The 288,358-nt window shown below is 33.9% G+C and overlaps 4 protein-coding genes across 14 annotated transcripts; 2 read left to right on the top strand and 2 right to left on the bottom strand.

The window, feature by feature from the left end:
- Window positions 1-64,100: 64,100 nt before the first annotated feature.
- On the top strand, window positions 64,101-73,664 carry LOC129944601 (beta-2 adrenergic receptor). 2 transcript variants are annotated; one of them, XM_056054144.1, is made up of 4 exons: window positions 64,101-65,273; window positions 65,373-65,513; window positions 65,632-65,890; window positions 71,559-73,664. In XM_056054144.1, the coding sequence occupies exons 2-4, from the start codon at window positions 65,381-65,383 to the stop codon at window positions 72,133-72,135; spliced, it is 969 nt and encodes a 322-aa protein (XP_055910119.1). In that variant the 5' UTR covers window positions 64,101-65,273; window positions 65,373-65,380; the 3' UTR covers window positions 72,136-73,664. The 2 variants fall into 2 exon arrangements, with proteins under 2 accessions (XP_055910119.1, XP_055910118.1); XM_056054143.1 differs by having other exon boundaries at window positions 64,101-65,513.
- A 19,831-nt stretch (window positions 73,665-93,495) lies between these two features.
- On the top strand, window positions 93,496-216,197 carry LOC129946703 (PAN2-PAN3 deadenylation complex subunit PAN3). Of its 10 annotated transcripts, none has more exons than XM_056056978.1 (14): window positions 93,496-93,581; window positions 104,109-104,898; window positions 179,197-179,273; window positions 200,795-200,887; window positions 201,280-201,822; window positions 201,880-202,342; window positions 202,650-202,766; window positions 202,858-202,978; window positions 203,064-203,186; window positions 203,257-203,386; window positions 208,766-208,902; window positions 208,970-209,161; window positions 209,233-209,395; window positions 209,606-216,197. In XM_056056978.1, exons 2-14 carry the CDS (start codon window positions 104,865-104,867, stop codon window positions 209,714-209,716), a joined length of 2,304 nt encoding a protein of 767 aa, XP_055912953.1. In that variant the 5' UTR covers window positions 93,496-93,581; window positions 104,109-104,864; the 3' UTR covers window positions 209,717-216,197. The 10 variants fall into 10 exon arrangements, with proteins under 10 accessions (XP_055912953.1, XP_055912952.1, XP_055912955.1 ...); XM_056056977.1 differs by lacking the exon at window positions 93,496-93,581 and adding an exon at window positions 94,206-94,288; XM_056056980.1 differs by lacking the exons at window positions 93,496-93,581; window positions 200,795-200,887 and adding an exon at window positions 94,206-94,288.
- Window positions 216,198-221,800: 5,603 nt separating this feature from the next.
- On the bottom strand, window positions 221,801-222,020 carry LOC129947312 (uncharacterized). The gene has a single exon (XM_056057832.1). It carries the CDS (start codon window positions 222,018-222,020, stop codon window positions 221,823-221,825), a length of 198 nt encoding a protein of 65 aa, XP_055913807.1. The 3' UTR covers window positions 221,801-221,822.
- On the bottom strand, window positions 222,020-232,737 carry LOC129947311 (uncharacterized). The gene is made up of 4 exons (XM_056057831.1): window positions 232,591-232,737; window positions 232,091-232,399; window positions 231,913-232,013; window positions 222,020-222,212 (listed from the first exon to the last, which is right to left on the bottom strand). The coding sequence occupies exons 2-4, from the start codon at window positions 232,278-232,280 to the stop codon at window positions 222,054-222,056; spliced, it is 450 nt and encodes a 149-aa protein (XP_055913806.1). The 5' UTR covers window positions 232,281-232,399; window positions 232,591-232,737; the 3' UTR covers window positions 222,020-222,053.
- Between the last annotated feature and the right edge of the window lie 55,621 nt (window positions 232,738-288,358).

The raw sequence follows: 288,358 nt of genomic DNA, 5'->3' as shown, positions 1-288,358 counted from the left end.
TCGCATTGTCTTGCACAGCAAGAAATTTTTACCAATAAATGTTGCGTAAGGAAACTTATATTCTTCTAAAATGTTGGGGAAGTAATAATGCACAGCCCAGTTATTCCGTGCACGGAAATTCCTGCCCACACCATGGCGTGTAACCTCCTCAGAAATGTTCCCCTGGGAAAATGTAATTTTATCTTCTACCTGAACTTCTCTACACTCTTTTCCGTTCATCTGGTGAGCGTTGACAAAACCTGGACTTATCAGTGAAGAGAACAATACCCTTGTCGGCCTCGGTTCAATCTTCGTGAAAGTGAGCAAATTCCATTCGCTTGTGCTGTATCGTGAGTTTTGGTATACGACCTGATCACTCTCCATTACACGCGCGCCGCCGCGCCGTCCCACCGTTTAAGCATTAAAAGTGGTCCCCCTCACTGTTAAAGTCTGTGAGACACTTCAACCGCTATTAGGTGATGATCTCGGAGCCTTTGAAGCACCAAATGCCACTGCAAAAATATTATCAAAATATTAACAACATATCATGAAGTATGACTGTGCCGATTTTTTAACTAATTAGATATATATTATATTAATTAGATATTCTAACATTTTTATCATTTTAATGAATGTAATTTAAAATCAATTTAGCAAAAAAGTGTTCATGCGTTTCGCCCCATCAGAAGATGACCATTACACCTTGTCTTGACGCATATTTTCTCGAATAAATTGACATTCCATATAATCCGAGCTACATAGAGCAACTGCGAATTATATAGTTGCTACAAGTCTTTAAAGAAGATAAATTGTAGCTATTTTTATTGCCTTGATATGGGACTTTTGAAGACAACTATATAATTCGCAGTTGCTCTATGTAGCTCGGATTATATGGAATCTCGGTTTATTCGAGAAAAATTGCGTCAAGACAATGTGTAATTGTCATCTTCTGATGAGCCCATCCATTACATGGGGGCGAAACGCATATATGACCACTTTTATGCTGGTTTGATTTTAAATCATATTTATTAAAATAAACGGTGTTCAGGAAAAAACAATTTTACTGTCATATATTTCCTTATTTGTATCATGTTCTTACTAGTAACATTCTTTTTTTTATAAGAATAGTATACCTAAACAGGTTACAGGTCTAAGCAATAACAGATCGTAAAAATAACAAATCAAACAAACCCAAATCTTTAATTAGCTACATACTGTTGGGGTTTTAAGTTAGTTGAAATGTTCATAGAAAATAAGCTCATAAAATCATGTAAGATTATCAAAATTAGTAACTCAATAAAATTACTTTAAACTGTACAGTTTCAGTATGTCATTATAGTACTTTAAATAAAAGACATTTTTATTTAAAAAAAATAAAATATCAGTAATAAAAATATTGGAAAAATAAAAAGGAGATGCAATTATGAAGCTTAAAAATCAGTCGGTTTAAAAAAGTTCAATTTTAAGAAATAACTTTGACAGAAGATGTAAAATTGAATTCTTGAACTATTTCTAGTTTGTTTCCGTGCTTTTTAAACATGTCTCCACATATTACCAAACTGATTTGACAAAGTTGGCATAGAATCTCGTAGGATTTTTTATACAATTTAAACAATGCTTGGCCCCAATTCTTAAAATATATAAACAAATTGTAGAATAAATTAATATATTTACTATTATTATGCAATATGATAATATCTTAAAACAAATAACTCAAATCAATATGTTTGCTTTTTTTTTTGAAATGTCAGATTTATTGTAAAATATGTACATTTATTGAAAGTAATCCATTTGCAATTTATGTATTTTGTTCTTGTCAAGTATCTTAATGCGACTTAAAGCCACTCCTTCTTCATATATGGTTGCGATAGAAAGCCGGTATAACTTTTGATAAAAAACAAAACTGAAAATATATGCAAATAAAATTCTGTCAGTAAGATTTTAACGCTTGATTTGTTTTTTCTTTCTCCAAGTTAAGTAAATCTTTTTGCACTCGCTTTCATTGACATACATGGTACCTACGAGTACTTTTATTTAATTTATTTCTAATCTCAATTGCATCATGAATTCCATACATAATCTTACAAATATTTACATATGATAATACTTTATCATATAAATTGATCAGAAAAGTAATTCAATGCATGCGTCAAATTCCATTAGCTTTACATTTTTGTTTCTAATCAATGTTTTTATTAGTGCGAAATAGAATTTTTGAATGCCCTTGTCTGCTTGACCAGGACCACATGACTGTACTCGTATTTATGCAGAACTCAGAAGGCTTTAATAATCAAATAGGTACACTAACCTGTTGCTGACATTTGGTAATAAATTATTTAACTCGCGGTTCAACAGTGAGTCAGTAAAATTTATAATAAAAGAACTCTTGCACCATACCTATAAACCAAGTAAACCATGCATTTGGCACATACTCAACCTCAATACAACTTATTCAGAAAAGTGCACACTATAAGCACAGCTGGTAGAGTAGCTACTTGTTCATGTTTTTTGGTTATAGCCATATTGTCTTACCAATAGTCAAGTCTGACTCTAAGAGGTCAAGAAGCACTTGCTGGCTGTTATATAGATCTTGAGCCAAAGATGAAAAATAAAAAAAAAAACAACTTCATGAATGGCAGATAATTTTCAATTGAATGTTAAGTTCTTTTTTTTTGTTGCATACATTTTGCAATTTATTTCATTGATATTACGAAACTTGCAGCACGGCATTGTCATGTCATTTACTATTACAATGGAGGAACTTACAAGGTACACCTTTTTCGTATTTTTTTGAATTTACTCCAAGTCTTCTGTGAGCAATATTCACTATTGGTTCTAAGCAATTCTTTAATGAAGTCTTGAAGTCAAGAGAAATATTTTAAAACAACTGCGTATAAGTTACGAATAAAACAATTAGACGGATTTACAAGCTTAAACAACAATTAATTTACCATTTTGTGTCTAAATGGTGATCATCAATTGTTAAACAACAACCGTGCTTATGGTCATTTTGATCTCTATAGCAATATCAACTCAGTACTGTAAGGTACAATGCACCAAAACCAGAACGTCCCGAGAGTTTATTTTCAATATCATGGTTGATTTATTAATGTCTGTATTGCACCCCTGTAATGTTCATTGAATAGTTGAATATAGTTTTCCGTATATTTTAAACAAATTAATTTAGATTTTTGGTATTGCACGAGTCGAATTGCACGAGTCGAATTGCACGAGTCGAATTGTACACATTTTGTGTGTGAAATTTGTAGGATATCGTTAAGTTTTTAACACAATAACAATTCGTCTTGTGCTTTCGATTTCGAAGATTTATGTTTTATTTTGAATGCGAGGGTGATGAAGATGATGAAAAAAAATACAGCTTATTTTTGTTGAGAGATTTTGGCAAACTAACGCATTGTTAAATAAATATACAATCCTAAATAAATATTTGCAACACAGAATAAACGATAAGAAAATTGTTTTATTTGGCACATTAAAGGAACAATTTTTACTCTTTTCAATTTTTTTTGTTGATAAATAAGAAATTAAATTTTTGTTCTAGTTTTTTTTAGAGAATTTTGGAAATGTATTTTTAATTTTTATTAAAATTTTACAACCTAGTAAAAAAGAGGCTGGGATGTGACCCACACTAATGGCTTCTCATCCGTGTCCATCTGTCAATTTTCCTAAAACCCTAACAAAATGTTTTCATAATACATGAGTCAAATAACATTTCTTATCACTTTTTTGTTCTTTTTGTAGGTTTTTGTGTTTTGTAAATAAAGTTTCCACTTGAATTTTTTAAATAAAAATGACTGAAAGTTAGCAACAATATTTTGAATATCTTAACAAAAATTATTTTTTTTAATACAAATATTTTTAGTCGAAAATAAATCTTTATCAATTTTAGCAGCATTTTTTAAAAGTTTATATTTTGTATAAAAAAAACTTGATATCATTATTCTATGTCATCACCAAGATTTTGCGTCTATTCTCGAAATATTTCAATCAAACACTTGTTTTCACCAATCTTGTAATTCTTATTGTCAATTATTTATTTAAGATTTCTATACAAATTTGTCTTAATGTTGAAAAAATAATTTTTGTATAAGATAAAAATAGCTCGCAAGATATATTTTAAAAATATTTAAGATATTCGGAGAAAAAATTATTTTTTACCAAATTTATGTTGTGTGTTTTTAAGATTTGTATTCTTTGTAAAAAAACGTTACTTCGACTTTTATTGTTCAAAATTTTACAAAATATCAAATACGTTATTCATTGTTGCATTCAATTATTTTGGATGTAATATCAATATCCCTGCCTGTGCCACCTTAATTTAAAAAAATAATTTTCACGGGTACTGCCTCTTGCGAGGAATTGACAAATCCTTCAAGAGTAATTCTTGTCATGAAAAAGTGCTTTCTCAAAAAAAAACTAGCCGTTCGGATTCGGCCTAAAATTGTAGGTCCCTTCCATTCCTGACAACAGTACTCGCACACAGGAATGGTTGACAGTTGTAAGTCACTAGGCCCTGGTTCACAACAACGGACTGTTGCGCCACCCCATTTGATTTGAATATCATTTTTTATTGGTTAAATGTTCGAGTTGACAAATATTTTTTTAAATTTTGTTTAGTTATAAGAAAACCGGTAATATAATGTTTTGATTATTGATTTAGTACTATGCCATGTTTTTAACTTCCCATAGGAAGTTATTGTAATGCGGTCGATTTGTCGAATTGAAATTTTTGTTTTTAGAAATACGAAATAAAAGATTTTTAGAAAGATATCTATGCGTGCGTGTGTACATACGTTTGTACGTCCGTACGTTCGTGACATTTTTTTAGTCGTTAATGGCATAAAAACCTGAAGAGATATAGACTTCAAATAAATTTTGTTATGCAGATAATAATGCAGAAAGATGCAGAAAGGGCTCGCAAGAAAATTACGTGCGTGGTGGTTTTTTACCATAGCAGTTTAAAATAAAATGCACGACTGGGTCGCACGAACTTGCTCCTATATGCTAAGAGTCTTTTTAAAGTACCTATATAAGATTTAAAAATATACCTGTAAAATAAGTTTTTCTTCGAAGATAAAAATGCCATTTGACTCGTCAAAAAAACCACGCGATTCATCTCAAGACTTTATTTAAGTTTAATATTAGAAGAACCAGGATGGAAAGTAAATTATCTGAAGATAAGAAAGAGAAAGAACATGTATGTTTAAATTGTAAAGAGATCGCCTATTGGTTGTGTTGTTAGGCAGGTGTCTAAGACGAATAATGAATAATTCATTTTCGTGCTCAGCTATGTTTATGATGATAATGAATAAATGTTATTAGAAGGTAGAAGGTATTTACGTTTGTACGTAACACCTATACAGGTATAATGTGTATACATACGTTGAAAAACTGATTCAAATAGAAAACACATATACTCTTTCTGGACCGTTTCTTAAACTGGTACTAAGTATTAATTCTTTTATACAGGCGAAAGCAAGTAAAATATGTGTGAAACAACATTATTCGTAAAGAATTTTATTTTAAAATCATATATGTAAACAAAAGTACCAAAATAATACTTCTTGATAGACACTTTAAAATAGATTGATAGTTTTTCAAAAATTAAAAATATTGTCTTCAAACTTTTTTATTTCACAGAAAATATTGTTTTCTATACTCAGTGGTTATTTTTTTAAATCCAACAGTCCGTTTTTCCATAAAAGAATTAAAATCTACAAAAAATAGTACGCACATTTGGTAAAAACTGATGTTCGGTTGTTGATATCTCGCAAATTAACTTCATTCATCCAATTTGTAAAAATTTAAGAAATGTCTCTATAATTGGTACACATTTGTTTTCGACTAAAAATCTAAAAAAACTAGATTTTCAAACTAAACTATTTCTTTGTATGAACAATATTGTTGGTAATTTTTAAATTTCTAAGAATAATTCAACGTACAACTTTTTTAACACTACAGACGGGATGGGAAGTTATCAGTGTGGATCGCATCCCAGCCTCTTTTTTAATAAAAAAATAAATTGAAGTTGGTAACGTTCTTGGTTCGTGATTTATTGAAGGTCAATTTTTAGTGCACTTTTCTTTTCTGCACCTTTCAGTAGTAGATACCCGTAGTGTAATGGTAAGTACAAGACTGTCATGCCAGAGGTCATGGGTTGGATCCCTGACTGTGCCATCTAAAGTTTTTTTTTTAACAGATACGGCCTCTTGCCAGGAATTGTAAAATAAAGAGAAATTCTTGTCATGAAAAGTGGTTTAACTGACAACATTTCTCGAGTACAGGAATGATTGAGAGTTGTAATTTAATAGGCCCTAGTTCTCAACGAGCTGTTTCGAATCTTGTTATTTTAAGTCGATATCTCTACTGTACTGATTCTGAGATATAGATGACAGACAAATCAAAGACACTCTATATAAAGACCTGAAACCAATCTGTAATTCTGGTTTGCCTGTAAGTTGAAACCAAAAAGACTCCATTACCAATATCGGAATCTCAGACTGACATTTCGGTTTGCCTACAAGCTAAGTACACACAAAGTACATCAAAATGCTTCATTATAGTCTGCAGGCACATGTAAGTGCTTTATTTTGAATGTTTTATGGCCTCGTTAAAAAACTAAACAATCCTAACCAACAGAATTTGAAGTGCGGACATGGTCTTAAAGTGGAAGATTTGTATAGCTTTTTAATTTCTACTATTTTAGAGTTAGAATTTCGTTTGTAGTTAGATTTTGAAATACAAATTTGAGGTATCCATGTTTTAAAAATAAGTTGCTTTGTGTAAAGCATTTTTAATATATACGTAACTCATTAATTTTGTTATTATTAGAAGCACTTTTATTAAACATACCCTTTAAACAATAATAAGTTAACTTGAACTTTGGTAACTAAACATTCTTACGGAATGAATGAAAATTATATTTTGGGTTAAACTGTGGGAATTCACTAAAAAAATTTCTTCACGTCAACAATAAACATTAATGTCGATTATTTGATCTATTGAATGAGTTGTACATGAATTTAGAACGATTTTTCCACTTTTTCATTCTGTGATATATGTCAAAATTTTCATTTATTTAACAGGTTCGCTAAAATCGTTCTGAAAACCTCCCCATTTTGTTTTTGTTTTGCAAAGTGCCGCTAGCTCACGGCATCGTTTTTTATTGTTTGTTTTCACATCTATTCATGGACTAATTGTCAAAATTACAAATACACCAATGTAAACAAACGGGTTTGGGAGAGTGGAACGTACAAAAGATTCCGATCTTGGCAAATGGAGTATTTTTGGTTGAAACCATGTTTATATTAATTCTCCACTGCTAAATTCAATTCACCGAACTTATAAAAATAAATAATTTGCCTTTCTTATTCTTAATTTGTTTAAATTTATATGTTAAAAGAAGAGTGAAGTAATATTGGCAAAAGTATTTCGAACACAGTTATAGCTACCATTAAAAAAAAAACTTCTTTCTGAAACAAAAATGCTTGTTGGCACCACTAAGAAAAAAGAGATGGAGTTTTAAAATTATTCCCACCAAACCAAACATACATACACCATTTCTAGTAGGTGGAATCTTTGGATATATGTTTGTCCTATAGTACTATTTTCGTGATTCTTAAGGGGTGGCACTTAGTGACCTAGAGGTCTTTTTGATTGAAAGTCATTAGTAACTTTACAACATTTAAAAGTGTGTACTAAGTATAAAACACTTTCCAATTGAATAAAAAGTTATAATTGTCTGAACAAGACATGTTTTATGTAAAAAAAGCTTAAAAAATATTAGAAAAAAATGTAAAACGTTGTTTTTTTTTAAATTTTAAATGTAGTATAAAGAGGACTCATCCATGTAAAATTATACGTTCTAAAAATGTTCTAAACATTCTTCTTTTTTAATTTAAAAATGATGACTATTTAATAAAACTATTTTGATAACTACCTATAAAAAGTGAAAAAGTTTAAAAAATTCACTATAATTAAAGTTTTTCAAACAAAAAAAAAACATATAACAGTAAGATATCACCTCAATTAATATAAAATCTCGCATAACATCAAATCTTAAATCCTCACCACAGCAATTTAATAAGAAAACAACAAAATCTGTCAAAACAAGTAAGTTTTTAAATTATGGACTTAAAGAAACTAGTGTTGCGTTTTAAAAGTTAAAAATAAACATGAACGAAAAAGTAGTCGATTTCGGTTTCAAAAATAAATATTCTCTGAATTGTTAAAGGCGTTGACGTGAGTTTTCCTATTTAAAAAACATATTTTGGTTTTTAGATTTCAAATTCAATTAGCTGCTGACCGAATTGAACTGCTTTTGCAAAATTTTACGAAACTTAACGAATCACACCTGGATTGCATTATAATTTATGCGTGAATAAGTGGACATAATTGTATTATTTTTTTTATAATTCACAAGCAATCAAGTTGATATAAGTACAATTTAATTGTTTATATTTAAACACAGTGCGAGCGTTAGGAAAATAGGGAAGGATTTAAAAGGAGATACCGGTGCACATTGTTCTTAAAGTTCTGAACATCGGAATGGAAGGGGAAAACAAAGTTGGCCAAAGCGATCCACATTCTCGATGTGCGATTTAAGAAAGAATCTCTATACTTGACGTACGCTCGAAATTGAGCTCAAGGGTAAACTGATGAGCATTCCTAGAAGTGCAAGTATTACGGCTGAATAATTTAAGGGGTTGAATACAACTGGCTAGTTCGACAGAACATTGTTTGTAAAAATATCGATAAAACAACGAAAGGCATGAAACATTTCGGCGGTGTTCTAGCGATGTAAATGTTTCGATTATAGTTCTATAATTTTAAGGTCTAAAGCTTGATGTGACCCTTAAATAAATTTTAAGTTTATATTGAAGGTGGCAGGACATATAACTAACAATCGACACTATTCTAAAAACAAACCTTTAAGTAAGAATCCTCCTGCCATGAAAATGTCAAGAAATTACATGAACATTTATATTTTCGTGGGATGATTCCAAGAATCTAAATACCTTAAAATTATTTAAACAAGGACAAGATTAGAAATTCCTCGAAAAAAAACGCAAAGTTTTATCTTTTCGAACACTATTGTTTTATTCATAAAATCTTTGAATACTAAAAAAGACAAATCGTATATTTGAATTATTCGAAAAAATTGAAATCTCAAAATCAACAAATAAAAGTTTTTAATTTTTTAAATAAACTTCCCTTAATTTGATTTTTTAACTATTTGCCAAAAACATCAATTTCTAAACACCCCCTTAATGTCAAACACTTCGTTAAGTTCTGTCATGTAAAATGTTGTGTTACAAATCAACCACGACGTCATGTCTGTCAAAAAAAGAAAACTAAACATAAACAAAAGAAAAACTTAAACTGACATTAATTGTTCTATTTTAATTCTTAACAAAACAAAAATATTTTTATTTTTTTACAATTAGTCATTTAACCTATAGACAACATATTTAAATTCGTATTTTACAAACGTAAAGTTTAAGCTTTTGCTTTGCCGGCAAAGGTGCGATGGTGATCGCATGGTGCCGGTCGGTCGTGCACATGATCTTGATCTCCGACTTGATTTATATTCGATCATTTACGCAATATAGTATATTTTATTTTGTTCATGGTGCACGTTGCGGTTCCCATTGCCGGCGCAATATAAGAGTAGGGTAATCAAACAAAGGCAGCATAAGTCCCCCTTTTACACCTCCCTACCCCCTTTCAAAAATACCCAACGACGACGACGTGACGGATGGCGATGCTAAAGAAAAGTTTGTTTTGTTAAAAATAAATTTATTTATAGATTTTAATTCTCTCGTTCTCTGCTCTCGATTTGAAGATTGAAGAAAACAAAAATTCCTTTTCACCTTGAACACACGATTCGAATGAAAAAGAAAATGGAAAGCATTAAAGTTATAGCTACAAACATATGTATACAACAAACATACATACATTATGTATGTACATAGATGGTTTGGCATCACTTTGAGTCCTTAAAGGTCAGAACTTATATAGAACTCATCCGGATACCCGTTACAAGTTGCACATTCATTTAATGGGAATTTCTAGCCGTCGAACATCTCCGCCTTCTCATTCTCAGCTCAGCCTTTGAATTCATTCAACTCTGCCGCTGGCAGAGTGGCATTGGGTGGGAAATCGTAAAAAGGCCAGTAAAACGTTAACCACCCCAATGCGGCCCCATCCAGGCTATCGGGGTAACAAAAGGCAACAAACAAAACGAGTTAACTAGCTGTTTGCATGCAAATTAGCGCACAACCCACTGAGACCGAAAAACCCGGCAAGAAGTCGCCTGCGATTGTGCATTGGCAGCACAGTGTGATATCTACCCCACTGTATTCTGTGTTGGGTTTGGGGTTGTTTTTGTTGAGGAGGTTGAAGGCGCAAAAAGGCGCAAGAAGGAAGAGATATTGGTGGTGTAAGTGTGGGCTCTAAGGATAATAGGAAGGGGAGGGTCTGTACTCGTATAATATACTATAGTGATTATGATGAAAGGAAAAGTCTTTACCTTGCTTGGTGGCGCGTCGAAGTCTTGGTCGTTTGTTCGCGTCAAACTTATAGGGAACGCGCGCTGTATACTTGGTTTTTGAGAGCAATCAGAGAGTGAGAGTATAGTATACGGGTATAGTTGCCGTTGCCTTGAGTAGATGCGATGGAGAAGAATAAACGCTTAGCACGTGATCTATTTTTATCCGGAGGGGGTGGGTAATAGTTTAGTTTTTTATTTGATATAATAATAAAAGCATTTCTTTTTTTTTTGACGAGAATATGTTTTTTTTAACGCTTGCATGGCATAAGCTTTATTTTTTTATTTCTATTTTTTTTGTGACGAATAATTGACATGAAAGTAACGATCAAACAAAGCTAAAAGAAAAAGGGGAGAGAATAGGGTTTTATTATGGCAAAATTAATTTTAGGTATTTTGTCAGGGTTTATTAGTTTATTGCATTTCATGAGGTTTTAGCATTTTTGTATAAATACAAACCTATAAATTATGATAAGTATATGAACCTACTTAGTTCTTTCCTGTGAATTTATTTATTATTCTGAGAATCAATTGCTTTCGGAATAAACTTATTGTTGATACTTAGCAGACAATAAATCAAGGATGTTTTATATTACCATCGCAATAATACCCAAAAATAACCTGGATTTTAGAGGTGTAATCTTTTCAAAGGTCGTATTAAAATAAAGAGTAGAGCAAATGTTTCAAAACCAAAACTATGTCAACTTCGACAATAAATTCGTTACAACAACGTCATTCTTTGTATGAATGTAACATAATTTATTTTTTGTGAAATATTCAAGTACAAAATAAATATTCAATTTAAAGAACTTATTCATCGTCGCTAAAAACGATATAACACTGGAGGCACCCTCTTGGGTATACGCAATTTTTAGGGCTTTCCAATAAGAAGTTTTATTTTTAATAGACCGTGATTTGGACAGTTGTCAATTTTAAAGCTCTTATCTTTCAATATTTGACTAATAAAATCTACACCATTATTGAAAATAAAATAATTTTTGCTTTAATAATGCACAGAAATTGATAAAATTTACTTTAAACAAAAAAGAATCTTTAATTATATCGTTATTTTTCGGAAAGTAAAAGGTGAAATTACTACAATAAATTCAAGGCCAGAAATATCGAATTTGTAAAGTTATCGTGGACTTTTTTTGTGAATTTTTCATTAAAAATTCCATGGTCTTGCCGTATATGTACGAAATGACGTTGCCTACCAATTTCTACCACAATATGGTCAGTGCACTAACGTGCATCCAAAGACGCATCATTCACACTTGTTTTATTTATCCTAGCCCAAGTTTGGATAATAATTTGACTTTTAATGAATTTGATACCCTGTTTGACTCTATCCAGAGAATGGTATACCATTTTCCGCACAGTGAGAGCGTTTTTACGGGAGATTTCAATGTACACAATTCTTCGTTGCTGCGCTATTCTGGTCAGACAACATCCGAATGAAGGTATGACGAGATTTTTGATGATTTAAACCACCTGACTCAGTAAGTTGACGAGCCAACTCGGATTCCTGACATGCAGGTCAGCCCGCTAAAACTCTAGACTTGTTTCTTACTTCTGATCCTAATAAGTATGCGGTTAGTGTATTATCACCATTAGGCACATCAGACCATTGCGTTATTTCTGCAAATTTTTCATGTCAAAAAAAAAAACCAGTTAAAGAGAAAAACCCTACGAGAACCGTTTGTTAATATGAGAAAGCCAACTGGAACGATCTCAACGCTTTCATTAGAAACTTTAACGGGTCACTATGCTTCCTCGATAGTGACGTGGATTCCAAGACAGATATGGTAACAAACTTGATTCTTTTAGGAATGAGAAATTTTATCCCGAATAGGGTAAAATCTATCAAACCCAAAGAAAACTCATGGTTTGATTCAAGCTGTAAAAGGGTTTCCGGAACTATTTATAAAGCCAACCCAACTGAAGATAACCGGCATACGTTCTAACAAACCAGAAATTACGGCAAAAAATATTACAAAGTACCAAAATTAGTAAAAATGTCTGGTCATTTGTAAAAAACGTACGAAACACTACGTCATTGTCAATTCCCACGCTCGTTTCCAATGACACTCCTTATTTTTATCTCGATTGATAAAGCTAATTTGCTTGCAGCTCAGTTTGCTGTTAATTCGATGCTGCCAATGAGTGACATGACTCCTCCTGTACTTGGAAGCGTAAACTATTCCATAGGACGAATCTTCTTTCGCACTCGTACAGTTGGTAGAGTACTAAAAGATCTTGACATTCACAAATCCGCTGGCCCGGATAGTATCCCCGCTATTGTTCTGAAGAGGTCTTCTTCAACGCTAGCAAAACCACTTCGTAAGCTTTTCATCTGTCCTATTCTAATGGTCTATTTCCGAGTGGATGGAAAACTGCATTTATCTAGCCTGTCCCTAAAATAGGCGAATCCTCCTCTGACTTTAACTAGTCCAATTGCTCTTGCGCCCATTCTTTCCAAGGTCATGGAAAAGCTGATCAATTTTCAGCTTAAAAAAATCTTGAAAAACGGAAGCTTTTTAATGACCTGCAGAATGGCTTTCGTTGCAACAGATCCACTGGTGATCTCATGGTTTATCTCACCGAATAGTGGAACAAATCCTTACATCGCTTTGGAGAAAGTTACATTATTGCACTTGATATTTCAAACGCATTTGATAGGGTTTGGCATCAAGCTCTCTTATCGGATATGCGTGCTTTCGGTTTGCATGATCCCTCCTTCATTGGATTAGTAATACAAGTTGTATTGAATGGATTCAATTCTGAAAATCACAAAATAAATACAGGTGTCCCGCAGGGCTCTGTTCTATCTCCAACACTCTTTCTCATTTTTATTAATGATCTCCTGTCTGCAACTTCTAATCCAATACATTGTTTCGCTGACGATTGTACTCTTAGCTTTTCATATTCGTTTTCAGCATATCCCTCTTCCTTGGATGTGAATCTGCAACGACATAACAAGATAAACTCATTCATTGTACAATGGGGATTAAAAAAACGCGTATAATTTAATGCTTCCAAAACTCAATGCTGTCTTGTAACGTTAAAGCGAGATATACCCTAGATATGCCATTATCCATAGATGGCACTTGCATCGAGGAGACTGAACATCTTGATATTCTCGGTTTTCGATCACCAACCACCTTTTGTGGAACGGTCACATACACGATGTCGCCAAAAATGCCACAAGATGTTTGAGTTTTCTAAGGCGATGCAAGAAGTTTTTCTGCCCCTCCGATATGGCTGTTATCTACAAGTCCTATTTACGCCTAAAGCTTGAGTATAACTGCCATATCTGGTCGGGTGCCCCTGCAACTTACTTAAGCCTGTTGGACAGTACTGAACGTAGAGCATTTAGATTAATTGGTGATATTACCATCATAAAATCATTTACGTCGCTTGAACATTGTCGAAATGTTTCTTGTCTCACTCTCTTTCACCGTTATTTTAACAGTTTATGCTCTAGAGATATAACCAGTTGCATTCCTCCCCTTAAACAATTCAACCGTAATACCCGTACTTCAAGGAATGTCCATCAGTTTACCCTTGAGCTCAATTTCGGACGTACTGTTAAGTTTAGAGATTCTTTCTTTAGCCGCACTGCGTGAATGTGGAAGAACTTACTTACTTACTTAAGGTGGCACCACAGTCCTATGTAAACTAGGCTCTCACCCAACAAACTTCTAGATGTCTCCAGTTTCGCACTCCAAGTTGGGTGAGGTCACTTTCCACTTTTGTGCGCCACCTGATTCGCGGTCTTTCTCTACTGCACTGTCCTGTGGGTGTAGATTCAAAGACTTTCCGGGCCGGAGCATTGGTTTCCATGCGCTCTACGTGACCTAGCCATCTGAGTCGTTGGACTTTCTGGCTAATTCTACGTCTATATACAGCCCGTACAGCTCGTCGTTCCATCTTCTCCTCCACTCCCCTTCGATGCATACAGGACCGTAGATCACACGAAGAACTTTTCTCTCGAAGCGACCCAAGGTGCTTTCATCTACTTTTGGCATAGTCCATGCTTCTGCACCGTATGGCAGGGCGGTGATGATAAGGGTCTTATATAGTAACACTTTGGTCCCTCGAGAGAGGACTTTACCACTCAATTGCTCTCTTAGTCCAAAGAAACAGAGGTTAGCAAGAGTTATTCTGCGTTTGATCTCAGCGCTTGTGTTTCTTTCTACGTTTATAGCGAAGTCTAGGTAGACGAAGTCCTTAACTACCTCAAAGTTACGTCTGTCGATGGTGACGGTTTAACCAACCGTCGTCGGTGTTGTAGATCTTTTCTTGACGACAGCATCTACTTTGTTGTGCCCTAATTGACCGTTAAATTCATTTTTGCCGCCCCTGCCTCTATACTTACAAAAGCCCCATTGACATCACGGTGAGTTCTTACGATTTTGTCAATGTCATTAGCATATGTTAGTAATTGGACCGACTTTTGAAAGATAGTGCCTCTAGTGTTGGCGTGTGAGTTCTGCACTATTCTTTCAAATATGATGTTAAAAAAATCGCAAGACAGCGCTTCACCATATATCTAAAACCTTTTTTGACATCGAAGGAAAAGTAAAAAACTTACAATAAATAAGTATAAGAAGGATCTAACAAAAACGAAATACTTACAGCTCTAGGAATTACTTAGGTGGTCCTTACTACAAAATAATCAAATACATTTTAAGATCCTTACAAATTTAACAATTCATGAGGTTAATACTTAAAGTTTTCATTGCATTGACATACATTAAACAACTGACACTAAGAAGTTATGCGAAAATGATCTCACTTTTATTAGTCTTACAATGAAAGGCCTTGAAAAAATGCGTCAGTTGATAAATTTTTCCAAAATTAATAATAATGTTCTCAATTAACTTCATTTTATTTTTAGAAAAACAAAAATAAACACAAATTTACTTAAAACTTTATTCATTTTATTTATGGTTATTCGTTCTTTTAATTAATTTAATTTTGACATATATGAACCTTCTATAGGCTACAATTCATTGACCCAAAAAACATGCGCAGGTAAGTGATGGTAACTAACAAAAACAGACGACTACAAAAAAAAAATTAACATAATCTTGATGGCTTACTTTTTTGTTTGGTCTATATAAATGAAAGTACAAAGGTACCCTACATCAATAACTTTTGATCAACCCAAAAGGGACTTTTAACAGTGCATTGGACTCATATAACGTTGATGAACTTTTTCATCGTATTAACCTACCTTTACCTTCCTTAACCTACTCGTACATCGTAATGTTTATAATAAAATACCAACGGGGGATTTATAATGAAAAAAAAGGGATTTTATTATTTTAATTAACTTTTTTGTTAATTATATGACTTTTTATAAAGTCATACAGACAGAGCGAGTATTTTAATTTTCATGCTGAATTATGCTGATTTGAATCACTTTCTGTACTTAAAATCCCCATTGGGTCATATTTATGTAGAGTGTTCAAGGCTTTGCATTTAAAAGAGTGATAATGCATGCGTCATTCCATTGGTGGTGTAAATAAAGGGATTATGTATAAGACAAGGTCTTCATAAAATTAAGTGATTTTTCAAATGATCTTAAAATCCTTATAAAAAAATTATTTGATGGACAGTTTTTATTACAATTACAACATAAAATTTATATAAAAAGATAAAACCACTCACTGTGGCTGTGCATTTCCTCTCTCTTTATAGATAAAACGAGAAACTGATGATGCATTATAAATTTATTCATTTCCTTTCGTCCTCGTTTAATAAGTTTTCCACATGAACGCGTATCCTTTTACCTATAAACACAATTCTCTGTGACTGTGTAAATGTCAGTGCAAGATATTTGTATGTCAGTTGCATCCTTTTTCTGCTTGCCATATCGCATCATTCGTTATTCGTTATCCTGGTTGTCCTGGTCCCTATAGATGTGAATTAGTTCAGTTTTGAATAGATTCTACAAGTACAATGCATTTGCTGAATCTGTGCGATTTCTATTCCTTTCAATATATGTATGGTCCTATGGTATACAATGCATCCCACATTTTACCTTAAGGCTTGATAAACATCATCATCATCATCAGAAGCAGCAGAAGAAGAAGAAAAAAGCAGGAAGTTCTATGAAAACATTATTCCAAAGTTTTGACCTAGATTCATTGTTAGAAGAGACTTTTTTTTGTTTTTTTGTATTTCTATAAAATGCAATGAACTGAAATGCACGAAAACATCAAACGTACTCGTATTTATAAATATAGATCTTTGTTTGTACAGCATATATACAATTTCAGGACTATAGTAATACGTTGGGTGTAAATTTTACAGAAACATACTGATTAGAAAGTGTCTAACTTCGGGCGTTTCAAAAAACTGTATGAATGGCATATCTCATATGTGTACATACAATGTGACAGTATTCAAACAACATTAATAAATAATGGATATTTACATACATAGGTATGCGAATAACAAAATAAAGCTTATTGACAATAATATTTTTTTCAGAACCAGTGAAGTTAAACTTCTGCATTACCGCAGAAATATTTTATGCAGAATAATACATTTTCAAAAGAGAAATTAAATAAATTTTCTTATGAAGTTGTAGGTAATTCCACTTTTTAGGATTTTCAGGAAACAACTGATTTTTCTAGATCGTTTTTTTTCTGAGAAAACTGACTCTAGAGGTCAAACATAGAACTTATGGTTTTCAAGTTGTTTGACAGAAAAAAAGAGGCTGGGATGCAACACACACTGATAACTTCTCACTCCGTCTTACTTACTTACTTAAAGTGGCGCTATAGTCTGGGGCGGACCTGGACCTCAACCAAAATACGTCCTCGTCCTCCTAGCTCGGGCCCTAGCTAGCTGTCTCGAGCTTCGCACGCCAAGTTGGTTGAGGTCCTCTCCCAGCTAGGAAGATCGCGACTCAGGTGGCGGGTCGCGGTCTTCCTCTACTGCGCCGTCCCTTGGGATTGGATTCGAAGACCTTCCGGGCTTCTCCTCCATTCTCCATCTATGCGTACGGGACCAAAAATCACTTGAAGAATTTTTCTCTCGAAGCATCCTAAGACACTCTCATCTTTCTTTGACAGGGTCCAGGCCTCAGCGCCATAAATGAGAACCGGGATAATGGCCTTATAGATGGTGTTTTTAGATGATTGACATTTTTAGACATTGCTCTGTAGAGCTCTTCCTTAAAGATGCTGTGATACACTGCTTTTAAATCGATAAGGAGATGGTGGGTATCGATTTGAAATTCATGGTTTTTTTCCAAGATTTGCCGTAGTGTGAATATTTGGTCGATAGTGGACTTTCCTGGTCTGAAGCCACACTGATAAGGACCTATCAGATTGTTGATCAACGGCTTCAGACGTTCACATAATACGGCAAAGAGGATATTATATGCAATGTTAGGGAGACTGATGCCTCTGTAGCTGGCGCAATTTAAAGGATCTCCTTTCATATGTATTGGGCAAACTATGCTGAGATTCCACTCATCGAGCATGCTTTCTTCCGACCATATTTTGCATATGAGTTGGTGCATGCTCCCTACCAAGTCATCGCCTGCTACTTTGAATAGTTCGGCAGCGATGCCGTCAGTTTTAGCAGCTTTGTTTGACTTAAGTTTAGATCTAGCTATCTTCACTTCGTCAAGGTCGGGTAGGCGGAATTGTTGATCTGCGTCGCCTTGGTTGAGGGGTTCTATCTCCCTTACAGCGGAATTCGGTTCGTCATCACCGTTATATAATTTGGAGAAGTGGTCTTTCCATATTATCAACATAGACTGCGGTTCCACTACGATGTTCCCTGTTCGTCCTTACAGGCTTCGGTTCGTGGCTTGTACCCCTGGGAGTTTTTTTTTACCTTTCGGTGAAGTTTACGAACCTCATTCCTGTTGCCACATCCCTCTATCTCCTCGATCACGCGGTTCTCGTGCCCTCTTTTTTTTCTTGTTCTCCTGTGCAGCGCCGTTTTGTATGCCCTTGCCAGCATTTGTTGTCAAACCAGGGGTTTTGCTGTGGTTGCCGTGTGAAACCCAGCACCTCAGAAGCGCCATCTCTGATGGCTGCAAGGCAATGTTGCCAATGATTAATGCAGGCAGCATAGGACTGTTTTGGCTGGGATCGGGATATCCGTAGCCGTACCTTGGCTACAACGAGGTAGTGGTCCGAGTCAATGTTGGTCCCTCGGAATGTTCGGATACCCTGTATACTGGAGAAGCGTTGTGCCGATCGCAATGTGGTTGACAGTTGATTGATCAGGAGATTTCCATGTCCCCTTGTGGATATTGAGATGTGTGAACTGCGTACTAGGCACCAGAACGTCTCGCCCCTCAGCGAAATCGATCAGCCTGAACCCGATTGTGCCACCAAAGATGTCTTCTCTTCCTAGCTTGGCATTAAAATCTCCTCATATCTAGCCTGAGTCTAGTTCCAACAACAAATCCACACCCAAATAGACGCTGTCTTTGTTCAAGGTAGGTCCATCCAATCGCACTTCTTGGATGGCGGTAATTTGCGCCTTGCAGCAGTTTAGGGCTTCTGTTAATTGCTCGGCTGCACGTGGTCTGTTAAGGGACCTAACATTCCACGTACAGATCCGAAGTTCGTTGTCCTTATTTCGTTTGCTGGGGTTGTCAACAGTGAATCCGTCCGTATCCGAGGCTCGTTGGTGCTTCGCAACTAAGGTATTTTTTTACGTATCAAAGAAGTCATCCCGACGTCACAACTGAACACACAATAACTGAATATCGAAAACAATATTTTTTGTGAAATAAAATAAGTTTGAACCCAATAGTTTTAATTTTTTAAAAGCTATTTGATCAAAATAAATTTTTAACAAGTCTTAGTATTGTTTTATTATCTTTTTATTTTTGGTAAAAAAACTGTCAATTCGATTTTTTTCGAAATTTTACTGAATGGTGACAACAATTTTTTTAAAGCATAAAATTTAATTAATTTAAAGCCAATATCTAGAATTTTTGCCAAGATATTTGAGTCAAAACTATTTTTTTACCAAAATTTTAGTTTATTTTTGCGTCTTTCGATGTTATGCTTTTATGTTATTATTTGTAAAACAACATATTTAAAAAAAAAAGTCCAAATTTAGGGTATAAAAGGATGAGCACATAGTATACCCTTCATTTGAACCTTCTCTGGAGGCCCATAGATAAGTTTTATTTAAACTAGTTTATGCAATTACTTTTTTCAATATCAGAAGATTTTCTTGAACATTGATTACTTTCAAAGAAATTTGTGTGTCAATCAATTTGGTATCTATTTTTTGTTTTATAAATTTTCAATTTATATGCGAATTGTGTAATCTTACTTCTGCATTATTAAACCCTTTAATAAATTCAGTGAAGGCTACAAGTTGCCTTTTCTAAAAAAAGGAAAAACATACTTGAATATATTTTGTTGAAGAAATAGAAATAGCTTTGCATACATCATTGCACTAGTTTTTCAAAAAGAAATTTATAATTTTCTTAAATACATAAAAAGACGGGTAAGAATATATGACCTTTTTTTAAAAAAAAATCTCAATAGCGCAAAATTTTAAACGATTGTTTCCTGTGCTTCTAATTTTAACACACTGTTCCTTCTTATCAGTGCTTAAATTTACAACTGTTTATAAAAGGAAACTAGTATTTTACTAGTTATCAAATTATTAAAATTTGAATCGTCTAAAAAGTGCTAAATGTTTAGGAAATAACTAATTTAAAAATAGATCGTTTAAAACCTTGCACAAATTGTTTAAAATTTAAATCCAGATTTTCCAAAAGAAGTAGTTTAGACAAAACTTCACAAGTTTCAGTTCATTTCTAATTTTGTTCTTCCTTTTTTTGTTATAAATTATATCCCAGAATCAAAAACCCTTATAAGTTAGTAGTGTATATTTTCGTGTCGGTATTTCTAAAAACTATTGAACTTTTAAATTTGTCTAGAAAAACATCCCATCTTTAAATATTGATCACGAACTCTTGGCCGTTTCAGAATTTTGTTTTCCTGGGTCCAATTGATTTAAAATAGGAAATGAGATAGAACAATCAGAAGTCAAATTTAGTGGACGCAAAAAAATTAATATGAATTAACTTTTCAATATTGAAAATACATAATTATCACGATTTATACTCAATTTTGATTAACATTACATTTTGAAAGCTCTCACATCTTAAACTCTTGACTGTAACCTACATTTTAATAAACAAAGATTGAATTCAAAGACTGTGTCAATTTTAGGGCATTCTAATATTTTTATCATTTTTTAAAACTATTTCGTAATACCCTTTTTAAACATAATTGTTTGAATTACAAATTGATTTTGGTTAATTTTTTGCTTGAAAATACGGAATGTGAACTAGTCCTTAAGATTTCATTAGAAACGTCAAATTACAATTAATTCGTTTTTTTTAACTCATTTTTAAATAAAAACCCGTATTTTATTTGAAAATCTATCAATAGTATAGTAGGATTTTACACAAACAACAACAAAAAATATCCACAGTATGAATATTGATTTCATTCTCAAATATTGGTACGATTGATATTGCAATTGTATCCCGATGGCGTTGTTCGTTGAGTAGTTGTGCATTTAGAATCATGTATTTTCCATTGAGGAAAAAAATCAATCTCTTACTGTGGATATTATTTAGTGTTGTTAATGAAAATGGACTAACTGGACTTATTTTGCAAGAGAAAACAATAGAAAACACAATTAAGTTTTGCTATGTTTCCACCTAAATTTTTGCTATGTTTAAACTAAATTTTTCTGAACACAAACATGCAAATAAACAGACCATAACGCATTGTCTGAAAAAACAAACTTCCCACACTTCACAAATTTTGACTCGAATCTGATCCTAAACCAGAATCGAGGCGAATCTAGCTCATTTCAAACGGATTCAGGTTTAAAAAGAATTTAGATGAGCTTCAATCTCGCTTCAACACCACATGTTAATGTAGTAGTCTACGAACAAACCCCCTTCTTGAAGTTTTTATTTTTACCGCGTTTAAAAGTAGAATTGAATCCGAAAAGAATCAGGATTTAGCGCCGTATTTATGCGGATCGTTTTGTTGACAATTTCTGTACTATATATAAAACAAACACCGCTAAGCATGTTAAACACTGAAAGATGCTTTACAAAATTGGCTTCTATTGAAACTTTATTTTATTTAACACACAAATTTAGTGAAAAGAAAATAAAAGTTATTATCAAACGTGATTGAGCAATATCTGTCAGTTGGCTGTCACTTTTTTAGTTGATGACAGAATGTCCTATATTTATTTTATTCATCTTTAAAAAGGTTATACATAGGTACATATCTTTCTTGAAAAAAAAACTGATTATAATGATGACGTAGAACAAATTTAAGGACATATTTAAAAAAAAAAATTGCAAGTTCAAAACTTGTCCTGAATTTTATTTTGTACTTTGCACCGACAAGAATTTTCTCTTAAAATGTCCTTGTTTATATAAAAAAAATATATATGCATATAATTCCATTTGACACACAACTGCGACTGCAAATGCTTTTATATGACTATCGTTTCGTCCTCTCTTTAACTTGACCTCACTTAATATACATACAGCTGTGGTATACATATACCATAGTAGCTCGGTACGGTACCCTAACCATACATCATCATTATCCTAGTTTTGTTGTGCATGGCTATGACGTTTTTAAGCCTATATAATGTTATATACAAATGTACCTACAAAACAACGACCCAGAGTGTATATCCTCGAAAAAAGTTGACACACTTTTATTTATTTTGTTTGCTGCTTCTGCACAAAACGCTAGATAAACTTTGTTTTCTGTTAGTTTGTCCTCATCACTATGTCGAATCCTTGTCACGAACATGATTATGTGAGTTGCTTGCAGGAGTCCTTGTTCTCCACCTTCTTATTGCGGAGTATAGTGGGTATAAGGTATATACAAACTAGTAGTGTAAGAAACATGATTATATGGTATGATCCTGTTCCTTAATATGCCTGGCCTGGCCCCTCCAATGCCAATGGCAAGTAATACTTTAAATTTTCATGAATTCTAAAAGGTCGAGGCTTATAAAAGCAAAATATACTCGTATAGTAATAGTATTTTGTGTACTTGGGAATGGGGCTTGAGGGATACACGAGTCGAGTATGTTGTAAAAGTCACTGTTCTTCAAAAAACAACTACCTACAACTTCTGCCATCAAGGCTACAAAAATACAAAAGAATCTACTTGGCAAAGTTTCAAAATTTGAAAATGGCCTCAAATGGCTGTTATTGATAGATGATGGAATATTGCTATAACTTTGTCTAAGGGAGGACATATTCAAAAGGAAAGAGCACCCCCTCTGGATTCAAAGTTTTAGTGATATTTTATTTTATTATATTATATTTTTTTTAATTCTAAATACGTGCGGCTTAGTGGTGCTCTTTCAAAAACTTAGGATCAAACCCTTTGCGAAACTTGAAAAGTGAGGTAACATTATTATAAAGACAATAAATAAGTTTTATTTTCTTTTGCTGTTTTATATTTGAAAAGCTTAAACCTACAAACGATTTTAATTATAGAGGGATTTTGTGAGTTGAAGGTCGACTTAAAAAAGTTTATGTTATTATTTTGCGCATAAAGATAAATTGTTATGCATAAAAAAGTTTATTTTTGTTGTTGTTGGTTTTGCGAAATCCTATAGGATAAAAATAGATTTTGAAGGATTCCCTACCCCAGTTTTTATTTTTTTTTGTTAAAATAATGAGTACGAAAACTTGAACAGAATTGTTAAGAAGAAAATAAAACATTTCTTTTTCATTAACGAAGTCTAGAATGGGTCACAAGATACAGGGTGTCATTGCTGTGGAATTGAAAATTGTAGGGTTTGGTTTTTATTCTTCATCAACTGATGTTTTTATTCAGGTCATAGTATTCAAATTTTACATATGCTTTTAAGTGCTTTAAATTCAAAGCTTAAATTCCTTACCCAACTTCTTCTAAAAAGAATGAAAGTATACATTTTGATTCCTTACCACCCTGCATTCTAGAATAATTCATACAACACGAGCATGACTTTTGAACAAAAATAGGTATACTTTTACGTACATGCATAAATAAAATAAGAAAACACACATTTCCTCTTTTGAATTCAAGTCCTTTTGAAACATTCAAGAATGGTTTATCCTCAATTAAGGATTCTGTGTTCTTGCGAGAGATGTTCTTGCAGGCTTTAGTACTTTTATGTAGCAGTTACATGAGCATATATTATGAATTATAAATAAAAGCAAGTGTGGTTGTGGTTTAAAATAGTCAAAAGAAACCAGTGACGTTCGTATGACTTATCCTTGTCCAACAACCATCAAATTGTAAATATAACCTTTTTTTGTTTAACTTAATTTAAAGACTTATGTTTGAAAAATACGTTTAGGTAAAAAGTTCTTGGAGATTACGCAACATTTCCGTCGAGAGTTGCAACAATTAATTTATCTTACCATAGTGATTTTTTATGAGCTTTGAATGATTACAGCACATTTGTTAATTTGGATTTCATTACAAAATTTGATTTCTTTCGGGAAAATGGAAAGCAATGTTGTGAACATACCCTAAAATTTTAGTTGTTGTGTTGACGTTCGTTTTTGCATATCGATCTAATGATAGTTTAGCTGTCAAATTTACATTCAAATTTGTTTTTGCTAAATACTGCATTCATTAAAAACCTCCTAATTTTTAATTCGAAAAAAATTTATTTTTTCTTGTTTGTAGAATGTACTCTGATTTCAGGAAAAAAATTGAAATTTGATTGATCACAAACGAAATTTGTTGATTTTTGTATTTGTAAGATTGACCAGCTTACAAATTTTTGACATTAACTGACAGTTGCAAATAATCATGATAGTAGAAGCAACTACACACAAAATATTGACTTATTTTTAATTACCGGCTTATTGAACGATTTCCTGAAATAAAAAAAGGAAATTGCAAACCAGAAAATAAATGTTGTTATGTTCACACCTTCAATGCTCGAAAAGAATTGACCTCCGGATCCTAAGATCCGTCCTATCTCTTCGTTCCTAATTCCCGCCATTTTCGCTTTCAACTTATCTGGAGTTACGGATCTCAATCACTTCATCAACAGCCAATCGGAGATCTGCTTGTTGATATCAACTTGTGATGAGATTCTCGCGGTCCTACTTACTCGCTTTTTCGCTCACATCTGAATCCAAGTCATCTTGGAATTCGCCGCCCGCTGGATTCACTTCCAGGTTATGTCGATTCCAGGAGCTGCATTCAGCCACCCACACTTTCTACTTCGATATCGAACAAAGACCGAGAAAATTAAATTTGAGAAAAACCTTTAACTTTACTTTAACTAAACTTTAACTTTAACTTAATGACCGCTCGAAAGGAAAGGAAAAATAGCTATACTTCAGGATCTGTTAATTTACCAACGAACTAAGTTGCCGAAACTTAACCGCCCACAAAACTTGTTTTAAGTATTACACTCTTTTCAAAGTTAAAACATTGAACGTTAACAATGTAAACAAAAGAATTTAACCAATTTTAACAAAAGGGTAAAAATTTACAATTTTTAGACTTTATGTTGGGCCGTAGGCCATTCTCCAGTTGGAGTAACTTCACGCGTTTGTTTCGGCTTAATGTTTATAATCCCCAGACAGTCCATCTGGTTTGGTTTCACTTACATGGAAACCATTCCTCTTAGGTAACCTGAAACGAAACTTGATTCTTTTTTCTCACGAAAATGACAGAGAGAACCATTGGCAGAAGGACTATGGCCATCCCGCTCTCTCTCATTCTCATGTAAAATGATTGTGACATTTTATCAAATCGAATAAATTAAACAAAACATAAGTGACAAGTGTATGCAAAATGCTTCGTCTTTCTTAAAATAAAAATTAAATATAAAAAGAACTTGTTGCGTTCATTCATAACGCAACAGTATATTAAGGAGTTTTTAATTCATGATTGACAGTTCTCAAAAAAAAATCAGTTTCTTAATACTGCAATGTGCTCAATAGTCTAAAAACCGAAAAAAATGTTTAGCTGGTTTTTGGAACGCATCCTTTCACAGTGGATTTGTCATTTATAAATGACAGTTCAGATTTATTTATTTTTTTTTTTTATCGAACACATCCTGTTGCTGTGGATTTCGAATATATATATATTTTTAACAGTTTAACAAAAATATGTTTCTTGATTTTCTACTCAGCTCAACTGTCTAAGAAATCTGAAAATCTTATTCCCTATTTGAAATGTAAAGTTACTTTATCTTTATTAATTTATATTTGATATCTTGGAAACAATGTTTCTTGATAATGGCGTCAGGTTCATTGTGTAAAAACTGTCAAAATCATATTCTCTATTTTCAATTCTCATAATAGAGTTATTGCGGATTGAATTAATATTTGACAGTTCCCAAAAAATACGCTTCTTGACATTGTAATGAGTTAAATGTCCAAAAACTGCCACAATACTTATTCTCAATTTGCACTTCTTGTATGTATGTATTTCTTTCTTCTGGTTTGTGGAACGCGTCATGTTATTTCGTATTTTGAACTTACTTTTGACAGATCCTAAGAAATACGTTTCATAATGTTGTACTCAGTTAAGGACTAATCACATAAGAGTGAGTAATGACGAATATTCGCCCATTATGACATTTCTTTTACAAGCTTTGTTGTTCTTCAACGTTACAGATGCACAACAAAGACTAGAATAACATTTTTAGGTTAAAACTCGCGGGCACATTGTTTTCGTTGAAGTGTTATGTGGAAAGCGAATTGAGTTTGACAGTTCGTTACAATCAGATAACAACTTGCGACGAACAACTGATGTTCTTAAATATCGCTAATTTTACAACCTTAAGATTAACATAGTCTATTTTCCTATCTTTTTGCTTATAGTTTGCACAGAATTTAGGTTTATAAACTGTTTAATAACACATTTATTTATTTCTTAAACCGCTTTCATGTGAATGGTCCTTTATCTGTCTAATGCATCTTGCACATGAGCTACGAACTGTAAACTTTGGTTGTTCGCATATTTTGACTTTTCTTTTACATGAGCTTTATTTCTATTAGCAGAAAGCGATGAATTTTCAATTTATAATTACCCTTTTCAACAAACAAAAGAAAAGTGATTTAATTTTGAGGTTAAGTTGAGCGCGAACAATTTATTCGTTGCAGTGTGGATAGTATGTGGAACGCGAATAGAGTTTGACAGTTCGTAGCAACCACACTGCAATTCGTTACTACCAAATTGTTTTTAAAAAATTGTCTTGTTTTAGAGAACAAAATGCAAATTTTATTATCCTAACATAAGTGTCACTTGGTTTCTTATAGTTTTAAAATGATTTTGTTCGAAATTGACTTTTCAAAATGTCCATTCGTTGTTCGCTCACATGTGCAAGGCCCTTAAAACTTCTAAAAATCGTAGGTATTCTCTGGTTGCACTTTTTGGTATATAGATACCTTAAATATCTGGATCAACAAAGTGCTTTGAGGCTGGCTCGGTTGTGAAGTATTTTTTTAAGGTGCTTTTACACTTTTCAATGATGAATTTGTTATTTCTGCATATATTACCTGAGAATTGAACTTCAAATCTTTTCGCTTTGAATAATCTTGCAGAAAACTTCAATTCAAATTCAATGTTCTTAATCGATGTTGTATCCGTAAAAAATAAACACTTAAATTACCTTATTTTAGTTATTTCTCGTGCCTGGTGATATGATACACAACCGTTTCCTTAAAGGACTAAAAATTCATGGCTTTCATTGCACATGAATTTTAAGAAGTAAAAAAAATGACGACCTTCAACTATGTAGATTATATTAGACATGCTATGCCAAATGCCTACAAAATGCATACCTACTGTTTTTCTATTTCAGTCGCGATTCAAACGATGAGCATTAAAAGCTTATCCGAATAGATTACTTTTTTTTGTGCATACTAGACAACTTGGCGCTAGTCACCAAAACAATGAATTTAAAGTTTCATGGGTTTTTTAGTAGTGACAGTGACAGTGACACTTTGACATTTGTCTCCTTCCACTACATATATTCCACATCACCCTTGACAGCAGCTAGATTGTTTGCTATATTTTATTGAACTCTAAACAAAAAGTCTAGACCGGGGACAACCAGCCCCAAGAGCATATAGGTAAAGTAGATGTGTGTCATTCATTTTATAACATGGAGTCTTATAGCTTGTCCAACACGATACACATATGTATGTAGGTTCTTCAATAATATGTAGGATAGGATATTGTGGTAACCACTTAAAGTATAGACATATGAACAGGCCTTAAGAAAACACTACCTTACCTTTATTGTAAGTCTAAAACATGGCTGGCCTTCAATGGCAGCCATAATACTTCCGTATCCACTCGTTTCAGTTTTTATATAAAAATGAAACAAACAAAAAAAATTCTTATACTATGTCGATGTCGATGTCATGTCGGTGGGGAATGATGAGCCTTCTAGACCTCTATCACTAACGGACTCAAAAGGTATTTTAATTTTCAATCAATTTTTTCTTTGGAATTCTATGTTTTTTTAACGGTAGGTACCTACTCTATATGTCTATAAGTTGATACGGTGTATTTTCTGTTTGAATCTATTTTAAAAGGATTATGAAATTTGATCCAATGGTCTCAAGGATGTCAATAAAAAGAAACAAAAAGAAAGCTTTGTTATTTGACATTTCTACATGCCGACATAGGTATAATTTGTTTGTGGTTTGTGGATAGAAACTGGAAAAGTATACTCAATTCATAGATCACGGGCGAGGTTCTTATGGGAATATTGGCAGTTGTTTTGTTTTCTAGAAAATTGTTTTTTTTTTTTTTGTTGCCTGTTTTTATATTAAAGGTAAAATATAAACCTTCCTATACATTTATTATGTTGTGGTATTCTTTTCTTTATTATTGGCCTTGACTTTGTTGGCATACCTTTACCTTTGCCTATACTTCCTTTTGTGTCATTTTAGTTTTGTATAAGAAAAAAAAATAAATAAAACAAAAGGACTTTACAAGGTTTTATTTTGTTGTTTGTAACTTGTAGTCGGAAACTTTAAGTTTTTATACGTATATGTGATTTTATATAAATATTCAAATACTCAAGTATATAGATGTGCATATGTACAAAAAAAATATATAACCTGGGTACGTTCAGTCGGAGTACTTAATAAATACAAACATAAAAATTAAGTACAAGTATGAGTGTACTTCTTTGTTAATTGAATTTATTAAGTTCTAGTTCTAGGAACTTTTTTTCTTAAGCTTTTCAATTCCATTTAGGTTGCCTTTGTGCTTCGGAGAGAATTGAAAAATCACTGATTGCGAAATTTCAGGTTGCAATTTACGAAATTCCGGTTTTTAGTAAATCAAGACGATTTTATTATAAAATGTAGGAGAAAGTTGTAATTTACATTCATATGTTCGTAAAATACAACATTTTATAATTTGGGAATTTTTTATCAAAATTCATATTTCGAGCTTGTTGAAATCAAAGTAAATTGCAACTTTTGAGTCGCAATCTACTACTTCAGGGGAATTATTTAATTTATGATTACTCATTAATCTTGTTTTGCGAAATTTATACGGTGATTTAAGCTTTCTCAATCCTTAAATCAATAAAATATAATCACAATATAAATATTGAAGCTGCAAGATTATAATTTACGAAATACCATTTTGCTCTAAAGAAAAAAACTAAACAGTCAATGACAAGTCTTTAAGTCTTAATCTACTATTCTTAGGGTAATAATTTAATTTATGATTACTCATTAATCTTGTCTTACGAAATGTATACGGTGAATAAAACTTTCTCAATCCTCAAATTAATCAAATATAATCACAATATAAATATTGAAGCTGCAAGATTGTAATTTACGAAATACCTATTTGCTGTTAGGAAAAAAACTAAACAGTAAATTATAATCAACGGTGGTGTCAATAGTTCCAGTAAGGTTGAACTACTTAGTGAACACCTTACTGGGCTTCTTCGACATATTCAGAGCCCAAGCCTGTAAGGAGCGGTTTATCCGGCTCCCCGTCCTTGGAGTTATACTAAGGATCTGGCTCTCCAGGTTGGGGGTTGTGCCGTCAGGGTGACTTCTTGGCCACGTAAAAAAATACAAGCCTCGGATACGGTCGGATTCACTGTTGACAACCCGCGTAAACGAAATAAGGACAACGAACTTCGGATCTGTACGTGGAATGTTAGGTCCCTTAACAGACCACGTGCAGCCGATTAATTAGTGGAAGCCCTAAACTGCTGCAAGGCAGATATTACGGCCATCCAAGAAGTGCGATGGGATGGACCGGGCAAACGCAAACTAAAAGACTGCGAAGACTGCGAGAACAAAGACAGCATCTTTTTGGGTGTGGATTTGTTGTTGGAACTAGACTCAGGCAAACAGTCTTGATTTTCAACAGTGTATGCGAGCGCATCACGACAATCCGCATCAAGGCTTAATTCGCCAACATGAGCCTAATATGCGTTCATGCCCCAACAGAGAAGAAAGATGAAGACACCAAATAAATATTCTTCTTAGACAAGACATATGAGCAGTGCCCTGGCTATGACATTAAAATTATCTTAGGAGATTTTAATGCCAAGCTAGGAAGAGAAGACATCTTTGGTGGCATAATTGAGAGATACAGTCTGCACGACACCACCTCCGACAACGGATTCAGGCTGATCGATTCGCTGCGAGGCGAGATGTTCTGGTAGCTAGTACGCAGTTCAAACATCTTAATATTCACAAGGGCACACGGAAATCTCCTGATCAATCAACCAGATTGAACACATTGCGATCGACGCACAACACTTCTCCACTATACAGGATATCCGAGCTTTCCGAGGGGCCAACATTGACTCGGACCACTACCTCGTTGTAGCAAAGGTACGGCTACGGATATAACGGTCCAAGCCAAAACAAGGAAGTACTGTTAAAAGTTTCGACGTAAGACGGCTACAATCGCAAGAGACTGCCAGGTCCTTTTAGGATCGAGTCTCTAATAACCTCTTAAGGAGTCCTATGCTGCCTGCATTAAGCATTGAAAACCAGTGGCAACATTGCCTTGCAGCCATCAGATATGCCGCCTCTGAAGTGCTAGGTTTCACACGGCCACCGCAGCGAAACCATTGGACTGACGATGAATGCCGGCAAGCGTACGCAGCGAAGCAACAGGCATACAAAACAGCGCTGCACAGAAGGACCAGAACTGCTCGCGAGAAGCGTGTGATTCAGGAGATAGAGGGATGTCACAACAGGAATGAGGTCCGTAAATTTTACCCAAGAGTACCAGCCACGAACCGAAGCCTGTAAAGACGATCAGGGGAACATCGTAGTAGAACTGCAGTCGATCCTCAGAATATGGAAAGACCAATTCTCCAAATTTTATAACGGCGATGACGAACCGAATTCCGTTGTAAGGGAACCTCGGCGACGCAGATCAACAATTCCGCTACCCGATCTTGACGAAGTGAAGATAGCTATGTCTAAAACTAAATCAAAAAAAAACTGACGGCATCGCTGCCGAACTATTCAAAGCAGCAAACGATGACTTGGTAGGGAGCATGCACCAACTCATCTGCAAAATATGGTCAGATGCAGGCATGCCCGATGAGTGAAATCTCAGCATAGTTTGCCCAATACATAAGAAAGGAGACCCTCTGCATACGCCAACTACAGAGGCATCAGTCTCCTTAACATTGCATATAAGATCCTCTCTGCCGTATTATGTAAACGTCTGAAGCCGTTCGTCAACAACCTGATAGGTCCTTATCAGTGCGGCTTAAGACCAGGAAAGTCAACTATCGACCAAATATTCACACTGCGGCAGATCTTGAAAAAAAAACCAGGAGCTTCAAATCGATACCCACCATCTCTTTTTCGATTTTAAAGCCCCGTGTGACAGCATCTATAGCGAAGAGCTCTACCGAGCAATGTCTAGTTTTGGCATCTTTGTCAAACTTATTCGTTTGTGCAGAATGACGACGGAGAATACACGCTGCTCTATCAAGCTCGGAAAAGATCTCACCGATGCATTTGATGTCAAAAAAAGGTTTTAGACAAGGCGATGCACTGTCATGCGACTTCTTCAACATTGCTCTGGAAAGAATTGTGCAAAACTCAGCCGTCAACACAAGAGGCACAATCTTCCAAAGGTCCATCCAATTACTCGGATACGCAGATGATATTGACATAATTGGAAGATCAAAGCATGATGTCAGTGGAGCGTTTTTGATCATTGCGACGGACCGAAAAAGGTGGGTTTTAGTGGTCAATGAGGGCAAGACCAAGTATATGCTATCATCAAAAAAGGACATGAAATGACGAAGTCTTGAACAAACATCATCATAGACAGCTATAACTTGGAGGTAGCTAAGGGCTTTGTCTACCTAGGCAGCGTTATAAACACAGACAATGACACCAGCGCTGAAATCAAACAAGGAATAACTCTTGCAAATCGCTGCTTCTTTGGACTTAGAAGGCAATTGAGAAGCAAAGTCCTCTCTCGAGCATCTAAAATCACCATCTATAAGACACTCATCATCCCGGTTCTCATTTATGGCGCTGAGGCCTGGACCCTGTCAAAGAAAGATGAGAGCTTCTTAGGATGCTTCGAGAGAAAAATTCTTCGGGTGATTTTTGGTCCCGTACGCATAGATGGAGAATGGAGGAGAAGATATAACGACGAACTGTACGGGCTGTACAGCGACACTGACCTAGTTAGCAGAATTAAAGTCCAACGGCTTAGATGGCTAGTTCATGTAGAGCTAATGGACATCAACGCTCCAGCGCGGAAGGTTTTTTTTTTAAACAACCCTTACATATAAAATTGCGGCTACGACTTCGGTTGTACCGTCAAATACAGAGATTCGTTCTTTAGCCGTACTACGCGAATGTGAAATACCTTACCACACGCTGTTTTCAATAGTCATTGCAATATTTAGGCATTCAAAACCAATGTGCACCGACATCTCCTTTCAAACCCATTCTTCCTTTCACACTGTGAATAATTTAAAAATAAAATGGTATAAACACAAAGGTTCCACTTCACATGTCATATTTCCATATTTATTATATATTGGTCCACGTCAAATGTCATTTTACAGATTGCACTAGTACAATATTGAATCACTCAGGTCACCTGACTGTCATTTGTAATTTCTGACACTTTTGACAGTTGTCCATCTCGGTTTAAAATTTAAAGTTGAAAGATTTTTTATTATTTTTCATTCTGTCAATTTGTTCATTTTATATTCTATGACGTCGATCAGTTTTGACGGTTTTAAGGCAACTCATTTAAACGTCTCATCTTTTTATCTGTCTAAAAAGTGACAGAAAGGGAGGCAGAAATTGGATTTTTAAATATGAACAAGACAAAATGATAAGACATTAAACTCCTCAACATTTTTTGCAAGAAATGTAAAAATAATTTATTTATTTAACTGTTTTCAAGACCTAGGTTTATTTTAATATCAAGAGACTCAGAATTTTTTATTTCTAAAAAGTATAATATCAAAAATTGTTATTTATTTACAAACATAAAATGATTGCAAAAGTTTTCACGTGATATTGTACCATAAGGAAACATAAAAACACTTAGTGTATAAACCAGCCACACAGACATCAGCTGATCTTAAGACCCTTTTAACGTGTCCCGGCCGGCGAGGCGGCGGTGGTGGTGTCTGTCTAAGTCTTTACATTAAATACCAAGTATAAATTGAAACCGAAGTTGAATTGGATAACATTATTTCTTAACTGAAACCCCTCCAACTCATCGAATGTAATGTCGTGCTAAGTAAGATTGATTTCCGTCGCGGAAATAACTGCCAATTTACACGCACTTAGTTTGATATTGACAGTACAGTACTTGAACTCGTTCACCCTTCATGACGTCAACCATTTCTGTCCAAGGGATATAACTGTATGTAGCACTAAATCGATATAGCACCAAGCACTTTCACTTAGACACAAAATAAGGACAGGTGTTTATAATTGTTAAATGTTTGTGAGTTTTAGGTGAATTACCGAAAAAGGTCGACACAAACAACAATAACAACGGAGGATATCTCGCAGCTATTTTATATTTAAAACTTAATTTCCCCCGACTTAATAAGTTCTATAGATAGGGATGGGAAATTTGTTTATTTTCCATCGTGTGTCGTCCTTAAAATCCTCGAAAATATATCATATTATGAAGGTCGGCCCTTGCAAGTATACAAGTATGTAATGATGGTTAATGTCGTTAGGCACTCATGTCCAGTCCATATACCAAGTTCATAATCATTTAGTTGAACGTTTCAACATCCAGAGGGACTAACTTACATTCAATGTAATCATTTATTTTTAGGGTATTTTCATAATTTATTGTAAACGATTTGTTTTCAGCTTTCGCGGTTAGTTAGTAATTACATTTTCTGTGATAGAATTAAGTTCGAAGAAAAAAAGCGTAATTAATGTTTGAAAACTTTATGATGTTGTTTAAAAGTTCCTATTGGTACAAATGTGACCAAAATACATAAATATTTAATTTTCAATTTTGAAATTAATTCGGAAATTTTAAAAATTGAAATTTTTAACAGATTTTAAGAGAAGACTTAAACATTCAATTTTCATACATTTTCTGTCCTTGAGGAATTTGATTTTTTTTTTTCAAATTTATCTTAACCCAGCACAGCTTTGGAAAGGAGCATTAGAACAGGTTCTAGATTATGGCTGAAGCATTAACACGCTTCAGCTTCGGCTTCGCCCTACGATTACGAGTTCAGCCATAGGAATTCAATGCATTCTATCACAATTAAGCTTCGACTTCACGTTTCATTTGAAAATCGTAAGGAAATAACGTAATGTTACGTAATGTGACTCCAAACGAAAGCTCTAGTTCAAACTTACTAAACATTTACTTTTTCTGACAGCTCAACAGCTGTAAAAAAGTCAACAAACAAAATACATTTGCTTTTAGAGGGATTCCCATTGGTTATTATAGGCTGTGTAAGCTACTTCCGCGATAAATAAATTTTTTTCGATTTTAAGACTCATATTTTTTTTAAATAACAGCTCCTAATGACAGAAGTGTCATCTTATAAATGTCATTTTGGAAGTGTCATTGAAAGCAACCTCGAAGCAGGCTCAACGTAACGCAGACGAAGCCGAAGCTGAAGCGTGTTTGTGTTTCAGCCATTATGTATATATTTATTTTAACGAACCCTAAACATTTGAACCCAAAATTTGAAATATTGACGAGGGTAAAAATTCAATAATTTTTTTTGCAACGAACTATATGACAAGTATTAGGGTTGTACAAAACTTTTAACCGAAAAAGTGGGACCGTCGATCGTGGAAGTGGATTGAGTCGATTGGAAATTAAGGTTTAAAACAATTCGCTGTAGGAGTTTCTGAATTTTCGAAAGACCAAAAATACAATTTCATCAAAAATCGATAACTAAAATATTCTCAAAAACAGCTTCGATTATTTTTTATGAATGTTGCTTCTTTTTTTATATATATTTATATGTAAAAAATTATTTTTGTATTGATCAAAAAAGATGTCCCCTGTTTGTGTTTCCAAAAAATACGTTATATAGTCTAAGTAATATTTGATGTCCGTTCGACCCTAAGTTCGCGACGTTATTTTCGTCGTCAATAGCTCAAGAACCAGTTGAGATATCGACTTCAAATAAATTTTGTTATACAAATAATAATACAAAAAGATGCAGAAAAAGCTTTCAAGAAAATTGCGTGGGTAGTTTTTTTACCAAAGCAGTTAAGCAAAAAGGTGTACATTTTGGTTAACCCTAAATATCTCACGAACCATTGACGCTAGAGACTTGAATTAAATTTTATATTGTAACGCGATACCAAACAAGTATATTTTTGGAAAATAAATCCAACTATCGGTTTATTCTTATAAAAACCTTAAAAAAAATTGTCACCTACAAAATTTTACAAAAAAGAAATGATTTCATCTCCAAAACAATTTTGTGCATCAAAAATAACGTTTCTAACATCTGGTAAAATCATCTGGGACAAATAAAATTGACAATTTTTTTTTATAAAAAATAAAAACCTAAAAAAACATTGCTCAAATAAATTGATAAAAATTGAAATTCGACTGAAATATCTTTTCAAAAACTTAATATAACGGCATCAAACTTATTTTATCTTATAAGAAATATTGCTTTCAACATTCTGAAAAATGTTGAGAAAAATCGAATTGACAGTTTTTTTACAAAAAATAAGAACCCAAACAAAAAATGTAAAAAAGTTGGTAAAAATTGATTTTCGACTCAAATATCTTTTCAAAGCTTTGAGATATTGGCTTAAAACTACTTTTATCTCTTAAAAAATATTGTTGTCAACATTCAGTAAAATTTGGAAAAATATCGAATCGACAGTTTTTTTTTACAAAAAATTAAAAACCGAAAAAAAAAATTTTACAAATGTTGTTAAAAACTGGTTTTCGACTCAAATATCTTTTCAAAAATTTGAGATAATAGCTTCTTACTACTTTTTACTTATAAGAATTAATGTTTTCAACATTTGGAGCAATTTTGAGAAAAATAGAATTGACAGTTTTTGTACAAAAAATAAAAACCTAAAACAAAATTTATAAAAGTTGGTAAAAATTGTTTTTCATCTCAAATATCTTTTCAAAACTCAGAGTTATTGGCTTTAAACTACTTTCATCTTTTAAAAAATATTGTTTTGAACATTCAGTAAAGTTTTGAGAAAAATCAAATTGAAAGTTTTCTTACAAAAAATAAAAACCTAAAAAAAACAATACTTCAACTTGGTAAAAATTTACTTTCGACTGAAATAGCTTTTCAAAAACTTGAGATTATGGCTTTAAACTAATTTTATCTTATAAGAAAATATTTAAATATAGGGTCAAATTTTGAGAAAAATTGGATTGACAGTTTTTTTTTATGAAAAATAAAAACTTAAAAGAAAATTTAACAAAAGTTGATAAAAATTGATTTTCGACTCAAATATCTTTTCAAAAGTTTGAGAAATATTGTTTTCAACATTATTAAATAATTTTGAGAAAAATAGAATTGACAGTTTTTATAAAAAAAATAAAATATAAAACAAAATTTATAAAACATGGTAAAAATTTATTTCGACTCAAATAGCTTTTTAAAAATTGAAAAAATTTATAAAAATCCAACAGTCCGTTTTTTCATAAAAAAAATAAAATCTACAAAAAATAGTACGCAAATTTGGTAAAAATTGATACATATAGACAAACTTTTAAGCAAGACAAATCGACAGACGGGATGGGGGGTTATCAGTGTGGGTCGCATCATAGCCTCTTTTTGTTTTTATTTCGGTATGTTAAGAATCGGTGAATTGTTTTAGAAGTTTGTAAGAAATTGAATGGCATTTAAATATTTGAAGATGAACTTATTTTGCGGAGAAATATTTTAAAATATTTTAAAACAGGCGTTTGCATACAAGTTTAAACGACATTTAGTGCATTATTTTAGCCTTTCTTAAGCTTCTCATTTAAATTAAATTAATTCAAAACTTCTAGGAACGTTTCGTTCATCATAAGGGGGGTCTATAGGGGAGTCTATAATTCAACATCATATGTAAATCATCTGAAAGTTTTGCTCACCCTTTTTATCATTATTTTATAGAACTATTACAAATCTCTGTAGTACCCGTGGCATGATGGTTAGTGCGTTGGACTGTCATGCAAGGGGTCTAGGGTTCAATCCCTGCCTGTGCCACCTTAATTTAAAAAAATTAATTTTCTCGGGTACTGCCTCTTGCGAGGAATTGACAAATCCTTCAAGAGTAATTCTTGTCATGAAAAAGTGCTTTCTCAAACTAGCCGTTAGGATTCGGCCTAAAATTGTAGGTCCCTTCCATTCCTGACAACAGTACTCGCACACAGGAATGGTTGAGAGTTGTAAGTCACTAGGCCCTGGTTCACAACGGACTGTTGCGCCACCCCATTTGATTTTGATTTGATTACAAATCTAGTAAACTAGTTAGATCCATTGTTTTAAAGAAAAACTCAACCGTACTACTAGCGCTTCAGCAAATGTTCATCACTTTACTTTAAAGCCTACTTCACGCGTGCTTTGAAGTAAAGAGATTTGTTCCTTAGCCGTACTGCGTGAATGTGGAATGCCTTATTATGCTCTATCTATTTGTCTCTGTGCCAGGTAATATTTACCCTCTATTTCTTTCTCAGTACACAAATTTATAGCTGTTTGATAAATTAAAATCAGAGTTTTATTATTCTTTAGAGTTAGCATATTTAAGTTAAGTAGGATAGGTTAAAGGGCTGACGGTCAGTCTTGTTAGCGTCACACTTAGATCAATAATGATTCATTGTGAACCCTAAATGGAAACCTATGATAAGAATCGCATGTCATAGCCCTCCAAAAGCGTGTGTATAGTTTCTGGGAGCTGTATTCCCCAGCCGAAGTCAGTCGGCATATTCACTTGTTACTTGGGCATGTTTCCTTACTTTTCCCACAAATTTCTCTCCCAGATCCCCACAATATATAAAACTAGCAATGTTAAATTCGGTATTACTTTCATAGTTTCAGATGTTCGCAATAGCTCACCTTAAATTTTTTAAATAATTACTGCGAGTACTTCAGAATACAATTTGACAGTTACTCATGAGACAGAATATTACAAAAAAAATTGCAAGGTTGCGTAATACAATTTGACAAAAAAAATGACAAGGCGGCGCTGGTTGAGTAAAAAGTCCAACCAATGATATCGGTAAATCAGGTGAAGTCCGATAAGTTAAGACAGTTGATTGTCAATTTTTGTATAATCTCTCACTTAATCGGGTCAGGATTAAAAGCTCACATTATATTTATGGGCGTATCTTGTTTCGAAGCGTTATGTTTTCTTTTATTTTGTAACTTGTTACTAATGGAATATAATTAACAAATATCTGTTTCTTTCTTTTTGCAGAATGCTGTTATGTTTAAAATTATTATCAATCAGAAAACTGTAAGTATTTGACATTTTTTAATATTTAAATATTAATTCATATGATTAAATTTTCTTAAAATAAGAAAGAAATAACAAACAAAAATCGTTGCAAAGGTTTGAACTTTTTCAAACTTTTATTTTAAAATACTAAAACAGCAATTGAACAAGCCTAAAATAGCTCACACACGAACCTTTTCTGACATTCTGAGAAATATACTTTGTGTATGTGTATGAACTATTTTATGACAATCAATATGACATATTTATATAGTGCTTCAAACAATTTGAATAAACAAAATCCTTTTAAAGCCTTTATAAAAATCAAATAAGAAATACTGTAATTGGGTCAGATTTTTCGCTGTTTTAATTAAGCAATAGCGTAACAAACCCATCTAATACCTAGTTTTAGAGCGCTTATCGTTTTCCACCTATTAATATCCTCCAGAGCATAACCTTCAGTAGAAGCTGAAAAAAATGTACCTACCTACCCATTTTTTGAAATTAACATTATATTCAAGGATTAAACTTTTCAAATTGGCTAATGAGACTATAATAACATACAACAATCCAGTAATTTGGCAATTTTTTATAGGTTGCTTCTCACGAACTTATGTTGTTATAATCACCTTTTGTTCTTTACCTAGTTTAACATCTTCAACATTGTTCCATTTTTTCTACTTTTTTTCATAACCATAGCTTAAGGGCTATTTTACATAAGGAAACCATGTAACTAACTAAACGAACAATCTTTTAATTTAACCATAACCAAAACCACTTTACCAACCCATTTTTTAACGTAGTTAACCAATAAATATATTCGAATACTATATTCGAACCACCCTATTTATTGCCATTTAAACTTGAAAGAAAATGGTAAGAGGAAGGTTATTTTGGCATTTGCCCAAATGAATTATGTCTCCGGAAGTTGCTAATTTGCCGCACAGAAATTTCGAACTTTTATACGAACAAGAATACACTTACAACACAAAACACGATAAAAATAATGTGGGCATTTTATTGAGGCGAGAAGAAAAATTGATTGTACAATGTTCAATGTACAGTACATGCAATTCCTAACATATTTTACGTAAGGGACATTTTAGTTTGGTGTAACGTAGGTACAAAAAAAGGCTCAACTAAAACAAAACCTCAAGCCCAAGGACGATGTACATATGTACCTACGTTCGAGCTCTTTATGGCAACTTTTTCCTTGGTATTTCATTAGCTTTAGTAAACAATGAGAAAAATTAAATGCATGCATGCATTGCATGGTGAAGAAAATGTCATTCTAAAACCGGAAGGCTTTACAGGCTTTCAAAAAACCCTGAGAAATAAAAAGCAATTTAGAAATTTAAATATGTTTTTCATTTAACGTTAAATTTGCTTAATTTAGTATACCAAGAAAAATGTTGTTTTTTTCTATCCAATAGAAATCTTCAAAAGGTACGTAAGAATTGGTTAATGAGTTCTAATCCATGAATTAATAATTCACTTTAGAGTAAGTTTAAATAAACCATGTTTTTTTTTGGTACCAAGTACGAATAAAAAGTTATACTTACCAATATAGCTCACTTTAATTTTTTTAATTTTTGGTATCACTGGCATTGTCAAAAAAACAATGGCTACCACAAATGTCAATTCTTGACATGCAGGGGTGTGTTCGGAATTTTTGTATTTTGTCATTTTTGAAATAGTACGTAAGGCGACCATAGCACGATTTAAAGCATTGGTTAAATCATTTACATGCGTTTGTAAAATCAGAATTAAACGTGTCACACATATTTGATACATTTTTATTAAAAAAAATAAATTTGGCTTGATAATTGATCAATCTTTTTTAAAATTTTAATTAAAGATTTTCGACAATTATTCATTGTAATGTATTATAAGACTTAAATTTTGGTATAAAAAATTCTTATTAAAAGTCTAAATAATTAAATGTGGACTAAAAACTAATCTAAACACATTTTTGAAATTTTAACCAAGTTGATAGGTCATCTAAGCTGTAAAGTTCTCTAAAATGGTGAGAACTGATGGTGAGACTTTCCATAGGAAGTTATTGTAATGGGTCCGATTTGTCAAATTGAAAATTTTGACATTTCTCGACGTTTCAAGATCCCTAGAGTCGAAATAAAAGATTTTTAGAAAGATGTCTGTGCGTGGGTGTGTACGTACGTTCCTACGCCCGTACGTCCGTGCGTTCGCGACGTTTTTTTCGTTGTCCATAGCTCAAGAACCATAAGAGACATCAACTTCAAATGAAATTTGTTATGCATATAAAAAGGCAAAAAGATACAGAAAGGGCTTTCAAGAAAATTGAGTGGGTGATTATTTCACCAGAGCAGTTTTAAATGGAAATTTCGGTTAACCCTAAATATCGAACCAAAAACGCTAGAAACTGACTTTTACATATTCATAATATATTGGAACGTGATACAAAACAAATATAATTTTTGAAAAAAATCAAATTAACGGCTTTTTATAAATAAAAAAATGAAAACAAAATTTGTTACCACCAAAATTTTACGAATACAAAATAATTTTATCTTCAAAACAATTTTGTTCAACGAGAAATTAAGTTTTTAACATAATTATGGTAAAACAATTTTTTTTATAAAAAATAAAAACCTAAACAAAAACATAAATAAAAGTTGGTAAAAATTGATTTTTGACTCAAATATCTTTTCAAAGGTTTGAGATTACGGCTTCCAACTAATTTTCAATTATAAGAAATATTATTTTCAACATCCAGAAAAATTTTGAGAAAAATGGAATGGACAGTTTTTTAACAAATAATAAAAACCTTAACAAAAAGTTGCTAAAAATTAATTTCAACTCAAATATCTTTTCAAAACTTTGAGATATTTGCTTCAAACTACTTTTATTTTTTGAAAAATATTGTTGTCAACATTCAGTAAAATTTTGAGAAAAATCTAATTGACAGTTTTCTTACAAAAAATAAAAACCTAAAAAAAAAACAATATTAAAACTTGGTAGAAATTTACTGTCAACTCAAATAACTTTTCGAAAATTAAAAATATTGTCTTCAAACTTTTTATTTTACAGAAAATATTGTTTTCGATATTCAAAAATTAAAAATATTGTCTTCAAACTTTTTTATTTTACAGAAAATTTTGTTTTCGATATTCAGTAGTTTTTATAAAAATCCAACAGTCCGTTTTTGCATACAAAATAAAATCTAAAAAATAGTACTCAAATTTGGTAAAAGTTGATGTTCTCGATATCTCATTCAATTTCTTTCATTCAATTTGTTTTTGTTTATATAGATATGTAAGAAATAAACACTTTTAAGAAATGCTACAAAAATTGGTAAAAATTGGTTTTCGACTAAAAATCTCGTTACCAAAAATAAATTTTGAAATCAAACTATTTCATTAAATGCAAAATGTTGTTGGTAATTTTGAAATTTTTAAGAATAATTCAACTGACAACTTTTTTAACACAACACGAAAATCTACAAACTTTTAAGCAAGTCAAGTCGACATATGGGATGGCAAGTTATTAGTGTGGGTCACATCCCAGTCTCTTTTTTATATTTATTTTCAACAGCTTATTTCAACAATTTGCTAAAACTTAATGTGAATATAGTTAATGAGTATAGTGAGAACGAATCACGAAATATAATAAATATCAACGAACACACCCTTAATAATTTATTTCTCTTGGCACCACTTAACTGCCTCATACTTGTCACAATCCGAAACTCTTTCTGTACTAATTCGTTGTTGTTGTTGTTTCCCGTATCAAATTTCACGATGTTGCGTAGTCACTGACCAAAAACACAAGCCTATAGTTATAATACTTTTCCATAGTCTTTAGACCACAGCTCATAAGGCTTGGTTTTTCTAAATCTCCCAAGATTGTCTCACCTGCCTTTCAAGTTTAGCTCTTCTTAGGTTCTTCTAGTACTGTTTATAGAAATATATAGGATCATTGTTTATGTTTTGTTCGCAAGGTTTACATGTGTCAATTTTATGTCGTTTAATTTAATACGCCAATTTTTGCGTAAAATTTCTTACTTTATCGTACACGTTCTGCAATTGTTGTTCAGCATTAGTAACGGAATGTTCTGTTGCACCAATATTGCAGTATCATCATAACATTTGTTCAAGCTAGCGTTGATGTCCACTGGAATATTCCTTGTATATAAAAGAAACAAAGTTGGCCCTAGGACACCTCCCTGTGGTACATCAGTTTCTTAGGTTTCAGTTATTAATTTTGGTCGTACCGTACTTAGATGAGTCGGTTCGTAACATAGGATTTTATTATTTCGTATTACTGCCTTAGATAAGAAGATCCTCAGGCAGGTAAAAGGGTGTTTTTCGAAGTTTCTTTGCTACCAGATTTTATTGTGGAAAGTTTGTTTCTAAACCCAAGCTAATGGCTCGAAATTAAATTGATTTCTTCTATTTTTTTACTAAAAACATAACTACAAAGGTGGTAACCATGAGTTTAAACATTATCGAGTCCCCTTGCTTACTTTTCCAAGTCCAGCCTTACCGAAAAGGCTATCGTTGTTTGTTGCAAATTTATTAAAATAGCTTTATGAACTTTTGAAACGCTCTCTCTTCACTGGCGCTGGCCGGCTGCCACTGTGACTGTACTGCTATTATCATCAACTCACTCCATCAGTTAAATGAAGAAGAAACTTAGACAATTTATTGTGATGACAAAGAGTGAGAGTTTATAATTATCTAAATGATTCATTATATCAAAGTGCTTAACTACTGCAACAAAATCAAAGGGGTCTCTATAATCATAAGCACATAACCGTTAGCGTTGCAGTTGGCGCGTTATTCTTGGTCTTCGTTATATAAAGTAATTAACTCATGGAACAGGAAATTAGGTACGCACGGACACTTTCAAGAGAGGTGACACAATAAACTTATATATACTTAGGTTAGGTTAGGTAAGTGGAGATACCCCCCTTTTCACTTCTGTTTACCAACAATGTTGCTGCAACAAACAACAACGAAATGTCACGAGTATATAGGAGCAGTGCATAAAATTACATAAATCTAATTACGTTTATTTGATTAGTATTCGCGACAGTTGAATAACGCACACGGTCTTTATGACAAATGATGATGATTATATAGTGATGTTAAGGTTTATTGTGGTGTCTAGAATGATAAGTCCTTATAAGGCTAGGCTCAAAACAAAATTGATGCATATTTATGCAAAACAACGCACATGAAAGGTTTCCGATGGATTTGAGAGGGAAGCAATACAAGAACGCAGAACGCTCGCAAATGGAATTGACTGTCACTTAATACAATTTTTATTGCTTTCATACTTCTGACAGTTGTTGGAGAAAATGGTAATTAGTAAATTGTGAATTAGGTTGAGTTGTGCGTTTCGAAGACAATCCAATCAAAAGTTAATACGAGACACGAGCTACGACGCTGACGTGTCATTTCAATGATATGGTAATTACTCAATCAACTTTACTCAATTTATAGAAGCACATATACATATATATTTCTAACGACTACTAAGGGTAATTATAAGCTGATATTAATAGGTGTTTGTTTTTGTAACTTGACATAAGTCATATCGTTTTTATTTATTTTCAAGGTTGTTTGCCAATGAAAGGATGGCAATTTCACTTTAAATCAAAAGAATGTATATGCAGTTAAAGTACAGGATCTCGCATTAATAAAACAATTAAAATTAAAAGGCTGGGGGCGACGCGCACTTATAACTTCCCATTTTTGCCCTTAAAATTATCATTTTTTTGATGTTTCAAGTGGCATCAATAATTGTCACTTTTGAGGCTGTCATTTTTTGACATTTGGCAAGTAAAAACTACAAAAATAGAAAGATACATGCTTCAACAGCATTAAAATTTGTAAAAGATTCACAAATGCAAAAAAGATTTGAATCACAGTTTTGTAAGAATAATAAGCTGACCACCAAATTCTTGTGGTTGACATTTAGAATTTTTTATTTAGGGCTATGACAATGCCTTATAATCGATTCAAGACCTTAAAGATAGAATGAGCTAGTTGGTCACACGTAATTGCGTGAAATGAAAAGGGTACTGCATCTATAACCGTGGCGAAAAAGGCGTTAGGTCTTTTCGCCCAAAACTATAAGTTCGAAATCCTAAATTTCAGATTTTTCTTTTTACTTTTTTCGATGAAAAAGTCAGTTTTTAGCTTTAGTTTTGCAGTCATTTTGTTGATAGCGAAATAATGTGCATTTTTTCTTGAAAAAAGCATGTTCAACATCAGTTTAATATAATTTATTCACTCATTTACAGCATTCACTGCGAAATTCTTTAAATTTCATAATTAACTTCGGATTATTGTTTCAAAGATGCGTTCGAAGAACCATCAAGTTAAGGGTGCGAGCGCAATTTATTGAATTCAAAATTTTGTTTGCAAGTAATTAAAATCTGTATCAATTTAATTAATCTAAATATATTTATAGTTTGTTTTTGATGATTTAAGCTTGCAAATATTTTTCAACTCCATTTTGATTAATAAATATTAAATTTAAAGACAAGGTGTATTGGTCATCTTCTGATGAGCCCAACCATTAAACTAATTTTAACTTATAACTAATGTTTTCAACATTCGATACAATTTTGAGAAAAATCGAATTGACAGTTAATAATAATAAAAACCTAAACAAAAAAAATTGAAAAAAGTTTTTAAAAATTGATTTTCGACTCTAATATCTTTTCAAAAATTTAACATTATGGCTTCCAACTAATTTTAACTTATAGGTAATATTGTTTTCAACATTATGAAAAATGTTCAGAAAAATCGAATAGACACTTTTTTTGACAAAAAATAAAAACCTAACAAAAAAAACATATTAAAACTTGGTAACAATTTACTTTCGACTCAAATAGCTTTTCCAAAAATTAAAAATATTGATTTCAATCTTTTTTATTTTATAGAAAATATTGTTTTCGATATTAAGTAGTTTTTTTTATAAAAATCCAACAGTCCATCTTTTCATAAAAAATTAAAATCTACAAAAAATAGTACGCAAATTTGGTAAAAACTGACGTTCGGTTCTTGATATTTCTCAAATTAATTTCATACATCCAATTTGTAAAAATTTAAGAAATAATACTTAGATTGGTAAAAATTTGTTTTTGACTAAAAATCTTTTTAACAAAACTAGATTTTCAAACTAAATTATTTCATTATATTTAAAATAATAATAGAAATTTAAAAATTTTATAAGAATATTTCGAATAACAACTTTTCTTAACCCAACACGAAAACCTACAAACTTTTAAGCAAGACAAATCGACAGACAGGATGGGAAGTTATCAGTGTGGGTCGCACCCCAGCTTCTTTTTTTAAGGTTGTTTGACAATGAAAGAATGACAATTTGAATTTACGGCTTTGAAATATTTAATGTTCTCTTTAAGTAAAAGAGGGCATCAAAACTGTTAAGGATTTTTTTATCGTCATACAAAATTGCCGAATTAATTTTGTAAGAGTCCTTTCTGCACATATTGAAGTTATATTATCTATAAAGGTGTATTGTCTTTAAAGTTAATATCTCTTGAGAGGATTTAAGTACATTGTCTTCCTAAAAAAATTTTCATATTGAAATAAAATCTAGTTGGGCAGCTGTCACATTTGAAGCTGTCGTTTTTTATACATTTGACATTAAAATTGTAAAAATTCACAAATGGTAAACAAATTTCAATCACTGTTTCGCAAGAATAATTTTACTGCCGCTCAAATTCTTGTGGTTAACTTTTAGAATTTTGTATTTAGGACCACTTGTAAGATTAGGGCTACACCAATGCTTCACAATCATTTCAAGACCGTAATGGTACAATTTGTGAAGTTATTAAGGACAAACATTCGCAAATGTTCTAATTGGTTCTACAGAATTGCAGGAAATGAATATGGTACTGCAACTATAACCGTGACGGAAAAAAGCAATAAGTTTTTTTGCCTTAAACTATAAGGCCCAAATCCTGAAATTTCATAAAGTCAAAAATTCGTTACAAACCCCAAAAAGTTAAAAAACACAAATTGAATTTAGTAACACACAAATAAATTTCAAACAAAAGAACGCCAAAATTGTTGGTTTTCATTTTGTCAAAATGAATTTAAAATTTTGAATTTGGGTGTTATGACATAGGGGTCGGGCTTTATGACATTTATTTTGGACATTACGAGGATTAATGTCCAATTAATTTATTATCACCCAACGACAAATGTATATTCCAAATCAAGTCAAGAAATATCACTAAGAAAACTTCACAAACTCCAAATAAAATGTCATATCACCCAAACTACATTTCAATGTCGTAACGCCAAAATTTAGAAATGTCATAACGTCCAAAAGACAACTTTGTTGTTGTATCGTTAATTTTTTATTTAGCATACATTTTGGTTGTTTGGGCTTTATGACACGTATTAACAGTGAGATACATAAGTAAGGGGCATGCTGTCATTATATAATTTTGGGTAGGTGCAAAGTTGGATGTATGCTAAATTAGGTTGCATTTAAAGAATTTGGATTTAACAAATATGTTGGCCCTATTTTATTGGAAATAGACCGAACGCTTCTCCTAATTCGGAAATTTCAAAAACTTAAAAATGTTTTACTAAAAGTACTACAAAAAATGTAAGTAACATTGTTTTGGGCACTATAAAATCTTTAATTTGACGATATTGTTTTAGGCAAAAAGACGCCCCTAATTATACTGAATTTTTATCATATGCAAACAGTTTTCTATTATGTTCATTTTTTACTGTTTATACTCGGCATTTAGCATTACAAAATTTTGTCAACAGTTATATCACTAAAATGCTTTAAAAAAATCAATTTCACAACTCTGCTTTCAAACAAAAACTGACAACTTTCAAAATATATTTCTTTGATTGTCAACTGATGCATATTACTTCACAATAAGCTACATAAACTTTATATGTATATTTTTAAGTTTCTTCAGTTTATTGATTTATAAGCTATGTATAGCTAAAAGTGTCCTTGTTCAAATTAGAATTTGAGAAATTAAAACATCTGCACACAAGTTGGTTGGAAGTTTTAGAATAATATTGACGTTATGTAAAAGTCATACAAAACTTATTCCAAACCTATAATATTACATTTTTATATGGGTATATGGTTGATTGTTAATTGAAAATCAATGGTAAGCTAACATAGAATATTTTTGAGCTCAAAACCAAAGTAAATTGAAAAAAAAAACATGAAAATAAAACACATGTACGCTCTAATTGACCACAGAATCCAAGCCATCCTTCTGAATGTGCTTTCATAGGTTATATGTACAGTGAAACATATAGATTTATACATTTTACATATTTTTTAATTAATTCATATTCATACAAGAGTGGTGATTGATGGAACACATCTAACAATTGTAGGTACGTAGGTACTCACCACAATATTCAAGTTATTTGCACAACATAATTTGTAACAGATCAGATATTGACTCTACTCGTATGTAGTGACAGTAAAAGCTGATTAAAGGCTTCTGTTAAAAATTGAATCATTCTGTAAAATTATTAGTTCAAGTGTCCAAAAGTTTAAAAAGTTTTGTATAAAACATTTCCAACTAGGATCGGGTCGAAATAATGCATATCAATACTTTCTAAGGACTGCGAAGACTTTCTGTATTTACGAAATACTGACCAATGACCTATATACTGTATGTCAAAACTCAGCATTCCAAAATTCCAGTTGGTCATACTTCTGTTATTATTTGTTCTGATTTTGAAGAAAAACTACCAAAATAGACTTTTAAAGAAAAATACACTTACGATGGAGTATAATAATTTACAGCATTTAAGAATAATTTAGGGTCGAAAAATTCATTCAAAATTTCTTAATGCTAATTATATTCATTCTGTTAAAATTAGTCAAAAGCAATCTCCGAAATCTTTTTAGAAATGTATAAATACTAAACGAAATACTACTGATTTTCCCACACCTATGTTTTTCGGTAATAATAAAACTAGTGATCCGAAAATGATTGTAGATTTTTTTGGACAGTTTTATGAGAATATCTGTAACTCGTCTACTTCTTTAACAAGAAATTATCAACATATCAATTCCTTGCAATCCATTTTTGATTGTTCTAGTATATCATTTGACTTAAGTGATATTGAAGATGCTTTGCTTTAACGTAAACTTAAAAAACCGCAGATATATTAGGATTTGTCCATATTGTTTTTCGTTATTGTGCATGTTCTCTTTCTGTTTCGCTATTACATCTATTCAATGTATCTATTTTCTGAATGAGTGAAAGGTCTCTATCATTGATCCAACCTTTGATGTTGGTTGTTCAGGTATGGTATCTGGTTGAAGTTTGTCGAAGTAAGTTTGTGCCCTCCGGTTTAAAAGTAACTCGGAAGGGGATCGACGAGTTTCTGAATGCGGTGCAATATGTTGGTTAAGCAGGAATCTAGCAAGACGTAAGTTGATTCCGCCGTGTTTAACTTTCTTCAGATAGTCTTTGATAGTACGGACCATTCGCTCAATTGCCCATTTGTAGACGGATGAAATGGAGCTGAAAATAAATGTTTAATTCAATTATTTTCACAGAATAATTTAAAATCAGAAGAAGTGAATGCTGTTCCGTTATCGGAAACCATAATATTGGGTAAATAATGCGTAGCAAAAAGTTTTCTCAAAACCTTCATCGCACATGAAGAAGATGTGACAAAAACTGGGTGAACTTCCAACCACTTGGAGTATGAATCCACCACCAAAAAGAATAGGTTTCCTTTGAACGGACCACCAAAATCAATGTGGATCCTAGACCATGGATTCTTGGATCCATCCCAGGTATAGCCAGTCGCTGACCCCACACTAGGCATCCCTTTCTGTAGGGAATGTTATCTCTTCTGATGAAGAATGAACTTAATCCTTTTTTGTTTCTTCGGAAATATCACTGGCTTGAAGTATTGGCGTGTCTAGCATTTCAATCATTAAAACGACTTCCTCTTCTTCTGCAGTCCTTAGCTGAACGGGCAAACGGCTAAATGCATCGGCGTGTGTGATGTCTTTTCCAGGTTTGTATATATGAGATCGTAAGTGTAGGCATTTAAGAAGATGCTCCAGCGAAGCATTGTTGGAGATAAAGTAATTGTAGTAGGCTTTGAAGAAGAAAATAATCCAAGTAAGTGTTTAGATCCGTGAAGATTTCGAAACTTCGGTCAAAAAAGAAAAGAAATTTTTTTATTCTTGGTTTAATAGCCTTATTATCCTTATCGATCTAGGCATAATTCCTTTCGGAATCTAAAAGAGCCCTTGAATAAAGGGAAATTGGACGTTGGGAACCGTCTGGAAAACAATGAGCTAGAACTGAACTAATTCCATATGGCGAAGCATCACAATTTTAGTCGAACCGGTAATTTTACCTCGTAAGGCATAGAAACGCTGTTTGACAATGGGAGAATTTTTACTTTATCAAATGCATTTTTACTTGCGACATATAGGAACTATATGGCAAGTTTTGCATTCGTGCAAAATTTCGAACTCGAGATTTTAATCAAACATGATATTACGATGGTAGACAAGTCGAAAAAAGTGGGTCCCGCGATTCCGTCCGGTCGATTTTGTCTGTCTGTCCACGCTCCTACAGCCTAAACCATTGGGTTGATTGAGTTCAAACTTGGAAGTTAAGGTTTTGAGCAGATTCGCGTTAGGCGTTTTTTTAATTTTTTTTTTTAAGATCAAAACTAACAGTGGCCCCCATACAATTTTTTTGGTCAAAAAACGAAAATTCGAATTTTCTCAAAAACAAACCGATAGATTTTCTTTAAATTTTCTCTAAAATTTTATTTCTTAACTTGGCTTCTTTTAATAAGAAAAACAAATTTTTGTATTGCTCAGGAAAGGTACCGCTCATAGAACCGTTATTTTGTGTTTTAATTTTCTCAGCAATTTATAAACCGATTTCAATAATTTTTTTATCTGAATAAGCTCTTATATTGCTTTAACAATATTTGATTATCAAAAGTGCAATTTTTAATTGTTTGGATTTTTAAAAAAATATTTAATTTTATTTTTTCAAAATTCGATATCTCAAAAACCGGTCAACATTTTTTTACGAAATTCAAACGTATAGCGTATATTAACAATCTCTAAACAATTGCGTACCAAAAATATTTTTAGAACAAAATTGAAAAATTTTATATATAAAAAATTAATTTAAAAAAAAACCGCTCTAACGATTTTCATAAAAAAAATTTGAAAAATAAAATGTTTTTTTATTTATAAAATGGCATTTAAATTTTTGAAGACAAACTTATTTTTCGGCCGTAATTTTGAATCTTAAAATATTATTTTTTAAATTATTTTAACTGTGCATGAGCCCGAAAGATCGCATTATTTTGACAAAGTTGTAATTACATTCCTAGCTTTTATCTAAATTAGTGCATTTGGTACATATTTATGTATTTTTATAACTAAAATTATTGTAAATACCAACAATGGCCGCCCATGTAGCGCAACTGTATCGGATTAACGAATACCTATGATATATTTAATCAACAATCTATTTTAAAGTGTCTATCAAGAAGTATTATCTTGGTACCTTTGTACATGTGATTTTAAAATATTATTCTTTACGAATAACGTTGTTTCACACATGATTTACTTGCCTTCGCCTATATAAAAGAATAAATACTTAGTACAAGTTAAAGAAACTTAGAATCACTTTTTCAACGTATACATATTATACCTACTTATAAAGGTATTACGTACAACTTCTACAACTACTGCTTACGTGTCACTTCTTAACTAAAATCCAAAACGCACAAGAGTCTGACTGTAAACAACACATGAACAGCAATTTCTTGTACTTGTTCGTATGCTTGTTATTTTTTTAAACTTTAACAAAATAAATAAACTGAACGTAAAAACTCCATGTTAGCGCTGAAAACTTATAGTAAAGAAGGAATATAGTTTGTACCTTTTAGCTACCAATAACATTCCTTCATTATCATCATAAACATGGTTTTATCTATCTATCTGCATAAAGCTAAGCTCGCCAATGAACTATTCTTTATTCGTTTTAGACATCTACCTACCTGTTACCTAACTACACAACCAATAGGCGATCGCTTTACAATTTAAACATTCATGGTCATGCCTCTTTTTATCTTATTTATTTTCCATCCTGGTTCTTCTAATATGAAATTACAATAAAGCTATCTAAAGGAAAAAAGCTTTTAAGGAACAAGTTGAATCTATATGGAGAACGCATCGTAGCTTTATACATAATACAAACCATTTTTCATATACAAGTAAAAGCAGACTTATGAATGTAAATAAAAACAAATATCGGTAAAAGATCCTAAACAGCTGACGTAAGCATGCAAAAGTTTGTTTCATCCCCTTATTAGATACAATATTAAGCCATTTTGTTTTTATATAAAATATAATGAAGGAAATTGTGTAGACTTTTTGGGTCGAAAATTAATTATCTCCCTTTTTCTGCTGTCTGCTTATGGGAATCGAAATAATATTTTTCTCTCGCTCCCGCTGAATTTCTCCACTTTCGATACTAACGCCACGCCAACGACTCTGCATCTGGTCGCCCTAAAAGTTTCTGCTCATGAGAGTAATATGGTTTTCATTATGTACAATTGTACATATTGGCATTTATATCTTTGAAGACAAACTTATTTTACAGGTATATTTTTAAATCTTATATAAGTCTTTTTTAAACAGACTCTTAGCATACAGGAGCAAGTTCGTGCGACCCAGTCGTGCATTTTATTTTGAATAGTATCCCATTTCCATACTTTTGTCTCATCCAAAAGTCTGTAAATTGGCTTTGCTATCGTTGCTTTTGCAGGATGGAATGAATGAAAGAAGTTAAGAAGTCCAAGAAAAGTTTGAAGTTCGACTTTATTCTTTGGAGCTGGAGTGTTCTGAATAACCTCTATTTTTTCAGTTATAGGATGTATGCCTTCGACATCAATACGAAAACCTAAAAAGGTGACTGAAGGTACGTCGAACACACAGTAATTCTATTAATTCTAATTTAGTAGAATTCAAAAATGTTGCTTTTATACTCTGAACAAAAACGAAAACAAATTGATTTACACAGACTTTGTAAAAGCCATTGGCAGGGTTGATTTACAAACTCTCTTTAAAAAACTTCAAGCGTATGGCTTCCATGGACCGCTACTTCAATGGTTTTCTTCATATTTACCAGGTCGAAATCAATATGTAAAGATCGAGGTCTTTTTCTCAAAAGAAATAAAGGTAACTTCTGGTGTTCCAGAAGGTAGTTATATGGGTCCTTTATTATTCTTACTTTTTATTATTGATTTTCCGAATGTTCTTAAAAATTTTCATTATAAAGTTCGTGTCTCGGATTTTTAATTTAAATGATTGTCTTCTGCTTCAAAATGATCTAAATTCATTTTTCGATTTGTGCAAGTCAAATGATTTGTTGTTAAATTTTGACAAGTGTGCTATCCAAACTATTCATTGAATAACTGTTAAAAGTAGTTGAAGAGTTCAAAAACTTGGGTGGTATATTTGATTTTAAATTGAAACTTACATACAACTTACATAATTATTATATTGTAACCAAAGCAAATTCTTTACTTGCTTTGGACACAAAAAGACATCAAAAGACACTCAATGGAATTTAAGGACTCTTACACCATTAAATCTTTATACTGCAGTATTGTGTGTCCTGTTCTTGAATATATAACTGTGTTGTTTGGAGCTCTACAACGGAGTTTAATGAAAAGAGAATTGAAAATGTTCAAAAAAAATTTCTCAGATTTGCCCTTAGAAATATTTTTTAAAACAATATAGGAGGTTTCTATCATTCTGTTGGATGCTGCCATAATCGGAATGTCAACTCACCATCAATAAAATGTGTAATTAAAAATCACCAACTCCTGAACAAAAAATTGTTTGACTGTTATATAAATTCAATAAAAGGAGGTCAGATGGATGTTAATACAAGAACCATGAACACTTCTTAATTCGTGATTTGAAAAAGGGTGTTTTCTTATATAAAGAAAAATGTAAGAAAATTAAAATTGTGAGTTTTTTTTAATATTTTACATACCAAAATTAAACTTTTTGTGCAAAACATTTTGGTCCTTCGAGCCGGATTTGCAGATTTCCCATGTTTAAGAACAGACAACATACTAATACTGGGCAGAGACAGAGGCCCGTGTACGCATTCACGAGTCAGAGTATTTTTGGGACTTATCACTGGGGTTGGGGTCAAAACACTGAATGGATCATAATACTGTATTTAAAGTACTGTACTGAAATGTTCGTAAAGGTCTAGGGAAGGTTTAAAAGGCGAGAAAAAATCGAATAATTTCCGGTAAAACCCTAAAAACAGCCCTTTTCTATTTTTCATACAATACGTTTCCAGATTCAGTTTGAACATTCAATATTTAATGATGCTATTTAATGCTTTTCAATGACCGCTCCCAATAGTCATATGCACGATGCATTAAACATTAAACTACGAATTGCAAAGGGACAGTACGACATTGAAGCATTGGCCGAAACAGGTCGTACAAATGTTCCACAATTAAATCAACAACAAAGAATTGCGTACGACACTTTGATAGAAGCTGTGAACAGTGGATCTGGTGGAATTTATTTCCTTGATGCTCTCGGAGGAACCGGAAAAACGTTCTGTTCTTAATTTCATTGCTTTTTGCGAGGATCAGATCGTGAAATGATGTTGCCCTAGCGTTGGCTTCATCGGGAATAGCTGCGACTCTGCTAGAAGGCGGACGAACTGCGCATTCTGCCTTAAAATAACCATTAAACATGCAAATCACCGAAACACCAATTTGCAACATCGCCAAAAATAGCGCAATGGCGAAGATCCTACATGTATGCAAATTAATTGTTTGGGATGAATGCATAATGGCCCATAAGAGGTCACTGGAGGCGCTGGACAGAATATTGAAAGATTTTCGTGACTACCAAAATGTTTTTGGTGGGGCCATGATTCTGTTGTCAGGTGATTTTCGTCAGACTCTTCCAGTTATTCCCCGATCAACTGTTGCTGATGAACTAATTGCATGCCTAAAATCATTGAATTTGTGGCAGTACGTAAAGACACTCCAATTAACAACTAAAATGCGAGTATTTTTTCAACATGATGAAACTGCAAATGTGTTTGCGAAGCAGTTGTTAGATATCGGAAATAATAAAGTTGCTATGGACACCTCGACCGAATTCATCGTAAAATATGAGCTTATTCAGCTTGTTTTCCCAGATATAGCGCAAACGTTCAATAACCATAATTGGCTGGGTGGCTGAGCAATATTGGCAGCGAAAAATAAAGATGTCGAGGATCTCAATGCGACCATTCAGAATTTTCTTCCAGGACAGTTGGTTTTCTTCAAATCAGTCAACACCACTATGAACCAGGATGACGTAGTCAACTATCCCTCGGAGTTTTTAAATTCACTGCAATTTGCAGTTAAAAGTAGGATCAGTTGTCATCATGCCTCGACTCCGCAATGGAACAAGACTGGATCTGAAAAAGCTGATGAATACGTCATTAAGACAACAATCATAAAAGGAAAATACAAAGGAGTGGATGTCTTGATCCCGCGAATACCGATGATTCCAACGGATTTACCATTCGATTTTAAACGCTTACAATTTCCAGTACGTCTGATCATTGCGATGACAATAAATAAATCGCATGGACAGTCTTAAGTCTTTGCGTAATCAACTTGGAGCTTCCCTGTTTCGCGCATGGACAATTATACGTCGCGTGTTCGCGCGTCTGAAAACCGTCTTTTTTGTTTATTTACGCACCACGAAACAAAATAAAAAATACAGTTTATGAGAAAGCTTTAAATTGATTAACAAAATGTGTGTGTCTGTTAATAAAAATGTAAACCTTATAAATAGCCAGTATTTCAGGAAAACTCTGTTTTGTTTAAGTAAGCAACATGAGGTTTCGAAAATAATAATAAAACTTTATGCTTCATTAAAAAATTCAATCCTTTTTTTGTTTTTAAATTAATATATACAAAAGTGTAAGTCTTTTATTTATCGATTAAGGCAGTACGAAGTCTGCCAGGTAAGCTAGTAAAATATTAAATTTTGAAGCCTATTTCTTTTTATTTTCTTCTCCTTAATTGTTTTATATCTTTCTAAGCTTGTACATTAATTGTTCCTATCATAACAACAATTGCACAAAATTAATCTATCTGTCAAAACTTGCTGTATTCTATTATGATGTACAGTATTTTGACAATACAGCATTTTGTGATACAGTATTTTAAATGTACAGTATTTTTAAATACAGAATATTAACCATACATTATTCTGACCATACAGTATCATACAGTATGTTATGGAACTTTGACCCGCTTCCTAATCAGTAAGATACAAAATTTTCACGCTAAATTGTTTTTAGTAAATTAATTTGACTATAAGCTTACAATTATGAAAAGTTGTTTAACAAATTAGATATGTATTTGGGTTGAAAATTTAAAGATGTGTTGTTGTTATTGAAAAACTGAGTTATAAGAACATTCTCAATCCTTATTCTGGTTAAAAAATTAAATATCTGTGAGTAAACATATTATTAGAGTTTTCAAATAACTCAGAAACACTGTAATGCACTTGCTTTTCTGATCACAATGGGTGCAACTACCACTCGTTGCCGCGCCATTTTGTTAAGAGAAAGGTCGCTTGTACCTACTTTTTTGCTGTCTTCTATTTTTGTTTTGTCCTCAAATATGATATAGGGACGTCATACATGTAGGCTTATGTCAGGTTATCCTTGCCATGGAGGCATCGAATTACTTAATTCATGTCAACTATAAGCATCCTGTGTGGTCAGTTAACCACCATCACCAGCACCACCCTACACCCACCACCGCCCACCCTTATTTTTGTTTCAATTCAGCACAAGTACTATTTCTATAAAATCAATCAAAATCCCCTCCTTCCTCCCATCCCCTCCCCAACATCATCGTTTCGTCCTCGTTAGTTTACCATTCCTGATGATAGACTGATGTAAGGATACTCGTTATACTCGTTAAGTCTTCTGCTAATAATACAAAAGCTATATAAAAGAAAGGGAGCAAAAGAGTATAGCAGTAGTTTAGTAGTTTGTTCGATTAGGAGATAAAAGTGTTATTTCCTTGTTTTGTGTTTTGTAAATATAGATACACCTACAATTTGTATTTGTATGAACATATGTATTTTGTATTGGAAAAAGTCATATGGCTGTGTATACACAGGGTGTCCTTTAAGAAATTGTCTGAACTGAAAATGGTGTAGAGTCAAGACATGAGTTCTAACAGAATTTGGTAACATGTCTGTACTGAATTCTTATAGTTTTCAAGTAACTTCTTATTTAATGAGTTTTTGAAAAACACCACCTTCTAGTCGGTTTTGTACTCACCATATTGTCAAATAATTATTGTGTTTATGTTTTTGACATTTTTAGTAAACTAGATTTTATGAGCTATAATAATTATAATAAATATGATTTAAAATCATGAAAATAAATATAAACCAGCTTAAAAGTGTTCATATATGCGTTTCGCCCGATTTAATGGTTGGGCTCATCAGAAGATGACCATTACACCTTTTAAGTAAAGTTGGCTTAGTGTTGGTTGCTTGTTTCAAAAATGTGCTTTCTTATAGATAAGTTCAAATCTAAAATTAGTCATATATAAAGTTATAACTTAGGTCACCCTATATAGTTAATTTGTTGCCTTTGATTGAACTCACTTGTTAAGAGTATTTATATAGAAACCAGAACCCGTATATATTTAGACAGGATAAAGGCTAAAGATGTATCTATAGGAAAATAAATTTAAAATTAGAAATAGAGAGATGAAAACTACTACCTTTCTATTTATATTGAATTAAATGAAGAAGTAGATTTTTGAGAAGATTTTCTATTTATTATTTTAGGAAGAGGTTTGCTCATCTTTCAAGATTCAATTGTACATAAAATATATATCCTTTGAGTATAAGTATTTTAAAATGAAGAATTATCTCAAAAAGATTTATATTTATGCGATTATATGAATATAGTCGATATATCTAACTTTGTTGTACCTAAGTTTGACAGTGGCGGATCAATTGGAGAATCTATAGAGTTTGAAACGAGTACAGATTTTCAAGAAAGGGTTTTTTAATTAGATTTTATATTTGTTAAATATTTAAAAACGTGTATTTTTTAAGAGAATGGTCATGACCTTTTTCTTTACTAATTGACACTTTTGCGGTTGTATGTCATTCGATTCACAAATTCCATCTTTTAAGCCTTGAATCGGTTTATATAGCACTGGCGCGAAGTTGCGTTTTTACTTGCTACATATTTGTAGGAACCATTTTTGTATCAAGTATTGCATTGGTAAAAGATTAGGTCCATCGAATTCGTACGTCTTTCTGTCTGCCTATCAGTCTTGCAGCCTATGCCATTGGGTCGAAAGAAATTAAGTTTTTAAGCACATTTGTGTCTGGCGTCGATCGCAATATGGTCGATCTGGTTGACGGTAGATTGATCTGGAGAAGTCCAAGTTCCTTTGTGGATGTTGAGGTGTGGAAAACGCATACTGGCTACCATGACGTTTTGCCCCGCAGCAAAATCTATGAGCCTGAATACATTGTCGGAAGTGTTGTCGTGCAGACTGTTCTTCCCGATTATTTCACCAAAGATGTTTTCCCTTCCTAGCTTGGCATTAAAATCGCCTAGGACTGTTTTAATATCGTAGCTAGGGCAATGCTCATATGTTTTGTCTAGGAGCTCGAAGAACATATCTTTGGTGTTGTCGCCTTTCTCTTCTGTGGGGGCGTGCGCGCATATCACGCTAATGTTGCCGAATTTAGCCTTGATGCGTATGGTCATGAGGTGCTCATTGATGCACCTATAGCTCAATACTTCTTGCCTAAGTCTGGCTCCAATGACGAAGCCGCATCCAAATAAGCGCTGTTGGTTTTCGTGGTAGCAGTCCCCATAGAAAATATCGCAGTTTTTCATCCTCTTTTTGCCCGGCCCATCCCATCGTATTGCCTGGATGGCGGTGATATCTGCTTTATATCGTTCTAGGGCCTCCGCTAATTCTTCGGCCGCACGTGGTCTGTTAAGGGACCTAACATTCCACGTGCATATCCGAAGTTCGTTGTCCTTTATTCGTTTGCGTTGGTTGTCAACAGTAAATCCGTCCGGATCCGAGGCTTGTTGGTGCTTCGCAACTATGAAAGCTTTTCCGTGGCCAGGAAGTCACCCCGACGAACAACCCCCAACCTGGAGGGCCAGATCCTAAGTATAACTCCAAGGATGAGGAGCCGGATGAAACCGCTCCTTACAGGCCTGGGCTCCAAAAAAGTCGAAGAAGCCCTATAAGGTGTTTACTAAGTTGTTCAACCTTACTGGAACTGTAGACGCCACCGTTGATTCCATCTCGGGAATTCCTCCCCTTCCGTCTGGATAAGGAGAGGTGCCTTAGTGGAAACACCTCTCCCCACCTCTCTTGTTTGCTGCCCCCAACAACTTTCCACTGGGGTTTGAACCCAATCTCCAGTTGAGGTACTAGGCACCCGATGTTCACCACAGGGAGGTGAGAGTAGGAGTTGATAGACAGAGGTTGGTTTTGAGAAAAACCTGTGGACGCTTGTGTCCTCTTGAATGCACATGTCTACCATTTGAACATCCATTTGTGTTGAACATATTTTTTAAATTCTTTTTTTAAGACCAAATATTACAGTAGTACCAATATAAATCTCAAAAACGACCTAATAGATTTTTATGAAATTTACCCATAAAATCTGTATCTTAACACGGCTTTTATCAACTGTACAAAAAATATGTTTTTATAATGCTCCAGAAGAAAGATATTGACACCTTTTCGGAATATAGAGTTTAAAAAACAAAAAACTAATAATTTTTTTTGTCATTTTCGAAAAGCTATCAAAATGTCATTATTTAGACATTATAAGAGCTTGTGCTTAAAATACATTATTGAACTCAATTTATGAGCTCCTGAAAAATTTAAAAAAAAAATAAAAATTAAAGGTCTTAAGACCTTTATTTCCAAGTTTATACTCAATTGGGCTGTGGGGTCGACAGACAGACAGACGGAATTTGTAAAGCTGTTAAAATTAACATTGAATTAACTCATGAAAGTTATTATTCAAAAGTTCAAAAGGCAATGTATAAAAGGAATGGAAAATTATTAAAAAAAAAAAAACAAACTCTTAAGCAATAGGAACTATTGTTGCAGACGATATTTCACTATGCGATTCAAAATGTATTTCAAACAAGTTCAATGAATTTTTTACGGAAATCTCTGAAAAATTTAAGCCGTCTTTTGATTTGTATGTTGATTGCAACTGCCCTGATCAACGCTGTTTAGATTGTGAATATTTACAACCTAACCGCTTTGCTTTCGATGCTATTTACTCTTTTGCAACTTACAAAATTATTTTATTGGAAAACAAAAACTCTTGTACTACAGATGGAATATCTAGTAACTAACTCAAAAAAATTGCTTTATATGTCTCAGATGTGCTAAGTTATATATTTAACTTAAGTGTTGAAGAATGTTGTTTTCCTCAACAATTTAAATGTGCGCAGGTGAACCCTCTTTATAAGAAAGAAGAACAGACCTATTTCTCTTCTTCCCACCTTCTCAAAAATTTTCGAAAAATTAATGAAAAAAAGAATTATTTCTTTCTTGCATAAAATTGTTTTTTTTTTTAGCGAAAATTAGTTTGGATTTCGGTTTGAATGGCCTTCCTATGACTTTTGCGGATGATATATCGTTTACCTACAAGTCAAACTCAGAACATAATTGTAACATTCAAATTGAAGAAGATCTCGAAACTCTAAGTTAATCCTTAATGAAAAAACTAAAATAATGTCTTTCAAAACTTCTATATATCAGCTTTTATATTACAATCTTATATTTCATGGGTTGAATTGTAGACAATTCACCTTTCACGCAGCTTGTTCTTTTTCCGATTCTTGTTTCAAAATTGATTCAGTGTACAGTTTTAAATATCTTTGAGTTACAATTAATTTTAATCTTAACTGAAAGATCATATTTTCAATATAAAAAATTATTTGATGCTCATTAATAGAAAAATGAATATGTTAAAAAACATTTTGCTTAAAAAAAAGAGTTTTAACTTCAATTTATTACGGGCTTGCACACTCTAAAATACAAAATGGTATATCTATGTGGGGTTGTTCATATGCTAGTACTTTAAGACCCTTATTGATTACTCAAAAACATCTAATTAGAATCATTTGCAACAAAAATCGATTGACTAAAAGATGGCCCTTACTCAAGGATATGGGAATTCTACCTTTGCGACACCTTTACATTTTTAAAGTACTGAAAGCAAAGTGGTATAATTCCAAGTAGGAACTCACAGTTATATAAATAATAAGCATCTTGTCAATGTTCCAACTGCTCATAAGACTCATTTCTCGAACTGTCGCAGACAAAACCCTGCCAGAAAATTAAAGAGGAATTTCTTTGCTAAACACCTTAAGGAAGATTTGTACGTCAATTCTTTATGACAGACTTAGCAAATGAATCGAGGATAGAAATCTACTGCGCAAGTTTCAAGCGGGATACCGTCCGGGCTTCTCAACAATGGATCATATATTCGCACTTACCAGTATTGCCAAGAAGTCGATTGAAAAAAAGAAGAAATTATACAGCTGTTTCGTATACCTCAAAGCAGCTTTGACAAGGTCAACAGACGGGCTTTGATATACAAGCTTTCAACGCTGGGAATTTCTCGAAAATGTTTGTTGCTTATTCAAATTGACATGTGGAATCTGGTATAACTCCTCTATTCACTCAAAATCTTAAAGCCAACTATGAATATCTAATTAGAATTATGAAACGAAGTGGATTAAATATTCACAAATCTATTTTGATAAGATTATTACAAACCAATGCCTCCCCATTTAAGGATGGGAATGAGATGGCCCTACCACATGAAGTTAATCTATCTATAACGGAGTCAAATGTTGATGAAGCGAGGATTGCTTGCAGAGCTCACGGCTAAAATAAACGAGAAAACTTATAATCAGTACCTAGGCAGAGCGGCTACAACACCATCAAGGAATACATACAGGAATCTCGAGCACCAATTGGCATCAGAAGAAACTATTTTAGCAACAAATTTTCGATCGAAGCTATAAGCCATATATTTAAAGCACGTGTTGAGCTCTTTAACTTAAACTCTAGGCATCATCGAGCTTACCTGATACAAATTTGTAGTTTATGCAATAGAAGAGAAAATGAAGATGTATACCATTTCATCGCAATTTGCCCAATATTGCAGGAAATCCGGCGTTTATATTTCCAACAAAGTTTTCTTTCTTCAAGTCGGTTGTACGAAATTTTAAACGGAGTTCTACGGAGTTCATATTGCAAACATGCCCTAGTTTTTCAAAACTCTTTTCTAACTTAAATTTTGTTCATTTAACCAGCTTTTACAGTTTAAAGGATCATTATTATTTATTTATTTATTTTGGGGTTTCAAGTCACTTGAAAATTGATGTTTATTTATTTATGCTTCAAATCATTTCAAAATTGGTACATTTTTGTGTTTCAAATCATTGTAAAATTGACATTCTTTTAATTGTTATGTTAAATCTCAACAAATATTGAAATTGTAAACTTTTGAATTTAATCTAATATATAAAATTCTCCTGTCACAGTGTTAGTTGCCATACTCCACCGAAACGGCTTAACCAATTTCAATAAAATTTTGCATATACATTCGGTAGGTTTGAGAATAGGTTTTTAACTTTTTTTGTATATTCCTAAGTGCTATGGTTAAATTGCATCAACATCGTACACTGTACAACGATCTTACGATTTTATTCAGTGACTCTAAGTACAATGAAATATTGATTGCTATTGAGGATCTTTGCGTTATCATTGCCAAATTACCACTCAGTCATTTCGGTATGCATTCTCCAAATCAAAGTGAACTGATTTAATAGACACTAAATCATATAATGGTATCGCATTGGCTATTGCGTCTTCTGACATTGCGGCAACTTTATTGGATGGAGACGAACAGCTCATTCAGTATTTAAACTGTCACTAAATGTTTAAAATGACCCATGATCAGTGTGGCGTAGTGTTGAAAATGTAAAACTGAAAGTAAATATGCGTGTTCAAATGTTCCAAGATCCATCCGCAGAAATTTAATTCTAATATAATATAATATCTGAAATTTAAAAAAAATAACTTATCTGATCACTTGGCTTAAACAATTTAGTTTTATTGCAGCACATCAGTTTTTAATTTATGTAAATTTAAATTCGCTATTCATCATTCAACACTAGCTTTAAAGCTAAAAGATGATAACTATTATTTATTCTTTATTTATTGTAAAAAAAGTATTAACTTGTTGTAAAATGAAAATGAATGGATGAAATGTATATCTAATTCTAATAATTCATCTTCCATTAAAACTTTTTACGAATGCGAAACTTGCCATATTGTTCCTATGTATCGCAAGAAAACTTTCGAAAAAAATTATTGAATTAAGTTTTTTTTGACATTTAAATTTTTAAAGACAAACTTTTTTTGCAGGAACATATGTTTTAAAATCTTAAAATACCAAGTAGACTTTTTTAAAATAGTACTTTAAATAGTTGCTAAGTTGTGTGATAACTGTGCATTTAAGTTTTGCTTGTCAAAATTCAAAAGATGGCAGTTTCAAAAGTGGCAGTTCAAATAGTAGTATATTCAATTAAAACAAACCTATCTCATGCCCTCAAAACATCTCTACTTTCAAATTCTTCGATTTGAGAATTTTTATGATCAGTAAATTAAGAACTTTGAAATTTGGTGTTATTTGGAATTTTGTTGAGTTGCATGTCCTTGCACTTAAAATGTTCTGATAAATTGGTTCAGTAGTTAACGGGAAAGAGTTTGTTGCTATGAAAAGTGTTTTGTGTGTAAGGTCTTGGGCTTAAATTGTGAACACAACCAAGTCTATTGAGTATTTGGGAACATTTCAGGCAAAGATTTTCATTTTCTTATTTCTCCATAAATGTGGTTTGATTTTTATAAAAATTGGATTCCTTTGAAGCCTAAATCCTGGATACGCCCCTGGCTTGCAAGTGAGGGATATACATTATGCAGAACCAAAACATGTTTGATGCTCTATATCAAAAACGATTCTAAAATCAGGTATAGATTTTTGTTTGTGGATATTCTATAATTTATAATACTCAACCTTTTTGTAGGATGCAAAAACGTAGGATGTTAAATCGATTTGAGGAAATAATTTCTTATGAAAAGCTACATTTGGGGAGCAGGTTTTGTTTGAATAAAGTCCTTTCGTCCATTATCATATTCAATTTTTCCTAAAGGACTAATCCAAGAGTATATCAGTCATAACGAGGGAAGTGGGGTTTAACCTTTTTAAGTCCAAAACTTTTTTTAGGGATTAAAGAAAAAATAGTCTGCATATAATATTAAACAAATATATCTTATAATTTCCTTATTATTTAAAGATTTTTTAAAAAGTTTTAAGTATATTTCTTTAAAATATATTTATTTTATTTTCTTTCAGATGATGCTAATGACAATTCAATCAATTCAAATTAAACGCAATGTGCAAAAAATAACATAAGAATCCTTAACAAATCAATTAAACAAACAAAATAGAACTCACATCCTTTCCTCTACATACTAACACATTCATAAAACTACAAAAACAAAAAATACAATACACTTCCTCTTCAATACACATACCAGCATATAAGCATTCAAAAAAAAACAGGAAAATTTAATAAAAAATTGTTAATAATCGAGGCCTTAGAAAAGTTTGCTTTAGACGCACATTAAAAAAGAAATTTAAAAAAAATTAATTTAAAATATAAAGAAAATTAAAAAATACATACATATATAAAAAAAGATACTAACCTATTATATATATATATTTAAATATTAGAATATAATCTTAAATCTTCCATTAGAATTTTTAAATTAATATAAACAAAATTTAAATTTAAATAAAAACTAAATATTAACTTATTTATAAATTTAACAACAATAAGTTGAAGAAAAAAAAAATAAATAAAAGGCTCTCCTCTAATTTCCCTTCTCTCAATCTCAAATCGTGTTGTGAAAAACTCTTTGAGACGACGTATTTTCAATAAGAAAATAAAATCAATCGAGCTTTTTAAAAAGACACATAAACCAGAAAGAAAAACAATCAATCACTCAGATAAGCCACATTAACACTCACAAGTCACAAAAACAACCACTCACTTACTTAAAAATTCACAAAAATCCTTAACCCGTTACAAGGATAATTCAGCAAAACAAGGAAAAGGACGTCAAAGCCTACAACTCAACACACTCCGTTCGTCGTCGTTAGCGTCAACGTCGTCGTTGGGTCAACCTTGCACTTTGCCTGCTCTACTTTTCTCGCATAGACTGGCTCTTACTGTAACTGTTACGTGTTCTTGAATTTGGCTCGAATCCAGCTGCTTCGCATCGGGCCTCCTTTTGGCTTTCGGTGCATAGTGGGCACTTAACGTTGTCCTTCACGTGAGGGTGTACATAGTATACAAAAACTTATTTGGAAGCAAAACATCAATTCAGCGCATTTAACAAAAATCATCTCTGCGAATGTGCACAGCCCCACTTAGAAGTATGGTGCTTCTCAACTAAGAATGGACACCACCGTCGCGCGCCGCCGGAATATAACCACATAAATAACAAAAGCGTCATGACCGGATGTGAGGTGAGTGTTGGGACAGGACATGCCAGTCAGGTTAACCTGCCGCCACATATCAGCATTCCGATCTGACTGTGTGCTAATTTTTGAAATCACACCATCAAGGAGTTACGATGCAGGGTATGAGTTACCTGCAGGACGACTCTAAACTGGAGGCTTTAACGCAAGCGGCATTAATATGCATCCTAGGCATAGCAATAGTGTTTTCAAATTTATTAATTATAGCCACGTATGCTAATTTTAAGGGTAAGCTTCTTGTAAATGTTTTATCCTGTTTTATTTTTTTTTGTAAGGTCTTCATTATCCTTGTAAGCTCTCCCTGCACCTTATTGTCTCTGTTTTTTCTATATTAAAACATTTACAGGTCCTACGGAGGTCATCAATTATTATCTATTATCGTTAGCCGTAGCGGATTTACTATGCGGTCTTATGGTAGTACCGTTCTCGGTGTATCCAGCACTGTTGGGCGAATGGATGTACGGCGACATTTTGTGCCGATTCACCGGTTATCTCGAAGTGACCCTTTGGGCGGTGTCAGTTTATACGTTTATGTGGATATCGGTCGATAGATATTTAGCTGTAAGAAAACCTCTCCGATATGAGACGGTGCAAACGAAAACAAGGTGAGTTGGTGGGGGCCGGTTTTGTTTTGGGTTTGGGTTTCCAAAAACAAAAAAGGGCACACACTACTTTCTTTCCCGCACCCTATTTCTATTTATTATCTTTCATCAAATAAAAGCGGCCAAGGAACGGTAATAAATTGTTAATTTGTAGAGTAGCAAACATTTATCTACATATTTAAATATTTTTTTTTTTGAAACAAAAGAAAATTTTTAAGTCAATTTTCCAATACACAAATTACCAAGAAAAAAACGTCAAAAAGATGACACTTGTTACTTTTTTTTATTATAACTTTAATTTTTTTAACGAAAACTGCATATTGCGAGGATTTAATTTGACGTCTTCTAGATTTTTAAAATTCTAGACCCTACTGTTCTTCCACTAGGTGATAAATTCAGTCTCCAAGCTTTCGCTCTTTACGAACTCATATGTCATTTCCAGTAGTAATCAATCTTATACCCGATTATATATACGAATTCCATTGGTAAAATAAAGCAACTAATTTTGTACTTAAATGTTTCACGGATCAAATTAATTGTTGTTAAAACACACATCTGCAAATCTAAGTTTCAAAATGGATAATCACTATCCTTACACAGAATAAAAAAAACCAACATTTTTCATCTGTCAGTTTTGACAAGTGTTAGATTGTAAAAATCATATTCAGAATATTAAAGAAAAAATCTTCTTTAAATATAAAAACTTTCATTTTCTTCTTGTAAATTTGACAGACACGCCAAAGTTCAACTGTCATAAATTACTCTATTTTTAGGCGTGTTCCAATGACCACGAAAACACAATGGAATGGTTTAGTTAAACAAGTTGCTAACAATCAACTTTTATTTTTGACTTCTTTTAATTTCAAAAACAAAAACATTAAAACCAACATTTTTCAACTGTCAAATTTGACAAGTGTTCGATTTTAAAACAGTGTTAAGTATATTTAAAAAAAATCCCTTTTCTAATATGGAAACACACTTAAATAGATTAATTCCTTCACTAATCTCATGTCCTCTTCAAATTCAGAGTATTAAAGAAAAATTCGCCTTTAAATATGAAAACGGACAAAAAATAAATTGAAATTGGTTGACCAAGCTCATATTCAGATACAACAAAGTTCAACTGTCAAAAATGACTCTATGTTAGGTGGTGTTCGAATGACCACGAAAACACAATGGAATGGTTTAGTTTAATAAGTTGTAAACTATCAACTGTCATTTTTGTCTTTTTTAATTTAAAACAAAAAAAAAACACTAAAACCAACATTTTTCAACTGTCAAGTTTGGACAAGTGTTCAATTTTGAAACAGTGTTAAGTATATTTAAAAAAAAATTCCGTTTCTAATATTTAAACATACTTAAATAGGTTAATTGCTTCACTAATCTCAAGTCCTCTTCAAATTCAGAGTATTAAAGAAAAATTCTTCTTTAAATATGAACACGGACTGAAATTAAATTGAAATTAATTGACCAAGCTCATATTCAGATACAACGAAGTTCAACTGTCAAAAATGACTCTATGTTAGGTCGTGTTCCAATGACCATGAAAACACAATGGAATGGTTTAGTTTAACAAGTTGTAAACTATCAACTTTCATTTTTGACTTCTTTTCATTAAAAAAAAAAAACATTGAAACCAACATTTTCAATTGTCAAATTTAACAAGTGTTCGATTTTAAAACAGTGTTAAGTATATTTAAAAAAATCATCCCTTTTCTAAAATGGAAACATACTGATATAGATTAATTGCTTCAATTATCTCATGTCCTCTTAAAATTCAAAGTATTAAAGAAAAATTCTTCTTTAACTATGAGAACGGACTGAAATTATATTGAAATTGGTTGACCATGCTCATATTCAGATACAAAAAAGTTCAACTGTCAAAAATGACTCCATGTTAAGTCGTGTTCCAATAACCATGAAAACGCAATGGAATGGTTTAGTTTAACAAGTTGTAAACTATAAGCTTTCATTTTTGACTTTTAATTTAAAAAAAAAAACATTAAAAACAACATTTTTCAACTGTCAATTATGACAAGTGTTCGATTTTGAAACAGTGTTAAGGATATTAAAAAAAAAATCCCTTTCAAATATAGAAGCGTACTGAAAAAAATGAATTGCTTCACGAACTTTATCGTCCTATGCGTGAATTATGACATAATTAATTGTTTCTGAATAGTCGATTTTGAAACAGTGTTAAGATTATTTTTTAAAACTCCCTTTTCAAATATGGAAACTTTTATTTTCTTCTGGCAAATTTGACAGACACACCAAAATTTCAACTGTCAAAAATGACTATGTTTAGTCATGTTCCAATGATCATGAAAACACAATAGAATGGATTAGTTTAACAAGTTGTTAACTATCAACTTTCATTTTTGACTTCTTTTAATTTAAAAAAAAAACATTAAAACCAACATTTTTCAATTGTCAATTATGACAAGTGTTTGATTTTGAAACAGTGTTAAGGATATTTTTAAAAAAAATTCCTTCTTCAAATACGGAAACCTTCATTTTCTTCTTGCAAATTTGACAGACACACCAAAGTTCAACTGTCAAAAATGACTCTATGTTAAGTCGTGTTCCAACGACCACGAAAACACAATGGAATGGTTTAATTTAACAAGTTTCTAACTATCAACTTTCATTTTTGACTTCTTTTAATTTAAAAAAAAGACATTAACACCATTATTTTTAAACTGTCAAATTTGACAAGTGCTTGATTTTGAAACAGTGTTAAGTATATTTAAAAACAAATCACTTTCCTAATACGGAAACACACTGAAATAGATTAATTGCTTCACTAATATCAATACTCTTCAAATTCAGAGTATTAAAGAAAAATTCTTCTTTAAATATGAACACGGACTGAAATTAAATTTAAATTAATTGACCAAGCTCATATTCAGATACAACAAAGTTCAACTGTCAAAAATGGCTCTATGTTAGGTCGTGTTCCAATGACCATGAAAACACAATGGAATGGTTTAGTTTAACAAGTTGTAAGCTATCAACTTGCATTTTTGACTTTTTTAATTTAAACAAAAAAAAAACATTAAACCCAACATTTTTCAACTGTCAGTTATGACAATTGTTCGATTTTTAATAAACTCCCTTTTCAAAAATGGACTCTTTCATTTTCTTCTTGCAAATTTGACAGACACACCAAATTTCAATTGTCAAAAATGACTCTATGTTAAGTCGTGTTCCAATGACCACGAAAACACAATGGAATGGTTTAATTTAACAAGTTGCTAACTATCAACTTTCATTTTTGACTTCTTTTAATTAAAAAAAAAGACATTAACACCATTATTTTTAAACCTGTCAAATTTGACAAGTGTTTGATTTTGAAACAGTGTTAAGTATATTCAAAAACAAATCACTTTCCTAATACGGAAGATTAATTGCTTCACTAATGTCAATACTCTTCAAATTCAGAGTATTAAAGAAAAATTCTTCTTTAAATATGAAAACGGACTGCAATCAAATTAAAATTAGTTGACCAAGCTCATATTCAGATACAACAGAGTTCAACTGCCAAAAATGACTCTGTGTTAGGTCGTGTTCCAATGGCCACGAAAACACAATGGAATGGTTTAGTTTAACAAGTTGTAAACTATAAACTTTCATTTTTGACATTTTCCAACTGTCAATTATGACAAGTTTTCGATTTTGAAACAGTGTTAAGGATATTAAAAAAATCCCTTTCAAATATAGAAGCGTACTGAAAAAAATGAATTGCTTCACGAACTTTTGAAACAGTGTTAAGATTATTTTTTAAAACTCCCTTTTCAAATATGGAAACTTTTATTTTCTTCTTGCAAATTTGACAGACACACAAAAGTTTAACTGTCAAAAATGACTCTATGTTAAGTCGTGTTCTAACGACCACGAAAGCACAATATAATGGTTTCATTTTTGACTTTTAATTTAAAAAAAAAAATCATTAAAAACAACATTTTTCAACTGTCAATTATGACAAGTGTTTGATTTTGAAATAGTTTTAAGGATATTTAAAAAAAATCCCTTTTCAAATATGGAAACGTACTGAAATAGATTAATTGCTTCACGAACTTCATTGTTCTCTTTACGCTAATGATACAATTTAATTTTTGATACGACTGTCAAATGCAAAAAAAAATCAATTTCGTTTTGTTGATGGTACTCCATAGAAATCGAAAACATTTCAATGTTAATACAAATTTGACAGCTTCACCCATGTTCAAATGTCAAAAATAAATCAAAGTTTAGTCGTGTTCCATCGAAAAAAAAATGATTAATGGACCCATACGGCTTTGAACTATTACAAATATCAGTTAAAAAATATGTTAACTGTCACTTTTCATGATAACAGACCCGTTTAGAACGCTTAGATCATCACATTTGACATTTAATGTCTTTCAAGGGCAAAAACAGATTCGGATGACATAGCTTAAAACAATATTTTATATCTTTTTCAAGGATCATACCATTACTTAATGGCTGCGTTCAATCTCGTGTTGGATAGGGTATCTTGGATAGGTGGATTTGTATATACGAGTACCTTGTTGAACGAGTTGGAAAGCTGTATTGACATAGCTGTAATGAGATAGCTGTCAAAAAATAAAACCAACTTTCAGCTCTTCACAACATGCAGAGAAACATTTAAGCTTCGAAGTCAAAATTGTTGTATAAGATAAAACAAAATAAGACAATTTTGAAGTTTAAAAAAATAGATCATAATTACCTGCTAAAATTCGGAAGCTTCTTCATGTACAGAACATACTCAAATGCAACTTCGACTAACATTTTGTATCTCTTTGTTTACCAACAAATACAAAAGGCTGAAATTAATTTTCAAGTTTCTTGAAATTCAACCATGTGTTGAATCAGCTGTTCTGTCAGATACATACCCCAGAAATTCTTGGATACCTTTGGATTCCTGTTTTAACATTTCAGCTGTTTTTGATCAGCTGTTATTTAACACTTCAAATACTAACAAAAAGGTATCCGGATACCCTATGGGTCTGAGATTGAACGCAGCCAATAACTTTAGATATTCAATGATCTAGTTTGACATTTGAGATTATGACATGTTTTCTTTCATAGTTCAATTTATTTTTAATTTGCTAATTTTGTTTTTATTTGGCTTCATTTTACGCGTATATTTATTTATGATCTTAAGTTGGTTGTAATTTAAAATTATATTATTTAGGACAAATTTAGTGGCCGCTATATTTTTTTTTAAATTTATGCTTAGGTATCCATACGATTCCCTTCACAATAGAACATCTTCGCATAAGGACAGCAAATTGGAGGAAAAGGTTTAAAGAGTTCAAGCCATCTTGGCTCTAAAGTATGATTGATATTTTAGCACATTCATCAATTTAGGCTATAACTAAGATCTTAGACTGTATGCGAAATGGTGTTAAATTCGCGATTAGATTTTAAACGAGACCAATTTTTGACGTTTAAACGCGTTTAAACTCATCAATGTCAAAGTTCAAACTTGGGATATAATTTAACGCGATTTTAATTTAATTCACATGCAGCGTCACAAGAATTTCTCATATATGTTTTCCTAATCTTTTTATTTTAGTATTCCTTGCAATTTTGTTTTTAAAATCTTTATAAAAATTTTAATGTAATTTATATTTTTGTGTTTTTTAAAAAAAAATTCTCAAAACAGATGCCAATGCTGGATGGCGTTCACATGGATATCAGCAGCATTGTTATGTTGTCCGCCAATTCTCGGCTACAATACGCCAATATTCCATCCCGACTCACACATTTGCATGCTCGATTGGGGCAACATGGCTGCCTACAGTGTAACGCTTTCGATTTTAATTTTAGGCCCTAGTGTTATATCAATTGTACACAATTACGGTTATATATTCGTTATGATGCGTAAATTACGTTCCGGTGAGCCAATTCACGATAAAGAATACGCAACCGCTTTAGCTGAAAATTTATCGAATCCTAGTCATATGATGTCATTCGCATTAGTGTTTGCATTCTGGATATCATGGTTGCCGCTAATATCGGTTCGCATATACGAGGTGGTAACCGGTCACGTTGTTCAAAATACTCTCTTGAATTTCGGCCTCGTTTGGATTGGTGTATTGAATTCCTTTTGGAAAATAATCATCATGACCGGAATGTCGCCGCAATTTCGTATCGCATTGAGAGTATTTTGTTTAACAATCTGCTGTAAGACTAAGGGCCGTTTGCAAGCTGAACTAATCGGGTTGGACCCAGATGACTAGAGTCGCTAGATTTTCCCTTTTAATTACCCTAACTGACAAGCCCCTCCTCCGGAATTGTCCCATAATATAAATACAAACAAAAATTTGAAATGAAAAACATTGGATACAATATCCTAATTGGCTGATTTAGAATCTTCGGATTCTAATTTGTTACTAAAAAAAAGAAATTTAGCAAAGATTGGCTATAAATTAAAAAAAAAAACAAAATTTTGCAAAAAAAAGTAACTCAAAAGCTAAGTTGATACGAAGGTGAGTTGAAGTAGTTGCGATTCTTTCAATTTCAATTTTTATATTCCTTAAGTTCTCTCCATCGATAAGAACACAGAATTTTCTCTTTCAATTTGTATAAGAAAAAAAAATCTATGCCAAAAGTCAGTTAAATAAATTCATAAAATAGTTGTAAGTTTTATTATTTTTGTTAGTTAAACAATAAGAAGAATTAAATTAAAATGATAATTATTGTGAACAATAACTAAGTAAAACGACAAAATCTATTTTGATTTTATTTAAAAAAAAAGTATAATATTTAATCATTTCTTTTTTATTATTATTATTTAAATTATAGAAAAAAGGAAAACTTTAGACTTAATTTAAAAAAAAAAAAACATAAAAATCATAAGAAAACAAGCTTTGAGACTTAAGTATTATAAACAAAAAAAAACTAAACATTTTAACTACAACATCTAAAATACAAATAAACAAAAACAAAAACACTTAATTACGAAAACAAAAGCTATTTAAATAAAATTAAAACAAAAAATTCTCAATATATATATTTATAAATGAAAAAACAAACTAAAACAACAAAACAAAACAAAAAAAACATTAAATATTAATCTACTATTTGTTCAATTTCAATGAAATGCAATTTAGAAATGTAAACTATTACTATTTAACTTCATAAGAAAGAAAAATTTAAATAAATTTAATAAAAACAAATAAATTAAAACATTGTATAGTGCATTTAATGTTCAAATTTTAAAAATATAAAACAAAAACAAAAAAAAAAAACTACATTTTTTATTTAACAATTATTAAACAATTGGTTTTGATTTTTTATAAAATAAATCCTTTTTTCTTAAAGAAAAAGACATAATTTTAAATTATTAATTATTTTTAATTTTTACTGAATAAGTGCAATATTTATGATTAGGATTTTAGTTTATAATAAGTGATATATAAAGTCTCTCTCTCTTTCTCTAAAAATATTGTAAATTTTAATTCACAAAAGCAAAAACCCGGACGTATTCGCTATAGAAAAATAAATTAAATATAAACAAATTAAAAAAACAGAAAATTAAGATGAATATTTTGTTGTAGTATTTAATTATAAGAAAGACTATTATTATTATATAATTGTATAACAAAAAATCTTGTTAAATTTTTTAGAATGAAATTTATAATGATCTCAATATTTAATTTTAGTTAAATTTATTATATTTTCTCTTTGAATGTTATTGTTTGCGATTATTTCTATATTGTTTTTTTTTCTAAATGATTTAAATATAATATAAATTATTTCAAATATATTTAAATTTTCTTTTTATTTCGCTGGGCATGACAATTTTTTTTTAAAACAAACAAAAAAAATACCGCTTTCTTCAGAAGATTTTATTTTGTTTAAACTTATATCTGCTGTTTATTGTTTCGAATGCAATTTATATTTAACAAAAATGATTTTATATTAAGGTAAGCTTTTAGTTTAGCAAGGCTTTTAGACCTAGAATAGGTTGGTAGAGCGGAATTTCAGCTTCGACATCAAACTTGGAAAACTAAGAAGATAGCTATTCTTTGGAGATACGGAACAAGTTGCTTAACACAATTTTAGACTTTGATTTCATAAGATTTAATGAAACCTTAACAAGAGTCCTACAAGTCTTAAGACACAGAAAATGGAAGACCTTAAAGTTTTTTTTAAAGAATGAGATTTAAGACAGCATGTGCAAGATACACCGTAAAACACACTTCACAAAATCAATGCATGAATTTATTAAATTTAATTTATTAAATCCATACTTTCCGATTGACAAAAAAAAAAAGAGTGTGATAATAAAATATTTTTTAGTATAAGTCATTAACTCCAACAACAAAAATTTATCCTAAATCCTTAGTAGGATAAATAAAATTTCATATGACTACAACTAAGGTATTTTATTAAGAAAACAAAAATTTAAGCAGCGGAAGGTGTGTTAACTGAAATCAATCAATACAAAAAAGCACCACATTTATTTATGCACAAACATTTTACAATAACTGCAAATGCTTTGAATATAATTTTGATTTCGAATTATAGTTTTTTTTTTGCAGAAACCGGGGCAGAAACAAAAATGCATGAACAAAATTAGGAATAAATAAAAAAAAAGGCTTACAAAGGTAGAGCTTGTAGTAGGCCAAAAAGTTTTTCTGAAAATTATGGTTATTGTTTTTTAATTTTGTTAAAATAGAACTTCGGGGCAGTTATAACTTTCTTCAAGTAAGACGCATGGAATAAAATTTGTGATGAACATGCTGCGAAAATATTTCTATAAGTTGACAAATTTTCTAGATCATAATAAAATCTCAATCTTAAATTGAATAAAAGTACTTAATGGCTGAATCACAAACACGCTTCAGCTTTGGCTTCGTCTGCGTTACGATAGGCCTGCTTTGAGGTTGCTTTGAATGACATTTCTATTATTTCATCCCTCCAAAGAGCAAATATTTTGTTTGTTGACATTTTTTTACAGCTGTTGAGCTGTCAGACAAAGCAAATGTTCAGATAATTGAACTAGAGCTTCCGTTTGGGGTCGCATTACGTTACATTACGTTCTTTTCCTTATGATTGTCAAACGAAACGTGAGGTCGAAGCTCCATTGTGATAGCATGCATTGAATTCCTATTGTTGAACTTGTTAACGTCAGGCGAAGCCGAAGCTGAAGCGTGTATATGTTTCAGGCATAAAGAACAAGAAACTGTGCGTAACTCTGTTTGTTGGTATTCAAGACCAGTTAAGCAAGGCTATCATTTGTTTGTACATTTTTTTATAAAAAAAATATTTTATGAAATCTTTTCCAAAGGGGAGTTGATTTTTGATTTTATAATTCGGAAAAATATCGTCGCTCTGCCTGTCAATTTTCCTTTCAATGAACAACTCTAACCTCAAATGCTTGATTCCAATCAGGAAATGCTTGATTCGAAGCAAAAAATGTGTGTTCAGACTTTTTAACGAAAGCTATAACCAACCTGTCAAAAAATGTTCAATAATTGGTTTTAATAATAGGTCCGTTCCCGAAGTTTCTGCAGTAAAATTCGTAAAAAGAGATATTTTAAAGAGTGGAGGTAAAATTCTCTCACAAAAAGAAAAAACTTCAAAAAAGTAAGAGAACGGGAAAACAACAAATTGTTCACACAATATTACTGTCAAAAAAAATATAAATTTTGAAACATCATCATTTCATTTCGTATTTAGAATTTATTTGTTTTTATAATGGATGAATTAAAACAACAACTGCAACATCATGAATAGTGCATTGTTTTATTTTTTATAAAAAAAAACTTGATTGAAACTGAAACTTAAAAATTGCAATCTTGTTGCTGTTCGTTGGAAAAAGAATTTTTAATTGTATAAGTGACAACAAAAACGAGCCATTTATTTAATTCAATTCAATGTGTATCAAATTTGACACTTTTTCACAAATAAGCCCCAAGAAATTTCTTGAGCTAAAATTCGTTGGTTGGGGAAATATTTAACTCTCCCGTGAGCGCTCTCTTTTACGAAAAACTATGACATTTTTGAGTACGCGAACAGTATTTGGACTTTTTTAGGAATGTAAGCGAACGGACCTAATGAAAACCAAAAAAAGCTATAACTGGCGCCAAAGACTGAACATCATTGAAAAAATGAACTGAATGAAAAACAATTCTACAACTTATTGGCTTTTTCCAATTTAATTTGTTTTAATCGTTTATTGATCTCGAAACAATATGTTCAATAATTGAAACCAATGATAACTATAACTAGTATTTAAAGAGGAACAACTATCAATACAGTTGGCCAGTATATACATACATATTTCTAAGATCTCCGAGGTTTCCGTATTCTCAAAAATATAAACCAAATTTTTTATCTTGTTGGAAATCTGAAAACAGATTTTTTTATGATTCGATTTCTCAAGTATTTTCTATCGCACAGTCCAAAAAGAATGCAAAACTAATCAAAAGCATTTGATAGGGTTTGGCATCAGGCTCTCTTATCGAAAATGCGTGCTTTGGGTTTTCATGGATCGTTGCTTCATTGGATTAGTAATTACCTTTCGGATCGTTCAATACAAGTAGTATTGGATGGATTCAAGTCTGAAAACCATAAAATAAATGCTGGTGTGCCCCAGGGCTCTATTCCATCTCCAACACTCTTTCTTTCTTTTTATTAATGATCTCCTGTCTGCAACATCTAATCCAATACATTGTTTCACTTTCATATTCGCAATGCTGTCTTGTATCGTTAAAGCAAGAAATACCGCCATTGCCTTATTCATGGATGGCACTTGCATAAATGAGACTGAACACATCGAAATTCTAGGTATGTGTGTCACCAACCACCTCTTGTAGAATGATCACATACGCGATGTCGCCAAAAATGCCGCTAGGTGTTTGGGTTTCTTTAGGCGATGCAAGAAATATTTCAACCCTTTGGATCTGGCTGTTATCTACAAGACACGTCGAAAGCTTGAGTATAACTCTCATCTCTGGGCTGGTGCTAGTGCAACTTACTTAAGCCTCTTGGATAGTATTGAACGTAGAGCATTTAAATTGATTGATGAAAATATAATCATAAGTTCATTTACTTCGCTTAAACATCGTCGTAAGGTCTCTTGTCTGACCCTTTTTTACCGTTTCCTTATGCGGCTTATGCCCTTAAACAGTTCAACCTTAATACTCGCGCTTCTAGGAATACTCATCAGTATACCCTCGAGCCAACTTCGACCGTACTGTCAAACAAAGAGGTTCGTTCTTTACCCATACCACTCGAATGTGGAATGTCTTGCCAAACTCAGGAATTCATAATGTGCATAATAAGGGTAGTAAAATCCCCTTGAGTACGTGCTTATATAAAAAAAATGATAGGTGAGAATGAATAGTGAATTGTTTCTGTATTTTATTCTCCTGCTCTGTCAATCCGTCTGAGAAAATTCTCAGAAGTTTTAAAAACAAAATGGCCGTTTCATAAAAGAAGTATTACGATAGAGACATATCATATTTCATAACTTGGATATTTTCAAAACTTACTGCGTTCAAAGTCCCATTCCAAACTTTAGTCCATTAAATAGATTGACAGTTGGTTTGTTCTGCTAGAAATATCTATTTAAAGAAAATAGTGGCATTTCAATATGCTTTTTTCTTTCAGCAAAAAACTTTGGTATTTACTAACTTATTTATGTATATGACGGATTCTGGTTCAGTTTTTCAAAATAATTTAAGCCAGATCATACAATATCCAATAAAGTGACATTTTTTAAAGCCTATTATGTTCGTTCGAAAGCTTATTAAATTCAAAGAATTTCCCAATTCAAATAAAATCTGAATTGGCATAATATACTGATACTTCATCCAGATCAACTCAAAAATGATTGAAATCTACTTGAAATCTTTTAAAAATGTTTTTGCTGAACGCACTCATTTCTATAATCTTGATCATTAAATAACTAAACAGAGAGTGGAATCATTCATTCGTCGTATCCTCGCATTTTGTGTATACAATTTTGTTGTTTGACAGCTTAATTAAAATCAATGGGGACTTCTTGCTGAAGATATGTTTTTTGACTTTGTTCAACATTTTTGAAGTAATTATGCGTCCAACTTCAAATGGCATCTTAAAGCTTAACTTTTAGGTGGAAACGCTACTGGAAAAAGTCTACCCCTCAAAGAAACTGTCAGACTCAGTAGAAAAGAATCTGTCAAACTTAGGAAAATTCTGGTTTCTACACAAAAACGTGAAGTAGTAGAATTATTGAAGCTACCATTTGCAAAAATGAATGTCTTAGGTAGTAGAAAAACTCTAATGAAAAAAAATTGATAGATGTTTTTATCAATTTTTAAAATAATTTGGTAGCCAAATGGTATTTCTATTGACGAGTAATTCACTTTCTATCTTTTAAGGGATCAGTTAGGTCGTTAGGTATCATTAATATGAATGCGGAAAATGTTTGAATTTTGGTTAAAAACGCGATTTATTTACTGATCGGTTTTAAATCTGGCAAAAAGATTGGAAAAGTTAATTTGACAGTTTCATTTTGCAAAAAAATTTATTTTCCTGATGGAAATTCATATTTCTGAATCATGATACATGAGTCAAATTATGAATGCAATCATAGCATTGATTTCTGTTTTAATTTAGATATTTCCAAACAATTTCTCATAGATTTCAAACAGAAATTTTATCGAAAGTATCAATGATCGCAATAACCGACCTGTCCAAAAAATTCAATAATTGGTTTCAATGATAGCCCCTTGATATTTTTTGTTTTTCAGATAAAAAATTCTGTTTTCGTAACAGCTGATTGCTTGTTCAGAAAAAATTGAAGAATTTGATCAGACAAAATTGAGGTGGTTAGCAGAATTTGATTTATGTATGGACGTTTTGCTGGGGCGTTTTTGAATGAGTATTAGAGAAAAGTCAAGTTTCAAGTTTTATTTCTTATCACTATCATTGGTTGCGTTTAATCTCAGACAGATAGTGCATCCCGATACCTTTTTGTAAGTGTTTTTCATGTAAAATAACAGTTGATCAAAAACAGCTGAGGTGTCAAAAAAGGAATCCAAAGGTATACAAGAATGTCTGGAGTATGTACGTATCTGAGCGAAAAGCTGATTCAAGGAACTTGAAAATTGATTTCAGCTTTTTGTATTTGTTGGTAAACAAAAAGACACAAAATGTTAGTTGAAGTTGTATTTGAGGATGTTCTGTACATAATAGATGATGAAGAATTTGCCTCCGAGCTAAGGTTATCTCTTATTTATTTAATTGTTACACACCTATCAATTCCATCCATTAAATGTTTTATCTTACATGGATTATAACTTCGAAGCTTAAATGTTTATCTGCTTTTTGTGAACAGCTGAAAGCCGTTTTTATTTTTTGACAGCTAACAAGTTATCCAAAAATCCACCTATCCAAGATTCCATATCCAAAACGAGATTGAACGCAGCCATTGGCTCCTTAGTGTGATGATTGTCCAACTTACGCAATAATTTGATGTTACCTGTCAACTAATTTATTAATAGATTCTGACAATTCTCGAATGTTAAAAGTTTGGAAAGAACATGAAACAAGACAAACGTCAGTTAACTACCATCAAGTTTGTTTCAGGACTGGATGTGAGTATCTAATTAATTCGAAATTTAGTTATTTTTTGCAACAAGTAGCAATATTCCAAAAGTTCATACATTAATGTTCGCTGGACACATATTGGAAAACAGAATGTTAAAAGAAAGGAACTGTCAAAAGTATACGTACTTTATGGTTAATTATTTGAGCACATAAGTTCTTTTTGACAAATTTGTAGATTATTGCAAATTGTCATTAGAATTTTCATCTAAAAATGTATATGAAATGTAACTGTCACTTTAGACATTTAATAATTTTTGACTACTGGCGTTTAACGCATTGATTTAATACTTTGTCTCTTAAAGCATTAAATATAAAAAAGTATGGAAACATAATATTTTTACGAACAAAGTTGTAACCGAAAGAGTATAAAGTATGGTTCTCCATTGCTAACAATTGGGCTAAAGGGTTGCTTATGAGTTTTTACATAATTAGATATAGGTTTTAACGTTTAGGGCCTAGAGACTTACAACTATCAACTATTCCTGTGTGAGTATGTAGCTATTTGAAAAAGCATATTTTATGACAGGAATTACTCTTGGAGGATTTGTCAATTTCTCGCAAGAGGCAGTACCCGTGAAAAAAACTTTAAGTGGCACTGGCAGGGATTACACCCAAGACCTCTGAAATGAGAGTCCTACGAACTAACCATGATTTTAAAGTTCGAAATAGATATATTAATTTTTTTAACAAAACCTAATACGAATCAGGGTTAAAATTGAATCTGTTAACAATTTGTCAAACGCTTATAGAGCTAAGGACGTATGTATATGTGACTCTGGAAAGAAAAGAATTAATGTCAAATGTGGGTTTTATAGTACATCATCACTTTTCAACGTTTGATTTCAGAGATACACTTATTCTGAAACAAATGTTTATAAACAACCTTCAGAACAACCACTAAGCAATAAACAAAATCCATTCAGGTAAAAAAAAGGTGAAAAAGCTTATATTTAAGGTATATTGTAAAACCTTTTTTAAAAACAACAGATAATATTTAAAGTATATTAGAAGCCTTGAAATATGAATTTAATCTTTTTTTAATTATTTGAAAACTTTAAATTCACATAAACTATTTTACTATGTATAATCTTGAAACCATGATTTTTGGTAACTTAAGATTTCTCAAGACAATACCTCACAACATAATTTTCGAACGATATGTCTGAAAAATATATGCGCTTTCATTTCGTTCTAGATTGTGTCTTTAAAATGTTTAACACTAGATTGTGTCTAAAACAAAAACGTTTTTCGATATTGTCATAAGAAATAATCGTTTATTTATATAAAACCACAAAATTTCTTTTGTTTCAAAATTATTCATTCAAATATCAATGAGTTTTCTCCGGAAGTATCTAAATCGGAAATAGCTCGATTTTGTCAACTTTTTCAAAACCTACACATATTTGAAATAGATCTTTCAAAAGCATGTTCTCATTTCTTCCATTTTATTCTTACCTTGTTTTAATTCAACAATAATTTAACCTAGATTAATCAGGATATATTTTCCAAACTCAATTTAAAACTAGTTTAGTTAGATTAGATGAAAAAATTGTTAATTAATAATAAAAAATAATACCTTCAGTATAAATCGAAGCACTCAAGTTGTTACAAAAAAACATTAATTATTTAAAACAAAATGTAAACATCTAAGAAAAAACAAAACTATATATTTTGAATTGTTACTAAAAATTAAAAACAAAACAAACAAAAAAAAAATATAAATATAAAATACATGAATTTAATATAGAACAAAAAAAGAAGAAAATATATATATGAGAAAAATAATTAATTTATATGTATAAAAAAAATAAAGTTGATTTTTTATTCGTCTCACATTTTGGTTTTTCATTTTTAAAATATCGTTTCTTGTTTGAATCATACAAAGACTGAGCCGAGCGGACGATATAACAAAGCCATTGTTTTTGATTTGATTTCAAAAATGATTTTCAAAACACACAAACTACAATGGCACTCAAAGTGGAATAAAAGTTCCTTTCACAATAAAACAAAAAAACATAAATTACAAAACAAAAATCCATATTATTCATAAATAGACATTTTTTCCATAGATAATAATAATTAAAATAAATAATATACAACTTTTTTCTTATAATTATAGCTACAAAATAGTTTTTGTGTTGTTTTGCACATAAAATAAAATTGCAATTTCATTAAAATTGCATGCAAATCACATAAATCGATAAAACCGACGAATTTATTGAATTTAATTATATGCAAACACGTTTCGTTTTAATTTTTTTTAAACATAATTTTATTGCTCATGGTACGTATATTTAAAAAAAATAATTAATTAATAGTATTCGTACAAAAAAAAAACAAAAAAAAACAAAATTAAGAAATAAATTAAAGTTAGAAAAAAAAAATGTTTTCATTGATAGTAAATTAGAAATCTATGAGTGAGAAATCGTTAAAAATTAATAATTAAAACATTTAAATTATAATAAACTGTATAAATCAATATAAAGATATATTTTAAGAGCTAAGGTATATTTTAGGGAGAACAAAAAATATTTATGGCAGTATATAGTTGTAGTCTCAAGAAAAAATAAGAAAGAAAATTAGTGAGTAAGCTCGAAAAAAAGTAATTATTTAAAAATCTATATATACACTTATTAAATATATATATATTGGCTTTTTAGTAAAAAAAAAGAAGAATTAAAAAAAATAAAATAAATAAAACTTTATTAAGTTTGCTACAAAATGAATTATCAACAAGAGGTTTATCCAGCATGAAGCAAATAAGATTAAACCAAAAATAAACCTTTTAAATGCTTTTGAAATAATATTTAGTAGAAAAATCAAATTTTATTTTGTTTATAATCAATTTTTTTCTTCGAATTTAATTCTAAATAATAAAGTGAAAAAGAAAACTGTTTTTCTGTGGGCTTTTTTTGTGTAGGTTATTCATTGAAAAGTTGAATTTTGATCATCGCACGAATGAACATATCGAAAACTGATAATGAATCAGTCGTTTATTTTTAGCATGTCTTTTGCTGTGATCTGAACTAAAACATCTTTCCGCTAGAATATAAACTAACTGGTTATAAAATGTTCAAAACAAAACATTCTGTTTCTACCTTAATTTGCTGATTGGCCTAACGTCAAAATAAATAAGTGAACCTGTCACTTTTGACGTCTACCAATGTTCGTAAAGTGCATTTGTCTGTGCACTCAATAAATATCTATGAATGCCATAAGGTAAGTAAAGGGTGATTTTTTTGAGGTTAGGATTTTCATGCATTAGTATTTGACAGATCACGCGGGATTTCAGACATGGTGTCAAAGAAAAAGATGCTCAGTATGCTTTGACATTTCATCATGAATAGACTTACTAACGAGCAACGCTTGCAAATCATTGAATTTTATTACCAAAATCAGTGTTCGGTTCGAAATGTGTTTCGCGCTTTACGTCCGATTTATGGTCTACATAATCGACCAAGTGAGCAAACAATTAATGCGATTGTGACCAAGTTTCGCACTCAGTTTACTTTATTGGACATTAAACCAACCACACGAATGCGTACAGTGCGTACAGAAGAGAATATTGCGTCTGTTTCTGAGAGTGTTGCTGAAGACCGTGAAATGTCGATTCGTCGCCGTTCGCAGCAATTGGGTTTGTGTTATTCGACCACATGGAAGATTTTACGCAAAGATCTTGGTGTAAAACCGTATAAAATACAGCTCGTGCAAGAACTGAAGCCGAACGATCTGCCACAACGTCGAATTTTCAGTGAATGGGCCCTAGAAAAGTTGGCAGAAAATCCGCTTTTTTATCGACAAATTTTGTTCAGCGATGAGGCTCATTTCTGGTTGAATGGCTACGTAAATAAGCAAAATTGCCGCATTTGGAGTGAAGAGCAACCAGAAGCCGTTCAAGAACTGCCCATGCATCCCGAAAAATGCACTGTTTGGTGTGGTTTGTACGCTGGTGGAATCATTGGACCGTATTTTTTCAAAGATGCTGTTGGTCGCAACGTTACGGTGAATGGCGATCGCTATCGTTCAATGCTAACAAACTTTTTGTTGCCAAAAATGGAAGAACTGAACTTGGTTGACATGTGGTTTCAACAAGATGGCGCTACATGCCACACAGCTCGCGATTTTATGGCCATTTTGAGGGAAAACTTCGGAGAACAATTCATCTCAAGGAATGGACCGGTAAGTTGGCCACCAAGATCATGCGATTTGACGCCTTTAGACTATTTTTTGTGGGGCTACGTCAAGTCTAAAGTCTACACAAATAAGCCAGCAACTATTCCAGCCGAAGAAATTCGGGCTATTCCGGCCGAAATGCTCGAAAAAGTTACCCAAAATTGGACTTTCCGAATGGACCACCTAAGACGCAGCCGCGGTCAACATTTAAATGAAATTATCTTCAAAAAGTGAATGTCATGGACCAATCTAACGTTTCAAATAAAGAATCGATGAGATTTTGCAAATTTTATGGGTTTTTTTTTTAAAAAAGTTCTCAAGCTCTTAAAAAATCACCGTTTATTATTTGTTGTTAAAAAGGACCTGGGTGGAGTCGGCTAAAGTGATTGTTGATAATTGATAGTCAAAATAATTGAATTCGATCTACGTAAGGTGATAGTCAAATTGATACATAAAAAGCAGTCACAACTAAAATTTGATAGTCATTTTCCTACAAATATATCGTTTCTGAATAGAGCTACCAGACGCTTACAAAAAACGAATGGAAAATGTTTTCAGTTACGTTTTTTAGGTACAAAAATATATTTTTTTGACCGACAAAGCTAACAACATTCAAAAAAACACAGGAAAATTAAGAATGGGAGCATTCAAAAAACTAGTGGCTACGTATTCAACATTTAACTATCTTTGTGAATGCAAAATTGCACTACAAAGCTATTCAATCCGGAACTGTCATATTAATGACAAATAAAAATATATAAAATAAGAAACATTTGTCTTTTAAGAACTTTAAATAGTTTTTTGTTTTTCTTTTCAAATTCAATAAAAAAAAGAAGATACATATGTATAATATGATTGATTTATATATTATATCTTCTTTATACGAGTATTTAAATGCCGAAAGATTCATTTCATTTTGAATTCGTCGAAGGGGAAATTTCAACAATTTTTGTAGTTAGATTTAGCCAATCTCTTGACTACGTAGCCACTAGCTTTGTGAATGCGAACAATGTTATTTGAAAACACTCAATTCGAAACTTTTATACAGGGCGCAAAATTCTGGGGGCGCATTACCAGGAGCAAGAAAATGTAATCTGATCTTGCAAACAAATATGTACTACTATTTGACCGGAATGTGACTGACTCAGTTGATTTTAGACAAGCTTCAATTACATGAAATTTCAATAAACTGTCGAAGCCAAAATTATGATAATAGTTCGAATATGAAAGGAAAATAAGCAGGTGTTCAGAATCGAATTCGAACCCTGGAACCAAGAGCATTTTTCGTTGCATGTTGCTCGCATTCCTTAAATTTAGTGGTTAATGATGCTGCTCGGTGCTCATTATGTGCAGTTAAATTTTTCGATTCAATTCAATGTTGATATTACTCTCTTTTTACAAGTTTAACAACGAGGTGTGATATTTATAAGAAAAAAGTTCCAATTCTTGCTTTGAAACCCCTTTCTGAGACTAGATGGGAGAGCAGGTTAGATGCATTGTGGCATTCAAAAACAAGTTTAGAAGAAATATTTGAAGCCCTTATAGAAATAGGAAATCTAGAGGCAAAAACATTGCAGAATCGTTAGTTTAGGTAAGGTTAACGTGGCTGCGGATTTAGAATCCACACACTTAGGCCAAGAGAAAGGCCCATTGTGATACCACATGAATCTAGAGAATTACTTCTAACTGGTAGAACAATTTTGAGCTTTTTATAAAGCGAAGAAGATATTTAATATCCTTTTTAGCTAGTTCGCTGGGATTATCAAAAGAGTAGTCCCCCAGATGAAGTTTGCGTCTGAGTGAAAGAGCAGGGCAAGTGCATAAGAGATGAGAGATTGTTTCCTCTTCTTCTTCGTCCATGCAGCTCCTACAGAAGTCATTTGAGGCTACGCCAAGTCGTATTGCATGTCTGGCTATAAGACAGTGTCCTGTAAGGACACCTATTAGGGAGCTAATATGAAGTCTGCTTTGAGATAACAAGTCTTTAGAGCGCTTTAGGTCCAGTGAAGGCCATATGAGTTTTGTGGCTGCGCGTGTTGGCACATTGTACCACCTAGAGCAAAAGCTGTTTCTTTTGGAAGAAGTTTACATCTAGCTATCGGTATACCTATCTCCTCAATTTCAGGTGAAATAAGTATGACGGTTCCATATCGGCTCTACAATTTCCTGTGATGTCTATGAGGCCCGGCACCCAACAGAGGTGAATGTTAAATTCCTTCGCCATCTGTATAAGAGATGATCGACAATCGAGGGCCGTTTAAGATTTGGTTGAGACACCATCAAGAGACTTAATAGCAGCCTGACTGTTAGAGATATCAGAAGTTGATATCAGGTATTCTCTTAGCCAGGAGAGAACCTCTTTGATCGCTAAAATTTCCGCTTGGAAGACCCTACAATGATTAGGGAGGCGGAATGGGATGCTTAGATTAAGCTTTTCTGAGTACACACCACTACCAACTCCCTCATTTGTCTTAGATCCATCTTTATAAAATTAATACTTTTGTTATCCAGGAGTTTTTTGTCTTCCCATTCATCTCTGGATGGAATGGATACCTGGAAGTTTTTTCCAAATAGGGGCTTAGGTATAGTGTAGTCTATGTACTTTGGTATAGAACCAAATCGTTAGGAAATAAAACATTTCATTTTAAATTTATTTGTTGCCTGTTAATTTGGTTTGTAAAGTATAGTAAATATTTGGAAAGTCCATCCGTTAATCTGTCAACTGGAATACAAGTTTTAGGAAATACAAAAAACAGTTTGATTTTAATGCGTTCCGATGAAAAAATTAACGAGTAGGTATATTCAATGAACTTAGCGTATTGCTAGTTCCCTAGAAATACCAAATAAGTTTCCTGAAGCTTCATCATTGCGATCTCAACGGGAGAAAAAGGCTTTATGCTGATGAATGTCCTGAAACTATATTAGACATGAAGCAAAGATTTAAAGTAGATTTCTTTCCAAAATACTTGATCAAGCCATTTAATCAATTACAGAAAGGTTTGAACAGCTTCATACGTATAGTATCAATTTTTTATTTTTAAGTAACATAAGCGAATTTGTAGAACGTTTTAAAATAAATGGAGAAGAATTGTTTCAAGAGTTAACGATAATATCCCCGCTTGTAACACCACAAAGCTCAAGTTTAGATGTGTTAAATTTTATTTTTAGTTCAAACCTTGAGATTTTGCTCCGAAATTGGGAATTGCTCTCCAAATCCTTAATACAATCCTGGTCACGGTAGCTTCAGGAGAACGTAGTTTTTCTCAACTTAAAATTATTAAAAATTATCTTAGGGCAACCATAACTCAAGAGAGTTTGGTAGGCTTATCTATAATGTCAATTGAAAAGGAATTATTAATTTCTTAAGACTTTGATGATGTCATTTCTGAATTTGCAAAATGTAAGGCCAGAAAAGTAAGTTTCCAAGATTAAACGTTTCCCCGTTTTATTTTATAGTTTAGACCTACTGGGGCTACATCCATTTAAAAAAACGCATTGAAAGTCTACCTCCTGGGTAATGTGGGAAAGGCCTATGCTTGTGTATCAGTTTATGTGTGAAAATATAAAAAAGGGCGCTTTCTATAAATCTTGAACAGGGCGCAAGTTTGGCTGGGGCAGGCCATGATCATGTTACACTGACGGAATGAAAATTATAATCAAATTTGACTATCAAAAATATCATAGTCAATTATCACCTTAACCGATTCCACCCCTGATAAACTACAATAACATTAAAAATAAACTGAAATATATATAAAATCTGTAGTATCAGGTGTTTTTGCTTTAGTTCGTCGTAGCCTCAAGGTGGCGTTGGAAGTTTTACATATAAGGTTAAGTCAACGAAATTGCAACACATAATGTCTTCGTAGCCACTAGGTGCCGATCCGTCAAATCACACGATACAAAACTATTACAATAGGCAGTCAGTCATTTACTTTGATGAACCTGACAACTGTAAAAGTGACAAAACTTAAAGCTTAATGGCTAAACCACAACTACGCGTAAAGTCCGTTGGGCTTTTGACATCAGGCTTTTTAACGACCTAACTATATTTTACGATATCATGTGTCATAAATCGTGACCTAAGGATTTAAGAAACTCTATGTAGCTTCAAACCTCGGGCGTTGAGAAGAAAGTTTCCTTAAGTTTACTTAAACTTTCTGAGCGGAATTTTGGTACCCTTGCAACATACTGATGCAAACAAAAATGATATGTTAAAGATGAACATGTTCGCCTTCGCAATAAATTGTTTTCTGCATTTTTTTGATTTTCCTATAGCGTAAAAATGAATTATCATCTACAATAATATTATAAAGAAGGAAATATTTGTTTGTTTTTTTATCTAACGAATAAACTCTAAAAGTACTGGACCGATTTTAATAATTCTTTTTTCATTAGAAAGCTACATTATCTGTACCTATTTATGTCTACCCGAGCGAAGTCGGGACGGGCCACTAGTTTAATAATATATGTAAATCAATCATACAATTCATTATTGTTAACTACAATTGTCGTTCTTTTCCTTCAAGATTGTTACAATTTTAAACAATATGACTTCAGCGCATCGTTCTTAAACTCACTGTTGAAGTGTCAAATATTAACGATTTTTAACATTCCACAACTCAGTTGATGAGTTCAAGTAACGAAATGTCAAAGTAAATGATTTGCTTAAGATCTAGCAATTTTTTTTTTGTTGGCTTGGATCAAACAATGAACTTCGAATAAATTCTTCATCTCAATACAATAAAACTACAAATGAAATTAAAAAATAAATTGGGCGGCGCAACAGTCCGTTGTGGACCAGGGCCTAGTGACTTACAACTCTCAACCATTCCTGTGTGCGAGTACTTTTGTAAGGAATGGAAGGAACCTACTATTTTGGGCCGAATCCGAACGGCTAATTTGAGAAAGCACTTTTTCATGACAAGAATTACTCTTGAAGGATTTGTCAATTCCTCGCAAAAGGCAGTACCCGCGAAAATAATTTTTTTTTTAAATTAAGGTGGAACCAGCATGGATTGAACCCAAGACCCCTTGCATGACAGTCCAACGCACTTTTTTTTAATTCATTTTTATTAATTCAATCTTAAACCTATCTAAAAGCTAGACAAAAATTCATAAAACTAGCCTAATTATCCATAACTTACAACTAACTTAATGGTCCCATACGGACACTCTAAGTTAAACTATAACACTTAATACTAATGCCTTTTGGTCCTAAGATCTATTTTACTTCAATTAAAATTTTATTTATTTTGTATTTATTAGAAAATTTTGAAAAAAAAAAACTAATATCAAGATCGTTTTTTATTTTAACTTAAAAACTACTTAAAATAAGGTCCTTAATATAAAACTTAAAGCTAACTTAAACAAATCTAACTATCTAACATTTTTGTTTTTCATATTTTGTTGTCTTTTTTTATTTTATTTTTTGTATTCCATGTTTTTTTAATGTTTTTTTGTTTTGTATTTTTTTTTTGTGCCACCATGCCTATTCTACTTAAAACTAAACCCTAATACTATTAAACAAGTATGTAAGCCGGTCAAGGCTTAAGACCCCATCCCGACTACCCACTATCAAGTGTCAATTGAAGCCACCAAAACTGGTTCTTCTGCTTCACCCTATCAGTTTTGTCCCGTTCGGACACAGCCCTACTGAATCGAAGGAGCTGTGCTCCGCCTTGTGCCATGACGTCCCGATTGTACAGGAGTCGCCTATCCACGGTTGGTCGTCTGACGTGGTAGATTAACGGAACTGCCAATCTATCCTGTATCAGACCGCATCTATCTAAAAAGAGGAATGCCTCTGGTGAAATGAAGCCGCTCAAGCGTGCACTCTCAAAATACTCGTTGTTCGGATAGAACGCCCCGAAAATTAAATTGTTGGTCGAAGACATAGCTCTTGCAATGTGACCTCGAACGAGTTTTATCACGAAATTGTCAATTCTGTTGATTTGAGCCCCGTTGTATAGGATCCGTTGGAATTGTAATACACATAAGAAAATTCGGCTGTTCGATATAAGCCGGTACAGCGGTCTAAACACTGCCTCTCGAACACCCGAAACTTCTCCATCTGGGAAGGGGCAACGTTGAACCACACAGGACAACCATAAACGATCATTGGCCGTATGAGGGCCATGTAGCAAATTACCTTCACTCTGGGGTCAAGCCGACTACTTAAAAACAGAGCGAAGGCCCTGGTCAGAGCAGCTTTTATATGTCTGTCGAAATATAAATACTGATCTAACCAGATACCGAGGTACTTCACTACACTTTTGCTCGCTAAGGGCTGCCCGTGAAGATCAACGATGACCATCTTGCGCCAATTCTTACACGTATCCCTCGTGGCCCTAGCCAACGGAGTCCGGAACAGAATTGTCTCCGACTTATGGACATTTATTTTCAGTTTCCAGTAGTCGCAATATCGCTGAATCTTGTCGAAATCACGCTGCAAGAGAATTCTAATAACCTCAACCTTTCGGGCCGTTCTGTACGCAATTAGATCGTCGGCGTACGCAATTGCCTTTGTAAGACTACCTATCAGATCGCTGGTGTAAATGTTGAAGAGAATCGGCGAATTCACCGCTCCCTGTTGAAGACCATTTTTAATTGAGAATGTTGTGGTAGAAGTTACATTGCCACTTTTGACAACAAACTTTCTACCGTTAAGTATATCATAAAGTATATACAACAATAGCTTGCTTATGCCAAGCCTGCTCAGTTTTAGGTAAAGACCCTCTAACGATACGGTGTCAAAGGCCTTTTCCAAATCAAACAGAACAGCACCTGTGCATTGTTGTTTTGATTTATTCCATTGGATATAAGAAAGGAGCTTATACGCAGCATGAATTGTGTATTGACCCGCCTTGAACCCGAACTGTTCACCGGAATTATTTTGTTGTCCGCAGCCCACTTAGTCAGAGCCCTATTGATGATCTTTTCGAAAACTGTGCTAATGCTTGGAAGAAGACTTATCGACCGAAGATTTTACGGATTGGAATTGTCATTTCCCTTTTCGGGAGAGGATGAACCACAGCGGTCTTACAATTCACTGGATAATATGCATTATTCAGTGCATTGTTGAAGAGTGTGGTGTAAATGTCAATTGCTTCCATCGGTAAATATCTAAATACAACTTTGGATATACCATCGACATCTGCTGACTTTTTATTTTTTATTGAATTGAAGATGAGCTGAAGCTCAACCTTAAGGCCCAATTATAATAGACTTAACCAAGCTTAAGCTAGCTTAAGGGAACGAATTAATACGCAGTCATATATGTCACTAACCATAATAGACGTTCTGCTCAGTTTCGTTAAATTTCGCTAACTTTCTCGCAATTACGCAAGAGCCATTTAAACGGCTCGAGCTTAAGCAAATGTCAAATTTGCTTAAGTTACTTGAATCCATTATGGTTACTTTTTGTTTTGAAGATAACTTCTGATAACTTTTCGTTCGGTTTTGACATTAGCTTACTTTCGGTTAAGTCTATTATAGTTGGGCCATTAGTCACTAACAAGGGAGTTGGTCCCGTTTGCTCGGCGATCATGGCATTTGCCAAGGAATCGTCATTGCATCGCATGAAACCGCGGTTCTCAGATCGCCAATGTGTGATATCATTACGGAGGTAAAAGTGATTAAGTAGGGCTCTGTTTTCCAGGTCGTGGTTGGGGGAATGCTAACATTCACCTTGTACACTTGCTGGAAAGCAGCTCCCACCGCCTCCACTTTTTCCTTCGGATCTTCAATTATGTAAAAGTCATCGTCAAAGATGGCTTCCTCTGGATCTATTTGCGCTGTCCTGAGTACCTACGTCTCTGTTCTCTTTTCATTATCGTTTTTTTTTCCTGAATATCTTGTTTATTTTGGGGAACATACCAGGGTCACTCGAATTAACTGACCGGATCTTGCGGTCCCAGTACTTGTTAATTGATAACCTGTAGTTCTCCTTAATCAACAGATTGACATTTTTTATTGACGATTTCAGTGTCCTAACCTCCAAGTCGCGTGGGTCTGTAAGTCGTCTGTGCAAGTTTTTGAGTCTTGTCAGTAAGCCACTCTTGTGCCTGCGTAGTGCGTCAATTGTCGCGTTTCTGCAAGCGTCCATTTGGTCCAGTTCTTTGTACTTTGGAATTGTCCGTTCCATCGTTCGTTTTATTCTTTTGTCCATCTCTTGTAAATGTTGGTCAATTTCTGTATTTGTCAAGTTTCTGTTGTTTGGTGGGGCTATGCTACTCGAACGAAGTTCTCTCGCTAGGGCATTGGTGAAACGAGGGCAACGCATCTTACTGTAATTGTAATAATGCGTTGCAACGTATTCCTCCAACTCCAGGCGTTCGGTTGGAATCTGCATTACAGCAGCCAGTCCGCAGTAGTTTCAAGGATGAATACCTACTTTTTCTGTTAAAAAAAGAAAAGATTCAGAAAGGAGCCGCTTCTTGGATATGATGGCTTTTCAATAGCCAGCAGGTTCACGCCATATTCAGCGCTGTACAGATTCATCAAATTTAAAAGATGATTACCTCTGGGATTACTATGTTGATTTCCCCAATCTTCATGTTTTGCGTTCAAATCACCGGCCAATATGAAATAGTTTTCTTCCAAGCTCAGTTTAAGTTCCCTTAAAAGAATCTCGAGTCCTGAAGCAAAGTAAGTAACCTGCGGAGCTCCAGCCGCATATGCCGCAATCATATACATCCGTCTCCGGCAGCTCGCCCATTATGGTCTAAATTGCGCCAGGCCAGGCAACAAAGAGTAGAGATGATCTATCCTTTTGCCTCACTCCTTTATCTGACAGTCCAACGCACTAACCATCATGCCACGATTACTACTACTACTACTAAAACCACAAATGGTCATTATAAAATAAACCAATTTTTGTCGTTATTCCTCTCCTTGATTTTCATGAATCCATACAAATTCCAGTGTTCTTTATAAACATCAAAAGTTAGCAATGTGATGAATTTAGGTTTTCCGTGAACAGTAATTAACAACAACATGAGAATCAACCGCGAAGATGGGGCACTTCTTATCCTTTTCTTATAAGTGTTTTTGTTCTTTCTGTTGTGACGTTTAACCGTGTCGCGTTCTTTGTAAAAATCTAAATTTTAGCTTTGACCGTCGTGTTCAATTGTTAACCGCTGGCCTCTATAACTCTATAATGGCTGAAACACAAACACGCTTCAGCTTCGGCTTCGCCTGACGTTTACGAGCTCAGCCATAGGAATTCAATACATCCTATCACAATGAATTGACCTTACGTTTCGTTTGACAATCGTAAGAAAAAGAATGTTATGTGACTCCGAACGCAAGCTGTAGTTCAAATTTGCTAAACATTTGCTTTGTCTGACAGTTCCACAGCTGTAAAAACAAAGTCAACTAACAAAATCCATTTGCTTTCGGAGGGATTCCCATTGGTTATTATAGAAATGTCATTTTAATCAACTTCGAAGCAAGCCAATCGTAACGCAGAGGAAGTTGAAGCATGTTTGTGTTTCAGCCATAAAAGATAGGGAACGTAACACGCAAAATTGTTTTCCGTCCCATCCAACCGCGTTCTCTTTGACAAGGCCTTAAATTTAGCTTCTGCATGTAGATTATAGTTATACCGAGTGTAATCTTGACCTTAAAATTTGTAGTGTCATCTATCTTTCAATTCTATAACTTTTTGAATTTATTTCTTGGTATCACTTTGCATAATAATTTAATCGAAACAAACTCACTCCTAGATGTCGCACAAATCGTATAAAATCTTTAACGAAACTTATCGATTACCAAAGAAAAATGTAAACAACCAAGCGAGATAACAACAGTTGTATAGCGGATTTTTGTAAGATGGCGACCACAGCTGTTCACAAGTGAAGTTTTAGTTCGGATTATTTTTTTTAGCTAAAAACACCAAATACAAGTAATTTTTTTAAATATTATAACTATTTTTTTTATTATAATGTTTTATACAATATCTGTTTCTCTGTGTCCTATTTATACAAAGTAAAAAGTTAATAAATCCAAAGCAAGTACAAAAATTATGTCTAGGTCTTCTTCATAACTTTCTCTTTGCTTGCTGTGGTGGTTGGTTATTGTAGCAAAATAAATTTGCTTTTTTTCCCATCTGTAATTTTGTATACAAAAAGAAAAGAAAATCAAAATAAAAGAAGTTGGTAAATAGGAAAATATGAGTGAAGTGATGTTTTTGTGTATATTTTCGTATAGAGAGCAGACGAAAAACATTAACAACAACGCAGAATCATCAAATCCAACGTTGTTCTCAATCGAGCGCTCGATTGTCTTTCACTTCCATGTCCATGTCCATGTTGCCTACCCCCCTCGAAGCAATGCAAATCCCAACAACTTCATCATCAGCTCACCAAGAAGCACCAAAAACAGTAAAAAAAAAAACAAAAATAACATTTCAGCAGCAGCTCAGCACTAGCAGCCCTCAGCTCCGTCTTCTTCATACGATTTCGAGTTGGTTTGTTGTTTTCCAATCTTCTTTGCGCCACCAAATCCACCATTATTGCCTCTTGGTTTGATATCTATTTTATCAGTTTTCCATTCAGTCTATCTGTTCGTCTTCGTTGATTACAGTCGTGTTTTTTCGGTTGATCCGTGAGTGTAAGTTAATAAAAAAAGAAAGATATAAAGTTATAAAGAAAAAACCTGTTAAAAAAAAACGTACATATAGAAAATGTTAGGAAATCTAGTTTAAAAAAAAAATATGTTAAAACTCATTTCATTTCTCTGAAGATGATCGTGATTACAGTACATTTCCTTATTCCTGTACTTTCTTTTTATGTTCATTAAAAACAAATTCGTTGAATTTTTCATCATTCACAGTTAGATTCTCTTCGTCTTCGTCGGGATTCCCTGCTTCCATTTTGAAGTATATAGGTACTTCATATATTTTCTGTTATTATTTTTATTTATAGTGTGATGTGAATCCACCTCTTCCAATCGGGGGGTACCTATAATAAGTATTTTGTTTTTACCACGAAGTGTTGAGGGCTTTTTTTTCCAATGCGCAATAATATTGTTATCTCTTCATGGCGATGATGATGATAAAAAGTTGTTTTGTTTTCGTCTTTTTTTTACATAATAAAATGCCGGTTTTTAAGTGGAATCAAATTTTGTTTGTTGTTTTCTTTTCTTTCTTTTTTTAATTAATGTCTGAGAAATTACATACCTACAAAAAAAATATCAACTTGAGAGCTACCTACAATGTTTTGGAAAAATTCTGTTTTTTTTCTTTTGTTTTTGAAAAGAAGGAAGCCATGTCGCTGTTTTTCTTCCTTTTCCTCACTCAAATTGCTAGAAAAACAACATCTCTATATATATGTATGTATTTCAGTGTTGCCATACTATGTAACATAATAAAATTGAACGAAGAGCAAACATTTGATAGATACTTGAGTTTTGTTTTAGACATAATTCGATTCAAGTACCAACATATTTTAACCCTTATGGCTGAATCACAAACACGCTTCAGCTTCGGCTGTTATGGCTGAATCACAAACACGCTTCAGCTCAATGAGTACGCCCGAATAAGTTCAATTTGTCTTCAAAAAATAGTATTTTTCTTTGGAAAACTACGTATGACATCAACATAGATTCCCATGTTATTAACAAGTTTGGATAGAGGTATGATAGTTATCTATCTGAGACAAATTTTCTTTCTTTCTTTTTTCATCAAAGACTTACAATGAGTGCCGTTAATATTCGTTTTTTTGTTTCTTTCCATAAAACTTTTAACTTTAAAAAATTAAAAAAAAAACAGTCTTTCTTTAAAATATTTTGTATTTAATAATTAATATACAGCTATGGACAACTAATTAGAAACACAAATTATATATACTCTGAGAACTGTTATGTTATGTTAACAACAAAATTTACAACAAAACATTTTAAAAACATAATATTTTTCTTCATACAACAATTTTATCACATTAAGGACCCTTTTGTGGTGGACATCTAATCTGAAACAAAATGAAAAATATTATCACTAGTCGTTCCTTTAAAATGTCGACGTACTTTAAAGCTGTCAGCGTCCCATTAATTCTATGGATTGGCCCAACACTATTCTAGGAAAAACAACCCGAAACGTTGATCGAGTCGCCACCATGCTTGAGCACTAGCAAAACGTGGTTCCCTTTTGCCGACGAACATATCGGGCACCATCTTGTCCCATCCGATTTATCTTCGTTTCGTCACTCCACACAATGTTTATCCATTCATTTGCTGTCCAATTGATGTGTGATCTTGCGAACTGAATCCTAAGTTTACGTTGCCGTATGGTGACTAGTGGCTTCTTCCGTGAAACGCGACCATGCAACCCAGCCTCAACCAATCGTCTTCTAATGGTGCGAACAGAGATCGGAGCTTCAGCTTCATTGGAAATATAGCGTTGAATTTCAGTTGAACTTATTTGATGGTCTCGTTTTGCCAGCTTACTAATTTTTCGATCAACCCGGTGGGAATTCTTACGAGCTCTTTTTTTCCGCCGTACATTTTCAGTTGTGTCAAATGCCTGAAAATGTTTAATTGCACTGAAAACTATCTTTACAGAGCAGTTTAGATTAGATGCAATCGCTTCCACAGCTCAACAATAGCTTTTCTGGAAGCGGGATCGCAGTTTTTAGACTTACCCATTATGAAAGCCTTTCAAATTTAAAACAAAATACTTAAAATATAATATAATAAATAACTTGGTTGTCTACTTACCTGTACGAAGTTACAAAGTTATTTTCACTCTTACTTAATCAAATTTAAATACACCGTTTCTAATTAGTTGACCAGCAACGACGAGTGCTTTTTTGGTTTAATCTAATTTTTTTGAGTAATATGCAGTCAGAAGAGTGCAAATGATGTTATCTCTACAAATTAGCCGATAACATTTCTGATACACCGCTAAGGATACAGTTATTTTGATACAACACAGTATTGTGAAGAAATAAAGGAACGGAAGAACAATGTTTCTAATTAGTTGTCCACAGCTGTATATATAATTTTTTAAATTAAAATAGCAAATTAACAAAATAAAATAAATAAAGAATACGACAGCTCTTATTTTTTGAGCTTCATTAATATTCGGTCTTTTTGTTATATACTTATATTAACTTTTTAATTAATCTTCTAACTTTTTAATTAATCTCTCTTACCATTGATTTTAATATTTTGTTGGATACCCTTGATTGGACAAAACTATGTCCATTCGCTTGGGCATATTTTATATTTATATTTTTTATTATTTATTTAATTTTTTCATGGTATTTAATGCCCATTTTGCTCCATTCTTGAAGCCGTTGCTTAAGTGCACTTATTGAAAAGACGGGGTTTTCGCGAACTCGACGGTCCATTTCATCCCACAAATTCTCGACTGGGTTAAAGTCTGAAAAATGTGGAGGTGTTTTGATAACTCTTAGACAGTTATACAGAAGACCCTTCCCTTACAACGTTATTCTTGTGCTCAGGGTCGTTGTCCTGGTAAAATTTGAAATTCCTTAAAATGCCCATTTTCTCAGCACTTTGCCTTAAATTTTCTTGTAGGATCCTCAAATAGTATTTCTTGTTCAATAAACCGTCGATGAATACTAAGTTTCAAATCTTGCCGAAATGCACCTCCAAACCATGATGTGCCCGCCTCCACGCTTCACTGTTGGCTTAGTGTTTCTGCTTTTAGCCATTTGTCTTTATAGTTCAGCGTACCGTTCATGCAGATATTTTCTTTTTGCATTCCATTAACACTTCTTGCACAATTTTTGGTGCACTTAAACGAGGATTTGCTTTAATTTTTCTTACTATAAGCCTTTCTTCTTTCGCTGTTAACTTTTTTAGTTCGATCCTTCCTTCTCTTTTATACCTCCGAACAATATCACCGACAGTTTTTGGCTTCATGTCTAAAATATCAGACATTTTTTTTATGTTTCACTTTTGTTATGGTGAAAAATAACAAGGTTTCTTTTTTTAAGGCTTACATTTTTTCTTTTGCGCCCCAGATTAATTTTTTTTGAATAAAACCAAATGATCTTCCACTAAATCGTTTTAAAAATGTATGCAAACGTCTAGTCAATGCTTTATTTCAACGGTACTCTTGAACAGACAAACTGTTAATCGGAGCAAATGTCAAACTCAGCAAAGAAAACAAAAAACCGAATATTAATGGAGCGCTTACATGTGTCATTTTTGCGTTATTTATCGTATATCTTAACGCAGTTAAGTGATTGCACCATTTTTTTTAATGAAATATTTATGGAATAGTATACTAATTTATAAAATAAACAAATAATAAACCTACATTCAACTTTTACTACGAAAAAAAACACCAAAAGTATGAAATATTTGACTGTTAACAGTCGATTTGTTTTTTCCTGAACACCTTAGCTCTATGTAGCTCGGATTATATGGAGTCTCGATTTATTCGAGAAAATATGCGTCAAGACAAGGTGAAATGGTCATCTTCTGATGAGCCCAACCATTACATCGGGGCGAAACGCATATATTAACACCTATGCTGGTTTATTTTTATTTTCATTTTCATGATTTTAAATCATATTTATTAAAAAACAAAAAGTATGTTTAAGAATATGTAAATGTTTTTTGTTTTTGAATCCAAAACATAATTTGAAAGTTGTCAAATCGCTTGTAGTTTGAAATTTGTTGGACACTATGGGTTTTTCTTTTTCAGCTCAGAGTATAGAACTGAGCTTTCAAACAAATATCGTGTTTCTTTTTTAGCTTATTGGACTGTCTTTTTTGTAAATATAGTTTAGTCATTGTTGAAATATCTGTTAGAATAATTTAGGAACGACATTTGCTGAAATTCTTAATCTATCAAACTTTTAATATCAAAAATTATTTTCATAAAATCGTTAAATGAATAATGAAAGAAAAATTCAAGCTGCTCTTAAATTACTTGAGAAACTCAACAAAAACTGATAAGGAGCCTAAACAATTGTTTCAAAGCATAACAACGAAACATATTTGTTTATTACCTGTGTAAAGAAATTTTGCATTTCAATTGAGATTACGAATTGCTTTATACTTCATTGTTTTTTCCAAGCCAAACAAAATTGCTTCTTGATAAACAAATCATTCACTTAAATAGTTCAACATTTTCAAGTGATCTCCCGAGCTGGATTTTGGATTGTTACAAATCGTAACTATTTCACACTTCACCAATGATTTTGAGAACGAAAAATTTGACGTCATAATTGTTTTAAATTGTTACAATACCCGTGTTTTGTTGAAACATCTATTAATAATATAGTAGGATTTTACATGAATAACAAAAAACAATATCCGCAGTATGAATACTAGCGATAAAAGTTAAAGTAGAATCTTACTACGGATGGGTTTTTGACATTTATACGAGTTTTGAATGGATCTTATGTGATTTCGCTCTCAAATGTTGGTACGATTGGTTGGTTGATATTGCATTTGTATCTTAATGACTGTGTTCGTTGAGTAGTTGTGCATTTGGAATCATGTGTTTTTCATTGGGGAAAAAATCAATCTATTACTGTTGATATTATTTAGTTTTGTTAATAAAAATGGACTAACTGGGCTTATTTTGCAAAAGAAAACAATAGAAAAGATAGTTAAGTTTTGCTATTTTTCCACCAAAGTTTTATTTCAGTTTTGATTAAATAAATCTTTTAGGTGTTCCAACCGCACTAGAAGATTTAAAAATGATTATGTTTTGAAGCACTTTCCAAATAGCAAATGCTGTTTCGATGTATTCTTATAAAGTGGAAGTGAGATAGTTTTATTCGTGTTAAACAATGAAGAACTGAATAGTTCAGTACCATATAAGAATATGCTACATACTCCATGTGCAATACTATATTTTTTGTACACAAACATGCAAATAAACAGACCATAATGCATTATCTGTAAAACCAACTCCTCCACACAGGTTTTTCTTCACAAATTAGAGTCGAATCAAGCTCATTTTAACTCGATTCAGGTATATACAAAATTAAGGCGAGCTTCAAAATCTCTTCAACACCACATGTTAATGTAGTAGTCTACGAACAAACCCCCTTCTTGAAGTTTTTATTTTATGTCAAATTGTTTGGTTAATCTCAATTTCTAGATTTTTTTTTACTACCATTTCTTCATGAAAATTGTCCTATTTTATTAGTTTTAGTTAGTTTTTTCTGCTTAATGTTATTTTAACTTTTGATTTTCACAAAACTTTCTTCTATTTGTGTGTTTTTTTTTCATTATTATTCTGACAGATCTTCTTCAGTTGTACCAATTTTTAAAAACAAAAATCTGGCCACTGCCGATGCGTTTTCTTGGGAATTTTCTACTATAATATATATAAAATGCCTAAAAAACACGGGTAATAATACAGTTTAGAAACTCCAACAGTTAACGATTGTTAACAATAGTTAGAAAAGGGAACAGGCCACGGTGCCTTAGCATTTCTGGAAAGAGTTAATACATAAACTTAAAACTGATAAAAATAACGATTTAATAAAATAAAAGTTATATTCATTTTCTTGAAATTAAAAACCTCCAGAACTAGGAGCCTGGCTCCTTAGGTTTCAAACTAACATAATATGTATATTCACTCAATCGATTTTTATTACTTGTTTCGTTCTTGAATTGTGAATTTGATAATTTTCAATTTGATTTGAAGTTAAGTTTTTAAGATTCTGTGGCATAATAGGTACTCAAAAAAGTTCAATAGAATCCAAGAAGTTAATGACTAATCTTACTAATATAGTATGTTGTGACTTTTAGTCCAACGCTGTCATACACTTAAGCAGGGACTAAGAGTGACAAATCACTATACTATATAGATATTTATTACAAAAGTTTGTCAAAACAAAAAATGTCCATATTATTTAATTTCTTCAAAACTAGTGTTTCAAAAATTCTATTTAAATAAAAATGAAATTATTATACTTAAACATTATATTAATTTGTTTCAAATCTAAATCAAATTTTCGAAAAACAACCATATTCCCATATTTCTCCATATTCAAAGTTAAATCTAGAGACAGGCAAATGTGAAAACTATATAAAGTTTTTTTCCAACAGATTTCTCTCAGATAATTGTAAGCTCAAGGCAGAGCCCATCTTGTCTCTTTTACAAACAGAAGTAGCAAAGACCATGAGTTTTATATTAATTCATAAAATAATTGAAAAGTTTATTTCTTGCGTACAATATCTCAGAGATTTCAATATTCTTAAAAATATACATGAATCAAATTTCTTAAATTTGCTGTCAGAATTTAGTGCAGTGAATTTTTATGATACTTCAGCAGCTATTTTCCATCTCACAATTCTAAAAAGAAGAAAGGAAATGCAAAGCCTATTTGATTTCTGGATAAGAATCAATAGTGAATTCTGTTTCTGTTTTACTTCCCTTCTCTGTTTTTCTGACTTAACAAATTTTGCAAAGTATTAGAAATATGCAAACAGAACAAATATTGAGATTTGACTCTGTTAAAAAGTCATCCAAACATTTTACACCTAAGTATTTAATAACTTCAGATATTGTTTTAAATGCCTAAAGATGAGAAAGTTCTCAGAGTCAGAGCTGACGAGCTTGAACTCGCATGTGAGATCAATCGAGCAGACTCGCACTCAGTTACATATTCCTGCATTGTCAATTATGGCCCGGCACCGTCGGGGGTTTTGCACTCGACATTGGTTTTTCCAAAGTTCTGCGATATTTCAGTTTATTGGCAAGCAAGTGCCTGCGAATCGTTCCGTAAAATATGTCAACACCTTTTTCTTTCAATTTCACAGCAGTTTCACGTAAAGTCAAAGTTGGATCTTTCGAGAACAATGGGAGAATTATTTTTTCGTCTTTTTTTGAGACTTTGCTTGCCCTTCCCCGATCAGGAAAATCATCAACGTTACCGACCTTTTTATATCGATTTATCCACTTGCTAACGAACTGTCTCGACTTTCCCATATATTTGGGTCCTTTTTCATGCAAAGATAGAAGAATTACCTTAAAGCGAGAGGCGTTAACAGCACTCATTTCGGAAAACCACTCAATTGAAGACTAAATTTGACAGACAGCTGCCTTTTTACAAAAAAGCATGAAGGACTGAGGTGCCCTCTATGTCAGAAAAAGAAACAGGACTTTGATATTTTTGTTCTACGTGTAACAGTGGCCACGCTCTTAAAAACTGTAAAAAAAAAACTAGTTCTCAAAGCTCTTTGTATGCACTTCCACTAGTTAAAATAGTAGTTTCTGTGCTAAAAATGAAAAATAGATTGAAAAAAAAAACTGAACATAAGAAAAATTTTGATGCTTGTAAATTTTTCATCCGCGTTGCACGTAGCCTGTACATTTTTTTAGTAGTATCGTTATTCGTTTGCGGTTCACGTAGTCCTCGTGGTGATAGAGTGGTTCCCTTATGCGCACACGTGTACAATCCAGACCAATAATGGCGTAAGAAAACTCATATTGACTGCTCCATAACCTTTGCGCTTCTTCTATTTCTTCAGAAGTGTGTGGGAATATGATCCAATCAGTGGCACGGCTTGTAGTTTTTGTTCCGACTTGCTGTACCATCCTAGATATCGTGGATATCACCAATACCGCAGGGTCTCCTACATAAAATAAAATAAATAAATTAGATGGCGCAACAGTCCGTTGAGAACTAGCGCCTAGTGACTTACAACTCTCAACCATTCCTGTGTGCGAGTAATGTTGTCAGAAATGGAGGGGGCCTACAGTTTATATGCCGAATCCTAACGGCTAATTTGAGAAAGAACTTTTCATGACAAGAGTAACTCTTAGACAATTTTTCAATTCCTCGTAAGAGGCAGTACCCGTGAAAAGATTTTAGATGGCACAGGCAGGGATCGAACCCAAGACCTCTGTCATGACAGTCCATAACGCAGAAAAACCCTCATTTTTTCTTGATGATTCAAAGCACCACCGCGTGTTTCCAGGGTTGGGCTCTGTCAATAATTGCACATTTGTTTCACTAAATCTACACAATTTTCGAAAACCTTCAACAATTTGACATCTTCTATTTTTATAAACACGATTTGTATCAAAGTTATTCAAAAAACTTGTCCATTTTGATAGTTGTTAATCAACTAGAACTTTCTCACATAAAGCTTTCGTCGAGAGATAGATCTCAACAATTTGAGTTCGAACTCATAGCTTGAGATCGATCTCGGTATCTGTATTTTTTTTGCATACCACTCTAAGAAAGTTTTCAGAAAAGTGAGGGAAGAGCTTGAATTCATCTTTTTGCATATGACCCATTGTGCTCAAGGGGATATTACTACCCTTATTATGCAGAAGCAAGTGTGAGCACTTGGAAGAGGAGAGAGATTAAAAGGAGATGTCGGTGTACATTGGTTTTGAATCCCTGAATATTGCAATGACTAGGAAAGACAGAGTGTGGTAAGACATTCCACATTCGCGTAGTACGGCTTAAGAACGAATCTCTGTATTTGACAGTACGGCCGATATTGGGTTCGAGGGTATACTGATGAGCATTCCTAGAATTCGAGTATTACAGTTGAACTGTTCAAGAGGGGGAATGCATTTGGCTATTTCATGGCTAACGCTAAAAAAGGGTCAGACAAGAGACCTTACTTAGGCAAAAACTAATGTTACTATCATTTTATAAGTAACATAATAACTTTTTCTCTGCGTATTCTCTACTTCCTCAGGAAGTTTACCAAAAAAAAAAAAACAAAATAAATCTAGCAAATTTGAATTCATAGCATAATAATAAATTTTCTAATTGATTTAAAAAACTGGCAACATTGACAACACTTCAAAACCGGTACCTACATAAAATAAAATGTATAAAAGAATGGGGAGGAATCCCTGCTTCTAGGATTTCCTTGTTTTTTATAAGTGTGTATATGTGTACGTTGTTTGTAGATGTTGGAATGTGAATGGTTTTGTGTGCATGATGAAAATCAGGATGAAAACAGGGAAAATGTTGCTCCGTTTCTGACTTTGCCTTTGCCTTAAAATTCGGCCTGCCTTCCTGTCAGCCTGCTGCTTGCACCACCTTCTTGTATTTCATGTTTTTCATTTCCATTTGGTAGTTTTTGTTGTTGTTGTTGTCGTGTGGTGAATTTATAATTTTGTTTTACTTTTTCCTTCGTCTATATGGGTCCATGCACAAAAATAATATACTGTTACCCTGTGCCCTTTAAAATTATTCTCTATTCAATTCAATAGGTAGTTGTTCTCGGTTCGGTTCGTTCATTTTCAAGTTGCATTGCTGCTCCTGCTACCTTCAACCGTCGACGACGAAGAGCAAGAGGAGATTTACCTTCAAAAAATAATGTACATACCTTCATCTCGGTAGTGTTTTGTTAGTTTCCATTTTCGTGCTCTCATGATAATTATTTTAAAAAAATATTAAAAATTGAAATTGTGTACTGTTTTCGAGTTACATACTAATAATTATTTTCTCTTATTTCCCTCGTCTAGCAACAACAATTTCCTGATTTTGTTTTTAATTTTTGCTGAAGCAGTATTCTAAAACTTTTTTGCATTGAATCTAAAAAAAAGAAGAAAAAAGTGTTTTTATTTTTGTATCTTTTTTTCGGTCGAGTGTAGTTTTCCCTTGAATGAAACGTAGAAAGAAAAAAACTCAATGAAAACACAATGGCGGAAACGATTACATTAAAAGAGTGTTTTAAGTTTAAATAAGAAGCTAAAAAGTTTATAGTGATTTGAAGGTTCTTATTTTGAAATTTGTTGTTATTCCAAACATGAAAAGAAAAAAGGAAGAAGAACAAAAGTAAATAAAATTGAAAATAAAAAGGAAATTATGCACATCCTTATCTCTTGCACCACATATCCCTTAAATTAAAAAAAAAACACACTCAAAAATAGTGTTCCCAAAATATTTTGTTTAAACAAATGTCTTCTTCCACCAACTGCAAAAAAGATTTAAAAAAATATAAATAAAAGTTATTCCTACATAATTAAGAAGAAAATGTGTTCAAATTAAGCGAAAGGAAAACAAAATAAAAAAAAAGCATCCATCACAAAGGAGGAAGAAAACAAAACAAAAAGCAGGAAAAATAAAAGAAAAACAAGAAGAAGAAGAAAACAAAAGGAAAAGAAAAATACAAAAAAAACGGTTCAGTTTTCCTGTTTTTGTTATTTTAATTATTTTATTTTTTTTTTTTCGTGAATTTCGAGTGTGTAGTGATACTTAGCGAAGCGACTCCGAACAAAATGTCAACGTTCTTGAATAACTTTTTCCCAGCAGGTAAGTTTTTTGTTTATTTTTTTGGCTTGCATATTTTTTTTGTTTTGGGAAATTTCAGACTTTTTAGAATTTCCATTGGTCAAAATGACATGTATTTTGAATTCTTTGGAGACTTTTTGTGTGTTTTGCAATAAGCACCTGTAGATAAATCTTTCTCTCCAAAAAAAAAAAAAACAAATAAAATGTTTTGTTTAACCTTTAACAGAGGTCGCGCAGTCCAAAAATAAAGAAATATATATTGTCAAACAGTAGTTTGAGGGAAAATCAATGAGGCTTGCCTGCTGTGCTGCCAGAATCAAAAACCCGTTACTAATTAACGTAAATCTTGGAAGAGAAGCAGAGGCCTAAGGATGTAAATCATGACAAAAAAAAAACAACCAAAAGAAATATGAAAGAGCAAATTTAATGTTATATGCTCAATAAGAAGCTATACCTATAGATTGAGTAGAACTTTCTTTGAAGGAATTAATAAATAATTTATCCCAAAGCAGTTTAATTTCTTAAAGGGTAAAAAGTAGTAGTTATATGTACATAGGTACCTACCTAACCTATAAGTAATCTCAAATGAATCAAATTGGAAAAGTTTTAAGAAGATTCATGGTATTCTGATAAAAATTTAACACAAAACCGATTGGAGATGAAAAACGAAGGTCGAGTTTAATGTTGCTTTTCTTTAATTTCTGAGAAAATGGAAGTCTTGTGGTTTGAAGTTTGTGAAGGAAGTGTTGATCTATAGGCAGTTAGTTAAGAAAACAAGTTCCAGGAAGTTTGTAATAATTTGACTTTATTCTACCAATCTTAAAGTTTTTCAGCCACATGACTTTGATGGTTTCTGATGAAACCCTATTGTTTGTTGATGTTAAAGGGTTTTTGGATGTTTTAAAATGGTTTTTGAGAAACCACATTTCACATTTCACAATCAGACAATTATTGAATTAGGTAGTTAAAATTCCAAGTCCAATTCTTTAGGAATGTATGGTTCATTTTGTAATAATTAAGTACACTAGCCCAGTCTGAGCACAATTATCACTTCCTCCTTAAACTGGTTGTGTTCCCGTTTTGACAGATTTTAAGAGAGAGAGCTGCAAAGGGCCCAAAAATGGTATCATAATTTACGATAGTTGTTTTTTGCATAACATTTAAGTTTTTGCCTTAGTTTTTAATCGCATTAAATAAAAACGTAGGTTAAAATTAGTTAAATATATATAAAAACATATGTTTAAATCATACAATTGCGGATCCAGGTGGGGGGGGGGGGGTCGTAGGGGTCATGTCGCCCAATGGGAGGTAATTAATTTGTTTCTTTTTTTTCGAAGGAATTCCCTTTAATTCAAAACTAATCACATTGCGTTAATAGACATGACCCCAAGTAAAAGACGCGTTTTTATGGGAGTATAACAATAAACGCAAGGCTTCATAAGTCTTACGAACTATGGTGTTAATGTGGTTATCCCATGTTAAAAACGATTTAATATTATTCCTAAATTTTTAGCCGTCTCAATAAATTCTATCGGAGTATAGTTCATGACAATATGAGGAAAGTAAGACAGATCAAGAGGTGTTCGGGAAATAACTATACATTTAGTCTTTAAAGGATTTAGTTGAAGCCTATTTGCTGTGACCCAATTCTGAATCCTTTCAAGATCTTCATTTAAGCATTCAATGTAGTGTTCAATTAAGCCGAGGGGACAATTTAAGTTAAGCTGCATATCATCGGCGTACAAAGCTAAGGAACAAAATTTCATTGAGTTTGGAATTGAATTAATGTACATTGCAAACAACAATGGACCAAGAATGGAGCCTTGCGGAACACCATTTAAATTCGGTAGGAAATTTGATAGCAACCCACTTATTTCCACAGCTTTTGAAAAATTTAAGAAGACTAAAAATGACACATGATCTTTATCCATTGACATCCTCAAGTCTTAAATAACATTGATTAGGGAAGTGATACAACTATGTTTCTTCCGGAAACCAGATTGCATAGGAGTAATTAAATTGTTGGCATTAAGAAAATTATTAAATTGTTTTTGAATGAGTCTTTCAAAGAATTTAGACAAAAAGGACAAAATAGCAATTGGCCTGTACTCTATCCCTTTGGAATATTTTGGTATAGGTAAGATTTTTGCTAGCTTCCATTGCATAGGATAGTGACCAGACATGATGATGAAGTTAAAAATATGGGTTAAGAATGGTAGAAGAATAGGCAGCAAAATTTTGAGAAATGATGGATGTATATCGTCAATGCCAACGGCTTTTGATTTAATTGAGAGAGGCAGAGTCGTTGGAGAAAAAACCGAAACCAGAGATGGTAATTGGTTCTATAAACGCAGGCCCAGCAACTTCATGCTAATGAGAATTTGAAGAACTTGAGGTTTCAACAGAAGAGCTAACATATCTTTCGTTCAGAATATTTTTATCTATTTCAGAGCTGAGGCACAATTTACTCTTGCATAAACCAAAGTTTCGTTGACTTGTCCATAATTTTCGACCTCCTTGCGAATGGCTTAGGTAATTTGAAAAACTACGCCTTTTGGTTTGATTTTCTGTTGAATAATTAAAAAATTAAATAAATCTACTTTTTGATTGAATTTCTTTGGATGCTCGGGAACTGAAAAAAGCCCGACAGTTTTCATATCAGATCGTCTCTCTTGAATTTTTGTAGCGTTCTTCGTATTAATATAAATGGAAATAAGAAAAGTATATTTTATTTTTCGAAAAAAAGCTACGTTTCAAAACAATTTCTTACATTTCTGCGTGAGATGGACCAAAAACCTTTCTTCAATATTATCTTTTAGCTCTTAAATATGGCATATTTAATAAACTGTTGAAATCTTGAAATGCCTTACAACAATAGTTTAAAATAATTTGATATCTAAAGTTGCCACTTTTGCAATTGAAATCTGTAAATATAAGGTTAAAATACACATTATGTTATTAAAATTTTGTTAGCCTCTTTTATAAAACATTAAAGAACATTTTTAAGCGGTGAGTAAAAACTCATCTAAGTGTGTGACCCTCCTGATTCAATATCTGGATTCGCCCTTGAAATCTTATCAAATACTATTGACGTTACTCATTTTCTATTAATTTCCAAGTTATCTTTTCATAAACTTTTGACTTTTTAAATTTATCCAAACGTTTGCAATGAGTTGGATGTTCACTATTCCTAATGGCAACCTTAATTTCTGAAATTTTTCGAATTCCTTTGGAGTTTTTCTTATTTTTGAAAATTGAGAACTATAAAAAAAATTGAAAAAAGAGGCTGGGATACGACCCACACTGATAACTTCCCATCCCGTCTGTCGATTTGTCTTCCTTAAAAAGTTTGTAGGTTTCCGTGTTTTGTTAAAAAAGTTAGCAGTTAAATTATTCTAAACAAAATTAAAACATTACCAACAATATTTTACATATGATTAGATAGTTTGATTTCAAAATCTATTTTCTTAAATAAGATCTTTATTCGAAAACCAACTCTTAATACCATTTTCGTATCATTTTTTTAGATTTAAATTTTGTATGAAAAAACTGACCGTTATATTTTTACAAAAAATTGACTGATTGTCAACAAAAATATTTTCTGTGAGATAAAATAAGTTACAAAGAAATTTGCGTCGAAAATCACTGTTTACCAACTTTTTAGGTTCTTATTTTTTGTAAAAAAAAAACTGTCAAACTTGGATTAACCAAAATGTTCTCCCTTCTTTTAAAATTGGGAGTCCTTTCTGCATCTTTCTGCATTATTATCTGTCTAACAAAATTTATTTGAAGTCGATATCTTTTCTGGTTCTTGAGCTATGGACGACGAAAAAACGTCTCGAATGAACGTACACACGCACGCACAGACATCTTTCTAAAAAAAATTTTATTTCGACTCTAGGGACCTTGAAACGGCGAGAAATGTCAACATTTTCAATTTTACAAATAGGACCGATTACAGTAACTTCCTATGTGAAGTTAATACCGGGTTTCCAATAAGAAGTTTCATAAATAAATAAAATCAGTAAATTACAATTTTAAAAGGAATTCATTAATTTCCATCAACAATAGAAAACGATATTATGCAAATGGTATCTTGTTCATGAACTTTTCCATGACCAATTCGCATATACGCGGCTACATAATGTACCTATAGATGCATACGTATTCTAAGGAACTTCATTTTAAGTGCCTTAAATCCATTGTTGAGCTTTTGCGTGGACCTTATCTTTCACTTGGGAATTAAAAAAAAGTCTAAAAATATGACAAGAATTGGTGGCCAGTTGTGATTATTTCTTCCAAAAATAACATGGTTAGAAAACTTATTTAAAAATCTTTAGCGTTGTTAAATTTCAAAAGATGACATCTTAAGTGACAAACTGCAGGTTATTCAGAATGAAAACTCATATAAAAAAAAAAACAATTTATTGTGAATAGTTGATTCAGATTTTGAAAACTCGCTTTAATTTTGACAAACGTCTGTTTAAAAGCGTATCCATCATTTTTTTCAAACTCGTACACATTTTGTTGTATTTTCGCACACAAAAATGTTTATTTCAATTCTTACAATTTTTAACCACGGTAGAAAAACATTCAAGAAGATAAAATGGTTACAAATAAGTCCTAAAGTTATGAGTATCAAAGTGAGAGGGAATAAAAGTTTTGGTTTCCGCATTCTTGACGTGGGATTGGATTCTCAAATTCAGGTCAAGGGTAAACTTCTGATATTCCTTAGATGTTTAAATATTGTAGTAGAATTGTCCGAAGATTAGATTGCAGCCGGACATTGCTAACAAAAGTATTTATAAAACGACGAGAATAGTGTGTCCAACTGTCAAAATTTGTGAGTTGTACCCTAATTTTGGTGATTGGTTGATTTGTTAGCGTAAGCTAAGAACTTGGCAAAGTTCCAAAAGAAAATAGTAAAGAGGTGTCAAGGTCGCTGAGTGAGGACCACGTCAATTTTTGTTTTACACAATTTCAAGCATTACATTAAAGTTGGTTAACATCGTTCTAAAGCCGATACTGTTGAAAGAGTAAAGGAGCTCCTTTCTTATTCTATCTGAAAAAAATCTAAAATGACCTAAACCAGAGAAGGTTGTTAATAACAATTCCATCATTTTTGGCTTCAATTCTTGCATCAGCAAAATCTCTTAATCCAATCATAAAAATGAACAGAATTGACACTCTGTCGTTTTCCAATTGCCAAATCAAGAATTTCTGGGAATCCCTTATACAAAATTAATAGCAGGGCTTTTAGTTTCGAGAAATGGTTGTACTGTAAGTCTTGTTATGATCAAACAATTGCAATTTGAAAAGTCATTTGCAGAGTCATAAGGCTAGGTTAGGTTAGAGTGGCCTCATAATCCAAACACTTAGGCCAAAAGAAAAGGCCTATTGTGATACCACATGAATCTAGAGAGATATTCGATATCCTTTTTAGCTAGTTCACTGGGATTATCAAAAGAGTAGTCTCCCAGATGAAGTTTGCGTCTTAGTGAAAGCGCAGGAAAAGTGCAGAGAAGTTGAGAGATTGTGTCCTCTTCTTCCTCGTCCATACAGCTCCTGTCATTTGAGGCTACACCAAGTGGTATTGCGTTCCTGCCTATAAGATAGTGACCCGTAAGGACACCTATTAAGGAGCTAATATTAAGTCTGCTTTGAGATATCAAGTCTTTAGAGTGCTTTAGGACCAGTGAAGGCCATATTTTTTTTTTTTTTTTTTTTTATAATTAGCAAACACTAAAAGGGTTTTTTATACCTTTAATATGCCAAAGACACAGTGTGAGCATTAGGAAAAGAGGGAAGGGTTGGATAGGAGGTGTCGGTGTACATTGGTTTTAAATTTTTGAACATTGCAATGACAGGGAAAGCTAGAGCGTGGCAAGGCGTTCCACATTCGCGTAGTACGGCTAAAAAAAGAATCTCTGTACTTCATAGTACGTCCGAAGTTGGGCTCAAGGGTAAACTGATGGGCATTCCTAGAAGCGCGGGTATTACGGTTAAATTGTTTAAGGGGAGGAATGCAACTGGCTATTTCACTAGAGCATAGTCCGTTAAAATAACGGTAAAAAAGGGTGAGGCAAGAAACCTTGCGTCGATGTTCGAGTGATGTTAACGAGTTGATGATGTTTATGTCACCAATCATTTTAAAAGCTCTTTTTTGAATACTGTCCAAGAGGCTTAAATAAGTTACTGGAGCACCAGCCCAGAGATGAGAGTTATATTCAAGTTTCGGACGTATATAGGTTTTGTAGATTGTAGCCAGATCAGACGGAGAAAAAAATTTCTTGCAACGTCTCAAAAAACCTAGACATCTTGCGGCATTTTTGGCAACATCGCGTATGTGATCGCTCCACAAAAGGTGGTTGCTGATGCGCATTCCGAGGATGTCAAGATTTTCTGTTTCGTTAATGCAAGTGCCACTCATAGATAGTGGCAAAGACGGTTTATCTCGCTTTAACGAAGCAAGACAGCATTGCGTTTTTGAAGCATTAAATTCCACACGATTTTTTATTCCCCATTGTACAATGCTGTGTAGGTCGGAATTTAATGAGCTAATCATATTTTGCCGTTGCAGTTCCACATCCGAAGAGGAGGGTTGTGAGTCTGGAAACGAATATGAAAAGCTAAGAGTGCTATCGTCAGCGAAACAATGTATTGGATTAGAAGTAGCAGACAGGAGATCATTTATAAAAATGAGGAAGAGGGTCGGAGACAAAACGGAGCCCTGGGGCACACCAGCGTTTATTTTATGAGTTTCAGACTTGAATCCGTCCAAAACAACTTGTATTGAACGGTTCGAAAGAAAATTTCTAATCCAACGAAGAAGAGATTCATCGATACCGAAAGCACGCATTTTCGATAAGAGAGCAAGATGCCAAACTTTATCAAATGCCTTTGATATGAGTTTTGTGGCTGCACGTGTTGGCAAATTGTGCCACCTAGAGTTTGCTATCGCAAAAGCTGTTTCTTTGAGCAGAAGTTTACATGTAGCTATCCTATCCTATACCTATCTTCTCTCTTTCAGGTGAAATACGTATGACGGTTCCATTTTTAGCGAGTTCATCGGCTCTACAATTTAACGTGATTTCTCTGTGGCCGGGCACCCAACAGAGGTGAATGTTAAATTGCTGAGCCATCTCCATAAGAGACGATCGAAGATCGAGAGCTGCTTGAGATTTGGTTGAGACACCATCAAGAGATTTAATAGCAGCCTGACTCTCAGAGAAGGTGCGGATATCAGAAGTTGATATAACGTTTTCTCTTAGCCAGGAGAGAACCTCTTTGATCGCTAAAATTTTCGCTTGCAAGACGCTACAATGATTAGGGAAGCGGAATGAGATGCTTAAATTAAGCTTTTTGGAGTACACACCACTACCAACTCCCACATTTGGCTTGGATCCATCTGTATAAAAATGAATACTTTTGTCATCCAGGAGTTTTTAGTCTTCCCATTCATTCTTGGATGGATTCGATACCTCGAAGTTTTTTCCAAATAGGGAGTTTGGAATGATGTAGTCTATGCACTTTGGTAAAAAACCAAAGAGGTTCAAAAAGATGGAGTGCCCACAATTTTTTTGTTGGTCCATTGAGATGAGGCGTTGAGTCTTATAGCTATACTCGCTGCCATGCCACTTGTTTGTTGAAGATGTCGACGGGTGTCAGATAGAGGAGAGTGTCTAACGCTGCTGAAGGTGTGGTTCTTAATGCCCCGCTTATGCAGAGACATGCAGTGCGTTGGACTCTCCAATGCAGTCCACCATACTGCAACCCCTAGATTAGATAAATATTGGTCGGATGACCGATGTGTATAGCCAATTGGTAATGCGAGGTTGAAACCCGCATTTACATCCTATGGCTTTCTTGCAAAGGAAAAGAGCTATTGTAGCTTTTTTAACTCCTTCCTGAATATTAGGTTTCCAACTTAATTTTTTGTCCAATATCAGACCAAGTTATTTGGCTTCATTGGTTAAAATTAGTGGTACACCTTTTATTAAAGGTAGTACAATTACTGGAATCTTGTATTTCCGTGTAAAAAGGAGGAGGTCTGTTTTTTTGAGGATTAATACTAAGTCCGCAGTGATCAGCCCATCTAGTGAGCATATTGAGTGCGTTTTGGAGGAGGTCTCTCAGTGTATTAGGATGTTCTCCTGTGAAGTCGATAGCAACATCATCGGTATACGCAACCACTCTGTAGCCTTCCCTCTCAAGGGATATTAGTAGTTCGTTAACCACTACGTTCCACAGGAGAGGGAACAGAACATCACCTTGCGGAGTGCCTCTACCGACAGACCTTTTCGTACAAAAATCCCCCATCATATAGTTGATGATGTCATAAGTGTTCAGGTCGAGTTCATGGTTCAGCTACAAGGCCGTTCATTTTTTGAGATTGAATATACATAAATTAAAATAACAGCACTATAATTTAAAAAAAAACATATTTTTGGATTGAAAATGATTTATGTTATACTTCCTATATAATAAAATAATAATTTCATTTAAAGGTGTTTTTCCTTCTTTTTAGTCAGCTGGTTGGTTGGTTAACCTCGTCTGTAGACTTTTTGCACAGTTTTTACCACCTCTACCTCCTTAACCACGTTCACCTGAATTATGTTTCATTTATCCAAACCAATGCATACCTGATGAAGCCTGCCATTCTTTGGTGCTGCTTTTATACACTCTCTCTTCTTCAACCTATAAAGTATAAATAATTGAAGAACAGCTCAAACAACCAACCAAAGAACAAAGAAAATCTTGCCCTCAGCTCGATTATAGGTACCTTTCCATATACATATTTGAGTTGGAACAAAAAAATAAAAAATAAAGACAGACATCAGAATCACAACATCGTTTGCAAAAAAAAACAACAACAACAGCAACAAAATCCAGAACATAATTGCCACAATGTTGGTTGACTGACTGGAAAAACGAGAATATTTTGCAGGCTCGTCTTCTGTCCTATACATACTACTCCTGCTTTTGCTCCTGATACTCCTTACCCCATTCCTCATCCGTGGAAAAACGTGATAAAAACAGAGAATCACAAAAAAAAAGGAAAACCAAACGAACAAGTGGAGTGTGTAGAGGTACATAAGGTAGATAGATAGGTACCTAAAGGTATAAAACAAAGTGGCAAAAACATGGTGCGGATTGCGGGTTGTGGAGGGACGGACGAAGTCATTGTTATGAATTTTCAAGAGGAAATCACTTTGATGTTGTTGTTATTGTTGTTGCTGTAATCGTTCTTGAGACAAAATACTCATACACTTATAAATATAAAGGTTATGTTTAGGAATTATTTAAACCTTAAATCTTCAATTCAATCCAATTCCAAGAAGGAATATGATACATACTTTGATATGCTCTGCTCACAGGGAGGAGTAATTGTCCCTCATGAGATGGTTGGAATAGAATATAGGAGGAATGTGGGACGAAAAACAAAACGCAAAGGCGCATATTTTACTCGTTAAGGTTGGTGCTCGCCACATCGCCATGAGGAGATGGATGAGCAACCCATACAACAGGAAGTATGCAATTAACGCTTCCTTCTTGTCATGGAAAACACCAGAACTCGTTTTGTTTACAAGGTAAACGTAAACTGATCTTACTGAAGAATTACGGAATTTTTTTTTAACAAGGAAGGAAAATTCTGCAACCATGTTGTTTAAAAGGATTTCACTGTGTGGAGGGGGATGAGCGACAAAAGAGCGGTTACTTCCTTGTAAAGTTGAAATTTTATTTAAGGATATACCTACGTTCCTGTGTGTTTGTAGGTCAAATTAAGAGACTTGGGATGCCTTCATAAATTATCTACTTCACACTTTCGGTATTTTGGGTACCTATGTGAGTGTAGACTTCTTTTGAAACTTGATAAGAAGACATAAAATTGAATTCAACACTTTACATGAGTAAGCTGTGTCAAAAAAGTGTCAAATTACAATGAATTTGTATCTATTGCGAGGGGTTGATGTAGGTATGATTGAGGAATATCCAAGTTTTTAAGTGTTGACTTTAGCGGTAAACTTTCAAACCCTTCAAAATAAGCTTTGACACCATAGACTCTTTGGGGGAATAAGTGAGTCCCTAGTAAATAATATTGATTTCCTCCCCATTCCATAAAATTGTTGGCACAAGATCCATGAGACAGCTTTTGACAAATGGGTTTTTGAATATATGTTTTAATGTATCAATGCACAGTGCGATATTTTGGTCGAAAACCTGGCCAAAAATATTTGCGCACATTTTTCATATCAAATACTAAAAAGTTATTTGGAAGGAAAAATTTTCAATTTTTAGGTGCAGTAAAACCCACTTAAATGCCCATTCTGATTAGCCCAAAGAAAAAAATTATTACAAATCAAAAAAAACATGTATGTACAACACTGCGCTATAATTTTTTTTACATAATATTTTATTCTTTGTTTTGTTTTCTGATTTGTTGTTTAATTAAATAGTTTTTGAGAAATTAAGTTTTAAAGTTGAAATTTGAGATAAGGGTTGATGTCAATAAAAGCCGGTTAAGCACATCCTCGTTGCATGCAGTCCTGGAGAATTATCGTGAAAAGTTTTCCCTCTATTTTCGGAAATGCTTATTTCTAGCTTCAGCAGCTTCTTCGGACAACTGGCCGATTGACCACAACGCATGGGATATGACACTGGTAAAGTGGATTAAAATCTTATGCATTCTTGGAGACAATATTTAGCAGTATCCATCGTAAATTTTGTGAATTTTTGAAGATCTACCAGAGGATATCACCTCTAATATAATTTTGAATTTTTGTATCAATGATAAATCCATGCTTGTAATGGAAGCTGCTTCTTCTTGGCTATTAAAAAATCTGCGTGAGGTGTTGCCATACCCAGCCTTTGGAATGTCCACCAGTAAGTCCATTTTATCGTGGAACTCTTTTTGTATTTGTCTCTTGGCTGCTTGCATTTTTCCCGGTCACTTTTTTCTGTTACGCGATCCTTTTGCACTTTCACTTTTCGTTTGTACGACAGATGCAGTAGCAATTCAAAAAACCTAATCCTGGCGTTTAATATTGATAGCCCAGATCTGAAAGTATATGGATTCTTCGGTTCTGTAGTATTCAAGCCGTTGAAACTTTTTGATGTTTTTCCATATATGTAACAACGTAATGTAGATGCAGTATTTGTTGCTGCGTTACACACTTTTCCATCGACCATTGTTGGAAGCAGTACATGGTTGACTCTTATATTGTCGTTTACTTTTGTTGCTTAAAGAATTCGGGCCTGGTTCTCAACTTATTCGATTTCTTCATCGATTATGTCCTTACTTACGTTCAAGGTGCTTGCTTTCTCTAAGCAGATCGCATCTAAGCTCGACAATAGGTGTCATAACCGGACACTGTCTTATAGGAAAGCACGCCACGAGACAAATGACTTTAGCATAAGCTGTACCGACGAGGAAGAGGAAAAAACGGTTCTTCATCTTCTCTGCACATGCCCTGCTCTAACTCGAAAACGCAAGAATTACCTAGGATAATTCTTCTATAACGATCTAAACGATCTAAATCATATCGGTATAATCAGCCTCTCACGTTTCGTAAGAAACTCAAGCTGGTTAAATTAAGCTTAGGAGGAAGACTCAAGCTTTTTGGTGGGTAACAATTCTGTTGACTCATCTGTGCTGCGTATGTCAGTTCATCAAAAGACACACTCTTTCGAAGTTGTTGAGTCCCCGAACTCTTTGCTTGGGCAACCTTTAGACTTCCAGGAAGTATTTCAAGAGGTAGTGTTACTTCTTCGCTAAGCCACTCTTCATTCTTATCCAAGAAAAGCTTTTCTGTGCAGTTGCCATCTCCGTTTATAGTTTGCTTTGAAAGCCTTTATAATTTGTGTAACTTACTTACTTACTTAAGGTCCTACTACAGTCCTGTGTGAACTAGGGCCTCACCCAAAAACTTCTCCATCTAGCTCGGTCCGTCGCTAAATGTCTCCAGTTTTGCGCTCCAAGTTGGGTTAGGTCACTTTCCAAATTGTGCGCGCCACCTGATCTTCCTCTACTGCGCTGTCCTGCGGGTGTGAATTCGAAGACTTTCCCGGCCGAAGCATTGGTTTCCATGCGCTCTACCGAACCCAGCCATCTTAGTCGTTGGACTTTTGCCCTTCTGGCTAACTCTAAGTCGCTGTATAGCCCGTACAGCTCGTCGTTCCATCTTTTCCTCCACTCCCCTTCGATGCATACGGGACCATAGATCACACGAATAGCAGGACGGGGATGATAAGGAGATGACTTTACCACTCAAAAGCTTTCTTAGTCCAAAGAAACAGCGGTTAGCAAGAGTTATTCTGCATTTGATCTCAGCGCTGGTGTTGTTTTCTGCGTTTACAGCAAAGCCTAGGTAGACGAAGTCCTTGACTACCTCAAAGTTACGTCTGCCGATTGTGACGTTTTCACGAAGACGTCGGTGTTGTATGTCCTTTCTTGACGACAGAATGTACTTTGTTTTGCCCTCATTAACCTTTAAATCCATTTTTCCGCCTCTGTCTCAATACTCACAAAAGCCCCATTGACATCACGCTGAGTTCTTCCGATTATGTCAATGTCATCAGCATATGCTAGTAGTTGGATGGACTTCTGAAAGGTAGTGCCTCTAGTGTTGATGTGTGAGCTCTGCACTATTCTTTCAAGCACGATGTTAAAAAAATCACATGACAGCGCATCACCTTGTCTAAAACCTTTTTTGACATCGAAAGGTTCTGTTATGCTGTTTCCAACCTTTATGGAGCAGCGTGAATTCTCTATGGTCATCCACGGACGAGTTTGGCAGGGATGCCAAAACTAGACATGGCTCTATACAGCTCGTCCATGCAGATGCTGTCATATGCGGCCTTGAAATCGATGAAAAGATGGTGGGTGTCGATTTGGTGTTCTTGGGGTTTTTCCAGAATCTGCCGTAATGTGAATATTTGATGGACTGTTTACTTGCCTGGTCTAAAACCACACTGATAAGGACCTATCAGGTTGTTGACGATGGGCTTTAGACGTTCACATATTACGGCAGAGAAGATTTTATAGGCGATGTTTAGTAGACTGATTCCTCTATAGTTGGTGCAGTTTAGAGGGTCTCCTGTTTTTCAGGATTGGGCGAACAATGCTGAGGTTCCATTCATCGGGCATGCTTTCTTCCGACCATATCTTACAGATAAGTTGGTGCATGCTCCTAACCAACTTATCTCCAGCTGCTTTAAAGAGCTCGGCATTCAAGCCATCCGCTCCAGCGGCTTTATTAGACTTATTTTTAGATATGGCAATCTTTACTTCGTCTAAGTCGGGAGGTAGGGATTGTTGGCTTTTCTCGTCATAATTTTTGTAAGTTCATCTATTTTCTCTGGGAGACAGTTTGTGATATCCATACATTTTTTATCCAAATCTTTAAGTTTACCTTCAAGGAGTCTTTGTGAGCTTTCCCTTACCAACTCATGGAGCTGTTTCCCGGTCAGAGACAAGGTGGAATTAGAGTCACCTGGAATAATATAAAAAATGTTTAGTTATGGTTGCTTGAAAGGAGTTTTTTTCAAATGCTTTGTTTTTGAACGGAGGTGACGAATTTATAGATCTACTTCACTAAACAGTGCTTAGTCCTGAGAATGAAAGGTGACAAAATTGATTTTTGGCCACGTTTCAGGTCAAAATACCACACTGTGCAATGGTATGACTTGATATGTTCATTTATTTATTTAACAAATCGATAAATGTTGTCAAGTTGTTAGTTCTTTAGCTTAACGAAGCGATTTAAAGGTTGGAAATTAACCCTCATAGACAGTTGCTCACGATATATCGAAATTTGTATTGATTTCTTCGTAGCTAATTAAGGACTTAAGGTGTATTGGAACTTGTGATTGACCAATCGAAATTCTAAAGAAAAAATACTCCAATTAGTCCCATAAATGAATTCTTCATGGTTATCCAACATGATTTAGAAGCTTACCACAGACGTAGGTATAACAGGTGTTTGCTTAAAATAAACTGTGTGTGCTTAAAATGAAAACCTCAAATTCAACTTTTAAAAACATCTGCAAACGCAACAGATGTTAGCCAGTCGTCTTCATCGTCATCGTCGTTGTCGTCTTTATCGTTAGGTAGGTGTAGGTATGTATCATATTATTATTGCTTATGAATGACGTTTATCCTTTTCTTCTATGGGATGTTCCTTTAAGTTTCAAACAAAAGCAGTTCAACAAGTTTTTAAAATGTCGATGTGAATGTGACACTGGCAGTAGGCTGGACCAAGATAATATTAAAAAAAATCTCCTCATCTCGGAACACATCCAAAACAAGGCCGAATAAGTAGAACGATAACGAACAAACTAACAACTGCTGAGAAGATTGGCAATAGAAGTATCATTTCATAACACTCCTCATCCTCTCTCCACATCTTCGTGTGGACTTCTTGGAAACATGGATAGGAGTGGAGAAACACACAAAAGATAACAAATTACGTGATGGCTTTATTCCAAGAATCACCTGTTAGTTAGATGGATGTCTCGTTTTGATTAAGTTTATTATATTTTTAAGGAAGGTTGGGTAAGGGTTGTTGTACGGGCAGGAAGGGCTAGGTGCTATTTGTTGTAAGTTTTTTGGGGCTTGAATTTTGAGTTCCCTTCCCTTTTTTTGTGTGTTGACCTTTAACCGAGACAAATTCTAGTAGGCAGGTATATTACACCTGGCATTTCTAATTGGAAATTGAATATAGAGATTCTTTAGACTGAAATAGAAGATGAGGATGATGATGGGATGGACGAAAAGGTTCTCAGCATCAAGGGATCTTTTTTTTAAATTTTTTTACGGATAAGCACACACAAAAGAAGAAAGCAGATGGTTTTTGATTCTCTTTCACTTGCTTTTCTTGCTGTTAACTAAAATGTGTCTTTTTTTCTTCTGCCAACTTAAAAAAATGAAATAAATAAAAAAAAGTACTTAATCAAATTTTAAAGAAAAATACGATTAAGAATTCAACTAAGCGTGAAGGAAAATAGCAAAACAAAAAGTAAATTAAAATAAAATAAAGCCAAAGAAAGGAAGACTGAATAAAACACACACCTTTGCTATTTTTGTTGTTGTTATTGTTGTTTCTTTGTGGCTATTGTTGTTAAATGATAAACAAGAAAATAGACATTAGACACAGGCCAGGCACTCATGAAAGTTTGTCTGTTCTTGGTTTTACTTGAAGGTCTAATGACCTTTGGGTTTTTGTTTGGTTAAGTAGATATAATAAAGTTCCTAAAAAGTTTTCTTATTTTTATAGGAGTGAAAAGAAAAAAACTTAAAAATAAAGGTTTAAAAGAATAGAAAAATTTAAAAAAGTCTATGTTCCTAATGAATGAAAACCTGAATTGGAGCAGAAGGTTAAGTAAAAGGCTTATGAAGGTGCACATTCACATCCTTTTATTTGAGTTCTTGGAAGGTATGAACAAAAATATATGCAGCAGCGGCCAAAATAGTAGACACACAACTTGTAAAGGGTGTTTCTCTAGAGGTACAGTACTGTGCAAAATTTTTCCAACTATCACCGCCTATTAAAGTTGTTCCAATCAAAATATTTGCACCTTACTGTTCATAATCTAAAAGCACTGATCTAGAGGCAAAAGTCTACAAATGTATCTTTTACAAAAACAATAATGATATCAACTGTGCAAAACTTTTGCAACTAGTGGCCATTTCTCTTTTCGTCTCATTTTGATAACGGTTAATCTCAATTGGAGTCTCCAAATATGGGAAACGGTCTTGTTTTATGACAAATCAAAGTTTGGAGTCTCCAAATATGGGAAACGGTCTTGTTTTATGACAAATCAAAGTTCAGTATGCAACATAAAACATTCGAAAAAAGACCAATCTGAATGCTCAAGAAAAACATGATCTGAAAAATATACGGAAAAACATAAAGAAACGTTGTCAAGAAGACGTCCAATTCAATGACAACCTCTTATCTTGACTACTATTTTCAATAAGCATAATATCATCGATATAAAGGGTGATTTTTTTGAGGTTAGGATTTTAATGCATTAGTATTTGACAGATCACGCGGGATTTCAGACATGGTGTCAAAGAGAAAGATGCTTAGTATGCTTTGACATTTCATCATGAATAGACTTACTAACGAGCAACGCTTGCAAATCATTGAATTTTACTACCAAAATCAGTGTTCGGTTCGAAATGTGTTTATCGACAAATTTTGTTCAGCGATGAGGCTCATTTCTGGTTGAATGGCTACGTAAATAAGCAAAATTGCCGCATTTGGAGTGAAGAGCAACCAGAAGCCGTTCAAGAACTGCCCATGCATCCCGAAAAATGCACTGTTTGGTGTGGTTTGTACGCTGGTGGAATCATTAGACCGTATTTTTTCAAAGATGCTTTTGGACGCAACGTTACGGTGAATGGCGATCGCTATCGTTCAATGCTAACAAACTTTTTGTTGCCAAAAATGGAAGAACTGAACTTGGTTGACATCATGGCGCTACATGCCACACAGCTCGCGATTCTATGGCCATTTTGAGGGAAAACTTCGGAGAACAATTCATCTCAAGGAATGGACCGGTAAGTTGGCCACCAAGATCATGCGATTTGACGCCTTTAGACTATTTTTTGTGGGGCTACGTCAAGTCTAAAGTCTACACAAATAAGCCAGCAACTATTCCAGCTTTGGAAGACAACATTTCCGAAGAAATTCGGGCTATTCCGGCCGAAATGCTCGAAAAAGTTACCCAAAATTGGACTTTCCGAATGGACCACCTAAGACGCAGCCGCGGTCAACATTTAAATGAAATTTTCTTCAAAAAGTAAATGTCATGGACCAATCTAACGTTTCAAATAAAGAATCGATGAGATTTTGCAAATTTTATGCGTTTTTTTTTTTTTTTAAAGTTCTCAAGCTCTTAAAAAATCACCGTTTACAAGGTTTTTTTGGGAAGTATTTATTTGAGAGAATGAACACCACTCTTAATTTAAATCAACCTTTTGAACAAGCCGGTTTTAGATCCGGTTTTTCGACAATAGATCATCTACAAACCGTTAATCAAATAATAGAAAAATGCAAAGAGTATAACATCACAATATACTTTGCCTTCATCGATTTTGCAAAAGCGTTTGACACAGTAGAGCAGAGATTTATTTGGAAGGCGCTTCTCAATCAAGGTGTAGACGAAAAAATAGTTCGAATCCTAAAGAAAATGTATGACAGAAGCACATCCCACATAAAAACGGAATGCATCGGACCTGATTTTAAAATATCGTGAGGTGTAAGGCAATTAGATCCAATTTCACCAGCTCTCTTTTTCGCAGCCTTAGAAGGAGTATTTAAAAAGCTAGACTGGGAAGACAAAGAATTGAAGATAAATGGCAAATGTCTCTCAAACCTCCGATTTGCCGATGACATTATAATTATCGCAAACAGCAGTGAAGAACTTCAAACGATGCTGAACGAACTGTGCTCGGAATGCGGAAATATTGGTATGTCAACAAATCAACAGAAAAATTATGACAAATGGTGCTTATGATCCAGTTAGTGTTAATAACAATATATTAGAATATGTTGAAGACTATACATACCTTGGTCAGATTATCTCATTCAAAGACAAAGAGAAAAAGGATATAGAGCAGCGAATGACGAACGCTTGGAGGCAGTTCTAGAACGTTAAGCATCTTCTTACATTGAATATTTCGAATAAAACAAGTAAATATGTGTTTGACTCAACAGTTCTTCCAGTCCTCACCTATGGGTGCCAAACTTGGCAAGTCACGAAAAACACTGAAATGAAACTCCAATCATGTCAGAGAGCAATGGAGAGAGCTATTTTGAACGTTCATATTGCCCAGCAAATTAACCATCAGAATATAACAAGTCAAACTAATTTTGAAGACGTTAGACACAGGCTTTAGAAACTCTAATGGGAATGGGCAGGTCATGTAATACGTACACCTGATAATCGATGGACAAAATTAGTAACCGAATGGATACCCTTAGAAAGCAAAAGAAGCGTAGGTGGACAACATAAACGCTGGAAGGATTGGAGAGAAGCACTAGATGAAACAAGGTGGAGAAGTCTGGGGGAGGTTTATGCTCAGATAACCTAAAATTATACCTCTCTTTTCAAATAATGTATATATTTGAATTAGTTTTAAACCTTGATTGAATTATTTGTTTCTTGTAATTTAATTAATTTTACGTACACATACTTGTTTAAATGTACTGTAAATATATTCAATCAAATTTTAATTATAAAATTATTGTAAATTTTAAAGTATCAATGAGTGAATAAAGCTTATAATAATAATAATAATAATAATGCATCATGCTAGGAGGAGGTGGTTCAATTTTGGTCTTGGGTTGCTCCACTGGCAATTCGGCATGTGGAGGGCATAATGAAGTCTGAAGACTATGTAGACATCTTTTGCAACACCATGCTGCCTTTTGCTCAATGTGAAATGGAAGTTCCAACACGACAAAGATCCCAAACATAAGTCGAAGTTGACCACAAAGTGGATTACAGAAAAAACGATTGTTTTACCATGGCCAGCCCAATCCCCAGACCTAGTCCCAATAGTGAACCTTTGGGAAATTGTGAAGAGAAGAATTTGAAACAACATTTTTAAGCAGGAAAGTGACCTCTTCGCTGGAATTCAAAGGCAGTGGAATGAAATGCCAAAAACGCTTATTAATAACCCTATAGCTTCAATGCCCAGAAGATATCCAGCCGTTATAAAAAATAAAGGGTATGCAATTAAATATTAACATTTACAAGGAAAGTAAGTAAGTAAGAAAAAAGTTTGAAATTTAGTTGTGAGATCTTAGTTGCAAATGTTTTGCACTTCAATTTTACGAACTATTAAAATATTAAGTTTATTTATTTTTTGTTTGGGTGAAGAGTGTTAATTTTTTTCCCAACAATTACAACGTAATATCACAAAAGTTAAGCATGAAAGAATCTTGCTGTTTGACTGCTTAAACTATTTTTTTTATGAATAATGTTGGAGGTTCTAGTTGCAAATGTTTGGCACAGCACTGTATATAACTTTGAAATCGAATAAAACAAAGATGATTCTTCTTAAATTCACTTTAAATATCCTTTTTTGGGATTTTTACTTAAATATGATTTCTGGCATATGAACGATAAGCCTGGCTCGTTCGATGACTTTTTACAATATTTGTAGCGGTATTTCGGCAATAGCTCGATGAATGTGTTCCTTCTAGTGGTCTATCTTTTCCTTTTTGAGCTTATCAGCGTGGACTAGCGATGTAACATGTTTCCGTAAAAAATCTTAAAGGGGCGTTAAATTCCATGATTTTGTAGTCTAATTCACAGTTCCGTAAAGAGATATTTTACAAAGACTTTTCCTTCAATGAATCAATTGTGGCATTGTGTACTTATAAAGCTTTATACATAATTACTTACACTCGGTACGTTCGCGAAGTTTTTTTCGTCGTCCATAGCTAAAGAACCGGAAGGTTCAAATAAATTTTGTTAGAAGATGCAGAAAGGGCTCTCAAGAAAATTGCGTATGGGTTTTTTTTTTTACTATAGCAGTTTAAAAAAAGGTTTAAATTTTTGTTAATCCTAAATATCTCATGAACCAATGACGCTAGAGAATTGAATTAAAATTAATTTTATTTGTTGTAACGTGATACAAAACAGGAATTTTTTCCGTTTTTATAAATCAAAAAAACTGAAAAATTTCGACTCAAATCTCTTTCAAAAATTTGAGATTCTGGCTTCCAAATAATTTTATCTTATAAGAAATATTGTTTTTAACTTTCGGTGAAATTTTGTGAAAAATCGAATTGACAGATTTTTTTACTTTTTATTATTTTTTTTTTATTTTTTATTATTATTTTTTTTTTAATTTTTTTTATTTTTAATTTTTTTTTTTATAATTTTTTTGGTGCCACCCTGCATGTCCTTAACCTAATCCTTAAACCTATGTAAGCCGGCCAAGACCAAACGCCCTAGCCAACTTTCAAAAACTTTCATAATTTGAAGCCACCAAAACTGGTTCTCCTGTCTCACGCTATCTCTTCGGTCCATCGAAGACAGTCCTACTGAACCGAAGGCACTCGGCTCTGCCCAGTGCGAGGACGTCTCGACTGTTAAGGAGCCGCCTATCTACAGTTTTACGGCTGACGTGTAAGATTAGCGGAAACTCCTACCTAGAGAAAATCTTCGGGCGGATTGTTGCCACTTAAACGTGCACTTTCGTAGTACTCATTGTTGGGCTAGCAAACCCCAAAAATTAAGCTGTTAGTCGACGACATCGCTCTCGCAGTGTGACCCCTAACAAAGCTTCAGCAAGAAATTATCTATTCTGTATATGTTTTTTCTGTTGTATAGAAACTGGTTGGAGTAGTAATGTTTGTACTCCGACTCTGGTGTTCTGTGTAGTCCAAGGCAACGACGCAGACATGGGGCAACGTTTAACCATACACCCATAGGCAATCATTGGCCGGATAAGAGCCATGTAGTTAATCACCTTCACCTTGCTGTCAAGACGGCTGCTAAAAAACAACCGTTTTGTCAGGGCAAAGGCTCCCCTAGCCCTAGCCAAAGCAGCACTCATATGTCTGTCGAAATACAAGTACTGATCCAACCAGATGCCAAGGTACTTTACTACACTTTTATTCGCCAGTGGTTGTCGATTTGGTCCCACGATCACTAGATTTTTCCAGTTCTTTCTCGTATCCCTTGAGGCTCCATACAGCGGAGTCCTGAACAGAATAGTTTCGCATTTCTGAAAGTTGATTTTCAACTTCCAGTAATATTGCTGAATCTTGTCGAAGTCACCCTGCAAAAGTGTCTTGATAACCTCAATTTTTGGGGCGTACGCTATTGCCTGAGTCAGACTTGCTATCAGATCACTGGTGTAAATGCTGAATAAGATCGGCGAGTAAGCCGCTCCCTGTTGAAGACCATTTTTTATATCAAAGATTTCGGTAGATGTAACATGGCCAATTTTGACAATAAACCGACTACCATTAAGCATGTCATAAAACATATACAACAGTGGTTTACTTATGCCAAGTCTGTTTAACTTTAGATACAGACCCTCTAACCATACGGTGTCAAAGGCCTTCTCCAAGTCAACCAGACAAGCACCCGTACAACATTGCCTTTAAGATGTGTTCCATTGAATATCAGAAACAAGCTTAGACGCAGTATGAATAGTACAGCCTTAAAGCCGAACTGATTATCCGGTATTATTTTGTTGTTCTCAGCCCACTTGGACAGAGCTCTATTTAAAACCTCCTTGAATACCTTACTGATACTCGGCAGCAGCCTCTAAAATGCCTGCTTCTAACCTTATAACCGGTAGTTTATATTCTTCTTTATTTGAATGCAAATTTAAAAAAAATGTAAACTCAAAAGTAAGAAATGTTCCTATATTATTTCAGCCATTGCTGTACCTTGCCCACCTTTTATATTTTTGCAACATCAAAAACTGATGAGGTGCATTATGCAGGCTTTTTCGAAACATCCTTGCCGTGGACTATGAGTGTTACTAAAGCTATTAATTAAAGCATTCCTACCTATGTACAATAATATTAAGTATGAATTATAATAATTAATTATAAATGAATGTGGCAAAATTAAATTCATAAAACCACCTACCTATTGTGTACTTTAACAATTATTACTATGCTTTACTTTCTTTTTACATAAACATTATTTTCACAGTAAATTGAAGCCTCAAGCTTATTTTCATGCAAAAGCAAAAACACATTCCCTATTTATAGGTAATTTTTGAGCAGTTAATTAGTAACCTAGGTCTTTTATTATTTTTCGTTGGCCATCATCATCATCATCATATTTTCATCGGATTAAAAACGATATTTTTGCATTTAATTTTGCGTTGTTTCGTCGTCGTCTAATTAAAAAATTAAATGAAAGAGAAGTGAATGGAGAAAATAATTCCACTTCCTACCTCTCGACTCTCGAATTACACAAAAGCAAACAAAAACAAAACCCTTTCAGTTCTTTCCTCCTTCCAAAACCTTTAATAAATTTACTTTTGAATTCGAACACGAAATTTAATCGAATTAATAAAATTTTCACGCTTGAATTAATTCAATTCAAAAGGTATACATAAGGAGGTAGCGTGGGTATACCTATGAAGGATGTGGGTCTAGATGTACCTATAGGCCCAAGAATAACAATTAAGAAACTTATAAAAATGTTCACATAACGGTATATGGTTAATGTTGAAGCTTGTTGTTATAAGGGTTTGAATATAATGTTGCCGGGGTATATCCTTATACAGTTGACAATGGGGGTGTGTTCATTAAACAACTATATTCTCATATTTCGTACATATAAGGTACTCGACCCAAAATACTCCAGAGAGCAGCACTGGGAAGAAAAAACAAACAAAAAATATAAAATAAAAACATAAGTGACGATAAGACTTTTGAAGGGTCTTATCGTCTTTGGAGGAGTGTTTTCCTTTACATTTTTTTTGTTTGTTTTGTTGTCTATAAAGAACATTTTCCCAGGCTATGAAATATACATACTTTTCACAATGTACACACATATGTACATTTATTGTTTAAAACATAAGTAAGTGTAATGCTGGTAATGTTGGAGTTCATTCCTTTTGTTGTATCGATACAAATTTTACATCTGAAGGTATCCTTATAGGTCTTTTCTTAAAAATTTGTATCAGTGAAGTTTATTTATTATAATATATAAAAACAAAAGAAGTTTAGTTGCTTCACACCTTTATTTAACTTGGTTTATTATAATTTAATTTTTTTTTTCTTAGGAAAATATCTTACAAAAAATATGGCGTCAATGGCGGTTGGCTTCTATAATTCGAAATGAATTCATCTTCGTGTTTTTTGCCTGAAGTTGGCTGCGGTTATTTTACTTTTACAATGAAGTTGGCTACAGTTTTATAAAGTAAGGCGTAGTTGCCATCGTTGAAGTGGAGAACAAGTGTAATGGTCTTCTCACACTTGGTCTCTTTAAACTATACTACATTATATATTCATTTATTTTCATCATCAATTAGAGATTATAGTAACTCTTACAAACTAGCGAAATACAAAATTTGTCTAAACATACTTACTTACTTAAGTTAGCGCTACAGTCCGGGGCGGACCTGGGCCTCAACCAACATGCGTCTCCAGCCAACTCGGTCCCTAGCTAGCTTTCTCCAGTTTCGTCCGCCAAGTTGGTTGAGGTCCTCTCCCACCTGAGTGCGGTCTTCCTCTACTGCGCCGTCCCTCGGGACTGGATTCGAAGACCTTCCGGGCTGGAGCGTTGATGTCCATCTCCTCTACATGACCGAGCCATCTAAGCCGTTTGACTTTAATTCTGCTAACAGTTCGTCGTTATATCTTCTCCTCCATTCTCCATTTATGCATACGGGACCAAAAATAACCCGAAGAATTTTTCTCTCGAAGCATCTTAAGACGCTCTCATCTTTCTTTGACAGGTCCAGGCCTCAACACATAAGAGTTATTCTTCGTTTGATTTTAACGTTGCTGTCGTTGTCTGTGTTTATAGCGGCGCCTAGGTAGACATAGCCCTTAACTAACTCGAAGTTAAAGCTGTCCATGGTGACGTTTTGTCCAAGACGTCGTTGTTCAATGTCCTTTTTTGATGACAGTCTTGCCATCTACCACTAAACCCATTTTCTTCGCTTCCGTCGCAATGCTCAAAAACGCTCCACTGACATCACGCTTTGATCTTCCAATTATGTCAATATCATCAGCGTATCCGAGTAATTGGATGGACCTTTGGAAGATTGTGCCTCTAGTGTTGACGGTTGAGTTTTGCACAATTCTTTCCAGAACGATGTTGAAGAAGTCACATGACAGTGCATCTGTCTAAAACCTTTTTTGACATCAAATGCATCGGTGAGATCTTTTCCGACCTTGATAGAGCAGCGTGCATTCTCCATCGTCATTCTGCAGAAACGGATAAGTTTGACGAAAATGCCAAAACTACATACGCGGCTTTAGAACCGATAGAGAGATGGTGGGTATAGATTTGAAGCTCCTGGGTTTTTTCCAAGATCTGCCGTAGTGTGAATATTTGGTCGATAGTGGACTTTCCTGGTCTGAATCCACACTGATAAGGACCTATCAGGTTGTTGACGAACGGCTTCCGACGTTCACATAATAAGGCAGAAAAAATCTTGTATGCAATGTTAAGGAGACTGATGCCTCTGTAGTTGGCGCAATTTAGAGGATCTCCTTTTTTATGTGTCGGGTACACTATGCTGAGATTCCACTCATCGGGCATGCTTTCTTTCGACCATATTTTGCAGATGAGTTGGTGCACGCTCCGTACCAAATCATCGCCTGCTGCTTTGAATAGTTTGGCAGCGATGCCGTTAGCTCCAGCAGCTTTGTTTGACTTTAGATATAGCTATCCTCACTTCGTCAAGGCCGGGTAGGCGGAATTGTTGATCTGCGTCGCCGAGGTTGAGTGGTTCTATCTCCCTTACAGCGGAATTCGGTTCTTCGTCGCCGTTATATAATTTGGAGAAGTGATCTTTCCATATTCTCAACATAAACTGCGGTTCTACTACCTCCTACCTCCTGTGAAGCCCCGTTTTGTATGCCTCTTGTTTCGCTGCGTGCGCTTGCCGGCGTCAAACCAGTGGTTTCGCTGTGATGGCCTTGTGAAACCTAGCACTTCAGAGGCGGCATATCTGATGGCTGCAAGGCAATGTTGCCACTGGTTTTCAATGCTTAATGCAGGCAGCATAGGACTCCTTAAGAGGTTACTAGAGACTCGATCGGAAAAGGACATGGCAGTCCCTTGCGATTGTAGCCGTCTAACGTCGAATCTTCACACAGACCGGGATATCCGTAGCCGTACCTTTGCTACAACGAGCTATCGGTCTGAGTCAATGTTGGTTCCTCGGAATTTTCGGATATCCTGTATACTGGAGAAGTTTTGTGCGGTGATCGCAATGTGGTCAATCTGGTTGATAGTTGATTGATCAGGAGATTTCCATGTCCCCTTGTGGATATTAAGATGCGTGAACTGCGTACTAGCTACCAGAACGTCTCGCCCTGCAGCGAAATCGACCAGCCTGAATCCGTTGTCGGAGGTAGTGTCGTGCAGGCTGTATCTTCCGATTATGCCACCAAAGATGTCTTCTCTTCCTAGCTTGGCATTAAAATCTCCTAAGACAATTTTAATGTCTTAGCCAGGGCACTTCTCATATGTCTTGTCCAAGAGCTCGAAGAATATGTCTTTGGTGTCTTCATCTTTCTCCTCTGTTGGGGCATGCGCGTATATTAGGCTTATGTTGGCGAATAAAGCCTTGATGCGGATTGTCATGATGCGCTCGCTCACACTGTTGAAACTCAAGACTTTTTGCCTGAGTCTAGTGCCAAACAACAAATCCACAGCCAAATAGACGCTGCCTTTGTTCCTGGTAGCAGTCGCCGTAGGATACATCACAGTCTTTTAGTTTGCGTTTGCCCGGTCCATCTCATCGCACTTCTTGGATGGCTGTAATATCTGCCTTGCAGCAGCTTAGGGCTTTCGCTAATTGTTCGGCTGCACGTGGTCTGTTAAGGGACCTAACATTCCACGTACAGATCCGAAGTTCGTTGTCCTTATTTCATCACTGTATACAATGTATACATAAGACAAGCTTTGGATAGGGATAATGTAACTCCTGTTGTGTTGCTTAATTTCTGAAAGGCAGTAGACTACGTCAATTTATTTAGGAAGATTATCCAGAGTTTTAATTTTTTATCTCATATATTCCTATGCCAATTTCTGCAAGTGTCCCTCAGGGGTGTATTTTGGGTCCACTTCTGTTTTCTATTTATGCTAATGAACTTCCATCTTTTTTTGATAACTGTGCTTGTCACATGTATGCTGATGACGTCCAACTGTATCATGTTAACCCCTTGGACTCATTGAGCATGAAGCATATAGATTAGTGAAGACCTTGAACAAATTTAAAACTGGTTCCAAAATGGTCCTATTTTGAATCCTTCAAAATCAAAAAGTGCAGTTATACTTTGAAAGAGTCTAGATCTTGTATATTTTCCGCTAATTGTGTTAGGCAATGCTCTAATTGGACATATTTAAACTAACAAACACTTCGAGGTGACTTTTAACAGTTTTTTGGCGTCTGTAGTCTCTACATACAATATGTTATGTTGTTTTTAGTGGCAAGGTCAAAAAGCAACTAAAATACTTCAATTTACCAATATCGGGAATATTAAGAGCAGCCTACTTATTTAAAATAAGGCCTTTCCAGTGTTTCAAGAAAATAGAAGTGTACCTTTTTCAAATGTCCTTATACCAATATTGACTTTTTCGAACTACTCGATGGTAGTAAAAATCATTCTAGAGTAAAAGTATTTATGCTTGAAATTCAAGGAAACTACCTTTATCCACCCCTTTTTATGAGTGGGTTGGGGAGTGCCAACTTAGCGACATACTTGTACCTCGTTGCTGTCCCATGAGTTTTCATTACTTGATTTGATTGAATTTTTTTTAATGCACTTACTTACCTGCAACCAAGAGAATATGGTAAGGTTATACACATAAATTCTAACCGATACAAATTGTGAAGCCCGGACCTATGCAGAGGTAACTTTATTATAAAGATTGCGACGATGAAGTCACCTAGGGGGTGCTTGATCAGCTAATGGTGTTATCTTATTAAGTCGAATAAAAAGGGTTATTTTATTTTCTTCTTTTCTCAATCACAGCAGTTAGGAATGAGGTGGACAGACAGGGGAAAAAGTAAAATCGGTATCCAACCATGAATTTTTTCCACTTTCAAGGAGGATAAATAACTTTTCCATTTCAATTTATTTTTTTATTTTTTAAATATTACCACTCAAAGATGTCCTGAACGAAAACGAAAACTTTCTTTTTTTGGTTTTCTTATTTGGAAAAGCAAAAAGTTTGAAGTTCGAAATGGAGTTTTTATTTCTTAAAAGCTTTGTATCTTTTAAAAATAAAATAATAGCGTGTGACTTACTTAAAGAAATGGTTTTTAGCAGACTTGTTTTTTTTTTCTTTAAATTATTTTCACAAACGAATTTCATGCTGACAAAGTTTGTACATTCGAGTGCAATTTTTTTTAGATAAAACAAGTTTCAAAAGACGAAAGAAAGATTGACCAGAATATTGGAAGCTTGGATAAAGATTGTGAATTTTATTTGTGTATATATTTAAGAAAATCAATGCTTGTTTTTGGTGCAATAAGTCAAGGGCTCTTATCAATTGTTTGATTTATGTATATAATATAATTACACATCTTTTGATTTTATTGTTTAAACTATGAAAATACTTTTTTATAATAATACTGAAGCTAACAACTGTATAAAAACACAATCTTTGAGTTTAATGTCCCAGCTAATGGACACCTTCGACATGGCAATGCTAAACAATAACCATCATTCCACGGGTTTCTACATACCATTGTTTTATTCTTAGCTGGACGATAAAAGAGAGGTTCACTCTTGCGTATACACATTTATCTTTTTTAACATAAATTTTGCTATGTTTTATGTGGAAATTACATTGTTTAGTGAATGTTTAAAAGGCATTGAACTTTTTGAAGTTGTATGACCCTAACCAACTTTTTCTTGCAAATTTGAAACAACTAGCTAAAAATACCTAGGTGACTTATAATTGTTGATTGTTCTTTGTCAAAATCAATGTAGAAGCATTAGAAATAAATAGGGTTTGAAAGGAGATGTTAAATTGATTTTGAATTTTTAAATTGTGCAGTCCACATTCGTGTTGTGCGGTTCAAGAACGAATCTTTGATCTAGCCACAATGAAATAGTTTTGTTCGAAGGTATTCTAATGAGTGGGGAAAATGCGGACAAAACCTATTTTTCTGAAAGTAGGATTTTTTTAAACAGAGAAAATGAAACCCATTTTTCAAAAATTTTCAAAAACATAATTGTAGACCAGTTCGCTCAAAGTTTAAATATCGTGAAAAAAAACTATTTCTATTGATATTATCATTGATCATTTTTTGATAATTGTGAACAAAGATCAAAAATATATTGTGAATAGCGCCTATTTACTTTTGACGTTTCAATTTCATTTACATTTTTTTAACGGACTAGGACTGGATTTTGTTTCGTGTGACGAATTTTGGTTGATTTGGATTAAAAATGTAAGTAGTTTGCAATAAATTAATGGTGCTATTTAATTTTAAGTGTTTTCTTTACGTAGGAGTAAAATTGTAAGCAACAAAAATCAGCTCGCCAGATTGGTAGAACGGATGGAAAAGAACCCAGACTTCGCTTTGCTTGCTTCAAAGTATTTTCTTCTTCAATTTCATTTTCACCGAAAAATACTTCAATAGTAGACATGCTTTTGGCTTTCGCGATCCGTAAAATATTTTATCAACAAGGAATTTGTGATTGACTGAAAATTTGATAATTAACAAATATTTTGACAACCATAATACCAAGACTGTCAATTTGAATCATTTACAATAGATCTAATTTCTGAAGAGCGTTCACAGTTTATCAAAAATTTTTATTGCTGACAACGATAATACCAATTCATCAATTTCATTGAAAAATGTCAACTAGCGTATTGATAATAATTGACAACCGTAATAGGGCTGAATGTCAATAAGTATTTTCCAATTTTTCTCGAAACGATTTTTGATATGGGTTTTAGTTTCCTATTTTATTTCCGCAGTCAGTGGGGTATGGTATTGCATGACAAGTGCAGGATATACTCCATGAATTGTTTTCTTCTATCATTTCAAAATACATTACTTTCTCAAAGATTCAGAATTTCAGCTTCTACACTTTTTTTTTCTTACTTCTTCCGGAGTTTCTTAAAAACAGGAAAATTAAAGAGGTGGTAAATGATGGGTTGAAAATGGTCGAATATTTTTCCAAATTCGTTCTTCATTTTCTTGTTGAACAAATTTTAATGGTACCAGGAATTTAAGAAATAAATGACCATCAGAAATACCTTCCAATGAAACTTCATGGATTTGGATACAGTGTATCAATTTCATATTCGTACCCCTTCAATAAAAAGTTGAAATGTTTTTGTGGCATAATTTGGAAGCAATTACAGCTTTCAATCGTCTTGGCATTGACCTTGCTGATTTTGTCAGCTGTTTCCAATGTTAATTGTGTCCACTCAAAGAGAATTTTCTCTTTAAGTTCGTTTTTGTTCTTAATAGTGTATTTGCGGATTCTGCGGTCCAGTTCGTCCCATAAATACTCTATTAGATGAATGTCTGGTGATTTTCGGGGTGTTTCCAAAACTTTTGCAAGTAAAGAGAAGCTAAATTCTATTTGCATTCTCCTTATTATCGTTATCCTGATAAAAAGTAAAGTTGTTTTCTAGACCCATTTGTGCAGCACTATCATTTTAGGTCTTTAGGATAACGATGTAGATCTTGTGATCCATAATTTCTTCAATTATGTGCCGTTTCCGAACTCCAGCTGCTGAAAAACAACCCCAAACCATCACCGACTCACCACCATGTTTAACGGTTTCTCCATTTTTTTTTTGCGGAAGGTATTCAGTATTCGGCTAACGCCAAACCATTGACTCATCTGTGAAAATGTCCGTTCTCCAGATGTCAAAGTCTTTTGCTTGGTATTATTTGGCCATTTAAGTCTTTTGGCATGACTAATGACACACTTATTTTTCGATTTTTATTTATTTCACGCACAATTATTCTCTTGTCTTGCATGTTAAAAATACGTCTTATCGTATTGCGAGGCAAGTTTTCAATCCTTTACAAACCGGTTAACAATACTTTGAACCGCTGATTTAGCTCGATTAACTAAAGATAAAATCTGCTGGTGGTATTTTACGATGAGTTCTCGAAGTTCTTTAGATGTTTCACTTGCTTTTCCCCATTGTTGTTAAATTCTGAGACAAATTGACCAAAACGCTTTTACAAATTTTAAATAACTTCAAAATAAAAAAAAAAAATTGGGTGGCGCAACAGTCCGTTTGACAACTATTGCCTAGTGACTGTCAAATCTCAACTATTCATGTTTGCGAGTACTGTTGTCAGAGATGGAAAGGACCTACAGTTTTAAGCCCAATCCGAACGGCAAATTTGAGAAAGCACTAGTGGGATATTTATAAAACCATTTTAACATTTGTCCAAATATGACTCATTTCGTTTTGAATTAATTCTATGTAAATTTCCATTATTCATGTTTATTTCCAAGATTAATTTAACAATCAATTGACGGTTGATACAGATTATCAATTGAAATGAAAATCTGTATTGTGAATTGATATAATTACTATACCATTGTGAATAATTCCATTTTTTTTATATAGTGAATATGCGACTGACAGATGTTTCTTTAAATTTTCTTGGGGAAGAGAAACGTCCAAGGAAAATTATTTAGAAAAATCTTTACATTTAAAAACAAAATGAATTCAGCTAAACTCCAAGGTAAACAATAAAATGATACTAATATTGTGGAAATGTCTAGAGTCCTCAAATCGATGAATGATTAAGCCTGTTGGGGCCACCACCAGTAGATAACTAAACTATTTTTCTGCACAGCTATTTGTTGTTCGTACTTTATGATTCTGTTAAAAACAAATAATTAACTATATCCTACTTCAATTATTAGTTATAATTATAATTTAAATGGAAGAAAAGTTGACAGCTAACCAAAAAATTGATGAACACTGTTGTTCACAATAACGATTTCAGTTCATTATCAAAAAAGACACTTCAAAAATATTCACAATAAGTCAACAATATTGGTCACAATGACATTTCATAAATTTTATTATAAAACAAAAATTATTATTAATTGATAGGAATTCTTTGCAATAAGTTTAAATTTATGATAACTTTTTCGTCTGAACTCATTTTCTTAAGAAAAGCTTTTAATAGCCTCCTCTTATTTCCAAAGTTTAACCATGCATTTAAATTAATTTAAGTTAATACGATTTTTGTAGACACACTTTTAAGATTGTTTTAAAATTAAACTTTAATGACCTTACAATAAAATTTAATGAACAAATCAAACAACTTAACGCCTCCATATCTTTCAAATCTTCATATCTAAGATTTCAAGATTAAGTACAACTAAAGTTCGCTTGAGGCAAAGAACAATTTAATTTTCGAAACATCTTTAACATTGACACACAAAAAGCAAAATGAAAACAGAAAAATAAAAAAACAAAAAACAAACAAACAAACTGTTTAAACTCGTTTACTTAACCCGATTCCAATATGTCACTCTTTTGTTACTCCAACTCGAACATGTTGGGTTTCTTTCTTCTTACACCTACACACGCATTTATTCATCCATTCATGCTCACATATAAGGTACCTATACATATGTACCTTAGAGACATTTCCAAGTAAGCCGTGTAGGTAAAATTAAATCGCACGTACTCAACTCACACTCAATTCGAAAGCATGCCATGACACAAGAGGGAATCATTATGTCCGAACGCACGTTTTGTTGCGTCTCATTTAAAAAGAAAAAAATAAAGCTTCAAAAGGTTTGGTTACCATCATAACTATCTGACTTCAATCCAAATACGCAACAACGCCCAAATGCCACATTTCTATCGAATCGAATACGTGAACATTTTACCAGAAATTCAAAAAACGTTTTTCAACTTCCATGTAAGCTGAACAGTATGTTTTTTTGTTGTTGTTGTTGTTGTTGTTAGAAAGGTTACAACGCAGCGTGATTACTTAGAAACTTACGTATGTACATACGTAAATGTGTGGTTGTGACAGTTTATTTATAATATTTTTATTTTTAAGATAATTTGTGTGTAGGTATTCGAGTTTTTATGTTATTGCAGTTATGTTACGAATTTCCAAACAAAAAAGTTGAATCGTCACGTGTATATGCATCAGGAAAAGTCAACTTTCGAAGCGGTAATAAAATAACAGTGGTGTAGAATGATTTTCAAATCAACAAAAACTTAATACCAAAGAAACAAACAATCAATTTAGATAAAAATCAATGATTAAAATGAGTAAGAAGAATAATAAACAATTACATTTTTTTCTCACATGTCAAATACTACAAATCAATTATAAATAATTTAAGGCCTTGTACATGAGAAAGAACAACGAATGGACGAACAAACGTGATTTTACACATTTCAAAAAGTCAATTTCAAACAAAAACACATTTTAATTATAAGAAACAAATTGACACTTATGTTAGGATAATAAAATTTGCATTTTGTTGTCTAAAACAAGACAATTTTGTAAAAACAATTTGGTAGTAACGAATTGAAGTGTGGTTGCTACGAACTGTCAAACTCTATTCGCGTTCCACATACCATCCACACTGCAACGAATAAGTGTTTGCGCGTAACTTAACCTCAAAATTATACCACTATAGGGTACAGAATTGCTGGAAATTTCCTTTGTATGGACTGCCATTTAAGGTTAGGGGCTCACATCTGGATTTGAATATTAACGATATTTCTTTATAGCTGAATGAGTTTTCAAAATAATTATTGCTTAAAAGGTTATGATTTAGTTGTCAGTTAACTCTTCTGGTCTCAAACTGCTCAGCCTCTGCTACTAATTTTTCTCGAATAAAGCCTTCGTGTTTTTGAATTATCTTGTAAAGCTGCTTCTTTATTTGAGCCAAGTTATTCAAATCAAATTGGATAACTTCTTTACAGCTATCGCCAATATTTTGCCACTTTGCAACCCACCAGTCCTTATTCAGCATTTCATAAAGGAGCATTTTCTTCGTCAATATATATGTGAAGCAATTGAATGTGAAGAAACTTTATAGATGTAGTCGACCTGCATCTTAATGGCTGAATCACAAACACGCTTCAACTTCGGCTTCACCTGACGTTCAGCCATAGGATTTCAATGCATGCTATCACAATGGAGCTTCGACCTCACGTTTCGTTTGACAATCGTAAGGAAAAGAACGTAATGTAACGTAATATGACTCCAAATTGAAGCTCTAGTTCAATTATCTGAACATTTGCTTTGTCTGACAGCTCAACAGCTGTAAAAAAAGTAAACAAAGAAAATATTTGCTCTTTGGACGGATGAAATAATAGAAATGTCATTCAAAGCAACCTCGAAGCAGGCTCACCGTAACGCAGACGAAGCCGAAGCTGAAGCGCGTTTGTGATTCAGCCATAAGGGTGTTTTTAAACAGTTTTGCAACCCCCGTTTCTGAATAAATTGCGTAGTAAGGTGTTCCATTTGGCAGATTAAAGAAGTCTTTTCTATGAAATTTCTTTGGAGCTTTTCTACTTCTTCAAATTCATCCGTTCCCAAACTTTTGCCGCGTATAAAAAAGACATGTTTTAACAACAACTTCAAAATTTTGTATTTGGCTGACAGTAATACATTTTGGTTTGAGAAAATATTGCTAAATGTCATATTGCGAAGACTTCGCCTTTTCAAACAGATGATTTTTGAAATCAATCGTTTTGTTCAACTTCACGCCCAAATAATTGTAATCTTTAGTGATTTCAAGACGATGGCCATTGAAGAACCAACCTTCTCTATTCAAACTGTGAGAAGATCTTGTGAAAACCATGATTTTGGATTTGTCAATATTTATTGCAAGTGCCCATGTGTTGCAATAAGTCGACAACCGATTTATCATAAGCTGCAAATTTTCTGTTGACTCTGAAAGGGTCACTAGATCTTCTGCATAGAGTAGAACATTGATTGTAGTGCCAGCTATTCGAACCCCACCAGGAAGATATTTGCCAATATCGTCAATGAACAACGCAAACAGCAAAGCACTCAAAGGGTATCCTTGTTTAACACCAGCGTTAGTATCAAATCATTGTGAGAACGTAGATCCATCCCAAACCGCTGCTTCTGTACCAGTAAACTATACATATTCCTTAATACATTTAAAAGTTAAGTGAGTTTAAAAAAAGATGAATTTCTGCTTATTTCGGGATAGGAATGCTTTGACAATTGACGTTAAAACAAATATCTGATCCACAGTACAATAGTTTTTCCTGAAACCCGCTTGAAAGTCAGTTAAAATGCTGTTATTATTAACCCACTTTTCTATTCTGTTTATTAAAACACCGCAAAATATTTTAGCCATAACATTCATAAATGATATTCCCCGATAATTTACGACTTTGTTTGGATCACCTTTCTTATGAATAGGGAAATAAAAGATTTTGGATCCATTTATTTCTTTGGCTTGATTCCAAAAATCTTTCGAATTACTGGCCAGACTTAAAGATTCAGCTTGAACATTTTCAAATTCAGCTTTTTTTTGTGCGGCATAATTGCTTGTTCTTGGAGTTTAATCCAAGGTACCATATTCTCAGTTCCTCGGTATAACAGTTTCGTAATGCTTGTAAAAGGAAAAATGATTTATTTCGGGCTTTCATACATTCTTTATCAAACTACTTTTTTTGAATTTTGTAATAAAAGCAGAAGGTTGAGCTGGTGACGAATTTCTTATACACGATATAATTTCCTTTGAAAACAACTCGATAGATCCATTAACTGAAGAAGTCTCTTAAATATGCATATCCACATTATATTGGTAGGTATTCAAGCTTTCATTCTTCCATTTATATTTGTCAATGACACGGTTGCTGTCAATTAAAACAAAAGTTTTCATCAATTTTCTGGTTAGCTGTCAATTTTTCTTTCAATTGTAAATTTGGATCGATGAAATGTTAATAGCTAAGAAATAATGTGAGTTTTGAATTAATTGAGGAACCACTAAGAAGTAGCAAAAATCAGTTGTGTAGATTGGAAGAATATTGATGTACCCTTAAAAGCCTGGTCCTCCAGAATAAACTTCAGAAAAGTTGTAGAGAGATGGGTCTAAATTCAAAAATTAGAATGGAGAAAACAGTAAACAAAATAGAAATAACATTCACTGGTGGTGGCCTAATCATGAAGCCTGATGGAGCCATCTGGATTTCAGCAATCTAGACATTTCCACAAAAACAGAATCATTTAACTCCTCATCTTCATCCAAAAAGAATTCACTTGAACTCAGAATAGTTTTTAATTTTGTTTATTTTAAAAATAATTTTTGTTGCACGTTACTCTTCCTCAATCAAAATAAAGCAAACATCCATAAGACACCCATTCAAAACATAAAAAAAATTGGAAGTATTCACAATGGCATTAAGTTATATCAATTGGCTATCCTAATACTGGTTTTTATTTCAATTGTCAAATTCTCTCAACTGTCAATCGATTTATAGCTGATTTTCGCAATAAGTGTGATTTAAACAATATTTTCGGGACTACACTTTCGTTGTTATTATTCGGACGAAACAAATCAACGTAAGGGAAACGCATGTGATGTCCAAGAGTGCAAAATTAGTCCTTTTCGTTAAGTTTCGTTCAATTCTACTCTATAAGAAAATAGCTTTCAAAAATTTATTTGTCATATGTATAAGTAATAATAACATTTACTAAAGAAGAAATGAATGGAATATGGCTATCTTGCGTTTTAGACTGAAACTAAGATAAAATGAATGGTCTTTCATTTGTGTCGCTTTCCATTTTTTTTTACCGTTATTTTGACAGATTTTACTTACTTACATATTTACTTAAGGTTGCTCTACAGTCCTGTGTGAACTAGCGCCTCGACCAATAAACTTCTCCATCTGGCTTGGTCCCTAACTAAATGCATCCAGTTTTGCGCTCCAAGTTGGTTGAGGTTACTTTCTAATTGTGCGCGTACCCTGATCCGCGGTCTTCCTATACTGCGCTGTCCTGTGGGTGTGGATTCGAAGCCTTTCCGGTTTGGAGCATTGATTTCCATGCGCTTTACGTGACCCAGCCATCCTAGTCGTTGGACTTTTACTATTCTGGCTAATTCTACATCGCTGTACAGCTCGTCGTTATATCTTCTCCTCCACTCCCTTTCGATGTATACGGGACCTTAGATCACACGAAGAACTTTTCTTTCGAAACGACCTAAGGTGCTTTCATCGACTTTTCTCGTATACCATGCTTCTGCACCGTATAGCGGGTGGGGGATGATGAGGGTCTTACATAGTGAAACTTTGGTCCCTCTGCCACAGAAAAGCCTCATTGACATCACGCTGAGTTCTTCCGATTATGTCAATGTCATTAGCATATCCTAATAATTGGACAGTCTTTTGAAATATAGTGCCAAGGGAGCTCTGGACTATTCTTTCAAGTACGATTGTAAAAAACTCGCATGACAGCGCATCACCTTGTCTAAAACCTTTTGACATCGAAATCTTCTGTTAAGTTTTTTCCAACCTTTGTGTAGCAGCGTGAATGGTTATCCTTGGATTCCATGGCTCTATACGGCTCGTCCCTGTAGATTCTGTCATATGCGGTCTTGAAATCGATGAAAAGATGGTGGGTGTCGATTTAACAGAATTGGCTCTAGTAAATGCGAATGTGTATCTCATAAATATTCTCTCGGGGCCAAGTTCGGGCAGATTGTCAAATACATGAATTCGTTTTCTAGCCGTACTACACGAATGTGGAATACTTTAACACACTCTGTCTTGCAAACCCTCTTTTTCTTTCCCAAGGGTCTATATCACTATCTTACAAAAATTTGAAAAACCCGTTTAGACAGAGGATCGACATTTTACTGCCAAAGAGGGAAGCCTAACATTACTTTTCTTGAAATGACGAAATTCTTGATATTTGCGTTAAGTGCATCGAAATTTGTCTTACATTATTTTCCTCAAAAATAAGTCAACTTTGAGCTTATACTGTCCTTATATGTGCCTGGGCAGTACTGTGTTGAGCATAACTGATATAAGGTTGCTCTGATGGTGATGGTAATAGATCCACAAAACCCTAAAACACCATCTGCACATAGGTACCCATAAACACCCATCTTAACAAAAAAGAACCCCATTTACTTGTTACAAAATGTCAACATACATATAAAAATGAATATGACAATTTGAAGTATTGTTGCAGTTGTTGGACTCATTGGTTAAAGCTACATGTGTTGTTGTGGTAAGTCTTTTTCGCTGTGATGGTTCTGGCTTTGGCTTTGGCTGGGTGGCTGCTGACGCTTGGCTAGGTAATTGTTTAACATGTAGGATCCACAGTGTAGTAGTTGGTGTTCGACCAGTGAACTGTCATAAATAAGAAAAAGAAATCAAATGAGAGTTTTAGTGTGAGTGTGTGGCAAAAGAGGTATATACAGCTATGTCCCAAAAAATAGGAACATTTGATTTATACGTCAAAAACAAAGCAATACATTTCGACAATAACTGTCATTTAATTTTATTTGCCCATGTTCCCAATTTCGATCGAAAGTGAATTAAGTCATTTTTCAATTTCACGTAAAATGAAATTGCATATTTCCAATTCGATAGATTTCGAAAGCTTCGAAATTGTTTCGAACTGTCAAAACTGAAGGATCCTCCATTTTTATTTTGTTTTTAAAGTAAAATGTTTGCTATTGTTAAGATTGATGCCATGTAATATCAATTTTAAGTGAAAAAAGGAAGCAGAATTTAAGAAGACGAATTTTGCGAGACAAATCAAATATATTGGATTTGCCTGACAGAAGATACATGTGTAAAAATTATGTAGAATTGTACTGATAAATAAAGTAAATTCTTCATTTCCTCTTTTAAGCTTTCATTGTAATTTTAGATTAAGCAAAGACGCCTTTTTATATGTTCCAAGAGAAATATAAACTTTTATAATACCTTAATCGATTTCTTCAATTCAAAAACTTGCTGAAATCCTCCGATTTCTAACACAAGGAAGCTATCAAAGATCAATTCACAGAAATAAAAAAAATTTATTTGAATGTGTTCTTAAAATGGAACAAACCGAAATACAGAACATCTATTTCCATGTTCGAAAATCCAGTTCACAATAATGAATGGTGAAACACCCAATTCACTTTCGCAAAGTGTATTCACAATAAGTGAAATGCAGAAAATGAGCATTAGTTAAACAATTCTTATTTCAATAAATTCTACTTTTGATCCGACATTGACATTTTTCTTGAACAGTAAAGTTTGACATATCAGTGATAAATCTACAAATAAACGTTTTTTTAAGAAGTCTTATGTCTATTCTATTTAATTTTGACTTTAGGATGTTTTTTTAAGGGCAGTATTTTGCTGCACGTATTTTTGTGTATTGTATTTAAAGAACTCTTGGCCAATATACGAAATTTGTCTCCAAGTGTTCCTATTGTTTTGACCATAGCTGTGCATACAAACTTACGAGTCTGCACAGAAACAACCGGCTGTGTTCACTATGTAAAAGGAACACAACAATAACTAGAAAAAAAACTACCGTTATGAAGCAACTGGATTTTTCAACTTCTCTTGTTTGAATTTCCAGTTTTTTTTTTCTCATTTTTGTTCTGTCTTCATCACTTCTTCCATCATCAACATATCGTTATCGTCATATCTCTTTCTCTGGATGTCGCTATACATAATGGACGAAGCTTGTTGCTATGGTAGATAGGTTGGTAGGTGATGAGTGATGAGAGTGATGACGATAAAATGTACGTTTAAACTGATTTGGTTATAACGCGCGATGGAAAAGACGAGCCATATAGTTTCCAAATGGATTTTCAATTCCATTATCTTGTGGTTAAGTTTAATACAAAAAATAAGAGAGACACAAACAACATGGAAACAGCTGATTCGAGTTGAAAAAGTAGGTCAAAAATAATATGGAATGGATTCTTCTCTGAACACAGTCATTGGTAAATGGTATATTTGCCACAAAACAAAAACAACAAATCGAACAAATCGATGGACAGTAGACAGTAGTTTTATATTTTCGTATTGATATAGTTTTTGGAGCGACTAGCGCAACAGCCATCTGGTGCTGATGGTCTATATCTTGACGTCATTAATTGGACCAAATAAAATTGGTATCTGCTGAAAGAAGGTTAATATGGGCGCCATTTAAAAGACTTCATCACTGCAATAGTGTGATCGTGAGTTTGATTTCTCGTTTAATGGGTAACATAGTGTAGTGATGTTGTCTTTAAAGAGGGCGTTTTAAAACTGCTAAAAACTTTCAAATGATTGTAAAATAATTGAAACTAGAAGATAGGCATATGATAGCAAAGTAAGTAATTGTTTAACCCTGATTAGGAAGGCATAGGTTTTAAGTTTTAACAGTTTTTTTTTTGGAAAATATTTTATAACCAGCTTTTTCAATGAGAGCTTGTCAACTTTTGTTTTTAAATAAAACCCAAACTTCTTGTGTTAATGGTTTAAAGAAGTAGGTACAATTAAAATGTTGTATGTGGAACTTGAAGTTGTTGTTATACCACGGGCATGTTTGCGACGATCGACTGTTTGAACCAATTTCTTGACGGATCGTTAACATGTATGACTGGTTAAAGATAGTTATCATTGGTTTTTATCGTTGAAATCATTTTATTGAAATTTGTCTGACAGGTTGATTTGAAAGTTATTGAAAAAAATGTGTAAATGAAATTTGAATAAACATTATTTTTGACTTTGCAAATGAATAGAATTGGAGCAAAAATCAGAGTAAATAATTCGAATTAATTTCACTGGTCAACAAAAAAATATCTTTTTTTTGCCGTTGTTCGCCACTACTTTTTTGTATACCTTAGCTAATGGGTGGTCAAGATATGTAAAACAAAATGGGTGGTTTTTCTTGTCTTGCACGTTAGGACACCTCGTTTTAATTTCTCGCACATCATTGCAATAGGTGAGACCACTTTCTTCTGCGAAAAAGTAAACAAATTCAGCAACGCGTTGCCTATAAACAGATATCTGTGTACTAGAGTGAAGTAAATTCCATTGCTGAAGTCTAAAACATTAGAGTTCAGCTTGAACTTTAGATAGACTTAGGTCTCTGACCAAATCATTTAGTTCTGTTCCCTGCTTTTGAGGTTGCGGTAGTGGACACTGTTCACTGTAAGGAAGAGGTTTTGTTACGGATTCTACAGCAGAATACACAATTTTATCTCTTGCCTTGTACGAATATCCCTTCAGTTTAGTCAGACAGAAATAACAGTCAGTTGCGTGATCTTTTTGTTCCCTCCAAATAACAGGTTTAGAAAATGGCACCATCCTCTTAAATAGCGTACACACCTTAGACAAAAATAACTTGGTACCCAAGGTTTGTTATATACTTTTGTCTCGAAAGCATATAAATCTTTTGTCTTCACTAGATTACATATATTGAACACCTGATAATGTGGTCGGGGTTCTTGAATTTCGAGGGCGTTAATAAGAAGTTTTCAGAGTTGGTTGCACCCAGCCACTTCTTAATTTACTTTTTACATGAATCTTAAAATCGAATCCCTTATTCGGGATTCGAGTTGTCTGCAGAATCTATAGCAATATCAATGGTTTCAACAATACTATCGGGTTCTTCTGCTACCAATTCAGGGATTTCCACTTTATACTTGATACAAATATTGTGCAAAGCTGCACATACACTTATGATTTGCGTTGCCTTTTGGGAAGTGTAGTGTAGTTCTCGTGCTAGATGTTGCATCTAAATCGGCTTTTTAACAAGCCAATCATTCGATCAATGAAAATGCGACCCTTAGCATGCTTCCTGTTGAAATTTGCCCGAACTGAACTTTCTTCGACATTGCGGTACGGTGTCATTAAATACGGTGATAGAGGATACCCTTCGTCTTCTATAACATGTGCGTAGAGATACAATATAATTACAAATTAACATGAATCATAATTTTTACCAAGAATCCGAAAGTCAGTACGGCTACTATGCTAGTCCTTCTCTAATTTTGCTTTCAACAAGGACATATTCCATATATTGGCATCGTGTGACGATCCTGGATTTTTCGCATTAATATACCTAACGCACATTAAGTGGTCACACACCTTTAACAGAACTGGAAGTTATTAGTATACCTACTGAAATGAAGGAAAGCTTACAAGCATAGTATTGATGCTATATAATCCTTTCCTGTTGTAGTATGTCTAAGATCTTTATTCGGCCCAACAATTTTGATATGAGTCCCGTCGATAGCACCAATAACATTTGGAATACTGCTCTTTTGAAAAAGTATACCTGGCCTGGCGTTCTTCTTCTTGTGAATAGTTAAATTTTATCCATTTGGGACAAATATTTGTTTCCAAGACATTTAAAACTTCTTTCAAAACAACTGAAACCGTTGGTTGCGCCATACCAATGTTAAAATCGTTCCCAACACTCAACTGGTAGCTTCTTTGCGCAAGAAATCTTAAGACAGCTGCAAATTTTAATATGTTTGGGATGGATTGTTGTCTTTTCGTTGGTTTTAACTTGTCCTTCATATCTAAAAATACATTAAGGAAGGCTTCTTTCGAAAGTCTAAAGTTTTGAATGAATGTAAAATCGAGCCAAATTAGATGTTGTAATGTAACGAAAAAAGATCTTTTATCTTTTAACACACATATGTTTAGACAAATCCATCGGGTTTGAAGCATCGCGTAGTTTTCTTCGAATCTTTGCTTTTCTTCTTCAATTATTTCATTTTCACCGAAAAATAGTTCAATAGTACACATGTTTTTGGCTTTCGCGATTCGTAAAATATTTTATCAACAAGGAATTTGTGATTGACTGAAAATTTGATAATCAACAAATATTTTGACAACCATAATACCAAGACTGTCAATTTGAAACATTTAGAATAGGTCCAATTTCTGAAGAGCGTTCACATTTTATCAAAAATTTTGATTGCTGACAACGATAATACCAATTCATCAATTTAATTGAAAAATGTCAACTAGCGTATTGATAATTGACAACCGTAATAGGGCTGTTAGTTTTGGTATTATGATTAATAGTGATGACTTACCCTCAAATTTTTGACATATTTACAAAACAAAATTTTTTCGGACATATCGATGTAATAGAAAATTTTTATTATTTTTCTGTTAATACATGAACATTAGGGATACTGAAAATTTATATTTGGACAAACGGCAAAAATTCGTGTTGACCAGTATTTTTGGACATATGTACATATAATGATCTGTTTAGGAAAATGAATTTTATTCAGGGAAATATAACATTTTCTAAGGAGCAAAATATTCTTTTAAACATATTTCCAGATTGTTTGTAATAACAGCTACATATAAATGGCCCAATGCGGACGGAAAAAGTAGCTTTTTCTTGTTTGATATAAAAACTGAGCTACACTTAATTAGCTTATCAAATTATTTACTTACTAAGATCCTCAGACCTGTTAAGGCCGTTGGGAACCCCTTAAGGCCAAGTAAAATAAGACTTTAAATAAATAAATTGGGTGGCGCAACAGTCCGTTGAGAACTAGGGTCTAGTGACTAACAACTCTCAACCATTCCTGTGTGCGTGTAATGTTGTCAGGGATGGAGAGGGCCTACAATTTTAAGCCAAATCCGAACGGCTAATTTGAGAAAGCATTTTTCATGAAAAGAATTACTCTTGGAGGATTTTTCAATTTCTCTCAAGAGGCAGTACCCGTGAAAAAACTTATGGCACATGCAGGGGTCAAGTCCAAGACCTTTGGCATGACAGTCCAATGCACTAGCTATCATAGCACTAAGTTATTGACTAATTATTTTAATGGCATCATCATTTGTCGGCTCGGTTTTTTTTAAACGATTAGGGAACCTTAACTTTGTTTCGGCCCCTTTAACACTGGAGTACACGCGCCCTATTTTTATACACCAAGGCACGCGTGGCCTACTTTTTCCATCTAAATAATTGTCAAGTAAAAATCAAAATCTGCTCTAAAATACATATGTTCCTACATATTATGTATTCGTATAACTTAGCAATGGTAGGCTGACCAGGCGTCCTTTTCATTAAGGACAAAACCTACCTACAAAACTTTTGTCCGGTGACTTTTTTTTTTTTTGAAAAAGCGATTTGTCCTTTTTTCGGTTTTCTCTCATTTTTTCGATTTATATTCAAAAATAATTTAGAAGATTTTTCATCACAAACTGATAAAGTTAAAGAAATGAAGTTTTGAACAGTGAACAAGATTTAATTGAGGTTTATACTAGTTGATTCTCTAGGTGAATTTAATTGCTTTATTTGGATGAATTTTAACAAAGTTCCGGGATAACACGATATCCAAAATTCTTTGCTCTATTTGGAAGAAAATGGCGTTAACATAAATGAAAATAAATTATTTGAGCAATTTTGCAAATTTTAAAACGTTTTTGGAACAAGAAATAAAAATATAAATTTTATAAACCCACCTATTCACGAGAAATGTGTAAATCATTTAAAAAAAATGTGTAGTCTTAAATTATATAGTGAACTTTTGATGATAACCCAGTTTGTATTCGCGATTCCTGCTTATAATGCTATTGTTGAGCGCATCGCATGTTTTCATTAATAAACAGTCAATGGACTGAGGAACGCAATAGATTAAAAATAGAAAACGTCAATTCTATTTTGTAAACATAATTTTAAAAATATTTCATGTTCTGAGTTTTATAGTTATATTTTGCAAAATCCCGAAACTTTGAATAAAATAACGTCTAATGATATCACTGAGCAGACAAAGTATAAGCTCTACAATTGGAGTAATAACGGGAAACTGCCTCATAGGTAGACATGCTCTGAGGCTAGGGGTCTACACAAATGACTTCTGTAGAAGCTGCATGGACGAGGAGGAAGAGGAAACAGTCCAACACCTTCTATGTACATGTCCAGCACTCTCCATTAGAAGGAATTACTTTCTCGGTAATCCCTTCTTCGATAATACCAGTGAACTGGCAACTATTGACGCAAAACGTCTCTCTAACTTTATTAAAAGTACAAAATGGTTTGTTTAAATTCATTACTCTCCCATGAGTAACCTCATTAGTGGTATCACAATGGACCCTTGAGGTCTACGTGTGTCAATGATATCTGGACAGCCACTCCAACCTAACCTAACCTACGTCTAATGACAAATACAACCAAAATTGAAGTTGAAAATCATAAGAAAAAAAAACATGATAAAATGTTTTTCCTTACCTAATTCTAGTTCCATGAAAATACGGTGCTAATTAAACCTGAATAATTTTCTTATATCCTTATATCGATACTTTTATTATATTTTATATTATGATTTTTTTAACTGTTACTTTTTTTTAAGAATTAAATATTTTGTTTTGTTTTATTCAAATAAACTATAAAATAATTTAACATCTGTTTTTCTTTTGAGATTTTTTAAGTGGCCTCTTTTCCTTGACTCTATATATCTGGTCACCCTAAGCCATAGTTCACTTAAACACGAACTTATTTTACAATTTCACATTTTTAAAATGTTCTAATTTATCAATGCTTGAGAAGTAAATGCGTACACTGAAAATGTCAATTGATGTTTTTTCACACTTAAATCCCAGTAAATCTAAAACTCCTTGACAGGATGGCATGCTTCCAATCACAGTTCAAATTCAAGAAGGTTGAATTTCTAACCGGAATCTAATCTGCAACTACTCCAATATAAATAATTTCTGCAAACAAATGTTAACTTAAAAAAAAATAATGTTTTTAGAGCCTAAAACTTTGAGAAACATAAAGCTAAATGTTTGCACTTTGTTTCGAAAATGTTTGGCTCTTAACCCTAGAAAGATAACCATATTTCATAGGCCATAAGTGATACACATGATTTGTACGTCCAATCGACGTAGGTTATCTTTCTAGGGTTAATAAAAGCAGTAAAACCATTAACAGTTTAAACTTAATACATACTCGCTTTCATCTATAGGAAGGTCCATCAGTTTACCCCTGAGGTTAATTACGGTCGTACTGTAAAGTAAAGAGATTTGTTCTTCAACCGTACTACGCGAATGTTGACTACTTTACTTCGCTCTGTTTTTCTCTATCATTGCCAACTTCAAGAATTCAAAACCAATAAACATCGTTTCCTCTTCAAATTAAAATCTTTATTCAATAAAAGCAAATTTTTGACATTAAACATAGATTCATTTATGAATTTTTTTGGGAGTTTTGAGATCATCATCTTCATATAATTAAGTTTAACTTCAAGTCTTCTTCTTCTTCATGTGGTACCCGTGGCATGATGGTTAGTGCGTTGGACTGTCATGCTAGAGGTCTTGGGTTCGATCCCTGCCTATGCCATCTAAAGTCTTTTCACGGGTACTGCCTCTTGCGAGGATTTGACTCTCCAAGAGTAACTATTGTCATGAAAAAGTGCTTTCTCAAAATTAGCCGTTCGGAGTCGGCATATAAACTGTAGGTCCCCTCCATTCCTGACAACATTACTCGCACACAGGAATGGTTGAGAGTTGTAAGTCACTAGGCCTTGGTTCTCAACGGACTGTCGCGCCACCCAATTTATTATTTAACTTCAAGTCTTCTAGTTTGCCTTAAAATTTTGGAAATATGAATTTATCTCGTCGACAATTTTTGTATCTTAAAATAAGACTGAAACATGTCTTGTGTGGGGCCTAAAAATAATCATCACAATAAATACTCTTATAACAAAGAATATATTCCCTAAAATAATAGCTTGTTTCTTTGTGATGTGATAACAAATCATTCTATAAAAGAATATAAAATTACTTAGATACTCTACCCACATACAAAATGTAATGTTTTGTTTTTTTTTTTGTTATCAAAAAAAGGTGTTTCTATAAAAATGTACTCAATTCATCGACCTCAAAAACAGCGCAACCTTGATATCATTTTTATTCCATTCTAAAGCTTTTTTCCTTCCATGCATATGTTCATTCAATATAATATCTGCATGTATTAAAAGAAATTAAATTTATAATTAACCTTATCATTTTTCGATTAAATGCAGCTGCAGCTGTCAATTGATTGATGTCAACATTTCTAATCGCTACTAAAAATTTTCCAACCTCCTCCTCTATCTATGCACCTCAACTCAACTTTCCATTTTGCAAAAAGAAAAATTATTCTGTTGCATTTTATTTTGTTGTTGTTTTCCTCAAAATCAAAACTTTTTTTTATTGACTTAAGTAAACTTGGAGCTCATATAAAAAAGTACTTACCAATGTTTGATGAATGCCTTCAGCAAACAACTCAAACCGCCTACACCACTAACTTGTGTACTCATAGAATCGTACATTCGTGTTTATCATCTGGCGATAAATTAATTTTTATTTTTAAATTATTTATTTTTTAAAAATCTCTCTGTACAAAAAATAAATGTATAAAAACAAACATACCTGCAAAAATATGCATTTAACATTTAATTAAGACAAAATAAGCAAAAGAAAGAGAAATTAAAAGCACTCAGACTTTCAGAGCTGAGTTTTCCCTCAAATGAAAGTATTGTACATATATTTCCCATAATAATAAACATATGTAATTATGTACATAGGTAAGTGCTTTTGGTGGTGCGAATCAGATGCGGTTTTACTGTTTGATTAGTGTGTACAAAATTGATTTAATTTACCACTTATCACCAGTTGAGCGGCCGGCTTCAATGCTGCACTCAATTATTGCTCTCTATGAGTACATTATATACCTTCTCTTATTTATCTCTTCTTGTTTTTTTCTTCTTTCCGTTGCTATAGAGGAGCTAGATAATGTCAAAGTATATAGAGGTCAATTAAAGGACATCATCTCTACTCTCAAATATCACACAAAGCAAATCAATAAACTTTGTATGGATAGTGGCGCCCAACGCTTGACTTCAAGAGTGTCAACACACTGTACTATGCATATACAGTTCTTCAACCATGATAATACAGTGCTGTAGCTGTTTAGTTCTCTTCTTATGTTCCATTGTGCCCCTGTTACATTATAACACAACCAACCTACTATTGAACTCTATCTGCACTCGAGTTTGTAGTATATAATGCTGAGTTGACACTGTTGAGTGTTAATTGAATTTTGCAGCTTTTTTTTTGGTTGAAGGAGGTACGTGATGTGTGACGTTTTGTAGCGGCCGCGCGGTTTCTACTAAGTACATACATAGTGTATTCTTTGTATAGTGGGATATTTTATATCAAGTTTTGACCAAAAAAAGAGCTCTGATGCATGAAGTTGTTTGATTTACATGACAAACCTTAAGCTAAGTACAGACGATTTTTAGATCTTGTAATGTTGTAAGATCTTTCAGTGCTCTGACCATAACGACAAATTTTATGTTCAAACGGTTGGTGGATTTTGTCCCAAAGTCTAATATTTTCATTGACAGATGGTTAGCTCACGATTGCCTGACGTATGACGTTTTAAAAATATTGTTAGGTTGAAAAATGACAGTTTACACTAATCGAATTTTCTGTTCAAAGGGTTAGTAGATTTTGTCATAATAGTCTTACAATTTCATTCATTCGCTGACAGTTGACGTTTTGAAAATATTATCATGTTGAAGATCTTTCAGTGGTCTGAAAATGACAAATTTTCTGTTCAAACTGTTGGTAGATTTTGTCCCAAAGTCTTACAATTTCATTGACAGATAGTTAGCTGACAAATCGCTGACAGAAAACGTTTTCAAAATATTGGCAGGTTGTAAAATGTCAGTTTACACTAATGGAAAAGTGATTGGTCCAAAATTGATTGTAATTGTTTTAAGTGCTCTGACAATAGCTGACAATTTTCTGTTCAAACCAGATATTGTCCAAAAGTCTTACCATTTCATTGACAGATGGTAAGCTGACAATTCGCTGACAGATAACATTTTGAAAGTTATGTCATCTTTAAAAATGACAGTTCACACTGATCTAAAAGTGATCGCTCCAAAAATGATTGTGATTGTCAGATCTTACAATATTGGTTTAAGTGATCTGACAATAGCTGACAATGACAAATTTTCTCTTCTGTTGCTGATTTTGTCATAAAGTCTTACAATTTAATTGATAAATGGTTGGTTTACGATTGCCTGACAGATGAGTTTTTAAAAATATTGACAGGTTGAAAAATGTCAGTTTACACTGATCGAAAAATGATCGGTCCAAAAATGATTGTGATTGTCAGATCTTATTATATTGTTTTTAATGCTGACAATGACAAATTTTCTGTTCAAAAGTGTTGGAAGATTTTATCCCAAAGCCCTACAATTTTGACAGATGGTTGGCTTACAATTCTCTGACAGTTGACGTTTTGAAAATATTGTCATGTTGGAAAATGTAAGTTCACACTGATCGGGAAGTGATCGGTCCAAAAATAATTGTAATTGTCAGATTTTACAATATTATTTGGTAGATTTTGTGCCAAAACCTTACAATTTTGACAGATGATTGGCTTACAATTCTCTGACAGTTGACGTCTTAAAAACATTTATAGGTTGAAAACTGTAAGTTCGAAAGTGATCATGTTTGTGAAAATAATTTTTAATAAAAATGGCAAACATTGCAATTGAAATTATTTTAACATCTTATGTGTTAGAAGACAGCGAGGACAATGAATTGTCAAATATCTTTTCCGGGTTCCTGATTCCACAATCAGGTTCACTTTTCCAAAGTGAAGAGATCTCTTGTCACATGGCTTCCTTTAACAGATTGTATTTTGCACATTCAGAATCTCAAGAATTTGTTCACGTCTCGATTTTTAATCATCATCATCATTAAGCACTTCAAATATTCCTGCTTCATTTTCCGTTATAATTAAACAAAAAACTCAAATTATTGACAACTTAAAAACCAAAAACTATTACGATATTGCGTTCGTGTAGAAGTTTTATTAATTGGGTTTATTTTGTGAAGAAATTGTCAGCATTCGTCAGTTGCCATATCTAAATACATCTTACAATTTCAAACGTGTATGACAAAGCCCAGATTTTCTGACAGTTATAAGAAAAACTTTAGTTCAAAGAGTACCCGAAGATTTTGGCATTGTTGACAATATTGTCAGATAAATTTGTATTTTCAAAAAATTTGAGACAGTTTTATCATTGACAAATCTAAAAATATATTTAGATCTGACAGGCTGGACTTTCTTCAATGTCAGACTTTCATTTTTAATTTCCATCAATTTTCATCAATTTTTTTCAATTGACAATTATCACTGACAGATCTGAAAATATTATAAGGTCTGACAGCTGTCCGAACTTTAAACTGTCATTTTCACTTTCACTAAAATCTGACAGTTGTCCGAATTTTCTCAAATGTCAAACTGTCATTTTCACTTTCTATCAATTTTCTGAAAAAAAGTAAAATAAAACATCCGCATGATTTCAAATATTGACAATTATCACTGACAGATCTGAAAATATTATAAGATCTGACAATCGTCTGAACTTTCTTAAATGTCAAACTGTCATTTTAACTTTCTATCAATTTTCTGAAAAACATAAAATAAAACATCCGCATGATTTCAAATATTGCCTCTCCTGAAATAATGTCAAAAAGTTTGAATTGAAGTTGACAAAATTGGCCACCTTTTTGGCACAAATTATCCTATGTACGCCGCTGCGCCTTGCAGTTGCAATATTATGCAACAACTCAAGCGAGGGTCATTGGTTTGGAACTCTCATACGACATGCATGTATGCTCACAGCAAATACTTACAAAAACTACAAAGCTGCGTGTGCATTACCCGCGCATAGTATTTCTAAATAAATAGTAAAAGTGCACACAAATAATAAAGGCATGTGCAGTACACTTGCCTCCCGCTGCGCTAGTTGATGTCTCTAGTCGTCGTCGTCTGTGAAAATGTTTGTCCTCCATTTGCAATGAAAACAAAAGTTTTTGGCCTCTTCTCCTACTGCATCAGCTGCAGCAGCAGAAGGCAGCGCACCGCAGATACTATACACATATACCTACTATAATTTTTGACTGATGACAGTTTTTGTAAATGGCGGCGAATAGCGGTAGAATAGTGATGTCTCTGATGATGTTGATAATTTATAAAAAGTATTTTGACAGTTGAATGACGTTTTTCCGTGTGAGAAATTCTCCGACATTTATATACGGACGAATGACGTTTGTGATGTCATTTTTATAGCATTTAGCTTTAGTACTTCAGTTTGTTTTACCTCAAAAAGCAGCAACAATAACAAATCTGTACTCGATTTGAAATTACAACAAATCAAGAGATTACAATCGTTGTGCAAGTACATAGGTGACTGCTGTTTAGATGTAATAATATTATTGACAGTGTAGCCATTACCCAAGGCCAATAGCAGAGTTCTAAGTTTAAATCGCATTGCATGAGAATTAAGGGGAGGTTACATGCGGGAGGACGAGTAGTGCGCCTTGTGTTATGTTCACATGGGTTGGGTTTGTTTATTTTTAGTTCAGTTGTTTTTTTTATTTTTAATTGATAAGCTGAATGATACTTTTTGTTTATTGTTTTCGCTGTTTTTTTATTTTATAAGGTATGTATTTTTTTAACCTTTGAAACGTGTGCTTTTGTTAGGAATTGAATCAATTTCTGTACCTAGATTAAATATGGAGCATATTGATGAGATTTTAAGTATAGATTTTGTAAATAAAAGCTTCATTGAAATTAGACCGGTCTGGGCAAAGTTGTGTTCCGTATATGTAATTTAAAAATCGTGACGTTTTTGAAGGCAGCAAGTTATATTTACAAACAAGTTAAGTTGAAAACATACTTTGACGTTTGTTCATATTTTGATTGTTGGCAAATATATAAAAATAACAAAGCCATTAAAATACTGCACAATGTAACTATAAACCATTAACTATATTGCAGGTTGGATGTGTATTTAAATGGAAGTAACACTGCGACATGACATAATTTGTTGTTAATATTTATATTTTTCATATTTTTGAATGACAGTCACGGTATTTACCAATGATTTGAAGGAAGAGGAGTGGCAACAAAACTGTCATTTTATTTATTATTTATTTATTCATGCCAATGTAAACGTGTTTGATATGATTAATTAAGTTCCGTTTAAACTTTGACATATGAATACTAAAGTTTCGCCTTATGATGTTCGAATTGAAGTAAGACTATTTTTTATAGATAGATGTTCAAACTGGGCTGGGAAATTCTTTTAGAAATTTCATATCATACATTTAATCAGAGATTGGTATATACAAATTTGATTTGAAGGAACTGTCAAAGTTGAGTTGGTCGAAAGATTTGAATTCCCATGTAATAAAGGTCTTATATAGTAATGATGCGTATACTGCTTTATAAGTGAAGTTGGTTGTAAGTGTTGAACTTCATAAACAAACAAATTAGTTATGAAAATGGAACCGTCCTGTGACAAAGCCTTACTAAAATTTATTGACTTGACATTAGGAAAAGAACTGTTAGGTATTTTGATTAATCTTATATTCCGATGATGCAATAACAACACCAAAAAAGGAGTTAAATTCATTGTGGTGGTCTGGGATTTTGACGTATTTGTTTAGCTTTCAAAAAGATTACTGCTCTTAAATATTCCTCTGTTCTGAAAATAATCATCAGTTAATTTTCTAAAATTTTGAAAAAAAAATTCATCCACATTGTTCCAGTAATATTTAAAACTGTTTCCTGTATTGAAAAAAAGCAATTTAAAATTTGTGTAAGCTTTCCTCTGGACGTCTTTTTCAATATTTGATGAATGCACTGGAAGTTTCCATAAAAATCATTGGCATAGGTTCGATTTGTGGAATTGACCATTTTGACATTTCTTGAAGTTTCAATTTTCCTAGAATAAAAAGCAAAGAATTTTAGAGAGATATTTCCGTGTGCGTGTGTATGTGCGTTTGGACGTCCGTACGTTCGGGATACCACAAGAACCAGTGGAAATTTTGTTATTAATATTTTGTTAGTCTTAGAAAAGTCGACAGACGGTCAAGGATCGGAAGTTTTCAATGTTGGTTGCATTCCAGCCTCTTTTTATTTTGGGTTTTTGAGGTTGTCTTATTACCTCCGATTATTTTTGAATGTGTTGCAATATGCAATATGGAATTATTGAATATATAGAATTTAATACAGATTTCAAAAAGAACTTTGAAAAGGACAGGCGATAGAACTTTAACCGAAACTGTTACATCGCTCGAACATTGACGTAATGTTTCGTGTTTCTCGTATTTTACCAATATTTTTATAAGCATTTTACACTCAATCTCAATTTCGGACGTCCTGAGAGGTTAAGAGATTGTTTTTAAGCCGAACATCAAAAATGTGGAAGACCTTATAAATGCTATCCCTCCATGTTAATATTCATAACTTTAAAATTAATGCAAATCAATATCTCCTCTTAAATACTTTTATTATTTTCCTAAACTTTAGTTAGTTATGACTTTGACATTGTACTAGATTTTAACTTTGAACGTTTTCTGCTTAATTTTGCTTGTATGTTTGGATAAATGTTTTAAAACTCTTTCACCGCTCGAACATCGACGCAATGTTTCTTGTCTCTCGTATTTTAACAACATTTGTATAAGCAGTTTATACTCAAACTGATTTCGGAAGTCCTGAGAGGTTAAGAGATTCCTTTTAAGCCGAACATCAAGAATGTGGAATACCTTATCAAATTCTGTTTTTCATTCCTATGTTCATATTCTAAACTTTAATATTAATGTGCATCGATATCTCCTCTAGGTTAGGTTAAAGTGGCTGTCCATGATGGAATCGGACACACTTAGGCCAGTTTAATGGGTCATTGTGATACCACATGAATCTTGAGGTTTCATCCTAAGTTCAATGGAACCAGTTTGAGTCCTTCACGAAACGTACGAGGCTGATTTTGCAAATATGATTTAGATCCTTAAAGAAGAACTCTCGTAAATAATTCTTGCGTTTTTGAGCTGAGCAGGGCATGTGCAGAAAAGGTGAAGAACTGTTTCCTCCTCTTCCATACAGCTTCTGCAAAAGTCATTTGAAAAAACGCCTAGCCGCGTGGGGCGCATCGTCACTCTCTGTTGGGAGAGAAAAGGACGTCCTAGGCCTTCCCACCGCGAGTTCACCTTCGATTGTTGTCGGAGGCCAGTTATCCGCGATAGCTTCATCTTTTTTGTATACTCGAATTTTGATGGATTCGAAACCATAATTCATCGAGCCATTGGCCAGGGCTAGAGAAGCCAAGGATTCTTTATTGAGTACCGTAATGGCACTCCTATGAAGACCATTCACTTCCTCGAGCTTGGCTTCCTCCAATTATGCGTCGGTAGGGATGAATTAGAAACCTCGATCATCTCGAAAATGTCCTCGATACCAGGAGGTTTGATTGGAAATGTCTTCCTTAGCTACAACCTCGAGTTTCGCACCTGCCAATCGCCAAAAACCATGAGTGTGACATGACCTTGATGCCGACCCCCATCGCTTATGGAAGGAAGTGGTCCTGGAAGCTCTCTCAAAATGCTTAAAATGCCACCCAAAAGCTTTACCTTGCCCAGCTACCAACGATCAGCTGTTATTGTGCCATCATCATCGCTCCTGTCAATTCCGCAACCACGACTTTGCCTTTGGCGACGTTCCTAAAACCGGCTTGTTTTCTGATGGAATTGAGCTGAGTGCTGGTGTTGTGAACACAAGGCCGTTTTGGTGTCGGTATGGCCCCTTCAAGAGACCTTTCTCTTTTAGACGTGAAGTCTTTCCCGGTCCTGTTGCAGCAGCAAGAACACTGTTTTCCCATTCAAAGCGAGAGGTTTGCTGCGGTGTCCTTTCAGCCTCCAAAGATTCACCAGAGGCCTTTAGAATTCTCGCAGCTTGCCGCTTTTCGAATGTTTCTCCTTTCCATTTCTGGATGTTCTCAATGAAGCAGTGGTAGAGCCATTCTTCACAACTCTGCCACTACTGGAATTAGCTACCTTCCTACTCTCGTTGCTGACAAACAATATAAGAGGGTCCATGGATTGCCACTACTCCTTTCTCTGTGTTGGCCTCTCTCCTCTTAAATACTTTCTTATTTTCCTTAAGTGTTTTGTTATAATTCCATTGGTTATGTAGAACTTATACTAAATGACTTTGAAATTGTACTAGATTTTAACTTTGTACGTTTCCTGCTTAATTTTGTTTCTATGTTTGGATAAATCCATCCATCATGGATCTAATTTCATGACCTAAGTAATTTGGTAGTCATCGCCAGTTAGACCGCCAGTTACTATGCATAACATAGTTATCACCTGTGTGATTATCTTCAAAGTCAAATTATTGTAAATGGTAAAAGTCGTGAGAATGTTTAACAAATAAACATAAACATCTTTACAATCGATACACATTCCCTCATAAAATATGAATGTTAATTTCGATTGCCAAACCGACCGAGACCAAGACCATGAAGAAGTGATGTTTTGATGATGATATCGCATGTTTTGCCTTTTTTTTATTTTATATCTTTTCAACAAAATACATTCACGAACCTATTTTCTCAAATAAAAATTGTTGTCTATTGTTCAATATAATGTGAAGTATTTTTTTTTCTTTCATTCTTCAATTCTATTTTTTTTATTTTTATTATTTGCCAAACGTAAATGTTTATTCAACCAAAATTTCTTTTACAGTCCAGTTGTTTATTGTGCAGAAAGATACTTTAGTACATTTTGTTTGCTAATTTTATGCACTACTTAATTTTTATACTTTCGGTTGTTAGATGAAGTCTTGATGTTGTTATATGAGTCATTTTAACAATAAATTGAGCTAAGTAAAAGTATACAAAGAAAAAGTTACAGCAAAAGTAAATTCACAATGTTAAAAAATGTAACTCTTACTTTTGTGGGAAGAAAAAAAAAACAAATGGAAAAATTTCACTTTAAAAATAAAGTGATTTAAAAATGCCAAAGAAGAAGATAATAATTTCTTCTCTATAAAAATGTGTCTAAGTATTTACTTAATGGTTGGATTTTGTCTCTCAAGCTGTTTCTGTTTCTAAATGGGAATCAATTAAAAAATTAAAAAAACAAAAAATGTGATATAACCTTAAAATTTTATCGGTTGGCTGCACGACATTGTTATAAATTATTACTTAATCATCATGTTAAAGTTTCAATTTGCTGAGATGTGCTAAAAGTATGTTTTTGAATTTATGAATTAAATTATAGAAAGCATTAAGCCAGTAACACGAGGTAGAAGTAAAATATTGAATTCTTGACACTTAATTCCATTATTTTAAAAATTAATGTAATTTACTTCCTTCCTTTTTTATTACATTTTAACTTGATTTATTGGACTTGGATTGGTTTGTAGCAAAAAAATCACAGGGATTAACATCAAAATAAGTTCTACGAGAAGGAAGAACCCAGAAAAATGGGGGTTGCCTTGAGCTTGTGCATCCATCCATTTAATTTATTAGGTTATTCTAAGTAGACCGGCCCTACTAAGTGAAATGATCAATGGCTTGAAATTCTTCACAAAGCATTTTTCGTATTTTTTTAAATCATCTAAAAATGTGAAGATTTTTAAACCAATTTAAATGTTAAACTCTGGAAACTAAAGGGTGATTTTTTAGTTTAATAATTATTATTATCTTTTTGGCAGCACTGGTTTCAACAACTGACGCACGTTTCGTGTTTTGTTTCACTGTTAAACATCTTCAGTTTGGTCTATAATTTTATAGCCTTTTCACACCAAACCTAAAACCAGGTTTTCGGCAAAATGTTTTAGAAAACCTGAAAATCGTTCACACCGAAAATGTACACGTTTTCATTTGACATTTAAATTTGTTTAATAACCGCTGTCAAATCATAGCATCAACAACAATAAAAACTAATTTTATTTAAAACATTTTCTTCTTCTTTCACAACAAATTTAATCCAAAATACTGAGCTTGTGGCTATTGCTTCTGTTTGCCAAATGCGCCTTCAGAATCGCCATATATTGTGGCCGCCCGAGCAACTTATAGGCGGGATTGAGAAGATTCTGAACGATTTCGTGTAGGTTCTTATGATGGCCGGAGCAGAAACGGTCAATTCCTAGTTCCAGATTCGTACCAAAATCACACTCATCCAAAGCGATCACTGAAGCTGTTATGCTGGGCTGCAATTTCTCCATGAATATCTCATTGGTTTCTTTCTTTAAGGATTCGCTTGGCTTGTCCACAGGACTGAGGATCTGGAAGACGTTTCCCACATTGTGGAATGTTTCCTTCACAAATGAACTTATCGCCTTTCTCATATCTCCCAAACCCTTGTAAATGAATGGAGTTACCGGAAAGTCTTTTTCTAGGTAGTAAGCTAAGCGTCGAACAATTTGTGGCGATGAGTTCGAAGACGCATCCCTTGGTAACGTCATTACGAACTATGAGAAAGTCTTCCTCGTCCTTGGGGTCGTCAGTTACCATAGTGAATTCCGGTTCCTCGCTTAACAAAAAGCGTTTGAAACTCTAGAGGATCATAAAAGAACTGCCAGTTTACCAAAAAGTACCCGTGGCATGATGGTTAGTGCGTTGGATTGTCATGCAAGGGGTCTTGGGTTCAATCCCTGCCTGTGCCACCTTAATTTAAAAAATTAATTTTCGCGGGTACTACCTCTTGCGAGGAATTGACAAATCCTTCAAGAGTAATTCTTGTCATGAAAAAGTGCTTTCTCAAACTAGCCGTTCGGATTCGGCCTAAAATTGTAGGTCCCTTCCATTCCTGACAACAGTACTCGCACACAGGCTTTATTAAAGCTCATGTCTATACAGACAAACCCGTTCAATTGACACATTAGAAGACAACTCTGAAGCATTAATTCATGAGATACCGCTCGAAATTTTGGAAAGAGTATGCCAAAATTGAGGCGTATTCGATTTCATCCCATCTTTAGAATCTTAATGAAAAATTAAGATAAGATTCCAAAATTTGTTTTAAATTTCTATTAATTCAATATTTTAATGATCAGTAAAATTATGTTTGGATAAAGCGTTCTCTAATAAGGACTTGACAACTTACTTAATCGGAGAATCTATATTGGTTTAAATTGTCCATTGGTTTCAATTTATAAGTCAACTTGATCTTGTATGGGTGTAAGATCCTTAAGAAAAGAATACCATTATGTGGTCTGAGCGATGCCCAATTGACTGATTTAGATCATTTCGATATTTCGACCAACCCCTTGTCTCACTGATACGGCAATTAGTTGAAACCGTTCCTTTGTCAAATAACACAATATCAATTACGAATAAAAGTCAGTAATTTGCGCTGCAAATGGATGGATCAACGGAGGTTGAAAGGTTGGCTATTTTAATAGTATTTGTGCGCTACCAATAAGCAAATTGATAAAGGATGCACCAGTAGCCATTACTTTCTACACCGTCATGCACTCGCAATAAAAAAAATACCGGGGTTCCTTAAAAAATGTCTTGGACAAAAGCGTGAAAATAATTAACTTTATTAAATCATGACCAAAGAATACAAGGCTTTTTAAAGTATTGTGTGATGGCATGGGTAGTACGCATACGTCTTTACTTCTTCACGCAGAAGTAATGTGGCTTTCTCGCGGAAAAATACTGAAGCGGCTTTTCAAAATAAGCCGTGGTCTTTTTCAACTAATTGGAGTAGCAAACTTTATGGGGAGACACCTCGATCTCATATTCTGATCTGATTGCGATAACTGTGTTGTCTCCCCGAGCCCTCACCTTCTCAAAACCTTGGATCGCTATCATCCACCCCTTAATCTCTGCTTCCCCATTGAATTTGAAAACAACTTTTTTGAAATGGAAAATTACTGTTATGATTTTCGAAGGGCTGATTTCTCCAAACTTAACAATCTCCTTAGCTCCGTCGACTTTGAATTAAGATCCCTCCACCTAACAGTTGAGTCCCTTACAAATTGGTTTTATTTGATACTTTCGTACTGTATTGAAAAATCAGTACCGTTCTCTCGTAGAAAAGATTTCACCTCTGTTCCCCCTTGGTACAACAGAGAGCTCCGTAGCCTAAGAAATACCCGTAACAAGCTTTAGAAGATCTTTTTACAGTCCAAATCTGATACTGATCACAACAACTATCTTCTCGCCTATAATTCTTTCTCTGAATTAAGGGAATCCCTTATAACCAATACTCTCTCTTTCCCAAGGTGTATTTCCTCATATATGGAAAGATTCATTTATATTTCCCATTCATAAACAAGGCAATAAAACTGAAATTAACAATTATAGACCTATTGCTAAATTTTCATGCATTCCAAAATTTTTGAGAGCTTAGTTTATGATTCAGTTTATTTCCATTGCAAGCCTTTATTCTCCCCCGCTCAACATGGTTTTCTTAAAGGTAGATCCACTACGACTAACTTAATTGAATTTATATCCAAAGTTTTGTCAGCCCTTGAAAATGGCAAAGAAGTTGATGTTGTATACACTGATTACAGCAAAGCCTTTGATAAAATATCCCATAACATAATTTATCTCAAACTAAGAGCTCTAGGCTTTCCATCTATATTTATAAACCGGATTAGCTCCTATCTTGCGAATATAACTTATAGAGTCCTTTTCCGTAACTCAGTCTCCAGTCCGATACATGCAACTTCTGGAGTCCCACAAGGTAGTCACCTTGGCCCCTTCTCTTCGTCTAATCTGTTAACGATGTCTGTCTTAAATTAAAAAACTCAGATATCTTAATGTTTGCGGATGATTAGAAAATTTTTAAGATTATCTCTACTCCATCTGATTCCTTTCTTTTACAAAATGATCTTATATCTTTTTTGTTTGGTGCATGCATAATTTCCTAGAGTTAATGTTTTACGGGTTATATCTTTAAGGCTTTTTATGGATTGCTGAGCAAAGGCATACATCTTAAACATGACACCATAGAAAAAACAACTGAAAGCCATCAATCAAAAAACTTCCGAGGCCAATTATTGTAAAAACCTTTTCGAAAAATCACGAAACTTTTCTTAAAAAACTGATTTTCACTTTTTGGAGTGAATTTAGAAAGTCTAAATGCGTTATTAAAGCAATCCCATTTTAAAAATGAGGTAGTTTTTAATTGTCAAATGTCAAAATATGACAGCTTCAATAATGACAGCTGCCCAAATAGAAGCCTGTTATTGGAAAATTATTTAGAAGACTTTATTACCCGTTTACAAGAAGATTAAAGTATTGTATGCTACGATAAGATTTTTCAAAATATCACATAGATTCTTCGTCTTCTTACCACTTCTATTATTTTCGGTCGATAACTCTCAATTAAGTTAACAAACTAAACTGAAACTCAACGAATAACTAATTTCAATATCTATAAAATATTATAGTACTATAAAATTTAAATTCATGCCAAATTAGACATTGACAACACCCTGTGTATTTCCCATCTAAACTATAAAAAAAACTACTACCACACCGTAGTGTAATATCTCCTAAACTCATATATAAATAGCCTTGAAATTTATAGCCCAATAAATTGTATTTTATTTGCCTACCGCAAAACTTCCAATAAAACACATCAACTAACAATATACAGTGAGTGCATCAAGTTCCAATTATATGGCAACAAAATTGTGAACAACATTTGTTGTGGTTTATTTTTTGTATCTTAAGCAAATTCGTCTCGTTTTTCTTTTTCTCTCAAAAGGGCTTGAATTTTAATTTATAACCATTCATTTTATATCAACCACAGAGTCCATTCTTTTCAGATCATTGCCACTATTATCAAAATTAACAAATTAGAAAAAATAAAACATTCACAAAAAAAAGAGAAACATTAAGCTTAAAACATAATGACAAGATTTAAATGCTAAATACTATCCCACTACATTTTTTACAGTGTGAGAAGTGAGTGAACTAAAAACTAGGTGGTTTTCCACATTTGTTAGATATTATCAAACTCAACGAGAACGACCAGATGCAAGACGAGTTGTATAAGAAATCATTAAAAAAAAAACACCATACCCGGTCTACTTAAAAATAACCTCGAAAAACCATATCAGACGCTCTCTCGCTAGAAATCGCTCACTTCGCGTTGCGTCGCTCCGTTGCCGACCCTCACCCGTATGTGTGTAAAAAAAAAACTTAATTTATACTTAACTTTAAAAAAAATTATCAAAACCAGCATAAACATTAAACACGTGCGTATTAAACTATAAAAGTTGCCTCGAGCTCTACTTGCCTGTCCTCAATAATTGCTATTTGCGCCATGTAAAAAGAGAGTATTGCTAGGTGTGGACGTTCTTTGGTCTGATTTGACTTTTTATCAGTCAACTTGACAGTTTACAAGAAAGTGATTATTGAATGATAAAAAGAAGTATAAGAAAACCTTATGGCTGAAACACATACACGCTTCAGCTTCGGCTTCGCCTGACGTTTACGAGTTCAACGTTTCGTTTGACAATTGTAAGGAAAAGAACGTAATCTAACGTAATGTGACTCCAAACGGAAGCTCTAGTTCAATTATCGGAACATTTGCTTTGTCTGACAGCTCAACAGCTGTGAAAAAATGTCAAATAAAATATTTGCTCTTTGGAGGGATGAAATAATAGAAATGTCATTCAAAGCAACCTCAAAGCAGGCCTATCGTAACGCAGACGAAGCCAAAGCTGAAGCGTGTTTGTGATTCAGCCATTATACATACGTTTACATATTCAATGGAAATCCATACGCAACACTAAAGTTGTATCGAAAAGCAACAATATTATATTCGCCAGTGCAATGTAATATGTGGACAGCTGTCAGTTTTAACTGTAAACTATCATCTGTCAAATGTGTTTTTGTTATGGTTGCCAGTTTGTTTGTTTTGGAACACGATTTTTTTTATAAAAATCAAAGACTTGCTGTAAGAAGTTATCAAAAATGGTTCCTTAAAAAAAACCCAACATGCATCTGTAGTCAATATTCCACAAAACAGTTCTGAATTCAATCGAAAAATACAGAGAGTAACAAAATGTGTGTCTTTTTTAAAGTCTTTTTCGTAAACAAGTTAATTGTCAAACTTAAGTTGCGCAGCCAGCTGTTTGCCAAAAAAAAAACATCAAATTTCAACTTGTGTTGTGGTAGTAAAAAGCTTCCAACACCATCACTGTCTCTCTGTCTTCAGTCTCTTCAAATAATCCCAAAGAGAAGAACCATCTATCGCTTAAGTCTTTTTCTGTTTTTATTTATTTGTATTTTATTTTTCTGATAAAAATTGTGTTATTTATTTGAACAAAAAAAAAAGAAAAAATATAAATAAAACCAATCGAAGGTCAAACGAGTGATTATTAAAATAAAAATTAAATTAATTGCTGTTTATGCTTCAATAATTTTTGAAGAAGTATCTATAAAAAGTAACGATTGATATGGCATTGTGATTATTAGAAGGTACATGTAAATTTTCAATACTCCTATCTAAGTGAGATCTTGTGTGGTGTGTAAATAATGAATAAAAATGTCGCAGTAGAAATTTCCTTGAAATACCAAATTTAATACAAAGTTCGAAAATATGTTGGTTTTTTCTTAAAGATTACAAAATTTGTATTTGCTACGAAAGAAATTGGAAAAACAGATGTGCGTAGTTGTTGTTGTTATTGACTTTTGATGTTATTTTGTGTATAACCGATGTCAACAAATATTAAATACATATACACTTCACGTCACTTGATTGTGGTTCATAGTATTTTTTTTTTAATTATTGAAGTTAAAGTGTTTTTCGACAAATAAATGAAGCATAATGTTAGATTTGTCATTGGTAAACCAATGTTGGCAATCGTAAAAAATAATTTTGACAGCTGTCATTTAAGTTTTATTTGAAAAGTTAAAAGTACAAATTTGTGTTTTTATAATAATCAACAACAATATTCCAAAAATATTCAGCTTTGGCAGTAAGTTTTCTAAAATATTGTACGAATGAGGATCATTAACCATATCAGTGACTGCAACTGATGCTGGTTGTACTGGTGAATATTGACGGGAACAAAAAAAGGTCAGTTCGGAATAAATTCATGTTAAATTTTTTAAATGCTGTTAGTTTGATTTTGACAAAATGCTGACAGAAAATTCTATTGACAGATTTGTGGGAGTTTTTAGTTATTTAAGGTAAAATGACGAACAAAGCTTCACTTAATGGGTTTCCAAGTAAGAGGTTTTTAGTTTCATGCTTAGTATTTTTTGAAAAATAGCGTTTTTGACGATAAATCGATGTAATGGGTCCGATATGTCGATTTGAACATTTTGACATTTCTCGAGGTTTCAAGGGCCCTAGCGTCGAAATTAAAGATTTTTGGAAATATGTCTGTGCGTGTGTGTGTACGTATGTATGTCTGTACGTTCGCAACGTTTTTTTCGTCGTTTATAGCTCAAGAACCAGAAGAGATATCGACTTCAAATAAATGTTGTTATGCAGGTAATAGTGAAGAAAGATGCAGAAAGGGCTGTCCAAAAAATTACGTGGGTGGATTTTTTAACCATAGCAGTTTAAAAAAAACGTAAACATTTTGGTTAATCCTAAATATCTTATGAACCAGAAACTTGAATTAAATTTTATGTAATAGATTGTAACGTAATACCAAATAAGTATATTTTTTGAAAATAATCCAATTAACGGTTTATTTATAAAAAAAAAAAACTAAAAAAAAAATTTGTCACCTTTAAAATTTTACGAATACAAAATGATTTTATCTGCAAAATAATTTTGTGCAACGAAAAATAACGTTTTTAATATCTGGTAAGATTTTGAGAAAAATCGAATTGACAGTTTTCTTACAAAAAATAAAAACCTAAAAAAACATTACTTAAAGTTGGTAAAAATTGAATTTCGACTCAAACATTTTTTCAAAAATTTAATATTACAGTCTGTTACATAAGAGCGTGCCCACTGTTACATTTACATAGGTAAAAAATATCAGATTCATGCTTTGTTGTAAAAAGTCAACTGTCTGTCAAATTTGGTCTTCAATTGATCAGCTAAATCGCTTGTAGAAGCTTAAGACTTCTGATTTTAAGAAGTTGAGTATTTTAGAGCTACCTGAAAAGTGGGTGTCTAATTACACATTAAGAGATTCTTCATCTGTGATAGTCCACGTGCCTGCTTCTGTCTTTAAAGCACTGGGTATTGTTGGACTTTTTGAGACAATTTTCCTGAGTCTTGAGGCTTCTGAAGTATTTTCTATTTTACCACAAAAGTTTCTCCAAGAAGACCTCTTGCTCCTTTAATTCTTTTTTATATTGCTTTAGAGCTTGTTTGTATAAGTCCCAGTCAGAAGGAGATCTAGTGTACTTAGATCTATTGAAGAGTTTGTGACAGCTCTTTCTGAATGGTTCTAGTTCTTTACGTCACCAATGAGGTTTCATTTTACCCTTTAAAATGGTTACAGGGCATGAAGTTCGCATTGATTCATTAAAGGCTTCGGTGAGATGAGTCACGGAAAGGCCTAGTTCATCTTTACTGGAGGAGCTTTTAAGAAGGTTATGATTAAGCAGCTGTGCCAATACCTCCCTATATCGCTCCCAGTTTGTATTACGGTGATTGCGAAAATCCGTAGATATACTTGTATTTGCCACATCTTTGAGCTCAAACAGAATGTATCTGGTGGTCAGAGAAGCAATTCTCTTTTGAGACATGTCAGTTTGAAATCAGATTATGGATCGAGTCAGAGGTAAGTGTAATATCAAGTACCTCTTCCCTATTCTTGGTTACAAAAGTGGGTTCATTACCAATATTACTTATGAGTAGGTTAGTGCTTAGTAAGTAATCAAATAAGAACTCATCTCTCATTTCTATTAGAGCTACCTCATACCTTGTGATGGGCGTTAGCGTCCGAACCAATTAGAAGACCAACTTTTTTCGATTGCGCGTCCGCAATTGCCTTCCTCAAGGTGTCTCCTGTAATTGGGCTGTCGTGGCCAAGATAAGAGGATATGAGCCAGTAGGTGGTGGTTGTTAAGACAGCGGTGGTGGTGTCCTTGTCGCTGTAATTGGGGAGTAAAAATACGTTTAAGTCATTCTTTACTAACATGCATGACCTTGGTTCATCTTCCTCCGATGCATACAATAGTTTATAGCCAGGAGTCCTGAGGCCTCTGATGATGGAGCTTGAGACCCACGGCTCTTGTATCAAGACGTTCCTATGCAATCGGAGTACCAGGTTGTTTGCGGCCATGATGGCGTGATGGAGATTAATCTGTACTAATCGCAGCATTGCTACTTTTAGTCAGATCAATCTCCACCACTGTTTTGTTGTCGTTTTCATGCTCTGAGGAGGACTGAAGTAGGTCTTCCTCACTCAGAGTGATGCCTAAGGTGGCGTCTTCAATATCCATGTCGGAGTTGCTGTCGACTATAGTTTTAGCCTCCATGCGGATGGCTTTACTTTTGTAAAGCCATTCGCCTGCTTTCAGTTTTGTCAATTTGGGACTTTTAATTTTTCTGTTCCGACAAGAACTTGTTGAAGAGACTTGATGAATTGAAAATAAAACCATTAAAAGTACTGAATCGCGTAAAAATGTCATGCGATGAATTTCGTCAGACAAAATATCCGAAGAAATTATTGACGTAGCTTGCGAAAAGACAATATGCTTCATCACTGAGGCTGATTTTTGATAAAAATCCAGATCGTTTTGATTAGTTTCAAAGACTTAATAAGCGAAGATACGATAATGATTTTGATCTTGACCAATTGGCTAAATTCGGTTGTGATAACCGAACTCTAAAAGCCTTAAAAACTAAATCTTAATATAATCTGAATACGATAAAAATTCGACCAGTTTTGAAGCTCGACTAATGATCGACCAATTTGAGTTTTCGTCAATATTACTTGTTGAGCTACGCCGACGCTCACAGCTCAAATTCTTCAAGTTGCTAACTTTTTCCAAATCCCAAGAACTCAAACTAATCCATAAGCTGTTTCATTATTGCCAACTGAAATCCCTGTCAGTGCTACTTAAAGTTTTTTTCACGGGTACTGCCTCTTGCGAGGAACTGACAAATCTTCCAAGAGTAATTCCTGTCATGAAAACTGCTTTCTCAAATTAGCCGTTTGGATTCGGCTTAAAAATGTAGCTCTCCTCCATCCCTGACAATAGTACTCAGGAATGGTTGAGAGTTGTAAGTCACTAGACCCTAATTCTCAACAGATTGTTGCGCCACCTATTTTATTTATTTCGAATGCGATGTTGAGATGTGTTTACTTTTTTTTTTTAATTTTGTAGTTTTTACCTGTTAAGGGCCTTGCACATGAGAGCGAACAACAAATGGACGGACAAACGTGATTTTGCACATTTTAAAAAGTCAATTTCAAACAAAAACACATTTAAATTATAAGAAACCAATTGGCAATAATTTTGGGATAATAAAATTTGCATTTTGCTGTCTAAAACAAGAAAATTTTGTAAAATCAATTTGGAAGTAACGATTTGCAGTGTGGTTTCTACTAACTGTCAAACTCTATTCGCGTTCCACATACCATCCACACTGCAACGAATAAATTGTTCGCACGCAACTTAACCACAAAATTGTACCACTCTTGTTCTGTTTTTATTGCGAAAGGTCATGGCTGATGAAAGTATGGAGGCAAAACTGACAATTCGTCGCTATCTGCGAATAGAAATAAAGCTCATGTGAAAGAAAAGTCAAAATATAAGAACATCCACAGTTCGAAGCTCATGTGCAAAAATGTCAAATGATGACAGTTTCAAAAATCACATCTGCTCAAACAGCAGTCCCAAAATACCACCTTGTTGAAAAAACCTTTAATAACTTTCGAACTGTCAAGTGTCAATAATTACATTTGAAGATATCAACAAACGTCAAATGACAAAAATGTCCGATTTTGACGTATAACTTTTCAAAAGTGACTCAAATTTGTTATAACAATCCATGGATTTCATTAAGTTTTTAATGTGTAGCTAATGTGTAAACATTAAACAAGTTAATATTCCAACGTGGCGATATATGTCGTTGTCGCTATCAATAATATTATTAATTAATAACAATAAACAGCTTTTTTTGTCGATCACTCTTTTCTTCTTATTTATCAAAACAGCTTTTGATTTTGTTTACGTGAGCTTAGTGGGGGCTGGTCGCGCGTGATCTTCACATATTTACATTCAACATTTACCTACTTGGTGTTTTCTCGGAATGTTCTTTTATCTTTCTTCTTATTTTTTATCGTTGTTTTTCTGTTTCTCTTTATTAATAAACAAAAATCGAGAAAAAGAATTTTTGAGTGTATTTATTTCTTTTTGAGAAATTTCTAACCAAAATTTGATAATTTGTTTCTCTCGTTGCCCACTAGATGTCAATTCGAGTAAAAAATCATATCTAGTATTGTTGTGGATGTTCTTTCAAACAGTTTACCCTTTTCTTGTTGTTTTCAAACTTCAAGTTGTCCGCGTGCGTCATCGTCATCGTCGTCGACGTGTCGAGTTCGATCAAGCCAAGGAAAAAAATATAAATAAATAAAATTCATGTTTTTATTATTATTTTTTGTGGTGTTATCACAATCAGCCGTTTTTTATTTATAAATATTTTCAAGTGTGTAATAAATTTTTGTTTGGGAATTTCAAATTAACGATATCGTTTTATGATTTGTATTGAATTTTTATTTTGTCGAGTGTAAAAAATACGTACCTGACACGATACTTAATAATAAATCGAATTAAATTTTATTCAAATAAAATAAAAATTGAAACGAGTTTTTCCAAATAAAAAGAAAACAGGAATCCCCATAAAAAGAATGTGGATTGTTTTAATGTATCTCTACGCCACATATAGAGGTCACTGACTGATTTAATTCAACCAACCGAAAAGCAGTAATGTTAATGTTTTCGATACACAAGTAGGTAGGTGTAATTTTTGAAAGCTTTTGATATTAATTTTTAAAATTTTACTGTGTAACCAAGTGTTTTGGATTAAATATTTTATAGGTTGATGTTTTTTGTGTCTAAATCATCTGTCAAATTATTGATAACAGAATTGAAAAAGGTTTTTAATTGAAATTGTATGTAACACAATTAAAAATGAAGGGTAAACTTATGTTGTTCTTGTTCCCCACAAAGATTGACGTTTGTTTGCTGTCGTTGTTTTGACAGCTGTGAAAACAAAAATCAGGTGATGAACACAAAAATCCAATTGTTTCATTCTTGATTTACTCTCTATTATTATTGTCACCAACATTAACGGCTGAAAACTATAAGGATTTTTTTTTTAAATATTGTAGGTTAAAAACAAGTCGGTAATCGAAGCAATATTTCCATTTTTTTGTAGCTATTCTTTATTTGCATAGAGTTAATAAAATACGTGAATAGTTAACATTTTTTTGTTTAAATATATTTTGTGTTTTGAGAATTGTATATACAAAAAAACAACAATTATTTTGAATAATTTCAAAAATTTCATTAAAATACAATATTTTGAAAAGGGTTGGGTTCGATATTCTAGTTTTTATACTCGCGTTCCTTAAAATCCCATTTTTTTAAATCCTACTTTTTATAATCCTGATTTTTTTATAGTCCCGCTCTCTTCAATCCCATTTCTTATAACACCGTTTTTTATAATGCCCTTTTTGACTATCCCGATTTTGCAATCATTGCCAGTTGTTTAGTTTTAAAAAATCGCGTGATATTATTCATTTTTAAAATTAATTTTTTTATAACCTTTAACAAATATAAGATATCAAAAAATAATAATATAAAATGAAGTATAATTCTTTTAAAACAAAACAAAAAACAAACTAAAATCAATTAATAAAGTAAACTGTTTTCAAAAATACTGTTTTCACAATTATTTTAGTTGAACTGAAGTTTTGTATAGGAACGAAATCGACTTTTTTTTTTAATATTTTTTGATCATGATGAAAATGAAAGCCAGAACGACAATTTCTTCCAACTTTTTTTAAAGTTTGTCATCAGTTCCATAATCATAGAAAATTTAAAGGAAAAAATAAATGTTCGCTATATTTTTCTTGCATTTCGCATTACATAAAATTTTACCCGTGGCGTGATGGTTAATGCATAAAACTGTCCAGCTTGAGGTCTTGGGTTCAATCCTTGCCTGTGCAACCTAAAAAGTTTTTTCACTGGAACTATCTCTTGTGAAGAATTGACAAAAATTGTTAGGAAGAAATTCGAAACACTGTTTTTCACAATCCAGTGCGATCAAAACTCTATATGATACTATTTGGTCATGATGCTTTGTGATGTGTTGGGTCCGAAATACTGTATTTAAAATATCTGTATCTCAAAATAATGTATTTCAAAATACTGTATGTACAAAATACTGTATGATCAAAATACTGGTTCTCAAAATTCTGTAAATAAGGCTAAAAATAAAAATCCTTTTGACATTATCAAACTGCATTATCATAATAATTTTTCTTTAGCATAATGTTCTAATACAATTCCCTTAAACCAGCCAGCGGTTCCTGATCTTTTTTAACTGCGGAGCAATTTTTATCAAATTAAATAGGTTTTTTTTTTAAATTTCGTTTATTTTATTGCTGAAGTATTTAAGCTTCCTCTGACAGTAAACTGAACTCGTCTTTCAACATACAACAGAATTCTGATAAAGACTTCTTTGTTGCAAAAAGTTCTTTTATCGAAAAATCTGATGCCAGGTCAATCAAGCACTCAAACTGCAGCGATGTCAGGGAAGATTGTTTTCCCAACGCGGCAACGCTAATTACACAACATGTCCCCAAAACAAAGTTTTCGTCAATGAGGAAGTTCTAACTTCAGCTCTTATATCGGAAAGCCGCGTCAATGTTTTTCCGCGAGAAAGCCACCTTATTCTGCGTGAAGAAGTAAAGACGTGTGTAGATCACACCATACTTTAAAAAGCCTTGTATTCTTTGGCCGCGATTTTATAAAGTAAAGTATTATCACGCTTTCGTTCAACACCGCTTTATTCCTGCGACGGCACCGGACATTTTACCATTCATGGCCTTGGCAACGTCTTTGCACATTTCCACGCAGTTAACCCATGGTATTTCTTTTGCAATACAAAAATTGCAAACAAAATAAAAAATTCAGCACCAGTTGTAGTAGTTGACAACGGGTTGCAGAAAAGCAAATCTTCTTGAAAGGACTTTTATTCGTTAAAGTAAAGTAGTTTTCACATTCTCCGCTAAGTTGAGATTTAGTAAGTTCAGCATACTTGCATTTGCTATCTGGATGAATCCTTACAAAATGACGTCTCATTTATGCTGGAAACATTCCACTTTGCCGCAAATTACGCATTGAGGTTTGCTGTCACTATTGTACGTAAATTATTCTGTAACATACAGAATTTTGACTATACAGTATTTGAAAATACAGACCCGATCCCTCTGTGTTTAAATTTCAGTATTTGAAAACACTGTAAACTTACAACACTGTTTACCAAAATGCTGTATGAAATTATTTTATTTTATAATATCGCCGAATTTCTTACTACAAAATATCAAGAGAAGAAAAATCCGGCACCACTTGTTTTAAAGAATCTTAATTTTTTGAAAATCCGAACAAACGTTGTATCGGAATTTAATAAAAATTAATTTAAAAAGAGTTGGGGTCAAAATTCTGTATGGATCATAATACTGTATCATAAAATACTGCATTTGAAAATACTGTATGTACAAAATAATGTACAGTGGTCAGCATAACTTTTTTGACAGAGTGAATATCTTATTATTTTGATATTTAAAATATTTTTTTGGCAAATCTGAAATAGGATTTGGATCTTAGGCAAAAAATGGATAATTTGATTGCACAGTTATTTTATTATAATTAGATTACTTAGTCAATACAAATTTCTTTTTGTTATGGCATAATTATTTTGACAGTTTTATTTTAGCTAAAAAAAGTCTCATCCCTCCTGCGACTTAATGATGAATTCCTCTTCCCTTTTATATAAGCCCATACATACATTTTTTATGACATTTATGTCAGGGCTTTGGGGTGGCCAGTTCAGGGTTTCCAACCCAATATCTTTCAGAAACTTGGTGATCATTTTGCTTTTGTGGCAAGGGGCATTATATTGATGAAAAATGAAAGAGTTTCCAATGAGTCTATCACCAGATGGAAATGCGTTCTCATTTAACACATCCAAATATTTGCTTTGCCATCGATTGGGGCTAAAACTCCATGACCGCTTGGAGAAATGCATCCCCAAAACATTAATGATCCACCACCATGGGACATGCAAGACTGGAGCAAACTTTTTATGCATTTCTTTCCGCATTCGAACAAATTTCTTTTTATGTGATCCATGAAACTCAAAGGAACTTTCATCAGTCCATAAAACTTTGTTCCAGAAGCTAAAAGGCTTATTTACATATTCCCTTGCGAATTCAATCTTTTTTATTTGTTTTAAGGTGTTATAAATGGTATCTTTCTTACTGTATATGTACGTCCCAAAATTATATTCCTTGAGACGCGAATTGTTCTTTCATTAACGGAACTTTTTTGGAGGGATTTCATTTCAAACTCCAAGCTTTTAGTGGTTAAGGCAGGATTTTTGGTGAATCCTCTCTTTTTTTAGAGTAGTTTTTCGTTTTCTACCTCATATTTGTTTAAAAGACACGCCGGAATTAAATCTTGCGACAATGGGCGGTGTGAATAAAAACGAGTATGACGAGTATTTACTTACAAGTAAAGTGTAACGAGTATTTAACCTCCAAGTAAACCGATGTGAATAAAGCGTCGAGTTTACTTGTGACCGTGTACTCGTCAACCCGAGGGTTTACTAGCAAGTATTTACTCGCGAGACAACTGAATTCACAAAAAAGGCAAGTAAATACTTGTAGCGCCACACAGACTACGCATCATTTACTGTTGTGACTTGTTCTGTTTTCGCCTAACGTTCTGTTTTCGCCTAAACTGACCTTGACTCCCCGTCAATCTGCCTTGGCCTGATCCATACCTTCAATAGTGCGTGGAAATTTAATCCAATCTTCAGACTTCGACACTATTTTATCCAATAAACTTGAAAATGTTCTGCTGACGGTACTTCTTTCAACCCCCATGTCGTTGGCAACACCACTTTGGAATCCTGGATCACTAACGTATCTCAGAAAAATTTCCATCTTTTTCCGTGCGGTGAATCCTCCACCCCTTGCATCAGTGTTTTCATCAAGAAAGTGCGAAGTGAGAAATTCTACGTTTTCGCTCTCAAACCGTAATAGTTCCTTAGATAGATCGGGACTTATATCACGCCGGTCTCTATAACGTTTCACACCACGCAGGTTCATAAATGTAGCCATCTTTAGTGTACAAGTACGACTGCAAGAATGGGGTTGGGTTGACTTGCGAACAGACGAATATTTACTTGCTACAGAAGTATTTACTTGCGTTTATTCACACCAAAATTGGCATTTTCCGGGTTTTACTAGCCTCTCAAGTATTTACTCACGAGTAAGAGTAAATACTTGTTTTATTCACTTCAATTTTGGCGTTTACTTGTAATTTTGATATGTTCAAGTATTTACTTGTCCTACTCGTTTTTATTCACACCGCCCAATAGATGCTCTAGCCTCAATACTTAGGTCTGCCGTTTTAACCATTTTTGCACAAATCCGAGCCTTAATGAATTCAACTTTTTGATATGCTTTCAATTTCTAAAAAATTATTTTAACTTACCAAGAATACAGAAAAACATCCGTCAAAATAGTTTTGTCACTCAGAAAATAGCACTTTAAATAAAAAAAGGGCTGCCAAATGACTGAGTTTGATCATCACGTGATCTATTATAACATACTTATTAACTTGTTATCGATTTGCTCTTTTCAAACTTTAACCCTTATAAATTATTATCACAAGAGCGAGAGATGTACATCTGTCAAAATAGTTATGTCGACCACTGTATGTTAAAATTCTGTATATCTAAATTCTGTGTGCCATTTTAACAGCACTTTTAAAATCAGAATTTTAACAAATATAACTTTGAAATACAGAATTTTGTCCTGTAGACATTTGTTAATAAAGAATTTTGTTCATACAGAATTTTGGCTTACATAATTTTAATTACAATACTATGACCTATACAATATTTTGACCCATGTAAAGGTTTTTTTAAACCATGTAAAGTTTTTTGTCAATAAAATGGAACCATTTTCTACAAATATACAACTATCAAAAAGTAGATCCTAACAAAGTTTATTACTATTATTTCAAAGATTTTGGAACTGGGTTCTACTTTTAAATTTTTAAATTAAATTATTAATTTAATTCAATAAAAACCCAACTAAAAGCTTATTTGAGGAAATCTTCAATCAAATAAATTTGGCTGAATGGGGCTACGTTTAAATATTTTTACAAAAATAAAAAGAAAACATTTTGAAATTCATGGTTTTTAATTTTTTAAATTTGTTACAAACACTTTGGTAATACTTCCTAAAATCCACCAAAAGTATCTTGCAATAATCGGACTTGTCAAATTAAAAATGTTGACACCATGAATATTGAAAAAAAAAAGGAATAATAATACCCTTAACACGTTTACGGTTAAACACAGTGCGAGAATTAGGAAAATAGGGAAGGATTGAAGAGGAGATACCGGTGCTCATTGGTTTTAAAATTTTGAATATTAAAATGGGAGGGGAAAGCAGAGTTGGGTAAAGCATTCCACATTCTCGATGAGTGGCTAAAAAAAGAATCTCTATACGAGTACTTCCGAAATTGAGCTCGAGGGTAAACTGATGAGCATTCCTGGAAGTGCGAGTATTACGGCTGAATTGTTGTGGGGGGGGGGGGTGCAACTGGCTCATTCGACAGAACATTGTTTGTAAAAGTATCTGTAAAACAACGAAAGGCATGAAACATTGCGCCGGTGTTCGAAAGATGTTAATGTTTCGGTTATAGTTCTATCGCCCTTTTTTGTATCCTATCTAGAACTTGTTTTAGGGGCTCCTCCCAAATATGCGACTAATATTCAATTTTTGGACGAATGAAGGCTTTTTAAATTACCGCCAGATATCAAGGGGTGAAACATTTCGTGAGCACCTGGCAGTATTTTTGGTAATATCAAATATATGATCATTCCATTAGTTGATTAGTGTTCTGGATGCAAGTGCCACTCATAGATAGCGGCCTCGGGGGTATGTTACGCATTAACGACAGGAGACAGCATTGAGTTTTCGAAGCATAAAATTCTACACGGTTTTCGATTTCCCATTGGACATGCTGTCAAGATCAGAATTTAATAAGCTTATCATACGCTTTCGTCAAAGTTCCACATCCGAAGGACAAGGATGTGAATCTAGAAACGAATATGAAAAGCTGAGGGTAATGTCGTCGGCGAAACATTTTAATGGATTAGAAGTGACAGACAAAAGATCATTTATGAATATAAGGAAGAGAGTTGGAGACAAAACGGAGCCCTGGGGGACACCAGCATTTATTTTATGAATTTGAGACTTGAAACCATCCAAAACAACTTGTATTGAACGGTTAGAAAAATAATTTCTTATCCAACGAAGATGAAATTCATCAAAACCAAAAGCACGCATTTTCGATAGAGCTTGGTGTCAAACTCTATTAAATGCTTTTGCTAAAAACGTTTAACAATTTTTCTTTCTGCACACGATTTTGTAAAAATTAATTTTCGATTCTGAATTTAGAGATTAAATGAAGATATCGACTTCAGACTATTTTCATCTTATTCAAAAACAAAATAATTCTTAGAATTATACTTGTTTTAGCGTCCCCAACAAAGAAGCTTAACCTTAAATGCATATCGCAGTTTTCGAAATTCTTAAAATGGCAATTTGACTTTTGAAAAAAAAAATTAAGAAAGTTTTTTTTTTAAATTAAATTTGCTACATTGTAACAAGTTAGCCAAAAAAAAAAGTTTTGGTCTTCAACGTGTATTTAAATAAAAAATGTAATTTGTCTGATAAGAGTCAAATTGACACATTTGGGCAGAACATTTAAACTTTTCTAACGATTTAAATTGCTTTTCGACTCAAAGCCCTTCTGAATTGAAACTTCAAACACATTTGCATATATTTCTAGCTTGGATCTTTTGTCTTGTGTATTTATAATGGTTAAGAAGTTCCTTGCCATATTTTCTTCTATTTTTGATTTAACCGGTGAGAATTTCAATAGATTCTTAATATAACCTACTTTGCGCATTTCATGTTCTTATTAGATAAGAAGACATCTTTTATTGTTAGTTTGTTTATCTATATCTTTTTCTTGAATTTCAAATCCCAAGTAGGCCAACATCATTAAAACCATCATAATCAACATACATCCTACGCAATACATACAATTTCAAAAACAACAACAAAAAAGAAGAAAATAATCATAATGATTAAATTATAATGAATATCTAGTATAGGTACTCGTATACCAACCAACCTACCTACCTTTCTACCTAAAGGCAGTCTAAATTGAATACATATTTAATGTTCATCTTACAAATTAAAGAAAGCATAGTAGGTATAGGTACTTTTTATAACTTAAGTGAAATAAAATAAATCTCAAGATTCAAAATAAAAAAAAAATTAGCTGACCCAGTTTATTTGAAACTCATTTATTACCATCAACCTATGTATATCCATTTTTTGAATTTATTTAAAGTTCAATGAATATAAAGAAAAGAAGCAAAATTGAAGTACCAATCTTATACAATTTTGTTTAAAATAAACTTAAACCTTTTTAAAAATAATTACTCTCAGGTTAAAAACTTGAAAACCTATAAAACAAACCAAACCCTGAAGTAACGTTAAGTTTCTGGTTTTCTCATTTTCAGATACGGCTGCTATGGATCCAATTTTCTACTCTCCAAGCAATGGAATCCCATCGGAAAGTAAACTGGCAACATACATGGTGAGCTATAAATATCCTTTTTTTTCAATTTTACTAACAGCACCAACAAAATAAAAAAAAAACAAATTTTAAAAACTCACAACACATCCGCTAACCAAAAAACCAAACCAAAACCGCCCATCACCATCACCACTCACCTTAACGCTTGGTCCTCCAGATCCATACTCTACATTTCCATACATTGCATCCATATATATATATTTTATCTACTAAACAGCCAGAAGCAGACTTCTCTCCAATAATGTAAATATCCTGCTTGTCGTGCTTAAACTGTTTCATAACAAGATGCTTTTTTGCATAACCGCCGCCGCCAACGCCGCCGTTCGCCGCAAAACTAGGTTTTCAATCCATAATTTTGTTGTTGTTTTGTTTTTCAAAAAGTATCTACTATAAGATATTGTATCTGTTTGCATGAAATGTATGTGCATACTTAAACTTTAACTACACACAATCCCCACAAAAACCATCATACCCCTGAGAGGGTAGATTAAAAGGAAAAAGAAAACCCCAAATGAAATGCAAATTCAAAACATCTGGAAATGTTAATATTGTTGTTGTTTTTTTGTTTGGTTTTCGTGTTAAATGAAATTTTCGTCTGGCACCCGGTGTGTGCTTAAAGAGCTTACGAGTAACGAGCTACGACCGTACGAGCGGGAATTGACATATAGAAACATCTCTACATGTTGATCAGCGAAAAACTAAAGTAGGTGGCGTTGTTTAAAGTTTACAAACGTTACGAACATAGATTGTGGGCGAGCCTCCCGCTTGTCTACAACACACCAATAACAACAACAACAAAAAGTTGTTTCAATTTAAAACTTGTGACAAAATCATATCCCCAAGGCATGTTGTAGGAGTATGTAAGCGGTTAATGTTACATCAACATCAGGCAACTTATTTCATTTTGCAAAAAGCTTATTGTTCAATATTTTTGTTTAGTTTTTGTTATACTTCTAAAAAGTTTAATAATAGTGATGTCATAATTTTTTTTAGTAGAAAAACTGCCAAATTGTTAAATGGTTTAAAATTTTCAACAAAAAAAAGTTACAAATTAGGTCATAGTACTGTAGAACTGTTAGATATTTAACTTATAAACGTTACATGGTTTTCAATTAATTCCAATGGATAAGAAAGTTAAAATTCAGCTTCACAAAATGTAAAATGAAAAATTTTAGTAATGAATAAATAAATAAACCAGGGCCTAGTGACTTACAACTCTCAACTATTCCTGTGTGCGAGTAATGTTGTCAGAAATGAAAGGGACCTACAGTTTATACGCCGAATCCGAACTTGAGAAAGCACTTTTTCATGACAAAAGTTACTCTTGGAGAATTTGTCAATTCCTCGCAAGAGGCAGTACCCGTGAAGAGACTTAAGATGGCATAGGCAGGGATCGAACCCAAGACCTCTGGCATGGCAGTCCAACGCACTAACCATCATGCCACGGGAACTACAAAAATTGCATTAATATTCATACGACATTCTATTATATATATTGACTACTTCCGAGTTTCCTTTAGAATGGAAGAAGGCTAAAATTGTTCCCATACCCGAAAAGCAAACAGGTACTGCTACAGAATTTCGGCCGATTGCCATTCTTCCGTTTCTTTCGAAAGTGGTTGAAAAAACAATTCTGGGCTTGTGAATGAAAAAATATCATCATTGCTCAGAAGGCAAAAGTCATGTTGCAATCATTCCGTGAAGGAAAACAGGTGTGTTTGCTGAAAAAGGCCCTATATGGCTTAAAACAAGCCGGCTTTCAGTGGAACATTAAATTTGACCAAAATCTTTAACAATTAGGACTTAAAACTACAAATTCTGATCCATGCGTTTACGTAGCGTGGAAAACTGGAAACATCCTGATTATTTCCATCTTTGTTGACGATGTTCTTCTAGGCTCGAAGGATGTGAACTGAATTAACTCAATAAAAAGTAAACTGATGATGGATTTTAAAGTAAAAGACCTTGAGGAAGCTAAATATTGTCTCGGAATCGAAAAAAATCAAGATTCAAACTCCATTTCCATAAGTCAAAAGAGTTAATTGGAGGATTGATGTATGCTGCTGTTTGATCCAGGCCAGATATATCTCATTCAACAAGTGTTCTTGCCCAGTTTAACAACTGTTACACGGTTATTTATTGGGGTGCTGCAAAGTTTGTCTTACGCTATCTTCAAGACTCAATTGGCTTTGGATTGCGATATTCTTCAAATGAAGAAGGTGTTCTTGGATACGTTGATTCTGATTGGGGGAGGTGCGTGATAGATAGAAGGTCATACACTGAAGACGCCTTTACATTTTCAAATGCAGTCTTTAGCTGGAAGTCTCAAAAACGAAGGACAGTAGCTCTGTCCTCCACCGCGGCTCAATATATGGGTATCTCAGAGGCTATCAAGGAGGCCATTCATCTTAGAACTTTTCTTAAAGAACTTAACCTTCGAAGCATGGAAAAGATCATTTTATAAAACGATAATCGTGGTGCCGGAGTTCTTGCTCAGAATCATGTTTTTCATGGACTAAGCATATAGAAATACAACACCATTTTATTCGAGATGTCTTATCTCAAAGTAACATAAAGCTCGAATACTTACCAACTGAGGAAATGCCTGCTGATGTTCTAACCAAGGCCCTACCTGGACCAAAGCATTACCATTGCCTATCAAGACTTGGAATAATCAAGGTTTGAGCAACTCATTGAGCGGGAGTGTTGGACATACCTGGCAATTCTCTGATCAAACATAGCTACCAACCTAACGTAGCAAACTAACTTATTTCTTATCTGTCAATTCAACTTTTGTATTCCTTCTTCTGCTTTGACATTCCCAGGTGTAAAGTTATACAACAATTACATTTATCTTTAAATATAACGGTAATCACTGTGCCTTTTTATTAGTTGAAGAATCTATGGACCTGATTCCCTTGATTTTCATCAATCTGCTTCACAGGGCAGATCCAAAGTTATCTTACAATCAACAACCTGTTAAGTATCTGTCAGTCTTATTTTCAAATTAAGCGCAGCTGCAAAGCCGCCTTACTTTTTGTAACTGATGAAATAAGAATGACAATGGAAAGTGATCATGTTACATTGCTAACACTGTTAGATTATTCTAAGGCTTTTGATACTGTTAACCAATCAATTCTTTGTAGAGAGCTAGGAAAAGAGTTGAGAGTCCTGTAAGCTTGTTCTTTCGTATCTCAGCGGAAGGCAACAATGCGTGGTGGCCAATGGATACTCGTCCACATTTCTCAATGTTTTGAATACAGTGCCACAGGGATCTATCCTTGGACCAATCCTCTTCTCACTTAACATAAATGAGATACCACAAGTTGCTAAACATTTTAATGAACGAGGATCTGCTCCGCATTTCACAGTGGTCAAAAAAAAATGATCTCCGCCTAAAAACTGTCAAATCAACATCCCTCCCTATCCATCTGTCGCAAAAACTTTGATCCATAAACCCGTTGAAACTTGACGTCAAAACCATTAAATATGTTAACACTGCTAGAAACCTAAGAGTAGTATTCAATCGTACTCTCACTTGGGATGACCACCTTAAAAGTGCCATTGGTAAAGTCTATGGAATTCTCCGCCTTCTGCAAGCCACTCGAAATTTTATCCCGATCAAAACTAAACTGCTACTTGCTAAGGCCCTTATGCAACTAATTGTGCTGTGTGGGTTTGCAATCTTTTTTAAACTAGACTGTGTTTCTAGCCGCAAATTGAATGTTGCTTATAACAATATTGAACGCTATATTTATTATCTCGTTATTATCACATAACCATTTTTGGGGTACGGATTTCTGGTTGTAGCAGAGACAGCTCCATAAACTTTCGCTCTCTGAGTAAACTGCATGAAGCTACTTGTAAACTGTTGCTAATGCAGAACGCTGTGAGGAGGGCAGACACCAGGTGGAACAACATCACCACGTGTCAGCTCACAAAAAACATCTGACCAACACTGGATTTAAAACGTTCAAGGTGCTTGCTCTCTCTAAGCAGATCGCATATAAGCTCGATAACAGGTGTCATAACCGGACACTGTCTAGTAGGAAAGAACGCCACGCGACTAGGCGTATTCTCAAATGACTTTTGCAGAAGCTGTATGAACGAGGAAGAGGAGGACAAAATTCTTTATCTTCTCTGTACATGCCCTGCTCTGGATCGAAAACTCAAGAATTACCTAGGAGAATTCTCTTTTAACGATCTAGATCATACTCTTATCACCATAATCAGCCTCTCACGTTTCGTAAGGGTATCACAATGGGCCATTAAACTGGCCTAAGTGTGCCCGTTTCCATCTTGGACAGTCACTTTAACCTAACCTTACCTAACCTACCTGCATGAAATCATCCAAACACAACAACCTGCTTATCTATACGGCAGGCTGAATTTCCCTCATTCAACAAGGTCCTTTGCTGTAATATTACCCCCGTACAATTTTCTCAACATTGAGCGTCAATTTTGTATTCATATTGTACGCCTTTGGAACTCTTTACCCATCGAATGAAAAGAATAAGAAGCAAAGTAGATTTAATTTTTTTTTACTTTTCAATTATTTGGCAAATACTTGATGTAAAATTTCCTTTTCCTTATATAAATATGTAAATAGAAGTCTTAGGTATATAATTCTTATTCATACTCTGAAATTAATGTAAAGGTTTGCAACACTTTATAAGACTCATGTCCTACCTTGTAAGAGATTTTTGAAATAAATACAAGAACTAATACAAGTATATCCTAAGATATAAAAAGTAAGGTACCTAGAATGCATCCCTGAGGAATACCATTTTTGTGTAGTAAAAACTTGCTTATTTTACCAAAGGAAGAAAAATGAGCTTAAAGATGGAAAAACTTCAGTAAAGTTTCCCAGATGATGTGCCATCTTCTCTGTCGAAATGTGGTTCTTTGATAATTACTTTTTGTGTCTCTATACATGCGGGATTTTGTTTGTTAACAACACCGCCATAGAGAGTTAAGTGAATCTCATAAATGCGAGCCATTGAAGCCTTTTCCGCGCATTATTTCGGTTTGGAACTATTCATCTTAAGAATTGATTTAAATATTTTAAGACATTAACTGAAGCCACCGATTGGCAAATGTCAAAGTTATGCTTTACGGAGGCAAAAAATTGAGGTATTAAAAACTTTAACAGCTGACCAAATATTTTGCATAACAGATTTGCTGTTTTGGTTGTAGTACCCGTAGAAGTGATGGTTAGTGCGTTGGCCTGTCATGCCAGAGGTCTTGGGTTCAAACCCTGTCTATGCCATTTAAAGTTTCATTCACAGCTACAGCCTCTTGTTAGGATCTAACAAATCCTCCAAGAGTAATTCTTGTCATGAAAAGTGCATTCTCAAATTAGCCGTTCGGAATCGGCTTAAAACAGTAGGTCCCCTTCATCGCTGACAACATTTTTCGCACACATAAATGGTTGAGAGTTGTAAGTCACTAGGCCCAAGTTTTCAAAGGACTATTGCGCCTATATGGTATACCAAATTTTTTTCTTTGCGAATATCCCACTTTTGAAAAACAAAATAAGATTTACACTCAATTCATTCATTATCACGCCCCAAAATTTGAAAAGGCAATTTTATTCATTTCAGATATAAAATTCTATACTTTTTTCCGTCCTCAATTAATATATGTACACATATTTTTTTCGAATGTCCCACTTATGAAATACTAAAATTAAGAATCAAAAACAAAATTAAAAACACTATGTTATAAATTTCCTCAGAAATATTAGATATTCAGAGCAATGAGATATTAGCAAATAAAATACCAATATAATTTTTCAGAGAATTAATTTAACAACGTTTTATTGTTTTGTTTGAATATCCCGTGAATATCCCATAAACAAATAATTAAATCTTAACGATATTAAAAATAACTTTATACAATTTTGTTTAAAATAAGTTTGGCCTTAGTTTCAGGATTAAGCTCCTTTTTGGGTGGAATATATTTCTCTTTCTGAATATCCCTTAAACAAGGATAGCGATAAGAATCCTTTTAGGCGTTTTTTTATTTAAGCTCTGAGCAAAACCTGAGCACGTCGAGTATAACAGAGTTTGATCAGAACTCTCCGATTTATTTATGAAACACACTAAAGAAATAAACTGTCAAAAGTTTTAGAATGTGTCATTTCTTTCTTTCATGCCATAGAAACAAACCTGAAGTTAGCCGCTTTCAGAATAGAATAACAAAAACACCTCTAAATTAAGTACAAACACTTATTTTTGCGAATATCCCACATTTCAGGTCCTTCAAAAATCCTCTGGTGATGTTAACTAAAACAATCAACTTGACTTTATTATCTTTAAATTTCGGTGAATTTCATAACTATATATGTATGTAAACCAAATATGAACCACCTTTATGCAAAGTCTATTAACCCACAAAACTGTGTTGACATTGGGTTAACTACCTAAAAACTCATTATCTGAACCAAGGTGTCGTTGAACCCTAAATCCACACAACCAAAAAAATAAGAAAAGGTCAGCACACCAAGGCTGGTCCTGCTTGATATTCAGAAAGAAGGTATTTTATTTTTTGTTTAAATGCTCATAACTTGTTAAAACTTCTCCTGTAGTCTCTTGTGGGTTTTGTAGATCAATAATTTATCTATACTCGTATAGCTTTAGACTTTTTCCATAGAAATACAATTTAAACATAAAAAAAACTTTATCTTGCCAATTAAATTTTATGTGCCATGTAAGTTAGTTTAGGCTTTAGATATGTTGCCAATAATGGCTAAACTAAATTTCCAGCGAAATTACATTTTCCTAACTTTAATCATGTGGCTAAGAACTTCTAAACCCTTTTGTTTACATCATATTTTAATTATAACGATAAGATGAAAGGAGTATTCCTATACGCGTTGTTTTGACTTGGCACATATAAGCACGTATACTTTATAGTCTCCAGTCCAGATGTTGTACATATAATAATAATATGATGATGATGCTGAAAGGATAATCATAATCAAACTAAAGAAGTGTTATAGCTCTTAAGTCATTAATTAGACGATAATCATAGACCATTACGTAACATCAAAGCAAAAAAGGAAAATTTACTATTATACTCGTGTACCCTATACACACTATAAGTTCATTATCATTAAACGTGTGATTATAATACTAACGATGATGATGCTTTATGTAGTATATTTACTATAGTGTGTTTTAATGCCTACAGGTGTGGCCAAAATAATAGGAACATTTCTTACTTTTGAGTTTGACTGTTTGAAAACACTTAAGTAAAGTTTTAACACTTCACTCTATTAACAGTTTATCAAATTGCACTTTTTCGATGGCCTTAGTTCAAATCTGACTAGAAAAATTACTCTTCCAGGATGACAGGACAGGTTTTTAAGATAATACTTTTTTAAGTTCAAAAAGGCTTTTTGAGGCTATCTAAATTCATGAAGAAGTTTTATTTTTTTCAATAAAATTTGCTATTGTTTTCCAATCCATAATCGCTTTTTTCAGTATTCAGAAGAAATATTATAAGCAGTTTATAAAATTTTTGAAAAATCTTCATAAGTTGTAAAATTTCACCAATCTCACATAATTTAAAAAAAAATGCTTTGAAAAAAAAAAACGGTTTGAAAGTAATTTTTGTAACGAATCGGCCTCTAAACAGGGTTATAACATCAAGTTCAATTTTATTTTCGAAATTTGTGAAGTTCGGATTCGAAAGAAGCACTAAAAATTAACTCTAAAATATGTTCTTCAAAAACACAAAAGTGTTAAAATCATAAGACAATTTAATGTGGCTGTTTTAGACAGACATACTTTAAAACTCTTTAAAACTAAGATTTAAATTCTGGACAACAGACAGATATGAAACGTAATTTTGTTGATCAGTTTAATTACAACACACTCAAAGGTTTCAAATCCTTGAACATGACAAGGAAAGACATAGTGTGATAACAAATTCCACATTCGTGTAGTACGGCTAAAGAACAAATATATGTGCCATTGGTAGATTTCAGCTATCTCATATAATTAAAAAAAAAATACTTTGAATAAGGCAAAAGTGTTTGAAAATAATTTTTGTTTTTGTAACGAATCGGCCTCTAAACAAGGCTACAACATCAATTTCAAATTTTGTTAAAAATTTGCGAAGTTTGGATTTGAAAGCAACACTAAAAATTAACTCTAAAATGTATACTTCAAACCCACAAAAGTGTTGAAATCATAATACAATTTAAGGTGGCATTTTTAGACAGACTTACTTTAAAATTCTTTAAAGTTTAGATTTAAATTCTGGACAACAGACTGATAAAAAAAGTAATTTTGTCGATCAGTTTATTTAGAACACACTCAAAAGTTTCAAATCCTTAAACATGACATTCGTGTTGTACGGCTAAAGAACAAATATCAAATTACTTTGAAAAAGGCAAAAGTGTTTGAAAGTAATTTTTGTTTTTGTAACGAATCGGCCTCTAAACAAGGCTACAACATTAATTTAAAATTTTGTTCAAAGTTTGCGAAGTTCGGATTTGAAAGCAACACTAAAAATTAACATTAAAACGTATTTTTCACACTCACGAAAGCAAAAGTGAAAGTTATAAAGTCAAATGAAAACTCATTACTAATGAGACGAATGATTTAAGGTTTATCTAAAGACAAAAGAAAGTTACATTTAAAAATCATAACAAATTTATTGCTAAGATTGTATGTTGTGTTTTAACTTACTCTTCAAGCACCCGTTTCAAGTTGACATTTTTAGACAGATATACTTTTAAACCCTGATGTGGTAGAAAAATTATAAGTTGAGATTTGAATTCTTGACGATTTGATCCTTTAAACACATTTTTTTTTGTTTTTTTTTTTCGTGACACATATAAAACGTGATTTTGTGGACCAGTTTAATTAGCACACATTCAAAGGTTTTAAATTCTTGAACATTGCAATATCAAGGAAAGACAGAGAGTGATAGGACATTCCACATTCTTATAGTACGGCTTAGGACCGAATATCTGTACTTCATAGTATGACCGAAATTGGACCCAAGGGTAAACTGATGAGTATTCCTATATAAGCAGAAGTATTACTTATTTCACTAAAGTTTAGATCGTTAAAATAACGGTAAAAAGCTTTGAGACAAGAAACATTACGACAATGAAAGTGAATTTTGTGAGAATTGTCGATTAACTCCTAAAGCAAATTGTCTGCAACTGTTTGGCTTTATGGAAAATGAAAAAAAAAGAATGTAATTTTTGTCGAAATGTCTCAAGAAATAACTTTAAGGGTTTTGAATACCTTTTATATGCGACGGAAACAGTGTGTTAGGAAATAAGAGCACAAGAGCACCGAAGTGTGACTCAAGGGTAAACTGAATAACATTCCTATAGAAGTGAAAGTAGTCAAACTGTTGCACTAATGCTAAGATCGTTAAATGTCTATGTTTGAAGTTTAAATAAAGTGTTTCAGGTTTTTTGGCCGGCTTTTTTTTATGAAATCTGTATCAAATTGACTCTAAAATCTTGACAGCCAATATTACTTTTAACAATTCACAAATTAAGGAAATGTTTAAATTCTATATTTGTTGACTTAAGGGGGTATTCTGGTCTAGAGACATGAATTTTAGGTAATTTTTGAAGTGCTGTAAAAAAAATCAAGCAACATTTTTACCACCGATTTTTTAAACATTATTTATTCACATTAGAAGCATAAAAAAAAAATAAAAAATCAAAAATGGAGTGGTGCGTCTCAAAAATTTGGTGCGTGACCATAGCCACGATTTTAACTCTCCTAGAAATCTGAAATCAAAAACTAAAAAAGATTATTAATCTACAATAATGTCGCAATGTCTGGAACTACGGAAAAGTTTCAAACATTTTTTTTTACAAAATGGCGACTGCCTAAAATAAAAAAAATTACCACTTTTTTGAACATTGTTAAAAATAGTAAAAATGAAAATTTCCGGACGTAGACAAGTCCCTCAAGAAGACTCTCTTAAAATTTCAAGTAAACCGGTTCAGCAGAACCTGAGAAATCGTGGGTATCAGATTCAAAAAGACAGTTCTGAGAAAAACGCGTTTAAAGTACCCCATTATGTCTTTTGTTCGATTAGTTGCAGCCCAACCGATTTGGATGGCTGCTCAGCAAAATACTTATTTCTCCGTAAATAATTTGAATTTGGAAAAATCCTCTCGTAGACATATTCTTAAATAGTTAAACTATGAAAATATGAAAAAAATCGATTTTTTTTTATTTCTAGACCAAAATACCCCCTTAAACAAGTGCTAAAGACATTGGCACACAGTTTTAAACGATTTATTAAAATGTCGAAGCCATTTTCACCAATTTACTAAGCTTAAAAAATTATTTACCTAATTTTTAACAATTTTGACAGCCTTATCGGGAATTCCTTGAGAAATATTTTTCGCTAGGAATTTTTCCCTTCTCGGGAACTAGTATCGGGAATTTCCCACTAAATTCTTTTCTTGAAGCATCTAGGCATCCTTCCACCGATGCTTCTAAGGCACAAAGTCGTATTATCGTTTCCTCCAACGCACTGAATAAATGTTCCTTGTTTGGGCCTCCACCGGTTGTTTTTTTTCTTTTGTTTTCAGAAATTTTCTTCCCCACGGATTTTTTTTTTACCAAGCCATGGTTATCAACTTATCACCTACTTTTCTCCATTTAGAAATAGATTTCGTTCCACGGCCCAAACTGTTCAGTTCTTTTTCTACTTCTTTTTAAAATGTTGACACATCTTCCTTACACCGATTTGTTGTTAAACCATTAGCAATATCTCGGTTTTTTCCATAAAACTGATTAAACCTAGTACTTGGTGATTATTTGTTGAATTCGACCTTAAAAAGAAAAATTTGTATTATTTTCATTATTATTTTGTTAAAAATTGATCACGTTGTTTGCTCCGCTTTCAATTCCGACAACTAAATAATGGAGAAATATTCAGACAGAAAAACAAAAATTTTACCATGAAAAAAGAGTTGCCTATAGGTATTTTTCCATTGAAATGTTGTTCCCAATTTCGAAAAGTTCCCGATACCAATTTTTCGTATATGGGAACAAATCCATGGGAAAAGAACTATCTCTTAACAATTTCCTAAAGTTAAAATCACACAATGGCAACTTTAACTTTAAGCAAGTTTCTAAATCCTTATGACATCTGTAGAAATAATCTTATAACTTTTAAACGTGTTTGCTTTGTTTATTATCACGAACTTTCATTTTTTAGGCAATAAAAAGTAATCAGCCCTTTCATGAATTCCATCGTTATCGGAAATTTGTACGAAACCCGAAAAACTGTATCATGAAATACGTTCGTAATGCAAAATTGTATGTGATTTTCCATTACGAACGGATTTCATGATTCGGGATTAGTAAAAATTTCCGATTGCGATGGAATTCATGATGGGTAATTTACTACTAAGCTAAACGAAAAAAAGTTTTTAAAATTTTTGAGTCGCTAAGTAAACTGCTAAATATTTAGCAAATTGCCACTTAGTGAACCATTAAGCCTTTAAAAATAGGCTGTTTAAAATTTATTACAAGCAAATTAAGTTATGTTCCTATTATTTCGTCCATCACTGTATATGCATACGTACAAAGGTAGGTGTTGTTCAATTGACATTGTTTTGAAAATTCCCAAGGAACTATTAATTTATTCCTGTAATAAAATAATCATTTGAACTCGTGTAATAATAAAAACATACACATAGAAGCTGATGCTTTCAATTCCAACACACTCCACCATACACACTTTATATTTAATTCTGAATTTAATTGAACATACAAATTATAAATGCAAATTCCCAGACCTACTCTACAACGACGACGATAAGATGATTTTCTAAAGGCTTGAATAATTTACTAAACTATCTTGTATGTGTTATAAAAACTTACATGACAACAAAGTTTTGACATGACTTTCAAAACTAATCGTTTTTGGAGTAGAAGATACATTCTACATATTTAAGCCTTTAAGAACATTCTCAACTACTTGGATCTTTTTCAAATCGATTTAATTTCATTTTATCGTTTTTGTTTTTGCACACATTTCAAATATTATTGCTTAATTCATCATCACGATATGATGGAGGGTTTTGCCTCCAAAAGTATGTCGCTCTTCGTTTCGATGTACGATTCGAGTCATCATCGTCATTCAAAAAGAATGAACGGTAAATTGATTTCCAAATTACTTATTTGCACATGCCTTACCAATAAATTGAAGAATGATGATGGTTGGTAGAATATCGAACGGAAATGTATATCTGCCAATATTTATCTTTTACAATGTTTCCAGTATTCGAGTTCCAAATAAATATACATTTCAGGACACATCATATACCTTTCGACCTGTATTTTTGTATGGTATGGTATATCTGCATTTAACGGTATTTGAAACCTACCTGATGTAATGTATGCATAATAAATAAAACATTTTGATAGGTCACGAGCGCACTTCGACAACAACGAGAAGCTTGATGATGGTGTTTTTTGAATTCCAACTTCTCTGATATTCCTCTATTCCTCTTGTGTTCTGTATGAATATAATTGTAATCGAGTATAGAAGGGTAACAAGATTATGATGATGATATTTTCAGCATTTTGCCTCCATTTATTAAGTTTTCCAGTTTCCAAGCTCCTTCGAAAATGCATTCATTGATTTTGCACAACGAATTTAAATGTGTTAATTTTGGTGCAACAACAAAAAAAAAAGCATCTAAATCACATTCAGTACGTTTCCATTTGTGCCAAAACAACAAGAAAAAAGAACTGAACAAGAATTGACTCAAAAAAGTAACATGCATTTTGGTCACGTGTAAATTGTCACGATGTTTTCGTTTTTTTTTTAACTTTTTGTTGTCGTTTGTGTTAAATGAAAAATTTAACACAAAAACAAACGAAAAAAGTTTTATTTTTTTTTGAAAAGATTTGTCTTGAATAACTTCAATTAAGTTTTTATGTTCGTACCTGCTTTTGAAAACTTCGCCCTCAATAAATAAATTTTATAATGAAATATTACTTCATCAAACTTAGATTTTAGTAAATCTCTTTAAGTTGAATTATGGAATTTTTGAAATGCAAGAAAAAAGAGAAGTATTGGAATAAAATTTGATTTAATGTCTTAAATATTTAAAGACAATACAAAAATAAGTTTCAAAGAAGCTCGATAGCTTAATAGATAAAGAACATACTAATATTGTGTTACCATACTCTGGGTTACTAGTTGTTAAATTTGAAATAAAAACTCAAAAAACACGATCCCAAGCCCAAACATATTTCAGTGGTAATTTTATTTTTCAATCAGAAGTTTTGAAAATGAATTTTTACCATAAATTTGTAGAAAACAGCTAAATTTTCTAAAACTTGTACATAAAGTTGGGTTCTGCATTTCATGTTCAATAGAAATAATATCGAAATTTAAAAAAACGTTTTTGAAGACTTATAAAAATTTGACTCAATTTCTGGAATCAGTTTCGGACGTACTGTAAAGCACAGAGATCCTTTCTTTATTGACACAATACAAATGTGGAATCGTTTACCAGAATCAATATTTCTAACTCATTAAAATTTGCAGACATTCAAAACCAATATGCATCGGTATCTTCTTTCTAGTCCTGTTCATGATGTGCGTAGGACCGTCGTGACAGATGTCTTGAGTTTAAATCCTGCCAATGTAATCTACAATTTTGTTTGCACGGTTACAGCCTCTTGGGACGAATTGAAAAAAAGAGTAATTCTTGTCATGAAAAGTACTTCCTCAAATAAGCCGCTGGAATTCGCGGACTGTAGGTCCCCTCGCACACAGAATTGTTTCAGAGTTTTAAGTCACTAAGACCCTGGATGCCCAAAATCTGTTGCGCCACCTAATTTATTTTTAGTTTTTAAAGTTCAAAATGTTTTTTGAAATAAAAATGAATTTATTAAAAAATTTTATCTGATCTCATTTACTTTGCAATAAGTCTCCTCAAGCTTTTTAATACCTTGCAAAAGATTCCAAAACACAAGTCAACAAGATTTTGAAACTGACAGTCAAAGGAATTGTTTTTATAGTTTGAAGGTATACCAATGTTAACTTACAGATATCGGTGGGCAATTGTGATCAATTCTTCAAGAAATGATTATTTTCCAGTTTCTTGAATTTGACTGCAAAATTTTGACTATTGTTGTAGTAATTGGTAACAAGTCCAATTTGCTGTTAAAGTTTTACATTTTTAGTTATAGCGTAATTAGTCCTTGTCAAATCTCAAAAAATTAAATTTTTGAAAATGACAAGTGCCCAAAAAACGGATTTTGGGCTCTCGACGTAATTGGTCCGTACCCTTTTGAAAACGACATTAGTGAAGCGGTCACCGTCAATAGCGAGCGTAACATAACGATGATAACTAATTTCTTATGGCCCAAATTGAACCATATGGACCTACACGTCATGTGGTTCCAGCAAGATGGCACTGTGTGCCACACAGTAAACGCAACGGTTGACATTTTATCATCTACCCGCCCTTATTGAAAAACTCTGTATATCAAAACCACATACAAAATAATATAAAAAAACAAATATTGAAAACGGAAATTTAAAAACCAAACATTTTAGAACGTATTTTTCAAAAAACGTGAAATCATGTGTTTCTTTTTTTTGGAACTTCATGTAGGTTAAAATAGAGTTTCAATACTAATGTGAATTTTCAAAAACTTAGATGCTGAAAAGATTTTTAAAGATCTATATATGTACATATGTTGTATCTTTTATAATGCCTTGTTGTTTTTTTTAGAGTTATATGTTTTTTCCTGAGGTGATTTCGAATAATAAAATTGTTTTGAAAAAGTAAAAACCTAATTTCCTTGGCTTAAATTTAATTATGTCCAAAATGAATAATTATATCACATTAAAATGTTTGATTTATTACCATTGATTTTTTTTTAACTAATAAAATGAATCCCTAACCCTTTAAATTGGAAAAAGTCTTCAAATGCTAAAAAACAGCCGTTTTCAAATCGTAACACGTTAAATGCCTTGAGAATATCTTTTCGATGGATTTTGTTGGCCTTAATTCAAATCATTATAAAGTCAAGTTTTTAAAATATTTTGTTCTTAAATGTTTTTTTTTAACACAAAAATTTAAAACCGAGTGAAATAAATGCTTGGTTTTGTTGAGAACAAGGGCGTTCGTCTTAACAAGTTCAAGTTTTGAAAAAATATTAAAATAAGGGTTTTTAAATTTTAGACGCAGATGTTGATTTTGAATAAAACACAATATTTTTTTTAATATAATATTGTTATAGTTTAATTATGTATGAAAACAAAATACAGGCCAAATGGCTACCGCGACCTAAGCGGCACACCTCCATCCAACGGTCCAAACTTTTGATCACGCTGAGGCATAATTGATGTTATGTGCCGTTAATTGCCTTCTTTTTAATTCAGTCAAAAAAGTAATTGTGTATCTTTTTGAGCTCTGATCGTTCATATCTTTAAATTCGTGGTTCTTTTTTAGAACCACGCGCGCTCTGTGAGCTCAGAATAATATAACAGAGTAAGCGGAGTAAAATGCTGAACAAAAACAAAGCCGGGAAATTAAAAAAATCGTCGTCAAAACAAAAAAAAAGGGAAGAGGCTGGAAAAAACGAATTCCACATAGCATTTTTATGATTTATTTCAGGCGTCAAAAGGACCAACGCTATGACTGTTTTTTAATTAATTTGATTAAAGAAAATTTTTAACGCCTTCAAACAGATGACATTTCAAATCATTACAATTTAGTGCTCAAGTTGTTTCATAAATAAATCATGATAATTTAGTGCTCAAGTTGTTTCATAAATAAATCATAAGGCTCTGAACATACTCTGCTCAGAACTCTACTCAACTCTACTCTACTCTACTCTACTCTACTCTACTCTACTCTACTCGACTCTACTCTACTCTACTCTACTCTACTCTACTCTACTCTACTCTACTCTACTCTACTCTACTCTACTCTACTCTACTCTACTCTACTCTACTCTACTCTACTCTACTCTACTCTACTCTACTCTACTCTAATCTACTCTACACTACTCTACTCTTCTCTACTCTACTCTACTCTACACTACTCTACTCTACTCTAGTCTACTCTACTCTGTTTGCTCAGACTGCTTAGTACTCAGCTCTGAACTAAAAAAGAAAAACGCCAAATGTACCGAATTATCTCGTCCCTAAGCTCTGGAATTGTTGCGTACACCTTTTCTTTCAAGTAATCCCAAATAAGCCCAACGGTGTCAAATCACATGATCTTGGCCTCCAATTGACAACGACACCCACATACGGTCATTGAATTTATCGAGCAAAAAAGTGGCACCATCTGATTGAAACCACATATCGTCCACATCTTCCAATTCGAGCCATAAAAAGTTCCTTTCCATTCACAGTAACTGCATTTAGCCTTTGTTTAAATAAAAAAAAACGGCTCGATGATGTAACCATCCCATAAACCGCACCAAACTTTGTCACTCTTTGTGGGTGCATTAGTTTTTGGACAATAACTCTTATTAATTATCATTATATTGTACCAATTTTACGCACATTTGGACTTAAACTATAACAACCCTTTATTTGTGCTTTTCAAAATCATCATACAATTTTTTGTTAAAATCTATGTTTTGTTTTATTGATTCCTTAAAAACACCTTTTTTGGTTGCCTTGATCATTTTTAAAAGACCCGATTTAAATTTATGAAAACCTAATGCTTTAAAAAGAATCATTTCGTTTGTGGGACAGAAAGAAAAAGTTCTTAAAACCTTATAAGAGCTAGTTAATGAGAAATAAACTCGAATTCCAAGTTTAATTTAAAATTCGAAACTCAAATCGTTTCAAGTTAATGTTAAAGAATTCTTGAGTCTCTCTTACAAAAAATACGATATCATTGAATAAATAAACAAAAAAAAAACACTAGGCTAAAGAAAGTATAGTTTTTATTTGAATCCAAAATTCATAAACAATTAAATGTTATCTCCAATTGAATTGACACAGTCAAATTAAAATTACAAAAACAAAATCACCACTTCAAGTCCTCGTTCTATATTTTGTAATAAAAATTGCATAGTTTTATAGAAATCCATGCAATTCTTTTTGCAAAATTTGTTGTACTTCAAAAAAAAAATCCGACTAAAAAAGTCAAAAAGCAAAAATACAACTCAAAACGTATTAAACTGGGTCATTGCTCATTTAACCAGAACCAGAAAGAGAGCTCCATAAGTAAATTTCCAAAATAAATTTGCAATAATTTTATTTTTGCATTAAACAAAATACAAAATAAAAAAAATCAGTTGAATCAGCACACATCAAAACTACTAGAAGGGAAGACGTTGGGGGGGGGGGGGAGCGGTAGATATGCCATTACACCGGCAAAGTGGCACACGATATTATATTTTATTAATAAACTACCTGATTGCAAAGCCAATATCATCACCACTCAACACAGCTCAACTCAATTCAACTCAACCTCACCTGGTCTGATTAAAATGTCTCTACTATACTCGTAATATACTTAGGTAGGTACTGTAGTAGTACATGCCTACCATTAACTGGAGGTTCAAGTATAGAGGGGCTATGTGTCTCTAATAGAGTCGGTGTCGTCTCCTTGGGCTGAAAGTAGTTCAATTTAATTGATTTTGTTGTGAAAATTAATTAGTTTGCCAAAATATCAAAAAATCCCAATATAATCCTCGGAAGCAAAAAAGGTAAAGAGAACAATCAAGACGTAGAAAACAAAAAAGTACGAGACGACGCGACGTGGACTACGAACGCACGACGTCAATAGAAAGCTTTCTTTGCTCTTGAAAAAAATAAATACAAACTTATTAATCCGGTTCTATGTGACTCGAAAACGTGCCCGCTTCTATGAAAACAACATATTTTCAACTGAATATTGTTATTTTGTTGTAAATAAAAATGCTAATTGTTTGAACTGATACAAAACATTTGTGACTGTCCAACGACGACGTCGACGTTGATAGACAATTTGAATATAAAATAATTAAAAGTGTATCCACTATACTATCAAAAGTAATTATATTGTTTACAGTTTATTATAGTGAAACGCTTCTGTAGCAAAGTTATTTATTTATAATTATATTATTGTTGTTGTTGACGGCCGCTGAATTCGCTGAATAGCTGAAATAACCAGCGATATCTATGTTTTTAAAACAAGGAAGTTTATTCCAATTAATATTGTAAATTGTAAATTTAATGTAAAATTGGTTCTAACAACAAATAACTAATTCATATCTCTCTTTTGATTCAATATATAAACATTCTCACAAAAATATAGTACATCATATTATTCTTGAGAATGGAGAACTTGTTTGTATTTGTTTGTGAATTTGTTAATCGTGATGTGGTTTTAACATTGAAGATAAACATATTTCAATGCTGTCAGTTAAATAATTAACATTTATGTGTTTTGTACATCCAAAGAAACTTGTAAATATAAAATTTATCAGTTGGTGGAGTCTGATTCTAATTTCAAATCAAAATGGTAAGATACCAAGACTTAGACTTACATTGATTACATAAATTTAATCCCATTATTTTTACTGTGTGTGATTGATAAGTAACATGTAAATAACACTTCAGGTCACTTAAATGTATCAATTGCTTTGTACCATCATTTGAAAAAGCTTTTCTATTCAGCTTTGTCTTTAAAACAAATTTGATACTTTTGTTAAAACCATGTAGTGCCCGTGGCATGATGGTTGGTGCGTAGGACTGTCATGCTCAAGGTCTTGGATTCCACGGTTACTGCATTTTGCGGGTTATTGGTAAATCCTCCAAGAGTAATTCTTGTCTTGTTTTATCGAAGCTTTAAAAACACTGTTTTTGGTTGTCTTAAACATTTTTAAAGAGCCCTTTTTTAAAAACCTGGTGTGATAGAAAATTTATAAGACGCGATTCAAATTCAGGACCACCTTATGCTGCCTCTACGAAGAATGCTGCCTCTTGCGAGGAATTGACAAATCCTCCAAGAAGAATTCTTGTCATGAAAAGTGCTTTCTCAAATTAGCCTTTCGAATTCCCTATACAAACTATAGAGGATCCCCTCCATTCCTCAAATGACTGAGACACACTAATAGTTGCAAGTTTACGTATACCTTTAACTCATCTATCAACACTGAAAAATGATTTTTTTAAACTTTTAAGTTGTCCAAAATTCAAATCTTGCCTTACATTTTTTTTATCACATCAATTTTTTAAAATATGCCTCTTTAAAAATGTTTAAAACAATTTAAATTGGTGCAAAGATTAAGTTAAACTCAACACAGTTCTTAACAAAAAATTTGTATGTTTCCAAACCTTGAGCTTAATGTTACAATGGTTTATAGTTTTTTTTTGAAAAAGAAGTTTGAAAAAACTCAACATAAATTTTGAAAACAGCACTGGATTTATTCAAGTGACCGAGAGTGTAAGATTTCAAAGATTAAGTAGTGGCTTTGAGCTTCCTCATGAGCACATGATAGTGATTATTTTTTATTTCTAATTAAAAAAATGTTTTTAAAAAAACTTGGATCGCCTTCTGAAGCGTTACCAGCTTATCTAATATTTAACTCATGAAGGTTTTAAATTCAGCTACAATCTTTTAAAGATAACTCATCTTATGTTTTCTATTTAAGGTTTCATTTTATTTAAATTTACATCTTGATTTTTTTGACATTACCCAACCTTACCTACTGACTTAAGGTGGCGCTGCAGTCCAGGCGGACCTGGGCCTCAACCAACATTGTATCTATAGCAAGCTCAGTCTCTAGCTAGATATTTAAAGTTTCGCACACCAAGTTAGTTGAGATCCTTATGGCTGAAACACATACACGCTTCAGCTTCGGCATCGTCTGCGTTACGTTAGGCCTGCTTCAAGGTTGCTTTGAATGACATTTCTATTATTTCATCCCTCCAAAGAGCAAATATTTTGTTTGTTGACATTTTTTTACAGCTGATGAGCTGTCAGACAAAGCAAATGTTCAGATAATTGAACTAGAGCTTCCGTTTGGAGTCACATTACGTTCCATTACGTTCTTTTCCTTACGATTGTCAAACGAAACGTGAGGTCGAAGCTTCATTGTGATAGCATGCATTGAATTCCTATGGCTGAACTCGTAAACGTCAGGCGAAGCCGAAGCTAAAGCGTGTTTATGTTTCAGCCATCACCCACCTGTGTGCCCCACCTGAGTCGCGGTCTTTCTCTACTGCACCGTCCCTCGGGATTGGATTCGAACACCTTCCGGGCTGGAGCGTTGATGTTCATTCGCTCTACATGACCCAGCCATCTAAACTGTTGGACTTTAATTCTTTTAACAAGGTCAGTGTCGCTGTAAAGCCCGTACAGTTCGTCCTTGTATCTTCTAATCCACACTCCATCTATGCAGACGGCACCAAAAATCACCCGAAGAATTTTTCTATCGAAGGATCCTAAGACACTCTCATCTTTCTTTGACAGGGTGCAGGCCTCAGCGCCATATATGAGAACCGGGATGATTAGTGTCTTATAGATGGTGATTTTAGATGCTCGAGAGGGAACTTTACTACTCAATTGCCTTCTAAGTCCAAAGAAGCAGTGATTTGCAAGAGTTAATCTTCGTTTGATTTCAGCGCTGGTGTCGTTGTCTGAATTGATAGCGGTGCCTTGGTAGACCTACCTCAAAGTTATAGGCGTCCATAGTGAAGTTTTGTCCGAAACGTCGTCGTTAAATGTCCTTTTTTGATGACAGCATATGTTGGTCATATATTGGTCTTGCCCTCATTGACCACTAAACCCATCTTCTTAGCTTTCGTCCTAATGGTCAAAAAGCTCCACTGACATCACTCTCTGATCTTCCAATTATGCCAATATCATTGGGGTATTAGAGTAATTGGATGGACCTTTGGAAGATTGTGCCTCCAGTGTTGACAGTTGAGTTTTTGACAATTCTTTTGATGTTGAAGAAGTCGCATGACAGTGCATCACCTTGTCCACCTTTTTTTGACATCAAATGCATCGGTAAGATCTTTACCGACCTTAATAGAGCAACGTGCATTCTCCATCGTCATTCTGCACTAACAGATACGTTTGACGGGGATGCCAAAACTAGACATTACTCTGTAGAGCTCTTCCCTGTAGATGCTGTCCTACTTAACCAAGCCTAGTCCATCCTAATTTCTTTCTCCATTTTGTACCTACATATGTATCGAAGGAATTGTAAATATTTCAAAACTTTAGGAGTCGATTGAGGCCTCTGAAACCTTGAATTTTAAAAAAAATCCCAACAAAGGAAGCATGTTCTCATATACATTTTGTCTCTCTAACTCTCACTCCTTTAAATAAAATTATCAAATGCATAATTAGAAAACATCAGTTATTTTATTTTTTAAATATTTAGTTCCTTCCTTATCTTACCCTTTCTTATAATCCTTCCTCTATTCCACTATTCTAAAAAAAAACAATGTAAATAATTTTCATAATTAAAACAAAGGAAAGAAAAACAAAATCAAACTAAAACAAACCTCCCAAATATACATACTTAATTCTTTAGAACCGACAAAATGTTGGAACGCCAACTTATGGTCTTTCTTCGGGGTTTTCTCTTATTAACTTGGACTCACCTTTATCAATTAAGAAAGCTCAGGTAAATTTTTGTAGATTGCAGACTCTTTACTACTCATAAAATTATAGTAATAGTAAATATTTGCTTTATTTATTATGAACAAATTAAGAAATAAACAAAACTCTCTTCTTTTTTCTGTTGGCTCTCTTTGTCTTTTGTATAAATTATTTTATTTATTGTTTCTAAATTGTTTTAGTGTTTTTTTGTTTTGTTTTATGATTTTTTCTGTTTCTCTCTTTCTTTTTGTTTTCTTTTCATTTGTGTTCTTGTTATTGGCTCCTTTTTTTCACACAAATAATTATTTAAAAAAAAATAAAAATGAAAAATAAATTTGGTGATTTTTTTCATTTTACTTTTGCCAAATTAGTTTTTAACTCGCTCTTAGTTTTTCTATTAAAACATTCGACTTGTAGGTTACACCGCATTCACCCGAATTCATTCCAACGCGAATAAATTCATCGCCAAATTTTTACTCACCATATCAACCGATGCTAAGCAATGGCGTCGTTGGCAACACTGGATTGTGTGGAAATGGAAATTCTGGCCAAAATCAGGCCCCAACAACGCCGGTATCGGTGAAAACGAATGCCAACCCGATTTCGGGACTACAGAAGAGCGTTATAGCTGCTGCTGTACAAAAACATCAACAACACCAACAACAACAACAGCAACAACAACAGCAGCAGCAACAACAGCAACATCTACAACAACAAATCCTTCATAAGTCACAATCACAACAGCAGCCGCAATCGCATGCAGCGGTACCAAATCTTGTTAAAAGTGTAGCTGCTAATCCAATCGCAGTTACAAAAGCACCGACCGCAACACAAACGTTTGCGATGACTACCCCTCTGAAGCAGCGTCATTCGCCCTCCAGTGTTGGTGAGAAATCACCTCCACGGATATCGCCGCATGGGTCACCTATTCCGAATACACTCTCCGCCAATGTACACCAGGTAAAGAATTTCCTATAAAATTAAAAACACAATTTGTAATAAAAATATAATTTACAGGAAAATGTTGGTGGAACGATATATTTTTACCCGACTGCCAATCACTCTTCCAGCCAAAATAGTAGCTCGGTAAGTAGTGACACTGTCGTGGCACATGCCCCAACCGTTGTGCCCGGAGGAGGTGCAACAATTACTCCCTCTCCAGCCGTACTTTACACCGGGCATGTTTATCCGGGACCCTCGTCGAATGTCATTGGCATGCAGCCGAAAACACAATTGGAAACGGCATTCTTCATACCAGATGAGATGCGTTCCGATATCCTCACCCGCAATGAGATCTCTAATTTCATCTTGGACACAAGTGATGCAGCTAATTCGAATATCCCCCTCGAAGTGGACAACTACCATTCATTGTATCCCTTGGAGCCACCACAAATGCATACCAAGATGACAATGCCCACATCCACCTACAAGGCAACACACATTACAACTGGAATTAAGTACACCCTGAGAAGACTTCATGGTGAGTTCATGCTGATTGGTGATTGTTTGAATTCTTCAAAATCGTATTCTATGTTTTCTATATTTCGATTCTATTCTGCTCTCCAATTCACTTCAAATCAAATCAAACTACTTACTATCTTAATCGCTCCATCCTCCCTTCTTTTGACATCCTTTATTTTTTCCAACTCTCCCACTCTTGTTTTTCTCTTCTTTTCTCTTTTTGTTTTTTTATTTTATGTCACTGTCACTCTGTTGTCTTTGGGTTTGAAATTGGCCTGGTTCACAGAATTAAGGGCTTTTTGTCATTTGATACCTTCTTAATCTAGGTTTTCGTCTGCAATCGACTAAATGTATGGCAGTCGTTGAAATGTGGAAGAAACTACAGCACTCAAACGTTGTCCAGCTCCGAGAGGTCTTTACGACAAAAGCATTTGGTGATAGTTGTAAGAATTTTTCTATTTACTTTTTATTTCTAACATTCCCAAAAATGTCTTTTTTAAAAATGTGTCTTATTTTTGTGTATTGTTTTTATAGCATTAGTATTAGTTTATGATTATCATCCAGGATCACAGACTCTCTTGTCGAAGTTTTTCACGCCAGCAGCCGAAAAAAACGGATACTCAGATCCATTCCCCGGCGAAGCGAGACCTTTTAGGTAAAGTGTTGAGTGTAAAATCTGTAAAATCTATAATGACACAAATTTTAAAAAAATCAATCAATCCATAAAAATAAATGAACAGTCATAAAAGCAATCTGCAAAGAACCACCAATGGACCACTGCTGCCTGAGGCGACAATATGGGCAATTATAATGCAATTAACAGCTGGATTACGTGCTGTTCATCAAGCTGGACTCGCTTGCAGGTACTTTTGTTTAAGGGGGCAGATAATTTAATCATAAATACTAATGTACCTTTTTTTTAATTTTTCTTAGAGTCATAGACCCAACGAAAATAATTGTTACTGGTAAAAGGGTGCGTTTTAGTTTTCCCGGGATCACAGACATTGCTACATTTGATCCAAATGCAACAAATCAATTGGCTGTTGCTAACATGCACCAACAGGTGAGTTCGTAAAAAGATTACACACTGGTATACTCAGTCACTTTTCCAATAAGATTTTTATGACCTAAATTCAAATTCGACTTCAAAATAACTTTATCAAGTCAGGGGTTTGAGATATTACTATTTTAAAATTTAAAGACTTTGAGGCTTTCTAAATGGATAAACCTTTTTTAAATAATATTCGTAATAGGTTTCTAAATTGATAAACCGTGTCTTCATATTTCACTTGTTTTACATAAATCTTAAGGAAACACTGAATCATTTATATTTAAACCGATTGTAACAGAAAAGACAAAACGGTTTGAAATTAATTCTTGTTCTCTTTACGAATCTGTCGTCCTAAATTTATTGAACAAACATATACAGTACCGAGCAAAAAAAATGCAACCGAAAAAGTTGGTACAATCTTTAGCAAGAACTAAGTCATTTTAGATTATAATACTTTGAAATTTAGCATAAAATGTTCAAATTAATTTTTTTCTTTAAACAGATTTGAATTTTACCCAATCTTACTCCATGAAAATAGTAATTGTAAAAAATGTTCCTAAACTTGGATTTTACGTCAAGCAAAAAAAATGCAAATTCGTGGAAAATTTTAAAAATAACGGATTTATTCATCTTTTTTGAAGAAATTTTGTACTTAAATATTTTAATATTTTGTTGCGAAACCTTTATTGGCAATAACGGCGCGTAACCTTTTAGGCATTGAGTCAATCAACGACACCAAATAGCTCGCAGGTATTTGTTCCCATTCAGTCCTTATTTGTTCCATCAACTCGGTACAATTTGAATAATTTCGCTTTCTTATATCCCGATCTACATGATCCCATAAATTCTCTATGGGATTGAGGTCGGGAGATTGTGCTGGCCAGTTCAAAACATGAACCCTCTTCTCTTCTAAGAAGTTTCTTACCAAACGGCTGGTGTGTTTTGGGTCGTTGTCGTGCTGAAATAAGCTGCTTTCAGGCATATTCGTCCGCAAATGTGGAAGCATATGGTCTTCTAAAATGCCCTTATACATTTGGGCATTCATCCGGCCGCTTACTTGACAAATCGGGCCGACGCCTTGACGAGAAAATGAGCCTTTGAAAAAGCCAAACTACAAATTTGATTTCATGAATATTTTAAATTGCTTACCCCACACCATTACTGACCCTCCCCCATGTTTAATTGTTGGAACTTGATATCTAGGGCTGTACCTTTGTCCCGGGGGCCTTCGCACATACCTAATGCCATCTGACGAGAACAAGTTGAACTTGCTCTCATCACTCCATAAAACTTTTGTCCATTGCTCACTTGTCCAATGCATATGGCGCTTTGCAAAATCTAGCCGTTTCTTCCTATTGATGGAACTGATGTATGGTTTTCTAGCTGGTCGTCTTGCATACAGTTTTGACTCCACTAATCGTCGCCTAACTGTGTGTACCCCTACGTTAACATCAAAATGTTCATTCAAGTCCTGAGTAACTTCCACTGCAGTTTTAAAGGGATTAACTTTAAGCTGTCTTATGATCTCACGATCTAATCTGGAAGTTGTTTTGCGTGGACGGCCACTTCCCACTTTGCGATTAATATCCCCTTGTTCCCGATATCGGGATATAATACGCGATATTGTTGATGTTGCTACACAAAACTCCAAAGCGATATCCTGCATTAATCTTCCGTTGTTAGCAGCGTTAATTATTGCTTTCTTGCATCCAATCGATAGTTGCTTCTATTAATTGCATATTCTAATTAATTGAAACCAAAGAATACATTTTATGTACCTACCTTCCTAGTCATATTTGCCATTTGCATTTTTTTCGCTCTCAGTAAAATTATGTTTTTCTAACTAAATGTAAATTTGCAAACACTAGAGAGAGACCAATTACATATTGCTATTATAAACAGAATGCCTACACAATGGGTACACATATCCGAAACGGAAAAACAAAATTTTACCGTTACGAAAGATAAAGCAATAATAATTGATTTTGGTATGACTGTTTGCATTTTTTTTGCTCGCTACTGTACGTAAACATAAAATTTGAACCGTCTTATTTAATAGAATTAGATAAACAGATGATTAGTTATACAGTGCATTAAAATTTATGTAGGCTCTATGTAACGTTGCGAAAATTCACATTTACAAAAAATTCTGCTATAAATATTAGTTATACTCGTGCAAAGCTTATGTCAAATTTATGTCTATTGCCAAGTTATGAAAAACTACTAAGGCTATAATAGTTGTTTTGGCATTTTCTAAGGAGCACCTCATACGCCAAAGCATCTTTCCACCGTGTTACGAGTAGGTATTTTATTTCAGCATCCGTTCGAAGATTCAAAACGGAGGTAAAGAGGATATTGGTACAAGGGTCCCCACCATCCCCAAGCAGACGACCGTTGAACTCCCCATCATGAAATCTTTGTTTAATTCTGCTTTCGCTAAAAACTCGTGAATCGTGAGTGCTGCCTCTCCAGCCGCAAACAATGTCATTCATTTTTAGGCATGCGTGGCATACTACTTGGATATGCAACGAGTAGTACCCTTTTCTGTTTAAATAAATAGTTCTGGCCTGATGTTCCACATACTTTTGTGATCCTTATGTGGGTACAGTCAATGGCCCCAACCATCTTTGGAAACTCCCGTATTTGAGAGAACTTGTTGACATTTTAATGAACAAACGTTTTGTATTTTGTTTAAATTCTTCATTTCTTAGGTTCATTGGGCTGAACAATTTTTTATAAACTTTCCGCCTTCTCGGAGTTGGTAAACCGCGATTTAAATTATTAAAATCATTTGTAAACGAGTTTAAATGAAAAGGCATTATTGTTTTCTTTTTAATTTCAATAATGTAGGCTCTATGCAACCTCAAAACAGGTTCAGCTTATTATGGGAGTATGCAACCTTGCATAAGTTTTATAAATAGCATTTTTGCGTTTAGAGGCTTTATGTAGGTTCTATACAGCGTTTTTAAATTAAACTGTAAATATCTAAGCTCCTGCACCATGAAAGCATTTAATTGAAGCTCTTTCAACATTTTGACACAGTCAATTTTTTTTATAAGATGGAAATCTTCAAAATACTCTCCTTAATCGGTACCGAGTAATGTAGTAGATCCACCGGATAATCAGGACCTATGTATAAAAGATCGACAATTCATTCTTCTTTCCTAATTTGTAATTCACTTACAAGTTACAAGGTTTCATTTGTTTTTTGTTCATAACATTATTTTTTCATTTATTTATTGTATTGGTCCTAAGACACTTCCTTGTGGTACACCGTCTTTAGTTTTCATAATTTCGGAGTAATTTTGGTATTACCGTACTTTAAAGAGTCGGTTCGTAACATATGAATTCACTATTTCGTAAGCAGTGCGGCTTAGACTGTCCCTATGCAGTATGTTCTCGAATCTCAAGTGTCAAAACTTATCAAAAGCAACATATCAAAATATCTCAACATTCATAAATCCGCTGGTCCGGATGGTATCCCCGATATACATCTGATTAATTATCAGCTTAGGAAGTCTCTTGAGGAACGGAAGCTTCTTAATGACCGGCAAAAGGGCTTTCGTAGCAATAGGTCCATTGGTGATCTCAAGGTTCATCTCACCGAACAGTGGAACAGATCTTTACATCGTTTTGGAGAAAGTAATATTATTGCACTTGATATTTAGAAGGCATTTGATAAAGCCTGGCATCTTGTTCTTTTATCAAAAATGCGTGCTTTTGGTATTGACGAACGTTTTCCTCGTTGGATTAGACATTTTTTTTTTGAACCGCTCAATTCAAGTTCTTTTAGACGGATTCAAGTCTGAAACCAATAAAACAAATACTTGTGTGCCTCAGGGCTCCGTTTTGTCTCCTCATTTTTATAAATGATCTCCTGTCTGCTACTTCTAATCCAATACATTGTTTCGCGGACGATAGCACTCTTAGATTTTTATATTCGTTTCCAGACTCACAAAACCTCCTCTTCGGAAGTGGAACTGCAACGGCAAAATATGATAAGCTCATTAAATTGCAGCATTGTACAATGGGGAATAAAAAACCGTGTGAAATGTAATGCTTCGAAAACCCAATGCTGTCTTGTATCGTTTAAGCGAGATATACCCTCCTTGCCACTATCTATTAGTGGCACTTGTACCAACGAAACTGAAAATCTAGACATCCTTGGAATGTGCATGGAGCGATCACATACGCGATGACGCCAAAAATACCGCAAGATGTCTAAGTGCAAGCAATTTTTCTCTCCGTCTGATCTGGCTACAATCTTCGAAACCTATGTAAGTCCGAAACTAGAATACAACTCACTCTCGTCTCTGGTCTGGTGCTTCAGTACCGTATTTAAGCCTCTTGCACAGTATTCAAAGAAGAGGTTTTAAATTGATTGGTGACATGAACATCATCAACTCGATAAAGTCACTAAAGTTTCTTGTCTCACGCTTTTTCCCGTTATTTTAACGGACTTAAATAGCCAGTTGCATTTCTCCCCTTAAACAATTTAACCGTAATACCCGCGCTTATAGAAATGCCCATCAGTTTACCCTTCAGCCCAACTTCGGCCGTACTATGAAGTACAGAGATACATTTTTTGCCGTACTATGCGAATGTGGAATGCCTTCCCAAGCTCTATCTTTCCCTATCATTGCAATGTTCAGGAATTCAAAATCAATGTACACCGACCTATCCAACTCTTCCTTCTTTTCCTAATGCCCACAATGTGTCTTTTGCATATTAAATGTATACAAAACCTTTTTAGTGTGCGCTGTTTATAAAAAAAGAAGCTGTGATGCGACCCACACTGATAATTTCACAATAATTTTAATGTTTGAAAAGCTATTTGAGTCGCAAGTAAATTTTTACCAAGTTTTGGTATTGTTTTTTTGTTAGGTTTTTATTTTTTGTAAAAAAAAACTAAATTAGATTTTTCTCAAAATTTTACTGAATGTTGACAATAATATTTGTTTAATAAATAAAAGTAGTTTTAAGCTAATATCTCAAAGCTTTGAAAAGATGTTTGAGTCGAAAATTAATGTTTACCAACTTTTATTAATTTTTTGTTTAGGTTTTTATTTTTTGTAAAAAACAGTCAATTCAGTTTTTCTCAAAATTTTTCGGAATGTTGAATTATAAGTTGTGATTTGAATTTCGGACAACTTAATCCTTGAAAAATGAATTGTTTTGGTTTTATCTTGTTAGTATCTTGCCGACCATTGTTAAGACATAATTCAGTCTGAAGGGTCCTGGTATGAAATAAATTTGTCAATATTGGTTTTACAGAATTGAAAAACAAAAAAATTAAGTCTATTCCTTTTACTTTTAGAACTCTGCTACTTACTGTCAATCTAATTTATGTATCTATAAGCTTTTTATATGAACATTTATATAATATTGCAGGAGGACCTCACAGCTCTTGGCCGACTAGTTCTAGCACTCGCCTGTAGATGTTTACAATCTGTTCAAAGAGAAAGTGTACAAAACAGCATCGATTTGGTTTCCAGACATTATTCGTCCGACTTAAGAAACTTTATAGTGTTCGTTTTATTCACAAAATAATACAAAATTTTAAACAAATATTTATTAAAATGGTTAAATTCTTAGATATTTATTCACAACCACACAAAGACGCTCAGTGACTGATTTGATGCCAATGATTGGTGCTCGTTTCTACACACAATTGGATGCATTACAGAGCCAGTGTGATATGCAAGAGGATGAATTATCTAAAGAAATGGAAAATGGTCGCCTCTATAGGATATTGGTTAAATTAAATTGCATTAATGAGAGACCAGAGTAAGTTAATATTTTTTTTCTTCAGATTCTTCTTTGCAAACATTATTTTAATGAATTTTCTTTTATTTCAGCTTCAATTTGGATTGTACATGGTCAGAGACTGGTGATAGATATATGTTAAAGCTATTCCGTGATTATTTATTTCATTCCATCACCGAAGATGGTCGACCATGGTTAGATCACGCACATATTGTTCAGTGTCTAAATAAATTAGACGCTGGTTCATTGGAAAAAGTAAGTAATAAACAAAAATATTGTTTATTTGTAGTAAAATAGTTTAGAAAATATTTTCACTTTTTGAAGGTTTAAAATGTCTAAATTATTCAAAAGCTAGAACCACGAAAACCAATTAAGTTAGTCTCCTTTCTAAAGTAAAACTTCTTTTAATTTGTATGTTTGATTAATATTTTGCCATTAAACAAAACACAAACATTTAATTTTCAGGTCCAATTGATGTCTCGAGATGAGCAATCCGTTCTCATTGTCACTTACGTTGAACTCAAGAACTGTCTTGAGAATTCATTTGCCGAATTGGTGGCTCAAGCAGCCACATAATAAATGCTTCCCAAATTATACATCACTCCCGAAAAACAACAAAATTCTCCCTCTCCCCTTCCCCTTCAAATTTAAGAACCAAAAGCAAATTTATGATAATTTCAAAAACAACAACAAAAGTTATATAAGCTAAAAAGTGTATTAAAATTTAAAAAAAAAAGTCAATGCAATATTATCTCCAGGAAAATCCAATCCCAAAAAAAAAATAAAAACAGGAATGCAGAAAAAAACAAAACTATTTTTACAAAAACATGTTAAATTTCTGTCTGTCAAAAACGCGTTAAAAACTTATTAAAAAAAAAACAACATCAACAGAACACAAATAAATTGTCTCTTCCTATTTTGATATCCAAAACAAAAAATTGTAAACAGAAAAAAAAGTATTTTTACACGAAACAAAAATTTAACAAATTTTTATAAAAAAAAAAAAAAAACAAATGTATCATGAAGAGATCAGCAAGCAGGAGTGGAATTATTCTCAGAGCGCCTCAGCCTCTCTTCTCTCTAATATTCCATCTTGACAGAAAACAAATTGAAATACATTAAAAATAGCAGAAGGCTCGTGTTAAAAATTCGTTTGCTGAATAATGCGCTCAAAATTTCTCCAGCTCCTATTTTTTTTTTAATGATTCTCTCTTTAAGACTTAACGAGCTAAATAAAACCACACTATTTTTTGAATGTTAAAACAATTAAAAATGTAATAAAACTTGTTGATCTATTTTGCCTGCAGTAAGATAAAACTGAAACAAAAATAAATACAAACTTTAAGCAAGAGAAAAAAAAAACATGTTTACATCTTAAACGAGAAAATTATTATTGTAATTATTAAAACAAAAACCACCTTTACGCGCATTAATATAAATTAAGAACAGGGCCCTCTAAAATTATGTATTCCAAAGAAAATGAAACTTAACCTTCTACTTTTGTTTGTTTGTAAAGCATTTTTATGTTAAGAATTGTAATTTTTCTTTTAATTTCAAACTAGTTCCAACTCAAAATCTATTTAGTCATGAAGAATAAACATAAAACAAAAATTATATTTTATATTGTTTGAAATTTGTGTCATTAAAAAATGTTTACATGCGCTAGAGTTTATTTTATTCTAATTGAAACATTGTAAAGAGCAAGAAGTTTTGTTAAGGTGTCCAAAGTAGTTATTATTAAACTCTTCTCCTTGTTGTTTATTTTTCTATTTTTTAAAATTTAGAATGTACAAATATCAAATTGTAAAAAAAAACTTTAATTTTTTAAGAATTTCTGATTTTTGAAACATCATTATCAATGCTAATTTTAACTTTTTTAAAGTTTATCAATTTTACCAATTTTATTATAAATTCTTTTAAATGAAAACACTGGCGTAAAATTAAAAGTAAGCTGATATTAGAAGACATAGGTTTACTAGTTTTAAGGAAAACTAAACTATTAAACTATTTTTTATTTTTTACTTTTTAAACAGTAACAAAAAATAATGAAAGAGAGGAAAATGTTTGGATATGATTTCAGAAGAACAAAAGTAAGAGCTTTTCAATAATTTACAATCGCTGTTTTTCAATCCCAATTGAAAAATTCAAAGTAGTAATTTGATCATTTCAGCTCAACCAACTTACTCCTCTTATAATCAACTTTCAGGGGATGGATTCAAAGAGTTGTTTTCGGCTGATGCACTACACAACTCCTTCTAACCAAACGAACTAAAATCAAATTTAAAATCCATTTAGGTGGCCCCTTTAAAGTTATGGTTAGAGAATATGAAATGCCTGTGGGGTAAGGTTTCCCAAGCTGGAGAACTTTTTTTAAAATGAAATTAATGAATGCTTAACACTACAAATTTTATGAATTTAAATTCATCCTTATTACTTTTGTTGTTTTTTTTTTTCAAAACGACAAGCTCTAGAAGCGAAATATGGTGTTCTCTTCAAACTTCATCCTTTTTTCCAATTTAGTGAAAATAGTTTAACTGGAAGGTCAACTGTCGCCTCCAGAAACGCGTGTTTTCTTTTGTTAGTCGTTTTGATTCAATGACTACCGCGATAAGGATTATTCAGCCCTATCATGAATTCCATTGTAATCGGAAATTTTTACGAATCCCTAAAAACTGTATCATGAAATCCGTTCGTAGTGGAAAATCTCATACAATTTTGCATTACGTACGGATTTCATGATACAGTTTTTCGAGATTCGTACAAATTTCCGATTATGATGGAATTCATGATAGGGCTGCGGCGGTGTATCGTTTGTGAAAACAAATTTGTACGCTCTTTAAAGTTGTTCTGTAAAATGTAATACACTTTAGAGGGTGTACTACACGCTCTTTTTCTTGTTTCGGAGTATGTTGTGTTTAAAGGAGAAGATGCAAATGAGCAGAAACAAATTTTCATCAAAACATCTCCATTTGCTAGTTCTATGTCAATTGAAATTAAATCTGACAATATTAAGGCCTTTTTCACACAAAACATTTCGTAAAAGACAAATTCATATTGCCAATCAAATTTTGAACATTGGAAACATAAACGATAATCAAAATGTCCCTTTGAAGCAAATCAGTATTGGGATATAAATTTTTAGGGAATTTTTTTGTGTCGGGGCATTATTATTTACAGTTAACAATTCCCGAAAATATTTCGATGGAAACGAAACCCCTAACTTATATGACAAAGGTATCCAGGGAAATTTTTGTTTAGATATTTGACGACCATATTGAGTTACTAAAAAAGCCGACGGAAAACTATACTTCGACTAATCACAATCATATTCTGAATAGTCAATAAAATAGTGATTTAAAGCAGACGTTAGGGAAATTACTTCTGTTATGGTACAAACAACAATCCGAATAAGTCTTCTAAAGGCCTCAGAAATATTTCTTTTCTTTAGATTCTTGGTATCACCAGTGAGTAAACTCTATTCCACATACTTATTTTTTCCTTCGCTAAGCTCATACCTAGCAACTACTCAGACATAGCATTAACCTTCTAGAAATCGGAAGCTATACTCATAATTTAAATTGTAGCTTTTCAATGTTGCTTAATTCAAAAAATCATGTATTTTCATATAAATGATGGATCCCAGGGAGTTCCAAAACTTTCGTTGATTTTTAATCTTTACGATGCACAAACGGACCGTTTTCCGTTTGTCTAATTTAAAATTAAATTTGTAAGTGACAATAGTGAATTAAGGGGGTAATCCCATGGTACGGCCTGTATTTTAAGGAATTTTTAGGATTTTTTTAAGACCAGTAAATAGATACAACTTTATTAAGTTTAGTTTCATTTATTAGCATATACCGCGTTTACAAGGAGAATTGAATCAGGATTTAGCGCCATGAATCGAATCGAAAATTTGTTTGTAAACCTGAATCCCCCGATTCAGGGAATCGAATTATTGGTGTGTGAGGTTTTGCTTGTGTGCGTACGATAAGTTTTTTGCATCTTGTTTGTTCTAAGAAAAAATACTCCATTTAAATGGAGTATTTTTGGTTCGAAGCTGAATTAAATTTTTCGCTCGTCTTTTTGTTGAGAGCATTGTTATAAAATTTAGAATTTATTTCACGTAGCAGTACACACACAAATAAAACCCAAATGTCATTTTGATTCCATTTAAATTCGATTCCTCGATTCAGTGGCACCATATACCTGGATCGAAATCTCAATTCGAATCTATTTGATTCCTCGATCTCCTCTTGTAACCAGGGTAATAGTTGGACAGTATAAATATAAAATTTTAATTAAAAATATTGTAAAGAACACGAGTTACACCGGTGAGAAGAACTTCACCTCGAAAAAATGGGCTCGCACTTCCTCCACGATTCCGGCTTATCTAAAACAAAAAAAAAATAAACGGCGTTCTAATCTGTAAGCCTAGATGCAAGGAATGAACTATCATCAAATGAATATACCAAAATTGGACTTTTGGGAGACATTCGAAAAAAAGTCACGAATTGTGCGTTTCTTTTTTTTTTTTGCTATAAAAAAATCGAAATTTTTGGAATTTTTGCTTGTCGATAGTTCATTCCATTTGTTTACATGTGCTAAGTCCGACCCAAACAAATTTCAAGTCATTCGGTCAAGCCGTTTTTTGATATACGATGGAGGAAAGTTTGAAAAACACAGTTTTGAGAAGAACTCGTTTAAAGTTTCAAGTCCTCTTAACTATGAAAATATCGATTTACATTTCAATCGGCGATGCCTGGTTCATAGAGTATTCCTTCTTCTTTTTCTTGAAACTCTTTCAAAGCAGATTTTTCAGCTCTTAAATCAATTCTGGCTTGTTTAAACGCATCACTTATGCGCCGCTCAGAACGTGAGATTCGCTTTTCATCACGTTTCTCCACATAAGTATGGGTACTTTCAAATTACCTTCAAAACCTTCATTAAAGATTTCCTGAATAACTATCTGTAAGTTTACCTGGTTTTTTTGCACCGACTCCTTTATTTGTTTTATCTTCTTTATCGTATCTTTAAAACAACTTCGAATTTTGAAAAATCCCTTGACTACCGTATTCTAGACATATTAAACTAGCAATTTATGAAACAAAAAATCGATTTCTTTAACCCATCACATGGGATGACCCCCTTAAGAGATGTTTCGTCTGCAAAAGGCTTTAAAAGTAACACTACAACGTTTTGTTGGAATATTACTTCCATTCAAAATGTTCTGATTGAGTCAATAATTAATGTTGCATTTTTTAAAACTAAGTCTTAATAATTTTTATATTTATACATTTTTAAAAATTTCATTTAATAAATTTGTATTTTTATTTTTGTATTCGATATTCTCGACTGAAAAATAAGATGGACTTAACTCAATTTCTCGAGAAATAGCATAGAATTACTTCTTTTTTTCTTATAAAAATTGGCCAACTACCAAATATTTTCTGTCTCAGATCTTTTGCGAGAAAATTGATGATTGGTATGAAAGTAGATTTCGTTTCTGAGAATTCTAATTAGTATATTAATATTTTATAAATCAGTTAACGAGTGTTTTAATCTATGTTTTATTTTAAACTTATGAGGAGAAGAGTTCGAAAAGAAAGAAATAATAATTATGGATGATCTCAAGTAATTTATCTAAAACCTTCTTAAACATTCAACTAAAATAAAACCTTGCATTTCAAATTTTATGAAAAAACAATTTGGTAAATAAAATGAAACAAAAACACAAACACAAAACAATAAATAATAGAAATTAAAAAAAATATAAAAGAGATTTATTCACATTTTTTGTGTTTCTTATATTTTATTTTAATTGGAGAAATGTGTGGATAAATTTTATCCCAAACTTATCCTTATTTTCTACAGATTTCCTAACAAAAATTGTTAAAAAATGTAAAGAAGAACAAACAAAAAAAACATACAATAAAATATATTTTGCTACATAAAATGAATTATATAAGTTTTGCTCAACGAAAGAAAGAAAAATGTAATAAAAAAATAAAACAAACAAAAATGTGATTTGGATTCGGGAATGTTTTTTAAAAAGAAATTTTATTGTTATAAAAACCAAATAGTATACAAAAAAGACAAAAATCTGAGTAAAAATTAGGAAAATCTATAGAAAATATTTTGGAGAAACTGCTGCAATTTTTGAAAGTACCGTCCAGTGTTGTGCTAATGTTATATTTAATGAGTTTTAAATCTTTTTACATTTTGTGTATAGAATATTTTTTCAAAACACACAAAAATGTTATTTACAAATAAGAAAAAGGAAATACAAATGGGACTCATATCAAATATCCTGTTATATTTATAGAAAAGAAAGTTTTATTAAACAAAAAAACACAAAAATTAAAATCCACACATTTATCTCCATAAATATCTCTTATAACCATGCAATATACAAAATATATATTTAATTTTCTTTTAAACAAAACAAAATAAAACTAAAAAAATATACAAATCAAATGGGAAGCAAATAAATTGTAAAACTATGATAGTAATTAGACTACAATGAAACAAGACACGAGTTCAAGAGTTCAAAATATGCGGAAAAAAAGTTGTTTAAACATTTAAAAAATAACGAAAACAAAAGTAAAACAAATTTAGTTAAAAAATTAGTTTAAGTTTATTATTTTTTTTATTAGCTTTAAGATTTTTTTTTAAGTATGGTTCTGATTTGAAAATTTAAAAAAAAGGGAAACAACAAAAACAGAATACAAAATATCGTACAAGCTGTGCAGCGAGAGATTCTTTTTTATTATTTTTATGATTTTTTTTAAAACTATTATTGTTAAGTTAAAAGAATGTTTTTTTTTTGTAATAATTTAAAAATTACGATAAGTTTGCTGTTAGGGAAAAATTCATTATTGTTTTCATTTAAATTCAACTTTGTAAAAAGAGAAAAAGAAGAAATATTTTGATTTAAAGAAAGACTATTCAGCCAAGTCAAGCCTGCAGTAAAAGAGAATGTTTGTTAGTATTTTTCTATTTAAGTAAAACAGAAAACGAAACCATGAGAAGAAAGAAACAATTTAATGTGATTTTTTTTTTTCAAAACAAAAACATACAAACAAATTCCAATTTTAATTTTGTTTCTTTAAAAAAAAAAAACATTTTTTCTTTGAGTAAAATAAAATAAAAATAAAAAAAAAAAAACAAACAAAAAAATTATAAAACTTGTAAAAATCCAAACAAAAAAATAAAAAAATGTGTGAAAAATAATTGTAAAAAAAAATAATAAAATCGACAAAATATTTTCAAAAAAAAAAAAACAAAATGCTTTTCACTTATATCAAGAGATTTTATAAAGTTTTTTAGAATTCGGCTGAAACCGTGTTTGAGTGTTTCACATTTCGATGGACTCTTAAAAAGTACTCAAATGATTTTCTTGAAATCAATTGGAGCTTTTATTTGTTTCAGAATTTTAGAACGAGGTGATTCAATAGCTTTATTCAATTTGTTTTTAATTCGATTACATTTCGATAGAAAGTCATGCAGAACCTAGCTGTAAAATCTTGTTAAAACGAATATAAAACAACAATGTTGGAATATATCGGTATCGCAATTCATCATGTTTATGAATTCTTCTTCGGATGTGGAACTGCAACGACAAAATATGATAAGCTCATTAAATTAAAACCTTAACAGCTTTTCAATGGAGAATAAAAAACAGCGTTGAATTAAGTGCTTCGAAAACCCAATACTTAGTCCAGTCAATTAACGAAAGAAATTGGCTTCACCTCAAAAACCAATTATTGACATTTACGACGTTCCAGGATGGAAAGGGTACATGCACTCAATACCAAAAGGCTTGTTTAGTGCAAAAACTAAAATCATTCCCTTTCCGTTCATAAACTCTCCACCGTCCGAATATATTGCTCTAATAAATTGTGTGATGAGTGGAAGTGACCTGCAAGAGTTAATGAGTTCTATATACGCCCAGGTTTCTGTTGAAAAGATACTGCAAGGAAAAGCTTTCGCTAGAGCAGTTCGTGTTTTAATACTAATACAGACATCTTAAGCTAATGTAATAATGGAACAAGTCGACATAAGCAACATTGCGTGGAATCAATAATACTGTACTTAGCAAATGGGTCCTAGGGCTGACTGCCATTCATGAAATCTTCTCATCACTCGAAGAATTCACTGGCGTTCTTTTTTCTTCTAGTGAGCAACATGAAGATTTTGGGGAGGCCCGTAAAATTTGATATAAAACAGACATTGCAAAGTTGTCAAATTGGTTTTAAAGCCATGTCAATAGCGAGTGGCATCGTTGGAGATGATAAAGTAAATTGCTACAATGCTTACTCTCTATGCATGCAGGCATTGAGCCATATATATTGGTCCAACGAGTTTTAGAAGTAAGAAGGGACATAACTATTGAATACTATAGTTTTTTTGTGGACAGTTATAGACAAGAAAAAATGCATAGGTACCATATTTTTTTTAGGAAATTTAATAAGCTTTCTTTTCGTTTACAAACTAAAACAAGTACAAACAAGATAATATCATATTTCTTTAAAAAAAAAAAGTAAAAAGCTTTAATTTTGTAGAAGATTACTTTTTGATACGACAAATAGTTTTCAAGATAAACCCGAAAAACCCGTATGTTTCTCTTCACTGCCGCTAGAGTTATTTTATAAACTATAACAGATACGAACAAAATAATGAATTCTTTTTGTTTTATAAAATTGAATGAGCTTTAATTTTATAGAACAAAATTTTTTGATACGACAAATAGTTTTCGAGATAAAAGTGAAAAACTGAAACAATTTCCATGTTTCTCTTAACTGCCACTAGAGCTCACGTCGGATTCTTAGTATCCCTTAGTAAGTATGCCAAGTTTCAAAACTGTTGCGATTTTTTTTTTTAGGTGAAAACCTTTATTAACTGGACTAACTGTGTTATATCGTTAAAGCCAGGGGGCAAGGGGGTATTTGCCATTATCAATGGATGACACTTGCATCAATGAGACTGAACAACCCGATATTCTGTTGTCTTATTTCGGTACCACATAATTCTTGAGGCCTTCTAAACTCAATGAAACTATTTTAAATTCTGAGTGATATATGTCCTAGATCGTTATACGGGGATTTTCCTGGGGAGGTCATAGGATTTTGAACTAGAGCAGGGTATGTACAGAGGAGGTTTCTTCCATGTCCAAACAGCTTCTGCAGATTTCATTTAAGAACACGTCTAATATCGACCTTATATGCAATCTGCTTGGATTTAAGATATCAAGCACCTTCAGCCTTTATGTCTATGTTCGTGGCATTACACGTTGTTAAGGTGTTCCACCTGATGTTGTTTTTTTTAATAACGTCTTGTTACAAAAGTAAAAGTACTGCACCATTGTTGGCGAGTTATTTGGTAAATTTAATACACTGTGAGATCGTGTAGTACTAAGAAAGAAATTAACAAAAATAAAAGTTGGCTCAATAGAACGAACAAAGTAGAATTTGGAACTGTTGAAGAATTTTAAACGGTTCCATCCCAATTGTTTATATTTCTGTGTCCGTAACCAACAAGTATTCTTCTTTAACTAAGCTTTCCAACTCATATGCAGTAAATCTCATTTCTGAGCTCTAGAAGCACTTTTATTCCATATCATTTAATTGGCTTAAGGGACAAGCCTGCCAACGCTATAATTAGTAGACCAAAATATCCATTCTCGTTTTTTTGGAAATTGGTAGTTTTACTAAATTATTTTTTTTCTCTGGGCTATCGGAAGAAGAAGGGAGCATGCGGTTATAGTCTCGCGTAACTAAAGCTAGAAAAGACAAAATTTGGCTATGATAAAATATTCTAGGAGAACGTTACTTTCTTCATACATTTCGTTTAGCCGTTTTGGAAACTGTTGCATGCAATGATATACCTACTTAAATTGATAAGACTGCTTGGCGCTATGTACATATTCAATTTTTTTTAAAAAGACATAGACTACATGATATTAAAATGTTGAGCTGTAGAAACGAATATTAGTTTGCTTGAAATTGACTTCTTCCAAAAAGTGATTTTTAAAAGGTGAAAACCAAAAATAAAGGCGTAAAAAGATGGTATTGATAATTTTTGTCAAACTATCTTCCCCTTGATTGATTTAATTTTTGTTTTCACAAAACCAGAATAACTTTAAAAGAAAATTATCAGTATCGAAGTGGCAGTTGCATTTCAATTCCTTTTTATGTTAAAGCAGTCCAAAATTAATTTTTTCGTCGCAAAATTGGTTGGAAGAATATAGCTCTAATAATTTTGCTCTATTTCGATAAATGTTTAAAAAATTCGTATACCTTTAAAAAAGCTTTTACATATATCATTAATATTATATACTCACCAAACTTTTAGGCAGTAAAGTAATATTTAAGATCATTGAGAGCTCTTTAAAAAACATTATCAACCATATCCAAAAGAGTCAAAACTGTTTGAGATACCCACAGAAAAATTATAAGTTTTTAAACCCATATTTCAATACAAGCGTGGCGTCGTTATAATACTCTCTTTTTCACTCTCTCCCTCCCCCCTCCTTAAAATTTGTTTCCCGACTAAAGTTCGACTTTGATTTTGTTGGAGTTTTTTGGAAGTGAATGTTTTTTTTTTGGAATTTGGTCGTTTTAGAAAATCAATAAAATCTTGATATTTTCTTTCCTAATTTCGAGTTTAAATAGGTTAGTAAAAAATCTTCTTTTCAACGACTAACTAAAGTGCTAGCAATTAGGGAAGGGCGATAGGACTAGAAATGAGATTCCGATGCACATTCGTTTTAAATATCTACACATTGTAATGAGCGGAAAATATTTAGCATGGTAAAGCATTCCACATTAGCGTAGTGTGGCTAAAAAAAGAAACCTTGTTTTTAACAACAGGTTTGAAATTGGACTCAACGGTAACCGATGAGCATTCATAGAAGTACGGGTATTACTGTTGAATTGTCAACTGAGTTGGGTTGTTTAACTCAGCAAAAAACAAAAATCTTGACATACCTTAATTCGGGTTTTGTGTAATCGGCAGTAACAACAATCCCCATGTGCGGAAAATGGGATACAATTCTGTGGATATGGCGGACAGCACATCCAACATATTCAGGGCTGCGATACATAAAACAATTAATTGGATCCTACACATACAAAACTCTCCTATAAACACTGATGATCAATTTTACAGATTCAATACTTTTATAAGGAAAAAAAATTATTACAAAATATTTTGCTTAAGAAGTAAATAGTTCAACTCTGGTCATCATTAAGTGTCTGTGAGGCATGAGAAATTAACAAACCCGGGGACTGATTGTGAAGTTCGCGGCGGACTTTAGACTTTTAGTTTTTCTTTTTCTTCCTATGTTCCAGTGATTTGACACTTTTGGTTTGACGGCTTTCCACAAATTTTGGTTTGTTTTGATTGATTGATTTTGATGGTGTATATTTATTCTGAAAGGGAGGAATTTGAGGAATCCCAAGAACCCTCAAGTTTACAGGTGCCCAAAGCTGTCAAACCAAAAGTGTCAAATCACTAGAATATAGAAAGAAAAAGTCAAACCAAGTGTCAAATCATTCGCTTCGCCGCGAATTCATTAACAAGAAAATACGACGCGTGTCGAATTTGAAAGGTCGAATTAAAAACGATTCGCCGCGAACCTTAAATCAGGCCCCAGGAGAGTGAATAAATTTTATATTTTATTGTGGATTGTGAATAAATTATAAGAAAATTATAATAAAGCCAGCTCATATTTTTATATAATTACAATCAAGAAAGAATTCACGAGATCGAACCGTGAATAATGATAAACACTCTTTCGCCTGTGAATCCGCCAAAAAAAAGCTGTATGATTTCAACTTGCCAATTAATATTACGATTACGACATTTCATATACGCTTTCGAGTTCCTTAATTGCTCGAATTCAAAACGAGGAAGGCGAAAGCAATAATTGATAAATGGCACACTCGCTACCAAAACGATTCGCGCGAATCCTATAATCAAGCCCGTGTAAAATTCCTTTTCCTTCGAAATATAAACTGCTCTCGAATTTTTGTCTCGATATCGTGAACCTCGGTGGATATAAATGATTTCACTTCATAAAAATCCAATGCAAAGATATAAACATTCAGAGATATGCAATTTCATTCACTATAACCCCCAAGATTTAACTTCAAAACCAATTTCAACTAAATTTTCCAACACTTCTAGACTCAAAAAACTTTCCATATAATCAAAAACAAACTCAAAATTATTTTTAAAGTGTGTAAAATGGCATTACAGTATATTTTTTAGTCAAATATTCGATTTGTATAATATTTAAGGCTAAATCGTATTAAAATACATTGATGTATAAAATTTTTCATAAAAAAATACAAAAACTTTGCACTAAACATTTTTTCTTTGAAATATTATTTTTCGATATGAAAGAGATTCGAATTTTACAAATTATTTGTAAGTCTTCCAAAATGGACGGAATTTTGTTTTTGTAAGTTACAGGTTTAAATATATAGACAAAAAAGTTATCTTAAAAAAAGAAATTACATTACAATTTTATTTTTAAAACATTCATTAGCTACTTTTTAAGGCACATTTAAAATACAATACTCTGGAATGTTTTTTTTTTTGTTTGTATAAATATCTTAGTTTTTGTGGACGGACATGTTATGTTATGCGCTTTGTTTCTTTTCTTATTTCGTACTTAATTTTATGCTAAACTTATTTCATGATCGTAAGCTTCGCCACGCCAAACACGATCATCACTCCGCCATTCATTGTGATCATCTGGAAGTGCATGATGACGAAGATGACAGAGTTGCGGACCGAAGCGCAACATAACGATTATTACTCCAACAATGAACATAGCCAAAGCAGCTATAGCTGGATAGATTAGAATAACTGCCATTTTGTTTTTTGTTGAATTGTAATTTGGATTTAATTAAATATCGCTTTCGCGTTTTTGTAATTCAACGTATTCTTCGCGTTGTTGGCGGGATGGACGTGCTGGACGTTCTTGTTGGTGATGGTATTGATATTGATGCTCTTGGTGGATTGGAGCTGTGGCCGAATCGATTTCTTCGTTGAAAATGTGCTGAGTCTGCAAAGGTAGAATTGTAAATCGTTAAAAACAAAATTAGAGAATATTAATCGAAAAAATGAAAAAAGTAAGCCACAATGGTAGATCCAATTGTGGTTCATGTGGTTCTACGATGATGTTGTATATTTTTGATAGAATGAAATAGACGATTTGGAATTGGAAATACGACCAGTCTTTAAGACAATAAAAGAGATTTGTTATATATTCAGAAAACAGGTTTTCATTCAACAAGCTTACAATCTAATCTACAAAATTATTTATAATATGCTCATGCATTTCATATACAGTGGCACTTAGCGTATATGAACACTTTTTACACATAGTTTGTTGTAGTCACATGGCAAATAATACTACAAGAATGTATGTTCTCAAGAAAAGGACAAATATCTTAACACTCTGAGAAAACAATCCCACAGCTTAAATGATTCACTCAACAAAAACTGCAAAAAATTACCGCAGTAAGTCTTCAAAAACTAAAAACAAATTGAAACAAGCTATATTTATTCAGTTTCAATCAAACTACCATCATTTTAGGACACATGAGTTATTTTGTTCGCATCGAAACTCGTGAATTGATAATTAAGCACTTTACAGAAGTAAAAAGTCAAAGAAAAAAAAAAGAAAAAAACCTCTTCAACCGTGCAACAAGTTAGAGCGCCATGTTCACGCAAACCGCGTCGTTAATAAGGGTAAAGAAGCCGCAAATATTTTTTTTTCTGATAGTGACCGTCGCTGGATTTTGAGAAAAGTAAAGTGTGAACCTTTTTTAAGTGCACCAAAGCTAGCCCAAGAAGCTGAAAATTATTTAAATAAAAAGAGCAGTCCCGAGACAATAAGAAGAATTTTGCGAGAAGCCAATTTCAATGGCAGGATTGCCCGTAAGAAGCCTTTCATTAACTCTAAAAATAAAATTAGCAGTGTTAAATTTGCTCGCGAGCATTTAAGCAAAGACGAATCATTCTGGAAAAGTGTGATTTTCACGGATGAAAGTAAATTTAACCTTCATGGGTCGGATGGCAGAGCGTACGTTAGGGGGCACAGTCCAGGCGAAGAATTTGCCTGGGACGGTAAAACACGCTGGAGGTCATGTTATGGTGTCGGTAACCTGGTTTTCATCGAAGGCAATATGGACAAAAATATGTACTTAGATATATTAAAGCAAAGTGCTACCAAACTTAACATAGGGGGAAGTTTTCGGATGTACCAAGACAATGATCCTAAACATAAGTCAGCACTTGTTCAAAATTGGTTGATTTGGAACTGCCCACATGTCATGCAACCACCAGCGCAATCCACAGATTTGAATGCGATTAAAAATCAATGCTCTTAGCTGGAGCGCGAAATAAGAAAACACCAAACAAAAAGGATTCCCCACAAAATATTAAAAACAATTTTTACTTTTTTTCGCATGATGTTTTGTTGTTTGTTTTAGATGCATTGCATCATTTAAGCTGTGACCTCATTTGTTGACTATAAATAAAACTTGAACTAGTTTTTGTATTAAATACTATTAACTTAACTTTTTTTTGTTAATTGTTTTAATAAATTTTATTTAAAAGTATGATTAATTTTCATTTTTTAATTTTTTTTAGTTTTTCACCTCCTTATTTGAATTTTTCAAAATATAAATGTACTGCATCATTTACGCTGTGAGTCACTGTACATTTTCTTGCTAATTAATTGATTTGAATATAACAAGTATTTACGCGAAACAATGTTTTTCTATATTGCCAACACCTCCCTTTTTATTTAAAATATATTAAAGCCTTTAAACCAAGCTGGAGAACGAACAACGCTTTCGCTTCATCTAACTTCGTGTTCTGGAACTCTAGGAACTGTTTAACTAGTAGTTTGAATATTCGACCTGGAGCTTGAAGTTGGTCGATTTTTATCTCTTGATTCAATGGGCTCAACAGCTAATGGTGACGTTTGTTGATCCTCAACATTGTATCGTTTGTTACAGATAGCACAATATCGAATTCATAAAGAATTTCGTTCAAATTGTCTGAAATTTTTTTTTAATGTTATCAGAAACAAAGCGAGTTTTTAACTGGTTTGCGTGTGAGCGGATAAGTTTGTAACGATTTGAAAACTGTGTTAAAACATTATAATTATCATTGCCTATTCGTTCAATGATGGTTCCAGGAATCTAATGGTTTTTATTTCTTTTGTAGAATTTAGCATAAACAAGATCGCCGGGACTATACTCGCGTTTTCTACAGCCATGTTTTGAATTGAATAGTTGGTTTTGTTTGTTCGATGCGGTTGGTAAATAATCTTGCTTTTTAAATGTCATCAGATTTAAGATTTTTTGTATCTTTCTTCCTAGAAACAGTTCTGCTGGTGATTTACTGTTAACCTTATTTGGTGTTGATCTATATGTTTGCAGAAATATTTCCAAGTTCTCTAGACTGCTTGTCCATTTGATTGTGGTTGGTATGGAACTGTGAGGAGAGGTGTTTCCACTAAGGCACCTCTCCTTATCCAGACGGCAGCGGAGGAATTCCCGAGATGGAATCAACGGTGGCGTCTACGGTTCCAGTAAGGTTAAACTACTTAGTGAACACCTTATAGGGCTCCTTCGACTTATTCGGAGCGGTTTTATCCGGCTCTCCATCCTTGGAGTTATACTTAGGATATGGCCCTCCAGGTTGGGGGTTGTGCGTCGGGGTGACTTCCTGGCCACGTAAAAGCTTTCATAGTTGCGAAGCACCAACAAGCCTCGGATACGGAAGGATTTACTGTTGACAACCAACGCAAACGAATAAAGGACAACGAACTTCGGATATGCACGTGGAATGTGCATATCCGAAGGGAGGTGCTGGGAGAAGGTACAACGTCGAACTGCTACAATCGCCAGAGATCGCCAAATCCTTTTCCGACCGAGTTACAAGTAACCTCTCTCGAAGTTCTCTGCCGCCAACACAATGTATCGAAAACCAGTGGCAACATTGCCAAGATGCAATCAGGGAAGCCGCCTCTAATGTGCTGGGTTTCAAACAGCCACCAACAAGGAACCCCTGGTTTGATGAGATAGGACGAGAGCTGCTAGTGAGCTCTATGAGCAGAAGAGGCGAGAGGAACGCCGACTTCTCAGAAGGAAAAAGAGAGAGCATGAGAAGCGTGTGGTCGAAGAAAGTTTTATGAACAGGTGAAACGAAATTCACAGGTACATAAACCTAGAACCGAAGGCTGCAAAGATGAAAGTGGAAACATCATAGTGGAACCGCAGTCAATGCTGAGGATATGGAAGGACCACTTCTGCAGACTGTATAACGGCGACGAAGAACTGATTTCCGCTGTCAGGCAGGATGTTCCATTCAATATAGACGACGAAATCCAACAAGTTGAAGTCTAATAAAGCCGCTGGAGCGGATGGCTTGAATGCCGAGCTCTTTAAAGCAGCTGGAGAAAGTTGGTTAGGAGCATGCACCAACTTATCTGTAAGATATGGTCGGAAGAAAGCATGCCCGATGAATGGAACCTCAGTATTATTTGCCCGATAATGAAAAAAGGAGACCCTCTTAACTGCACCAACTGTAGAGGAATCAGTCTACTTAACATCACCTATAAAATCTTCTCTGCCGTAATATGTGAACGTCTAAAGCCCATCGTCAACAACCTGATAGGTCCTTATCAGTGTAGTTTTAGACCAGGAAAGTCCACAGTTGATCAAATATTCACATTACGGCAGATCCTGGAAAAAACCTAAGAACATCAAATCGACACCCACCATCTTTTCATCGATTTCAAGGCCGCATATGACAGCATGTACAGGGACGAGCTGTATAGAGCCATGTCTAGTTTTGGCATCCCTTCCAAACTCGTCCGTTTGTGTAGGATGACCATGGAGAATTCACGCTGCTCCATAAAGGTTGGAAACAACTTAACAGAACCTTTCGATGTCAAAAAAGGTTTTAGACAATGTGATGCGCTGTCATGTGATTTTTTTAACATCGTGCTTGAAAGAATAATGCAGAGCTCACACGTCAACACTAGAGGCACTATCTTTCAAAAGTCTGTCCAATTACTGGCATATGCTGATGACATTGACATAATCGGAAGAACTAAGCGTGATGTCAATGGGGCTTTTGTGAGTATTGAGGCAGAAGCGGCAAAAATGGGTTTAACGGTTAATGAGGGCAAAACAGAGGACATGCTGTCGTCAAGAAAGGACACACTACACCGAAGTCTTGGTCAAAACGTCACAATCGACAGACGTAACTTTGAGGTAGTCAATGACTTCGTCTACCTAGGCTCCGCTGTTAACGCAGAAAACAACACCAGCGCTGAGATCAGACGCAGAATAACTCTTGCTAACCGCTATTTCTTTGGACTAAGAAAGCAATTGAGTGGTAAAGTCCTCTCACGGGGGACCAAAGTGTTGCTATATAAGACCCTTTTCATCCCGTCCTGACTGTAGCGCCACCTTAATTAAGTAAGGTATGGAACTGTACGCGTGTGTTATATTTCTTTTGATTGAAGAAACTGTTGGCATTCTGAGCATGTAAACTGTGTTCCATCATCTGACACTATTTGTTGGCAGTCTCCAAATTTCGAAAACATTTCACTAAGCTTTTGTATGATTGTTGATGAAGAAATGTTGGAAAATCTCAGACCATTTGGAATATGCATCTACTATGATTAAGTAGTATTTTTCATAGTATGGTCCTGCTGTGTCTATGTGTAATCGTTCCATTGGTGCTAGATGTCTTGGACATGATGATAAGGTTGTCTTTAATGGTGATTTTGCAGCTTTTGCACAACTTTGACATTGACACATAACTCCTTGCAACCGCTTTCATGTTTTCGATTCCTGAATGGCCACCATGAAGCTGCTTCAAAACTCGTTTATGGAAACATGATGGAATGATAATTCTGTCATTGAAAAGTAGACATTCGTCTAACACTGAAAGTGCATCTCTACGATCAAAAAATGATCTACATTCTGCAGGAATTGATGTCTTGTCTGGGCATTTGGATCTCATAAATTTAATGACTGTCTGGAGAATTTTGCTTTTGGACGTTGTCGAATCATTTTGTACGTCAGTGGTAAATTATTTAGGTGTTCATTCATATTTTGTGGTATTTTGTTTTCTAAAATTGTACATGCGACTACATATTCTTCTTCGGGCTTTGATTGGGATTCAATAAGACGGGATAGGACATCTACACATCCAAAATTGTTTGTAGATACGTATTGAATTTCAAAATCGAACATCATCAGCAAATACTTGTTTATGGTCATTCTGCAAACGAAATCTGCGTCCATAAATCATTCTATGAAATTTGGTCACGGCGAATATGAGACCGAGAGCCTCTTTTTCGATTTGACTGTACGTTGATTGATTTTTGTATATGATAATATTGCATTGACAACTGAAGATGATTGTGGGGTTTGTTCAATAATCGTTGAATCCTTTTTGAGATTGATGTAATAGTGTTATGATTTTTGTTTTTTTTTTTTTCATCTTCAAGCGATGCTTATAAATTTGTTCGAATTTCAGAACCTTCTGCAACATGTAGTCCAGTAACAAATAACAGACATTTGAACTGATCGATGGAAAGATCATTCAATCTGAAATCTTTATAATTTTTGTATACCAATGCATAGGTAACCAAATCATCTAAATTGTTATATATTCAAAAAACAGGTCTTTATCCACCAAGCTTATAATCTTATCCCAAGTCAACAGCACTGATCGGTGATCGACATTTTATCAAACCAAAATGATGGCATCTTAATTTGAAGTATATATTTTGATGGAAGAAAAGATAAGACTCTTATTTCAGAGAAAAAATATGGTCTTCATTATTAGAAACAAGTTCTAGAAGAGAATATTTTAATTCCTGAAGAACCACAATTAATATTCTTGGGTCACGTAACTCCGAAGCATGGTACAGTATAAGAAATATGCAATTCAATTTTAGATTTTTTTTAAAGATAAGGGATTTGATTTACAAACTATTCTTTGCATTGGATGTGATGGGACTACCACCAATACGGGGTGGAAAGAAGGAGTAATTCGTATCATGAAAATGGAACTAGTTCGACCATTACAGTGATGTTTACTTCATGCAAACGAATTGCAACTAAGACATCTTTTCACCAACTTAGATGGATCTACTTCGGATCGACCTCGTCAGTATTCTGCCCTGATTGGTTAGGCACTAAATGATTGTGAAAACACAAAATTCTTCAGTTTTCGACTGTTGTAGGAAATGTACCTAATATTGACCAAAAAAATCTTAGTTTAATTAAGTACAGAACAAAAATATCTCTTTGAAATGTGTCAAGCTATCAAATCAGGTTACTGCTCGATCCCGAATTAGCAAATCGACCTGGGAAAATGGCACATTCAAGGTGGGTCACAACGGCTAATATAATACTAAGACTCTATGTGGGTTCCAGTACTCCATCTGAGAATCTAAAAGTGCTTGTGGAATACATAGTGAAAGTTTTCTGTTAAAAATGTAGTGGTTTTTTTCTTTTTAAAAATCTTCAAACGTCGGTAGAGGCCCAAAAGTTATGTCCGATTCAAAAAGTAAGTACATAGCCAGAATCTACTTGTCAACTTTTGATACCCCTTTTGTTGAAAAACTTGAGAAATGTTGTTCTCCATACAACGACGGGACGCCCTATTGTACATGCCCTGCCTTAGTTTAAAAACATAAAACCTACCTAGGAGAAATCTCCTATATCGGTCTAAACTAAACACAAAAACATACATAATTAAGTAATAATTATTTACATTATTATGGGTCTTATAGGCAACTCCAAATGATTTCATTGAGGTCAGAAAGACTCAAGATTTATGTGGTATTACAATGAGCTCCATCACTGAAAGACGCATTCACCTAACCTAACGCCACTTGACTATTTTCTGTGGCTATCTGTGAATTTACCAGTCCACACCGATAAGCACGAAACGATTAACCACTTAAAGGACAACATTCGCCCCGTTATTGCCGATATACGGCCACAAATGTGTTGCAAAAAGTCATCTGAAATTGGTATTCCAGATTAGATTACTTCCAAGCCAGCCGTGGCTGTGAGAATTTTGCATCAACAGATAATAGAATTCTGAAATATAATATAAGTCAATAGTTCGTCCTGTGACTAGGAATCAAAAAGAGAACGTCTCTATTTCTTAGATGTCTCTTAGGAACATAAAAAGACATAAGAGCTAGTAAGCCCGGCGATTTTATTTTACCATTGAGTATGCCCTTGATAAAAAGAACCCCAAGGGTATCTCTACGGCTTTTTAAAGATTTTAAATCTATCAGTGCGCACCTAGAGCCATAATTGGGCAAACCATCTGACCACCTGAAATTCCTTTAAGCAAATCGCGTGAATCTCCTTTGAATATTTTCGATCCTGTCTGAGGAATTTTGATAAAAAGGAGACCAAATAACATAACAGTATTCCAGTATGGGTAATATTAAAGATATGTAAATCGTTTTCAGAGTATAACTATCTTTAAATACCCCCGTGTTGCGTTTTAAAAAACCTAGCAATGAATTCGCTTTTGAAATTATAAAATGTATGTGTTCAGAAAAAGAAAACTTAGTGTCAAAAATAACACCAAGGTCCTTTATTTCGCTCACGGTTGAAATACTTTCATTGCCGAGACTGTAACTGAACAGCACTTTATTTTATTTTTTTATAATTTTGAACTGAAGAAATTTGGGAATATAGTTTCAAGTCATCTGCGAACATCAAACAATTAGAAAATTGCAGACAGTTCGGAATGTCATTGACGAAAAGATTGAAAAGGATGGGTCCCTAATGACTTCCCTGAGGCAGTCCCGACAAGACTTCAATAAAAAAGGATTGATTGCCTTCGATTTGACAAATAAGATTCTTACCATTTAAGAAAACCGATTCTGAATCCCATCCCCACCAACTTTCTTAATAGAAGTCTATGATGGACTCTATCGAACGCTTTCACAAAATCCGTGTTCAAAACATTGACCTGCATTATTTTTTCCAAAGCAGGTAAACAAAAACTTTTAAACAGACACAAATTCATAGTAGTGGAGCGACCACTCCAAATCCATACTGTGTCGAAGATATTATGTCTTTCACCGTGAAACTAAGTCTAGTTGAAAATAGATTCACGACTTTAAAGTGACCAGCGACCGCACCTTTTTGGTTACAAGTTGACTTTACAAAGCGAAACAGCACTTTCTGATATCAAATGAGGAGGAATCAAATCTACTCCAGCTTTTATATTAACATCATGAGAAGCTAAGCCGTCAAATACCTCTTTATCAGATAGAGAAAACACATTAAAATCAACTTGAGAACTAATGTCATTATACAAGTTTTCACTATTAGGTATAATGTCTATATTATAATTCGCTTGAAAAAATTTAGCAAAAAGATTGCATGTAGCTACAGTACTATGGGAGGTCTCTCCATCGAGCTCCATATGGCTAGGAAGCGCAGAACTTTTGCGTTTTGAATTTAAAAAAACCCAAAAAGATTTCGAGTTGCATTTGATATCCCTTTAAACTGAACTTATATATTGTGAATATAGAAATCTACTCAACAAATCAAATTCCCGTTGCATTTGCATACAACGAATTCTATCTTCAAATTTGCATGTTACCTTACAACTCTTTAAAGCCTTGTTTTCTACATTTTATAAATTCTTAAGTCTTTTATTGAACCAGGGAGATTAAAAAGACGATATCTTTCGAATTACCAGAACGAACTTCTGAACACCCTCAAACAAGTGTTTTAAAGATGGTAACGTAATTATTTAGCGAAATGAAGTCAGCCTTCTTATACATAATTAAATATAAAACAGTTATTTGTAATAACAGGTTGAAAATTATAAAGTTCAAATACAACCATAATGGCTTTGTGATGAATTTGATTTCTTACTAAACGAAAGTCTGATTTAAAGACCATAAATTTAAGATCCTTAATAATAAATAAAAGATCGAGAAACCTATTTAAATTTTTTACATGATTAATTTGGATTAATCCTAACGAGGAAAAGTTATCAACTAATTCAACTTCCACATCCCTAGAAACATTACAAGGGACAAGGATTTGCTCATCTTCTAGATAAAGCCAATCAATGTCACCAAGGTTAAAGTCACCGAAGATACATGGATATTGATTAGAAGATAAGCCATTCAATAAACAACTAACTAACAGTATTCAGCTCTGTTTACATTTTGTGCTAAATGTTCTGTACTAATAAGAACGCATAGTTGATCAAAATAAATAGAATTTGCTTGAAAATTTAATTGTTTACTATTAAGTGAAGTACGAACTGCAATTAAAACTCCCCGCCTCAATCCATACCATTGTCTAGAGAACGATTTGGAGTACTAAGAAGGAATGTACACCTTTCAGCAAAACGTCAAGCCCCATTAACTGCTGCACTAAAACCTTAAAGAATTTTTATTTTGTATGTTTGTCTTAACGCTTCAGTTGGTACTCAATTGATTCCAAACTAAATAAATAGTCTTTTATCCCAACCAAAAAGATTACAGAACAATTAAACTATATAATTTCAATTAGTTACAAAAAGATGAGTCAGTCAATCATCAGCTTACAGGAGAAGACTGTAGTCTCGTCGCCCTAGTTAACAGGTCATTAACTTTCATGAGACAGGTGCATTTCAATCGATTTTAATCTTTCAAGAAACTTATTTAGGAATCTATAAAATTTTAAACTTACCTCAGTCCTAGCAAAGTGACTGGCGTCCTTGAGTTCAGTGAAATCAAGTGGTGGCTGATTATGTGGTGTAGCCGACCAAATAGAAACCAGCCAACGATTACCTAAAATCACATAAAAACGAATATAAAATAATTTTCTTTGTAAATTCCACAAGATATGTAGATTCCTCCTCTCTTACCTGTATGCCTGTCCTGCCAGTATTTTCTATACTTCGAGCAGCAGGTCAAATAAATATTCAAAATAAGAACCGTCAACAAGACTAAGGTACAAATTGTGATGGTAACGTAAAATGGTGAGAAGTTGCCGTAAATGTGTCCAGTGAAATAGGGATTATTCAGATAGGCCTTACGTTCATCGATTGTTGACATAGTTCGAGATTCAAGGGGTAGAAAATTCAAGCGATTCGAGGAGCTTCACACACTTCTCAATTTAAAAATCCAACTTTAAATGGAAATTCGCATTGCACTTCGTCAAATGGGAAAGATTCCTATAAAAGAAAAACCACACAAATTAAAAGAAAACAGAGAAATCGTTGTCGAGTCAATGATGGTTAGGAAATGCGGACGAAAATGAAACTGGGTGTGCCCTTTTTGTGTTGTGGTGACACTTAATTTATAAATGAGGTTTTTTAGAAGCGGATTTTTAAGGTAGAAGATCTTAATTCATGTTAAAACTTACGCTTGGTATTAATTATAAGCTAGAACAACTTGATATGAAAATGTTTATTTTATTAAATTTATTCATTCAATTAATAATAAATAATTTGTCCAACGCCCAAATAAATAGAAACACAGCGACCAACCAAACCAAACTCAATTGAAATGAAAACCAACAAACAAATACGTTGGAATTTGGAAGTTGGAAATTGAAGAAGCAATCAGCGCCTCCAAACGTGACAGAAAGAAAGAGTGACATTTTTGAATGATTATACTTTCTCTTTCTTTCCAATTTGTTTTAAACGAAATGCATTTTTGTTTTATACCAGTTTCATTAACAAACACTTGTTTGGAATAAATACGTATACAATTTGACGTTTTCGAAGTGAATATGTGGTTGTTGAGAGAATTTTGTACACATGAGTTTGAGAGACTCTGTTTTACAATTGGACTGTTTGAGGGTTTGTGTTTTAGACCAAAATATTACAGCATTGCCAAGATGGCAGCGATAAATAAATATTTTTATATTGAGAGGAATGATTAAATAAAAATTTTCGATTTTTTTGGAGAGCAAATAATATGATAAAATAAAGGATGATTTTTAAAAGCTATAGAAAAGTTTTTCAAAAAAATCACATACATTTCAAAAAAATGCATAAAATCTTTATTTGAATCGATAGTACGGTCCATATAATTTAATGTTTTAAGATTATTTCATGCAAATGTTGCCCTTGACTATTCCTCAAATGGTCCATCCGCTTAGTACAATTTTGGAATACTCTTTTCAATATTTCGGCAGGTATCTCACGAATAAATGCTTCAATGTTGTCGTATTCTCAAATGATTTCGCAGATTTTGTATGGACGAAGAAGAGGAAGAATCAGTGCGTCACCTGCTTTGTACAAGTCCTGCTTTAGTTCAAAAACATAAAACCTACCTAGGAGAAATCTTCTATAACGATCTAAACAAAACACACAAACATACATACTTATAATAGTTATTTACATTAATAGCCTTTTCAGTCTCATAGGCAACTCCAAATAATTTCATAGAGGTCAGAAGTACTCAAGATTCATGTGGTATACTATCCTACTCCATCACGGAAAACCGCTAATACCTGACTTAACTTTACACCACTAGACTATTTTCTGTGGGACTTTGTGAATTTGGCAGTCCACGCCGATAAGCACGAAATGATTTACTACTTGAAGGACAACATTCGCCCCGTTATTGCCGTAACAGAAATGTGTTGCAAAAGGTCATCTGTATCGTCCTTCCGAGCCTGCCGTGGCTGTGAGAAATTTGATGTTACTGTTTTGGACTTTTGTCAAGTGGTACATCAACAGATAATAGAAAAATAGAAGGCCAACATATTTTAACATAACGTGGATCTCTATTATCAGTGGCTTCAGAGTTTTAATTTATAAAAAAATGATTTAGTGTGCTAGGAAGGAATTTACACCTGTCAGGAAGCCGTCAGGCCCTATTAACTCCTGCAATAAAGCTTTCCAGAATTTGTACTTTGTATGCTTGCCTTTACGCTTCAGTAGTACATCATTTCAATTAGGTCAATGTTGTCTTCCACTGTGTCAATTGAAGAGGGCTTGTCTATATAGACATGAGCTTTAACATAGCCCCACAAAAAATAGTCTTAAGGGGTTAAATCGCACTATCTGGCGGCTAATTGACCGATCCCGATCGTCAAATGTTAAACGAACTCGCCTCTCAATAAGTCCATTGTTGCGCGTGCTGTATGGCAGTGGCACCGTCTTGTTGAAATCACAAGCTCTTGCATTTTGGGCAAAACTAAAGTTGGATATCATCCCACGGTAGCGCTCACCATTCACAGTTACTTTACGACTCACATCATATTTGAAGAAGTACAGTCCAATGATGCCACCAGCCATAAACCGCACCAGACTGTGACTTTTTCTGGATGCATTGGTAGCTCTTGAAATGTGTCTGGCCGATATTCACTCCAAAACCGACAATTCTGTTTATTTACGTACCCATTGAGCCAAAAAATGGCTGTCCAAGATGGAAACGGACGCACTTAGGCCAGTTTAATGGCCCATTGTGATACCACATGAATCTTGAGGCTTCCTCCTAAGCTCAATGGAACCAGTTAGAGTCCCTTACGAAACGTGAGAGGCTGATTATACTGATATGATTTAGATCGTTAAAAAAGAATTCTCCTAGGTAATTCTTGCGTTTTCGAGCTAGAGCAGGGCATGTGCAGAGAAGATGAAGAACCGTTTCTTCCTCTTCCTCGTCCATACAGATTCTGCAAAAGTCATTTGAGAATACGCCTAGTCGCGTGGCGTTCTTTCCTACTAGACAGTGTCCGGTTATGACACCTATTATCGAGCTTATATGCGATCTGCTTAGAGAGAGCAAGCACCTTGAACGTTTTATATCCAGTGTTGGCCAGATGTTTTTTGTGGCTTGACACGTGGAGATGTTGTTCCACCTGGTGCCTGCCCTTCTCGCAACGTCTTGCATTAGTAGCAGTTTACAAGTAGCGATTGGTATTCCAGTACTTGCCAAACGTGGTAGGATGGGCTGTACTGTACCGTTCCTGGCGAGTTCATCTACCTTACAGTTACCTGGAATGTCTCTATGGCCCGGCACCCAGCAAAGGTGAATATTAAACTGTTGCGCCATCTCCATTAGAGATGATCGACAGTTATGTACTGTTATAGAGTTTGTAGAGACAGAGTCCAAAGATTTGATAGCGGCTTGGCTGTCGGAGAAAATACGGATATCAGATGTTGATATCACGTTTTCTTTGAGCCAAGACAAGACTTCCTTAATCGCCAAAAGTTCTGCCTGGAACACGCTACAATGATTGGGAAGGCGGAATGAGAGACTTAATTTCAGTCGTTCAGAGTACACACCACCACCAACCCCTTCTTTGGTTTTTGAGCCATCTATAAAAGTGGATTGACTCATCCACTAAGAATGTTCTATCCTCCCAAAAAGATCTGGTAGGTATAGAAATCTGAAATTACTGTCGAATTGTAGTTGGGGGATGGTGTACTCTGTGTGCTTTGGAATTGATTCTAAGTACCTTAGAATTACGGAGTGGCCAATGTTGTTGTTAGTCCACTGCGACGAAGCATTGAGGCGAATAGCCGAGCTTGCAGCTATTTGTTTGCTAAATATGTCAAGAGGTGTAAGATAGAGCAAGGTGTCCAGTGCTGCAGACGGGGTCGTGCGAAGCGATCCGCTTATACATAGGCAGGCTGAACGTTGGACTTTATTTAACTTATCCCTGTTTATACCTTTCTCTAAAGCAGTCCACCATACTGCCAAGGCGTACGTAAAATCGGTCTGATTACCGATGTGTATAGCCAATGCGTGATTCTGGGCTGTAAACCCCATTTATTACCAATAGCTTTTTTGCAAGAAAAGAGAGCTACAGTAGCTTTTTTGACTCTTTCCTGTACGTTGAGTTTCCAATTTAGTTTTTTGTCTAAGACAAGACCCAGGTATTTAGCCTCGTCTGAGAATTTTAATTTGATTCCTTTAATATAAGGAGGGTTGACAAATGGAATTTTGTATCTCCTCGAAAATAAGACCAGATCGGTTTTGTGTGGGTTAACACCCAGTCCACACCGATCAGCCCAAAGTATTAGTGTGTCCAAGGCATGCTTTCCTGAAACTGTTATAGCAACGTCGTCCGCATAAGCTATCACTCTGAAACCCTCCGCATCCAGACTAGTTAGGATTTCATTCACCACTAGGTTCCAGAGGAGAGGGGATAGAACACCACCTTGCGGTGTCCCTCTACTAACGAATCGTCTGCAAGAAGAGTTGCCCAGTTTTGAGTTAATTATTCTGCTAGTAAGCATTAAATGAATTAACTCCCGAAGCGAACTCTCTACATTAACAGATGTCAGTGCAAATGTGATTGCAGATGTGTCCACGTTGTTAAAGGCACCTTCGATGTCAAGGAAAGCAACCAAAGTGAACTCTTTATGATGGAGGGAATATTCGATGGTGAGTTCTAAAGTGTGTAACGCTGTTTCCACCGATTTACCCTTACAGTAGGCATGTTGAGACGAAGACAGAAGTCTTGTATCGATACGTGCCCTTAAATGGATATCAATCAATCTTTTCTGGGTCTTAAGAAGGAATGATGATAGACTTATAGGTCGTAGATCTTTAGGATTGACTTGGAAGCATTTACCTGCTTTTCCAAGAGCGGACGAAATGGCTGCCCACAAATCGTTTCGTATTAAACAAAAATTAGCTAAAAAGCTAAAACAAAACCGATCGGTGCCCCAATGGGTCCGTCTACGTACAGGAAACACAATCCGGTACAACGCTAAGAGGCGTCACTGGAGGCGTACAAAGTTGAAGTTGTAAGCTGTGGAACTTATTTTTCTGGCAATGTGGTTTATCTTAAATCCAATAATCACGAGGAGCCGAGATCTGCAGGACAATTCTTCAAATTTTGTGACCATAATTTGTGCAAGCTATTATAAGTTTATCTAGGTATAAAAACAACTTTACTTCTATCCATGCCGAGGAAACATGGTCCAGGTAAAGACAGCTGGTAAAAATTGCCTCAAGGATTGGTGCAATTATATCAGAAGCCTTTTGTAATTCGACTGGTATTATACCATCTGGTCCTGCAGCTTTAAATGGTTTTAAGCTGTTGAGAGCCCATTGTAGCTTATCCTTTGTGATTAGACCTTGTGGATATGTTGAATTTGAACTTGAACGTATAAAACTGTTGCAAGTTTCGGTAAGAGAACTACCAGGATTCTGTATTCTGTCTGTATTTTTCAAGCAGCTGGCATAGCTGGATTAGTTGAAAGAATTTTCCGTAACCTTCAGAGGCTTCAGAAGTTTCTTCTATCATACCACAGAAGGATCGCCAAGAAGATCGCTTGGATTTCCTTAGTGCCTTCTTGTAGATTCTTAGGGATTCTTTGTAGGAGTCCCAATGAGAGGCTAGTCTTGCAGCTTTGGCCCGGTTGAAAAGTTTATTCAAGGACTTACTATGGGAGGTCGGTGCAGACTATAAGAATATTCGTAGGATGTCGGCTGACAGCTTTAAAGCTGTTCTGTGCCTAGTAAAGATAACTTTGAGTTAATGATTTTAGGCACTCGACGACAATTTAAATTAAATGAAATTTTAATTTCAAAAAGACTGTGAAAAATGGACGCTAACCACTACATACAACACAAACGTCAAATTTGATGACAGGATTTTGATCCGCTCGAAAAAATCCAAACCGGATAATAGACTGGATGTTGGATTGTTGGTCTCTATTGGATTATCTGATGACAGGCCGATAGTCTTGTCTTATCGTTCTATTTTAAGCAAATATGTTTTTTTACTACTGAACTGGCAAAGAACTAATCCCAAATAGTGGATCGTTTAAAATATCTAATAAGAAAACCCTGTAATACAAGTTAATAGGCTAAAGTGATAATTTTTAATGAATCAGATTCAAAATCGACACATTTGGCTGATAAACGTCACAAGTGATAGTTAAACAGATGTCACACCAGAAATCTGATATTCATTTTGCCTTTCCCATAAATATGACGTTTCTATCATAACATGACTTTTAAAGCTAACAGAAGCTTACAAAGAGTACTGCAACATTTTCTCGGTTATCTTCTTTTTTCGTTTTTTAAAAAAACGTCTTTGTGTCCGAAGCTTACGAATATTGAAAAAATTATAAGAATTTGAAATATTACCACAAATAAGCTAATTTATTTCAATATAAAATTGAGACTTCACGCAAATTTTACAGTGGTAACTATTATTTTGAAAATTCTTATTAAAAATGTTTAGGTTTATGTTCAAACAAAATAAGAGACTTCATTTACAGTCAACTGATTATTTTAAAGATACATTTTGACCAAGTCCTCTAAATATATAGGCAAGGTTTTTCAAGTGTCATAAATTGTATACTTAGAAATTCACTTCACTACCCTCTGCCTTCAGTTGCTCGTGCAAAAACTACCAAAAACATAATTGTCTACAAAATACTCCAACTTATTCTCTTTCCAATTTGACATGAAACCCTTTAATAAAAAACATTATATGGACAAGTTCAGACGACATAAGGGACTTGAAAGTAAGGCAAGTTTCTAATATCTGGTTGGCCAGCTGCCAAAAAGATGCCTTCCAATGAAGGCAACTTTATTGGAAAGTTGTCTGGAAAGTTAGCCAAGAAAATAATATCCCTAACTATCAAGTCAACTTGTATCAAACTGACAACTGATCATGTTTTTTCCATTCAAGTGAAAGCTGAACTTTATTACTCTATGATTTATTTATTTTCTGCACAGCTTCATTTAAAGCTTTCTGTAAAACGGTTCCTTGTCAATTTGAAAAAGAAATAAATAATATTTCTTTACAATAAAAAATACAAATCGTGGTGAACTTGTAGCCTGCGGATGCCTGAGGAGTGTTTTGTAGACAATAATTTAATTGCTTCTTTTTGTACTGTGAACTTAAAGTATAGGTTTGCGAAGTAAAGTACTGAATTTGAAATTCATGGCACTTGAAAAACTAACAAGTTGCCTTGGTCAAAATTTACGTTCAAAGAATGAAGCTGACTGCAAATGAATTCCCTTATGTTGCCTCAACCTGTCCAATGTAACTGTGTAGAAAATAACATAAACCATGGAGTGATAAAGTTCAACCTTCGATTCGATGAAAACAACATGATCAACTGTCATTTTGACATAAGTATACTTGACTTGGAAACTAGTAAGATTTTGCTAACTAACTTTATAGTCATTTTTATAACAAAGTTGCTTTAACTGCAAAGGAAATTTGTTTACCATCTGGCCAATCAGATACTGGAAACTTGCTTTACTTTGAAGTTCCTTATGTCGTCTGAAGTTGCCAATTGCCACATTCTTCTATCAAAAATTTGACAGTCATTTATCACCTTTGCCGATTATAACTCAGTGATATATTTAACTCAGCAGAAACTTCTGCAGTGTAGTTCAATTAATCTCACAAATTTATTATGGAAAGTCAAAAGGTAAACTGCTAAATCCAGAAAAGTAATTTCTGAAATCTGACAGCAAAGTTTTGAATAAAATGTATAAGCAATATTCAAAAACGGGTATGTTTTGGTGTTATATTACACGTTTTCTCAAAAAATAGTCTTAAATTAAAGGCAAGAATTTTAAAATATATCATGATGTGTTTCCACTAAAGTAAAAGAAGTACAATTTGACGTTTTGGTTAGTGTCATTTTTACCAAAAAATGTATTCTACCTTTGAAAAACATAAACAAAGTAAAACAATCTGGTATAAAAAGTCTAAGATACTATATATAAGTTAAGTTTAAGAATATACTTCTAGATGGTTTGATGTAGACGAGTTCGCATATCTTGATCCATCCACCGTCGCGTGCGTCGTTTCTCATCAGCACTTTTCTTATATACCAATTATGGCCACACTAATTGCACCTGATGTAACGAGCCTCTCAGCAACACTTATTTATAACGGTCCAACTAATTTGAAGCTATCTTTCGCCTGTTAAAAAGCCATTCAACATTAGAAACTGTACTCATAAATTTATTTTATTTCAGCAATAATAAATTTTGTATAAATAAAGAAATTCATAGCACCCTGTAAAATATATAAACATAGTTGCCCGGTTTTTATTGATTGATGAATTAAATTTTTGTTTAGTTATAAAGTTTTAAATTTTGTTAAGTGAGTGTTAGTAACTTTAAACTAAAAGTGGGTACCTATGGGTGCTTCAGGGCTTCTTTAACATTTTGCTTTCTAGAAAGAAGCTTCAATTTAAAAAAAAAAATCGGTAAAAGTAAGTAAAATTTATTAAACAACTACCAATTCCATTTTTTATTATTTTATTTCTTATTTCACAGTTATGTACCTACATATGTATGTTCAAATAGTTTTTGGGAAGAGGATGTTGCCACCTAAAAAGTCAGGATCAATATGGACAATGCGATAGTAGCTGTGGATGCAGGAGTCCCAGGTTTTTCGGTGATTGTTGATTTATTTCATGAAAGTAGGTATTGAGTTCTTTTTACATATATTTATGTACATACATACATTTTTATTACCGTTTTATATTTTGCTTCAAATTTTGTGTACATACATTGCAATGAGATTCATTTGAAATTTTTATTTGTGGTGCTTTGAATTTTTTGGGTAGACCTTTGACTTTAGCGATTTCAAGGATATTCGTGACAAATCGATGTAAGTCTTGGTTTAGTGCTAGGGTTTGTAGCTTGCCTGAGAAGATTTTTGTAGACAAATATGTTTCCGGTAGTTTTTGCACGATCAACTGAAAGAAAATACATATCAATGAAGAAAAGTTCTGAGTTTGAAGCTTATGGCACTTGGCCATAGTTGCCTTGGTCAAAATTAACATTAAAATAATACAGTTAACTGCATATGAAGTCCCTTGTATTGCTAAAACCTGCCCATTGACTTGATATATGCGGCAAGTTCAGGCGACATAAGGGTCTTCACTTCAGCCAACTGCATTCTTTGAACGTACATACATTTTGACCACGACAGTTTGTTAGTTTTTCAAGTGTCATGTATTTCAAACTTGGAACTTTACTTCACTTATGTACCTCTACCTTCAGTTCATCGTACAAAAACTATCAAACACATTATTGTCTCCTATACACTTCCGAGGCGAGCTTAAAGCCTATCGAGATTTATATTTTTTATTTTAAACGAATGTTACTTATTTATCTCTTTTACAATTTGACAAGGAACCCCACAAGGCCACAACACCAAACTTCGAATGGAATTCTGCAGAAAAAAAGAGTCTGATAACTTCCCATCCCGTCTGTCTATTTGTCTGCTTAAAAGTTTGTATGTTTTCGTGTTGGGTTAAAAAAGTTGTCAGTTAAATAATTATTACAAAATTTAAAATTATCATATAAAGAAATATTATAGTTTGATCTAGTTTTGTTAACGAGATTTTTAATCTAGAAAATTTGTTGCCGATTTTTGTAGCATTTCTTAAATTTTTACAATTTGGATGAACGAAGTTAATTTGAGAGATATCAAGAACCGAACATGAATTTTTACTAAATTTGCGTACTATTTTTTGTAGATTTAATTATTTTTAAGAAAAAACGGACTGTTGGATTTTTATAAAAAAAAACTACTGAAAATCAAAAACAATATTTTCTGTGCAATACAAAAAGTTTTAAGACAATATTTTTAATTTTTCGAAAGTTATTGGACTCGCACGTAAATTTTGACCAAGTAAAACTTGTTTTTTTTTTTGTTAGGTTTTTATTTTTTGTAAAAAAACTGTCAATAAGATTTTCCTCAAAATTTTACTGAGTGTTGACAACAATATTTTTCAAAAGATAAAAGTAGTTTAAAGCCAATATTTCAATGTTTTGAAGTTTATTTGAGTCGAAAATCAATTTTTCCCAACTTTTATTAATTTTTTTTTAAGGTTTTTATTTTTTGTAAAAAAACTGTGTATTCGATTTTTCTCAAAAACTTTCCAAATGTTGGAAAAAACATTTCTTATAAGTTAAAGTTAGTTGAAAGCCATATTCTCGAATTTTTGAAAAGATATTTGAGTCGAAATTCAATTTTTACCAACTTTGAGTAATGTTTTTGTTTTTCCCAAAATTTTACCAGATGTTAAAAATTTTATTTTTCGTTGCACAAAATTGTTTTGGAGATAAACTCAATTGGAGATTTTCAATTTCAAAAAACCGTAAATTGGATTTTTTTCCAAAAATATATTGGTTTGGTATCACGTTACAATATATTATATACAGTTTAATTCATGTCTCTAGCGTGTTCGGTTCGTAAGATATTTAGCGTTAACCAAAATGTTCACTTTTTTTAAACTATGCTATGGTAAAAAAAAACCGCCCACACAATTTTCTTGAGAGCCCTTTTTGCATCTTTCCGCCTATTTATCTGCATAACAAAATTTATTTAAAGTCGATATCTTTCTCCTTCTTAAGCTATGAACAACGTAAAAATCGTCGCGAACTTACGGATGTGCAGACATCTATCTAAAAATCTTTTATTTCGACTCTAGGGACCTTGAAACGTCGAGAAATGTCAAAATTTTCAATTTGACAAATCGGACCCATTACAATAACTTCCTATGGGAAGTTAACAAATAAAACATAGAGTAATAAAGTTCAGCTTTGAGTTACAAGAAAAAACATTATCAACTGTCATTTCAACATATGTAACTGGACTTGACTTAACAGTTTTGGGAGAATTGTGTTGGGCAGATTCAGACGACATAAGGGACTTGAAAGTAAGATAAGTTTCTAGTATCTGATTGGCCAGCCAAAATTGCCTTCCAAATAAGGTAACTTTATTGGAAAATAAGTCAAGAAAAATCTTCCTAATTATCAAGTCAAGTCTACTTATGTTAAACTGACAGTTGATCATGTTATTTCATTCAACTGAAAGCTGAACTTTTTTATTTTCTGAAAAATTACGTTAAATGTTTTGTGAAAAAGAATTTCTTGTCAAATAAGTAATAAGTAAAATTTGGGATTTACAAATCAAAATACAAGTCGTAATGCAATTGTAGTTGTCCTGAAAAACTTTTTGTAGACGATAATGTCGATGAACTGCAGGCAGTGGTCAGTGAAGTAAAGTTCCTAGTTTGAACTTTATGACACTTGAAAAAGTCTCTTATGTCATCTGAACATGTCCATTTTCGCTCGTTCCCTACCTGGATTTTTTTTTCGATTTTCGTCCCGGTTCTAATTAAAGGTTTTGATTAGGTTTGACGATTTGGCTGTAAATCATTGACGCCATCTCAATCGAGTCGCCAACATTCAAACCGTATCCTTAAGTAATGTATGCTCCAAACTATCTGCATCCCACAAACATCGACTGTTCTCGGTGGGCTGGATACTTGAGTTTTGTTTAACTTCTTTATCGTTATTTTGCCAAACGGTGAATTTTTGTTTCTTTCTTTTTTGGTAGTTTTTAAATTATTTCAAAGTCCTGTAAATTTTTGTTATTGTTTCCTGATCAAAAACTGTCTGCCAATTAAAAATTGGATGATTTTGTTGGCAAAGAATATCATCCATTTTGCAATTCCAAAACAAAATGGCTGCCAATTTTTTTTCGATCACTTTTGACAGATAAAATAGATCTTTTACAAAATTGTGTAGATTTTTTACGAAAAATATACCAATGGCCGCGTTCAATCTCGTGTTGGATAGGGTATCTTGGATAGGTGGATTTTTAGATATCTTGTTGAACGAGTTGGATAGCTCTATTGAAATAGCTGTCAAAAAATAAAAACAATTTTCAGCTGTTCACAAAAAGCTGAGAAATATTTAAGCTTCGAAGTCAAAATTGTAGTTAGATAAAACATTTAATCTATTCTCTATTGAATCTTTTCTGTTTATTATGTACAGAACATCATCAAATACAACTTCAACTAACAATTTGTATCTTTTTCTTTACCAACAAATTCAAAAGGCTGAAATCAATTTTTAAGTTTCTTGAAATTCAACCATGTATCGAATCACCTGTCAGATACCTACATACCCCAGAAATTCTTGGATACCTTTGGATTCCTGTTATTTAACACGTAAAACACTAACAAAAAGGTATCCGGATACCCTATCTGTCTGAGATTGAACGCAGCCAATATTGGAAGATCTTCCAATCGTGTAGACTTAGCTTCAGAAAGGTGATTTTGAAATAAGTCATCTGTCAGGTATTCTTTTGTCGGTTTGATCATGGCTGGGGGGTAGTAACGGCAATTTTCCAGATATCTTTAAGTTTTACCATTTTAAAATAAATGTCAACTTGGTTTTTCGAGTACCACTCTTGGATAATCGAAAATTCTGCTTATGGACAAATCCACTTAACTGAAAATATGGCTTATCAATGAAGATGATTTTATTCGAAAGTTGATATTCCACTGTTGTCAATTCCTACTACCATTCTGACCATTAAACGTTCAAGAAGCTTTAGTTCTTAGGTCAATAGGTACGAGCTGTTCTTTCAAATCCTCTACAGACCCGGAAGATTTTGACCGATATTTCCGACTATACGCTGATTAAATTGACCAAACAAATCACGAAGTTCACGATATGTATTTTGATTTGACCTATTTTCATAATAAGCCTAAGTAATTTTAACGCCTTGCTCGATTGTGTATCTTTCCACGGTTTCAATTGATTAAGTCTGAAGTTGAGAAATGTCAAATAAAATGCAGATCAAATTTGACGTTTAGGTGTGGTTCATATTCAACATCAGCCCTTAAAATATAACCACTCTTTATTAAATGAAACAAATATAACGATAGGGAAAAGGATTTAAGGTTATCTATAACTGTGGTTTGATTGTGGGGTGGTGCGTAGGACTGTCATGCCAAAAGTCTTGGGTCACCTAAAGTTTATTTTTACGGTTGCAAGAAAGCTGTAGGTCCCCTCCATCCCTAACATAACTCGGACACAGGAATAATTGAGAGTTGTAGTCACTAGGCTCTAGTTCTCTACGGACTATTAAGCCACTTAATATATAACTGCCGGGGATAAGTTTCAGCTTGTAGCATCTTTACTATATCGGTGATAGAAAAGCTAATTATAGAAGAACTTAAATGACATTAAAGTAATTAGAATTGACAACAATTGAAAGACATTTTTTCCTTTTCTTTGTTTAAATAAAGGACACAAAACACAAATGCCTAGTCCAAAGGGTCAATTATTATATTGGTATACATTACATACGATTTAATAAGTACTTAGGTTCTTTATTCAATTTAAGCACATATACAAAAACATGCTCATGAAGGACCTTTTTATAGCTTTAAGGGATGGATCTGATTGAATTTAACGATTTCAAAGCTCAGAGTTTGAAGTGAAAGCGAATTATTGAATGGTTGGATGTAAATTGCACGCCCCACTGAGATGAACTCATGTAAATCGAAAGGTATTGAAAGGCTCTGAGCTTGAACTGGTCCTGGTCCAGAATCATGTACATAAATATGTATATGTAGAATCAACCTACATGCATTACATTTTACATACTACATCGGACATACATGTTTTTGTGTATGGGAAACTTTTCCATGCTTGGTTAAGCTTTACGTGTTGTATGAGAGCTGAGAGATTATATGTAGCGTAAACGGATTGGAAATTATGTTATATTCGAACGAATGAAACGCTGAACGGAGGAACGAAGGACTATAGGACCGAAGAGAGAAAAGGGAATAAACTGGAGTGATTTTCCATTTTGCTATTCATTATTTTTTGCTGCTTTATTTTTGGTTGTATCTTTGCACATCCTTTAAATTTATATCATTGCTGATTAATTATTTAAATTCATGCTACAAAGTGAAGTTAATGGCAAGGTAAACAACGGGGAATACAAAAAACGTACATATGTGTTACTTGTTGTTATAAAGAGAATATGTAAACATTACAGAAAGTATTGTAAATAATTTAAAAGCACGTAAAATGGCTGCGGAAAAAAAGGTCTTTCGGGAGGTTCCTACAAAAAAATCATACCAACAAATGGTGTGCAATATGTCTGGAGAAATATGAGACCTAAAACTTACTCAAACGCAGCTCGAATTTCCAGAGAAGATGCAAAGGAAAACGAAGATTAAAAAAAATACAAATTTAATTTCGGTTAATCTGAAAATTATTGGTATATAATTTTTGAAATGTTTTAACGAAAGACTGAATTGACAAATAATAATGTACTCAACTCAATTCAATTCAAATATTCATTTATTGCAGGTAATCTTTATAAATTGTACAAAGCTTTTATGAATTGTTAAGCATTGGATTAGTTGTCAGCTCGAATTGTAACTTTAAAATATTTAAGTATAAAATTGAACAAGTACAGTACAAGTATTTTTCTACTTTCAATTCTTTATTTGTTGCAATAAAAATATGTAAATAATTGAAAAGTAAAATACCGTTTTGCGAAAAATGAAGATTGTTTGTGATTTACGTTGTTTTTAGCTCGACATAAATTTAGCCCGATTTGCAATCAAAGAGTGTAGTTTTAATTTTTGAGTATTTTTAAAAAGAAAATAATAATTTTTGAGGTAATTCAATATTCCTTTAATGATCTATATTAAAAAAAATAAAAAAAAAATAACTAGCCATGACAAAAGGAAAAAGGTGCTCAAGGGAAAAAAGAGGTCTGATCTTGAAAATGAAGTCAAAAGTTGTTAGAATGCTCCAGGAAGCGAACTATCGAGTAAATGTTTCCTCAAGGACCATAAGACGCCAATTAAATGAAAATAATCTACGTGGGTGCGTTGCTTAGAGAAACCCGCTTGTATCAAAACACAATCTGAAATCTAGGTTACAGTTTTACAAAGCTCACCTAGAAAAATCTATTCATTTTTGGAAAAACGTGTTCTGGAGCGTTGAATCCAAATTCTACCGGTTCAAACAGGGAATATGATCCAAGGTACGCCATTAAGACGGTGAAACACGGTGGGGGCAACGTTATGGTCTGGGCTGCTTTTTCATGGCACGGCGTTGGCCCCATTGTAAAAATTGACACCAAAATGGACCAGAACATGTGCAGGGATATCCTGTTGGATCATATGATACCCTACGCAGAAGACTATTTGCCGTTATTATGGCGCTTCATGCACGAAAACGATCCTAAACACACTTCAAACTTAGTGAAGTGTTCCTTAGAGGTAAATAAAATCGACGTTTTAATTAGCCAGTACAATACCCGATCTTAACCCCATCAAGAATTTGTGGATTGATGTTGAACATCTCATTGAGCAAAAAAAACAACCAATTTAACATAATTGTGGCAGGAGATTCAAAATGCTTCGTTTGCAATTCCAAAGTCACGATGCGAGGCTTTGGTTGAAAGTTTACCAAGAAGAATTGCTTCTGTACTGCAAAATAAAGGGTTCCCTACCAAATACTTAGAAAAATTTAGAATTGATGACGGTAAGCAAAAAATTATCAAGAAACTGGATGTGCTAAATTCGTGTCCAGGCGAAAACATTGGTTTCTACATTCCATACTTTTTACTGTTAAATATATTTTATGAAGTACTATGAAAACATAGTGCTGGGCACATGTAATGTAAATAAAATATAACTAATTTGATAATAAGAAAACAAATTGAAAATTAGATGGTTTTTTATTTTCTTTAACAATTGTGCTAAATTCTTGTCCACCGCTGTATGTATAATGGTAAACGGTGATTTTTTAAGAGCTTGAGAACTTAAAAAAAAAACGCATAAAATTTGCAAAATCTCATCGATTCTTTATTTGAAACGTTAAATTGGTCCATGACATTTACTTTTTGAAGATAATTTCATTTAAATGTTGACCGCGGCTGCGTCTTAGGTGGTCCATTCGGAAAGTCCAATTTTGGGTAACTTTTTCGAGCATTTCGGCCGGAATAGCCCGAATTTCTTCGGAAATGTTGTCTTCCAAAGCTGGAATAGTTGCTGGCTTATTTGTGTAGACTTTAGACTTGACGTAGCCCCACAAAAAATAGTCTAAAGGCGTCAAATCGCATGATCTTGGTGGCCAACTTACCGGTCCATTCCTTGAGATGAATTGTTCTCCGAAGTTTTCCCTCAAAATGGCCATAGAATCGCGAGCTGTGTGGCATGTAGCGCCATCTTGTTGAAACCACATGTCAACCAAGTTCAGTTCTTCCATTTTTGGCAACAAAAAGTTTGTTAGCATTGAACAATAGCGATCGCCATTCACCGAAACGTTGCGTCCAACAGCATCTTTGAAAAAATACGGTCCAATGATTCCACCAGCGTACAAACCACACCAAACAGTGCATTTTTCGGGATGCATGGGCAGTTCTTGAACGGCTTCTGGTTGCTCTTCACTCCAAATGCGGCAATTTTGCTTATTTACGTAGCCATTCAACCAGAAATGAGCCTCATCGCTGAACAAAATTTGTCGATAAAAAAGCGGATGTTCTGCCAACTTTTCTAGGGCCCATTCACTGAAAATTCGACGTTGTGGCAGATCGTTCGGCTTCAGTTCTTGCACGAGCTGTATTTTATACGGTTTTACACCAAGATCTTTGCGTAAAATCTTCCATGTGGTCGAATAACACAAACCCAATTGCTGCGAACGGCGACGAATCGACATTCCACGGTCTTCAGCAACACTCTCAGAAACAGACGCAATATTCTCTTCTGTACGCACTGTACGCATTCGTGTGGTTGGTTTAATGTCCAATAAAGTAAACTGAGTGCGAAACTTGGTCACAATCGCATTAATTGTTTGCTCACTTGGTCGATTATGTAGACCATAAATCGGACGTAAAGCGCAAAACACATTTCGAACCGAACACTGATTTTGGTAATAAAATTCAATGATTTGCAAGCGTTGCTCGTTAGTAAGTCTATTCATGATGGAATGTCAAAGCATACTGAGCATCTTTCTCTTTGACACCATGTCTGAAATCCCGCGTGATCTGTCAAATACTAATGCATGAAAATCCTAACCTCAAAAAAATCACCCTTTATAACATTAAATAAGGAAAAAAGGTATGATTTGATTTTATAAATAGTTGCATTATATGATTTATGTATATTCCGTTATTATAAGCATTCTGTAGTGGTAGCTAGCTCTGACAAATTTGACAAGGTTCGCCCAATCTGATCCATTTAAAATTTCAATCGTTTCCTGTACTGAAAGGGATGGTTTACCAAAGCATACTCTTCTTTGCTGGTTAAAAATTGGACAAACACTTTTGAAATGAAAGAGATCTTCTTTAGTTCTCAAGTTACGTGAATTGCAAAATTGGTCAAAGCTTCAAGTTCGCATCTTGATTTAAAATTAGGAAAATATCTTAATAGGAGTAAGAATCTTGGAAGTAGTTCTTGTCAAACAATTTATAATTAAGTTGGCTATAGAGTAATCTGCTCTTCGATTGACGGGAATTTTCAATCATCTGATTTTGGTTCTTGAACAACTTCTCCACAGGAATCCCTATAACTTGTCAGTGATGGAACCACATATCATCTAAGTTGGTGTCTTGAGTCACCATCCAAAAAGAAGATGTACAAAACATTAAATTGCCGAGAAATCGCTACATATTGATCCCTTAACAACAGCAGAAATTTTATACAGAACTTACGACATCAATATCCGTGTTTTATTGTAAATCTATCCATAGTATAGTAGGATTTTATACGAATAACAAAAACAATATGCAAAGTATAAATACTACCGATAAAAGTGAAAGTATAATCTTACTACGGATGGTTTTTTGAGATTTATACGATTCTCGAATGGATCTTATGTGATTTCTTTCTCAAATGTTGGTACGTTTGATATTGAATTTGTATCTCGATGGCTGTGTTCGTTGAGTAGTTGTGCATTTGGAATCATGTGTTTTCCATTGGCGATAAAATAAACCTGTTACTGTTGATATTATTTAGTTTTGTTAATTAAAATGGACTAACTGGGCTTATTTTTCAAGAATAGAAAAGATAATTAAGTTTTGCTATGTTTTCACTAAAGGTTTATCTCAGTTTAGATTAAATAAATCTTTTTTTATAATAAGCACACACTCAAGGGGATATTACTACCCTTATTATGCAGAGGCACAGTGTAAGCAATATGAAAAGGAGAGAGGGTTTAAAAGGAGATTTCGGTGCACATTGGTTTTGAATTCCTGAATATTGCAATGACTAGGGAAAACAGAGTTTGGTAAGGAATTCTACATTCTCGTAGTACCGCTAAAGAACGAATCTCTGTATTTGACAGTACGCCGAAGTTGGCTCGAGGGTATACTGATGAGGATTCCTAGAAGCGCGAGTATTACGGTTAAACTTTTTAAAGGGGAGGAACTCAACTGGCTATTTCACTAGAGCATAAGCCGTTAAAATAACGGTAAAAAAGGGTCACAAGAGACCTTACGACGATGTTCAAGCGAAATAAATGATCTTATGATGATCTCTCAATTTAAATGCTCTACGTTCAATACTATCCAAGAGGCTTAAGTAAGTTGCAGGGGCACCAGCCCAAAGATGTTAGTTGTACTTAAGCTTTGGACGTATGTAAGTCTTGTAGATAACAGCCAGATCAGATCAGCTGTTTAGGTCGGAATTTAATGAGCTTATCACATTTTGTCGCTGCAGTTCCACATCCGAAGAAGAGGGATTTGAGTTCGAAAACGAATATGAAAAGCTAAGAGTACTATTGTCAGCGACACAATGTATTGGATTAGAAGTTGCAGACAGGAGATCATTAATAAAAATAAGAAAGAGTGTTGGAGATAGAACAGAGTACACCAGCATTTATTTTATGGTTTTCAGACTTGAATCCATCCAATACTACTTGTATTGAACGATCCGAAAGGTAATTACTAATCCAATGAAGCAGGGATTCATGAAAACCGAATGCACGCATTTTCGATAAGAGAGCCTGATGCCAAACCCTATCAAATGCTTTTGAAATATCAAGTGCAATAATCTTACTTTCTCCAAAACGATGTAAAGATTTGCTCCACTGTTCGGTGAGATGAACCATGAGATCACCAGTGGACCTATTGCTTTAAAAGCCGTACTGCCGGTCATTAAGAAGCTTTCGATCTTGAAAATTGTGTTTTTTTTAGGAGTTTCCACCGAACAAGAAGATTTAAAAATGATTTAGTTTGGCAGCATTTTCGATGTTTCTTATGAAGTGCAAGTGAGATGGTTCGATTTGTGTTAAACAATGAAGAACTGAATAGTTCACCATTATATAAGAATATTGGACCATAACGCATTATCTGTAAAACCAACTCTTCCACACAGGTTTTTCTTCACAAATTTTGAATCGACTCCGATTCCCGACCGGAATCGAGGCGAATCAGGCTCATTTCAACTCGATTCAGGTATATAAAGAATTTAGTCGAGCTTCAAGCTCGCTTCAACTTCACATGTTGATGTAGTAGTTTACGAACAGACCCACTTCTTGAAGTTTTTATTTTATGTCAAATTGTTTGGTTAAAACTTTGAAATCGACTACCGGACTACTGCGGATCGTTTCTTTGGACATTTTTGACTGTGCTATATATGGAATACCAACTAATATAATAATTTTTTAAATGACAGTTAAGTTTGACATTTTGTCAAATTCCACCGCTATAAGCACTTTTTTTTAAACAGAACCTTTGGATAAAGAAGCAAGTTCTTGCAATTAATGTTAAATACTTTAATTTTTCCGACGAAATTTATATCTGTATACGAATAAATGTTAAGCTGGAAAAAGAAGGAATTTTAACTTAAATTTGAAGCGTTTTAAGCACATCAAAAATTGTAATAAGTATTTAAATATTTAATAACAGTTTATAGAGCTTACACTTCTGAGAAACTATACAAATTAATCTTCCGAATTCAATTAAATTTTAATCTCTGATCAAAGCAAATTAATAATTAGAGTTCATTGAAATTCTATTTAGTGCCACTCCCAGAATACTTTTTTTTTAATAAAATTTCTATAAGCTTATCGATTTCCACCGCTCTTTCCTCTACTGTTTGTTTTTATATCTTATTACAACAACAACAATAATGAAACTTCGTTAAAAAGGTCACACAAAAAATAAATGTCAATAGCCTTTTAAATTAAAACTCAATTCTCTGGCAGGTGATGGAGGATGAAATGCTTGAAGTGATACAATGTCACAATTTGATAAGACAGATAAAAGAGGAGGCTCAGATGAAACTTGTAGATTTATTCAAGTGGAATTAGGAGAATGTCCAATCTACTTTAGATATTTATCTATACCTATATATATGTATGTAGGAACATGTACAACATTTTCAACAAATTCATCTCTTATGTGACCTTTATCTGCCAAAATGGAAAATCGTTTGTGACAAATTATGTGTTGACCTTTTTTGGAAAGTTTTTGAACTTTGAAATACTCGTACACGAGATTGATATTATATGAAAAAAAAGGTATCTCAATAATAATCAACTTAAAGAACCATTAAACATTTTATGAATGTCTCAAGTAGTAGAGAATGGACCTTAAAGAGACCTCAAAATAACGGGTGTTTTTTTTTACAGAGGTGTACAACTTCAAGTTGGTGGCAATATTTTACCTGGTGATTTCGTTTTAGTTTGGTTTGGAATTTAAAGATGAATAGATTGACGCCTAAAAAAACGCTTTCAAATTGTGCAAATTTATTTTCAAAATCATGATTCTGTACGAAATGTATATGTATTGCCTACTCTAGGTTGAAAGGATACGTCAATAAACAAAACTTCCGTATTTGGAGTGATCCTAATCCTCTGCTCAGTGTGCTTTATTGGTCGTTATATAATGATTGGTCTGAAATGTTGTAAAAACGATTGTAGCTAAACGTCACTGTCAATGTTGACCGTTGCAAGAGCCATGATGCACAGGAGCTGTGGTTTCAATAAGATGGCAGCGACAGCTCAAAATGACACACAGCTCGTGCCACAATTGATTTTTTTTTTAGGGAAACGTTTGGTAACCGCATAGTTCGAAGTTTTGGACCCATTAATTGGCCTTCAAGACTATTTTCTTTGGGGATATGTGAATTTTCCAGTCTACGTCGGTAAACTAGAAGCAATTAATAACTTGTGGGACAATATTTGCAGCGTAATTGCCGATGTACGCCCACAAATGTTGAACAAATTCTTCGGGATAAATTTAAATTAGGTGGCGCAACAGTCCGTTGACAACTAGGGCCTAGTGACTTCCAACTTTCAACCATTTCTGTGTGCGAGTACTGTTGTCAGGGATGGAGGTGATCTACAGCTTTATGCCGAAATTAAGAATTACTCATGGAAAAGTTGTCAATTCCTCGCAAGAGGCAGTACCCGTGAAAAAAAACTTTAGTTAGCATAGGCAGGGATCTAACCAAAGACATCTGGCGTGACAGTCCAACGAACATCACGACTACCCACTATCAAGTGCCGATTGAAGCCACCAAAACTGGTTCTGCTGCTTCAACCTATCAGTTCGGTCCCGTTCGTACACAGCCCTACTTAACCGAAGAAGCTCTGCTCCGCCTTTTACCATTACGTCCCGATTGTACAGGAGTCACCTATCCGCAGTTTGTCGTCTGACGTGGTAGATTAGCGGAACTGCCAATCTAACCTGTATCAGACCGCATCTCTCTAAAAAGAGGAATACCTCTAGTGGAATGAAGCCGCTCAAGCGTGAACTCTCAAAATTTTCGTCGTTCGGATAGAAGGCCCCGAATTAAATTGTTGGTCCAAGACATAGCTCTTGCGATTAGCGACCCCTTGTGTAGGACCTCGTTAGAATAGTAATGCACGTAAGAAGATTCGGCTGTTCGATAAAAGCCGATACAGCGTCGTAAACACTGCCGCTCGAACACCCGAAACTTCTCCACCTGGGAAAGGGCAACGTTGAACCACACAGGACAACCATAAACGATCATCGGCCGTATGAGGGCCATGTAGCAAATTACCTTAACTCTGGGGTGAAGCCAACTGCTGTAAAATAGCCGTTTCGTCATAGTGAAGACTCGTCTAGCCCTGGTCAGAGCAGAATTTATATGTCTGTCGAAATATAAATACTGATCCAACCAGATACCGAGGTACTCCACTACACTTTTGCTCGCTAATGGCTGTCCGTGATCAACGATGACCGTCTTGCGCCAATTCTTGCACGTATCCCTCGTGGTCCTAGCTAACGGAGTCCAGAACTGAATTGTCTAGTACTTCTGCACATTTGTTTTCAGTTTCCTGTAATCGCAATATCGCTGAATCTTGTCGAAATCACCCTGCAAGAGAATTCGTTTAACCTCAACCTTTCGGGTTGTTCTGTACGCAATTAGATCGTGGGCGTACGAAACAGCCTTTGTAAGACTACCTATCAGATTGCTGGTGTAAATGCTGAAGAGAATTGGCGGATTCACTGCTCCCTGTTGAAGACCATTTTTAATTGAGAATGTTTTGGTAGAAGTTACATTGCCACTTTTGACAACAAACTTTCTACCGATAAGCATATCATAAAGCATATACTACAATGGGTTGCTAATGCCAAGCCTGCTCAGTTTTTGGGAAGGACCCTGTTGAACTACGTTTTAACAACGCTCAACTACATAAAAAAAGTAGCGAAACAGAAAATGCAAAGTGTAATCGCCTTAAGGGCATTGTGTTTGCACCTTGCATTTTTCAATTCAATTCAACCAATTTCAAGTTCCATTCGTTCAACTCATCATTCAATCATTCAACCACCACCAACTTCACTCACTGATGTTATTCATACTTCATTCTTTTTTCATTCGGCATCAAATCCAGTTCTACATTTTTCGTAAAATTATCTTAAACTATTTAAAACTACTTATAACTTAAAAATTAAAATTTAAAAGTATACTAAAATAAAACGTGAAATTTATATTTTGACAATCAACAAATGTGTGCAGCATCATTCTTTTTCGCAAAGTGGGAATCAACCAGTAAAGGCAAGTCGGCACAGTGACGCCACCGTTCAGCAGACCCTCTAACCATACGGTGTCAAAGGCCTTTTCCAATCAACCAGAACAGCACCTGTGCATTGTTGTTTTGATTTATTCCATTGGATATCAGAAACGAGTTTGGACGCAGCATGAATTGTGTCATGACCCGCCTTGAACCCGAACTGTTTATCCGGAATTATTTTGTTGTCCGCAGCCCACTTAGTCAGAGCCCTATTAATGATCTTTTCGAAAACTTTGCTGATGCTCGGAAGGTCGTAAGAAGACTTATCGACCGAAGATTTGACGGATTGGAGTTGGGCATTCCCTTTTTCGGGAGAGGATGAACCACAGCGGTCTTCCAATGCATTACGCAGTGCATTATTGAAGAGTGTGGTATAAAGTTTGCTCGGTGATTATGGCATTTGCCAAGGAATCGTCATCGAACCGCATGAAACCGCGGTTCTCAGATCGCCATTGTGTCATATTATTTCGGAGATAACAGTGATCAAGAAAGGCTCTGTTTTCCTTGTACACTTGCTGGAAAGCAGCTCCCACCGCCTCCACTTTTTTCTTCGGATCTTCAATTATATAAAGGTCAGCGTCAAAGATGGCTTCTTCTGGATCTATTCGCGCTGTCCTAAGTAAGTCTCTGTTCTCTTCAGTTCCTTGGAGTTTCAGACACGGAAGGTCATTATCGTTTTTTTTTCCTGAATATCTTGTTGATTTTAGGAACATACTAGGGTCACTGGAATTAACTGACCGGATCTTGCGGTCCCAGTACTTGTTAATTGATAAATTGAAGTTCTCCTTAATCAACAGATTCACATTTTTTATTGATGACTTCAGTGTCCTAACCTCCAAGTCGTTTGGGTCTGTAAGTCATCTGTACGAGTTTTTGAATCTTGTCAGTAAGCCACTCTTGTGCCTAATAATCTCTTTTTGGTCCCGTTCTTTGTACTTTGGTATTGTCCGTTCCATCTATCGATTTATTGTTTCGTCCATCTGTTGTAAATGTTGGTCAATTTTTGTATTTGTGAGGTTTCTGTTGTTTGGTGGGGAATCTCGAGTTCTGATGCAAAGTAAGTAACCTGCGGAGCTCCAGCCGCATAAGCCGCAATCATATACATCCGCTTCTCTTGAGTGAGAGAGATGCATACAACGCAAACTTCTAGCGCCTTGACTTTCGCAATTCATTGGTGTATATGACTTTGTAATTAATGCCTTTTCGTACGAAGAGAGCGACACCGCCTCCCTGAGTGGAGTTGGGCCGGTCTCTTCTTACCATATTGTAATTTTCAAGAGCCAATTTGAGTTTGTGGTTTAGCATGGTTTCGCTAGCCATAAAATCATCGGGATTGTAGTCTTTCAACAGTTGGAACATATTGGCTCTTTGTTCAATCCTGATCGGTGAATATACTCGTAAATTCACAGCTAGGACTTTTAGGTGCGTCTCCGGCAGCGCAAAATTCTATACCTCTACAAAAAAAAAACACCCTTTGAAAGATGCCACATTATGTATCAGTATCATGTGTGTTATAAGAACTTAAAAAGTTTTGACATGCCTTTACTCTAAAGCTTTCAAGTAGAGAAAGGGTTCATAATCTCTTGATGTATAAAGGTATAGATTTTCGAAACCAACATGAGCATCAAAATTCAAAACTTCCATCAAAAAGCCCATAACCATTAAAATAAATGAATAGAAAAAAAAACAATATTAAACCAAAACCACTCCTTAGTAACAAAACTTGAAACTACTACGAGTAAGTTGTATATGAAAAGTCCTGCGGGTTGACCCTTTTTGCCAGTGCCAACGCTACGCTATTTCCACCCCCATCATCATCATCATCAACCCGAGGAACAAAATCCACTTTTAATGAGCTCCACCATACATAGCACATTGGCTTTCTCATGTCCCTAATTAATCTTATTTTGCCAGTCTAATCTAATTGCCCTAACATCTATCATCAGCATACATCACGGTCGGTAAGTCGGTTGTTCGGTTGTTCGGTTGTGTGTTTCATAGTTATCCTCGTCCTTAAAGTCCTCAATCCTCATCCTTATTTCCAGCCATCGTCATCCTCATCGTCATCGTCATCGTTCTCGTCACAGTGCACATCACAAGTTAACGCAAGACCTAATGAAGTTATTTCAAACAATGGCCATCATAGGCGGAGATATGTACATAATAGTATAACTACCATCTATGGAATGTAAAACTTGCTCCTTCTTAATCATTCGGCTTCGGAATGCTCTGCTCTGATGTTATATGCTGGTTCAAGGCAATGTCGATGTCGAGGTATGTCCTGTATGTATAATATGACGGTGTGTTCCATCGTCCTTTAATGACAACACCATCATAATATTGTGAATGTCGCCAATTAAACTCATGTAAGCCCCTTTGGAACAAAAATATATCCATTCAGCCCTAATACCGACTATCATATCATATCCCCGGGAAGGTATAGGTAGTTAGGTAGGGTTTGTTGCTCTGGGCGTATTTGGAAATTTTGTTTGCCAACATAATAACAATCAGGACATAGACTCGCAGTGTCATCATCATCATCATACCTAAGACACATTACACAACAACGTATATAGAGCGAAAAGTTGTATAATTAAGCCAGTAAAACTGTCAATTGAATTGCATTATTAAAGGATCAAGGTTCCCGAAAGGATACGATACAAAAATGGGAAAGGGAATGGGAATTTGAACGGAAAAGTTAAAGAAGGCTGATGCTATATCCCTGGTCTAACCTCAGTATCAAAAAAGAATACTGAGCCTTTTCCGTTCCATGGCAAACAGATGTGTCGAAAGAATTCTCATGTGTGTGTGTGGCGATTTTTAAGCGATTTTTATATAATTTATGTGAACGATGAACTTAATTAGCTTATAAAATGTCATTAAAACTTTTTAACAAGATAAGTACACACATTATTCAACAAGAATCGTTACTTAATATTAATTTATAGAATTTTCCATGTTCCTGAATAAAATAGGATGTTTAGATATTTATGACTCATGTTACTTGTATTGCCTAAAGATACATCTATATGCTTGTATGTGTGCAGTATGTTATGTACAGGCCTACAAAAATTTGTTTTGTTAATAACCAAAGTTTTCTTTATGAACTTTTTGTATCTTATAATTAATTAAATGGGGAAATATTAATTAACTTGTGGTAGAACATTTCATATCCTTCAGCAGGATATAGATTTTCAATTTTGAAAGAAATTAGGAAATCAGTACAAAAAGAAAAAATTAGAGGCCCAAATATAGATTTTTATCAATACTTCTGGTTTTCATATTGAAATCAAATTAACGAATTTTATATTGACTTAGACTGGACCAATGTTGTAATGTTCAGTTGGTGTGTATTTCATCGAAACTGTTATTTGAAAGAAACTCTAAGGATAATATTTTGGATGGAAGGGGAAAGCAGCTGTTAGAATTTTGTAAAACTTTCGACCTCACAATTATTAATGGGAGAACCAGAAGTGATAAACTTGGTAAAATAACTTTTTTAGCTGCACAAGTCTCTTCAACAAATGATTTTTGCTGCGTATCAACCGATTGTGTGGAAATAATTGAAGATTTTAAGGTTGGTAGTCAACACTTTTCGGATCACATGCCTATCGAAGTGGTACTTCAATTGACTAGGGCGTTCTCTGTGTCAAGTGGAACCGATCTCCAACTACTACCAAAACTAATACTGAAAGAGGATCATATTGAAGTTTTTCAGCAGAACTTATCCTTGGAACTAGCTTAAGTGCAATTGGAACCGAAGAACCCACTCGATTAGATTTCCTTGATGATTAACAAAAGTGCTACAAAAAATATTCAAAGACGGCATTCCATACCCAAAAATGAATGGCTCAATCTTACTTACTTACTTAAGGTGGCGCTACAGTCCGGGGTGGACCTGGGCCTCAACCAACAAGCGTCTCCAGCCAGCTCGGTCCCTAGCTAGCTGTCTCCAGTTTCGTACGCCAAGTTGGTTGAGGTCCTCTCCCACCTGGGTGCGCCACCTGAGTCGCGGTCTTCCTCTACTGCTCCGTCCCTCGGGATTGGATTCGAAGACCTTCCGGGCTGGAGCGTTGATGTCCATCCGCTCTACATGACCTAGCCATCTAAGCCGTTGGACTTTAATTCTGCTAACTAGGTCAGTGTCGCTGTACAGCCCGTACAGTTCGTCGTTATATCTTCTCCTCCATTCTCCATCCATGCGTACGGGACCAAAAATCACCCGAAGAATTTTTCTCTCGAAGCATCCTAAGACGCTCTCATCTTTCTTGGCTCAATCAGGAGTGTGAAAAAGCGAGAGAGAAGGCATTCCGGCAGTTTGATTTATACCGTACATTCCATACAGATATATATAAATGTACTTAGAAGCTAACAAAAATTTAAAACTAATTTGTACAAACTCGAAGAAAAATCATTTTGCTCAACTAGTGCACGAAGTTTCAAGCGCAACCAATGCAAACAGTTTTGAAAACTATAAGATGTATATCTGTCCGATCCTTCACAATTGGCGTTAACTTGCACCCTAATATACTGAAGGAGCATTTCTTCAAACTTCTCAACTCAATAAACAACGGCCCAATAGTACTATATGCCAGCCCTCTAGTAGAAAATGACTATCTAGATAGATGAATAAGTTTGGAAGAAGTCAAAGAGACCATCGCAAAAACAAAGTTGAACAAAGCCCCAGGGGAAAACGAAATTTCTTTTGAGTGCTACAAGAGTCTTACAGAAGACTCTTTAATTATGCTGACTTACTCTTTTAATCATAATATAATATTTAAATAAATAAATAAATTGGGTGGCACAACAGTCAGTTGTGAACTAAACCCTAGTGACTTACAACTCTCAACCATTCCTGTGTGCGAGTAATGTTGTCAGGAATGGAGGGGACTTATAATTTTAAGCCGAATCCGAACGGCAAATTTGAAAAAGCACTTTTTCATGACAAGAGATACTCTTGGAGAATTTGTTAATTCCTCGCAAAAGGCAATATCCGTGAAAAGACTTTAGATGGCATAGGCAAGGATCGAACTCAAGAGCTCTGGCATGTCAGTCCAACGCACTAACCATCATGCAACAGGTACTTCAATCACATATTTAACTTAAATAATTTACCACAAGGCTTCCGAAAGGTGATTTTGTTTCCATCACATACAAAAAGTTTAAAGATTTTTTCATCTGTTCTTTTCACAATACTTACAACATGGGCTGAAAAGGAGAACCTGCTTAGAGATTTTCAGGCTGGATTTAGGCAAAATCATTCAACAATCGACCAGATTTTGACTCTAATGAATATTGCGTCGATTTTAAAGCAGCTTTTGATTCTATTGATAGAAGGTCAGTATTTTACAAATTATCATTGATGGGAATGTCCACATATTTGCTAAATATACTATAAAAATCTTGTACGCGGATACACAATAAGCAGTTTGGAATAGAAAGATATTTTTGGAATGGGTGTGTTCTAAGACTCTTTTGTTCATTCTATTTCTTGACGACCTGAATGATGTGTTTTGCGGTGAAATTTTGTGTGCTGGAAAGAAGAATTAAAGTGCTCATGTATGCTGATGATATTGTTCTCTTATCGCTCACGACTCAAGGACTAAGTCGCATGATTTTGGACCTTGAAGAATACTGCGCAAAATGGAATCTCACGGTGAATTTGAGTATGTCCAAAATAATGATTTTTCGAAAGGCCGGTGGACGGTATGCCCAAAATGAAAAGTGGAAATTTGCTGGTGAAGATATTGAAATCGTCAAGGAGTACGAATATCTTGGTATGAAAATATCATCAAATTTACTCTGAAAAGTCATCTTTCCAACAAGCTTCACCTAGCTAAAACAGCACTGAACTCTACATGGAAATTCTGCATTAATTCGAGTATGCTTAGTCATGTTTTACGCTGCTCAGGTTTAGGTTACGAACAAAGTGAAGCAGTTGAAAAATTGCTTAGATTTTTTAGATTTCAAGATATTGTTCGAACTCGGAACAAACGGGAAACGGGATTGTCGCCATTATTTACTGCAACCTTGATGCTTCACTTTGATTATTTAATGAAAGCAATGTTGCAGCCATCTTACCGTCTAACTAGGCTTGTTGTAACGCACGCTATCTCTTCTAAATCTTTGGTTTACAAAAAGTGGCAACTTTTGGCATTAAGATACAACCTGGATCTAAATGTAACGTTTGCTAATATGGATGCTTGGAGAGAGAATTTGTATGTTTTTATAATTCGACTGGTTGAGAAACTGAGAGCGGAGTTTAAAGAGCAAGCGCAGTCATCGCTTTATAGACGATATTACTGCACACTTAATTACGACTTAAATGAGTCTAATTATTTTCGGGATGAAAATAGTACCTTCAACATATTAACCGTTTTTAGAGCAAGAGGAGAACTGATTAACTTGAATTTCAAACCACACAGGGATGATCTTTCTTTATTTTGCACTTTATGTAACCTTGGATCACGAGAGAATGTATTCCATTTTAAAGCAATATGCCCGGTTCTCAGTGGGATAAGAAGGGTTTTTTTCGACAGCTCGAAAAAAACACTAGAGAGAACAACAAATATTTTAAATTGATGTGGAGGATGGAAGCCGCTTGCTGCATTCTGGAGGAAGCTGCTAGCTACGGAGCCAAAATAATAGCAGAAGAATTTTAAAAAAAATTTACCAAAAACAAAATATACCCAACCCATGTACTAAATATTTATTTAAAAACAAAAATTGTTTCTATATAATATGGATGTATGTATTATAAATTGTTTTAGAAAATATTATTTTACTTGTCATCTAAGGTGTCGGCAAAGGACATACCTTAAAAGGATTACACGCTAAATAACTCATGTTAAATGTAATCAAAATTACTTTAAAAGAAATAAATCAATCTATCTATTGTTTTTTTTCAGAACAAGAAAAAGTCATTATTTTCACGTCATGAAGTTCTTTCGTCTTTCTTAGAAAAAAATTGAAACAACTTGATATAAAAACATTTGTTTTAATTGGAGGTATATTTTTTGACTACAACATAGTCAGAGTTAAGGAACTGGTCTTACCTTCCACTCAATTTTGTTATTTACTGAATTTCTGTTTTAATTTCATACTCCAATAGCAACATATCTATCAACTGTCAAATTCTTGGAACAAAAAAACAATGTTGGTAATTTGAATTCTCTAGATCAAGAAAAAATAGAGTCAAAAATTGCCCTTTAGGTGCCGACTTTTGACCATAGAGGATGCATTTTAAGCGAGATATTCGCATTTTAAGTTTGAACATAGATTTTTGTCCATTAATTGTTGTAAAATTGGTCTTATTAAAAAAAACGCTGTAATGGAAAGGGAGTGATTAATAGATCATAATCTCAGGATTTTTGTAGCCCTCTAGATCAAGAAATAATGGAGCTTAAAAATTGCCCTCTAGTTCCGAACTTTGCCCCTCTAGGACAGTGTACTAACTGCTTTGTGCGATGTTTTATTTGAGAAGCACCTACTACAAGATCCGCTGATGTCGGCTTTTGCACTTGCAAGCTTTTCTCTCAGATTCGTTTCCATGTTTAATTTTTTTGTCAAAATCACTCCAAGGTATTTGAACTCTTTGACAATCTCTATGTTTTCACCATTGTAGTTCCATTTTTCATTGAGGCAGTTTCTACCTCCTCCGTTATTGAAAATCATGATCTTGGGCATTTCCATATTAACTATTAGGTTCCATATTCGGTTTATCATAAGCGGTAGTGATTCTGGAGATGACGCGAGAACCACAATATCCTCCGCAAACAAGAGTGCTTTAATTAATTCTTTCGTGTGTTCGATACTAGCAGGTAAGGAATCGACTAAGTCTTCGATAAATAAAGCGAATAAGTTTGGACTCATCTTACAACCTTGACTAACGCCTGATTCAGTTCTGAACCAATCCGAACTTTCTGTACCATTCCAAACTGCTGCAATTGTATCCATATACAGGTTTTGCAGGACTCTTCCGAATTTTGACGACATTCCTATACCAAAGAGCTTATAGAAAAGAGCTTGCCTATTCACCGTGTCAAATGCACGAAAAACGCGTATAACTTCTTCCTTCTTCTTATAAATGAATCCAAAATGCTTTTCAGAACTTAGATATGATCGATTGTTGAGTAACTGGATCTAAAGCCTGTCTGAAATTCTTTCAACAGCTTATTTTCTTTAATCCATTTATTGAGCCGTGTTTGCAGAACTGCTGTAAATATTTTAAAATGATTGATTTCCTAAATTCTTGAGGAATCATATCTGTTCCAAACACCTAGTTGTAAACTGCAGTAAACTTGCTTATTAACTCAACGGTTCCATACTTAAAAAAATCCGCTGGTATCCCATTGGAGCCTGCTGCTTTTCCATCCTTCATATTGTTGGTTATTTCTGTGTCCAAAACTTCATTATAAATACTCAGATGTGCAAAATGAAAGTAGTTTCCTTCATGAATTGGGTTTAGCAAATTTCTAAAATGGTCTGCTAAAAGCAACGGGCTCAACTTGGGATTGATTTTAAAGGGTTACCATTCAAATTGTTCACCAACTTCCAAAAGTCCCTCGAGTTCATACAATTCAATAACCGTCTATCTTCTGTCTCAAAGTATTTTTTTTGGAAACAGAAGGTCTTGTAATAGGCGTCAAGCTTGTATAAGTCACAAGACCTCCGACATGACCCTTATGCCAACCCCCATCGCTTATGGAAGAAATTGGTCCTGGAAGCTCTCTCAAAATGCTTAAAAAGAGACCCGAGAGCTTAACCTTGACAAGCTGCCAACGATCAGCCGATATTGTGCCATCATCATCGACCCTGTCAATGACCGCAACCACGACTTTGCCCTTCGTGACATCACTGAAACTGGCTTTTTTCCTGAAATGATTGAGGGGAGGGCTGGTGTTGTTCACAGGAGGCCGCTTTGGTGTCGGCATGGCCCCTTCAAGAGACCTGTCGCGTTTAGACGTAGAGTCTTTATTGGTCCTTGTTGCAGCAAGAACACTATTAGCTTATTCGACGCGAACGGTCTGATGCGGTGTCCTTTCAGCCTCTAATGATGCACCAGAGGCCTTTAGGATTTTTTAAGCTTGCCGCCTTTATCTTTACAGGCTTTTTGAGAGTTTCCCTTTCCATTTCTGGATGTACTCTCATTAGTGGTGGTAGGGCCATTATTCACAACCCTGCCACTACTGGAATTAAGCATCGCCACCTTCCAATTCTCGTTGCTGCCAACAGCAGAGGAGGGTCCATGGATTGCAGCTACTCCCTTCTCTGTGTTGGCCGCAGGAGATAAGGCAGTAGGCTTTGACGCCAAACTGCCGCCCAGTCTTGAAGATATACCGGTCTCATCATTCTTTTCTTTTTTGTTTTTATTCATCTTTGGTCCGCCGAGTTGCGAAGAAAAAAGGTCCGTCTGTACAGAGATTCACATATACAGATAAGGCTAGTTAGAGGCTATTTTTAAATTGGGCTCCCAGCCAGGCTGATCATCGGAACGGGTCGTTTAATACCTTAGATCCAGCCCAATAAAGATAAGAGGTGGTTGGAGAGGAAGAGATAGGGTGAGGAGTCAGTTGATGTTAAGAACATAATATGTGAGGAAAAGATTAGGATTCGGTAACAGCAATTTTGCTAGGACGTACAGGAAAAGTTTTATTTCCCACCAAATCTTCCTTAAAAGTACCTCATTCTTGTATCCAAGCTACATATTCTTTTTAATCCCATTGCTCCTCTTCCTCTAAAAAATGTGATTTATAAATCTACAGTAACTGTACCCCAGACAAATAACAACTGTTTTAAATGCCTGAATATATAATTTATAAGAAAATATCTCAAAATTGCGAAAAGCCCGAAGTTTGTTTTGAATTAAATTTTGAAAATTCAAACCATTCTACAAACATCGTCATTCAGTGCAGTTAAGCAATTTGTACATAACAAATCTCTGTTCCCTAAGGTTAGGTTAGAATAAGAGAGAACTCTGAGAGTCTTGGAATTCCAACAACGGTTTGACCTTCAAATATTTAAATTTCCTAACCCCAACTGGAGTAAATATTAATTAAATCAAAATTAAAATTCTACCAAAAACAAAACGAAAAAGAAAACGGAAACGGAAACGAAAAAAAAACAAACGATTAAAAGGAACTTGGCAAAATTTTCCAACAGTTAATTCCAAAGGACCTTCACATCTCGCCAAGCAATGATTTGTGAACATTTTAATAAAATAACAGAACAGAATAGAAAAGAAGAGGGGGTTGTTTTAAAAGTTTTGGATGAAATTGAATGAACAACACAGAAACTTAATATTTACTTTTGCCTTGAGATCAAAATTCAAGAAGAGAGTTGAGATTTCTGATGGATTTATAGAAAGATGGGATTACAATTTGAATAAATTTATTTCTAGGAAGCCTATCTACGTTTTCACATTTATGTGTATGTGGAATTGTGTTATTTAAATTGATATTCAATTGAATATTGGTATTCAGGGGTTTAAATAACTTTAATGAGGAAATTTCAAAAGGTATAGAATTACATTTTCTTGGTTCCTGGGGATGGATCAAAAGTTAAATCCAAGATGATTTAAAATCCCTTAATTGGCCCCAATCAAATAAGAAAATAATCCCAAAATAGGTTAAGTTTTGGAAAATTCATTTAATCCTGTCTCTTAATAAATCACATTCAATAATTCAATTTATATTCTTTCAGAACTCTTGCAATTGAAAAGAGTGAAGGATGTATTAAAACAAATTTGATTTCCATTGATAGATCGATTTCCATAAAAAAAATTGATTTTTTCTTGGTAAATGGAACACCAAACCACTGGACTGTCAGATTCTCATTCAGATTTCTATTTGCTTTATTTAAAAAGTATTTGAATACAATTTTCTCAAATCAAAAACACAGAAATCTAAATGACATAAAACTTGTATTGCTGATTCTACATAAAATTGAAGCATTTGGATGAAGAAGAGGGTAAGTGACATTTTCATTCTTCTTCTTTTTTGGTAGATGAGACCAAAAAGATGCTACTTTTCTTGTTTGAGACTTTGCGTCTTGATATGTTGCAAATGTCACTTAACCTCTTCGTCATCCAAACATTTTAATTGTAAATCCATTGAAAAATGCAAATCTTTCAAATGATTTCAAAAACAAAAATAAATCAATTTATTTTGCCCAATAAAACACAAAACAAAGATCATTTATATTTAGAGAGATTAGGTTGTCAGAGGATTCTGAAATCCGTAGCGGAGTCAGGCAGGGCTGAATTCTATCGCCAATATTGTTTTTGTTGGTGATAAGCGATGTCCTGCGAGCAGCTTTGTCAGGTAGCGGACGGATCCAATAGACTTAAAGAAGAATTTGGATTACGCAGACGATGTTTGCTTACTCTCTCATAGGATCATGGATCTCCATCAAATGAAAACAAGAGTGAAGAGAGAAGCAGAAGTCGTGGGGTAGAAAATAAATTCCGGTAAAGCAAAAATGATCAGTCTCAGAATTTTACCATCCTCTCAAATAAATATTTGTTTACAACCGATGGAAAAAGTGAAGAGCTTTCAATACCTTGGAAGAATCGTCTCCATCGAAGGCGGACCCGAACAAGACGTCATCTGCCGCATTGGAAAAGGAAATGCGACGTTCGGTATTTTGTCAAAAATTTGGGGGAATAACTTTATAAGCTTGAGAACAAAGCTATGACTGTTTCGCACAGATTTCGAATCTGTGCTTCTTTATGGGGCAGCACTTCAAATTTGCATATTTCTTTGGATTCTGCATTTGCTTCTAAATACATTTTCTTGATGGAATGGCAGCTAAATTTTCTAAAAGCTTTTAGAAATCCGAGTAATTTTTTTGCGTGCTTTTTCGCAATCTACTTCGAACCATTTTTCTTTACTTTTAAGAATTTTTCCCTGGTATTTTCTCGATTCCAGACATGAAAGTTTTATAATTTTTTCAATGTCGACTATTGAAATTGGAGTCATCGTTCGAAGATTCCGTTCTAGGTTGCATCAATACTCGTGTGCTCTGTCTTTTTTCCAATTTAATTTCGGTGGCAGCTTTGAAACCGTTGTAATGTCTTGCTCTATTAAGTTAGTTCGGAAGTCAAATTCTAATGGCAAGTGATCAGAAAACGGGACCCTTGACCATGAAATCTGAAATTGTAGGTATCCAATTTCCCTTTATTAGACAGTAGTCAAGCACTGAACTACCCTGCTGGCCCACGAAGGTGTACTCTCCGTCTCCACACTTATCGAAACCCAAAATCATCACAAACATATAACAATTTAGTTCCTCGTGCATTGACAGTAGTGTCTTTCGAATTCCTTATTTTTCCCGCAAATCTGTTTTCTTTTCCATCATTAATTCCTATCCTCGCGATAAGGTCCCCGAGTATTTGTTACATACAGCAGCTTCACCCTATGCTTTAGAATATCTACTGGTGGTTGGTAACTTTGCTAAGTCTCTATCCTGACAACCAGGTGGCGCAGGATCTGTTTTATTTTTATTGGCAGAACTATCACACGAAGTGTCATCTGTCACAATTAGAGAACCCAGCTGTTGAACTATATCTGCTTTGTAAATGTCATTAAGATTTTTAACTCCATCTGTGGCATTGTTATGCTTGTTGATATTAATTAACCCAACGCAACTTCAGGCTCCAGCGGGAAACATTTTTATTGATAAACATATTATCATCCCTTGTTTAATTTGCGAATTAAACTCATTTCTTTTGCCGGACAGAGGCTGGCAGATCCGTGGTGTTACGTAGTGTGCTAGATGACTTGAGTGCAGAGATTACTTGTTATTTTGAGTCAAGTCTGACCAGAGAGCTCTTTACGTTATTGTTTCTTGATCATGATCGTATTTCGGGGATTTGCACGTCTGCTTCAGATGGCGGTGGATTGATCAAATTCATGCTTATGTTTCTTGCAACCTCTATTTTCTCCTGATTTTCTTGGATTGTTATCCGTAGCAATAGATTATTTTCTTTTCCATCTCCTCCATTTTGCTTTCTAATTGGTCGTATTTTTTTTCTAGTTGCTGGATTTAATGTGTCAGATGAATGTTCGTAGCCATTATTTGTTGATTAGAAATGATAATTGCTTCAATATCGTTTTTTTTGCAACTTCTTCCATTTTAGAATCCAAAAGTGTTCCAAGAATGTTTAAAAGGACATTTTTGGACATTTCTCCCACCAATGGGGGTTTCTGGAGAATATGCATACACTTTTATTGTATTTTCTTATAATGGTTGATTATGCCTTAACTTCCTATCCCTCACTTGCAATAGGAATGTCTTAGATAAAAGGAGTCTTTATTTTCACTTTCACAAGTTTTTGAGTATTTATTTACAATGAATTTAAAGGAAATTTTATTATTTAAATTTGATACATTTTTAGATAAACTTCTTCACTTAATTGACAGCGGCTGTCAATATAAGTAACGTATTTTATTATTGTTAATATAACTCTGTTAATGGTGTGTTAAATTGGTTTCAAAAACTGTCACAAAAAATCAATATACTGTATGATCAAAATTCTGCATTTCAGAATTCAGTTTGGTCAAAATCTTGTATTTCAAAATACTGTAAATAGGTTGAAAGAAAAATCGTTTTGAAAATGTAAAAGTTGTTTTAAATTATCAATTATTAAAATCATTTTGATACAAAATTTGAGCATACAGTCATTTTTTGTAAAGCACTTGTATTAAGAAATCAATAAATGTTTAAACTATCCTGAAAAATTACAATAATTTCCGATGCTTGTATGGCTCTTAGCGCCATCTTGAAGTGAATTTAACAATTTAAAAATGGCGTACTTTCAAAGTGACAGCTGCCCACATTGCGGGCTCTTCAAAACGAAACCTCTTGTTAACGAACCCTTTACATGTGCAGAAAATAGAGTGATGTTTATGTTTTTGTTAATTAACTGAAAACATTTGTCTTGGATAGACTTTATTAAAATCCAAATTCTGAACGAAATGATTGAATTCTTTTTGGGTTAGTAAGACCTGTTCAATTAGCTTGCATTCTGGTGTTTGATATTTTGACTTCTCAATCAAAAAAATCTTAAAGGTGGTTATTAAGGGTAATTAAAATTTTAGAGCTGATGTTGAATGTGAACCACACTTAAAAGTCGAATTTAGAAAATATTTCTGCTGTTCGCGATAGTGTGGTTGAAGAGCAGTCCACGTCAACTCGTCTGCGTGCAAAATAATTGCACTACTCACGCTCGACGTTGATAAACACTATGCAAAAAGACCTGCATTTAAACGCTGACAAGGTGCAATCGACTCCAGAACTAAAGCCTTTTGACCGTTTTAAGCGTCTCTTCAATGGTCCAAATAGTGGCAAAAAATGGAAACACTGGATGAACAATTTTCAAAGAAAATCATCTATAGCGATGAGGCACATTTTCAACTCAGTAGATTCGTCAATAAGCATAATTCCCGCATTTTGTTGAATGATAATCCAAGAGTGATTGTCGAAAAACCAATCCAACCACAAAGAAAGACTGTTGCGGTTTATGCGCATGGGCATTATCGGGCCGTATTTTTTCCAAAATAAGGCAGGTGAATGGTGTTCGCTATCGTGAGATGATAACAAAATACATACGTCGATAAGTCAGCAACAATTAAATAGCAAAAGGTTTAGATAATTTGGCACATTATAGGAAACTTGAACCATTGGATGGAACAATGAACATTTAAAACACAAATCATAAAAGTGCGATTGCAAATTTTGTCTTTTTATTTGAAGTAACCCGTGGAATGATGGTTAGTGCGTTGGATTGCCAGAGGTCTTGGGTTGGCATACAAAACGGCGCTGCATAGAAGGACCAGAGCTGCTCGCCAGCTCTACGAGCAGAAGAGGAGAGAGGAACACTGGCTTCTTAGATGGAAAAAAAGAGAGCATGAGAAGCGCGCGATCGAGGAGATGCAGGGATGTCACAACAGGAATGAGGTTCGTAAATTTTACCAAAAGGTTAAAAAAACCTCCCAAGTGTACCACCCACAAACCGAAACCTGTAAGGGTGATCAGGGCAACATCGTAGTAGAACCGCAGTCTATGTTGAGAATATGGAAAGACCACTTCTCCAAATTATATAACGGCATTTATGAACCGAATTCTGTTGTAAGGGGGATAGAACCACTCAACACAGGCGACGCAGATCAACAATTCCGCCTACCCGACCTAGACGATGTGAAGATAGCTATATCTAAACTGAGGCCAAACAAAACTGCGGGAGCTGACGGCATTCCTGCCGAACTAATCAAAGCAGCAGGCGATGAGTTGGTAGGGAGCATGCACCAACTCATCTGCAAAATTTGGTCGGAAGAAAGCATACCCGATGAGTGGAATCTCAGCATAGTGTGCCCGATACATAAGAAAGGAGACCCTCTAAACTGCGCCAACTACATAGGCATCAGTCTCCTTAACATTGCGTATAAGATCCTCTCTGCCGTATTATGTAAACGTCTGAAGCCATTCGTCAACAACCTGATTGGTCCTTATCAGAGTGGCTTCAGACCAGGAAAGTCCACTATCGACCAAATATTCACACTACGGCAGATCTTGGAAAAACCCAGGAGCTTCAAATCGATACCCACCATCTCTTTATCGATTTTAAAGCCGCGTATGACAGCATCTATAGGGAAGAGCTCTACCGAGCAATGTCTAGTTTTGGCATCCCTGTCAAACTTATCCGTTTGTGCAGAATGACGATGGAGAATGCACGCTGCTCTATCAAGGTCGGAAAAGATCTTACCGATGCATTTGATGTCAAAAAAGGTTTTAGACAAGGCGATGCACTGTCATGCGACTTCTTCAACATCGTTCTGGAAAGAATTGTGCAAAACTCAACCGTCGACACTAGAGGCACAATCTTCCAAAGATCCATCCAATTACTCGGATACGCAGATGATATTGACATTGGCATTGCGACGGAAGCGAAGAAGATGGGTTTAGTGGTCAATGAGGGCAAGACCAAGTATATGCTGTCATCAAAAAAGGACACTGAACGACGACGTCTTGGACAAAACGTCACCATGGACAGCTTTAACTTTGAGGTAGTTAAGGACTTTGTCTACCTAGGCACCGCTATTAATGCAGACAACGACACCAGCGCTGAAATCAAACGAAGAATAACTCTTGCAAATCCCTGCTTCTTTGGACTTAGAAGGCAATTGAGAATTAAAGTTCTCTCTCGAGCATCTTAAATCACCATCTATAAGACGGTCCTCATTCATGGCGCTAAGGCCTAGACCCTGTCAAAGAAAGATGAAAGGGTCTTAGGATGTTTCAAAAGTGAAATTCTTCGGGTGATTTTTGATTCAGTCTGCTTTGATGGAGAATGGAGGAGAAGATTTAACGACGAGCTGTACGGGCTATAGAGCGACACTGACCTGGTTAAAAGAATTAGACATCAACGCTCCTGCCCGGAAGGCCTTCGAATCCAATCCCTAATGACGTCACAGAAGGAAGACCACGACTCAGGTTGAGCACGCAGGTGGGTGAAGACCCCAACCAATATTGGAGTGCGAAACTGGAGATAGCTAGCAAGGGACAGAGCTGGCTAGAGACGCATGTTGATTTAAGCCCAGGTCCACCCCGGACTGTAGCGCCACTTTAAGTAAGGAAGTTTGCAGTTGATTTTAGTGAAATTCGTTTTTGATGTTAGGATGGTCTATATCAAACCTAATACTCGAACTTTGTTAGGTTATGAGTTATATTCTTATAGTTTGAATAATATAAATTCCTTTTATCACATGTGTCATCGTGATATTCGTTTTTCTTTTCAAAGTAGGTACACATGTATATACTCAACATCAACATTGTATGTCCTGTCCAACTAGATTGAAACACCAAATATATCCTTATCTTGGAAACAATTCACAATTGTCAACCCATATATTATTCAAAAACAATCCTATAAATGATATATGTCCTTTATTATTTATGTTTGCGTATCGTATGTGCGCAATGTCCAACCTAAATCCGTAACTTTTGAAGTGCCGAGATAATATACTTAATGTAGAATGATACGTCTCAATGATTTTGCTCTATTTTCTTATCCTTGTGTGTTTGATATTTGATTAATGTTCACTAATTATTCTATATCCTTTTCTTGGAAAATACAAAAAAAAAGGGAAAAAGGATTCTTGTTCAAATTATCTTATGTGGCCCCTCTGTCAACACTGACAAATGATTGTGTAGAAACAAATCTGTGAGTAAAATAAAAAGAAACTAGGTAGGAAAGATATGGACACACGTGTATTAATAAAATTAATTAGTTTTACTCTTATCTAAATCTCATTTGAAAATAATGAAAGTATAAATAAAATATCTTGATTTGATTGAGTTGATAACATGATTGAAATTTATTCTCACTGAAATTTGTAGAACTTTTAAGCCGCCTTGCCAATTATATGGGTTTTGATAGAATTAAGAAAAGCCCTCCATAGGGGACCTTACCTGGAACTAGTCCTCAGTTCTTAGTAATATTTTGAATTGATTTTAACTAAGGATTGTTTGCAGTTTTTCACTTATTTTTGTTCTACGAATTTCAGCACTGAATGAGTAAAATATTAAATTTATACAGCCTCTCAATAATTGTAATACCCGGTGCATTATGGTAAGTGCGTTTACTGCACCAACGCTCAGCGAGAGAACGTCGTTCGAGTGACATAGCCCCACCAAACAACAGAAACTTGACAAATACAGAAATTGACCAACATTTTCAACAGATGGATAGCAAAATACAAAATACGGGACAAAATGGAGGCTTACAGTAACGCGACTATTGATACACTACGTAGGCACAAGAGTGACCTACTGACAAGACTCAAAAACTTGTTCAGACGACTAACAGACTCACACGACTTGAAGGTTAGGACACTGAAGTCGTCATTAAAAAATGTCAATCTGTTGATTAAGGAGAGCTATAGGTTATCAATTAACAAGTACTGGGACCGCAAGATCCGGTTAGTTAATTCCAGTGACTTTAGTATGTTCCCTAAAATCAACAAGATATTCAGAAAACAGAACGATAATGACCTTCCGTGTCTGAAACTCCAAAGAACTGAAGAGACAGAGACGTACTCAGGACAGCGCAAATAGATCCAGAAGAAGCCATCTTTGACGATGACCTTTACATAATTGAAGATCCGAAGAAAAGAGTTTAGGCGGTGGGAGCTGATTTACAGTAAGTGTACAAGGTAAATGTACGTACTCAGGACAGCGCAAATAGATCTAGGAGAAGCTATCTTTGACGATGACTTTTATATAATTAAAGATCCAAAGGAAATAGGGGAGGCGGTGGGAGATGCTTTCCAGCAAGTGTACAATGTGAATGTTAGCATTCGCCCCAACCCTGACCTAGAAAACAGAGCTCTACTTAATCACTTTTTATGATATGACACAATGGCGATCTGAGAACCACGGTTTCAAGCGGTTCGATGACGATTCCTTGACAAATGCCATAATCGAGGAGCAAACGGGACAAAGTCCGTTGTTAATGACGAAGGTTGAGTTCAGCTCACCTTCAACTCAATTAAGAACAAAAAGTCAGCAGGTGTCGACGGTGTATCCAACGTTGTACTAAGACATTTATAGATGGAGGCAATTGACATTTACACCACATTTTTCAATAATGCACTGAATAATGCATATTATCCAGTGCATTGGAAGACCGCTGTGGTTCATCCTCTCCCGAAAAAGGGAAAGGACAACTTCAACCCGTCAAATCTTCGGTCGATAAGTCTTCTTCCGAGCATCAGCAAAGTTTTCGAAAAGATCATTAATAGGGCTCTGACTAAGTGGGCTGCGGACAACAAAATTATTCCGGATAAACAGTTCGGGTTCAAGGCGGGTCATGACACAATTCATGCTGCGTCTAAACTCGTTTCTGATATCCAATGGAATAAATCAAAACAACAATGCACAGGTGCTGTCCTGGTTGATTTGGAAAAGGCCTTTGACACCGTATGGTTAGAGGGTCTGCTGAACGGCGGCGTCACTATGCCGACTTGCCTTTACTGGTTGATTACCACTTTGCGAAAAAGAATGATGCTGCACACATTTGTTGATTTTCAAAATATAAATTTCATGTTTTATTTTAGTATACTTTTAATTTTTTTAGATATAAGGAGTTTTCTTTTTATAATTTTAAGTTTTAATTAGTTTAAGATAATTTTAAGAAAAATGGAGAACTGGATTTGATGCCGAATGAAAAATTTGAGTGAAGTTGGTGGTGGTTGAATGATTGAATGATGGAATTTGAACGAATGGAACTTAAAATTGGTTGAATTGAATTGAAAAATGCAAGGTGCAAACAAAATGCCCTTTAGGCGATTACACTTTGCATTTTCTTTTTCACTACTTTTTTTACGTAGTTGAACGTAGTTAAAACGTAGTTTAACAGGGTTTTTAACTAAAACTGAGCAGGCTCAGCATAAGCAAACCATTCTTGTATATGCTTTATGATACGATTAACGGTAGAAAAATTGTTGTAACTTCTACCACAACATTTTAAATTAACAATGGTCTTCAACAGGGAGCGGTGAATTCTCCGATTCTCTTCAGCATTTACACCAGCGGTCTGATAGGTTGTCTTATACAAAGGTAATTGCGTACGCGGACGATCTAATTCTGGCCCGAAAGGTTGAGGTTATTATAATTCTCTTTCAGCGTGATTTCGACAAGATTCAGCGATATTGCGACGACTGGAAACTGAAAATAAATGTCCAGAAGTCGGAGACAATTCTGTTCCGGACTCCGTTGGCTAGGGCCATGAGGGATACGTGCAAGAATTGGAGCAAGATGGTCATCGTTGATCCTCACGCGCCGCGATTAGCGAGCAAATGTGTAGTGAAGTACCTCGGTATCTGGTTAGATCAGTATATATATTTCGACAGACATATAAATGTTGCTCTGACCAGGGCCAGAGGAGTCTTCTCTCTGACGAAACGGCTGTTTTACGGCAGTCGGCTTGACCCTAGAGTGAAGGCAATTTGCTACATGGCCTTCATACGGCCGATGATCGTTTATGGTTGTCCTGTGTGGTTCAACGTTGCCCCTTCCCAGATGGAGAAGTGTGGGGTGTTCGAGCGGCAGTGTTTATTACGCTGTACGGGCTTATATCGAACAGCCGAATCTTTTTACGTGCATTAATATACCAACGAGATACTATTGACAATTTCGTGATAAAACTCGTTCGAGGTCACTTTGCAAGAGCTATGTCTTCGACCAACAATTTAATTTTCGGGGGGTTCTATCCGAACGACGAGTATTTTGAAAGTGCACGCTTGAGCGGCTTCATTCCACCAGAGGCATTGTTCTTTTTAGACAGATGCGGTCTGATACAGGGTAAATTGGCAGTTCCGCTTATTTACCACGTCAGAGGACAAACCGTGGATAGGCGACTCCTGTACAATCGGGACGTCATGGCACAAGGCCGAACAGAGCTCCTTCGGTTCAGTAGGGATGTCTCCTAACAGGACCGAATTGATAGGGTGAAGCAGGAGAACCAGTTTTGGTGGTTTCAATCGGCACTTGATAGTGGGTAGTCGAGATGGGGTTTTAAACCTTGGCCGGATTACAAACTTGTTTTATAGTTTTAGGGTTTAGTTTAAGATTGAATTAATAAAAATGAATTTAAAAAAAAAATGCGTTTACTGTCATGCCAGATGTCTTGGGTTCGATGCCTGCCTATGTCATCTAAAGTCTTTTGACAGGTACTGCCTCTAGTAAGGAATTGACAAATTATCCAAGAGTAATTCTTGTCATAAAAATTGCTTCCTCAAATTAGCCATTCGGATTCGGCTAAAAATTGTAGGTCCCCTCTTTCCCTGACAACAGTTCTCGCAAACTAGAATAGGTGAGAGTTATATGTCAACGGACTGTTGCACCATCCAATAAGATAGCCCCGGAATTTGAGCAGCTTTCAATTTTAAAGCTGTCATCATCTGACATTTGACATTTGACAAGTAAGAAAATGCGTGGCTTCCTCGTCTATTTTTTGGAATTACGCGTTCCACAAACGACATTAAACACTGTATTCCAAAATAACGCTGAGACAACTGATACGGTGAAAAGTTGCGCTACCAAACTTTAATAAATGTTTTTTTAATGGCTGATATTGGAAGGTGTTGATTTGGATGACCTTTGTTTTCAAAGAGACGACATCGACACACAGCCACCAGTAAAGTCACCGTATTTTCTCTGAAGTGGTAATCACAAACACAAGACCTTGTGAGCATATAAAGGTTGATTTATTAGCTATTATATTTTTGAAAACACTGTCTTAAACAGCTGACGTTTTGTGTTTTGTTTCACTGTCAAACATTTTCAGTTTGGTCTATAATTTAACCATGGTGAATGGGCTCTTGGAAAGTTGGCCGACGATCCATTTTTTTTACTAAAAAATTGTGTTCAGCCATTTAATGGGTACGTAAATAATAAGAATTGTCGATTTTGGAGTGAATATCAGCCCGAAGCATTGCAAGAGCTACCAATGCATCCAGAAAAAGTCACAGTTTGGTGCGCGGTTAATGGGCTGGTGGCTGTATTTCTGCAAAGATGATGCGAATCATAACGTCACTGTGAATGGTGAGCGCTACCGTGTGATGATATCCAACTTTTGTTTGCCCAAAATGCAAGAGCTGGACTTGCATGACATGTGGTTTCAACAAGACGGTGCCACATGCCACACAGCACGCGCAACAATGCACTTATTGAGAGGCGAGTTCGGTGAACATTTTATTTCACGTTTAGAACCGTTCAATTGGAAACCTAAATCGTGCAATTTAACACCTTTGGACAATTTTTTGTAGGCCTGCTTCAATTGACGCATTGGAATACAACAAGGTCAAGATTTGCATGAAACAATCTTCAGACATTAAATTATATGGACCGTTTTATCGATTTAAATTGATTTAAATTGTTGTTACATTCGACCAGCCCAACAAATTAAAGCATACCAAGCCGCTGTTAATGCCATTGATTATCTGCTTGAACTAGTGCAACCTAATGATTTAATCATCGTTCTAGGTGACTTTAATTTTCCCCATCTCAATTGGTCCACCTCAGATGATCAGACATCCTTCTTTCCAACTAACATCTCTTCTGAATCTGAATCGCTCTTCATTGATCATCTGTCTGATTGTGGTCTTTTTCAACTAAATGGAGTATTAAACTTTATGGGGAGACACCTCGATCTCATATTCTCATCTGATTGCGATAACTGTGTTGTCTCCCCGAGCCCTCATCTTCTCTCAACCTTGGATCGCTATCATCCACCCCTTAATCTCTCCTTCCCCATTGAATTTGAAGACAACTTTTTTGAAATGGAAAATTACTGTTATAATTTTCGTAGGGCTGATTTCTCCAAACTTAACAATCTTCTTAGCTCAGCCGATTTTGAATTAAGATCCCTCCAATTAACAATTGTGTCCCTTACAAATTGGTTTTATTTGATTCTTTCGTACTGTATTGAAGAATCAGTACCGTTCTCTCGTAGAAAAGATATCACCTCTGCTCCCCCTTGGTACAACAGAGAGTTCCGTAGCCTAAGAAATACCCGTAACAAGCTTTGGAAGATCTTTTTACAGTCCAAATCTGATACTGATCACAACAACTATCTTCTCGCCTATAATTCTTTCTCTGAATTAAGGGAATCCCTTTATAACCAATACCTTAACCAAATGGAAAATAACCTTCTTTCTGATGCAAGGAAATTTTTCAAGCTTATAAATGTCAAACGAAAATCTGATGGGTTTCCACCTTCAATGAGTTTCTCCAACATAATATCCTCTGATCCAACAACCGTATCAAATCTATTTGCTAATTACTTTAGCAAATCGTATACTGAACATCTGCATGATCCTGATCCACACTACTTTAGTTATTTAGATGGTTGCACTCAAACCTCCCTTTCATCGTTTACAATAACTGAAGAAATGGTACTTGCCAAAATCGTAAGCCTCAAAGAAAACTTTAGCCCTGGTCCTGATGGCGTCCCATCAGTTGTTCTAAAAAAATGTATGCATTCTCTGTCAAAGCCTCTAACTGCACTCTTTGAACTCTCTCTTTCCCAAGGTGTGTTTCCTCATATATGGAAAGATTCATTTATATTTCCCATTCATAAACAAGGCAATAAAACTGAAATTAACAATTATAGACCTATTGCTAAACTTTCATGCATTCCAAAACTTTTTGAAAGCTTAGTTTATGATTCCGTTTATTTCCATTGCAAGCCTTTATTCTCCCCCGCTCAACATGGTTTTCTTAAAGGTAGATCCACTACGACTAACTTAATCGAATTTATATCCAAAGTTTTGTCAGCCCTTGAGAATGGCAAAGAAGTTGATGTCGTATACACTGATTACAGCAAAGCCTTTGATAAAATATCCCATAACATAATTTATCTCAAACTAAGAGCTCTAGGCTTTCCATCTATATTTATAAATTGGATAAGCTCCTATCTTGCGAATAGAATTTAGGCCGATACATGCAACTTCTGGAGTCCCACAAGGTAGTCACCTTGGCCCCTTCTCTTCGTCTAATCTGTTAACGATGTGTGTCTTAAATTAAAAAACTCAGATATCTTAATGTTTGCGGATGATTAGAAAATTTTTAAGATTATCTCTACTCCATCTGATTCCTTACTTTTACAAAATGATCTTAATATCTTTTTTGTTTGGTGCATGCATAATTTCCTAGAGTTAAATGTAGGTAAATGTAAACAAATGACCTTTTCGCGCAAACAAATCCCATCTCATAGAGTATACTACTTCCTTAATGACGCCACCGTCATCTATTCTATTAGAGATCTTGGTATTATATGTGACAAACACCTGAATTTCCATTCCCATTTTGACCAAATTATTAATAAAGCTAATAGATCTCTCGGTTTTATTAAGAGATGGTCAAAAGAATTTTCTAACCCCTATGTAACTAAAGCGCTTTACATTTCCCTTGTCCGTCCTCATCTTGTATATGAATGCCAAGTATGGTCTCCCTTTTATGAAAACCATTTACTCAGAATTATAAATGTTCAAAGACGTTTCGTTCGATTTGCCTTAGGTGGCCTCCCCTGGGATGATACATCCAACTTGCCTCCTTATGCCGATCGACTAAAACTGATAGGTTTGCAGCCCTTATATATTAGACGCAAAAACGCTGATATATTATTTGCTCACCAATTGTTAATGGGCAATATAGATTCCCCGGCACTCCTGAGTGATATTCATCTTAACACTAACCCTCGAAATCTGCGATCTGATTCCCTTTTCTATATCCCTCATCACCGCACTAATTACGGGCACTTTGAACCAATGTCCAGAATTCTTCGTCACTGCAACGCTGCTATGGTAGTTTTCGATTTCAACATTTCCAAATCCCATCTGAAAGATACCCTTTACATTTTCCCTTTTTGAGTCCGAATTCCCCGTCCCCTGTAATTTTAAGTTAAGTAAAATCAAAATAGTTAGTTCTTGTACATTAAAGAGCTTTGATGTGGGCCTTAGGGCCCACATGAATTAATGTTGAAAATTGATAACAAGAACTGCAAAAAAAAAAAAAAATGATAAGCTAGTTTTAAGTTAAGTTAAGTTATGATAGCTTGTATTAAGCTAAATAAAATAAAATAAATAACGATTTCCTGATTTTTCTTTTAATTTTATGTGTTTTTTTTTAAACTTTCCTACAGCTTTTAAAAAATTACCCTTTATATAGACCAGCTTAGGAGCATACAAATTCCTTTCTGCCCTCTACACAATTGCGCACTTATTTGCATTCAAAGGTTTTCTTATACCCTTAATATACAATTTTCACTCTTGAAAAGCGCTCTCTCAAGCTAAGCATTCCACATTCTCTAAGTACGGCTAAAGAACGAATCTCTGTACATCAAAGTACTTCAAAATCAAACGAACACAAACAAAATAATGAAACAAATAAAAAGAATTAACTTAAAGTAGGTAAATTTTTATTATAGTTTTATTTACAAAAAAAATGAAAGAAAATATTAAGTCATCCGTTAAATTGCACTTAATTAACTCCGCATGCGGATTAAGATAATATTACTCAAAAATAAATACATAAATTATTTTATATATGTATTATTTGAATATCTATAGCAAATTAATATATAATAATAAATTATATTAACCTTCAATGAACGTTTTATTTGCTTGAATCTTTTTTATTAATCCAAGCGTAAAATATGTAAAACAGAGGTAAATGATGCACTACCGTAAAGAATATACACTACACACATGGTAATTTAAGACAACTATATGAAGTCCATAGTTCTTGTAATACATATATAACATAGATGTGTACATAAAGAGAAAAATCTCATAATCCATAAAAGTATATATGTATGTATATATTTATAAACACCCGCTGGATGCTCTTAACTTTTCAACATCCTTCCAACCATCATCCACAAAGGCAAAAAAACACAGTTAATTTATCCCGTTTTCCTTTCGATACAAAATAATAACGGTATCTGAAGTACGCAAATAATACACCAACATCGCATCCTCATCAGGATCACAGTATTACTAGCGTATATAACGGGTGTTTTTTTTATAAAGGGTAAAGAACTTCAAGTTGGTAACACTATTTTAAATGGCTGTCATTTTGTTAGCTGTCAAGTGGTTTATTTTCAGTTTGGTTTGACATTTCAAAATTAATGAATTGACGCCGAATTGTGCAAACTTATTTTTATAATCAGGGTTCTGTCAGTTTGGGTTCAATGGAAACGTCAATAAACAGAACTACCGTATTTGAAGTGATGACAATCCTCAAGTGTATCTTGAGACATCATTATAAGTTACAATTAATTTGCTGAAGGAAACGTTTGGCAACCACATAGTTTCACGTTACATTCATGAATAATGCGGGTAACTCAGTGAATGATATTTGTACTGTATCGCTAGAATTACTGACGCGTGTGGAAAGATTTAGTGTAGACGTAGACGAAGATATATGGTTTGACCATATGCCCATAAAATTGTCCCTAAAGCATATTTCTATACCCAACACCACAAACAAGTTTTATCTGTTGCCTAAATCGCAGTTGAAATATCGGAAAAAGACTGGTTCCAAAATAATTTTAGTTTTAGTTTGCAAAATCTAATAATTCAGACGGATCCAATGGAGCTAAAGGACTTATGTAACTGATTTAATAAAGAACTAAACAAACGATCCAGAGCAGAAGCTTAAAATTTAAGCCGAAGAATAAAAGCCTTTAATGAATCAATGAGAACTTCATGCCCTGTAACCATTTTAAAGGGTAAAAAGAAACCTCATTTGTGGCGTAAAGAACTAGAACCATTCAGAAAGAGCTGTCGCAAACCCTTCAATAGATCTAAGTACACTAGATCTCCTTCTGACTGGGACTTATACAAACAAGCTCTAAAGCGATATAAAAAAGAATTAAAGTAGTAAGAGGTCTTCTTGGAAAAACTTTTGTGGTAAAATAGAAAATACTTCAGAAGCCTCAAGACTCAGGAAAATTCTCTCAAAAAGTCCAACAATATCCAGTGCTTTAAAGAAAGAAGCAGGCACGTGGTCTATCACAGATGGAGAATCTCTTAATCTGTTATTAGACACCCACTTTCCAGGTAGCTCTAACATTCTCAACGACTTAACATCAGAGTCTCAAGCTTCTACAAGCGATTAAGTTGATCTAATAACGCGGGAAAAATTGCAATGGGCCATAGATAGCTTTGATCCATATAAATCTCCAGGACCAGACGGAATCATTCCGGCCAAACTACAAAAGTGCTCAGACATAATCATTCCAGGATTGGAAATCATTCTGACAAGCTGTTTAAGGTTGATATATATTCCCAAAGCGTGGAGAGTGGCAAAAGTAGTCTTCATTCCTAAAGCAGGGAAACCCTCCCACGTTAACCCTAAAGATCTTAGACCAATCAGCCTATCATCCTTTTTTCTTAAGACCTTGGAAAGATTGTTTGAAATTTACATCAGACATAACTTAAAACTATGTCTCATTTCCCCAGCTCAACATGCTTACTCTAAGGGAAAATCATTCGCTGGTACGTATTATTGAATATTCCCTCGAATACAAAGATTATAACCTAGTAGCAATGGATAAGCTGAAATTAGAGAAATCACTCATAGATCTTATAAGTCTCATGCTCAAAAACAGGACAATAACTTCTAGCATGAGAAGTTTTATTACCACCAGATCGGTGAATCGATTAACCCCCCAAGGTGGGGTCCTTTCGCCACTTTTATGGAACATGGTAGTAAACAACCTACTTAAATTATTGGAAGCAGAGGTTTCAGGGTGATTACCTATGCTGACGATGTTGCAATATCTGTATCTGTGAAGCACCCCCAAGTTCTCTCGGAACTCCTACAAAATGACTTATATTGGCTAACAAAATGGGCTAAGCAATGTGGCTTGGACGTCAATCCACATAAAACAGAACTAATACTCTTTTCGAGAAGATATAAAATTTCTCAGATTAGTCCACTCAAGATTAAAGCTTTTCCGCTTTTTTGTCATTTTAGACAAAAAACTAAATTGGAAGGCAAATATTGATGAAAGATTAAAAAAGGCTTCTGTAGCGCTTTTTACTTGTAAAAAGGCCATAGGATCAAAATGGGGCTTCTCCCCAAAAATAGCCCACTGGCTATACACTTCGGTATTCAGACCGATACTCATTTATGGAGCCGTCGTATGGTGGACCGCACTGGACAAGATGGTAAGTCTAAATAAGCTCATCAAGAAGTGCTTTTAAACCTAATACCTCTTGACATCTGCTCCCAAATGGTGCCAGCCAACTCATGTGTGAGGCTTAGAGCCACCTCTCAATAGAACAGTAACAATACTGGACATACTACTATTCTAGACAGTTTCATGTGTCCATCCCTTCAAGATCCTCCTGGGAAGAAGAGAGACTACTGGAAGACGATGTGGTACACTTCTATAAGACAGATCACGGAGTTGGAAGTGGTATCTATTCGGAACAATTGAATTGCCAGAGTCAGCCTAAGGCCTGTGAAGCCCCCCATCCGCCCCAGCAAATGCCCGTATTTACCCACATGCCATGAATCCTGCCCTATTGTCCAGATTATAACCTGGGACAAGAGGCGCTCCCACCATGGCATTATGAGCTGCAAGAGCAAAAGCCGACAGTGCCAGAGTCAGGCTGAGGCCTGTGAAGCCCCCAGTCGCTCAAACCATCTGCGGCCTTTGCTCGAGGAGTTGCGAACTCTCAAGAGACCCACCTGGAATACCAACCAGTGAGCTCCGAATCAAGATAGAACTGAAGAGTCCCCCTCTCGTCCAGAACCCAATAGAAAATCTAAATAAGCTCATCAAAGTCCAGCGGTCAGCAAGTATGTGCATTAGGGTGATTCATTTCCGCAAAAAAATTTTTTTTCTCGGCGCTCAAGCAAAATATTAATCTACCTGTAGAAAAAAAAATGTTCACCAAGGTAGAGCTCTTAATATCAATTTTAAGTACTTGCAGTTTAAATTTAAAGTTTTCCCATTTAAAATACATGTAAAAAAAATATTTTTTTTTCAAATTTCTAATGCTCGCCCGCTTTTTACAATATTGTGAATCGGTTTTATGGACCTTATAGGGAATTTCACGCTCTTTAAAATTGTCTTTATGTTTTTTTGTGTAACTCGTAGTGGTTCGCCAGTAGGAGTCATCAAAGTTCAATTTTTTGAATGAACATATTTTTTTGCAATTTTTTTTAACAATTCGCAAAAAATAGTGAAAAAAAAGAGCTGAATCGTAAAAAAAAGTCTTTTAACAAATATTTGAGCGGACACTCAACCATCACATGCTCCCAGTCCTCTCTCGCAGCTCCACACACACATTCCAGCAAACATGCCAAAGTCCTTTCACACAAATAAGCGTTGAAGGAACCATGGCCAGTCAGCAAAAAGCCCGTGAAGAGTGAGAAGTCTAGGTGCTCTCGTTTCGACGCCTTTCCCACTTCGGGAAGGAACCGGTATGTGGTCCTCCCCTTTATACTTTCATCCCACCTAGTTTGCCAGCGGGATGTGGTCCTCCCCTTTATACTTTCATCCCACCTAGTTTCCCCTCATGGCTTTGACAGCCCATGAGCTCCCGCACATTCCTCTCAATCAGAAGCTAGGAGTTGTTGCTGCCTCTTTAGCCTGCCAGCAATAACTTGCCGTATCACTTCTAGGTCATGAAAAGGCACACCTGCTAACACTTATAAGGCTTCGGTCGAGACAGTCTTACAGACGCGAAGTGAAGCAAGGAGCATTATCCTCTGGCTAAAATTTTCGAAAATTGGACCCTCACATTGCCAGCCATTGCTGTCGAATTTCAGAAAATATATTGAAATTAAAATATCAGAAGACTATCTTTCGAATAAAGTAAAGTTTTATGCCATTTTAAAGTTCTATGCTTCTATAAAAAAAACACCCTTTAGTGTATAAGTAGTCAAAGAAGCGCAGCAGGATGCATAATCGCGCGGTTCACTGCAGTTGCAAAAATTCTCATCGAACTTTCCGCTCATTCAAACAGTCAGTTTTTAATTTAACTTTTTAATGATGCAATTGACTTGTGTTTTCACAGAACACAAAAACAACAAAAAAAGGAAGGAATAAACTCTCTGCAGTAATATTGGCACGGCTAAGGGCTTCAAATCCTACCTTTTCTCTTGACTTGATGATGAGGTTCCAATCGCACATCACAAAAAAAAGGAATAATTGAGGAAAAAATAAGGGGGTCGGAAAATAAAACAAATCAAAAAATAAAATTAAAAAAAAATAATAACATGACGGGCAAACCCGCAAGCGGAAAATGCAAATGAAAATTATTTTTTCCAAAGCATTCGTTTTGCTATATCGTCGTCCTCATCATCATCATCATCGTATCGTCCTGTGTATAGGAAACAATATTTTACCGGAGAAATACAAACACAAAACAACAACACAGATTGTAAACAAATAGAAAATCAAGTAAAAAAAGGGATGTAAAACCCCCAAACCATGGATTTATTTCGTTGAAATTGAAATATAAAACAAAAAAATGTATCGAGCTCCTACACTTTTCCACCCCCAAAGCCCGAAATACATGACAAAGAAACAACAACAACGAAAAAACTGCTTTTTCATCCCAAATGTCAAAGGGTGGATTTGTCCCTCATCACAACTTTGCTTTTTATTTTTTTTATTTTTTTACAATATTAATGTTCATCATTGTTTGAGCTTACCATGGCTCTCACATTCACTCCCAATTCGAATCTTCGACAAAAAGGATAAACTAAGCGAATAAAAATGAAGGACGACCGAAAGCGATGGTTGTGATTTACAATAGAAAATTTAATATTCACTTACCTCCTCCCTCAATTGATCAGGATCAGGATTCAGAGCATGGATTGGATATATCCAAAGAGTTGGAAACCGGAAGGTAATGTCCTGAACAATGTATTGCTCTGCTTTGTGTGTGTGTGGGTGTGGGTGTGTGTGTATATGTGTATAGCAGTCAAGTATCCTTTTTCATAAAATTTGCATTTCAATGGTCATGCAGCAACAGCATGAGGACCAGGACCAGGGCCAGGATCATACCCAGACCAAGAATGAGACCATCATCATCAGCAGAAGCAGCAAACACAAAATATAAAAATATAGAAAAATGTCAAGGATAAAAACGGGATAGCCTTTCAGATCCCCGAGGCAGAAGAATCGATTTGGCCATCAAAGAAAACGATATGCATTGAAGCAAGGGAAGCAGAAAACCATCACTCGGATCTCGGGACAACTTGTGAGAGTATATCCTTAGGCACAGATAGAGACGACCAACAAAGGGATGCGATGCGATGCGATGACTTCACTTGACTATATAGCTCATGAAGGAAAAAAATTTGCTTAATACATCGCAAATAAAAGGATACCTACTTTAGAAAAAAAATGTATATAGAATTCATTTTCGGGAAGGATATGCTTGTATAGAAAAGGAAGACTATGGACGAGAATGAGGATATCTGGTGAGAGTGTTTCACTCAACTTGTTAAATCGAATGCACAAATAGTCGGTCTCGGTGCATACATATAGACGATAGTTGTTCCTTCGTTGTTATCCTTTATGACTTAAAGGAGGACGATCGATGGTTATCATGGTCTTCCTTTGGAAAATATCCTTTCTCCCTCGCTTTTTCTTCTTCTATCGATTGTGTCCGACTGCAGTTCAATTGAAGCAAGGAAATTGAAACTGAAAGAATACATACAAAAAAAAAAGAAGAGAAATGCAAATATTTTCAAAGGATCGGAAGTTGTATATTGGCTCAAAAGAATTATATTTCAAAGAAGAATAATTCGCTTGACAAAACATCCCATATTTAGAATAAGTTGTTTTGTGTTGGGTTTTGAATTATGAAGTTTTTGTACTGAATTATTGTTATTTTTTATAATTTTGGAGGAATATGAGTATGAACTTTTATGCAATAGTTTAATGCCGTTTTGAGCCGGTTTTCAAAATTAAGAGATACAAAGTTAGAAAAAAATAAAGTTGAGAAAAATTCATAAGAATCTATATTGAGCAATTTTTGAAAAAAATAGAAGTTTCGGAATTGTACCAGGGATAAGGTACTGTTTTTAAACTTTAATGTACAGCTTTGAACTGAATTATTTAAGCCAGTTGTATAATAAGTCAGCCATAAGAATTGCGCTATTTTAAAATTGTGAATATTGTACGAGCAAAGCTTTTTTCACTCGATCTGCTAAGATTTTAATCGCGAATGATCTGATTATCAAATCTTCATAATAATTATTCTTACTTACTTCAAACTGGAAAAGTCTTCGAAAAATTTCACCAAAAAAAAGAGCGACGACGACGGTGTGTTTAAAAAAAATCACGCAAGAAAAACAAAGTTAAACTTTATGGTAAGGTGGTCCGTGCTTGAATGCCAGATCCTTCTTTTATTTTCTTCTTTCTCTTTCTTGTTTTTAATTTAGTACATTTTTCGTTACATTGAAAGATGGCCGATGATTTTTAGTGGCGGCAAATTTAAAAGTTTAAGAATTTTAGTACGAATTTAGGATCTTGACATTTTAAGCTATAATCGCAATGAATTTTTATTTACATTTTAGAATGTTTAATTCAAATTTAGGTTTTAAGTTTTAATACAAGTTTAGACTTGAAGTTTTACATTTAAATTAAAGTTTAAGTATTAAAAATATCAATTGGAAATTAAATTTAGTTTAAACTCAAAAGTTAATTTAAATATAGACTTTAAGTGAATTCAAAAAATTAGTTTAAAAAAATCAATAATAGGTTGAGGGAACTGCTTGTGCTTCAACAAATATGTTCCGAGAACTCGAACAAACTCAAAATTTTGATCAGTCTATCCAGTTCCAATCTATCAAAATATCACTCAATTTGTTAGCTTATGAATTTAATATATGTGAGTCTACTGTCAGTCAGTTGTCAGTGAACTTTCTTTAGCCTTACTCCCATACTGTTTAAAACAGGCCAGCTGTATTGGCACTAAGTGAAACCCAAGTAGTTGAGAATTCCGATGCTGCTGAATTTTGTATTCACGTTTATAGCCACTGGTGCCACTATTCTTTTCCCACCATGTACATTAGGAAAGATGTTGTTTATCAGCTCCTACCACAATATGGTCTTTGCACCAATTCCATTTTTAATTATAAGTGGTTTAAATTTTCCGTAAATGAGCAAATCATTCACTATTGCTTCCTTTTTTGAAGCCCTAATTTTTTTTTCTTTTTCACGGGTACTGCCTCTTGCGAGAAAATGGCAAATTCTCCAAGAGTAATTCTTGCCATGAAAAGTGCTTTCTCAAATTTGCCGTTCGGATTCGGTTTAAAACTGTAGGTCCCTTCTATCCCTGACAACAGTACTCGCACACAGGAATGGTTGAGAGTTGTCAGTAACTAGGCCCTAGTTCTCAAATGGACTGTTGCCCCAACCAATTTATTTTATAATTTAGACAGAGTATCAACTTTTCGTGAGTTTGATACTTTGTCTGATTCCATTCAAAGAATTGTTTCGTCCTATCGTCGCACGGAAATCGTTGTTACGGGCGATTTCAATGCACACAATTCTTCATGTACACAATTCTTCAGGCCATACAACACTCGATGGAGTGTGTGCAGAAATCTTCGCTGAGTTGAACCACCTACCTCAGCTGGTCAAGAAGCCCACCCGAATATCAGGCGTTGAAGGTCGAGGAGAAAACACTCTTGAATTGTTTCTTACCTATGATCCTGATAAGTACACTGTTAGTGTTCTATCTCCTTTAGGCACATCTGACCATTGTGTTATATCAGCAAATTTCTCGTGTCAAAACTGTTCAGTTAAAGAAAGAACTGCTAAGACA

Source organism: Eupeodes corollae, chromosome 2 (assembly GCF_945859685.1).
Source record: "Eupeodes corollae chromosome 2, idEupCoro1.1, whole genome shotgun sequence".
Classification (NCBI taxonomy): domain Eukaryota; kingdom Metazoa; phylum Arthropoda; class Insecta; order Diptera; family Syrphidae; genus Eupeodes; species Eupeodes corollae.
The sequence above is the reverse complement of the archived record's forward strand: the minus strand, read 5'-3'. Positions and strand labels throughout refer to the sequence as shown.

Coding starts and splice junctions, on each gene's coding strand:
- LOC129946703 (XM_056056978.1), top strand. CDS start 104,865: ATGTCAACGTTCTTGAATAACTTTTTCCCAGCAG. Junction 202,767..202,857: donor AAAAGCATTTGGTGATAGTT/GTAAGAATTTTT, acceptor TTGTTTTTATAG/CATTAGTATTAGTTTATGAT. Junction 209,162..209,232: donor TGCATTAATGAGAGACCAGA/GTAAGTTAATAT, acceptor CTTTTATTTCAG/CTTCAATTTGGATTGTACAT.
- LOC129947311 (XM_056057831.1), bottom strand. CDS start 232,280: ATGTCAACAATCGATGAACGTAAGGCCTATCTGAATAATCCCTATTTC. Junction 232,014..232,090: donor CTGGCAGGACAGGCATACAG/GTAAGAGAGGAG, acceptor ATGTGATTTTAG/GTAATCGTTGGCTGGTTTCT. Junction 222,213..231,912: donor GTCACTTTGCTAGGACTGAG/GTAAGTTTAAAA, acceptor CTACCTTTGCAG/ACTCAGCACATTTTCAACGA.
- LOC129944601 (XM_056054144.1), top strand. CDS start 65,381: ATGCAGGGTATGAGTTACCTGCAGGACGACTCTAAACTGGAGGCTTTA. Junction 65,514..65,631: donor CACGTATGCTAATTTTAAGG/GTAAGCTTCTTG, acceptor AAACATTTACAG/GTCCTACGGAGGTCATCAAT. Junction 65,891..71,558: donor ACGGTGCAAACGAAAACAAG/GTGAGTTGGTGG, acceptor TTCTCAAAACAG/ATGCCAATGCTGGATGGCGT.
- LOC129947312 (XM_056057832.1), bottom strand. CDS start 222,020: ATGGCAGTTATTCTAATCTATCCAGCTATAGCTGCTTTGGCTATGTTC.